The sequence below is a fragment of the Equus caballus genome, chromosome 3 (assembly GCF_041296265.1).
Source record: "Equus caballus isolate H_3958 breed thoroughbred chromosome 3, TB-T2T, whole genome shotgun sequence".
In the NCBI taxonomy this organism is placed as follows: Eukaryota; Metazoa; Chordata; class Mammalia; order Perissodactyla; family Equidae; genus Equus; species Equus caballus.
The window spans coordinates 42,193,090-42,481,447 of NC_091686.1; the positions used below are offsets into that span (position 1 = coordinate 42,193,090).

General features: G+C 41.6%; 4 protein-coding genes, 1 long non-coding RNA gene and 1 pseudogene across 27 annotated transcripts; 3 read left to right on the forward strand and 3 right to left on the reverse strand.

The window, feature by feature from the left end:
• Positions 1 to 29,503: 29,503 nt before the first annotated feature.
• Positions 29,504 to 99,003, reverse strand: LOC102149709 (disks large-associated protein 5). Of its 16 annotated transcripts, none has more exons than XR_011437472.1 (15): positions 72,496 to 72,597; positions 69,076 to 69,161; positions 62,291 to 62,499; positions 59,470 to 61,714; positions 58,992 to 59,169; positions 48,247 to 48,518; positions 47,395 to 47,510; positions 46,848 to 46,971; positions 44,542 to 44,677; positions 43,638 to 43,795; positions 39,184 to 39,412; positions 38,358 to 38,450; positions 33,206 to 34,345; positions 30,505 to 30,684; positions 29,504 to 29,860 (listed from the first exon to the last, which is right to left on the reverse strand). XR_011437472.1 is itself a non-coding variant. In XM_070263318.1 (12 exons), the coding sequence occupies exons 2-6, from the start codon at positions 51,665 to 51,667 to the stop codon at positions 46,823 to 46,825; spliced, it is 735 nt and encodes a 244-aa protein (XP_070119419.1). In that variant the 5' UTR covers positions 51,668 to 51,681; positions 51,773 to 52,122; the 3' UTR covers positions 29,504 to 29,860; positions 30,505 to 30,684; positions 33,206 to 34,345; positions 38,358 to 38,450; positions 39,184 to 39,412; positions 43,638 to 43,795; positions 44,542 to 46,822. The 16 variants fall into 16 exon arrangements, 10 of the variants coding, with proteins under 10 accessions (XP_070119419.1, XP_070119422.1, XP_070119423.1 ...); XR_011437469.1 differs by lacking the exon at positions 72,496 to 72,597 and adding an exon at positions 71,618 to 71,904; XR_011437470.1 differs by lacking the exons at positions 59,470 to 61,714; positions 72,496 to 72,597 and adding an exon at positions 71,618 to 71,904.
• On the forward strand, positions 33,838 to 38,739 carry LOC138923610 (PWWP domain-containing protein 2A-like; annotated as a pseudogene).
• On the forward strand, positions 52,207 to 57,483 carry LOC138923608 (phospholipase DDHD1-like). Its single transcript, XM_070263312.1, has 2 exons — positions 52,207 to 52,997; positions 53,436 to 57,483. Exons 1-2 carry the CDS (start codon positions 52,232 to 52,234, stop codon positions 53,573 to 53,575), a joined length of 906 nt encoding a protein of 301 aa, XP_070119413.1. The 5' UTR covers positions 52,207 to 52,231; the 3' UTR covers positions 53,576 to 57,483.
• Positions 99,004 to 117,085: 18,082 nt separating the features above from the next.
• Positions 117,086 to 132,232, reverse strand: LOC138923683 (ral guanine nucleotide dissociation stimulator-like). Its single transcript, XM_070264118.1, has 17 exons — positions 132,109 to 132,232; positions 127,937 to 128,124; positions 127,425 to 127,535; positions 125,619 to 125,729; positions 124,555 to 124,748; positions 123,846 to 123,953; positions 122,991 to 123,181; positions 122,540 to 122,844; positions 121,552 to 121,767; positions 121,082 to 121,185; positions 120,497 to 120,566; positions 119,659 to 119,727; positions 119,131 to 119,205; positions 118,530 to 118,556; positions 118,037 to 118,158; positions 117,730 to 117,833; positions 117,086 to 117,390 (listed from the first exon to the last, which is right to left on the reverse strand). Exons 1-17 carry the CDS (start codon positions 132,230 to 132,232, stop codon positions 117,329 to 117,331), a joined length of 2,181 nt encoding a protein of 726 aa, XP_070120219.1. The 3' UTR covers positions 117,086 to 117,328.
• A 60,546-nt stretch (positions 132,233 to 192,778) lies between these two features.
• Positions 192,779 to 202,178, reverse strand: LOC102150733 (uncharacterized). Of its 2 annotated transcripts, none has more exons than XR_011437480.1 (4): positions 201,850 to 202,178; positions 198,988 to 199,084; positions 198,141 to 198,283; positions 192,779 to 194,131 (listed from the first exon to the last, which is right to left on the reverse strand). It is a non-coding gene; the product is annotated as an uncharacterized lncRNA (long non-coding RNA). The 2 variants fall into 2 exon arrangements; XR_290037.4 differs by having other exon boundaries at positions 198,988 to 199,069; positions 201,850 to 202,167.
• A 25-nt stretch (positions 202,179 to 202,203) lies between these two features.
• CENPE (centromere protein E) lies at positions 202,204 to 287,746 on the forward strand. 7 transcript variants are annotated; one of them, XM_023637600.2, is made up of 50 exons: positions 202,204 to 202,361; positions 203,546 to 203,637; positions 205,682 to 205,771; positions 205,892 to 206,010; positions 206,677 to 206,796; positions 207,232 to 207,313; positions 207,482 to 207,549; positions 207,627 to 207,692; positions 218,265 to 218,316; positions 219,840 to 219,927; positions 220,275 to 220,404; positions 221,485 to 221,604; positions 222,734 to 222,892; positions 230,840 to 230,987; positions 231,868 to 231,956; positions 233,263 to 233,430; positions 237,492 to 237,566; positions 237,785 to 237,904; positions 239,514 to 239,636; positions 239,717 to 239,882; positions 240,264 to 240,418; positions 241,581 to 241,895; positions 242,015 to 242,287; positions 242,441 to 242,599; positions 247,838 to 248,038; positions 249,639 to 249,797; positions 251,346 to 251,636; positions 251,755 to 251,913; positions 252,774 to 253,064; positions 254,308 to 254,595; positions 254,745 to 254,903; positions 255,339 to 255,626; positions 255,730 to 255,882; positions 256,352 to 256,639; positions 257,226 to 257,384; positions 257,569 to 257,850; positions 258,509 to 258,667; positions 259,449 to 259,739; positions 260,361 to 260,519; positions 262,184 to 262,291; positions 265,432 to 265,650; positions 267,561 to 267,758; positions 268,909 to 269,112; positions 270,982 to 271,200; positions 274,129 to 274,314; positions 280,760 to 280,872; positions 282,476 to 282,573; positions 284,189 to 284,372; positions 286,059 to 286,345; positions 287,391 to 287,746. In XM_023637600.2, exons 1-50 carry the CDS (start codon positions 202,306 to 202,308, stop codon positions 287,483 to 287,485), a joined length of 8,271 nt encoding a protein of 2,756 aa, XP_023493368.1. In that variant the 5' UTR covers positions 202,204 to 202,305; the 3' UTR covers positions 287,486 to 287,746. The 7 variants fall into 7 exon arrangements, with proteins under 7 accessions (XP_023493368.1, XP_023493369.1, XP_023493372.1 ...); XM_023637601.2 differs by having other exon boundaries at positions 262,187 to 262,291; XM_023637604.2 differs by having other exon boundaries at positions 247,952 to 248,038.
• The last annotated feature ends 612 nt before the right edge of the window (positions 287,747 to 288,358 follow it).

Here is a 288,358-nt window from a genome sequence, read left to right on the forward strand (position 1 = left end):
GTTAGCATTGTAGTGTGAACTATTTTCCATATTATAATTGAACTTTTTTGAATTATTTTTAACGGGTGGTATGATATTGTATGACTTTTATGCATACCTGTTTATTTAGCCATTATTATACATTTTAATTATTTACAGTGTTTTCGCTGTTGTAGATAACTCATAGATCAGTATCTTTTGTGAGTAAAGTTATTTATTATTTTCTTTGTATAGATAAAAAGAGGCAGAATTACTCAAGAGATCAAAGGCTTATTGCCAAGTTGTTTTCTAAATCCTTTTATTACCACTGTCCATATGTGAGAGCATCTACTTCAGAGTAAGTTGTCCTACAATGGGTAGTCTTTTTTTCCCTTAAGTATTTGATAAGTCAAAAAAGATATACATTTAACACTTTTTTTATTGAGTTAATGATAGGTTACAATCTTGTGAAATTTCACTTGTACATTAATGTTTGTCAGTCGTGTTGTAGGTGCACCACTTCACCCCTTGTGCCCACCCCCCACCCCACCTTTCCCCTGGTATCTGCTAAACTGTTCTTAGTCCATAATTTTAAATTCCTCATATGAGTGGGGTCATACACAGATTATCCTTCTCTCGCTGGCTTATTTCACTTAACCTGATTCCCTCAAGGTCCATCCATGTTATTGCAAATGGAATGATTTTGTTCTGTTTTACAGCTGAGTAGTATTTCATTGTATATATGTACCACATCTTCTTTATCCATTCGTCTGTTGCTGGGCACTTAGGTTGCTTCCATGTCTTGGCTATTGTAAATAATGCTGCAGTGAACATTGGGGTGCATAGGACTTTTGGGATTGCTGACTTCAAGCTCTTTGGATAAATACCCAGTAGTGGGATGGCTGGATCGTATGGTAGTTCTATTTTTTATTTTTTTGAGGAATCTCCATACTGTTTTCCATTTTGGCTGCACCAGTTTGCATTCCCACCAGCAGTGTATGAGGGTTCCTTTTTCTCCACAACCTCTCCAACATTTGTTACTATTAGTTTTAGATATTTTTGTCATTCTAACGGGTGTAAGGTGATATGTTAGTGTAGTTTTGATTTGCATTTCCCTGTGCCTATTGGCCATCAGTATATCTTCTTTGGAGAAATGTCTGTTCATGTCTCCAGCCCATTTTTTGATTGGGTTGTTTGATGTTTTGTTGTTGAGTTGTGAGAGTTCTTTATGTATTATGGATATTAAACCTTTGTCAGATATATGACTTGCAAATTTTTTTCCCGGTTAGTGGGTTGTTTTTTTTGTTTCAGTCCTGTTTTCATTTGCCTTGAAGAAGCTCTTTAGTCTGATGAAGTCCCATTTGTTTATTCTTTCTATTGTTTCCCTTCTCTGAGAAGGCATGGTGTGCGAAAAGATCCTTTTAATACTGATGTCAAAGAGTGTACTGCCTCTATTTTCTTCCAGAAGCCTTATGGTTTCAGGTCTCACCTCTAGGTCTTTGATCCATTTTGAGTTTATTTTGGTGAATGGTGAAAAAGAATGGTCGATTTTCATTCTTTTACATGTGGCTTTCCAGTTTTCCCAGCACCATTTGTTGAAAAGACTTTCTTTTCTCCATTGTATGCCCTCAGCTCCTTTGTCAAAGATAAGCTGTCCATAGATGTGTGGTTTTATTTCTGGGCTTTCAATTCTGTTCTATTGATCTGTGCACCTGTTTTTGTACCAGTACCATGCTGTTTTGATTACTGTAGCTTTGTAGTATGCTTTGAAGTCAGGGATTGTGATGCCTCCTGTTTTGTTCTTTTTTCTCAGGATTGCTTTAGAAATTCGGGGTCTTTTGTTGCCCCATATGAATTTTAGGATTCTTTGTTCTAATTCTGTAAAGAATGTCATTGGGATTCTGATTGGGATGGTGTTGAATCAGTAGGTTGCTTTAGGTAGAATAGACATTTTAACTATGTTTATTCTTCCAGTCCATGTAGATGGAATGTCTTTCCATCTCCTTATGTCGTCATCCAATTCTCTCAGAAAGGCCTTGTAATTTTCATTATGTAGGTCCTTCACTTCCTTAGTTAAATTTACCCCAAGGTATTTTATTCTTTTTGTTGCGATTGTGAATGGTATTGTGTTCTGAGTTCTTTTTCTGTTGGTTCATTACTGGAGTATAGAAATGCTACTGATTTATGCAAATTGATTTTATACCCTGCAGCTTTGCTGTAGTTGTTGATTACTTCTAACAGTTTTCCAATGGATTCTTTGGGGTTTTCTATATATATAGGATCATGTCATCTGCAAACAGCGAGAGTTTCACTTCTTCCCTCCCTATTTGGATTCCTTTTATTCCTTTTTCTTGCCTGATTGCTGTGGCCAGGACCTCCAGTACTATGTTAAATAAGAGTGGTGATAGAGGGCATCCTTGTCTCGTTGCTGTTTTCAGGGGGATGGGGTTCAGTTTTTGCCCATTGAGTATGCTGTTGGCTATGGGTTTGTCGTATATGGCCTTTGTTATGTTGAGGTAGTTTCCTTCTATGCCCGTTTTGTTCAGAGTTTTTATCATAAATGGCTGTTGGATCTTGTCAAATGCCTTCTCTGCATCTATTGAGATGATCATGTGGTTTTTATTCCTCAGTTTGTTGATGTGGTGTATCACGTTGATTGATTTGTGGATGTTGAACCATCCCTGTGTCCCTGGTATGAATCCCACCTGATCATGATGTATGATCCTTTTGATGTATTGCTGAATTCTGGTTGCCAAAATTTTGTTTAGAATTTTTGCATCTATGTTCATCAGTGATATTGGCCTGTAGTTCTCTTTTTTCGTGGCGTCCTTGTCAGGTTTTGGTATCAGCGTGATGTTGGCCTCATAGAATGTGTTAGGAATTGTTCCATCCTCCCTAATTTTTTGGAATAGCTTGAAAAGGATAGGTATTAAATCCTCTCTGAAAGTTTGGTAGAATTCCCCAGGAAAGCCATCTGATCCTGGGGTTTTATTCTTTGGGATGTTTTTGATTGCTGTTTCAATCTCTTTCCTTGTGATTGGTCTGTTCAAATTGTCTGCCTCTTCTTTTTTTAATATTTTTTTAATTTTTTTATTTTTTTTTATTTTTTTTAAAGATTTTATTTTTTCCTTTTTCTCCCCAAAGCCCCCCGGTACATAGTTGTGTATTCTTCGTTGTGGGTTCTTCTAGTTGTGGCATGTGGGATGCTGCCTCAGCGTGGTCTGATGAGCAGTGCCATGTCCGCACCCAGGATTCGAACTAACGAAACACTGGGCCGCCTGCAGCGGAACGCGCGAACTTAACCACTCGGCCACGGGGCCAGCCCCAATTGTCTGCCTCTTCTTGAGTGAGCTTTGGGAGATTGTAGGAGTCCAAGAATTTATCCATTTCCTCTAGGTTATCCATTCTGTTGGCATATAGTTTTTTGTAGTATTCTCTTATAATCCATTGTATTTTTGCAGAGTCTGTTATCTCTCCTCTTTCATTTCTGATTTTGTTTATTTGAGCTTTCTCTCTTTTTTTCTTTGTAAGTCTGGCTAGTGGTTTGTCAATTTTATTTATCTTCTCAAAAAACCAGCTCTTTGTTTCATTGATCCTTTCTACTCCCTTTTTCGTTTCAATAGTATTTATTTCTGCTCTGATTTTTATTATTTCTCTCCTTCTGCTGACTTTGGGCTTCATTTGTTCTTTTTTCTCTAGTTCAGTTAGGTGTACTTTAAGGTTGCTTATTTGGGATTTTTCTTGTTTGTTAAGATGTGCCTGTATTGTGATGAATTTTCCTCTTAATACAGCTTTTGCTGTATCCTGTATGAGTTGGTATGGCATGCTATCATTTTCATTTGTTTCCAGGTATTTTTTTATTTCTCCTTTAATTTCTTCAATGATCCGTTGCTTGTTCAGTAGTGTGTTGTTTAGTCTCTACAATCTTTGTGCCTTTCTCAGCTTTTTTCTTGTAATTAATTTCTAGCCTTATAGTGCTATGATCGGAGAAGATGCTTGTTATTATTTCAATTTTTTTAAATTTGTAGAGGCTTGCCTTGTTTCCCAACATAGGGTCTATCCTTGAGAATGTTCCATGTGCACTTGAGAAGAATGTGTATTCAGCTCTTTCAGGGTGGAGTGATCTATATATGTCTCTTAAGTCCAATTGTTTTAGTTTTTCATTTAGCTCCACTATTTCCTTGTTGATTTTCTGTCTGGATGATCTGTCCATTGATGTGAGTGGGGTGTTGAGGTCCCCTACTATTGTGTTGTTTTTAACATCTTCCTTTAGGTCTGTTAATAGTTGCTTTATGAATCTTGGTGCTCCTGTGTTGGGTGCATAGATATTTATAAGCGTTATTTCTTCTTGATGAAGTGTCCCTTTGATCATTATATATTGTCCCTGTCTCTCTTTACCTGTCTTATTTTGAAATCCACTTGGTCTGATATAAGAATTGCAACACCTGCCTTTTTTTCCTTGCTATTAGCTTGAAGTATTGTCCTCAACCCCTTCACCCCGAGTCTGTGTTTGTCCTTGGGGCTGAGGTGTGTTTCCTGGAGGCAACAAATTGTTGGATCTTGTTCTTTAATCCATTTTGCCACTCTGTGTCTTTTTATTGGAGAGTTCAATCCGTTCACATTGAGAGTGATTATTGATGCATGTGGACTTAATGCTGTCAATCTGTCGCTCATTATCTTGTTTTCCTGCGTTTCTTTTCCTGTGTGCTTTATCCTACCCATTTAATACTGCAATTTCTTATGCTGGGTTTCTTAGATTTTTCCTTATTTATGATTTGTGACTCTGTTCTGTACTTTATTTTAGTGTCTACCTTGAAGTTTGAATTTAGAATCTCGTGTATAATATAGTCTATTCTCTGGTGGTCTCTTACTTGACCAACACTGATTTAGACCCTTTGCTCTTCCCCTCCTAAATAGGTATTTTCATTTTTATTCCAACTCATCTTGTGAATTTGTAGTTAGAGTGATAAGATCATCCTTGCTTTGGTAGTTTCCTTACCTTTACCTTAATGCTATAGTTGAATATTTGCTATCCTGTTCTGGTTCTATCCATCGGTCTCCCTAATCTGTGGATTGTGTCCCCTTTCTCCCTTTTTTCTTTCTTTCAGGTATGAGAGCCTTCTTGAGGATTTCTTGTAATGGAGGGCTTTTAGTTACAAATTCCCTTAACTTTTGTTTGTCTGGAAAAGATTTAATTTCTCCCTCATATCTGAAGGAAATTCTTGCTGGATAGACTATTCTTGGCTGAAGAGTTTTATCTTTTAAAGCTTTGACTATGTCACTCCATTCTCTCTTAGCTTGTAAGGTTTCTGTAGAGAAATCCACTGACAGTCTGATAGGGGCTCCTTTATAGGTTATTCTCTTTTTTTTTTCTTACTTCCCTGAGTATTCTTTCCTTATCTTTCCTTTTTGCCAATTTTACTACTGTGTGCCTTGCAGTAGGTTTTACATTGACAAATCTAGGAGATCTGAAACCTTCCTCTACACACATTTCTCTGTCAATCACTAGATTTGGGAAGTTCTCTTCAATAATTTTGTTAAGCACACTTTCTGCTCCATTTTCCTTTTCCACATTCTCGGGAATTCCTATGATCCTTGTGTTCTTACTCCTCATTGAATCCATTATCTCTCGGAGATTTTCCTCATTTTTTTAAATTCTTAGTTCCCTTTCTTCCTCTGTCTGGAGCCATTCAGCCTATCTTCAGTTATGTTAATTTGCTCTTCTATGGTGTCTACACGGGCATTCAGGGAATCTGTATTCTGTTTTATCTGGTCCATTGTGTTTTTCATCTCTAGCAATTCTCTTTGATTCTTCTTTATGATTTCAATCTCTTTTGTGAAGTAATTCCAGAACTCGGCTTGCTTCTCTCTCTTTCTCTCTACCTCACTGAGTTTTTTCATTACAGCTGCTCTGAACTCATTATCACTTAGTTTACCTACTTCCAAGTCCTCAGGACTTAATTCTATGTTTTTATTGTTTTCCTTCTGGTCTGGGGCTTTTATAAAGTACTGGATGGTAGAGGAGCGTTTTTTTCTCATGGTGGTAGAATTTGGTTGCAGTTACAGCCTGTCGCCACTAGATGGGGGTCGAGAGCGGCGTCTTAGCTCTCTGCCTTGGGGCAAGATGGCTGCGCCCACTGGCTTTGCTGGGGGCGAGGGGCTGTTACTCTCACGCGCCGGTCTGGGTTCAGATCACTTCTGTTCTCTGGTCTCCCGAGGCCCTTGGTTTATGGGGTCCCCACGGACGGAAGCTTTCCCCCCGTCAGTGGGTCTCCACTGAATCAGCAGCAGGAGTCCTGGGTGATCCCGGGTCGGGCGGCCCCTCCCCCGCTCCTTCCCAACCCGCCCAGCAGATCGCACACTCTAGGGGAGGGAGCGATGTTCTCTCCTACCGTTCCAGTGCCTCCAAGGCTGTAAGTAGGGTTTATGATCTCTGCCTTCTTGGTATTGTAGGTCTCTCACGTGCTAGCATTATGTTTATTCTCTGAAATTCAGTTTTTCCAATCCTTTGTTGTATTTTGGAGGGGAGAGAATCCCGGGTCAGCTCACCCCGCCATTTTGCTCCGCCCCTTTTGACATGTTCAATTTTCTTAATAGTTATAGGGTTATTCAGATTATCTGGGGTTTTTTTTTTGAGAAATTGGTCCATTTCAGCTAAGTTGTCAAATTAATGTTTGTAGAATTGTTCATAACATTCCCTTGTTGTCCTTTTGATGTCTACAGGATCTATAGTGATATTTCCTAATTTTAATTTGTGTCTTCTCTCTTTTTTTTGGTCAGTCTTGCAAGAAGTTTATCAATTTTAGTGATCTTTTCGAAGAACCAGTTCTTTGTTTCATTGATTTTACTGTTTTTCTGTTTCAGTTTAATTGGTTTCTGCTCCTGTCTTTATTTCCTTCTTGGTTTGGGTATATTTTGTACTTCTTTTTCTAGATTCTTGAGGTGGGAGCTTACTGATTGGAAACCTTTCCTCTTTTCTAACGTAAGTGTTTTAGTGCAATAACATTCCCTCTCAGGACTGCTTTAGATGTGTCCCACAAATTTTGATGTCATTATTTATTATTTTTTTGTGTGTGAGGAGGATTGGCCCTGAGCTAACTTCTGTGCCAGTCCTCCTCTATTTTATGTGGGATGCTGCCACAGCATGGCTTGATGAATCGTGCTAGGTCTGCACCCAGGATCCGAACCTGTGAACCCTGGGCCACTGAAGCGGAGTACGTGAACTTAACCACTGCACCACTGGGCCGGCCCCCGATGTGTCATTGTTTTTTTAAATCTCCTTTGAGGTTCCTTCTTTGACCCAAAGATTATTTAGAAGTGTATTGTTTAGTTTCCAAATGTTTGAAGATTTTCCTGTTACCTTTCTCTTATTGATGATATCTAGTTTGGTTTCGTCGTGGTCTGAGAACATTGATTTTAGTTCTTTGATTCTATTGAGATTTGTTTTACGGCCCAAGGTAGGATCTGTCATGGTCTGTGTTCTGTGGGCACTTAAAAAAAAAGTATAACCTGCTGTTGTTTGGTGGACTGTTCTAACATCTATAGTTAGATTATGTTGGTTGATGGTATTGTTGATTGCTCTGGGTCCTTGCTGATTTTCTGTCTAGTTATTCTATCAATTATTGAAAGAGGAATGTTGAAGTCTCCAACTGTAATTTTGGGTTTATTTTTTTTTTCCTTCTAGTTCTGTCAGTTTTTCTTCACAGTGCTCTGCAGATCTGTTATTTGGTGCCTATACATTTAGGATTGCTTTGTCTTCTTGATGAATCGAGCCTTTGTTATTATGTAATATTCTTTCTGTCTCTTGTCATTTTCTTTATTTTGAAGTCTACTTTGTTACTAACATAGCAACTCTGCTCTCCTTTAATATTTGCAAGGTGTATCTTTACCATTCTTTTACTTTATCCTGTCTGTATCATTATGTTTGCAATGAGTTACTTGTAGACAGTGTATAGTTGGATCATTTTTTTCCATCTACTGTTTCAGTCTCGGTCTTTTAATTGGCATGTTTAGACCATTTGCATTTAATGTAATTATTGATATGTTAGGCTATAATTATTTTTTATTTGCTGTTTGTTCTCTTTGATTTTTATTTCTCTTCCTCCTTGAATTTTTTTCCTTAGGATTTGATTTTTTTATGATAAGTTTTATATTTATCTATAGTGATTTTTTCAATATAGATTTTTTTTAGTGATTGGCTGCTTTAAAATCCTTGTCAGGTGGTTCTGACATGTCTGTCACCGCCATGTTGGCGTCCATCGAATGTCTTGTTCATTGACTTTGCAGCCTTCCTGCTTCTTGGTATAATGGTGATTTTTCTGTTGAAACCTGGACATCTTCGTGTTATGTTGGGTGACTCTGGATTGCGTTTGATCCTTCTCTTTCAGTCGGCTCTTTCTCACACTGCTCCAGCAGGGAAGGGGGACCACTGCCTTTTACTTTCAGGTGGAGGTAGAAGTCCAGACTCTCCACTTGGCCTGCACTGACACCTGAGGTGGGAGGTTCCTTGGTACTGCCAGGGGAGGTGGGAGTTCAGCTCCCCACGTGCCCTCCTCCATCATCACCCCAGCAGGGAAAGAGAGGGGGCCTCGGAACTGCTGGGTGGGAATGAAAGTCCTAGCTCCCTATCTGGCCTCCTGACCCTTCCCTGGCAGGGATGCTAGGGCACCTCTGAGCTGGCAAGGTGGAAGTGTAGCCCTTGCTGGTCAGGGTGGAGCTGCATCTTTTCTGTGGTGTGTGTCTGGAGTAGGGTGGCTGTTGTCTGAGAGTTCTCTCTCTCACCCAGCTGTCCCTTGCCTGGTGCTTCAGTCAGAGAGAACAGGCTTTTATTGGGGCTTCTTTTTATCTGTGCCTGTTGGCACTTTCAGGTTGCTGGCTCCTGCAGTCCCCAGTCTGGGGCAATGAGGCAAAAAGAAAACCCAGGACACCATACCTCCATGTCGTTTCTCAGGGTCCAAGGTTCCCAGCCCATCTGCCTTTCTCTCTCCACCTTTCCGTCTTCTTAGGTTTGTCTTATGTACTATGTCCAGGGTTTTATTCGTACTTAGTAGGAGGAATGGACAAAATTACGTCTACTCCATCTTCCAGGAAGCAGAAGTTTCAGGGAACCATTTTCGAAAGGGCTTTGGGGTGAGGAGTATGCCCAGACCACCAGCAGCCTCTTCCCAGAGGCCAGCCAGGAGTGCAGCCTCCAGTTGATTGGGTCTGTGAGGGAAGGCCGAGTTTAACTGAAGGGAATTAGCTCAGAGGACACTCTTGTGTGGTCACTTTTATATGGGATCTGGACCAGTGTGCTTCCTCTGGGGTGGCCTGCTTGAAACAGAACTCAGTCCTGTCCTTTGGATCCTTACTGCTCAGCTCCTCGGTATCAACAACAGATCCCTGCTTCTCCTGACCCCGTCTCTCCCTCAGAAGACAGAAACAAAAACAGAAACCCCAGCCACCCTGTCAGAAAACAACAACAAAGCTAGCATACCACTAAGAGTTTCTAGACACGCTCCGGTGTGCCAGCTTCCTTTTGGGTTGTCTGTTGAGAGTCTGTGTGTCCGTCATTATGGGGCTCTCAGGAAGAGAATGCCTTCAAGCCTGTCAGAGGCCCCTCTCCAGGACAGACGGTGAGGCCTGAGAGGGAGCAGTGCTGCCTTACAAACTGCTTGTGAGCCTCTGGTCCTGTGGGGACAGTGGCTCTGGGGGGCACTTCTGGACTTAGCGCCACGGCCAGGCCCGCTGCTGGCGTGTTTAGACAGTCAGAAATGGTGGGAGAAGCAGCAGCACTTCCTGGGAGGCCCTTCCCACGCCTGTGGGCTGAGGACAGGGTGGCCGGCTCAGGACCACAGGCTGTCCTGGCGCTGGGCTCTCAGGCATGTGGGGTGGGTTCCAGTCCGGGGGCTCGCAGTAGAGGTGCTGGGGAGCTTGAGGAGGGAAGCAGCAGGAGCGGCTTTGTGTGGTTAGGTTGGCTCCTTCCTCACTAGCCCCTCAAACGCAGTCATTCCTGCCTCTGTGCCTTTGCTTTAGCTGTGCCTGTGCCCAGAGAGTCCTCTCCACCTCAGGCCGCCCTCCTGTGTGGTGGGGTTGGGGGTCCTCACCTCCTTCACGATCATTTGCTCAGTTGGATGGCTGTGCAGGGTGGCAGGTACCTCCCTGTCTCCTGAGGAGGTAGAATGGCACAGTAGACATCTGGAGGCTCTTGTCATCCAGCTGTGGGCACCAAGTCAGCCCTTTTAGGAACTCTTTGCTCCACCCTCTACCCCGTCAGCCTGCGCCTGCTGCCTCTTGCTCCCTCTCTGGCCTCTGTGCCTGGCACGTTCCAGCTCTCTTCCTACAAACCAATGGACTGGGTCACTGCCCTTTGGAACCTTGTCCCTGTCTCTTTGAATGAAGTTTCCCAAATCTGGCTGTGGGGGCAGAGTCACTTGAAGACTTACATAGTGACCCCCCCAGTACCTCCCCAGATTTGGCTTCCTTAGGTTTGGGAAAAGGACTCTCTCTATTTCCTTTGGACTGTGAACCCGTGAAGGTAGGAGCAGTTTCTCATTTATCTCTGCTTCCACAGACTTTTTAAACAGCTTTATTGAGATGAAATTCACATATCATACAGTTGATCCATTTAAATTGTACAGTTTGGTGATTTTTAGTATATTCCCAGAGATGTGTAACCATCACCACAATCAATTTTAGAACATTTTCATCATCCTGGAAAGAAATCCTGTACCTCTTAGCTGTCATTCCCCAATCCTTCCATCCCCCTGGCCCTAGGCAACTGTTGTCTGCCTTCAGTCACTGTGGGTTTGCTTGGAAAATGCTCTTGATAGAACATACCCACTTCCCAGCCTGCTCCTCCTCCCAGAGCACGTGTTTCTGGCCCTATGCCCGGTGTTGACCTGGCCTTCCTACGTTTCTATACAACCTGCCGAGCTGGAAGGGTCTCCCTTGGGGTGATCTGTATAAAGAAGTCATGGCCAGGGGCCAGCCCCGTGGCATAATGGTTAAGTTCAGTGTGGCCGGCTTCAGCGGCCTGGGTTTGTGGGTTCCGATTCCAGGTGTGGACCTACACCAGTTGTCAGCCATGCTATGGCGGTGACCCATATATAAAGTGGAGGAAGCCTGGCACAGATGTTAGCTCAGGGTTAATCTTCCTCAGCAAAAAAAAAAAAAGAAAAAAATCATGGCCAATCGAGGTGGGTGCTGGCAGGCTCCCTGCTGTACAGCACATGGGGGCTATGCACATACTCAGCTGAGTATATGTTTGTTGAGTGAATAAGGACACCAATGGTGGGCCAGGGTGAGACCAAGACTGGGTTCTGAGGGAACTTGTGCTAGCCCTTGGGTCTCCCGCTGCCGCTTTTGGGGAAAGCCCAGATGTGGCTGATAATGTGAAGCTGTCTCAAAGCCCTGCAGCCAGAGACTGGGAGGCTGATGTACAATAAAAGCTGGACAGAAATGGAGGAGACATGACCTCGTCGTCTAACTTCCTGGTTTCACAGGTCACGGAACTGCAGGCTGAGGGGCAAAGTGGGGAAGTCACCTGGCCCAGGATACACACAGGGGGTTGTCCTGCCCCGGTGCTGACCGCTCCATCCTGTGTGCAAGCTTTGATGGGGTCTGATAAGTGTGTGAATCCCTGAGTGGTGCGGGAGAGAAGCCGAGCGTGCTCACCTGCCTGGGGATGGCTGGGTGCTGCTGGTGTTTGCTGAGAAAACAGACCTCTACTCTCTTTGCTTCTGCTTTCCCAGGCAGAATTTCATTCCACATACCCCATGGCCCTCCTGGATTGTGTCCCTCTAACCCCTGGTTACCTGCCAGTGCCCACTCTTGTGTCCATCAAAGCCAGTCTTTCACTTTCTTCAGGCCTCTCCATGCCCCTTGCCCGAAGCCCCTCGTTATGTGCCCTGTTCACATTCACAGGGAAAAACCATTGCTTTCCTGGGGGGCCTTGAGGAACCTGCAGAAGCCAAGAAAAGAGAGTTCTTCTTGGCAGATGGTGTGTGACCTCTGGCAAATGACATTTCCTCTCTGAGTCCACAGATTCCAGGCTGCCAGCTGAAGAGGTGTGACAGGGCCTCCTGGTTTGGAGAGCGTTGAATAAAAAGCACTTCCAGAGGAGCCCTTAGGCTCACCCGGAGATCAGTGTGTGTGTCGACAGCAGGCAGAGGGTTTGGGCTTTATTTGTGTCCTGCCCTCCAGAGGGCAGTGGACAAATTGGCCTGGTTGTGCCTTCCCCGCCCTTTCTCTCCAGCTGGCTCTGGCTGAAAAGGGGGGTGGAGTCAGAGTGGCTGTCCAGATCTTTAGCTCACGCTGAGCTCCGACTGCCATGGTCTTGGGGGAGGAGAAACTCTTTGGATATAAAAAAAATATAATCATAGCTAACATTGATTGAACTCATAGGCCAGACACTGCTCAGTGTGTTTTTCTGCTATGATCTTTTTTGAGATATAATTCACAGACTGTAAAATTCACCCTTTTAAAGTATACAGAGTAGTTTTTAGCATATTCACAAAGTCATACAACCATCTCCACTGTCTAATTCCAGAACATTTTTATTACTCTGAAAAGAAATCCCTTACCTGTTAGCAGTCACCCCGTATTTCCCACTCCCTCCGTGTCGTGCACCCATCAGTCTGCTTTCTGTCTCTGTACATGTACCTGTTCTGGATGTTTCATAGAAGTGGAATCATGCGCCATGTGGTCTTTTGGGTCTACTCTCACTTAGCATAATGTCCGGGTTCATGCATGTGTTAGCATTGTCAGTACTTTGTGCCTTTTTATAGCTGCATAAGATTCCGTTGTGTGGCTAGGCCACCTTTTGTTTATCCCTTCCTCTGATGATGGATGTTGGGGTGACTTCCACTCTTTGGTGACTGTTTAATAGGACTGCCATGAACGTTCACGTCTTCGTTTTTATTTGAGCACCTGCTTTTAGTTTTCTTGGGTGTATATACCAAGGAGTGGAATTCTTCACTTAACCTTTGGAGGAACTGCCAGACTTTTCCACAGTGGCTGCACTGTTTTCCATTACTGTGCTGAGTTTTACTTGCATTGTGTCATCAGTCCTCACATAAGTTTCGTGAGGTGTAGATATAATTGTTATCGCCCCCACCTTTCAAGTGGGAGAACTGAAGCTCAGAGGGTTTCAGCCCAGGGTCGTACAACCAGGAAGTCAACAGTGGTTTGGCCCACGCTGGCTGCCATCACTGAAGGGGTCTCTCTTCTCCCAGGCCCTGCTTTGTGCCATTAGGATGAGGACTTTTGACTGTGTTGTTCGCCTGGCACACATTGGCACTCAGATGGTTATTGAAGAAAATGCCGTTGTTTTCTGATCTTGGTGGCTCGAACAGGAGCTTGAAGGAGGCATCTGTTTCCTAGGAGTTCCTCTACTCTGCAGTTTTTCAGACTTCCACTGGGTTTTGCATTCTCCTCTCCACACCAGATGCTGCAGACCTCCCACAAGTTTCTTGCTGTCAGACATCTCTCTTGGAGACTCAGCCTGTGGCTAGGGCATGAGATGCATGGAGTGTGCTAAGCAGAGGTGACTTGTGTTTCCAGAGAGTGTTTGTCATTAACTTGGCTGTTGAACCTGTTCTCTCTCTCTTTGGTCCAAGACCACTGATGATCTGCTCTCCTTTTACTCCTCCAGGCAAAACCCATTTACGCTGGCTGGCTGCTCCTGGCTCCAGATGGGACTCACCTTGACAACCCAGTGCATCAGTCTCGGGTAAGGGCGTCAGAGTGAATTCTCAGGGTGGGAGGGACTGGAGAAGGGCCCATCTAAGGGCAAACTGGCCAAGTGGAAGAGGGAGATAGGGAGCTGGACAGTGGGTTGTGGGATGGCAGGATGAGCAGGGAACCCCCATTTCATGAGCTCATAGGTGTTTGCTTCAAAATGAGGTGCTCTCATGTGGTGCCACCTGTTTCATGGGTCCTCTTGACTGTAGAAACAGTTAAATGGAAAAGGCAAAAGAGCAGTTTGGCAGATGTTTGTATTATGCTAAATAGGTTCCCAGTTCCTTCAGGGCCGAGGCCATGCCTCCTGCAGCTCCCCTCTTCCATCCGGTGCTTCAGGCTGGGCACTCAGCAAATGAGCCTAGTGAGGGGTTAAGGGCCTCAAGGGCCAGCATTGCTTTTGCCTCATCTCTCCTGGGCACGCCAGGACAGGTCCCTGCTGTGCACAGGCTGCTGGGAGCAGTGAGATGGTCAAACCAACATTGTCCCTGACCAGTGGTTTGTTCCTCTGCCAGGGAGCCCCTTTGGATTTGACTCCAGTTAAAACACATGCTTTCCTTTTCCACGGGCTTGCTTCCAAGTGCTGCCACCTGCACCCTCTAAATTGCTCCATCTCTGCTTCCTTCCCATCCCTGGCTCCTCCAGAGAGCTTCTGCCCTGCCTCTTGGTCTCTGCTGCCCCCAGCCTGAATGCCGCACTCTGGGGTGGGGGCCACAGTGCCCCACAGACCCTGCCTTGTATCTGGGGTGTTTGGAATTCCTTCTGGAATGGATTTTGACTTTAAAACAGCAAGTAGGAGTCTTGAAAATGTTTCTCAAGAAGAGTCCACGTGGCCTCTCCCTGGACACCAAGGGCGGAACCAGCCCTCTACAGGTCCTCTTTGCAAGGCCGTTTGAGTATCCTGTTCCTGCCACCCAGGCGGGAGGAGCACAGGGGTGACTGTGTTCCAATGACTTCAGCAACTAGGGAGCAGTTCCCCTTCCTGTTTTATATTTAGGTCATACAGAATTGCCATCTCCAGCTTCTGAGGGGAAAATCATTATTATAAATGATATAATTCTGGCCCAAAGCAGAGCATGGTATTTTACTTAGTTCTTGTGGCCTTATTGCCAGAAAAGTACGAATTTTGTTGGGCTTTTTGAAATGTTGAAAATAGGTCATGGATCCTCATAATGATCTTTGGGATTCAGGGACCAACAGTCTCATGTTCTAGACATGTTTTCCCCCCACCAAAAGGAAGGCGTCTATCTTCAGGTCCTTGTTGTTCTGCTGTCAGTGCTGTCGGCCCACTGTTGGCCCCCAGCAGCTGGCCTTTGGGTGGGGAGTAGAGGGGGGCACTCCTTGCCGGTTCGTCATTCCCGGACGTTGGAGTTGTTCCTGCTGCTCTTGCTCTTTCTCAGGTTTGATTTTTGTTAGTTTGCTCCTCCTCAGTGAGTACTGGAGCCCGGCTGTCTTTTTCCCTGTCTCCCACTCCCTGTGGATCATTGGAACAACGCTTTTATAGCAGTTTCCCAGATTTTGTCAGAAGTGGGGAATTAGTGCCTGGCATTCTCAGGTTATCCCATATCATGTCAGATAATTCATCAAATAAATACTGACACATGTTAGTCGATAAGCTCTGTGCTGGGTACATGAAGAATACAAAAAGGTGACCAAAACACCATCTCTTCTCCTGAGGAGCTTGCAAATTAAAATAAACCAGGTGTCTCGTTAAATCTCCTTAACTCGTGTGGAATCGCAGTGGGTGGTTTGGGCCTCTCCCCTAGCTAGCACATCACCGTTCTTCACCATGGGTCCCTCTTTTCATGCCGTCTGCCCTAGCAATGGAAGCTGTGGAACCAGCATTCCGTAAATACAGATTTGTCAGACACAGGGACTCAGGAAGCAGAGATCGCAGCCAGAGCCCTCCTAACCACTCACTCTATGCTCCGTTGCAGAAATGGCAGTGGCGGTTCTTTATCCTCTACAAGCACGGCCTCTTGCGCTACGCCCTGGACGAGATGGTGAGTGTCCTCCTCTGCCCACTTCCCCGTCTCCAGCCTTTGCCATGCCCCTCAACTCAGCTTCATCTGCGTCGTCTCTGAGCACAGCAGCTGTGTGCTCTTCGCTTGGGCTTCTGTTTGGGAGCCTGGAATTTTTTAAGAACTTGTGGCAGCTCGTAGAGATGGTCCTTAGAACTCAGACCTTTAGTTTGAGGCATGTGTAGTGGTTGTGGGTGAGAGTAAGTAGTGAGGAAAGAAGGCCCTTCTGTTCAAGGCTGATAGGAAGTGGACTCGGCAGAGCGCTCCTAGGCAGAGAGAAGTGGAGCAGGCTGTGGACCTGTGGGCAGATGGGGGCTGGCTCTGGGCGTGTGTGTGGAAGTTGAGCACACGTGCATTCACGCACTGTAATCCCAGGACTGCCTCTCAGTTCCGTTGCTGTGATTGGTCTCACTCATCCCATTCGGTTTTCAGAGGCCTCCTGGTCATGGGGTCAGTGTTCTTGTGGTCACTAAGCTGTGGCATGCGGGCTCCTTCCTGCCCTGCTGCTTACTTGGTTTGCTTCCTGCATCCTGGGCTGGACTAGTGTTTACTGCTGTTGGTCCAGAGGCAAACCTGAAAACCAAGCAGGTGGAACGTTCTGGCTCTTTCTCCCCCCCCCCCCCCACCATTTCATCTCCTGACTTTTTCTCTGAAGGAGATTAGTCTCTCCTAACTAATCTGAAGTATGACTGAATTCCAAGCTTTAAAAGGGTTGAAGATGGAAGATTTGATTACCTTTTCCTGTTCCGTTTGAGTGTGAGTGTGTGTGTGCATTCACGTGGGCAGCATTTTTCAATTGGGACTGTCCTAAAAAACATAGTCACACCGTGTAAAATAGGTTGACCCCCCCACCCCCCACCCCGACGTCATATCTTTGCTGCAGGGTTGAGAGCAGACTTCTGAAAGTGTGAGCAGAGATGACTGTCCTCTCCAAGGACCTTGTGGACTATTGGGACACCTGGATTTTAGGGGGGTTATTAAAGCTCATATGTGAGTAGGCCATAATTGGGTTGTTTCCACACTTGGGTCCTAATCTTTGTGATATGTTGCTTTCTCTGTTTTGTTTCTGGGATGAGTTAATGGGTATGATATCTAGGTATGGAATTAGTAGGTATGATACTCAGTTCTATATTGACTATCACCTCATTGGCTCCTTCTTAAAAAGAATTTTCTTCCTCATTCTTCCTGGTGAGACTATTTCTACAACATGGATGGGCCACAGAGAGTTTTTGCCCTGGAAACACCTGTGGTCTAGAGTAGTTTGAGATGACTGGGTTGAAAGTGAGTGCCTATGGGGTGCTAGAATTCCTAGAGGTGGGAGCAGGCAACTGCTGCGCTTGGACCCTCAGTTCCTTTCGGGGAGGAAGCAGGCCTGGAGGCAGACCCAGCGCTGCCTCTCTGTATTCTCCCCACTTGGCCATCCGTCATGTGAGCAGTAGCCTTGGGGTGGGAGCTGGGCTCCTATGAACCTTGAGGTTTCCTCTGTCCTGTCCTCCCTGTGCCTGGCTGACCCATTCTGAAGTCCCACAGAGACTTACAATAGAGAAGGGGCCCCCAAGTTGACTGGATTGCATCCAGGCTGGGCTGGGCCATGAACCATTCCGAAAAACAGAGTTGCTTGGACTTATCCTTGGAGACTGATTATTCTGGTTAGGAAATCTTTCTCTAGGTCTAACTGGAGTCCAGCGCAATCCATTATTCCCTTCAGCTCAGTTGCACAAGCACAAAGATGGTCGCTCTTGGGGACGCCTTTGTGTCGGCACATGCTGCATCCGAGAGCCACTCCAAAATGATGGAGGCTGCTGAGCTGTGAGTAGGGACACTTGCAGTACACCGTGGTCTCCCAGCAACCTGAGTGTTGGTTGGGTATTATTTCATGTGCTGCTAGAGCAGAGGTGGGACTGTGCCAGCGACGTGGGAAGAGAAAGAAGTCCTAGGAAAAACTGGGAGTGCAGAGAGCACATTGGTGGGGGATGCCTAGGATTGAGAGTTTTGGGAGTCCCCCTTTCTGGGAGATGACTTTGGAGCTGAAGAGACTGAATTGGTGAGCCAGTTAGTACTAATCTGCCCAAATTGGGCGGTGCAGATACCCTGAACCTGCAGGGAAGGAAGTAGCATTATTTCTTTGAGTGAAAGAAACAGTGGCAGTTGCATTGAAATACCTTTAAAACAGCGTTTCAGGCATGTGAGGGTTTTCCCTCTTGTGCTAGGAAGGTCCTGTGAGGAAAGTTGCAAGGAAGCATCTGGGCTGCACTTGAAGAGAGGCTAGGTGAAGGAGGCAGTCAGATACCAGCTGCCCAGTGGCCGGTGTTAATGGCCATTGCTGTAGTGCTTGTGGGCAGGCTCCTTCTTGCAGGGGCTGGAGGGGCCTTTGCCGCGCCAGTGCTCAGCATCAGGCCTTATTCTTCATGGCCGCTCCCTGAATGAGCACAGTCCAGAATCCTGGAGCTCCAACCCTGCGGTCAGCTCTCCTAAAGCCTAGACTCCTGCCTTGGCCTGGCCAGCAGAGTCCTGAGACCTGGAGCAGGAGAACTTTTCAGGCAGGCTTGTGTGTGAACTGAATTCCAGCCATGCTGGAGGTTTTCTCTTTGAGTGCCCAGAAGTAGAAGCATGATCCTCAACTGGGGATGTTGTGCCTCCCAGGGCCACCTGCTAATGTCTGGCGTCCTCTTTGGTTTTCACAACTGCACAGGGGTGGAGGGGGTTGCTACTGACACCTAGTGGGTCGAGGCCAGGGATGCTCTTAAACATGCTGCAATGCACAGGACAGCCACTCACAACCCAGAAAGATCCAGCCCCAAATGACAGCAGTGCCAAGGCTGAGAACCCTGCATGATCTGGTCAGTGGCTTAAATTATTTTTATTTTTAAAAATTAAAATATGTTTGACTTGCTATCACCCGTTCTTAACAGGTGTGGAAGGATTCACCGTCAGATTTCTGGGAGAGGTGGGTGATGGGGAAGGGTTAGCCTGTTGGCTGGTGTGCTAAGTGCCTGGTGTGGAATGGGGGTGGGCCTATTCCTGGCATGGAGGGGTTTCTCTGGGCTGTCCCTGCACATCCGGGTGACACAGGGCCAGCAGAACTGCTTATGTGTGCTTTTACCCAGGGAGCATGTAGGTACCACTCACGTCCCATGGCATGCTCAGACCACCATGCCTATATAATGGCCCCATCTTGGGTTTGGTCTCCGAGGGCAGCAGCTCTGAGCAGTCTGTAGCTACTGCTGATGCTACTTCTGGTGACAAGCTTAGCTCCAGCCCTCCTCCTTCCCAACCCACTCATCCCTCTTGAGCTGATCTACTGCAGTAATAAATTGTAAGATTTTGTGGCTGGGCTGTTCCCTTAACGCTTAGTTATAATCTGTTTCAAATTGTTGCTTGACTTTTATACAGTGTTACTATTTGTTTTCATTTTATTTGTTTAAATGTTGTCTTACTAACTAGTTTATGACTTCTTTTCATTGTTGGGCCCTCTGATAGTTCTTGGTATCTCTCTGCGTTGTCTGGGCTGGGCTTGGGTGGCACAAACCTACTAAGTATTTGTTGAATTGAACTACTCAACTTTGTAAATGCATTGCTGCAGAATTTCTGCGTTCATTGTGGGGTGAAGGTGGGACCTGGGATGCTTCTGGAAGAGAGGTTAGGTGCGTCACATGTTGCGACTCTTAGTGGTTCCTCAGCTGAAGGGAGAGTGACCTCCAGAGGGTTCCGGAGAGCAGAGTGGGGAAGGTTGTCTTTGCAGGGCTGCCCCACCACCCCCCGGCCTGGCTGGGACTGAGCAAGGGTCAAGGTGGTTGTCAGAAGGCCCTGGAGGAGGAGCAGGACTGCAGTCCCTGGGGTGGTGCCTGCCGCAAGGGCTGCTTCGAGAGGCCTTTCTGCCTGGGGACTTCTGCTAGGTCTGGGGCCTTCAGGCCTAGTGTGGCTCCAAGGGCTGACTGTTGCCTTTCTCTTCCAGGAGGCTCTGAGATGAGACTAACCTTTGGAAGTCACTTTTCCTTTTTTGGGAAATTTCTTTCTCAATACACCCACATCCCCTGTAACTGGTGGGTGTGGAGAAGAGGCAAATTCCCAAAAAAGGAAATTTCCTAAATGCAAGTTGAGGTGAGGTGGGCTCAGGGCAGCCTCACAGACAAGTGGGAGCCTGAGGAATTTGGCTGGGCCTCTGGTTCTTCAGGAGTGGATGGAGTGAAGAATCTAGAAACCCAAACTGCTGCCTCTCTCCTCTTCTGTTTCTCCCCCTGTAATTTGCCCACTGTGCCAAATTCTGCCACTTCTCTTTGAGCTTTTGGGGGCTGACATAAAGCTAAGGTCTTAGTGGTCAGAGCCCAAAGGCCACTAGAAGGCTTTCCTGGAGAAGCACCAAGTCCAGAGGGGAAACAGGGCCCCAAGTTTCAGGTGGAGCACGCTGGGCTTAAGGCTCCGAGGCTCCAGAGGGGGCTGCCCCTGATGCGCTCTGCGCAGCCTGGTCTCTTGCTTTCATGTTCTTTTCCTTTTCCTTCCTGGAAGCCAGGCAAAAAGCTGGTCTAAGGTGTGTTTTTTCAAAAGAATTCTGGTAAAATATATGTAACAAAATTTATCATCTTAACCATTTTTAAGTGTACAATTCTGTGGCATTGAGCACATTCACACTGCTGTGCAGTGTCCATCTGCAGAACCGGAACTCTGTCCCCATTCACTGCTGAGTCCCAAGCATCTCTCCCCTAGCCCCTGGCAACCACCATTCATTCTACTTTCTGTCTCTATGAATTTGACAACTCTAGGGTCCTTTATAAGTGGCATCACACAGTGTTTGTCCTTCTGTGTCTGGCTCATGTCACTTAGCATTATGTCTTCAAGGGTGATTCGTCTTGGAGCATGTGTCAGAATCTTCTCTTTTGATAAGTTGTGCTGGATCTAATACTCTCGAGCCCTGCCTGCTCTGAAACACACTGACCCTTGTCTCTCTCACGTGGAAACTGGAGAGGTTGTACGCTTGCTTCCGAGGCAGGTGTGTGGTATTGAGGGCTGCCCTTGACTCTGTGAGGCTTCTCTCCCTCCTCTGCCTTGGGAGTCAGGACAGACCAGAGCTGCACGATTTTGTCGGGGCCGTGCTGCCAAGGACCTTAGCTCAGTTCACATCTTCATACATAACAGGGAAAACACTTTTAGCTCTTGGCTGCGTGCCTGTTTGGAGGCGACTGTGGGTTTGTCCGCCCCAAAGTATGTGAAGGTCCAGCTAGAGAAGTTCCTCTGGTGTCTGTGCTCATAGGTAAAGCATGGGCTCGGTCTGAGTGCTCTTCAGAGGATGCCGAGTATTAGCCATTGGGATTCTGGCTCCTTCGGGGTTTGCTTCCTGCAGGAGGGAATCCCTGAGGTTACTTTGATCTTAGGACCTTTGTCCACTTCGTGCTTGATGGATTTCAGCTACTTCTGGTGTTGTGTCAGCCCTGAGTAGCACACAGGTGCCCAGGGCCCTAGGAGTGTGTGGAGGAGGGACAACACAGCTCAGCTCGACTGCCTCCAGGAGCCGTCTTTGAGACTTTCTCCTCCTGTGCAGCCAAGCCCTCCATCCCCCATGGCATCGTTCTGCAGACATACCCCTGCGTAAGAATATCCTGAGGGCAAGGCCCAGGTATCCAGTTTAAATAGCCACTCCCTGTGATTTTCAGGAAGCACCAGCATTTGAGAAGCCCTGCTTTAAGCTCTGGTTTTCTTTCCCCAGTGCAGGCTGATGTGTCTGATTCATTGGTAGCCAGGGTGGCACGCTCTCCAAAACCAGGATTCACATGCTCTTCAAGGCAGTGGGTGGTTGGGGAGTCACAAAGTCTTCTGGGAGGAAATAAGGGCGTTGGCCACCTTCCTGCTTGTCATGGAGATTGGGGAGGAGCCGCGTGCTCTGCCCGGTGCTCTGTGTTGGCTCTTCAGGCACGATCTCTAATGGGGTCCTCGCAATGACATTGCTTGATAGATATTATGTCCGTTTCACAGGTGAAGGAACTGAGGCAGAGAGATCGTGGGGTCACTCAACTTATGAGTGACGGAACTGGGATTTGTAAACAGGCGAGATGCCTTCTAGGAGAATGATGGTGTCTTTTCCCCCAGTGGTCCCGTCCTTCACTGGGTCTAGTGATGGCCCAGCCAGCCAGCATCTGCTGCATGCGTGCAGGAGGGGAATGGTGCTGGCAGAGGGCCATGCTGGGCTCTTGGCATCCTGCCCGCCACCCGGCTTTGTCTGTAGCCACAAACTGGCAGCTACAGTAGTTTTCCTTATGTCTTAAATCTCGTTGAACTAAATTAACTTCAGGCTCGCAGTCTGGGTGTATGAACATATAGTCAGAGGTGTGTAGAAATCAGAACAATAAGGAGTCCTGTGCCTGTCTGAGAGGCAGAGAAATTTCCTCAGTCATGGGGAACTTTCATGTTCAAAGAATCAGGGTGGGATGGGGAAGCAGAGAAGATGTTTTACGGATTAGTCTCATGTTTTCAGAATTACTTTTAAATTGGTTGTGTGTCTGGCCTTGCTCTGGGCTTTGTGCTCTTCCACAGGGTTTCAGCCTCCAGGTGCCAGAACCCGAGGAGTGTCGAGAGAGAGCGCTGGTTTGAGAGTCCAGTAAACGTGGATTTTAAGCCTATTCCTCTGTTTCTGGCCGAGCGGCCTTGAGCCTGGCCCCTTTCCTGCCTGTTTTCCCTCAACAGGAATCTCGTGGGATGATTGTCAGTCCCACAGTCATCTGCATTTCCTTCTTCCCCCTCTGCTCAGCTGCTCTCTCCAGTCCTGTGCTTGCTGTGGTAGTAATGGGAGTTTTAAAAATAACCCTGGACTCGACAGTGTTTTCTTCCGTATGCTAGCCCCGAGAGCAGTGTGGGGCTGTTGAAGAGGGACATGAACCCTTGAGGCCCTCAGATGAGCATGTGCCTCCGAGGTTTCTGGGTGCTGTCAGACACAGGCTGGAAACCCTCTGTCTTTAAGGGGGATTCTGCACAGAGCTTAATACAAGTTTTAAAACTGATACAATCTGGTGCTACTTTAGTTGAACCCCTCCTTCACACGTACACCCCCCCTACCCAAGCTGTAGTGAAGAATATGCCCTGACTGGACGGACCTCCTTCTGCAGCTGAATTATCTAGGTGCCTGAAGTGCTGTCCATGTGCCTGCGTGGGCAAGGCACCTCTTCTTGTGTCAACCATTTAGTTAACTTATTTTTGCAAAATAATAAACTTATTTTTTAAACGTTTTCCAGTGTTGGCTGATACATGAATAACACCCATTTTTCTAGGTAAACTCTGAGGCCTATGTCTCAGAGCTGATGAGGAGCTGATGTTTTTGAAGAAAAGTGGAGAGTAGCTGGGAGGCAGGAAGGAGGCCACTGGCCACTCGGTGGGCTGGGCCCGTGTGCTGGCTGTCAGCGATGGCACCGCCAGGGAGTGTTGAGGAATCGGGGACCACCAGGGGTGCCGAGAAGGTGATTCAGGTTGTTGAGGTGTTTCACCCCCGCCTGCTTTGGTTTTCTGCACACAGGGGCCTTAGATGAGTCTGTTAGCTCATCGTAGCTTAATCGTGACAATTAACCATAGTTCTCACCTCTTTGGGAAGAATGTTGTAACAACTAATTCCTCCATGACTCTTAAGTATGTGAAGATAAAATATCTGAAATAGACGTTATGGATGCAAGGGCTTCCTTGGCTGGAAGGTCAGATACTGGTGCAGTCCTGGGGGAGTCGGAGGTAATCTCTTGAAGGCGGTGGGAGTGGATGACAGGATGAGGGCCGGGTGCTGAGGGGCCCTGAGCTTCCTGCAGGCCACTTTGCCTTAGAGCATCTTTGGGCCAACTGTAAGGTATTTTGAAATGTTACAAAGTCGCTGAGCCAAGGCATGGCAAAGGTGAACCAGGTGGGATTGGGAACTCTTCGCAACTGGCAGCGGAATCCTGTCGTCCAAAGATCGAGGGTCAGCAGTGAAGCAAGTGGTTAAGGTGGTCTAAACTGAAAAAGCTATTGCTTGGTCCTGCAAATTCTATGTGAGGAATTACATGAAAAAAAAAAACACTGAAGGCGGTAGAGATGACAGTATCTTGCTTTTCACTGCAGAGGAAATATAGGCATTGGATAGTCAGTGAAATACAAATTCTATTGCCATTTGGCTCTCTTCGTCCTTTCCCTGTGAATTTAATCATTGGAAGATACAGTGTGGTGTATGTGTCCATTACTGGGTGAATCAAAATATACAGAGAATCATTGTTAAAAGGTCTAGAGTGCAGACGTTGCTTTAAAACCAGAGCACCTGCTGATTCTGATGTCAGTGCTCTATGGGGTTCGCTGAGACACTGAGGGAAAGAGTCAGTGCTTCGACAGCCAGGACTTGTGTTTGCCTTGACATCCAAGTACAAGAACTTGGGTCAAAAAGCCAAGCAGCACTTTTGTTAGTTCCACTTCACATCATGGAATGTTTATCACATTTATTGTCACGACTTTACAACTTAGCATCAGAATACTGAACTTTAACGACGTTGTCTAGTTCTGGCTGTGTCAGGACTCGGCTTTTGGTTAACTATTAGGAAGCCAAGTATTTGAAAGCTCTTATTTGTGTGACCGGTTTGCCGTTAATAGGTATTAAAAGCAGGCTGGCAGGACAGGAAGGAGGTAACCGTTATTCTCTGCAAAGTAAAGCATAAAGTGCCCTCAAAGTGGCCCTAAACTCTGTGAGAAAACCTTGAGGACCTTTCATGGGTAGAGGCAGTAAAGGGGGAATGACAGCTGACTAGAATGACGTGACCAAGACAACGAGGCAAAAAACTCAGCACGTTGTCTTGCTTCCTTTCAGATGCTTCTGTGTTACATCCAGTCCTTGGCCTAATGTACGTCCAGTGTGTTTTCTGTTTAGAAAATCATCCTGTATTTATACAATGAGTTGCTTTTTAGAAAATTGCATGTTCTTCACTTGATACAAATGCACAGCTTGAATCATTTTACTAACTCTAGTCTTTGGTTTAAAACAGGCTCGCTTGAGATTTCAAGAGAGGGCATGATGTCGCCTTCCACTTTAACCCGCGCTTCAGTGAGAACAACAGGAAAGTCATTGTTTGCATTACAAAGCTGGATAATATCTGGGAAAAGGAAGAAAGACAGGCAGTTTTCCCATTTGAAAGTGGTAAACCAAAGTAAGTTATTGCTACTATGAGATATTGAAAATGTCTGTTGCTCATGGGACTCGCTCGAAACCACAATGCACTTGAAATGAATTTTTATCAGCTCTCCTGAGACACCTAACTAGGACATCTCCTCCCCATCCCAGGGGACCAGGCACTGCAGGCTGGAACAGGGCCAGGAGTGGCTGTCGTGCTTGCGGCCACCACTCTGAGTTTAAGCTCTTCTGGAAATGAGAAAAATATCATCCTTAATAAAAAAAGGCAGAAAGTCTTTACGGTGCAGTTGGACTGAAACTCGCTTCCTTAAATCAGCATAGTTGGCACGGCAGTCAAAACTAAAATCTTTTTTTAATTCTAAAATGAATACATGCCTGTTTTATGAAAAAAATTATACATTTTCAAAGTGGCTAAAAAGTCCTCCATCCTTCATCCCTTCCACCATCCTCACAAAAGTTGCAACTTGGTGAATATCTTTCCAGTATTGTCTATGACACACAACACACTTTCTGTTTTTAAGTGCTGCTTCAAGAAATATTTCCTAGGCCCTCCCTGTTGGGCCGTGGTTGGCTGTAGAGTGGGCAAAAAAACAGCTCGACTGTAAGCTCCTCGAGGGCAGGGAGCAGAGGGACCCTATTCTACATCTGGTGGACGTCTTTTCCTCCTGAACATTGTTACCCAATGGTATGTCATTGTTTATATATGTGATAATTCAACCGGTACACTATTGATGAAAATTCGGAATATGGAAAATTCCAAACAAATAAAACCTGGGAAGGTTAATTTATTTATTTTACTGAAATACTGTAATAACTATCCTTATAAATCTTTGCTCCCTAGAAGAACAATTTTATTCAAAGAATAGACATGTTTAAAATGTAGAGAAGACATTGCCAAAGTGCTCCTTCTGAAGGATGTGAGGATTAACGCATCCACGAGCTCCTGGAAGAGTGTGTTTTCCCTGCTCTTGCCCAAACTGGTTATTACAGAGCTTCATGACATTTGCCACTCTATTAAGGATGTCCTACTTTTGTGTTTATTTTTTACTTTTATGTGTTTTAGACCATAAAAAAACTTTGTTTTAATGTAAACTTTATGTTTTTATTAATGTTTTCCTTTATGGCTTCAACTATATATTTTTTCTAACAATTTTATCATTTTGTTTTGTGTAAATCTTTAAATAATCTAGAGTTTATTTTTGCTGTAAAGTTACTCTTTCTGCACTTTAGTCAGTTCCGCAAATGATCTTAAAGATGGAACATCGGGCATCCTGAGCTCAGGCGGACTGGTTTTGAAATTAGTGGGCATTTCTAACGGTTCTGTGTATGTGCCATTTCAGATACAAGTGCTGGTTGAAGCTCACCACTTCAAGGTTGCAGTCAGAGATGCTCACTTATTGCAGTACGATCATCGGAAGAGAAATCTCAGAGAAGTCAGCAAACTGAATTTCTGGTGACATAAATGTCACCAGTGCTTTGCACACTATGATATAATCTTAAAGGGGCAGATGCTTTTTAAAAAAATGAAATTGAATGTAAACTTTGCACATTTAAAGGGTTTATGTACACTATGAGTGAAAAGTTTTACCTCTATTCATCAATGTCCTACTTGTAAATCATCCATTTAATAAATACTGTAAGAGTTACCTGTCTTCATATGTCATTTAATCATATGTGCATTGATTTTCAATAATGCACAATGGAAAAAGAAATATGTAGCAATATTAATACTGTGTTGGAGTCTCCCAAAGCTTTCTATACTTCCTAAAATATTTTTTAAGACAAGAAATAGAAGTAAATACTATCCCAAAATTAACCTCTCTCTTCCTGGGTTTCATAAAAACCAGGAGATGCCACAAGGAAATCATTCTCCCATTTTCTTACTTCAGGAAATAAAATATATTCAGGAGATGAGAAAAGCAGAAAGAGTTTACCCATAGATGACCCTTGACCCATAGGCAATTACTGTTAGCATTCTATTTCTTTTGAATCCTTTTAAATCCTATTTTGTCTCTAAACTATACTTCACTGCTTTCAAATCAGTATTGGAGACCGACATGAGACTATCTCCCCATAGGTTTTCTTGGTTTTTATGAAATCTCTAAATTTGTAGAGGGGAAAAAAATCATTTCTTAATTAAATGTATATCAGATTCAAAAGTTTAATAGTTCCCATTGTCAACATTCTTAACTATGCCTTTCTGCCCTTCCTTTCTCCCAGCAAGCCCAAAGAATAATAAAATTTCAAAACTAGGTTGTGGTCACACGACTTCATTTTATAGAAAACCAAAATATTATTGTATCTATTATTGTCTCTACAATACCATCTTCTCAAGTACTTTAAATTGCTCATTGTCACAGGCTGGGTTCCCAGGGAAGCAAAGAGATCAGAATGCAAGAGGTTTATGAGGGAGCGCTCTTGTGATCAACTGCTGTAGGGACAAGAAGGTACAGGATTGGGCAGAGGAGGACATGGGGCGTGATGCCTCAGCCCACCCTACAAGGGAGCTGAAGCTGGGATGATCCTTTAGAGTAGTCAAGAGGGGGACAGGTCCTTATAGCTGAACTCTAGTCAACAAGTACCGGCCACCTGGGAAACAGGGCAGAAACGTGGTTGAAGGGTCTGTCTTCACCTGAGGCCGTTCTCACATGGGATGATAACTGACTGCGGGCTGTCTGCGCTTCCGATGACTAGAGGAGTTCATTCCTCAGTCCTTCAGAGGGATTGGGCGGCACATCACAGCACAGTGTAAAAACTACATAAATCCCTTAACCTAACATCTGGTCTGGACCGCCCTTCTCCTATGGTTAAATGGAAGAACATAAGCTTTGGAGAAAAGAGGGAACTATGTTTACACAGAATAACTCCTCTGATCCTCAGTTCCTTTGTCTATAAAATGGGCAGTATAGTACATCTTTTGTAGGGTTACTGTGGTTGCTAAATATTGTTTGCAAAGGGGTCGTCATGTAGTAGGTCTTCAATAAATGGAAATGCCCTTTCTTTTTGATTTTGGAAAGGCTCTTGTTCTACTCAAGCAGTTTCCTTCCATTTGGTCTTTAAAGAGTTTTCTCATGCCTCATGATTCTAGAGTCCAATAGCCCAGGAACACTCTTTCTAGTTGTAGGAGACACTGATGGCTGCCTTCCCATTTATTCCCCGTTTCCTATCCCCTACTGACTCCTATTGATCTGCAGATGGGCAAGTGGCATCAGTTGGCCCAACCAAAGGGAAAGGCAAAGCTCTGCTTACCACCCACAGCCATCTTATGACCCCGAAAGGACCCCGCCTTGGAGAAGCCGACACCGAGGGTGACCAAGTGAACTACGAACCAAATGTGGGCCTTGATGCCATCACTGAGCTGTTGATACTAAAGTGCCTCGAATCATCCTGATGACTTATTGTTAAGCCAGTTTGAGTTCACTTTTCTGCTACTTAACAGGCAAAAGCTTTCTGAACGATTCAGTAGTAGATCTTATTAAACCTACCACAGAGAAAAACCTTGCTTACAGACTCTGTCTTACTCTCATCTACTTTATCCTCGAGGGCAAATATTATTTTATGTTGCATATTGTTACTTTGTACTCACCTCTTTTACATGTTCCTGGCTCTGCACCCTTAGTAAACCCTAACTTCTATATATATTTCTTTGTTCTGCACGTCTTGCTTGAATTATTCATTGACAAACTTAATGACTAAAAGCTACCTTAATCTCGGGTAAGACTAGGCATTCTGGGAACATTCTTCACACAGCCTCCCAACTGCTCACATGGACTTGATAATAAACACCGTCTCCCCCACAAGCCGAACACACCTTCCTTTGACAACAGAAGTGGATGCGTTTTCTTTTCTTGTTTGCAAACCCCTAATCTTGAGGGGTTATCCATCAATTTCCTGCTTGTTTGGTCAACACCTCCAACCCTCAGCCCATTTGCTGACACAAACAACTGGACCCAGGTCTGATCACAAGCTTCAGCTACTCCGAGTCTTCTTGGTGCTCCGTTATTCTGACGGTCCTGCCTTCTACAATCTCATAGGTGAGAGTCTTATAAAAGAACATTTCAAACCCATCGTGATTGATATAATTCTCTTCAGAGGAAGAAGGCATTTCCTTCAAAGGTTGTCAGTTATGTCAAAGGAAAAAGGAAAAAGGCAAAACTTTAATGGGCACCTCTAATAATTTGACCATTTGAAACAGCAGCATGTAAACTGAGTTCAGAATCCAGATAGGTCATCTAAAGAAACGCAGTACACCTGGAAAATGCAACCTGCTAAGCTGCTCAACACCAGCAAATTTAAGAGTTCAAACTATGAATAGCGTATGAAAGGATGTAAACATTCCTGTCAAAGTTTAACATATTTTGATTAAACTGAAGAATGTTCATAAGCTGTGAATATACTTAGCTTAAAGTTTTGTTTTTTTTTTTTAAAGATTGTCAACAGTTATCTCAGTTGCCAATGTTTTTTTCTTCTTTCGCTATTTCTCCCCAAATCCCCGTTACATAGTTGTATATTTTTGGTTGTGGTCCTTCTAGTTGTGGCACATGGGACACCACCTCAGCGTGGCTTGATGAGCAGTGCCATGTCCAAACGAGTGAAACCCTGGGCCACCGCAGAGTAGTGCACAAACTTAACCCCTCGGCCATGGGGCCGGCCCTAAGCTTAAAACATTTTAAACAAGAGAGGCTAGGCACAGTGCATTTTTTATTCTGCATAAAGTAAAAAATATCCCCACTACCCCTGAAAAACAGTGTCATATCTAAAACACATGATAGTAAATATTAACAATTAAGACATTACATAACACTAAATACATGAACATGAATCCATAGTCTTTAACTTTTCAGTATTCGAAGAATACACTGCAGCATGGAGATTATGACAAAAATGTTTTGCTTTTTCTAATTCATAGTTCTTCTGGTTGATTTACATTAGGAGGCGTTCGAGGTGAAAAGGCAATTAAGCCCCCACCAAAGAAAGCGTGCCTGGCGTGGTCCTGTCACTTCTCCACCTGCGTGAAGGGATCACTGCACCCCGGGCGTAGCTAGAGAACAAAGTCAGAGAAGTCACTAAAGTAACATTCAAGTTTCACCAACTTAGTCTGCAACATTGCAAGTTAATAGTGGATTAATTAATAACATAACATTTTTGTACCTAATAAAATTATTAACATAATGATTATGCTACTTTCTAGCAGATATAATGTCAAAACTATAGCTTTTTTCATTGAAAGGGTGACTAACATGTAAATAGACTCAGCAGCACATGCAGAATGAATAAAACTGAGGCCACATCTTAAGCCACTTATGTAGAGTCCACAAATCCTAACCCATAGAGCCGCACTTAATATGCCTTTTACTAGTCGGATCCTGTGGGATCCTTTCCTCTGTTCCCCCTCAAGCCCCAGTTCAGGCTCAAATGATACCATGGAGCAAGTCATAATTTGGGTGTGAAATGGACAGGGGGGACCAACAAAAAATATATCAAAAAATCAAAATTCTAATATATACAGAAGTAGAAAAGAATTCACAAGGAGAGTAAATTATAAGGTACTAAGATTTATCAGCAAGATAATGTATAGATAACTGTGAAGTACTTGTAATCATATTACTAATATATGAAAAACAGAATATTGTGATTCATTAGCTTCCAGATTTACTTATAAGATCATATATTATCAGAACCTACCATTCTGAGTTCAGCTCTAGGAACAAGATGAAGTCAAGTTTCTATAAATGGGCCTTATGCTGAAATGCCTGACCCTCTGGTCTCAGCCTGCGATTAAAGGCAGCTGGAACCAAGAAGGACCAGAGTGTGCGTCACAGTAACACTTCTTTCTGCCCCGGAGACACCAGGCCACCCAGAAGCCTGAAAACCAAGAAGGCATCTTTGAGAGCCAATGAAAGCCAAGATAACAGAGGTCCTGAAGGAACTGGTGGCTTCAGGAAGCCAAGCATTGGCCAGGCTTCATGAGGTTAACAACAGCTGCTGCTGTTTGATCCCACACTTGCCATAATGAATTGTTTACATTCTGAAATCAAAGATCAACAAACCAAGGCCATTCCCTGAGCCATTTTAGCAATTGCCCTGGAAAATTTCAAGGTAAGGCTGTACACCAGAGTTTCAGCCGTGCTACACATTAAAATGACCTGGCACAGGTCTACCCCAGATCGCTGAACTACAACCACGTGGAAGGGCAGAAAACCAGGGCAGCAAACACTCTGGGCAAGACAGCACTGCTGCATCGTGCCCGTGCCAGTGGCCCTGAACACGAGGCAGATGCTCTGCCTGAGACAGGCCCAGGGTGGATCAGGGAAATGGAGCCCTGAAGTTACAACATGCTTTAGGAACATAACACATTCATATCCCTCTCCTCATAAGAGATTAAACGTGTGCCCCTGTGCCTGGACATGAGGCAACACGGGAGAGACGAGAGCGTCCACGGGAAGGCTGCCCAGAGGGCTGATGCTGGAGCTGGAGTTAGAGGCAAGAGGTCACCAAAAGTAAAGGCTGGGGGCTTCCAGATAAAATAGAACATAATTAGAGTAATCTAAGCAAATTAGAACGAAAACAGCCAATTACACCTGAAGCTAGGCTAGATATGGTGTCCCCAAGCGCATGCTTCAGATGGGCGGAAACCTTGCCTTACACTTTCCTGCATCACTTAGAAACACCTGCATAACCCGGGCCACATGTTAGATATTCATGTACTCAACCGACTCGTCACAGCACATTTGACACATAAGTCACATAAGGAAATACACCTTCAGAGCTTAATGCTAAAACAAACTATATTCTAAAATATGTAAACACGAAATTTTGTTCCCATTTTGATAAAAATGAATAACAAATGGATTTCAGAGTAAAAAAAATAAGATGTAAATTTTAAACTGCATTTCAATTAAAAACTGAGTAATATTCATTTTATAAAACAAATCTAGAATATAAAAGAACTTTTCAGATTAAGTTGGAAAACTTAATCAAGAAGATGGCATTCAGTCATGAGATTTTTATTATCAAATACTGCTGAAAAAAAAGAATTTTTAACTTTTTAAATATTCTCACAGTCGAGGGTTATTAGAAATGGACAAAGCTTTGAAAGATATGAGAAGTTCCATATATCAAATGCTAAGACAAAAATATAGGTCATCTTATAACAGTTTTTCAAAATTCTCATCCTTAATTTCAGCATAAAAAGGGACTTCTACAAGCAAATCTCATGCTTGTAACATTAAAGGTGCCCAAAAGAATCTCAATGAAGAACCCAGCTGGGGAAGATGAAATGTCCGGCCAAGGTGATGTTTATTTTGCGTTAGGCACCAGCCAGAAGAGCACCATAGAGCAGCAGAAGAGAGGAGGCAGAACTGTCACACGCTATATTATAACAGAAACGCAAGAGCCCTTTCCTAATGCATGACAATCACAACAAAGTAGGTAGGAGTAGGCATTAGGGAAGAAAAATTGGTCATTTGGAAGAAAGGTTTGACGATGTGTGTTGAAAAGGAGGAGAACTAAAAAAACTTCAGGGAATTTCTCTAATTCTGAGTCTTCATAAACAATGAAGGATCCCAAATAGTTTGGTCTAATGTAAAATGCTACTTATATCCAACATGGATTAGTATCTGCTGTTGATTTTTTTTTTTTTTTTGGTGAGGAAGATGGCCGCTGAGCCAACATCTGTGGCAATCTTCCTCCATTTTGTATATGGGATACCACTGCAGCATGGCTTGATGAACAGTGTGTAGGTCTGTGCCCAGGTTTCAAACCTGCAAACCCTGGGCCACCGAAGCGTAGTGCAGAAGCCCAGCCACTATGCCACCATGAAGGCCCAGCCCCTGTTGTTGACCCACAACCGGGGTCTACCTCAGCTGATTTCCTTGGAATATTTTGAAATTAGCACATTTACTGTTTCAAAAGTTCTGGGCAAAAGTTTTGATACAAATGAAAATAAAACCAAACCCAACTTCCATAAGCATCATTTTTAAAGCACAGCCAGAGAAGTGTGATGGTTTGGTGCCTAAGCTTCCTTTGCATCTGAAATTCTCATCCAGCCTGGCACCAACCTGAAGGAAATCACCTCACTCCTCATCATCTCTCTGCCCTCTTGGGACCTGTGACCTTTCTCCCAGGACCGTGGGGTTAGGGGCTAATAACAGAAGTGAAGTCACTTAGCAAACACAGAAAAGCAACTTTAGGAGATTTGTCACTTCAAGTAATCTAATCCCATCCATCAAATGAAATCTGCAAGTGTTTGGGGGTGAGGATGTGGTCTATTTTCCAGAAATCACAGATAGCTTATATCACTTCCTGTGAAAATTTTTTCACCTGCTGTACAAGCTCCCATCCAACCCAAATACTTTTCTTAAGCAGTCTCAGCAGAAAAACTAACCTGAGAACGATTTAACGGGACTTTCGATTCTAAAAGATCCAGCGTCAAAGGTTATATGATCAACTTCCTTCGGCACCGCAGAGCCCACGGCCTCAGCCTGCTCTCCCTGCTGCATCTCTCTCTCACTGCCTTCTTCATAGCAGCGAGGCGACCCCCATCTGCGATCCCAGCACCATCCTGTTTTGGTTCACTCGCTATACCTGAAACAAATTTGTCCTACAAAGAGAAATTATGACATTTACTAAAGCAACTCGTTACCATCTTATAAGAAAAATAAATAAAGCATACCTGAAATATTTCACACATCCGTCTTATATTTATCAAGTTCATAGTATGTGCTAAACGTGCTGGGGGCCAAAGGTAAAGGACAATGTTCCTGCCCTCAAGGAGTTAGTCTAGGCTGTTGTCATTTAATGTAAACAAAGACAAGACCCCTCAACATGTCTAAAAACTGATGGAAACTAGAGAACGAGGCTAACTGATGGGAGGAGAGGTCAATGAATAAGAGGTCTGAGGGAATGGTTTCAAAGTACAGATAAAAGATTAGTTTGATCTTACTTGTTCAGTAATCTTAACAGTGGCCTATAAAGTAAAGTAGGAGAGGACCAGGAGGAGGGAGAAGCCAGGAAGAAATGGCGGCAGCGCCTGCAGCGTTCCCCGGGGAGGCTGAGCCGGAGATGGAGCCCGTCCCCGCAGCGAGGCCGGCACGGACCCCCTCCCGGTCACGGCCACTGAAGCCTCGGTGCCTGACGGCGAGGCCGACGGCCAGCAGTCCTCTCCTCAGGCCGAGCCGCCGCCGCCGGGGGAGCTCGCCCGCAGCCCGGAGGCGGCGGGGCCGGGGCTGGAGGCCGAGGAGAAGCTGCCCGCCGGGTGCTGGAGCCGCGGCAGCCGCGCTCAGGAAGGGCCGACCCTCGCCTTCCCCTGCCCGCCGCCCGAGAGCCCCCGGCCCCCGAGGAGCGCCCGGAGCCGCCGCGGCCCCAGCCCGCAGCCCCGCGCTCGTGCCGCCGGCGGGCGGGACTCCGCGCTGTCGCAACTCATCCCCGCTCGGAGGTGCGGGTCAGGCTGCACCCCGTCATTGAGGACGCGCTCGTCGTGTCGTTCCGCCTCGGGGAGAAGCTCTTCTCCGGGGTCCTGATGGATCTGTCCAAAAGATAGGAAGTGCAGAGACTCCCTTTCACGGCTCTCCATTCTGTTTCCTGCAACAGCACACACTCCGATGGTTTGGGCCCCGTGGGACCCTTGTGACAGTATTTCCCAAAAGGGAATAGAAGGATAAACCCGAAGCTATGCAGCTTCAAAGTAACACATTCCAAGAAGGGACAGAAGTCCAGCGCGAAGCGAGTGGTGCTGTTCCTGGGGATCCCCCTCCTGTCCCGCCTCCCCAGCCGAGCTTGGCTGAAAGCCTGTGGACTTCCAAACCACCTCCTCTCTTCCACGAAGGAGTACCTTATCCTCCCGCTTTGTTTATCAGGGACACATATAACCAATCAATACCTCAGCCACCTCCGCGGAAAATTAAGCGACCCAAACGAAAGATGTACAGGGAAGAACCTACTTCAATAATGAATGCTATTAAACTACAGCCCCGGCAAGTCCTGTGTGACAAATGTAAAAACAGTGTTGTTGCTGAAAAAAAGGAAATTAGAAAAGGCAGTAGTGCAAGTGACTCTTCTAAATATGAAGATAAAAAACTGAGAAATGAAAGCGTAACTACTGTGAACAAAACACTGAAAACTGACCATAAAGTGGATGGGAAAAACCAAAATGAAAGCCAGAAAAGAAACGCTGTGGTTCAGGTTTCAAATATTGCTCACAGCAGAGGCAGAGTAGTCAAAGCTTCTGCTCAGGCCAACACATCAAAAGCTCAGTTAAGTACCAAAAAAGTGCTCCAGAGTAAGAACATGGATCATGCAAAAGCTCGGGAAGTGTTGAAAATTGCCAAAGAAAAGGCACAAAAGAAGCAAAGTGAAACCTCTACGTCCAAAAACGCACATTCAAAAGTCCATTTCACACACCGCTATCAGAATCCTAGCTCAGGTTCCCTTCCACCTCGGGTTCGTTTAAAACCACAAAGGTACAGGAATGAAGAAAATGACTCCTCTCTGAAGACAGGACTTGAGAAAATGCGGAGTGGCAAGATGGCACCCAAGCCCCAGTCTCGCTGCACCTCTACCTGCTCAGCAGGTGAGACCCCTTCAGAAAATCAGAGTCCCTCAGATGGCCCTGAAGAGGCCAGCTGTGCGATTCAGGACACAAACGAAGTGCTTGTGCCTGGTGAGTAGGAGGAACCACAGACACTGGGCAAAGAGGGCAGCAAAAGCAATATCTCTGTTTACATGACCCTAAATCAAAAGAAATCTGACTCTTCCAGTGCGTCAGTGTGTAGCATTGATAGCACGGATGAGCTGAAATCCTCCAACTCTGAGTGTAGTTCTTCTGAAAGCTTTGATTTTCCTCCAGGCAGTATGCATGCACCTTCCACCTCCTCCACTTCCTCCTCTTCAAAGGAAGAGAAAAAGCTCAGTAATTCCTTGAAAATGAAAGTCTTTTCCAAAAATGTCTCTAAATGCGTCACGCCAGATGGCAGGATCATATGTGTAGTGAACGTTGTTTGGGCCAAGATATATGGCTTCCCTTGGTGGCCAGCCCGTATTCTTACCATAACTGTGAGCTGGAAAGATAACGGCCTTTTAGTTTGACAGGAGGCCCGTATTTCATGGTTTGGGTCTCCAACAACGTCTTTCCTTGCTCTTTCGCAACTCTCCCCCTTTTTAGAAAACTTCCAGTCATGCTTTAATAAGAAGAGAAAGGGCCTGTATCGCAAGGCTATCACAGAGGCAGCTAAGGCTGCCAAGCAGCTGACCCCTGAAGTGCGGGCTCTGTTGACACAGTTTGAAACGTGAACATGGACAGGAAGGTAGGCAAGAACCATTGGAAGGCGCCACAGATCTCCTAATTTATTAGGAGTAACTTCTATGAAATAGCCTGGCCAAATTGGAGAGAGAAATTGCACTCAGCTGGCTGCTTTTTTTTTATACTTACCTTATAGCCATTTTTAGACTGAGAAGCTTAAACTGAAGAAGCAATCAAATTTTGCCTTAAGGAAGTGAGATTTTAGCAGTATTTTTCGGTATTGACGTCTAAAACCATCCCAAGGCATAGGAGCCATAGCCTCAACTGAAAATGAATTTTTGCAGGGACTGTTAATTGCCATTTGTACCTAGTACTGTGTGTATGTGTGTATACATATGCGGACACGTACATATGTGTGTGTGTATATACACATATATATATATAATATAGCCTGTCACTATGTGACACAGGTTGCATATTCGGGATTGCAGTAAGGCTGGTGAGCTAGGGGGAATAGTGTGGATATTTAATGACTACTTGCTTTTTAATTAACGAACACTTAGCCTTTCTATGTGCATAATGGTGCAAGAATGGCGCATAGGTGTCTGAAAAACTGAGATGCTTGCTGTTCAATTGCAGACTGGGTACCTAGCCCAGTATTTGAGACTGAGACTGTCACAGCTGGCTAGGTTTGAATCATCACTCTCTCTCTTTCGTCCAATGGTTATTTGACAAAAACTTTCAAACTTCTGGGTTGGGAGTTTAGATAGCTTTGTCTTTGGATATGTAAATAGTCGACTGCTGAATTTGGTCAGATTTCCTGACTGGCTGTTCCTAAATTCCTAGGATACGTCCTAGTAAATTACACTTTATGAATTAATTGTCATATGTGTAATTGTTGCATTTTGGATGTACCTAATTTGATAATTTTTAAAAAATATTTTCATTTAAGGTATCTGTTTGCAGGTCAGAAAATGAGAAAATGTAATTGTGTAATGCTCTGAAATGTAAAAAAACAAGCTGTAAATAAAATCAACTAAATCCAAAAAAAAATAAAATAAAATAAAGTAGGAGAGAAACACTGGTGGTAAGGGGCAGAATTACAAGGCTCTGATATAATGCTGTCTTGACACAGCCATTGTCTGCGTCGCTGGTAGTGTTATGTTCCCAGGACTAAGTACCGGATAAAAAATGCCCACAGGAGGTCCAAATGTCCCAGCATCCTTCCTGCTTAATAGACTTGAAATTCATTCAATCAATCTCGTCACTGTCCTCAGGGCCTTTGTCATTAGTAAGACATTACCAATGTCTTACTAAGACATTACTTCATTAGTAAAATAAGGAGACTTCATTAGTAAAACAATCCTACAATAATCCTTTAATACTCTAACATCTTAAACTCCTAAGACAGAATTCAAAACAGAGTTTTTATTTAGATTACACAGCATAATAAAGTACCAGTTTAGAAACCTGATTTTACAACCAGAGGCGTTTTTCTAAAATCTAAAAGAAAAAGTGACAGGGCTCCAAGGTGGCTTGAGAAGTAGCAATCTGAACCAAAAGCTTGGAGTTAAAATATTTTAGGAAAAAAATTACTACAAATAGATAAGAATGGAATCTATCATGTCAACAAAGCCAATTTTACAGAGAAAATAGGAACTTTTCCATGATAAAATTTGGGAAGAAGAGAGAGAGTCTAAGAGTCATTGTTCCTCTTTTCTCCTTAAAAAGTTCCTTCATTTTGAAATACATCACGCACAAGAGTATAGAAAGCAGAGATGGCATAGCCTGTGGGTTAAGAACATGGGTTCTGGACTGAGAAACCCAGCTCCACCCTGAGCACGTGCTCGAGTCTTCCTGGCCTCAGATTCCCCACCCGAGGATAACGGCACCCACCTCACAGGACTGTTGTGAGGATTAACTGAGTCAATGTGTGTGAGGGCCTGGGAAGCATAGTTGGCACATACTAAGCATTATATAAATTATTTACTACTGTTATTATTACTACAAAACAATGGTTAGGTACAGTCTAAAGAATAAAACACACTGGTACATACCACTGCTTAGCAACTCAGAAGCTCTCAGGGGGACCAAATCCAATCTCAGCCCCCACATCCCCACCCAAGAAATGAACATCCTGAATTTTGTGTTGACCTTTCCTCACTTTTTGAAGACAATCAGGACATTGTAAGTAATAGATGACACGTTTTGTGAAATGATGAAAAACCTGAAGCTAAATGTTTCTAAAGCTTAAATTCATTAAAGTAAAAGAGTCTATATTAGAAATCCACAAATTTACCTGAAACACATCTTTGCTCGTACTGCAGGCTTTCTCCCATCCACACTCCTCAAGTATGGTGAGACTGTTGAATTTGTGGCGCAGATCCTGTATCTGTTAATAAAGCACAAGTTTATCAGATTAATGCTAACCATATTAAATTCACAAACTAATGAACAAAAGTTTCCCAAAAATTGACTACTGGGACTGGTGACATAAATTTAGACTGTCATTTTCAATTTAGTATTCAAATCACTTCTTATGGTAAAATTGCTCATTGTTATTTTATGTTATAAACCTCAAAAATCTACATAAAGGATGTCATATGTGAATAACTCTCCTAAATTATTTTGATGACTAAAATGGTAGGAGAGATATCCTAAATTATACAGTGTGAACACAATCTCTCTCCCTTTTGTTGTTCTTGTTGTTTTTTTTTACAGTTTATTTATCCCTTCTCCTACTGAGGAGCATATTCGTTGCTTCCAAGTCTTGGCAATTATGAACAAAGCCGCTATAAACTTTTGTGTGCACATGTTTGTGTGGACACAGGTTTTCAGCTCATTTGGGCAAACACCAAGGAGCGTGTCTGCAGCATCGTATGGTAAGACTGTTTAGTTTTGTAAGAAACTGCCAAACTGTCTTCCAAAGTGGCTGCTCCATTTTGCACCCCCACCAGCGATGAATGAGCGCTCCAGTTGCTCCACATCCTCACCAGCATCCGGTGCTGTCAGCGGTTTGGATCTTTGCCATTCTAATAAGTGTGTACTGGTGTCTCATCGTACTTTTAACTGGCAATTCTCTAAGGGCATATGATGTTGAGCATCTTATCTTTTCATACACTTACTTGCCATTCATCTGTCTTCTTTGATCAAGTGTCTGTTCAGGTCTTTTGCCCATTTTTTTTTAAAGATTTTATTTTTTTCCTTTTTCTCCCCAAAGTCCCCTGGTACATAGTTGCATATTCTTCGTTGTGGGTCCTTCTAGTAGGGGTGTGTGGGATGCCGCCTCAGCATGGTTTGATGAGCAGTTCCATGTCCACGCCCAAGACTCGAACCAACGAAACACTGGGATGCCTGCAGTGGAGTGCGCAAACTTAACCACTTAGCCACTGGGCCAGACCCCTTTTGCCCATTTTTTTAATCAGGTTGTTTGTTTCATCATTGGTGAGTTTTAAGAGTTCTTTGTATATTTTAGAAAACAGTCCTTTATCAGATAGGTCTTTTGCAAAATTTTCCCCCAGTCTGTAGCTTGCCTTCTCTTTCTCTTGACGCAATCTCATTTTATTTTTATTTTTTTGGTGAGGAAGATCGGCTCTGACCTAACATGCGTTACCAATCCTCTTCTTTTTTGCTTGAGGAAGCCTAGCCCTGAGCTAACATCTGTCCCAATCTTCCTCTATTTTGTATGTGGGTCACCGCCACAGCATGGCTTGATGAATGGTGTAGGTCCATGCCTGGAATCAGAACCCGCAAACCCTGGGCCAATGAAGTGGAGTGTGCCAAATTGAACCACTATACCACTAGGCTTACCCTGACACAATCTCATTTTAAAGGATTCAAATAATATACATACTAGGTGGATGGGAATATATGATCCCCATCCTTCTGGTATTTCCAATCTCCTCAAAGTGGTAACCACTGTCAACAGTTGGGTAAATATGCTTTGAGTCTCTGTACTATGCATTTATACAAATAGGTACTCTCAATCTCCCTCTCTCTAAAAAATTAAATGTCAAAAAGACTCAGGATTACACTTATGACTAATTGATTTTTAACAAAAGTGCCAATGCAATTCAATGAGGAAAGGATAGTTTTTTTCAACAAACAGTACTGGGAAAAGTGGATATCTGCAAGAAAAAACATGAATTTGGGCTCTTTCCTACACCATACACAAAAATGAACTCCAGAGCCAGCCCTGGTCAAAGTTCGGTATGCTCTGCTTTGGCAGCCCAGGTTCGGTTCCCAGGTGTGGAACCACACCACTTGCCTAGTAGTAGCCATGCTGTGGTGGCAGCTCACACAGAAGAACTAGTAGGTCTTACAACTAGAATATACAATTATGTACTGGGGCTTTGGGGAGGAGAAAAAAGAGAGGAAGACTGGCAACAGATTTGCTCAGGGCAAACCTTTCCTAGCAAAATTAATTGATCACAACTTAATTTTTAAAAAAAATGAATTCCAAATAAGCACAGACCTAAGTGAAAGAGATAAAACTTTCAGAAGAAAATATAAGATAAAATCTTTGTGACCTATGGTTAGGCAAAAAGAGTTCTTGGAAATAATGCCAAAATCACAACATTAAAAAAAATTGATAAACTGAACTTCATCAAAATTAAAAACATCTGCATTTCAAAAGATACCACTAAGAAAACTAAAGAACAAGCCACACACTGGGAGGAAATATTTGCAAATATTTCTGATAAAGGACTTGTATCCAGAATATACAAAGAACACTTACAACTCAATAATAAAAAGACAAACCCAATTAAAAATGGGCAAAAAGATTTGAATAGATATTTCACCAAAGAAGACATATGAATGTCTAATAAGCACATGAAAAGATGATGATCATCATTACTCATTAGGGAAACATGAATCAAATCTACAATAAGATAGTTCAAACCCCACAGGATGGCTCTACTGAGAGAGACAGGAGCAAGCACTGGTGAGGATGTGGAGCAACAGGAGCTGTCACACACCCCTGTTGGGCACATGAAAGGGTGTAATCACTTTGGAAAGCAGTTTGGCAGTTTCTTAAAAAGTTAAACACAAATCTACCACATGATCCAGCCATATCTTCCCAAGCGAAAGAAAACATGCCCATATGAAGATTTGTAAGTGAATATTCATAGATTATTCGTAATTGTGAAATAGTGGAAACAGCCTATATGTCTGTCAACTGGAGAATAAAGAGTGATGTCTCCATGAACTGCTACTCAGCCATGAAAGGAACAAAGTACAGGCATGCCCTGCAACACGGAGGAACCGCAGAGACACCACGCCGAGGCAAAGAAGCCACATACAAAAGACCACATATTGGGTGATTCTACTGAGAATGAAACGTTCAGAAAAGGCAAATCTACAGAGACAGTAAGGAGACTCGTGGTTGCTTGGGACTGGGAGTGGCAATGGGAACTGACTGAAAAAAGGCAAGAGGCATCTTTCTGTGGTGATGAAAATGTTCTAAGTTTGGATTGCAGCGATGGTTGCACAACTCTGTAAATTTACTAAACATCATTGACTTTTACACTTAGAATGGGCACATTTTATAATACGTAGATTATTTATTCTCAGTACAGCTCTTCAAAATAAATAAAAGCCCCAGGAGCCAATTTGAAGAGGCTCCCACTGGCCAAAGCTGGGAAATGAGCATCACTAAAGATAATGACTGTAAACGATGCCAACACAAATACTTTTAAATCCATAAAATAATTATGATACTAAGAAAGACAAAATTATTTGGTCACCATTGAAGGATGCTAGTGAACCAACTCATTATTATGTCAACTGGTCATAAAGTAATGCTGACATTATTCTGACTCCATAAACACTATTCACTTCTGGGCCATATAATTACCAGGATATTGTGTTTCTTCACATTTTTCTCTAGACTTCATCATTGCTTTGCTTTTTGTTTGCTTAGTTTTTTAATGTATCTATCATCAATTTGCCTCTAAACTCAGCACAGTGTGTATAAATCCCCTCTTAATACAACTAGAAAAGCGAACCAATCGGGTATTCTATTCCATTCAGCCTGAGAGACAACATCTTGCCGAGCCCCAGCCTCCTGCTCCAGTCTGAACGGCTGCTTCCTAAGCCCGCTGCCCACCCTCTTTACTCACATCAGCCACAATTCCCTTAGACATTTTGGGGATCTGTCCCAGCTCCTTCCCCTTTCTTGGCTTACTCCCTCATTTTTGTGAGGGCCGTTCTCAATTTCCTGAGAAAGGGTGCATGGGAGGTAAAGTTTCAGACTGTGTGTGTCTGAAACATTCCTTTCCACCCTCAAGCGTGACTGGCTGGGTATACAACGCCAGGCTGAATGCTCTTTTCCCTGAGAAGTTTGAGGCCATTGTTCTCCCAGCTTTCGATGTCGATGTTGAGAAATCTAGGGCTATTCTGATTTTTGACCCTTTGGATGAAACTTGTTTTTGCTCTCTGGAAGTTTCTAGATGTCTCTCCTCATCCCAAGAGTTGTACAATTATATTTCATTGTGCATTGGTGTGCATCTACTCTGACTCACAGTGCTAGGCACTCAATGGGCTCCTTCAATCTGGAATTCAGGTCCTCCACTTCTCGAAAAATGTCAAACTATTTCATTGATCATTTCCTCTCCGCTATTTTTTCTGTTCTCTTTTTCTGGAATTCCTATTATTTGGATATTATACTTCCTAGACTGGTCCCCTTAATATTCTTATCTAGTCTCTTCTATTTTCTCTCTCTTTTTGCTCTAATTTATGGGAGATCTCAGCTTCATATTCCATCTTTCTAGTGAATCTTACATTTCTGCTCTTATAGTTTTTAACTTCAAAGAGCTCTTTTTGTCGTTCTCTGAATGTTCTTTTTTCATAGCTGTTCTTATTTGGCAGAAAAAATGCCTGGTCTCTTTGAGCATATTAACACTTGCTTTTAAAGTTCTTTCTCCTGGATCAGCCCACGGCCTCATCCAGACAGCTTCCTTCCTGTGCTGCTGCGGCTCCTTCTTGCAGGTTTTGGGCTGTCTGCAAATGTCTCATGGTTCTTGGCCACTGGTTCTTGAAATAGTATTTTGTATGCTTATTTCTAAAATAAGCTCAAAAAGCCAGAAAGTGTCATCTCCTCCCAACCTTCACTGATCTTCCTAGTAACGGCCTCTATCAGCACTTTCTACACCAGATTGGAATGACGTGCTATGTCTGACTCTGATAAAACTATAAACTCCTCTGGGGTAGAGAATGTGCCTTATTTGTTAGCTCCTCGTCCAATGCCTGGCACACAGCAGGGACAATAACTGCTGGATGGACCCAGCTACTGAAGACTCGTCCTCATTTTCTCACACGTGGAATCATCACAGACTAGGCAACAGCTGAATAGAATCTCAATTTCCAACCCTGATAGAAATTATCCTGACAGTATGCGGGAGGAGGGGACAGCTGCCATAAAATTTAGACAGTGCTTTACAGTTTGTAAAGGGGCTAATATCTCATTTAATACTACAGATACCTAAGCAGCCTCTACTACTCCCATTTTACTACTGTTGCCTCACTTCCAAAAACATGCGACTCGAAAGTTAATCCATTCCAAATCCTGACCACAAACCTGAAAGCTGGCCACGTCCCAGAACCCATCCAGGTCTGCACAGGTGGTATCCTTTTCGCTTTGTTTGTATTCCAAGTTGTCCACCAGTTCTTCAAACCGTTTGAATATTTCTGCCTTAAGGAGCCTTTTTTGACCAACTGCGAGGGGAATGAGATCTTCTGCTAAGGGAAAGATGAGATTTTCAAAAGCGAGAGAACAAAACAGGACCTTGGTTGCAAGTCAGCCAGCTGATAGGACGACCTCACCCCAAATATCCTGGGGCTTCCACAATCAAACTCTTACCTTAAAGCAAAACAAAAACCATCGACTACAAAACTTTGTCATACAAATACTGAGCATTAACTGTCTGCTGCTGTTCCCACTAAAACGTAGCAATATTCATTCTCATATATGTTGCTACATAGTAAACAGCATTCTGCTCACCTTGTATTTTACAAGAATTCAACCTCAAACAGCTCACTGTACATCAGCATCTAAGGACTTCACACAGCACACAAGTGATTTTTTCTAAAAAGCTCCTCCAAATAAGATTAAGGAAATATCAGAAAATTTGTTCCATATTTATTTAGGTCATTTTCATTCAGAAAATATTTTTCATAATTAAACAATACTAGATATAGATGTCACTCAAAAAGTCATAAAAAAATCTAATAATAAAATAGGCAAACATTTAACTCCCAGGAATGATGGCTAACATTCTAATTACTTACACCTTATAAGTCATCTACCATTTTAGCACAGAGATACTAGTGAACATATGTTGAGAAATGAAAAGTCTTGCTATTTTGAATAACAAAACTATAAAGTTCAGCAACACTATTTTTGTTTAAGGTAAATGTAAACATATTAAAATAAACAATGCGGAGCCAGCCTGGTGGCCAAGTGGTTGGGTCCATGCACTCACCTTGAGCGGCCCAGGGTTCGCTGGTTCAGATCCTGGGCACGGACCTACACACCGCTCATCAGGCCATGCTGTAGTGGCATCCCACACAGAAGAACTAGAATGACCTACAACTAGGATATACAGCTATATGTCGGGGCTTTGGGGAGAGGGAAAAAAAGAGGAAGATTGGCAACAGATGTTAGCTCAGGGCCGATCTTCCTAAATAAATACATAAATAAAATAAAATAAACAAAGCTAAGACAAAAAACATAAATGTTCCTTCCCCTTTGTTTGGAATATATGCTTCAAGCTTCCTTTCCCACTCAAGGCAGTCGGTCAATATTAATTCCTCTCTTTCATATCGGAGAATCTTTCTAAAATTATGACATATGTTTGAGTTTTACAAATGTTTCTCAAACTAATATCTAAGTATTAGCAATATGACACTTGTACAATAGTAATTTTCCAGAGCTGATGCTTATTTTATGAACTGTGATATATTAAAATCCATAAATACAAGTTGATATCCTATATATGTCCATCTTTCTACACCTAAAACTTATGTGGATGGTTAATGCCAAGAGCCACTCTCCAAGCTAATATTTCTAGTTCTTTCTGTTCTCATTTATCAGAGATGAAACAGAAAGAACCAGACATGCCTGAGTTCTGTCTTTAGTTCTGGTATTGCCCATGGAATTGAGACCAACCCAACTCCCCAGAGTAAGTTGAAGCTAAACCCTGTAAGTCTGGAATTACAGTGTCAGGGCCTCACAGATTCTAATCAGTAGGTTTTGCTTGTCCAAGCGCAGTAGTTCTCAACACGGGTCAATTTTGCCCCCCAGGGGACATCTGGCAGTGTCTAGAGCACCTTTGTCACAAACCAGAGGAGTGCTACTGGTCTGGGATGTTACACAACATCCTGCGATGCAGAGGACGGCCCCACAACAACAATTATCCAATCTGAGTGTCAGTAGTGCCAGGCGAGAAACCCCGGCCCAAGATAAATTGAATCTGTCTCTTTATAAAAAGCATCTTAGCAGGAGAAACTGAGGATAGTTTTTTTCTTAGAAGAAAAATTTAGCTGTTCATATCTAATGAGAACTTAATGAGAAAGGAGACTTGGCTTAGATCCGGCATTATTTAGTTGGGTAAATTGCTTATTATCTCAATGTCTCAGTCCAACAACACAGTGGACTAGCTCATCTTTAAAATCCTTTACAATCGTAAAACCTTATGTTCTACAAACAACTGAAGTGGCTCTGAAATATACTCATTCAGGATAGAACAAATGAGTATTAAAACTATAGGAAGGTAATATTTCTCCTCTATTTGATTGTCAAAGACCAAAAAAGTGGTTAGGACTGCATTGGAAAAGGTGTGAGAATTTTCTTGCTACATGCACTAAAGGACATAGTACGTCATCATTTCCTGTGTGATGTGGAGCGTTGGGGCCTTTCTCCAGATGCAGTCCTCTGATCTGTGACCAAGGCATTTAGGTGACATGGCATTTAGGTTCCCAAACAGGAACTCTAATTTTCAGTCTTCATAGTTGGAGAAACATAATCCTATCTCATGATTTAGTGGGCCAAGGAGCCTCCAATCATCTCCCTCTATCCTTCTTTTACAAAATAAACATTAACTTAGTTTCTTTGTTGGAAAAAAAAAAAGGTATGATAAAATAGGAACTCCCATATTTTGCTGGAGGGAATGTAAATTGAGGTCTTTATATATTTGCACAGGAGAGGATTGAAAAGCATCCAAGTTTGTTCTTTGCAGGCTTGACAGTAATACTACCAGACTGAACTCAATGGAAACAACCAGCAACAGGGGCCTATTAAGTAAATCATGGTGTATCCATACAATTGGATACCATGCGGCCATTAAAACACACACAAAAAAACAGCATGAGAAAGTTCTTAAAGGACTAAAATGGAATATCTCCTACATTTAACATTAAATGAAAAGAGAATAGTATGTTACTGTTTACATTAAAAAGATGTTTATCTACATACGCATTATGTATCTCTGGAAGAATTCACAAGAAATGAATAACACTTGCCTCTGTGGAATGTTCGAACTGCAGGGTTGGGAGCAGAGTTGGAAAAAAGGCTTCTCACTTGTATCTCTTTCTATCTTTTAAATTAGGAACCACATGAATATACTAGCCATTGAAAAAAATTTTAATTTAAAAGATAAATAAAAATCACTCAATGTCAGTTTCCTCCTAATTCATCTACGTATTATATTAAGGTTAAAATAGTTTAATTTTGGTTTTAAATGTCTAGACATTAATACAAAATGCTTACACTGGGAACAAACGCACAGACCTGAAACGCAGCACATGTCGCTGCTGAGATGTCTGATCCTCATCTATTTCAAGTGATGGGACTTCTTTTATTGGAAAGCCATGTAAATTTTCAGCAGTAGTTTCATTTTTATTTAAGACACGATCTATAGATTAAAGAAAACATTACATATACATTTCAAAGCAGCAACTCCTAAAATGACATCCCCCACAAGACAAATATCTTAAACCCTTCAATTTTTTCAACATTGAAATTTAAAATTTTAAATAAATTTAAAATTTAAATAAAATTTTATTTCTGCCTCAAAGATTTCATTCATCAGATCTCCTTTTACAGTGTCTCTCAATGTTCTTCATCTCTTCAAATTTACATTTCGGTCCCCCTCTCAGTCTGCAGTCCTCATTCCAGCTCTGTCTCCAGATAGCCCTCCCCATGCTTTTCCGTCTCTTCTGACCCTGAGATCACACCCTGAGCTACACGGTGAGACATATGGTGAAAAGGGCTCGAAATGATCTCTGATAAATCATAACCCAGAGAAACAAGTAAAAAATTCATGAAAATACCATACCTGTGCTCCCAACTATCAGAGAACTCAAAGGACGGCGTAATTCATCGGAATCTTGATGTACTGAAGTTTCACTTTTGTGTGCCAACATTTCTTTTGTTACCTCTGGAGCCTCATCACTAAACAAGAGCAAAAATACGCTTCATGAAACATGAACCCATACATCTCATTGAAGGATTTCAAAATTATGTTGTTTTTTAAAAACATGGGATAAAATAGAAATAAGTTTCTGTTTTTTAAAACGTGTCTAATCTGGAGGGAAAAACCGTAAACACCTCCAGCGGGAAGGCCCGTCTCTGCTCCCTGCGATGAGATCCACAGATGTGAAGACCTCTCAACCGGACTTACGCACTGAGGAGTCTCGGATGCCGCTGAGCAGTTCCCAGTCAATCTGCCGCCAGCCAGACTTTGGAAAGCAACGTTGCCATTTCTTTTAAAGATTCAAACTGACTTTTTCTCCCCACTTTACAAGTTAATCATTTTGTCTTTTGAGAGTTTTTATAAAGTAATACTCAGTAAAAAAAAAAACACAAACAAAAAAATCCAAACCATGTCTGAGCTACAGTATAGCAATTCCTTCTTTCTAAAAATTTATTTCTAAGCGTTACAATAAAGTCACTTCTTAAAAGCAAAAGAAAGCAAATTGAATCATGAAAATAATAATGCACAGAAATATCAAACCTGTCAAATACATTATTGTAGCCTTCTGAAAAATTTCTTGGAAAGGTCAAATTTTCATGATTTACAATGAACATAGTTTACTAACTAAATAACTTAAAAAGCACAGGCCAAATCTAAGAAAGGCATTCGTTCTCCATCTCAGCAAGGAATTCAGTAATAACATCTCATTCTTACACTTCTGCTTTTAAAGAGATGCAGCTGTAACTGGGTGTCAAAGTAGCGGTACTTGTTGGAGTCCTAGGTGTTACGTCACAGCTCTTCAGACCATCTGGCGGCCGAAACAGAAAATCTACTGGTGCGAAGGATGGCCTCCTTTTCATTTCTGCAGGATTTGTCTCAGGTAACGTTTCCACTTTTGATAAGACTCCATCTGGATCCCTTCCGTTTGTCACACTGGTTTGTGATTCCAAAGTATTTACTTCACTCTCAACTTTAAAAGACATGACCTGGATGTGAATAAACAGAATAGAGTGAGACTCTCTCTTCTGGGGATATATTCCACCAATTTTTTAGGCCCGAAAATGTGAAAGTTAAGAGATATGTCCCATGTACATAATTTAGGAAACAAAAACAAATACAATTAAACGTTTACATGGAGTAAGAAGACCAGCTACATAAACCATTGCTATGGTCCAGAAAGAGGGAGAACCAATCCATATTAAAACAACTAAATAATAGGTTTTAGGTATTACCAAAAATTTAAAAATATGAAAACTAAGGTGGAAAATTCACTCACCTAACAAATACATATCTTTTTGCTTAAATTATGTTGATAATTACAAAGGTTTGAGAATCAGAAATCCAATGTTTATTGGATTACCAGTATTGTCAAGGACAAAATCTTTTTTAATAACTTTGGATTATTATAAATAACTTTATCATATGAGCAAAACTATTTTTCAATGTGACACAGTAAGATTAACCATATAAAATGTGAAGCATATTTTCTTTTTCAAGTCAATTTGTTATTTGGTATTTTTTTTACTGTAATATAATTGGCATACAACATTACATTAGTTTCAGGTATACAACATAATGATTCAATGTTTGTATATTGTGCAATGATCACCCCAGTAACTCTAGTTAACATCCACCACCATGCACAGTTACAAATTTTGTTTTCTTGTGATGAGAACTTTTAAGAGCTACTCTTAGCAACTTTCAAATATACAATATTATTAACTGTAGTCACCATGCAGTACATTACGTTCTCTACTTACTTATTTTATAACTGGAAGTTTGCACCTTTCGACCACCTTTGCCAATTTAATCCACCCATTTCAACATAATTTTTAGAGGTTTCTACATTTCTGAGTTTTAATGAGATACGAATTGAAAGCAGAGTATTTCTACCCGGACGAGAGTTTAAGGGTAACACTGTCCCTGAGGCCTGTGTGGCTGCAAAGGTAGAAACTAGCGATAATCCTTAAGGAGAAAACCAACCTTGAGGGAGGAGTGTGAGGTCCAGCTGCTGGCCTGTGAAGATCACCCTGTACTGCCTTCCTTGGAGGATCTATGTCTGATTTTTGGTAAGAACCTAGCCAGGTTTCTTACACTTTGGCATAACTCTTTTTTTTTTTTTTTTTAAGGCTAAGGAATTGTAGCATGGATTATAAATTAAGGGATTGGGTCCTCGAAATGGTGGCTCTTTTTGAAGACTCTACCAGGCACTATGCTTGATGCTGTCAGAAACGTCAGGTGATTTAATTCTTGAAACTACTCTATGTAGATATTACATGTTACAGCTGGGAGAACAAACTCATAACTTCCCCCAGATTATATAGCCAATTGGAAGTGAGACGATAGGCAAACTCAGGCCTAGCTGAATCCAGAGTCAACGCATTTCACCCACTGCACCCGTCTCCTAGCCGATGCTCACATGAAGGTTTCCGTCAGCTGTGTTTTTATTTTCTCTCTTGTTAACCAAACTACCCATTCTCTACCTATAAGGTTTTGAAGATGAGACACCTCACAAACCATAACAGTAAACCCTCTTGATGCTTCCTTGTGCTTCAAGAGGTTTTCACACACGTGGAGGTTAACCTCTTGAAGCAGTTCTGTAAGCTTAGTTTCAGCTTCATGAAAATAAAAATGAGATTTTCCAAATCTCTAGAAATAAACAGATACTTATACTCTACCTTGCCTGGTTCTTCTTCGATCTTTTCGGCAGGCCTTCCTTGACTGGGTACTTTTCTTTCTGTTTTATTATCTAAAGTAAAAATGACATAACAGATCCATTCTGACTAGATAGAAAATTCTGCATTAAAAGTACTAGGTAAGGAGCCGGTCCAGTGGCATAGCAGCTGAGTTCATACACTGCACTTCGGTGGCCCGGGGTTTGCTGGTTCAGATCCTGGGCATGGACCTATGCACTGCTTATCAAGCCACACTGTGGCAGGTGTCCCACATATAAACTAGAGGAAGATGGGCACAGATGTTAGCTCAAGGCCAGTATTCCTCAAAAATATTAAAAAGTACTAGGTAATTTGGGAAAGAAAAAAAGGCAACAATACGAATCTATGCCTTAAAGGATTTTATGATTAAAAGTCATTTTAAAATATCCTATTTAAAATATCCTATTTAAATACGATAAATACAGATAAAACTTCCTGCCAAGTATAGGATATCTGTTTTCAAAACCAAAGTTGCTGAAGTATTTTACCTTTTGCCTCTATCAAATGCATATTTATTATAGAAAATCAGGAAAAGAAAAGCACAAAAACAATGCAAAAAAAAATCACCCAAGAGGGGCTGGCCCTGCTGCACAGCAGGTAAGTTCACACTGCTGCTTTGGCAGCCCAGGCGTTCAGATCCCGGTGAGGACCTACCCACTGCCTGTCAAAACCATGCTGTGGCGGGTGTCCCACATATAAAGCAGAGGAAGACGGCACGGACGTTAGCTCCGAGCCACTCTTCCTCAGCAAGAAAGAAGAGGATTAGCAGCAGATGTTAGCTCAGGGCTAATCTTCCTCAAAAAATAAACAAATAAAAATCACTCAAGATGACATTATTCAGAAATCATCACTGCTGACACTCCAGGGTATGCTTTTTCAGTTTTTTCCTATGTTCACATATTCACATACATATTTTAGAATTGTGATCACACTGTTCAGAATTTGACCTGTTTTCTTTGCCCACTTAATACATCCTGAACCATGTCATGAAGTGTCTTTCACAGGATCGTTCTTAAACGGTACACTGTATTCCACCAAACAAATGGGCTGTAATTTACTGGGGCCATTAATCTTCACTTTGTGGCGCTGCCCACCGATGCACATACTCCACCGCTTGAGCGCCCACTGTGTGCTAACTGGATGGTGGGGCACTGAACCTGTCTTCGGGACCTGGAATCTCCCGTTTCCTCCTCGCCAACTCAAAGAAGTACATGATGACTTTAAAAACTGAACACGAAAAACCTCAGGGACCAGAGCATTCTACTTCAGCCACTGATGAAGGAACAGTTCTCACCACGCGCCGCTCGCGTGGCCGGCGCAGCGGAGGCTGCTCCCGCGGAGGCTGCACTGGCGGCGCCTGCCCCCGAGGTCTGCTTCGCTCTTTGAGTCATCGACCGAGTGGTTCTCACGCACGTGGGCATTGCAGGCTGCCCTGCTGCGGGAACCACGAAATTAAATGCTTTCGGCAATTACTAAAGCATTGTTGCGGCAACGTCAGAGCTTATAATAATTGCTAACACCCCTACCTTTTTTCTCGTTGGACACTTTCTTTTCAGAAGTTTGTCTTTGACCAGATCATGTTGCTTGAACATCACTCCTATTAATGATCTATTTAAAAGATTAGGTGGTACGTGATTTAATTGCTTAATGAATCAAATTACCACATTTTTCAATCGGTATTTTGACCCCTCATCTGAAATCTGACTATTGTAAAGGACCCAGCAAAAAATCCACCACCCCAAATAAGACGAGATGAAAAAAGTTTTCCATTATATAGATTTCCTTACAAGCTTTTTGTAGAATCCTAGAATTTTGAAAATGCTAATAGCCTAAGCTATTCAAAATAGCTGACTATAATCTTCTGAGAGTCCTTAAACATACCAGCATGTTTTCGCTTCAAAACTTTTGAATTTTGTCTGGAAAAATCTTCGCCTGGATAGAAAACTCTTCCCAGGCGGGGCCGGCGGCCGGCGCGTCTCCACGCCATGAACTACCCGGGCCGCGGGGCCCCGCGGAGCCCCGAGCAGAGCGGCCGGGGCGGCGGCGCCTGGGAGCGGGGCGCGGACGCGGAGCCGGCGTTCGGGGGCGGCGTCTGCCGCTTCGACCGCCTGCCCGGCGGGGACCCGGGCGACGGCGAGGTGCCGCTGGCCCTGCTGCGCGCGGAGCCCGGGCTCGGCGACGACCACTACGACTTCGACTCGGCCGAGTCGGGCCCCTCGCTGCGCTTCTACAGCGAGGCCGGGAGCGGCGGCGGCGGCGGCAGCTCCTCGTCGCTGCACCCGCCGCCGCCGCCGGGGCCGTCGAGCCCGGGGGACGGCGGGGCGGCGGAGGGGGGCCCCGCGGAGAGGAGGTGGCCCCGGCCCGGCGGCGCGGCCGCCCGGCACCGCTACGAGGTGGTGACGGAGCTGGGCCCGGAGGAGATGCGCTGGTTCTTCAAGGAGGACAAGAGGACCTGGAAGCCCTTCATCGGCTACGAGTCGCTCCGCATCGAGCTCGCCTTCCGGACCCTGCTGCAGGCCACGGGCGGCCGGCCCCAGGCCGAGGACCCGCGCGGCGACCGTGCGTGCGGCCCTGCCTCCAGCTCCGGGGAGGACGACGACGACGACGAGCGCGGCTGCGGCTTCGGCCCGCGCGCGGCGGGGCGCGAGCCCGCGCTGGAGGAGCTGGTCCACGTCGAGCGGGTGTGTGTGCGCGGCGGCCTCTACGAGGTGGATGTGACCCAAGGAGAGTGCTACCCGGTGTACTGGAACCGTGAGTAGCCTGCCGGGGGCGGGAGCGGGCCGGGCCGCCTCTGCGGGGCCCACACGCACCGGGTGGGTCTGGCAGGCGCTGAGGCCTGGCGTTTGGTCGGAGCCGGACGGAGACTGGGGCAGCGCCGGCGGGTGAAGGATGAAGGAGCAGATGGCAGAACCCGAACTGCCTGGGGTCAGGAGGAGCGGGTACTGCCGGGGAGCGCCTCCTAGTGAGCGGGTGCTGCTGCCATCCCCTGGAGGTGCTCCAGGAACGATGCCCAGCTCGAAAGGTTGCAGTCGGTGATCCTACCCGAGCTGTGTCCACCCGGGGATCTGACTCGGTCTCGTTTATCCTGAACGACCTATGATTTAAGTAGCAGCCTGTCCTCCGGAGTGGGAATGTCGGAGAGGATCTGCCCGAGAATCAACAGTTCACTTATGGACTCGTGTCTACTAGGTAAAAGAAGAGTGACCACCTCTACCTCAGGCTTACAGAAAGCTTTCCAGAGAAACTTCTGCTCGACTGGGATCTTAAAGAAGGGCATTGCTGGCCGAGGGAATGGCATGGGAAAGGCCTGGAGTCATGAAGAAGGATAATGCACTCAGAGGACTCGGGTTCTGTTTGGCGGGAGCATTGGGAATAAGGAAGAAAAGAGTAGAAGACGGCAACTGCGTAGGCAGGCAGAGACTAAATCAGGACAATGCCTTTTCATACTGCAAACTTAAATTTTACCCTGTGAGAATGAAATGTTGGAAGGTATAAAATGAGGAAATTGCTTCATCAGATTTTTTCATATAAGATTATCGCTCTGGCAGCCGTGGAGAAGCCGTGGAGAAGATAAATAGAACGCTGGAAAAGTGATAATCATAATCAGAGAGCTAGTTAAGGAGTTATTGCAGTATTGCAAGTGAGGATCAGTGAGGGTCCAGGACAGCCCTTTTCGAATGGTTATTGGAAGGATGGAGGAAGATGTTAAAGAAGTAGAATGCACGCTATTAATGCAATATGAGTAAGAGGAAGGGTGGTCTAGTTTAGCTCTCATGTTTTCAACTTGGGGGATTGTAGAGGAAGAACAGGTTTCCCACCGAAGTCCACTTCGGGGTGGCCGAGGGAAGCTAAATAATCATTTATTGTGGCATATTGCATTTAATGCCTGTTGCACACCCGGGTAGAAGCATCCAGTGGGCAGTTGGATATATGGGTCTGGAGCTCAGAAGAAAATAGTGCTGCAATTAAAGAAGCAAAGATTCTCGTAATTTAAGCGAGTGGTCTCTGAAGTGATGTGTGCAAACACCCTGTTAGGGATTCTACAGTGAAAATATTTGAATTTATATTTACTTTCTATTTCATCCTTTCAAATTTTCTATTTTTGTATGTTTTATAATGTATAAAACATTTTAGAACAGTAATACATATGCATAATGTATAAATAAGTATGTATGAGAATGTGCTCAAGATATTTTTGGAGGTTAGTAATTTAAACTGATTGGGAACTAGTGGTCACTTCTGAGCATTGCCTTCACCATAATAACCTGAATTTTTTTTAAAAAAATACATGTTTCTGGACACTATCTCCAGAGACTCTGATTTACTAAGTGTTTAGGAAGAAACCTGAAAAATCCATCTTTTAATTTAATTCCTCCAATGATTCTGATAATCAGCCAAGTCTGATTACAGGGTAATACCATGGAAAACACATATAGAAAGAGAAGATAAGGAGATAGATAGGTTTGAATGACACTGCTAATTCTAAAAGTTCCAAATATGTTAATTCATATTCTCTTGATTTTTAATAATCTCATAGAATGGCCATAGTCAGTATTGAATTGTCTCCACTAAGCTAAAATTAACATTAAAAATTCAAAAGTCTATTTTAATGTTATATGTTCTATTTTGGGCACAGGTTTCTCTCTCATACGTACACAGATTACATGGAACATTTTTTGACTAGCCGAGAGAGAACTTTTTTCCTAAGCATGTAAAATTCTGCCTTGCCTGGATCCACCAAAATATTAAACTTGAAAGGCTAAGGACAAAAATGGCCTATGATTTAAAGCCTGTTCTCCATTTCAAAATGAAGACATTGCCCACATCTAAAATCTTCCTTCTGTGAATCAAAATTTGAGAAAAAGATGACAACGTAATGTGAATGCCTGAAAGGATCACGTAATAAAAACTTTTGAGGACTGTTACGGGCTGAATTATGTCCCCCTGCAAACTCATATGTTAAAACCCTTACCACCAGCATCTCAGAATGGGATGGTATTTGGAGACAGGGCCTTTAAAGAGGTGATTATCAAGTTGAAAGGAGGCCATTAGGTTGGGCCCTAATCCTCTCTGACTGGTGTTATGTAACGAGGAAATGTGGACACACACAGGGACACCAGGGATGCGCACACAGAGAAAAGACCACGTGAGGCCATAGTGAGAAGGCTGCCAAGTGCAAGCCAAGGAAAGAGGCCTCAGAAGAAACAAAACCCACTGACACCTTAATCTTGGACTTCCAGCCTCCAGAACTGTGGGAAAATAAGTTTCTCTTGTTTAAACCACCCAGAATGTGGTATTTTGTTATGGCAGCCCTAGCAAACTGATACCAGGACAATAAACCACTTATTCAACTTTACAGTTAGACTGATGAAGAACTGAGAAATATGTACAGGTTTTTAACCCTTATGGCCTTGTTTTTTGAATCAAAAGAAGCAAACAGTACTTACAGTATAATTGTATTGTCCAGAGTTTCTCACCTCTGTGAAATTGATTTAAACTTGGTAAATGGTAGATATTATTGACAGCAACTCTTGCCTCAATGTAATTTAGTATTCTTAGTGTAATTGTTACTTTGAAATGTGATCCCAGGTATATTTTGAGGTCTATATATTTTGTAAGATAGTATTTTGTGTGATTGCTAACTACTGACCCAATTTTGCAATTATAACATTGTAACCAAGCTAAATGAAGATCAGAATAAATGATTGTTTAATTAAAAACAAAACAAAAAGCTCTTCCCATAGTGCACTCTCCAACTTCCTTGGAGACTTCGTTCAAAATGCCACTGTCTCAGCGAGGCCCCATCAGAAGCTCACCCTGTACCAGCTTCAATACTCCCCATCTGCCGTCTCTTTTTTTTTTATTTCCCGCATAATACTAATGACCATCACATACTATATATTTTTCTTTTCATTGCCTATCTCAGATGTAAGCTCCATGAAAACAGGGAAGGTTGCTTTATTCATTACTATATCCTAGAGACTAGAGGAACATGGTAGTGACTCAATTTATTGAATACATGAAACAGAGCCTTCTCACCTGATAAAGAGACATGCTATTTACCTCCTTGCCCACTTCACTTTATTTTAGTAATCGTCCTATTAACTTTGTTCATAATGGTGTTCTGAAGACCCATAAGTTTATCCCCCACCCTACGTGCTTTATATCCCTATCTGCATTTTATAATGACATGGATGCATAATAGAGCCCAGTAAACAAACAGAGTGACACACAGAGTTGGTATAGATCTCATAAGGGATGTTTGGCAATGAATATTTCAAGTGAGTACTTCCTTAGCATCTAGCCAAAACTGCTCTATGTCACCATACCAATAACAGGGAGTTTGGTACTGTTAACTCTAGTAAAATAATCACTCTGATTGAAGCTGATAATAGATTTAAAATGAATTTACTTACTCTGAGAAAAGGAGCATGATTCATCATTTTAGTAACAATTATCTCCTATCAACTACACCCTAGTCAGCTCCATTTGGGCTTTGGCCTTTGACCTGGCAATCCATACAAGATGGAAGAGCATTAAAACAATCAAAAGAAGATAAAGTTAAAAAAAGGAACTGCCATAATTTACTTCCATGTCTCATTACAAAATAAAGTTTCCATTTTAAAGTTAAATTTTACCCATAGTCATCTAACCCTTATTCATTTATGGCAAAAAGATACTTGCCAAAAAGATACTTGCTAACTTAAATTACTCTCTTTTCTGGTTCTGGTTTGATTTAAATTATGCTTAAAAGCCTCAAAACGTACTCATATTTCTCAGTGAGCACAAAGGAGAAATTTCATACTATATTTTCCAGGTATTAGAATCCTTGTTAATATGATGAACTGGAAATATTTGGAAGGGGTCGATGAAGAGACTAGAGTATTAAGATCTCTTCTCTCCTGTTTATGAAAAGATACTGCACAGCTTACTTTCTTAGCTTTGACAGTTTGCCTTCAAATCCAATGATTATGCACTTGTCCTCTGTCCATAAGAAAATGATCAGAAAGCAAGGAAGAAATCCAGCAAGCGAAGGATTGATTAAAAGTGATAAGATATTTATCAACTCTAAAATTCCTGAAGAAGCACAATCAGACTTCTCCTCTAGATAGGAGCCACTTGCTTCTCCAAATCTCAGGGAAGATCTAGTGCTGAAGAAACGAGGCACAATGTAAACAATATTCAGCGATGGCTATTGTCTAAGTAGACAATAAAAAGCTACTGGTGAATCACGTTATTTAACACAACAATGTGTGTCTTTTTCCCCCCTACATATAACACTTTGTAAATAGCTGTTTACAGTTTAGACCAATGACTGGTGCCTTACATACTCTTGAGAAGCCAGATTAAATTCAGCCCCTTCCAAGAGGTCTTCTCTGATGTTCCTCCAAACAGAAACAATCTCGCCCTCCTCGAACACATACACACCATATTTTTCTGTATCTTTCCACCTTGAGCTACATTCTACTACTTTTGGTCACTTCCATGTTATCCTAAGGTCACACGCAGAGTAATCAAAGGTCTCTCAAATAAATCAATGACATTCCTGAAGCAAACAAAAACAGGCGATATCTTGAGCTTTTATGTTATTCACTTCTTATTTAAATCAGGAATGAATACACAGCCAACAAGAGACTACTTTGAAAAGAGCAAATCACCAGTGACTACCTAATTTACAAATCCAGCTGCCTGTGTTCAAACTTCATCCCTCTTAACTCATGGATCATTCTCTTCTTTAGATCACCCCTCCTCCAGCTTCTGTCCTGTTTTAGCTCTCCTGCCAATCTGACCTATCACTGGTACCTGACTTCTGCCCACTTGAAGGTGCTCTCTAGACCTCACTCTTTCACAATGTGTATATCTTTACTGGAGTGGTCTCATTTAGCCCTACAGCTTAAACCCCCATCCATACTCCCAATATCATATCCTAAATCCACCACTCAGCATGGATCTCCGTCCTGATTTTCAAATTTTTATTCCCAACTGCCTGTTATCCAGATGGCCCAAATGAGCTTAAAAAAAAGCAGAAAAAGCATTATCAATATGCACCCACTTAGGCATATTCCTTTTCCTGCCTTCCACACCTCTTTTAGCAGCAGCACAATTTATATGGTTGCTCAAACTAATTTATCTTCAGAATCATCTTATCTCCGACTCTTCAATTTCCTTCACCCCTCACCATCTGCTTGGTCCCCGTCAATTTCTCTCCTGAGATGTCTCACACCTGTTTCTTCCTTTAAGCCCACTGCCCCAGTCCCCTTATCCTGTCTCATCTATTCTAGCACAACAGTCTCACTACAGTCTTCCTACCTATAAGTTCTTCCCCTTCCAGACTACGATCTTCCAGGCAAGGGTAATCTTCCTGAATTATTCATCTGATCATGGTACAAGCTCATGTATAAGCCTCTCTTGACTCTGCGCATCCGACAGGATGGACGCCAAATCCTTCACCCGGCCTTCACCGTCCAGCCCGGCTCTGACTGCTTTGCTAGTTTTATCCCGTGTCAACCTACCTACGGCTGCACCGAGAGACCTCATCTCCATCTTCTGAACTATTAGGATGTCACTCCCGGCTCCTGCCAACTAGCTAAGTGAATAAAGGGACTACAGGGAAAGGGTTATTTTAGTCATTTAAACTCTCAAAGAATCGCTTCTTGGCCTCTTGGCTAAGATCAAGTATAATCTCTTAAAGAAAAGTCTGGTTAAGAACTATTCCTGAATATCAAGTTATGATACTAAATTTACCTTTTTTGGTTGGTGTGCTGGTATTGATGAAAGAAAAATAGGCTTATTGGGTCAATAAACACCCACTATAAACGGTTGTCACTGAGGTTTCTCTCTTAATTTTTTTAGTCGCTTTTCCTCTAGGTATTTCCGGAGCATTTGTCTTCGTTGATCACTTAGAAGAGAGACTTCGCTGATCCTAAGCAGGGGGGAAAATAGCATATAAAACGTTCAAATAAAAAGTTATCCAAATGTCTAATATGCCATTGTCTAACTTCAACAGCTGCTAAGCAATACTTTCAGTAACTTCGTATTGATTCCTTAGCACGCTAACCACACAAGTCATTTCAACCCCTATTCTTTTAAAGTTTCTCTTCATTTTGCCTTCTCTTGTTCACATATTAACAGCTTGTCATGTACTAGGCATGCATTACTTCACTTTTAAATTAATTAACTTCTATGATCACCCACCTCCAAGCTGACCTCCAACAATTCTCACCTCCTGGTAGTCACGCCCTTGTGTTGTCCCCTCCACACAGAATAGGGCTGAGCTGTGTCACCAAGAAAAGTGTGGGAATGATGGAGTGTGGCTTCCAAGACTGTATCATTAAAGACAGTGCAGCTTGGCCCTGCTCTCTCTCAGATCACTTGCGCTGGGGAAGTCAGTGGCCATGTGGAGCCTTAAGGAGACTCAAGCAACCCTATGGAGATGCCACATGACGAAGAACTAAGGCCTCCTGCCAAAAGCCAGCATCCACTTGCCAGTCATGTGAGTGAGTCATCTTGGAAACAGCTCCTCCAGCCTCAGTCAAGCTTCAGAGGCATCCCTGGATGACGCCTTGACTGCAACCTGCAGAACCACCCGGCTGAGCAGCACCCAAATTCCTGACCCACAAAAACTGTATGAAATAATAAATGCTTGTTGTTTTAAACCATTAAGTTTTGGGGTAACTAACACAATTTTTCCTTTGAGATTAAGGCTAGTTGTCAGATTCCTTACCTCTCACCTATGATTCTCAACTCAGGTTTCTACTATGTATTCTCATGTTTATTTAAACTTGTTTAAAAAATATGAGCAGCTACTATGTACCAGACATTTTTAGGAAGTAAGAATAAGAGAATTTCTGCCCCTTAAGGGCTCACAGTATCGTGGGGGAGATGAGCACAGTTTCAATTTGGTTTAGCATGGATTGAAGACTACGAGAATGCACAATTGAGAATCAGTATAAACCTGTCTGGGGAGGTCAGGAAAGGCTTTTCAGAAGAGTGAATACCAGAGAAGGGTTCTGAAGAATGAGAGTGTGTTTGCCCACTGGGTGAGGGTTTAAAATAATCCAGGGAGATGACTGCACAACTCAGTAAATTTACTAAACAAAAGGCATTTACTTAAATGGGTGAATTTTATGGTATGCAAATTCTACCTGAATAAAGTTGTTTAACAGAAATAATCCAGGCAAAGAACAGAAGATGCGAAAGCTCAGATGATGAAGTGGTTAATCATCGATGAAAACCCTGTATCCTCAACTTCCCTGAAGTTCCTGTTCCCTTCATCTCTTGATCTAACCGTAACCTGGCTCTCCCCTGAAGACAATGCTCCCCATATTGTCCTCTCAAGTGGTTTACTGATTTCTCCTCCCAAAAAGGTCATATCACTGGGCCTGAAGCGGGCCAGGGGGGTGATCCCTCATTGCTGTTTCTCAATTATTTCTTCCTCTTCAGTAGAACAGCCCAGCTTTATATTTCACGTCATCAGATCATACTAGACAGTACCCTGACTTGCCATCTATAGATGGCAGGTTCTTCTCTCAGTATTTTACAATTTAGTAAATGGCCACTCCATTTTTTTAGTTGCTCAGGCCAAAACCCTTAGAACCAACCTGACTTTTCTTTATCAACCTACATCCACTCCATTAGGAAATCCTATTGGTTCAAACTTCAAAATATATCCAGAATGAAACCACCCAGGGTTGCCGTTCCCACTGTGGTCAACCATGAGCTAAATTATTGCAGTTGTCTCCTAGCTGGTCTCCTGGAGGCCATGCTGGTCACCCTACCATCCATAAGTGATGCTTTAAAACATAAAGCAGATTATAAACACACTAATCCAATAATGGCTTCTCATGTCACTCAGAGTAAAGCTCATCTCCCCGTAAAGAAGGCCCTCGGGGCTCTACGGGCACTGTCCCCCTTGTTCGTTCTTCTCTAGCCACGCTCACCTGCTTGCTTCTCTGGAACATGCCAGGCCTACTGCCACCTCTAGACTTTCACAAATGGAAAATAAAGGCTATTTTAACAGCATACTGACAGAGTTAGACTTTCCTTTGAGAGATTTTGGTCAAGGAACGGAGTATTTGAGAGGGCTAGAGTAGACACAAGGAGCTGATATAGGCAGCAATATCACCTCCTCAGACAAAAAATGTCTAGCTCTTCCTTTAAAGGTCACCCTTTATCATTCTATGGCCCAGTTTTCGTTTCCTCCCAACTCCTAAGACACGTTATTCCTTACTTTCTCCCCCCCAACTACCAACCCATTTCCTTTGACCTTCAAACATGCACCGATCACGTCATCTCAAAAACAAAAACAACCCTACAACACTTTTGTCCAATTCTTTTCTCTCATTTTCCTTTAGAATCACAAAAGTGATAAATCTGGAAGAAATATTTTAGCCGAAGCCTCTCTTTTGCAGAATCAATTAAGCTTGAATACGTTCAATATGTTGTACATGCTGCATATTTCACTGGTCCTGGAAAATGACAAAATTGAAGCAGTGAACATTTAAACAACTGGACACCTCATTTATCTACAAAACTTCTATTTTAATGTCCCTTATCAATTCATCTTGTCAACACTTATCTTATTCAAACTCCAGAAGTCAGAACTTTATTATCCGTACTGCCATATAGGAATCCTAAAGCGTTACAATACTCCACAAGTGAATGGAACTTTCACAGCCTTTACCTTAAATAGACAGTATTTAGTTGTAGAAAATACCAAGTTATTTAGAATGGGATTTCAAAACTCCATTCTTCTGGTAAGGTTTTTTTTTTTTTTTTTTTTTTTGATGTGGAAGATTGCCCCTGAGGTAACATCTGTTGCCAAATCCTCCTCTATTTTGTTTGCTGGACGCTGCCACAGGCTTGATGAGCACTATGTAGGTCCATGCCCAGGATCCGAACCCACAAACCCCGGGCCGCAGAAGCAGAACCTAACCACCACACCACCCAGCTGGCCCCTGGTCAAGGATTTTTTAACCTCAGGTATTAAACCAACTTTTTTCCCCTCTTCAAAGCAGTTAAAACTACAATAGCTCTTTACTTACTTTGCCTCACACGCATCTCTTCTGGAATAGGCTCTTGAGATGCCTCCTCCAATTCAAGATTTCTACCTTCCAACGTTGGAGTGTCATTTTCATTCATATTTATTGTATCTGCTTACTGAGAGAGAAATCTCTCCTCAGCAATTTTAGCTCTAATCATCTCAATATTTAAATCCTTTCTCAGTTGACTGGCAAAATGTGATGCAGCCATCCTGCCAGGCAAAAGAAAGGTAGACAATTTATATAGGTTTTCATATTATTTAAAAAAATAAGATTCCAGTTCACCTCCTGCCCCAACTCAGAGCATTCTGAAATAAAAATTTTTCAGTACAAAATGGAATAAATATGTGACAATGCAAAGTGGGAAGAAAGTTATCAGAAGATAGTACAGTCTATTTTGGGGTTCTACATAGGGCCTTGCTTGACAGATGAAGTGAAGCCCAGGAAGCTATGGGCCATAACATAAACAAGAGGCTCTAGGCTTACCGCACAGCATTACAAAGTGACAAGTGTGAAGGAAAGGAGAGGATAGGGAGAGTAAGCGAAGGACAGTATACAGAATCGTTTCCTAACCTTTCCCTGTGATGAAGGCAGGCAGCCTGGCATTTTTTCTCAAGCCACAAAACAAAACAAACCAAACACACAAGATGCCTATTAGACAGACAGGGATGATAAGCAGGCAGTTGGATATACAAGATTGAGCAAAAGATGGGTTTTTAGAAGAATTACCATGGTCACACAGAAGGATAGCCATGCAGTTTGCCATTTGAGGGCATAATGAAATTATTTTCGGCCATGTAAGAAATCACATTGTTTAGCTGGCACATACTCTTTTCTTAGAAAGATTCTTGAGAGTGTGTTCAAGCCAAACAAGGGAGAAGGACAAGAAACAGGATGCCATGTGTTCCAGGAAATCCTTCATTCAAATGAGGAAAAGAATAAAGGAAAGTGGAAAGTCTAAGGGAGTCTCCTATGCAGCTGGTATAGAAAACAACCAAGCCCAACGGGAGAAAGACGACTGATTCTCCAGAAGCGTTGCTGGCTTAAAAGAAAAAGAAAGAAAGAAAGAAAAAGGGGACGGTCTGCCAATAGGAAGATAGAAAAGTTCCAAGCACACTAGACTCTTCAACAACAAGAACAACTGAGACAGTCCACTAGAAAACTCCAGATCAAAGAACAATCTGCACAAGAAATGAATGCAACCCATTAAAATGTTACAATCAACAGAGTATACAAAAAATGAGAATTCTTCTGACCTGGATGCTAATAACACTCTCCTGTAAGAGCCCAGGGGAAGTGACAAAGGACTCCACTTTTCAGTAAGCATGCTCCTCTACTATTTGACTTCCCACCTCCTGGAAGTATTAATGTGCTAAATGTTAAAGAAACAATAAACCATTAGTTACTTTAAAATACAGCGTAGCACTATACACCACAAAGAGAGACAGCCTGCATGCAAAAGCTCGAGTTAATAGTAAAGGCGTGTTTGTCACCTAAACCAGCACAGGTGGTTAGTATCATCGCTATCGCACAGGTGAGGGAGAGAACTGCCCGCGCTAGCACAGCCAACAGGCGCTGGAGCTGGGATCTCAAGCCCTGCAGCCTAGCTCTTCACATACAGGACATCCAAGTTCCCCTCTTGGCTGAGTGGAGTTTCTTCCAGCTTGAAAGTCTAGAATGCCTTCATCTTGCTTGCCTAGAGGTTCCCAACCAGGGCGGTTTTAGATGTCGCTGGCTCTGGGAGCAGCTAATGGAATTGAGGGTCGGGACCAAGGATGCTAAGCATCGTCCCGCCCCAGAGGCCAATCACGGCCCAGTGGTGAAACGCTGACAGCTACATAGATTATGGCAACGAATATTTACTCTTCTGGAGGACGGAGCCATCGGCTGCGGGAAGGACAGGTAACTGGTCCTAGAGGAGCCTCCCCCGAGAGGAGTCCAGCTCGCCGCCGCCCACCTCAGACCCTTCCAGACCTTCTAGGAGGAGGCGAGCCAGCGCCCTTCCTCCAGCTCCCAGCACCCACCTCCCTGAGGCAGCCTGTAGCGTGAAACCTCAGTCAAACCAAAAGGAAAGAAACGCTCCGTATCTGGAGAGCCGCCGCTGCCGCCGCCTCGGAGCAGTGCCGCCTACACCTGAGCCGCCCAGAATCCGAACTTCCCACATCCAGCCTCTGATTGGAGGGCCTTTGAGCAACCCCGCGGGGAAAGGGGCCCGCCCCTTCTTTTTTTGACGAGGCTTGCGATTTCGTCCGTCCCTGCGCTATTCGAATTGATTGAAAGGTGAACGGACTGTTCAAAGGATGGGCGCGTCCGACGCGATTATGGCTGAGGATCGGGGACGGGGCGCTGGTGAGGCGGTGCGGTCCGTAAACCGCCTGGAGCTCCAGGGCGCCAGCATCCGAGGAAAGATGAAAGCGCTCCTCGGAGCAGAAGGGACTCAGTGTTTGCAGGGCTTTTAATGTCCTTGTTTAGTCACACAAATCCAGCACAACTTATTGGAACGTTTTCTTCACTTAATATTTTTTAAAAAGGGTTTACTACCCCAGAATTCTCCTTACATGGCTTAGCGTTACTTTCCAACATCGCCAGGCTTTTTTTTTTTAATCCGGTTTTTATTGAGGTAAAATTTAAATACCGTGGAAAGGATTGATCTTTTAGTGTGCGATTTCATGAGTTTTGCTAAACGTAAACAGCTGTGTAAGCACCACCCAATCGGGAAACAGCATTTCCATCACTGAGAGTTCCCTCATCCCCTTTCCAGGCGCCCACTGTTAGGCAGCCAACCTCTGCTCTGATTTCCATCACCACACACATAAAGGGGGTAGTCCTCTCCCAGGTGGCCCTTCTTTCTCTAACCATGCTTTCCAGATCCATCCCTACTGTTGCGTGATCAGGAGTTGGTTTTTATTGCTGAAAGGTATTCCATCGAATACTTTGTCTATCCATTCACCCATTGCTGGACATCTGGATTATTTCCATTTTTGGCTATTATGAATAAAGTTGTGTGGAAATTAATAAATAGAAACCTCACTAAATTGGAGTCTTGGGATCCAGAGGCGGAGCTTTCACACCCTACCTCCTAGCAGAGCCCAACAGGAAGAAGACAGACTTCTTCTTGACCAAGAAGCTCAGCCAATGAGAGACTATCACAACTCAGCTAGTGAAATGCTGCTACACCTCTGGACTCCTTGTTTACAATGGCCCTCCCAACTTCCTCTTCCGCCCAGAATAGAGTTTCTCCTCCATGCTGCTAGCGACTTGCACCTGGCTCGCCGTGGTTTCAGACTTTGAATTGCAATTCTTTCTTGGTTCCCCGTAAACCCATTTTTGCCGGAGAAATAACTGGCTGTCTGTTTAAGGTCAACAGTTGCTATAAACATTCTTGTACAAGTCTTTTTTGTGGGCATGTTTTATTTCTCTTGGGGAAACATAGATGTGGTATTTCTGGGTCATTCTGGGTATGCTTAACCTTATAGGAAATTGCCAAGCAGTTTTCCAAAAGAAAGATGGCACATTGTTAGGAATGGAGAGGGTCATGGTGCAATGATAGAAGATTCTATTCACCAAGCTAGAGCAATTTGAAACATGTATGGATCTAATAAAGTAGGCTCACAATTGATGAAGCAAAAATTTACAGAACTACAGAGAAAAAATGGATGAATCTGCCATTATCGTGAGTGATTCAACATACCTCTCTCAGCGCTGATTGACCAAACAGACACAATTCAGCAATGATATAAAGACGAGTCAACAAAAGAATTAAGCAACTTGACCAAATGAACCCTGACCCATGACAGAGACAATCCAGAGCTGATCCCTGCTTCCTGGGTCCCTCCCCAGAATCACCCAGCAGGGCCTACACCCTGAGGTGAGCCCCTCCCAGGTCGCTGTGCCCAGACTCCCCAGGGTTCCCCTGAGAGGCTTCATGTTCTCCCTTGCAGCAGCAAGTAAATAAACCAAACTTTGCTTAACTGCAACTTGTGATACCAAACCTCTTAATCTCAAATTCGCGTGTCTGATGTACAGTAAGCCGAACACAGAGACATGCGTGCCTGGAGGCAGAGAAAGATTTATTCAAATTGGCCAAAACAAGGGGGAGGAAAACAGGTTCTCTCAAAACTACCTTCACAAGAGAGGAAGGTGGGGGATTTCATAAGCTAAGGGGGTTGGCAGGAGGAGTTTCAAAGAAACAAAGGGGAAATCCGTGATGTTCCTTTCGCTCCAGATAAGCCCTTGGGCAATTTGACTTCTGGGTATCAAGGGCAGCTGGGGGCTGTTTATCTGGTGATTGTAACTTCATTGAAGGCATTCTTGGGGCTGCACTGGTGGTGTGGCAGTTAGGTTCATATGCTCCACTTCAGCAGCCCCGGGTTCATGGGTTCAGGTCATGAGCACGGAGCTGTAAGCCACTCATCAAGCCATGCTGTGGCGGTGCCCCATATACAAAATAGAGGAAGACTGGCACAGATGTTAGCTCAGGGACAATCTTCCTCACCAAAATAATAATAATAAAATTAAAAGTAACAACAATGAAGGCATTCTTTTTCTTCTGCAAAATAAGCTTATAAATCCTTGTTACCCTTGAGTCACCACTCAAGTTAAACAAAAAAAGCAGCAAATTGACAAGATTAATTTCCTTTCACCTACATCTGTGTCGGGAACAAGGTCAAAAGAATCGAATGTTTACAGTAACCCTCAGGTACCCAGCTTCAGGTGTTCTTGGTGGTCTCCATCTGATGGGCTTTATCTGTAGACATCTTGAGATGGAGTCTTGAAATCTTGAAATTGGATTACCAAATAGGAGCAAGAGAAATCATTATTGATTCAAGAAAAATTTATAATGTAGAGCGGAGATTAGTTTTAGAGTCTGACCACCTAGGGCTCTAGTTCTGGAGCTGCTCAATTTCTGTTCTCAGACTTCATTGATGTGAGTCATATCAACACCTACTTCATAAGTGATATGAGATTTTCACATATTGTGTATATGGGGTAGCCATTCTGGTTCAAAACTGATTTGGCTTGAACTAAGGAAGCTTGACTTACTGCCTATCAAACACACATTGTACATCTGCTTTAACTGTTAAAGAATGCATTCTCTTACAAGAATGCATACGTCCCCTCCTACAATGCCAGTCTCAGCCAGTATCCAGTGTCAGTAATTCCCTATTAGTAACACCCATATCAGCACTCTGAAGATAACTTCCCTTTCCTGGACATCAGGGTCAGGTTGACCTGCTAATTTTTAACTGAATACCTCTTTGAAACTTTGATGAGTATGTATCCTGGGCATGTTTAAGGTATGTTCTTTGTTCTAAAAAGCTATAAAACTGTACTGAAAACCATGCTTCTCTGGAACATTTTCTTCCTTTGTGGAAACTGCCTTCCCAGGTAATAATCCTCAACTTGGCTCAAGTAAAACTCAGCTTATCTCTCTAACCTATAGACTGGTTATGGGTTATTTTGCGTAGACATAAGGTTGTTGTGAGAATGAAATGAAATATCCTACCTAAAGATCATAGCATAGCAGCTGGAATACAGTAAGGACTTCAAAACCTGGTAGTTACTGTGAGCTGACCACAAAAGGGAAAAGTTAGAATGAGGCTCAAATCCTGCGGGCGCCCCTGTGTACTCCACCAGCCCCGTTCCTGGCAAGGCAGGGAGCAGGGCTTGGGTGGAGAACCGGACTTCATTACTTAATGAATCTATTTGCCTGTAACAGTTAAAGCTGAAAGGAAGATAATGGGGCTCTAAATTCTCCACTGGAATTAAAGGAGGAAAGAATTACAATTAAAGGATTCTCCATTTCAAAAACCTGTTCTGTTTTCCCCAGTTTTAAAGATGCTCTCTAGAGCCAGCCTGATGTCCTAGCAGTTCAAGTTCAGCGTGCTCCACTTCAGCAGCCTGGGTTCAGTTCCCGGGCACAGAACCAGACGACTCATTTGTCAGTAGCCATGCTATGGTGCTGGCACACTTAGAAGAACCAGAAGAACTTACAACTATACACAACTATGTACTGGGGACTTTGGGAGGAAAAAACGAAGAAAAAATGAGGAAGATTGGCAACAGACGCTAGCTTAGGGCAAATCTTCCCCTGCAAAAAATAAATAAATAAATAAATAAATAAATAAATAAATAAATAAAGATGTTCTCACTTTGTGTGTCTAATACACTTTTAAGTCCTAATGGCTCCAGAGTCCATGTAAACCAAGCCTTGGATTAGCAGGGGCCCGAGATGAGTACAGGATAGTGGCAAAGAGTGTGGGCTTTGACTTGGGTTTTAATCTCTACCCTGCCACTGTTTTAAATCCAAAGGTTGAAGGCCATATATGGCCTTGGGCAAGAGGCGTAATCCTTCATAAACCTCAGTTTGATAACAATCTCTTCTCCATGGAGTTTTAAGATAAATTGTATTACAGTACCTGGCAAATAATAGATTTTCAATAAATGGTACTTTAAAATACTGATAATGACAACAACAATAATAACAATATCCCTGGATCTACCATTAGAAATTATGAGCATTTTTAGGTAAAGTATTGAGACATCAAGAGCAAGAGGTATTGCTATAAAAAATTAGTAAGAATGACAAAATTTAACATTAGTTGGCCACAAGTATAAACTGGTGGAGTCTTTCTAGAATACAAATATAGAGCTGTTTCCCAATCAGTCTTACATGTCTAAAGGATGAATAGGCTCTCACTTAATCCAGAACACTGTCAGCCATTGCTCTGAATCAGCATTTTCCCCCTTAAGTGTCCATTTGGAGACTTAAAGAAAGTAGAACTCACTCAAACTTTTCTTTCTTCATCCACTTATTGCTGCTTTCTTCCACCAATAAGTAAAAGCTGTTGATGATTCTTCCCTCAGTAACTGTCTGAGAAAACATAGCAGAAATACAATAAATATGTTGATTGGCGTTTTTATTATGTAGATGTTTTATATAAGGTGACAAATATTTTTCTTTTATGGTGCTTTAGAACTCATAAAATATGATTCAAAACACTTTAAAAAAATCTCTGTAAAATTTAAGCACACATCTCCAAAATCACCTCTGAAAATGTATAAATACAGAGTTGACAGACTACAATTATTTACAAGTCACACACACATATTGACAAAGCCTGGGAGGAGCTGGGTGATCTGGCAAGATCACATCAACCTTTCTTGTGTTTTCATTTCCTCCAGCATTGTAATAATGGTTTTTATACAAAACATATAGTTTAAAAATTCCTGCAAATAGCTCAATCTAATTATGTCCCTGATGATCTAATTAAATGTTAAATTTTCAGTTATTAAAAACCCACATCTTTCTTGAAAAGAAAATGTTTTAATTAATTGCTGTATATTTTTTATGTTTTATATATGCTATATATTACAAATTAATCACTCTCTTCGTATTAGCTATTTAAGGTATTTCTAATTTTCCTATTATACATAATCCTTCAATTAACATCTTTTAAAATGTCAATTTTTGTTCAAGCTTCTCTTTTATATCTCAACATTAGGTTTTTATTTCCCTGGTCTTTACAATGGAAGACAGGAATGGCACTCTTTTAAAAACTGAAAGAAGTAAAAATGTCTGTCAAACAATGCAAAATTTATACATTTCCACCCCTTTCTGTCCTTCCCCACCACTGCCATCTCCACATAAGTGTGATCCCCTTCAGTGTGTCCAAGTCTCTGATAATTTCTTAGGATACAATCCCAGACAGGGGAATTACTGAGTAACATAGAAATTATAGAAACATTAAAGGAAATTATTGGTGGCAAAAAAGAAAAATTCAAATCCTATATATATGGAAATAAGAAACATTTACACCAAAGAAAACAAAGATAAAAAGAAAGTCAATGGAATGGGGTAATGCTTGCCATTAGTATGTCAGAGGGAAGTCTGGTATCTAAAATATAGAGAACTGCTGATAAATTTCTTTGGACAGTAACTAGGATGCAGTGGATGAATAAATATTGGCAGAGGAGAAAAACGAGATCTGGAGGTCAAGGAACTTGCCCACCTTCTGAAGGAAAGTAGACTGTGAAGAGGGTGCTGAGTCTGTGTGCTTGACTGTGCCGTCTTGCACTCTCTCTTATTCAGGATGATGTGTATTTTGTACGCGAAGTTTAGATCTCAGGAATAAACATATAGTGTGATGTGCACTGATAGAGAATATATGCAGGAAATGGGATGGAATGGAGCAGGGTGCTGGAATATATATATATAGTGTGATGTGCACTGATAGAGCATATATGCAGGAAATGGGATGGAATGGAGCAGGGTGTTGGAATATATATATATAGTGTGGTGTGCACTGGTAGAGAATATATGCAGGAAATAGGATGGAATGGAGCAGGGTGCTGGAATATATACATATAGTGTGATGTGCACTGATAGAGAATATATGCAGGAAATGGGATGGAATGGAGCAGGGTGCTGGAATATATACATATATAGTGTGTGATGTGCACTGGTAGAGAATATACGCAGGAAATGGGATGGAATGGAGCAGGGTGCTGGAATATATATATATATATATATATAGTGTGATGTGCGCTGATAGAGAATATATGCAGGAAATGGGATGGAATTGAGCAGGGTGCTGGAATATATCTTTAAAGTGGTTTTACTGTACCAGAGGACATGATTGTTTTTGTGACTCTGATAAAGAAATATTTTGAATGATTTCTTCTTTTGAAAGACGGCGTGCTCATTACCATTGCCTTGTCACTCTTGCTAAGTTTTGTTAGTGTTTCCTTCCAGTCGTTTCCCAAGTATTTCTTTTTGGCTAAATTATTTGTTTATCTGTATAAAGCTAAGGGGGTTTGTTTTTCGGTGTGGATTTTTTAGCAGGTCTTCCTAATACGGGAAGGAATTTAATAGTGAATTTTTAAAGTAAAGGCCTAGTGCCCATAGGCATATTTTAATGTGTGAATTCTTTATCAAATATGTCATAAATATTGAGGAGGCAGTGTGTTAAAATAGTCTTATTTATTTATTTATTTAATTTTTTTAAATTATTTTTTAAAATTTTTGAGTTGATGGGTTACAGTCTTGTGAAATTTCATTTGTACATCATTGTCTGTCAGTCGTTTTGTAGGTGCACCCCTTCACCCTTTGTGCCCACCCCCCCTTCCCCTTTCCCCTGGTAGCCACTAATCTGTTCTCTTTGTCCACATGTTTAAATTCCTCATAGGAGTGGAGTCATACAGAGATTGTCCTTCTCTATCTGGCTTATTTCACTTAACATAATTCCCTCAAGCTCCATCCATGTTGTTGCAAATGGGACGATTTTGTTCTGTTTTATGGCTGAGTAGTATTCCATTGCATATACATACCACAACTTCTTTATCCATGGAAGCACTTAGGTTGTTTCCATGTCTTGGCTATTGTAAATAATGCTGCAATAAACATTGGGGTGCACAGGACTTTTGGAGTTGCTGACTTCAAGCTCTTTGAAGAGATACCCAGTAGTGGCATAGCTGGGTCCTATGGTAGTTCACCATTCCCTTTCCACTTAGACTACTGACACCTATCTTATTGAGAAAAGATGGAATTAAGATTACTATCAGTGTGCTCATTATATTTTTTAAAAATAAGTCTATCAAATCTTTGTCTAGGATTAACTTTTATTAATTGATTTGCATTCAAGTGATTAGGATGATTACAAATAATTATCTAGTCAACTCTTAAAATTTTAATAACATTCCTCTCTTTGGGCATGCTTGGAAAATCTGTCCCTGAATCAATATTACAAAATATCTACATAATTTTCACCACAGAACTTCTACAAATAATTATCCATTCCATTTTGACTATTATAGCTTATCCTAGAGAATTAAGTAAATATGTATTACTTCACTCTTGCACACCCTTTAAACGCAGCTAACAGACACTGAATAATCCAGCCCATCCTGGCGGGATCAGGAGTTACTTGCCCCATATGCTGTCGCCAGGCTGCAGCCGCCTGAGGGGACTCGCTCGGGGCCCTGCCCTCAGAGCTCACACCCGCCGAGCGCTCTCGCCCCGGGGCGCCCCGCCGACCCTCCCGCGCGGCTCTGCGCGCACAGGCCTGATGCTCAGAGCCGGCGCCGGGCCGCCCTGCTCGGCCTCCTGGGCGCAGCGCCGCCTCTGGACCGAGCACGCGCACCAGCGGCCTCCGCGCAGGGTCCGTGCCCGCGCACGCGCCCTCGCGTCGCGCTCCTGGCGGAGAGACCTGCGCTCGGGCCGGGCTCCGGGCGGTTCTCGCGCTGCCGTTCCACCGGGACTTCCGCGCTTCGGCGGCCTTTCGGACGAGCCGCCGCGCCCAGAGATATTCAGGTTGGAGCGACACTTCCCAGAGGGCAGCGGTCACGCCAGATCTTCGGCTTCCATTCCGTTTTCGCGCGGTTCTCCCTCTTCGCAAGGTGAGTGGAGCTCATTTGTGGATGTGTTAGCACAGGATGCGGGAATCCTGTGAAGCGAGTCAATTCGGAGCCCGACGTGAACCAGGAGGGGTGGCGGCGGAAGCGCTCACAGCGTGGAGGCCGGTAGTAGGGACGCCAGTCCTCACGGGACTCTCGGGCCTGAACGGCAGAGGACGGTGTGTGTCGGTGGGGACAGACGGGCAGCGTGTGGCGGGGTGTGTGTGAGAGACGCGAGTGAGCGGTGGGATGCGCCTCCGTCCCGTGGGTGTGGCTGCGAGGCTGTGACAGGTGCGTGGCTGTGCTGGGGTGACGGGGATTTGGTGCATGTCCTTCACCTGTGCGGGTGTGATGGCTGTGGCTCTGTGGCGTCACTGTCTGGTGGCTCTGGGTTCCCTGGTGTTCCTCCTCTTCTCTCCTCACAGCTGCTTGGCTGCAAGAGGGAAGTAGGATATTGAGCCCTAAAGGGAGATTTCCAGCCAGGGGGCACCGAGGTTAGTTTGGGAAAGCCTGGAAAGTTCTCTACTTGGGAGCTCTGAGGGGCGGCTACTGTCTCAGAGCCTGGGGGTTCCCAGACCTCTGACCCCAGGAACGTGCTGTAAACCTATTCCCGTAGTCCAGGCTCTGTCCTCCTGCCATCTGTTTATGTGTATGAGCAGGGCGGGTGTGGACCTGGAGAGTGTCGTGTAAGGAAGTCATTCTGTGCCCCAAGAAAAGCCTGGTGCCTCGTGACTTCCTCCCCAGTCCTGCCATCCCCAAAAGAAGAACCTTGGGGAGGGGAAAGAATTGTTTTACACACAAAAGTCAACATTGAGGATAGTTTTTTTTTCATAAAATCATTGATTTTAACTTATTGATATAAGAAAAACTTAACAAAACTTTGCAATAATATCTGATTTTTAGTTGTCTTCCTAAAAACATTTCCAAATACTGATTGAAATAGAAGAAAATAAGGAATCATTTTATTTCCCCACGTCTTTCTTTGCTGCTTCAGGGCACTGAGAGTCTTACTGATGTTCTCACTTATGAGACGCTTGATCACATCAGCTTCTTTGGGCAGGTTGTGATTCACAAATGTCTCTTTGATTCTGCTGCATTTCGGTGGGAGGGAAATTTCCTCCTCCTCTTTTCTAGAAGCTCTTGATTTATGAATTAAAAATGCATTCTCAAGCAAAAGTCCTGATTTTTTTTCCCTTTGTTTTGTGAGCATTATCAGAGCAGGGCTGATAAGCACAATTTTAATCTAAGAATAATTTTCTTTTATAATACCGAATTAGAGGACATGCAATGTTCTTCAGTAAAAATATCTAACATATTTATATAGGATTACAACATATTATTAAGTTTTTATGTAGATTATACTTCTCCAAGATATTCATGCTTAGTAGGTGATCTTCATACTCTTAGTTTTACTGATGAAAAAGTCAAGACATTAAAATGTCATGAACTCTAAGAGCAGTTACTTTTAGAAAATCTGAGAACAGAATCTATGTCTTAAGTTTCAACTGGATATCGTTCCCCAGTTACGGGTGCATATTTTACACTTGGACCAGTATCATCCTGATTAATAATGCTGTACCTGCCATCATGTAGCAGAACCAAATTAATTAACCTGTTCCCTGTTAGAGTTTTGTGTTTCTGGTTTTGGGGTGTCAAAAACTAAGTATTGAACATACTCGTACATGCATTTCTTTATCTCAGTATTTTCTTAAGAAATGTCTAGAACTAGAATTTGGGGTAGAATAATCAGATTTTTAGTAAGTGCTTATGATATTCCAGACCATGCCATCTTAGTATTCGGGGTGATAAAAAGATTCAAATGACATAGTTGACACTTTTACGTTCCTTCTGGTAAGTAAAGTAAACCCTGAATAGGAATAGATGCATCGAAGGCCACTAGGGAGATTCAGATAATGTGACTTGGTGTTTTATAAGGCAGTGATGTCATTCTGACTGCAGTCACCACTGTCGGGTTGTGATCAAACTCTGATGACCTATGAGAGCACCATGATGGTAAGGAATTTATGTTGTAAATTTTTACGTTACTTTTTAAGTTGAGATAGATTCATGATCATAAAATTCACTGTTTTCTTTTCTTTTTTTGGGTGAGGAAGATTGGCCCTGAGCTAACACCTGTTGCCAGCCTTCCTCTTTTTGCTTGAGGAAGAGTGGCCCTGAGAAAACATCTGTGCCCATCTTCCTCTATTGTGTATGTGGGATGCCACCACAGCATGACTTGTTGAGTGGCGTAGGACCATGCCTGGGATCCAAACCTGTGAACCTGGGCCAACAAAGCAAAGTGTGCTGAACTTGACCGCTATGCCACTGGGCCAGCCCCAAAACTCACCTTGTAAAAATGTACTCAAAAGAAAACATTTTACTATAGTCACAAGGTTGTACAAATCAGTACCACTATCTAATTCCAAAACATTTTATCACCTTAGTAAGAAACCCTGTCCTTGTTAGCTGTCACTTCCTATCCCTGGTCCTCCCATACTCTGGAAACCACTAACCTGTCTTCTGTCTCCATGGATTTGCTGAGTCTTGAAATTCAGTCTACATGGAATCATGCAATATGTGTCCTTTTATGTCTAGCTCCTCTCACTTGGCATGAGGTTTTCAAAGTTCGTCCATGTGGTAGATAAGCACATCATTCTTTTACTTTATTTTGGAAAGTATACATGGCATTACATTTGCCATTTTAACCACTTTTCAGTGTATAGTTCTGTGACAGTAAAAGACCTTAGATATGTTGTCAAACTTAATGTATAAAATCATAATCACCTAAACATGATTAATTCTATTATAACCATAAGTTAGAGTGCTATGCAGCCATTCAAAATATTTGTCAAAATAAGGAAACTATGTATGATAAAATTTAACAAAGATTTTGAGTATTTAAGATATTCTTTTGTTTCTTTTTAAATCCTGTTTTTCTATCTGTTATGACAAACTCTAAGTTTCAATTGGAGAATTTTATCCTTTTACATTTAATCTAATAATTGACAGTTAGATTCAGGTCATCCATTTTACTGTATGTTTTCTTTTTTTCCATTTGGCTTTTGTTCCCCTTTCTCTTTTTTTCTTCTTTGGGGTTAATAATATTTATTTAAAATTCCATTTTAACTTGCTTTTTCTATATGTGCCTATTTTTAGTGGTCACTGTATTTAAATATATATATGTATATATATGTATTTATATATATATATAATTATTTTATTGGGTCATATTGGCTTTCAACCTTGTATACATTTCAAGTGTCTATCATAATATTTCAGTTTCTCTTTAGACTGCACTGTGTTCATCACCAATAATTCAGTTTTTATCCATCACCATACATATGTGGCTTTACCATTTCATCCTCCCTCATCCCTTTTTCTTCTGGTAACCACTAATCTAGTCTCATCTATGTGTTTGCTTATATTCCACATAGGAGTGAAATCATACAGTATTTCTTTCTCTGTCCGACTTGTTTTGCTCAAGATCCATCCATGTTGTCTCACATGGGATGAGTTTGTCTGTTTTGATGGGTGAGTAGTATTCCATTGTATATATATACGACACCTTCTTATCCAGTTGTCCCTTGATGGGCACCTAGGTTGCTTCCATATCTTGCCTATTGTGAATAATGCTGTGGTGAGCATACGGGTGCATATATCTTTTGGAATTAGTGATTTCATGTTCTTTTGATAAATACCCAGTAGCAGAATGGCTGGATCATACAGTATTTCTGTTTTTAAGTTTTTGAGAAATTTCCATACTGTTTTCCATAGTGGCTGCACCGGTTTGCATTCCCACCACCAGTTTAAGAGCATTCCCTTTACTCCACATCCCCTCCAACATTTGTTATTTTTTGTCTTGGTAATTATAGCCATTTGACTGGTGTGAGGTGATACCTCATTGTCATTTTGATTTGCATTTCCCTGACGATTAGTGATGTCCAACATCTTTTTGTATGCCTATTGGCCATCTGGATATCTTCTTTGAAAAATGTCTGTTCGTATCCTATGTCCATTTTTTTGATTGGATTATTCTTTTTTTTGTTATTGAGTTGTATGAGATCTTTATATATTTTGGAAAGTAACGCCTTGTCAGATGTATGATTTGCAAATATTTTCTTCCCATTGGTACGTTGTCTTTTCATTTTGATGATGGTTTCCTTTGCCTTGCAGAAGCTCTTTAGTCTGATGTAGTCCTATTTCTTTATTTTGTTTTTTGATTCCCTTGCCTGTAGAGACATGGTATTCAGAAAGATACTACTAAGACCTACGTCAAATCTGTACTGCCTATATGTTCTTCTAAGAGTTTTATGGTTTCAGGTCTTACATTCAAGTCTTTAATCAATTTAGAGTTAATTTTTGAGTATCACGTGAGACAATGGTCTACATTCATTCTTTTGCATGTGGCTGTCCAATCTTCCCAACACTATTAATTGAAGAGACTTTCCTTTCTTCATTGTGTGTTCTTGCCTGCTTTGTTGAAGATTAGCTGTCCCTTGATGTGTGGTTTTACTTCTGGGCTTTCAATTCTGTTCCATTGATCTGTATATCTGGGTTTTTTATGCCAGTACCATGCTGTTTTGACTACTACAGCTTTGTAGTATATTTTGAGTTCAGGGAGTATGATACATCCAAGTGTTTTTTTTTTTTCCTCCCTCAGAATTGCTTTGGCTATTCAGTGTCATTTGTTTTTCCATATAAATTTTAAGATTCTTTTCTCTCTTTTCATGAAGAATGTCATTGGTATTCCATTCGTGTTTGCATTAAATCTGTAGATTGATCTGTAGATCAGTCTGTAGATTGATTTAGGTAATATGGACATTTTAACTGTGTTTATTCTTCCAATACATGGGAATGGAATATCTTTCCATGTCTTTGTCTTCTTTGAGTTATTTCATTAATGTCATAGTTTTTGGAGTATATGGCATTCACCTCCTTGGTTAAATTTATTCCAGGTATTTTATTCTTTTTTGTTGCAATTGTAAATGGGATTATAGTCTTGACTTCTCTTTCTGCTGGTCCATTATTAGTGTATAGGAATGCAAGTGATTTTGTGTGTGTGAGGAAGACTGGCCTTGAGATAACGTATTTTGCCAACCTCCTCTTTTATTTTCTCCCCAAAGCCCCAGTACATAGTTGTATATCCTAGTTGTAAATCATTCTAGTTCTTCTATTTGGGATGCCACCACAGCATGGCCAGATGAGCGGTGTGTAGGTCCATGCCCGGAATCCAAACTGGCAAACTGCAGGCCCCCATTACGGAGTGAAATGCAAATGATTTTTGAATGTTGATTTTGTACCCTGCAGCTTTACTGTATTTGTTGATTATTTCTAATAGTTTTTTGTTGGATTCTTTACAGTTTTCTGTATATAGAATCATGTCAACCACAAATAGTGACAGTTTTAATTCTTCCTTTCCTTTTTGGATACCTATTATTTCTTTTACTTGCCTTACTTGTTTGGCTAAAATTTCCAGTACTATGTTGAAGAAGAGTGGCAAGAGTGGGCACCCTTGTCTTGTTCCTGTTCTCAGAGGAATGGCTTTCACTTTTTGACCATTGCGTATGATGTTGGCGGTGGGTTGGTGCTATATGGCCTTTGTAATGTTGAGGTACTTTCCCTCTATACCCATTTTATTGAGAGTTTTTATCATAAATGGATATTGGAAATTGTCAGATGTTTTCTCTCCATCTATTGAGATGATCATGTGATTTTCATTCTTCATTTTGTTAATGTGGTACATCACATTGATGGATATGCTAATGTTGAACCATTTCAGCACCCCTACAGTAAATCCCACCTGATCGTGGTCTATGATCCAATTAATGTATTGTTGTATTCAATTTCCTAATATTTTGTTGAGTACTTTTGCGTCTATGTTCATCACTGATATTGGCCTGTAATTTTCCTTTTTTGTGTCATCCTTGTCTGGTTTTCATATCAGGATAATGTTTGCCTCAGAAAATGAATTCAGAAGTGTCCCATCCTCCCAATTTTTCAGAATAGTTTGAGAAGCATAGGAATTAAATCTTCTCTGAATGTTTGGTAGAATTCACCAGAGAAGCTGTATGGTCCTGGACTTTTTCTTTGGGAGGCTTTTGATAACAGTTTCAATCTCTGCTTGTGATTGGTGTATTCAGATTCTTTATTTCTTCGTGATTCAGTTTTCGGAGGTCATATGGTTCTAAGAATTTATCCATTTCTTCCAGGCTATTCAGTCTGTTGACATATAGTGTTTCATAGTATTCTTCTGTAATCCAATGTGTTTCTGCAGTGTCCATTGTAGTTACTGCTCTGTAATTTCTGATTGTATTTATTCGAGTCTTCTCTCTTTTTTTCTGAATCTGGCTGAGATATTGTCAATTTTGTTTATCTTCTCAGAGAACCACTTCTTAGTTTCATTGATCCTTTCTATTGTTTTTCTACTTCCTGTTTCATTTATTTCTGCTCTGATTTCATTATTTCCTTCCTTCTCCTGACGTTGGGCTTTGTTTGTTCTTTTTCTAGGTCTTCCAGGTATAGAGAAGCTGGTTTATCTGAGACCCCACTGGCTTTCTGTTGGCTCCCATAGGCTTGGATGCTGCTGCCCCATGCATGACCAGTGATGCTTGTCCTGGGCTGTCTGAAGGTGCTCGTTGCACTGCTGCCAGGGGTGCTGGGTTCATAGGTGTCACTATCCCTGCCAGGGACCTGGAGAACTATATGTATCTCCAGCTGAGCTGGTGTTGGGGGGTGCCACCAGTGGGGGCTAGGTCACCAGATCTGCTGTGTTTCCTGAAGCCTCTGGTCACAGGTTCCACCTGCCAGTGCTGGGGCAAAGGGGCTATTTCTTCTGCCCCCACCCAGTTTGCTCACAGTTGCGTGGGCCAGGCCACCTCCACTGTGCCAGCAGTCACACAGGCCAGGCTGCCACCATCCATGCTCCACTGGCAGTCAGGTGAGCTGGGCTGTCCTCACCACTTGTGCAAGCCACTGTGTGAGGATCCACAACCTGGATTGCTGCCACTCAGGGAGGGTGGTGGGGGCTTCTCCCCTAGTTCCACTGCTTACTGGGGGTTGAGTCCACCCACATTCAGATGTATAGACGCGTGGATCTCTTAGGCATCCTCTACTGCTGTATAGGAAATCCTATGTTGGTCAGTGCATGTCCATTTGGCTGTAACTTAGAGGGGAGTGACAAGGGGGAAAATTTCACCATGAGGCTGATGTCACTCATGTTGTCTCACCTTTTCTGAACTTTCCAAAAAACCAGTTTAAAAAAAGTTATTGTGGTCTAACTAGTTTATAACATTGTGAAATTTCAGTTGTACATAAGTATTTATCAAACACCATATCGATGTGCCACCGCACCCCTTGTACCCACTCTCCTGCTGCCACAGTAACCACTAAATTGTTCTCTTTGTCCATAAGTTTGTTTATATTCCACATATGAGTGAAATCATATGTTCTTTTCTCTCTCTGTGTGGCTTATTTCTCTCAACATGATGCCCTCAAGTTCCACCAATGTGGTTGTGAATGGGACAATTATGTGCTTTTTATGGTGGAGTAGTATTCCATTGTATATATATACTACATCATCTTTATCCAATCATCAGTCGTTGGGCACTTGGGTTGCTTCCACATCTTGGCTATTGTGAATAATGCTGCAATGAACATAGAGGTGCATACGTCTCTTAGTGTTGATTTCAAGATCTTTGGATAAATACCCAGTAGTGGGATAGCCTGGTCATATGGTAATTCTATTTTTAACTTTTTGAGAAATCTCCATACTGTTTTCCAAAGTGGCTGCACAAGTTTGCGTTCCCACCAGCAGTAGATGAGGGTTCCCTTTTCTCCACAACCTTTCCAACATTTGTTATTTTTTTGTCTTGGTGATTGTAACTGTTCTAACAGGCATAAGATGATATCTAACTGTAGCATTGATTTGTATCTGCTTGATGATTAATGATGTTTAGCACCTTGTCATCTGCCTATTGACCATCTGTATATCTTCTTTGGAAAAATGTCTCTTCATATCCTCTGCCCACTTATTGATTGGGTCATTTATTCTTTCATAGTTCAGTTGTGTGAGCTCTTTATATATTGCAGAGATTAATCCCTTATCGTATATATGATTTGCAAATATTTTCTCTCAGTTCCTGGGTTGTTTTCTCATTTAGATCTTGGTTTCTTTTGCCTTCCAGAAGCTCTTTAGTCTGATGAAGTCCCACTTGTTTATTGTTTCTTTTGTTTCCCTTGTCTGAGTGGACACTATGTTTGTGAAGATCCTTTTAAGGCTGATGACAAAGAGTGTACTGCCTATATTTGCTTCCATAAGTTTTATAGTTTCTGGTCTTACATTCGAGTCTTTGATCCATTTTGGGTCTATTTTTGTCTATGGAGAAAGATAATGGTCTACTTTCATATATTAGACGTGGCTCTTTAGTTTTCTCAGCACCACTTATTGAAGAGGCTTTCCTTACTCCATTCTATGTTCTTGGTTCCTTTATTTTTTATTTACTTATTTGTTTTTGAGGAAAATTAGCCCTGAGCTAACGTCTGCTGCCAATTCTCCTCTTTTTGCTGAGGAAGACTGGCCCTGACCTAACGTCTGTGCCCATCCTCCTCTACTTTATATGTGGGATGCCTACCACAGCATGGCTTGCCAAGTGGTGCCATGTGCACACCCAGGATCCAAACTGGCCAACCCCGGGCCACCAAAGAGGAACGTGCAAACTTAACCACGGCACCACCAGGCCAGCCCCTCTTGCTTCCTTTATTGAAGATTTGCTGTCCATGTATGTGTGGTTTTATTTCAGGGCTTTCAGTTCTGTTTCACTGACCTGTGTGCCTGTTTTTGTACTGGTACCATGCTGTTCTGATTACTACAGTTTTGTAATATGTTCTGAAATCAGGGATTTCAATGCCATCAGTTTTCTTCTTGTTTCTCAGGACTGCTTTGACTATTCTGGTTTTTTTGTTGCCCCATGTGAATTTTAAGATTCTTTGTTCTATTTCTGTGAAGATTGTCATTGGGATTCTGATTGTGATTGCATTGAATCTGTGGATTGCTTTAGGTAGTATGGCCATTTTAACTATGTTTATTTTTCCAATCCGTGTACATGGACTATCTTTCCATTTCTTTGTCATTATCGATTTCTTTCAGTAATGTCCTATAGTTTTCCTTGTATAGGTTTTACACATCTTTGGTTAAGTTTATTCCTAGATATTTTAATCTTTTTGTTGAAATTGTAAATTGGGTTGTATTCTTGAGTTCTTGCTCTATTAGTTCGTTATTAGAGTATAGAAATGCCACTGATTTTTGTACATTGACTTTGTATGCTACAACTTTGCTGTAGTTGTTGATTATTTCTAAGAGTTTTCCAATGGATTCTTTAGAGTTTTCTAAACATTTTATATATAGAAATGATGTCGACTGCAAAGAGTGAAAGTTTCACTTCTTCAGTGCCTATTTGGATTCTTTTTATTTCTTTTTCCTGCCTAATTGCTCTGACCAAAACCTCTGTACTATGTTGAATAAGAGTGGAGAGAGTGGGCATCCTTGTCTTGTTCCTGTTATCAGTGGGATGGCTTTCAGTTTCCCCCATTGAGTATGATGTTGGCTGTGGGTTTGTCATATATGACCTTTACTATGTTGGGATATTTTCCTTCTATACCCATTTGATTGAGAATTTTTATCATGAATGGATGCTGGATCTTGTCAAATGCTTTCTCTGCTTCTATAGAGATGATCATGTGGTTTTTGTTCCTCCTTTTGTGTTTATATGGTGTATCACATTTACTGATTTGTGGGTGTTGAAACATTCCTGTGTCCCCGGTATGAATCCCACTTGATCATGGTGTATGATCTTCTTAATGTATTACTGTATTCAGTTTGCCAATATTTTGGTGAGGATTTTTGCATCTATGTTCATCAGCGATATTGACCTGTAATTTTCCTTCTTTGTATTGTTCTTGTCTGGTGGTGGGATCAGGGTGATGTTGGCCTCATAGAATGTGTTAGGGGTATTTCCATCTTCCTCAACTTTTTGGAATAGTTTGAGAAGAATAGGTAATAAATTGTCTTTGAATGTTTGGCAGGATTCTCCTTCTTCTTCTTCTCTGAGAAGCCATCTGGTCCTGGATTTTTATTTTTGGAGAGGTTTTTGATTACTGTTTCACTCTTTTTACTTGTGATTGCTCTATTCAGATTCTCTGTTTATTCTTGATTCAGTTTTGGGAGGTTGTAAGAGTCTAAGAATTTACCCATTTCTTCTAGATTGTCCAGTGTGTTAGCATATAGTTTTTCATAGTATTCTCGTAATCTTTTGTATTTCTGTGCTATCCATGGAAATTTCTGCTCTTTCATTTTTAATTTTATTTATTTGAGACTTCTTTCTTTTTTTCTTAGTCTCACTAAGGGTTTGTCAATTTTCTTCATCCTCTCAAAGAACCAGCTCCTTGTTTCATTGATCCTTTTCACAGTGTTTTTTGTTTCTATTTCATTTATTTCTGCACTTAATTTTTATTATTTCCCTGCTTCTCCTGAGTTTGGGCTTTGTTTCTTCTTCTTTTTCTAATTCTGTTAGGTGTAGATTAAGATAGTTTATTTGAGCTTTTTCTTGTTTGTTAACGTGGTGCTGTATTGCTATAAATTTCCCTCTTAGGACTGCTTTTACTGCATCTCATAAGAGTCAACATGCTGTTTGCATTCATGTTTGCCTCCAAATATCTTTTGATTTCTTCATTTTTCTGATGACCCTGTGGTTGTTCAGTAGCATGTTGTCTAGTCTCCACATTTTTGGTTCCTCTCCCAGCTTTTTTCTTGTAGTTGATTTTTAGTTTCATGGCATTATGGTCATAAAAGATAGATATGATTTCAATCTACCTAAATTTATTAAGGTTTGCCTTGTTTCCCAATATTTGCTTTATCCCTGAGAATGTTCTATGTGTTCTTGAGAAGAATGTGTATTCTGCTGTTTTGGGATGGAAGGCTCTATATATGTCTACTACATTCATCTCATCTAGTTTTTCATTTAAGTCCAGTATCTGTTTGTTGGCTTTTTCTCTGGATGATCTATCCATTGATGTAAGTGGAGTGTTGAGGTCCCCTACTATTATTGTGTTGTTGGTAATATCTCCTTTTAGCTTTGTTAATAGTCGCTTTATGTACTTTGGTGCTCCTGTGTTGGGTGTAGACATGTTTATAAGTGTTATGTCTTCTTGGTGGTGAGTCCCTTTTATTATTATACACTGCCCCTTTGTCTCTCTTTATCAGTTTTATCTTGAAGTCTACTTTGTCTGATATAAGTATGGCATCACCTGCTTTCTTTGGTTTGCCATCGACTTGGAGTATTGTCTTCTATCTCTTCACTCTGAGCCTATGTTTGTCTCTAGAGCTGAGATATGTTTCCTGGAGGCAGTATATTGTTGGGTTTTGTTCTTTAATCCATCTTGTCACTCTGTGTCTTTTGATTGGAGAATTCAATCCATTTACATTTGGAGAGATTATTGATATACAGGGCTTAACACTACCATCTTCTCACACATTTCCTGGTTCTTCTGCATTTCCTTTGTTTCCTTCCTGTGTATTTTGGACTACCAATTTGATTAGGTAGTTTTCTCTGTTGGTTTTCTTCTTTTCCTCCTCGTTTATTGTAAAGATGTCTGTTCTGATTATTTGCTATTGGTTACCCTTAAGTTCATATAAACAATCTCATAGTTGAGATAGTCCATTTTCTGACAGCCTCCTACTTCCTTAGACTATACTGATTCCATCCCTTTACTATTTCCCTTCTAGTTATTTTGTCATATCATTTTCCAACTTGTGTTGTGAGTCTATGGATAAAAAGATGAGGTCATTTTTGTTTTGGTATTTTCTGTTTATATTATCCTTGACGTTAGAATTGTTTACTAACCTGATCTGATAGAGATATGCCACTTCTTGATCATTGCCTACCTATTCATCTCCTTGCTCAGGGCTTTGTAGCACCTTTCCTATTTCTTTTTTCAGATATGAGGGCCTTCTTGAGGATTTCTTGTAGGGGGGCACTTGTGGGAATGAACTCCCTTAGCTTTTGTTTATCTGGGAAAGTTTTTATTTCTCTGTCATATCTGAAGGAGATTTTCATTGGATAGAGTATTCTTGGCTGAAAGTTTTGTCATTCAGGATTTTGAATAGATCATTCCACTCTCTCCTAGACTGTCAGGTTTCTGCGGAGAAATCCACTGAAAGCCTGATGTGGTTCCTTTGCAAGTTATTTTCTTCTGCCCTGCTGCCTTAGTATATTTTCTTTTCTTCTTCTTTTTTTTTTTTTTGAGGAAGACTAGCCCTGAGCTAACTACTGCCAATCCTCCTCTTTTTGCTGAGGAAGACTTGCCCTGAGCTAACATCCGTGCCCATCTTCCTCTACTTTATATGTGGGACGCCTGCCACAGCATGGCTTGCCAAGTGGTGCCAGATCCACACCTTGAATCCAAACCAGCGAAACCTGGGCCGCCAAAGTGGAACGTGCGAACTTAACCACTGCACCACCGGGCCAGCCCTGGTTGTCTTTTCATTTTGATCCTTGTTCCCTTTTCCTTCCAGAAGCTCTTTAGTCTGACAAAGTCCCAGTTATTTCTTTTTTTCCCTTGCCTGAAGAGACATGGTATTCAAAAAGATCTTTGTAAGACCCATGTCAAAGAGTCTACTGCCTATATTTTCTTCTAACAGTTTTATAGTTTCATGTCTTACCTTCAAGTAGTTGATCCATTTTGAGTTAATTTTTGTTTATGGTGAAAGATAATGGTCTACATTCATTCTTTTGCATGTGGTTGTCCAGTTTTCCCAATGTCATTTATTGAAGAGTCTTTCCTTTCTACATTGTATGTTGTTAGCCCCCTTGTCAAAGATTAGCTGTCTGTAGATGTGTGGTTTTATTTCTGGGCTTTCTCTTCTGTTCCACTGATCTGTGTGCCTGTTTTCTTACCAGTACCATGCTGTTTTGATTACTATATCTTTGTAGTATATTTTGAAGTCAGGGATTGTGATGCCTCCAGCTTTGTTTTTTTCCTCAGAATTGCTTTAGCTATTTGAGTTCTTTTGTTCCCCCATATGAATTTTAGGATTCTTTGTTCTATTTCCATGAAGAATGTCGTTGGGATTCTGATTGGGATTGCATTGAATCTGTAGCTCACTTTAGGTAGTATGGACATTTTAACTATGTTTATCCTTCCAATCCAAGTTCATGGAATATCTTTCCATTTCTTTATGTCATCATCAATTTCTTCCAGTAATGTCATATAGTTTTCATTGTATAGGTGTTTTACCTCCTTGATTAAATTTACTCCTAGATATTTTATTCATTTTGTTGCAGTTGTAAATGGGATTGTATTCTTGAATTCTCTTAGTTCATTATTAGAGTATAGAAATGCAACTGATCTTTGTAAGTTTGTTTTGTACCCTGCATCTTTGCTGTAATTTTTGATTATTTCTAATAGACTTCCATCTCTGCTCTATTCTTGATCATTTCCTTCCTTCTGCTTGCTTTTGGTTTTGTTTGCTCCTCTTTTCTACCTTCTTAAGGTGAACAATTAGGTATTTATTTAAAATAATTTTTTCTAATATAGGTGTTAAAGCTATAAATTTTCCTCTGCATCCTCGTTTACTTCTTATCAGTTGTGAGATGTTGTTTTTGTTTCATTCATTCAAATTATTTTTAGTTTCCATTGTGATTTCTTCTTTGACATGTGGGCGGTTTAGAAGCATGTAGTTTAATTTCCAAACTTTGAGATTTTCCCACATTTCTTTCTGTTGCTTTTTAATTCAATTATGTTGTGATAGGAGAACTTTACATTATTTCAGTTCTTTTAAATATATTGAGTCATTTTATAGCCTAGCATATGGTCTCTGCCTCTATTCTACACATGTGACGTCATTCAAATTGGCAGATAAGATTGTTCATATTCATTTTTTAATCTAGTTTTTCTCTCCATTATTGGGAATGCTGTGTGACAGTTAAAAAATTATTGACTCAGGTATAATATCATTCATTCTGGCTGCTCTGTAAATACATCTGTGCTCTTTAATCACACACCCATCCTTGGATTATTTTATGGCAGAGTACCTGCTTGGCTCCTGCATCACTCAGAGCTTCTCCAGTGCCTGATGCCAGCAGCTCTCAGTAATCAGCAGTTTCCATGTGTGTCCTCCATTGCACAGTTTCGCACTTAAGTATCTCTGGTGAGATTCCCCACGGACAGCTTTACGCAGCACACTAGGGGGTGGGCTTCTTGAAGATCCATTACCATGGCTTACTCGCAGAGTCCTTTCAGTAAGTAAAGGCCTTGCCCTCTCCCACAAGGTCTGGATTTCAGTCCTGTCAAGTGGATCTCCCATGGGCTCTCAATCTCAGCCCTGTTTAGTGTTCCTTATATCTCTAGTCTTACATTCTGTAGCGTTCTGTTTACTTACTTGCTAATCTCTCATTATTCTAATCCCCTTATGTTAGTCATTTATATTAACAGTTTCCTGTTCAAATTACTGTGAGGTTTCTCTTCCTTCATTGGACACAGACTGAGAATGGCATATTAAAGACCCCAGCTATTGTTGACAATTTGTTTATATCTTAATTCTGCCAGACTTGCTTCATATATTTTGTTGTTCAGCTCTCAAATATGTTTATAAGTGTTAAATAATTATGTAAGTTGCCAGTTTCCTCCTTATAAAATATTCCTTTTTGTCTCTAGTGGCATTTTTTGCATCAAACAGTATTTTGCCTGATATTGATATAGCCACTCCAGCTATTTTGTTACTATTTGCATGGTGTACTTTCCTATGATTTTACTTTGAACCTATTTGTCTATTTGAATTTAAAGTTTGTCTCTTGTAAACAGCATACAGTTGTATATTGTTTTGTTTTGAGATGGACAATCTTTGCTTCCCCCCCCCCCCAGGACGATTGGCCCTGAGCTAACATCTGTTGCCAATCTTCCTCTTTTTGCTTGAAGAAGATTGTTGCTGAGCTAACATCTGTGCCAATCTTGCTCTGCTTTAGTGGGATGCCGCTGCAGTGTGGCCTGATGAGAGCTGATAGATCCCACCTGAGATCAGAACCTGCAAACCTTGGGTGACCGAAGCAGAGCACATGAACTTAACCACTGGGCCACAGAGTTGGCCCCAACCGTCTCAGCTTTCAATTGGAGTACTTCATACATTTCAAATTTAATTCAACTATCGATATTGTTAACTTTTTATCTCCCATTTTGCTGTTTCCTATGTCTTATGTGCTTTTGTGCCTTTTTTACTGCTTTTTCATATCAAATATATTTTTTTCTAGAGAAACATTTTACTGGTTCTCTTAATAGCCTGAATTATTTTCTTAGTAGTTACTCAAGGGAAGACAATATACATCTTAACATAATACTATTCAGATTAATATTTACTTCCAGTAAGGTTTAGAAACTGTTTCGATATAGCTCCATCCCTCCCTGTCTTTGTGCAATTTTCATATACTACATATTTATATAGGTCCAACATTACAGTTTTTTCATTGTTTTGTGCAATCATCTTTACCATCAGTTAAAAGAAAGAGAAAAATGCATTTTCAATGTCATCTGGCCTGCATTGTTTCTGAAGAGAGGTCAGCTGTCAGTTGCTTGTGGTTCCCTTGTACGTAATGAGCCCTCTTTCTCTTGCTTCTTGCAAGATTTTCTACTTGTCTTTGGCATTCAGTAGCTTGACTATGATGTGTTTATATGTGAATTTCCTTTTGGTTTATCCTACTTGAAGTTTGTTGACCTTCTTGGATTTGTAGATTGGTTTCTCCTCATTTGGGGAAATGTTGGGCCATTATTTCTTCAAAGAACTTTTCTGTTCTTTTCTCTACTCTCCTTCAAAGTAACTATTATACTCCTGGAACTTCTGTCATGTGTATGCTTGCTATGCTTGATTGTTTTCCCAGCAGGTTGTGACATTCTGTTAATTTTTTATTCCTTTTATCTTTGTTTCTTCAGACTGGATAATCTCCATTGACCTATGAGCAGGTTCACAAAATCTTCCTTCTAACAACTCAATTTGCTGTTGAGCTTGTCTGTGTAACTTTTCATTTCAGATATTCAACACTTTATGTCTTGAATTTCTATTATCTTCTTTTTAAAAAGTAATCTCTCTTTATTGATTCTCTATTTGATGAGCCATTGTACACATTATTTTAGTTCATCAAATATGGTTTCATTTAGATCTTTGAATATATTTATAATAGCTCCTTTTAAGTATTTTTTTCCTGAGTCCAATATCTTCACCTCCCCCAGAAACAGTTTCTGTTCACTTTTCCCCATGTATGGTTCACACTTTCCCATTTCTTTGCAGTTCCCATTTTTTATTGTTGACACCTGGATATTTTAGATAATATATTGCACCAACTCTGGATTTAGATCTACTACTCCCCCAGGAATTGATATTGTTGCTTTTGTGTACTGACTTGACTAATTCTGGAATCTGTCTCCTTTGCAATGTGGAGATGCTGATGTCTCTGACCAGTTTATTGTTATTTTTTAAATTCTTTTTTTCCTTTAAGCCTGGCTTCACAGAGTCACTTCTGGGTCAGCATATCTTAGTGGTCAGCCAATGAATGCTCAGATGTTGTCCATAAGCCCCTTGATTAGGTGAGCCTTCTACCCCTTGGCAATGGCTCTGAGTGTTGGTTGGGAAACACATTAAAATCCCTGGCTTTTACCAGACAGAGAAAGACAAACACCATATGATTTCACTCATAGGTGGAAGATAAACTAACACACAAACAGTTTAGTGTTACCAGAGGCGAAGGGTGTTGGGGGGTAGGGACAAGGCATGAAGGGGCACATTTATATAGTGACTGACAAACAATAATGTACAACTGACATTTCACAGTGATATAAATTATTATGACCTCAATAAAATTAAAAAAAAAAAAACAAATCCTTGGCTTTTTACTTTCTGCAGGGCCTTCTCCTGTCACCTCTTTGCATACTCAAGGCCTCGTATTCAGCCAGAGATGGACAGATGGCTAGGGTTCTCACAACTTTATGCATAAACCAACCTTCCGGACCCCCACGAGTATGTCAAATCTTATTAAGAACTTCTCTGGCTTTCTCATTTCCAGAATTGCCTTGATTAACCTCTGGTTAGTCTCATGATATTGCACCCTCAGACCGTCTGTGTTAGCTATCCATCCCCAGTTCTTTGCACTGAGGTTCATATTCCTTTTGCACAACACCTCCAGGCATGGGGTTTTTCCATACTCCATTCCAACTCATGTCAGTATCCCAGAGCTCAAAGCTGCTGGTTTTCATAGCTTGTTCAGCTCTGGTAAAACAAAGCCAGAGGGAGATGGGAGCATCCCTAGGCTAAAACTCTGGACACTCCCAATGTCCCTTCCTGGAGTTCAGTAGTTTTGCTTGAATAAATGCGTCTTGATTCATTTATGTGTTTGCTCAATTTCCATAGAGTGAAAGTAATTGTTTTAATAATGTTATGCAGTTTCATCATTGCTTTTTTGGGGAAAATTGCCAAGCTCCTCATTACACCATTCTGAGGGTCCCACTCAGTTATCTTTTTACTAATTTAAAAAATAAGAAAGAAATATACTTACACACATTTTTATCATGTCTTTTGTAGATCTAAGTTTTCATCTGATTTTATTTTCTATCTGTCTGGAGGACTTTAACATTTTTATAGTGCAGGTATGCTGTTAAATCAATTCTTTCATTTCTTATGTCTGTGAGAAAATTGGACATACACAAATTTTTACTTTTTTACGAAAATATTTTACTTTGCATAGAATTCAAGGAAATATTTTTCTTTTCAGCACTGCATGAGGATTTTGCTCAATTGCCTTCTACCTTTGTTTTCCCAAAGGAAATCTGATTTTATTCTTGTTTTTGTTCTTTACATAATGAGTCTCCTTTCTCTGCTGACTTCCTCTTTACTTCATCACTGTTTTAAAATCATGGGTTATGATCAGCCTTGGTTTATATTTCTACATTCCTATGATTACAGTTCACTGAGTTTTAATTTTAGGTCTATAATTTTCATCAATTTTGGAAAATTGTTTACCATATTCTTCAAATAATTTTTCAGTCCCCTCCTCTTTCTTCATTCTTTGGGAGCTTTAATGATAATATTAGGTCACTGAAAGTTGTCTCACAGCTCACTGATAAGTTTACAGTCTTTTCATTCTGTTTCTTTTTGATTAGTATACCTTCAACCTCAATAATCTTTTCTCTGCAGTACCTAATCAGTTGTTAATTTCCCCAATGTATTTTACATTTCAGGCATTGTAGTTTTCATTTCCATATGTTTAATTTGGGTTTTTAAAAATCTCCCATGACTCTCTTGACATGCTCATATTTTGCTCTATCTTTGTCACCATATGAAACATAGGTATAACTATTTTAATAACCTGTCTACTAATTCTATACCTGAGTCAGTTTTAAATATTGATTTTTCTCCTGATCATGTATCACATTTTCCTGCTTCTTTGCAGGTGGTATAACTTGGAAAGTGTTTGATCCTTTCAAGGTGCATTTTTAAGGTTTGTTAGGCAAGACCAGAGTAGCTTATAAAAGGTTAAGGGCTTTTTTATGTCATAGGTCTAATTTTTCCTCTCTATTAAGCCAGTCTCCTTTTGCATACTTTACCCAATATTCCATATATTATGGAGTTTTTCCACTGTGGCTATTGGTTCATTACTTTTGGAGAAATACTAGGGTTCACCTTGACTGTTTATGCAGTCAGGGATCTTAGTCTTGAGCAGTTGACTAATGTCTGAACACTGTCATTTCACACATATTTTTTATATTTTTAAATTGTTTGAGGTGAAAGAGTGCCTGCTATCCTTGTTACTCCATCATAGGGGAGGAAGGGTCTGAAACTATAACTTAACCCATCTCAATCACGTGTTTGTAAGAAGGAAATAAAGGAGAGATATTTAGGGGCCTCCATCGCAAGGTCACCAAGACCTAGGCCCTGACTGAGAAATATTTGGTTGATAAGCTAGATCCAAAACATTCACTTTTTGTGATTACACTTTGTGTGTGTGTGTGTGAGGCAAAAACATGGAAACTGCAGGAATTATCTAACATCGTCCAGTTATCATAATCATAGGGGAAATATGGTAAGAAATGAGAATATGAGTATGTATAAACATAAAAATGGCAATAACAAAATGTAAGTCAACTTTTTTCCAATTTACTATTTTTAAACAATATTTTTGCTTATTGTTTCTACTAGACAAGAATTAAGATGCTTTCAAATATCTGACAAAGATTTATGATTTTAACCATATGCTTTACAGTACTCAATTAATTTTGCAAATGATTAAATGTGTGGCAGTATTTAATTAGTTAAATCCATAAAATTCTCTTTATTTATGTCAAATGTAGGTATTCAGAATATTCCTATCTGATAGAAAGTTTTATGATGATAGAAAACTTCTTTATCTGTAAAGTCCAATACACGTGGCTAGTGAACACTTGGTTATGGCTAGTACCTGTGAAGGATTCAATTTTTAATTTTATTTAATTTTAATCAATTAAATTTAAATAGCCACAAGTAGCTAGTGGCTATTGTATCTGACAGTGCAAATCTAGAGGGATGTTGATAGTTTAATGAAATGACAATTATTTGACAATTATAACTTTAGGCATGGTACATTAAACAAATAAAACTATTAGTGGATATTTCTCACCCTGTTTTAAAACCTTCACACATTAAAGAATCTGCACTATTGTTAAGTTTGCTGGTAAGTATTGAAACACGGCTAAGCAGCCATATGGCATTTTATACTCTTGTAGAATGGCCCTGAGCTCCAGCATACTATTGGCCAAGAACACATGATACCTGATTTTCACTGAGGGGCTCATTTAGAGATGCTCCCTTTATGTGGGACTCAGCAGTACTACCAGGATGAGAAGTGCTCAAAGGAATTGGGCTGGGGCAGGTACCCAGGTAATCTGTTGGCTTCAAACAAAGTATAAATGGAAACACTAGTCTGTCAGATGAATTTGGGAAAGTGGTTAACACTCTAATATTAAAATCACAAGAAAGGAAATGAAATGAAAAAAACAGCCCTATGGGTTAGCAATCAAGTTGTATGTATATATATATTTTTTTATTTTTTTGGTGAGGAAGATTGGCCCTGAGCTATCATCTGTTGCCAATCTTCCTCTTTCTGCTTGAGGAAGTTTGTCGCTGAGCGAATACCTGTGCCAATCTTCCTCTATTTTGTATGTGGGATGCTCACCACAGCATGCTGTGATGAGCAGTGTATAGGTCCATACCCAGGATCTGAACCTGCGAATTCTGGGCCACAAAAGTGGAGCATGCGAGCTTAACCACCAGGCCTGCACCTCTAACTTTTAATGAACATGCAATGGCGATAACAAAAATTTAAGACTATTAAATTCTTAATTTTGAGTATTAATGTATGAAATCAATATTAATACCAATTTTGAATATTTGTACAAAACTTCTGAATAAAATATTCACAAGAAAAACTGAGCAGTTTTTCAAGAGAATAATATGCCACGGCCAAGCATGTTATACTCTGCCTCAAGTGTTATATGCGGTTTTATTCATTGTTATATGTGGTTTTATTGCACTGTCCTCCTCAGCTGTCTGGCTATTCGGTGTCTGGTTATTAAGGAATTCTTAATCCCCTAAATATGCCAGCTACCTTGTCACTAACGTATATTTAGGAAGACCAAAGCTGCTCTCTACTTTGTGTCCACTTGGTGAGTGAAAGCCAAGGGGGAGGGAAGAAGCCCAGGGCAGAGCACCTCGAGCACCACCGCAGTACATCCCCCTGAGTGACACTCATTCTGGTAGTTCCTCTAGAGCCGTTAACTGAGGATCAGCAGTTTTTTTCATAAAGGGCCAGATAATAAATATTTTTGTAGTTACTCAGCTCTGCTGTTGTAGCTGGAAAGCCGCCATTGACAATATATAAACGAATGGGTGTGGCTGTATTCCAATCAAATTATGTTACCACTTGGTTTAAATTAATAGATAAAAAGAAGCTCTGAGAGATCTCCTTAGTTTGTGTCTGCCAGGTGTAAGAATTTTGGAGGGGAAGAATGAATTTTTAAAATTTCTTTAAAAAAGGACTAAATGCATAAAGCAAAAATAATAATGATGCATTGTATGATGTACATTATGGCAGAAGTGAGCTGTATGATAAAAATAATCCAGAGGATAGGCAGGTGAAAGGTAAATATACTGTTGAACATTACCTTATATGCTAGGCAGTATAACAGTATTTGAGGATGGACTGGGGTAAATACTGGAAACCATAGAATAATCTCAAAAAATAAAATAAAGGGGTATATCTGATAAGTCAAAGTGGAAATACAAAAGAAAAAATTCAATTTAAGACAAGGCAAGAAAGTGGGAAAAGGAAACAAGCAGCGGATAGGCAGACAGGAAAAAAGGCACCAGTGGTACAGAGAGACACAAATACATAGATATGTGGTTATTGGACCAGCATTAGAACGAGCTATGAACTTGATAGCATTGCAGATTAATGGGCTCCACCGAACATACTGGTGATGGGTCCAGAAAAGTATGGCTTAACAAGCTCTCCAGCTGACTCTTACACAAGTTAAAGTTTTAGAACTGCTGATATAGATAATTACATCAATTGTAAATTGTCTAATGATTACATTTAGAGATTGTCAGGCTGGGTTTAAGCAAGAAAGGACAATACTACACATTTTATATATATACACATTTACACAATATATACATTTTAAAGGAAAATAGGTCAAAAGTAAAAGGATAGACAGAGAATATCATGGAAACACTAATCCAAAGAAAGCTGTAGTGGCTGTGATAATACCAGACAAAGGTGACTTCAGAACAAGGAATATTACCAGAGTCAGAAAGCCATTTCATAATGAAAAAGTATCCAATTCCTCAAGCCCACATTCACAAGTGTGAATGTACATAATAATAGCTTCAAAACATAGGAAACAAACAGAAGTGAAAAGTAATAGGAAAAAAATAAAATGGTAAAGATGCTTCAACACACTTCTCTCAGTAAATAGATAGCAAATCAGTAATAGCAAAGAAGAAAACCCTACCAAACAAATAGACTTAATTATCAATTATAGAAAACTCCACCCAACAACAACAGAACACCTGTTCTCTTAAGAGCATGAGGAATAGTCACCAGGTTAGACCATATGTTGGGAAACAAAACTCTAGTCTCATAAATTAGAAATATCCAATCACACAGAGTGTATTCTTAGACCAAAATGGAATTATTAAAATCAGTAACAGAAATATCTGGGAAATGTTTGGAAATTAGGCAATACATATTTATATAACCCATGAGTCCAAGAAGAAATTTCAAATGGAACTTAAAATATGTTGACCTGAATAATAATAAAGATAGAACATGTCAAAATTTGTGACATTCAGGTTAAAAATGAGTTTAGAGGGAATGGCTAAAATTAAAAGTCTGATAATAAGAAGGATGATAAAGATGTGGAGTCAATGGAGCAGTCATAAATTAATAGTAGGAATATAAAACAGTTTTAAAAATTGGAAAACAGCTTGTCAATTCCTCCTAAAGTCAAACATACAATTACCTTACTTCCTAACAATTTTACACCTAGGTATTTACCTAAGAGAAATAAAAACTTAGACCCATTCAGATACTCTCACAGAAATGTTTATAGCAGCTTTATTCATAATAGCCCCAAACTGGAACAACTCAAATGTCTGTTGACAGGAGAAAGGATAAATGAATTATAATATATCCATATAATGGAATACTACTCAGCTGTATATTGGATTGAACTGATACATGAAACAACATGGATGAATCTCAAAGTAATTATGCTGAGTGGAAGAAACAAGACAAAAAAGAAAACATACTGTTTGATTACATTTATATACATTTCTAGAAATTGCAAACTAATTTATGGTCACAGAAAGCAGATCAGTGGTTGTCTGGAGGCAGAGGGGGAGGAGGCTGGGAGGTGGGAGGGATTACAAAGGCTTTGGGAGTGATGGATTTGTTCATGATCTTGACTGTAGTCATGGTTTCATGGATGTATACACATTTCAAAATGAATCCATTTGTAACTATATGTGGCGATGGATATTTATTAGACTTAGTGTGATCAGTTCTCAGTATATACAAATATTGAATCATTATGTTGTACACCTGAAACTAATATAATGTTATAGGTCTATTATATCAAAATTTTAAATAAATGAATCCAAGTGTATACTTTAAATATGTGCTGTGTTCTATATCAATACAGATGTTATCAAAAACATGGTATTATAGTTTTATATAAAGATAGATGCAATATATATGGCAGCTGCAATATAGAAGATGGGGCTATAAATTGCAAGGTTTTTACACTTGACGAGTAAGAGCAGAGTTCAATATTAACTCTAAGTAGATTCTGAATAGTTAAGAATATATATTATAATACAGACCGTGACCACTAAAAATGATCACAAAGTATAGCAAAGAAGCAAATTAACATGGAATTTTAAATAAATAATTAACCCAAGAAGACAAAACAGAGAAATATGGGAACAAAAGCCAGATGGAAAGACAGAAAATAATAAAATGGATGATCTTAATCTAACTGTATCAATAATTACATTAAATGTAAATGGGCTAAACACTCCAAATGAAATAAAGACATTGTCACAAGGGATAGAAAAATAAGAGGGTTTGATAAACTAAGGGATGTCTTCAATCCTCAAGTTCTTTATGTTAAATCCTATGCCACATAGTTTTCTTATTTTAACAAATATTTTGAATGGCTGCATAGCACTCAAACTTACAGTTATAATAGATTTAATCATCTCCAGATGACTAGGTTTCTGTACACTAGGTTGGACAACATATCTAAGGTCTTTTCTGTTCTTCATCTCTGATAACTTAAACAGCTTATGTTTTTATTCTCTTTTATGGCCATTAACAATCCCTCACTGAACACTTTTGCGGTTCCTGATTTAGAGAATACTCGATGTATGATGATGCAGAGTTATACTAAGGTCATTCAATTTCAGCACCTCCTAGTCAGCAATAAAATATTCATTGTACTCATCATTCAGAAATTCCTTACCAAGAACCATGATCCATATATTACAATCACTAATTCATATTGCTATTCAATTCCAAAAACCTCACAGAGCATTGGATCTCCGCCTCCAGAGACCGTTCATTGCTGGGCTTTATCACATTTATCCAGAAAACTCATGTCTGTGAGAATGTCAGTCTTTCCCTGCTTGGCCAAATGGGATCTCCATCTCTCATGCAACTACAGTCCTGACACGGGAAGCTCAAATCATTTCTTTACAGGACTTAATTTCTTCCTTCCTCCATTATAGCTCTTAATATTACTAAGTTGAGCACATAGGAGAGAATAATCTGGTCAGTGAATATGTAAACACTGGCTAGAAGAGACTGGGCTAGAAGAGATATGAGTATCTTCAATACGCAGTTTTTGACAGCCAAAACTAGAAACACAAAAATCTAAGAGGGAACAGGTTAATTAATTTGGTCCTGCTATGTGATGGCATGTACAGGATTATTAATCAGGATGATACTGGTCCCAGTGTAAAGTACGCACTCATAACTGGGGAAAGGTATCCAGTTGAAACTTAAGACATAGATTCTGTTCTCAGATTTTCTAAATGTAACTGCTCTTAGAGTTCATGACATATTAGTGTCTTGGGGTTTTCATCAGTAGAGGCAAGAGTATGAAGATCACTTCTTAAGCATGAATATCTTAGAGAAATATAATCTACATAAAAACTTAATAATATGTTGTAATCCTGTATAAATATGTTAGCTATTTTTATTGAAGAACATTGCATGTCCCCTAACTGGGTATTATAAAAGAAACAATTTGCCTTTTTAGGATAAAATTGTGCTTATCAGCCCTGCTCTGATAATGCTCACAAAAAAAAAGGGGGGGGGGGAAATCAGGACTTTTACTTGAGAATGCATTTTTAATTTATAAATCAAGAGCTTCTAGGAAAGAGGAAATTTCCCTCCCACCGAAATGGAGCAGAAACAAAGAGACATTTGTGAATTATAACCTGCCCAAAAAATCCAATGTGATCAAGCGTCTCATACAGTGAGAACATTAGTAAGACTGACAGTGCCCTTAAGCAGCAACAAAAGGCATGTGGGTAAATAAAATGATTCCTTATTTTCTTCTATTTCAATTAGTATTTGGACATGTTTTTGGGAAGACAACTAAAAATCAGATGTTAATGCAAAGTTTTGTTAAACTTTTCTTCTATCAATAATTTAAAATCAATGATTTTATGAAAGAAAATCAACCATCCTCATTGTTGACTTTTGTGTGTAAACCAATTCTTTCCTCTCATCAAGGTTCTTCTTTGGGGGATGGCAGGACTGAGGAGGAAGTCAGGAGGCACCAGGCTGTTCTTGGGGCACAGAATGACTCCCTTACACGACACTCTCCAGGTCCACACCCGCCCTGCTCATACACATAAACAGATGGCAGGAGGACAGAGCCTGGACTACGGGAATAGGTTTACAGCACGTTCCTGGGGTCAGAGGTCTGGGAACCCCCAGGCTCTGAGACAGTAGCCGCCCCTCAGAGCTCCCAAGTAGAGAACTTTCCAGGCTTTCCCAAACTAACCTCGGTGCCCCCTGGCTGGAAATCTCCCTTTAGGGCTCAATATCCTACTTCCCTCTTGCAGCCAAGCAGCTGTGAGGAGAGAAGAGGAGGAACACCAGGGAACCCAGAGCCACCAGACAGTGACGCCACAGAGCCACAGCCATCACACCCGCACAGGTGAAGGACATGCACCAAATCCCCGTCACCCCAGCACAGCCACGCACCTGTCACAGCCTCGCAGCCACACCCACGGCACGGAGGCGCATCCCACCGCTCACTCGCGTCTCTCACACACACCCCGCCACACGCTGCCCGTCTGTCCCCACAGACACACACCGTCCTCTGCCGTTCAGGCCCGAGAGTCCCGTGAGGACTGGCGTCCCTACTACCGGCCTCCACGCAGTGAGCGCTTCCACTGCCACCCCTCCTGGTTCACGTCGGGCTCCGAATTGACTCGCTTCACAGGATTCCCGCATCCTGTGCTAACACATCCACAAATGAGCTCAACTCACCTTGCAAAGAGGGAGAACCGCGCGAATACGGAATGGAAGCCGAAGATCTGGAGTGACCGCTGCCCTCTGGGAAGTGTCGCTCCAACCTGAACATCTCTGGGCGCGGCGGCTCGTCAGAAAGGCCGCCGAAGCGCGGAAGTCCCGGTGGAACGGCAGCGCGAGAACCGCCCGGAGCCCGGCCCCAAGCGCAAGTCTCTCCGCCAGGAGCGCGACGCGAGGGCGCGTGCGCGGGCACGGAGCCTGCGCGGAGGCCGCTGGTGCGCGTGCTCGGTCCAGAGGCGCCGCTGCGCCCAGGAGGCCGAGCAGGGCTGCCCGGGGCCGGCTCCGAGCGTCCGGCCTGTGCGCGCAGAGCCGCGCGGGAGGGTCGGCGGGGCGGCCCCGGGGCGAGAGCGCACGGCGGGTGTGAGCTCTGAGGGCGGGGCCCCGGGCGAGTCCCCTCAGGCGGCTGCAGGCTGGGGACAGCACGTGGGGCAAGTAACTCCTGATACCGCCTGGGATGAGCTGGTTTATTCAGTGTCTGTTAGCTGCGTTTAAAAGGTGTGTAGGAGTGAAGTAATACATATTTACTTAATTCTCTAGGCTAAGCTATAATAGTCAAAATGCAATGAATAATTAAATGTAAAAGCGATCTGGAGATACATCTGCATATGTTTTTGTAATATTAAGTTAGGGACAGATTTTCCAACCATAACTGAAGAGAGAAATGCTAAAGGAATACTGAGATTTGACTTGATAATTATGTGTAAACATCCGAATCATCTAAATGACAATCAATTAATGAAATAAAAATTGATGCAAGACAAAAATTCAATAACTTAACACATATAATGAACAGACAGATAATCTCAAGGCACTGTGTTTTTGTCGCTCAAAATAATGGTCACTAGTCTAAGAGGAGAGTAGCAATAACTATAGAAATATAAATTATATATGCACATTATCAGCATTACATGATGATAGTTGAAAATACAAATTACCATTAGTAATAAACATTATCATCAAATGCATCAGAATCAGAATTACTTGACCTTTTAGGAATTGATCCTGCTCTCCATAATGAGTAACTAAGAAAATATGGGTCATTTTTTTCCCTTAACTCTGTTTATGCTCCTGAATCTCCTGATGCATTTTATTGCTCCATCTTTTGCATAATTATTTTTTGTAGCTTCTTTCTCTTCAGCTGAGATATCTCCTATATTCTCTTTACACTATTCCATAAATGATCCCAATTTCTTCCTAGGCATCATTGGTGAATTCCATGCTTGTGATGACAATGTAGTGATAAATTATCCATGTGTTTTTTCTTCCAGTTTTGTCTGTTCCTCAAGTGACTCTCCTGGATGTAGCAATAGGCCAGTAGCGATGCATGACATTTTGGTCATGTCAGGCAGTGAGAAGGAAAGAAAATCTAAACTCTCTCTTTGAGATTTTCAATGCAAGATCTGGGTGGAAGCCGACAAATAATTTGGAAGTACCCACGATTAGTCAGTATGAGGATTTTATGCTCCCTCAAGAGTAATTGAGGTGGGGGGTCGGGATGGGGGGTGAAAGGGATGAAGAGGGTTGAATAACAAACTTCCAGCTATAAATAAATGTCTTGGGGATGTAACGCACTTGTTGACTCTATTTATATTTATATTAACTATAGTTAATAACGCTATATTGTGTATTTGAAAGTGGCTGAGTAGATCCTAAAATTTCTCATCAGAAGAAAAAAATATGTAATTATGCATAGTGATGGATGTTAACTAGACTTATTGTGGTGACCATTTCACAATATACACAGATATTGAATCGCTATGTTGTACACCTGAAACTAATATAATATGTCAATTATATCTTAATTATTGTTTTTTAAAAAGAGTGCTCGAGGTTGTTTTATCAGATGGACAAAAGAAGCTATTTCAAAGGGAAACAAGAAGACCTAATATTTAGAGCCTAATATTTAGACTCCGTGGGGTCCTTGAGAAATGACTCTGTGTCCTGGCCACACTACTGGACAGTGCACTTGAAATACCAAGTAAAGTAAAAGAAATAAATGATATCAGTGCCCCACAAACATTTTCACGTAGGATGATGTAGGAATCCCGGGTTCCCTCCTACCCTGTCCCCCCCACACAAATCTTGACCAGGGACAGAGTTACAGAAAAGAAAAGGCTGAGTAAATTTACACCACAGTCATCACCACACACCCGCCAGAAGCCTCAAATTAAAATCTGGACAGTATTACGTGTCAGCAAGAATGTGAAGATATGGGAATTACAGTGTGGGACTATCAATTGGTTTGTTGACTTTGAAGAAAAAAAATGACAATATCCCCAGTAAAGCTGAAGATATGGTTACCCTATGATCCCTGCTTAATACCATAAGTAAATCCATGTGAATGGTAACCAGATATATATATATGTGTATATATATATATATACACACACAGAAGAATCGTCTCAGAAGCATCATTTGTAACTGCCAAAAGTGAACACAATCCAGACCTCCATCAACAATCGAAGGAATAAACAAAATGGTGTATTAATAGGATTAACTTGCAGCACTGAGTATGAATCTTAAATACTTAATATTGAATGAAAGAAATCAGATGCAACAGTATATATATGTTACCCTAATTACACAAGGGGAAAAAAAACAGGCAAAAATCAGACTATGATTTTGGCATAGAAATAGACATGATAAGAGTATAAAGAAAGGCAAGGGAGGGTTATTATGCTAATTTGGATATTCGATACCCTGGGGGCAAGAGGAGTCTAGCAACAGTAGGGGGCATGCAGGAGACCTACTGGTGGTAGTAGTACTCTAGTTCTTGACCTGGGTTGATGTCACACAGTTGTTTATTTAATAACCATCTATATGTATCCATTTTTTTTGTTAAGATTATGATAGTTTACAACCTTGTGAGATTTCAGTTGTACATTATTGTTGGTCATGTTGTGGGTACACCACTTCACCCTTTGTGCCCTCCCCCCACCCCCCTTTCCCCTGGTAACCACCGATCAGTTCTCCTTGTCTAATATGTATCCATTTTTTGTGTTTGTATATTTCACAATGAAAATGAAATAGAAGAAAGGAAGGTGAAAAGAAAGAAATTTCTCTATTCATGAAGTTCTTAAAGTTATAATTTTGGTCAATCAGGTTCTTCTCCAAATTCAGATTCTAAAAAAGTGAAAGCACAAACACTGTTTTCAGGACAAGTGTAACTGTTCTTTGTAAATGTATTTCACGTCAATGACCAGCTCACACTGACCTCTGAGTCCGTAGGTTACAATCTGATTGCCTCAGTACTTAAAATAAGCTTAACTGGACATTTTCAAAGATTATTTTCACAGAGCTACAATTCACTCAGGCTCTTTTTTCTGTGGATCTCAAAACAGGAATCCTGCCTCAGCAAATCTAGTATTTATTTGTCAGTATGCTTTGGAGGAGAAAGAAGAAAATTCTTAATTTTGTCAACTTAATAATAGAAATTGAATGTGACTGTTGGGGGAGGCAAGCCTCCTTTCACAATTATGAAAGAACACAGGTTTATTAACCATGGAGGATCCCAAAGTGAAGCCTCTGGGTCTCTTCCTAGGTCTGAGTTGACTTGTGGTGTCTTCTTTTTGTCCTTTTCTTCATATTCTGATGATTCAGACCACTTAACCCTCCTTCATGCTGACAGATCACCGTTGGAGCTGTGAGGTTCCTGTTACCCCAAGCTGGTGGCATAGTCTCTCCAGTTCCCGCTTTCCTCATTGCCACTGGAAAAATCCCCTAGGTTTCCTCAGTTTGAAGTTCTGCTTATTTCAAAATAGTTTCATTATCCCTGCTACTGCGAACATCTCGCCCTCTTGTTTCCAAGAAAGTTTAATGAACAGACCTCTTCTCAAACTAAAGATGAAATCCCATCATTCTACTTATTTTATGTAGGAAATCCACATCTACAGGACCCTTCAGAGAGGGACCCCTCTTGCCCTGGAGTAATCCTATTAAGCACCTTCATCTCACTGTTTCTAATTATAATAAGAAAGTCAGAAGAAACTCGGTTTCTCCTATAATGAATTCATACAAGAATTTCTGCAAGTGACAAAACGTTGGAGAGAATGACTTCAACACTCAACAGACTGATTTTTTTTAAAAAATAGATCTGATTATTTCCTACAATGTGAACAGCCTCTGTGTGTCTCCTATGGCTTGACTGACTCACAAAGTTGTCCTTTCTTTCCCTCCAATACCAGAAGTTGGAAGGAAACCCCTCCCAGCTACTGTAACATATAAGCATGTAACTCATTGTCTAAACACTGTAATCGTGGAGGATATCAAAACTTGGCAAAGTGGAGAAGATTGTTCTGTGCCATGCATCATGAGGTCATGACCATCAGTGAAGACTGTCAGAGCCCTCAGTGGCCAGATGACCCGCGTGCATCAACTGGCGTGGTGTCACTGAATTGGAGATCTCTCCTTGTGTTCCAGGAGTAAACACATGGAAGATGTCATAGACATACAGAAGGGAATGCTGTGTGAGGTCGTAGCGAGGACTCTCCTCTTCAGACCAGGGCAGGGAACCCAGCACACCAGAGGGATATGGCACCTGCATAACTGCTTCAGTGTTTTTGTTATTATTGTTGTTTTTTATCAAAATAAAGCATTGTTTGCTTTGATTCTCATTCAGAATTTTCTTGAAGATACATTCCATCCTTTGAATTATAGAAAATTCCTGTATTTCAATGAGGCGAGGACATATTCACAGGAAAATGGAGTTCCCTTATACGTATGAATCTTCTTGTGTCCATTAAGGAGATATGGCAAGACAAAGTTTTCCTCAGCACACTCCACAGACATCCACTGTTAACTCTTCCTGCTTCCAATGTCCTAGTTCAACATGTCAGTTCTGGCACTCCAAAAGTAAGTAATAGTTCTTCTAAGTGATCTAGGATTAACAGAAAAATTTCTCTGCTCGGGACGTTATCCCTATAGTGGAAGCCTAGGCTGAGAAACCCTGAAATCCAGCTTAATAAAGTTTCTCTCTGTTGTCTTATTCATTCTGCTGCAGTAGAGATTTTTAAAAAGTTCTGGAACCTACCCAATATCCCCTTTTGGTCTCGGGTCATTTTTTCCAAATCCAGCAGTCCCTGTGGCACTGGAGTCTCAGGGAAGGAGTAATTAAATCAGCTAGCTCAACATGATATTCGTGATCAAGTTGTTTAACACAGCCTGATCATATGTACCCCTCCCAGAAAAGAGAGACAAAGGATGCAGCGATCTGTGAACATCTTTGGGGAGGCCAATGGCTCCATCACTTGATGTTGGATCTTTCTTTTGTAAAAGGGGTAAAAAAGGAAATAAAATTCATATAAAATAAAAGAAGATCCAGGGACCAGCTCCATGGCCGAATGGTTAAGTTCGTGCACTCCGCTGTGGCGGCCCAGGGTTCGGATCCTGGGCGCTGACATGACACTGCTCGTCAGGCCACATTGAGGCGGTGTCCCACATCCCACAACTAGAAGGACTTGCAACTAAGATATACAACTATACAGGGGGGGTTTGGGGAGATAAAAGCAGAAAAAAAAAAAGATTGGCAACAGTTGTTAGCCCAGGTGCCAATCCTTGGGAAAAATAAAAAAATAAAGAAAAGAAGATCGGGCTTCTCTTTGGCTTTAGGCAGAGTTCTTAAAATCTGTATAGGAAGGAAATTCAGAATTCCTGTCCTGCAATGGCTACCTTTGTGATTGCATTCCAAGGCTCCCTTTCCAAAATTATTGTTTAAAGAAATACTTATCCCTTATGGTAACGCTGTTGAGGTAAGAAACTTTATGTAGTGCTGGTGGAAATATAAATTAGGAGCAATTAAAATTTTTCTCAGTTCATGCTCTCTTATATGTCTAGCGTAAGAAAATAAAAAATATACAGAATGTTTTAGTATGATTAATACCAGCATCGTTTATAATCGCATATTATGGAAAACAACTAAATTTCCCAAAGATTGAGATGGTTAAGTAAGTAATGAAACACGCTCAATATAATTTTGTAGCTGTTAAAATGTTTAAGTGTTTATTTTTTTGTATGGGGAAATTATTTTGTTATGATACTGATAGCTGAAACTGGGTTATAATTGTATATTAAGTTTAATACTTTAAAATGCACACACACACGCAAAATTCTATAGCACACAAACAAATTTTCACATTTCTTTTTATTGTACAAGCATCTTATGGCCATTTGTCTCTCCTTTCCTGGCTTGTGTGATTTCCACATTTCCTCAGATAATATTATTAATTCTTATAATAGAATTATTAAAGAACAGCTATTTCATGTCACTTCCTTCTCTGTTCCTCTTTGAGGTTCCTGGACCCAGGACCCTGGACCAGCTGGCTGTCCTACAATGCAACTCAATTCACCCAAATTCTGACACTGTTTACCTGGAGACAGCATCAGATTCCACAGGTTGAGGGTTCAGTCCTACCAGACTGTTCCCCCCCAACCTCAGATTCCAATCCCAAGCCCCGGTTGTCACTTGCACTTCTGACCGACAGGCTATAGATCAGACGTTCCCACAACCTCCTCCTTGGGTTCAATTTAATTTGCTACAGCAGCTCAAAGAACTCAGAGATATGTTTTACTTTTAAGATTACCAGTTTATCATAGAAGAATATAACTCTGAAACAACGAAATGGAAGAGATGCCTAGGGCAAGGTATGGGGAACCGGCACAGATCCATGCACTCTCCAGGCACACTACTCTCCCAGCACCTCCACGTGTTCACCCAGAAACTCCCCAGACGCTGTACTGTTGGGGTTTTCTGGAGGCTTTCTCTCGTGGGCATGATCAATTATTAACTCCGTTTCTAGCCCCTCTCCCTCTCTGGAGGATGAAGGATGGGGCTCAAAATTCCAAACTTCTAGTCAAGACTTGGTCTTTCTGGTAACCCGCTCCCATCCTGGAGTCATCCGGGGGCCCACCAGAGTCACCTGTTGGGACAAAAGATGCTCCTACTGCTCTCACCACTTAGGTTTTTACAAGGGTTTGAGGAGCTCTGTGTCAGGAACCAGGGGAAGACATCAATATATATATTTCTTATTATTTCACACTTCCCAACTCATGTTTACTCCTATTCCATGAGCTTTCAGTGTCCACAAAATGTAACATTTTTTTAAACAGTTAAACTCTTTATAGAGGTACTGGATCATGTTCTCAGCCTAGTTTTTATCCATTGTCAGAGATTGAAATACGCTAAGTGCTCTTAGAAATATGTGTGTGAATGAGATTTTATTTTGCTGAACCTACAAAAAGAATAATATTGCAGTCTTCTCCTGTTTGTAGTACAGATGTGGCTAAAGTGACAAGTGTGGAATCCTCGCTGAGCCTTGACACAGAGGGAAAACGTCTCTTTGAATGATATTTGAGGTGAGGAGAAAGTAGAGCATTAGCGCAAGAAGAATGGAGAGTCAGAGTAGGAACTGTGGGCTGGGGAAACAGATACTCACACATTGCTGTGAAAACGTAAAACGGTACAGTCACCATGAGAAATTTTTCAAGTGAAAAGACACTCAAGTGAAAATTCATCACAAGTGAAAATGCACACAGAAAATACACTTTTGAAAATTTAACTTACATGTAAGCCTACATAGATGCAAACTGTAGTTTATGCAGGTTTAATAATTGGAGCGCTGCTTGTAAGAATACAGGGAAATCCTTAATGCGTGTTACTAGAAGATGGGTTATTTAGCCTAGGGTGCAGCCACACATACTGTGACCTAACTTGAAGCTGTGGGAAATGACGACACGTCTAATGTACTGATTTGGAACCACATGTGTGTGAAGAAATAGATAAATACTTAGAAATGCATATATGTATTTGAGATTGCATATTAACATAGTATAGACCTATATATTTATATACGCATATAGGTAGGTGTGTGTATTTTCAGCATCTGCCTATTTGTATATGAAAGTAACTTCTCTGCAAGGATACACACCAAAATTAAAGCGCTGTTCTCTCTGAAGTGAACTACTGTGTGTCTGAGCACTTGGAAGGAAAGTTTGCCTTTTGAACGGTTGTGCTATGTATGCAATACATACTTAAATATGTAATAATGCTGATAACTAAAATGTGGGCCTCCTTTGAGGAGAACTTTACATTTCCCATTTGCTCCAGTTCCTCATGAATCTAACTACTGTAGTGGAGCAGAATTTGCTACCCCAAAATGTGTCTCTTTGGCTTGATCAATTTTAAGAGCAAAAGACTTTGACCTTCCCCATAACTGCCTAAAAGAATTCTAGATGGAAGGCCTGTTCCAGGAGGGAACTCCTACCATGGAAACTACGGTGTGATATGAACGAGGTGTGACAGACAGCGAGGAACCCAGAGAGGCCGGGTGGATCACAGTCCTCTCTGTCTCCAAAGTCTCTGCCAGGTACGGCAAACAATTATTTACCAAACATTTACTTTCCCATCTCCACATGAATTGACCCTGGAAGTCCCAGACCCCCACCGCCAACATCCCCTGTGTCTTCAGCTTGAGTTGGTAATTAAGGTGGTGGCTTCAGCCGTTTTGGTGAGTTACTCAGTTTTCCTAGGTTTCTCCCATGCATACATGTTATTAAACTTTGTTTTCTTTTTCTCCTTTTTTCTGTCTTATGTCAGTTTAACTCTTAGAACAGCCAGAAGAACCTAGAAGAATAGAGGGAAAATTCTTCCCCCCCATCCTATGTAGGGATTCAGCTTCTAATAGCCCCTTCTTTCCGGATTTTGAGCCTCTGGCTGCAGTTTATCCATGTCTGCATATGCCTGAGGAGCATAGCATTTGTAGTCAGATACTCATGAACAGGCGTTACAGATTACACACACTTCCCCATCTGCGGCCTCTGGGAGCAGTCAAGCCCACCCAGGCTTAATACAGCAGAGAAGGGTGCAAACGTGCTGTATCGACAGTCAGTATCTGGAGACAGTAATGTGAAATGGAAAAAACGTTGTGAGCTAATAGGAAATATAGATAGGTCTCTGGCCACAGTTCCTGACACAGGGCTCCTGGAACACTGGTAAATTCCTAAGTGCCAAGAGCAATAGAAGCTTCTTTTGTTCTAACTAGGCGACTCTGGGTGGGCTCCTGTGTGGCTTTTGGATGCAGGCTGGACACCAGAAAGACAAAGCTGTGATTAGAAGCTTGGGATTTCCATCCCCCCTTTCTCCTCCAACTTCTCCAGAGAGAGAGGAGGGGCTGGAAGTGGAGTTAATAATCGGTCATGCTTATGTGAGGGGGCCTCCATGAAATCCCAATACTATGGGCTTTGGGGTGCCTCCAGGTTGGTGAACGAATCTGTCTACAGTGGGGGTGATCCATCCCGACTCCACAGGGACAAATGATCTCATGTTCGGGACCCTCTCCAACCTCACCCTGTGTGTCTCTTCATTAGGCTGTTCATCTGTATCATTCATCATATCCTTCAATAAACTGGTTAACATATATAAATGTTTCCCTGAGTTCTGTGAACTGCTCTAGAAAATTAATCGAACCTGAGGAGGAAGTTGTGGTAAACTCTGATTTGTAGCTAAATTGGACAGAAAATGTGGGTAACCTGGGGACCTACCACTTGCCATTGGCATCTGAAGTAGGGGGCAGTGTCATGGGACTGAGCCCTCAACCAGTGGGATCTGACGCTATCTCCAGCTACAGAGTGTCAGAATGAGGTTAAATTGTAGAATGCCCAGCTGGTGTCCACGGAATTGCTTGGTGTAGGGAAAACCCGCATAGATTTGGTGAAGTGAGGTGTTCCGTGTGAAAATTAAGATGAGACACCGGGTAAAGGAGAGCTGTAAGCTTTTTTCCTAACACGAAGGCATTGCTTTTTGTTTTCTTTTCAAAGAACTCCTGCAATCAATGATCTTGAGAAAGCACTTGCATTTACTCTTCTCTTTTCTACAAGAAGTCATTAGAGGTTAAAAGGTCAGCTCTGAAGGAAGCTTGTCTGACCTGGTAACATGGCTTCAGCACTTAGTAAACGTGATAACTTCGTAGATGTTATGTAGTCTCTTCTGACCTCAGAATCTTCAGCTCTAAAATAGAAATATAATAGTAAGCGCCTCCAGTGTTGCAAGTGAACTGAACATTAGAGAGGGGATACTGCGCATGCTACATACACAAATATAAAAATGATTAGATTATGAACCCAATGTAGCCAAGAATACAGAAACTTCTCAGGAATGAAGTGTCCTCCAAGAGATAAAAGAGATGTAGCTCCTCTCAGGGCTCTCTCTGGTGGCAAATGCAAAATGAAAATGCGTAATGGGAGAGGCATTGGCTGCCACTGACACTGCTGGGAGAGGCAATCCAGCGCCTGTGGTCTGTGGACCCTCACTGGGCCACTTAGGAAGGAGTCTTGGGTGGGGAACACTTCCTCACCAAGAGGTAAGGAGTCTGCACAGCCTGTGCTGGACTTGTCACCTCTTGTGGGACTATCTTTTCCCATTCCAGACTCAATGTGTTCTCCTTCATTCTGCTTAAGCTTGGGCGTCACATGGCAGCTGGCCAACTCCACTGCTATACTTGTCCCTTGCAAAGGGGGTCAGGTTCTTTCTTCTACGGCATGAGAGGGGTGTGTGCAGGCCAGCTGCCCTGCCTCAGCTGCCAGGAGGAACCCGCTGGCCATGGGGGACCAATGCCTACCACTGAAGCTGATCTTGCTCTGTCTCCTCTATGTGAGTAAAGCATTGTTCCACCCAGTGCTTGGCTGCGTTGTGTTTTCCTTGGAGACTCCAATACTAAGACGCAGTGGCAGAAGTGTTTGGGTTTCTGCCTCTGGTGATAGGCAACACATGCCGCTTGCATGGCAGACACCATCCACTCAAGATAGACTCTCATCATCTCTGACACCGTCATCACCTGCTGTACAGCAACCTGTTCATACATAGGGCTTACGGCATCTTTCAGTAAAAACATATATAAAAACTCAAGCCTCAATAAGATATATGTGTGCACAACCAGATACTATGGAGTTTTCACTCAAAACTCAATGTTAGGTAGACCACAATTTATCTGACAGAGGGCATAGTCAGTGCCTAGTCAGCCCTGAAGATCATCTCTGCCTCCACCTTCCTGTCATCCCAGCCATCTCTTTTCCTGCAGTCCATTCTGTTTCTGCCCTTTCATACACAGATGGCAAATGAGCACACAGAAAGATGCTCAACATCCTTGCCATCAGGGAAATGCAAATTAGAAATAACAATCAGATGCAAGTACAGGCCTATTAGAACGGCCAAAACCCAGAACACTAACAACTGCAAATGCTGAGGTGGACATGGAGCAACAGGAAACTTCATCCATCGCTGTTGGGAATGCAAGACAGTGCAGCCACTTTGGAGGAGAGTTTGGAAGTGTCTTACAAAGCTAGACATTCTTGCCCTAAGATCCAGCAATTTCACTCCTTGGTACATACTTGAATGAATTGAAAACATATATCCACACAAAACCTACAGTTGAATGTTTATGTCAGCTTTATTCATTATTGGAAAAGATGGCAAATAAACAAGATGCCCTCCAAGAGGTAAATGGATAAACAAACTGTTGTCTATTCAAACAATGGAATATTATTCAGCAATAGAAAAGAAATGAATTATCAAGCCAAGAAAAAAACATGGAGGAATCTTAAATGCACATTTCTTAGTAAAAGAAGCCAATTGGAAAAGGCTGCACACTGTATGATTCCAATTATGTGCCATTTTGGAGAAGGCAAAACCAAGGAGATGGTAAAAACTTCAGTAGTTACTGGGACTTGGGCAGAGGGAGGGAGGAATGAATAGGAGGAGCACAGAGGAATTTTAGAGCAGAGAAATTATGGTGTATGATACTGTAACAGTGGATAGATGTCCTTATACATTCTTCAAAGCCCATTAAAGATAAAACACACAGAGTGAACCCTAATATAAGTTGTTTACTTTATATTGTATCAGTCATCAAATATAACCAATGTATCTCACAAATGCAAGACATTGATGACAAGGGAAAGTGTGTGTGAACTGGGGTATGAGGGAGAATATTGGAACTTGTGCTGTCTGCTGTATATATATATATATTTTGCTGGGGAAGATTGGCCCTGGGCTAACATGTATTGCTAATCTTCCTCTTTTTGCTTGAGGAAGACTGCTGCTGAGCTAACATCTGTGCCAATCTTCCTATATTTTGTATGTGGCACACCAGCACAGCATGGCTTCATCAGTGGTACATAGGTCTGCACCCGGGATCAACCCTGGGACACCCGGGCCACCAAACTGGAACATACAAACTTAACCACTATGCCACTGAGCCAGCCCCATGCTGAATTTTTCTGTAAACTTAAAATTATTCTAAAAAGTAAAGTCTATTAATAAGAAAATTAAATCCTAGAACAGGGAGTTATTTGTGTACTGATGGCTTTCTCCTTGCTAGAACCTAAGTTTGGTTTGGGTGTTTCCCATCTCATGGACTCAGGAAACATGACCTTTTCTTCTTACCTGAGAACAGTGGGGAAGGAATTGAATGCAATCCTGTCACTGCTCAAAGTGTAGCTTAGTGATGGGCTGGATTGCAACACTGACCCAGAAAGTTCCCTTGGGGCTTCTGGAAGGAAAGCCCTGTCTAGTGAAAAGGGGTATGACAGGGCATATTTTCTCTCACTGTCTTTGGACATTTGGGGCCAAGAATCGAATAGTCTTGTGACAATGGACAGAACACTCTCACTATGAGAGAAAATGAAAATCTACCACTCCTGGAGTAGTCATGAGGTTGTTGATAGAGCCCTTTCATCCTTGAGCCACAGGGGCTCTTGACAGTCTGTTGTGGGAGCTAATGAACTCTGTAATGTTTTCTTAAATTAAGGTAAAATTCACGTCACGTAAAATTCACTGTGAAAAGGTGAATGACCCACAATTCAGTGGGGTTTAGGACATTCCCAGTGCTGTGCAATCATCACTGCTATCTGGACCACAAGATTTCATCATCCTAAAGGAAACCCCATACAAATTAAGCAGTCGCTCCCCATTCCACCCTACGCCCAGCCTCTGGCAACCAGGAAGGGACATTCTATCTATTGATCTGCCTTTTCTGGGCTTTTTGTATCTATAGAAACATAAAGATTTCTCCTTTTGTGTCTGCCTTCTTTCACTAGCATAATGTTTTTAAAGATTATACACACATCAGCAGTTCACTTCTTTCCATGGCTGATTCATATCCCATTGCATGGATGTCCCCATTTTTGTTTCTCCCTTCATCAGTTGATGGACCTTGCACCTTGGACTATTACGCACAGGGCTGATGTGAATATTCCTAGACAAATTGTTGGTTGTATACCTGTGTTCGATTTTAGGGGGTAAATATCTAGGAGTGGAAGGGTCAGGTCATATGGTTATTCTATGTTTAAATATTTTAAACAAACTTCAAATTCAGGTTGAAATTTGCTCCACAAAATTGAGTTTCAGCACCAAAAGTAACAGCCATATTTTCTGTACTATTGGTAGAAAAACCCAAAAACAATTGCTTTGGTAGGTTTTCCAGGTTTTGCTTGTAAAGCAAGATGAGACAGTAGATATAGTCATGGAGAAAGACAGAAGAGAATAGACAAATCAGGTGCTGGTATCCATGACCTCTGACTCTGTCTTACCCTGAAACAGAGCTGTTCAGCATCCCCGCGACAAGCTTATGAAGACATAGGCTCAGCACAGGAATGTGAATAGCAACAAGCAGACAAGATTTTCTGCAGAAACCCCTCAGTGCTTCCTCAAGGGCCCCTTCTAATCATATAGTTTTCCTCTGTATGAGCCATCCTTCTTTGTCCCTTTGTATGCCCTGCAACTTCTTGCAGGAGACTGAGTATTTGGAATAGGATGATGTGACAATTGAGGATGCCAGGTTCTCCCCATCCCCAGGTTTCTTGTTTCTGCTTATTACAATAGTCCTTGTTCATTTCTTTAGTGAATTTTCAGATCCACTCCTGCGAGTTCTGTATTCTTTGTCATGTGTGGTCCCTGAAGTCTTTGTCCCATTAGCCCAAGGGTCAGCTAGGGTTTCTGAGTCTACCGGGTCTTCAGATGTCCTCCTTGGGAAAGAGGGTGAGTTAATTCTCTATGTGAGAGGGAGAGCAATCATATCCTTTGGTGAAAAGAAAGACAGTGTGGTGCCAGCATCCACTTCTGCTTTCACTCTGGCACACAGAAGACTATGTTTCCTAGACCTCTTGGTTTTGGAAAGGATATGTGGCACTTTCCGACCAATGGCATCACTTTTAAGCCAAAAAATAAAAGAGGATATGTAAGACCCTAGGTGCTCTTTCTGCCCTTTAGTGGCAACTGAAGAAGGCATCAGTTTCAGATGGTGTACCAACAAGATTGTGGGGCCTCCATCAGCCTTGCCCCACGTGACTTAGGAACCAGGGGTCCCTTCACCTCAACTATCAATGTATGATGTAAATCTGAGGAGAAATACATCTTTAGTCATGAATTTCTCAATTGTTGCATTTATTACCAGAGCATTACCTAAGTTATCCTGGAGATTACAATGACCTACCCTCTCAGATTGTCTAACAGATCATTCTTCCAGAACAGTATTTGCCGAATCTCATGCTGCTGTGTTCAGCATTAATGTCTCCCGATTGCTGCCTGTCACAGATGGGGCCCTGGAAAGAGACTATGAGGGGGAGGATTCCATGTGGAAGGTTTAGGGAAGCGTTCTGGGGAGATATCCCTATGGGAAGTTAGCAAGGCGGGGATAGTTGAAGAAGCTGAAGGCCAAGACAGTTGCCACTGAGTCTCTGCCAACTCTCAAGGATCTCTGGAGCTGGGACAGCCATTTGGTGTTGTCCCAAATTGAGACCAGGCTTCTTATTCCCTTATCAGCCAGACATGGGCCTCTGGCTGTCCCTCGAGAGGGCTGTGTCCTAAGGTTAGGTGGTTCCCTATGCTGTGGGCATGTCCTGTGAGGGAAAGAGCTGTGAGCTGTCCTCAGCCAATGTTCCCAGGAGCAGTGCGGTGGATGCATTGGCCTTGAGCATGACCCTGGGCTGAGTCTCAATGTTTCCATGGCACTTCTCCTTCACCATCATCTTCCTTCCCAACCCAGTTAATAATCTCACAAACTGAGAAGTCCTTGGGATGACATACGTACAGCTTCTGCCTTTCCCTATGATTGGATGAGAGAACTGATTGGTGAAGACCGGAATCTCTCTCTCCAGGATCCAGACCCCTTACCCAGGGGCTTTGGTAGATCTCCAGAAGTGTTCCAACCTTAGCTGCAAATGCTGAAGTTGTTCCTAAAACAGTGGCCCCAGTTTTGCTCTAGTCTGGTGGTTGTAGTTAGAGAGAGTTCAATTCCCTAAGGAGACTCAGAGTGGTCTCCAAGGTCTTGTGGTCACTGGGACAGGCAGTGTACACATCAAAACCTAAGGGCAGGTTGAGGAGTCAAGAAGGGTTCTCATTGGTCTCCTCAATGGTGAAGGAAAGGCCAGTACATCTTGGTACCTCTTCCAGAGCCACCAAAACCGAGGGGGCAGCAGTCGGGTGAATGGGCCAATCATGTCATTCAGGGAGAAATCCTAAGGTGAGCCAAGGGAAAGGCAGTGTTTGAGAGTCAGATTTCCCATTCAGAGACCCTCCTGTCTTGGCAATTGGAGGTGGTATGAATATGGTTCCCAGGGTTCTGGAATACTCTGGCATGAATCCCTCACTGTGATGAGACAGATCACCAAGAGAGGCTTGCGGGGCACTGTGAGTGGGGTGAGGTGGAACTTAGCTGGATGGTATGGCTGTCAATGGGGCAGATTTTTTGTTAGCTCCTGTAAATGGAAGATGCATCAATGAATGCTCCACGTGGCAAGATACTCTTGAGGGACGTGAGTGAGGAGTACACCCATGTCTTACACCACTTTGGAAAGACTGAGTTCACTCCTAATGTGATCTTGTTTTCACTTACACTGGAAGACGAGATGCAAGCACCCATCCCCACCTTACACCAGCAACAGTTTAAACAGAACCCAGCTTTCCAGTTCCTCAAATATTCTGACGATTTCTCTCTGACACTATATGCACCTGAGGGATTTCAAGAGATTCACATTGTTATTTTCTCTTCCCTTTAGTTAGCTCTTAGGAAGCCAGTTTTGGTAACTCATACTTTCCTTCAAAAATAAACCTGTCATCCAGATTTTCTAACTGCTTTACTCACAGACTTCAGCAAACAATCCCCAATTTGGAAACCCAAAGATGGGATAAATTGTCCCTTCTCTGTCACAGCTGTACCCACGTGACTTACTGAATGTTGCTACCTGCCGGGTCGGCTCTCAGGAGCATCCCAGTCCTGGAGGAGACACTCTTGGCACACTCGTGCCTTCATCCTGGCCCTGGACTAGCCCTGGGACCTGCCACAACTCTTTCTCCCTGGAGGGACAGCACAGCCTTCCCCACCTTCCTCTGGCAAGTCTCTTTCCTGGGTGGCTGTGCTGCATCAGCAAGGGCCTGTGCTGCCGGGAACCAGGATTTATCCTCAGCTTCTGGCTGTCCTGAGACGGCCTCCCTGGCAGAGTCCGGCCTGCCGAGTGTCTGAGTGACACTTGCAGTGATCAGGAAGGAGGGGATAACTCAGAAGTGACAAGCGATTCATCTGGTCCTTGTTTACATGGTGTTTCCTGGGGATGAGGCTCAAAAGGCCGGGTGGTCACCCTTTAGCTGTTGGTTCTCAGGCGGGTTCTCCGGTTGAGCCAGACCAGTGTCTGTTGGACACCCACATGGGGAGCATTTCCGGATTATACTTGGTGAGGCTGTGTCCATGCACATCCACAGAACATTAGTTTGGTGGCATTGCCTGCAGGACCCCCAACTCACACCTTTCTTAGGCCTCATCTTTCCAACTTCCCAACAGGAAAGGTTCACACCTCGATGACAGAACCACAGCACAAGACTGTGGAAATGACCCCAGTCACCCCAGGGGCTGCGTGCTTCATGGGCTCGGGCCCAGCTACCACTTTAGGAAAAGCCAGTCAAATTACACCAGAGTGTGTAAACTGGTGATTGTCCAAGACCATGGACCTGAGAACCACACAGGCCCAGAGGTCACCCTGGGCAGCAAGGAACACTGTGGGGTCATTCCTGGTCAGGATGATGGTCTGTTATCCTGGAAAACCAGAGCTCCCCTGGGATCCATCAGGTCCAGCCTGGAAGGAGTGGCCACGATGGACCTCACAGAAAGGCTAGGGGCATCTAGGGAATTTCTGCCCTAAGAAAGAATTGCATGCGGAAGTGCAGGGATGCTGAAAATCCTAGTTCACAGGGAGCACCAGGTTCGTGGAGGGAGACCCGGCTGTGGCGCTAAAAGCTGCCTCCCCAATCTTTCCCCTTGGAGAGAAAATAAGCAGGAAGTGGGAATCAGAGTCAAGGACCCGAATTCCAGGAGGACCAAGCCCAGGTCAAAGGGAAACAGGGAGACCCTAGAGGGGCCCAGAGAGGGAGAGTCCTGCCTACCCTTAGTCCCTTTGCACAGGACCTTCCTCCAGCCTCGCCCTCTCCACGTGCACATTTTGAGGTTTTACAGGATTTTCCCCACTTACAGTGGATGCAATTCCAGGGGCTGAATCAGAAAACAAGTTCCTCATTTGGGCAAGAGGAACTGGGAAAATGTTCCCTTGTCCTCCAAGTGCAGCAAGGCAGCCACGGTCCTGGGCAGGAATTGTGCTAGGCACAGGCCAGAGACAGCTTTTTGGCTATTGAGGAAGGTCAGGTCTGAGCTAACATCTGCAGCCAATCCTCCTATTTTTGCTGAGGAAGACTGACCCTGAGCTAACATCCGTGCCCATCTTCCTCTACTTTATATGCGGGATACCTGCCACAGCGTGGCTGTACAAGGGATGCTTAGGTCCGCACTGGGGATCTGTACCAGCGTACCTCAAGCAGCCAAAGGGGACCATGGGAACTGAACCGCTGCGCCACTGGGCTGGCCCCAAGCAAGTGCTACTTTTAAGGACACCCCCGTTTCCGTGACTGTTGTTCTGCCAGAGAAAGTCCCTCCAACGTCTCAGCCCCAGGAGATCGGAGGGGCCGCTTCTGCTCCAGGACCAGGTGAACCACACTGCAATGATCCTGTCCTCTGAGTGAGGGGAACACGGGACTGTCCTTCAGCAGCCAGGGACGACACTGGCACTTCTCTCTTCACCACATGCCCTGAGCTGAGGACTCTGCGAGGTTTCTGAATTCAAGGAGGAATGTGAGATTCTGGATATCATTTTCATGAGCACAGAGAGCGAAAGAACCACATGTCCACTCCCAGGCTGAGAAAAAAACAGAAATTTAATAGAATACCCAAACTTAGCATTTATCATTGACAACAAAAACATGGCCCCTCCAAAGAGGGAAATAGGCGCTGGGGAAAATGTGTGAGGGAGATGGGGGTGTCATCCACTCCCTTGTTGCCTTCAGGGACCCCAGGAAATGGATCACAAAGTTTTCATTCACATCAGCATCTGAGAGGTGGCCCCATGCACCTGAGTGTCCCCGCTGTGTCCCTGCTGTAGTTCAGCTGGTCTCAGGAGCGTCATCTGCCACCACGACTGGGCTCTTTTTTGGGGGCCTGGTGTCTGGATAGAGAGAGGAATTTCCTAGGGGGCCTCCCCCAGAAACGCAGCATACTCTCCCCACTCCCCGCACCCACTGTACCCTGTGCCCCAGCCCCAGTGCTGAGTGCTCAGTCAGCCAACGCACCCCATCTGTCCCCGACACAGGGGCTGATATTTAGTGTCACCCACTTCACAGAGGAACAAACCAGTCCCAGAAATGCGAGGGGAATCGCCCGTGACAGGACTGCTCAGCGGTGGAGCTGGGGCCCCAGCACTACAGCTGTCCGACTCCCTGGCCCAGACTTGGCCTGAATCTGTACTGAGCCCCTGGATTCAGCCACTGCCAGTCCAGACACTCACTCAGCCCTGGGCGGGAAGATGAGTGGCTCTTCTTATCTTTGAAGAAGAGTCGAATCTTTCTGGTCCACTGGTATCGTGGCTCCAGCTGACAGGACAGGCTGTAGCTACAGGACAGAGTGGAGTTGTTGGCTCCCAGGAGCCACACCTGAGCTGTGCCTCCCAGAGCCTCTCAGCAGATGGAGTCCCAGGGCCCCAGAGGTCACCATGCAGCCAGATCTGAGGCTGACCAGGGAGCCATGGCCATGGACACGAGCTGGTCTGCAGAGAGAGTCTGCCCTGCCCTCACCCAACTCCTGCCCCGCCTCACCTCGCCTCCTCACTCAGGGGCTCCACGGCCTGGAACCAGGCCCCAAAGTGCTCATCGGGCTGCAGGGTGTACAGATTTGCAGCCTTCTGGACCAGCTCGATGTCCTTGATGAATTTGAATTCCTGGGACAGAGGAAGGACAGGATGGAGACATGGCCTGGGTGGGGGACCCTGCAGGGCTCTTGGAGGGGGTGAGGAGGGGGACAAGGAGCCAGTGTGGGGCCTTTGCCAACTTGGGAACTCTCCTTCCCTGCAAATCCAGTCAGGACGTGCCTGTTCTCACAGTTGGCCTGAAATAGATCCTCTACCAGGAAGGGGTCATTGATGCCAGCCCTTCCCCTACCCGCCAACGCCATAGGACCCCCAGCTCTGTATATCGAACTCTGCAAATAAATGTCCGACCCCAGGGATTGAGCTAGAGGGCTTGTTATGAAAGGGGGGCTCTCTGATTCCGACACACCCACGCTCACCACAGTGAGGCCGCAGCTCCTTACCTCATTCCGACAGCTGAGCACCTTCCCCTGGAAGACAGACAGCCGAAGTCCATCAGAAACAGCCCCCTTAGCCCAGAACTAGCCCCCATCCCACCCCTTCCAGTGTTGCACTGCTGCCAGTGGGCAGGCCCTTCCAGAGACCGGACTTGGACCTGGGCCAGGCTCTGGGCTCAAGACCTTGGGGCAGAGGAGCTGAGACCTTGTAATCTAACGCTCTCTGATGACACATGGGGAGACTGAGGCCTCAGGCAGGAAGGGACAGCTCAGCCACTGATGTGCTTCCTGACTGGGAGGGGCCCGACTTCTCTTCCCTCATGGGCAGGGCCAGAGGGAGAGGCTGAGTCCAGCTCAGACACCACCTCCTGTGGCCACACAGCCAGGCAGCTCTGAGCCTCAGCAGCCCAGGGAGCCTGGATGGCGGCCTAGGCAGAGCCTCCCATCACTCATTGCTGAGATGGGCCTGATGCCCTGGCTTCCACAGGAGGCTGGGAGGCTCTGCAGAGGACCTTTCCAAGTGTGAGAGCTCAGGTCTCAAGCAGGACTCTCTCCTCCCAAACCCTCAGGAGCCTGATCCCAGGGCCCCACCTCCAGGCTCACTCACCTCCACATAATAATCCGTCTCATCATGCAGCAGCTCCAGGTAACTGAAGATCATCTCCAGGGAGGGGATGACACCCTGCTCCATCAAGGTGGGGATGGTGATGAGTTCCAGCACTCAGGTGCCCCCATGAACCCTCCCCTGAAACCCCTTACCCCAGCCACCTGCCCACCCCTGTACACCACCTGCCTGCCCCACATACAGTAGCCTAGGACCCTCAGGAGCACCCACCAAACACAATGCCCTCCTCCCCTCCCCTCCAGGAACACCAAACTCCCCCAGTCACGTCCCAGGGCTGGCTGTGGGCCAATCCCAGGGGGTGTGGCCCTTTCCCCTCCCCACCCCAAAACCATCCTGCTCCCAGCCCTTCCAGGCCTCCTCCTGCTCACTGCCAGTGCAGGCACTTCAGGCTCGGCAGCCCCAGCAGATGCGCTGGAGGAGGAAGGCCCCTCTCCTGGGGCAGGCCTCTAGCTGGGAGGGGGAGCACCCTCTCCTCTGACTCCTGGGCACCTCCCCCCGAGGCACCCTCACCTGCTGCCGCCGCCTCTCCCGGGCTCTATGACGGCCCCTCTGTGCAGTGGCCAACACGGAGGTCGCCTCCTGTCAGTGCCAAGGACAGGGTCAGAGAGGCCCTGCTCCCTTCCACATGTCCCCCAAGGCCCCTGACCTCAGACCCTGGCCATCTGGCTCCAGTCCCCTGCTGCCTATGCTGTTCCCACCTCCTGGGTGCTCTGATTCTAGACCAGTCCTGGCTCCAGGACTCACTCCTGTGTGACCTTGGGCCTGTCCAGGCCTCCCTGAGACTCTTTCCTCATCAGGAAAGAGTGGGGAGAACTCCACCTGCCTCCAGGGCTCTCCTGAGGACTCCGTGTCATCTGACTGTCATCACCGCTCTCCCCTCAGCTCTCGAGGAGGAACCAGCACAAATCTCCTCCCATTCCTGTCCTCCCTTGGAGGGTATCACCCCGCCGTGAGGCCTGCACCACGTCATCTCCCTCCATTTCCCAGAGGAGGAGACTGAGGCCCACAGAGGGGCAGAGACTTGCTCAAGGACCCACTGAGGAGAGGCCACTCTCTGTCCCAGCAAGAGTCCCTGTCCCCGCTGCCTTCACCCCTCGCCCTGCCCCACCACTGACCATGGTCCTGACCTCTGCACTCCCAGAGTGTGTCCCAACAATAGCCAAACTGAGACATGGAGGGAGAGGGCAGAGGGTGTTGGTGGTGGCCGTGTGGCATCTCCTTCCTGTCCCACCGACAGGGGTCTCTGAACCCCAGGATGGCCTTACCATAGCCTCACTTCCTAGGATGCCCTCAGGATGTTCCCGGGCCCTCGCGCACCCCTCCTCCCAGATCTCCAGCCCCAGGTTACCTTCAGGAACAGTCTCTTGCTCACGTGCTGCTGTCCCCTGCACCACTTCTTAAAGGTGTAGGATCTCTCCCTGGGGGAGTGGGGAAAGAAAGAAAGAAAGAAAGATTATGGGGTGGTTGAAGGGCAAATCCCATTTGTTTGAGATCCCAGAAGACCCAAACAGCCTGGGGCCTGGATGAGGGACTTCACTGGGTTGCTCTGAGCCCCGAGGTCCCCATGGGACTGGGGAGGGGCCTCTCCTGTTGTCACCTGGGGCCTCCATTCCCATATCTACCACACAGATCTGTTTGGAACACTCTTGGTTTCAGTTGGATGGAGATTTCTGTTGCTGCAAAGGAAACACTTGAGAATCTCCAACTGGGCTCAAGTCAGGATCTGATATTGAAGGAAATGAGTTCCTGGGCAGAACCGCTGGCCTAAGGTTCCCTGAGAGGCTCAGGGACCCAGGAACCAGATCAGTCCGTGTCCCAGGCATTCGCTGTCTCCCAGGTGGTCTCAGCTGACTGCAGGGGCCATGGCGAGCCAATGCCAGGTGCAGGGTCCACCTCCCCCTCGTGGTGCTTGGATGGAGAGCAGCGTACTCACCTGGACACTTGTCCCCAGGTGTCTTTGAGACGCTTAATGGCAGGGCTTTGCAGAGCAGAAAGGATCGTGTGGAAGGATGCGAAATTTCTGAGGCCTAGGCACCCCTAGGGAAGGGAAGAGATTGAGCTGTGAGTGGGGGCTGGAGCTCTCCAGCTCTGGATTCTGTCCCCTCATGGACTTCTCCTGTCCTGGATGAGACAGATGCCCAGGAAACCCAGGGAGGGCACACCTGGGACCTGAGGAGTAACACTGCCAGGCACAAGGATTTTTAGCTGAACACAAGGAAGGAGCACAGGAAGGAAGTGAGCTTGCCACCACCAGGACCTCAAGTCAAGGTCAGTGTGGCCCTGGCAGGAGTGTCTAGGGCCAGTGCAGGGACTCAGACCACACACTTCAATATCGACAGCTGAGAAACAAGAGGCAATTCCCATGACTCCAGACAGGGCCTCCATGGGCCTCCCATGACTTACCTCGGCCACATGAATCCACAGCTCCACCATCCTGGCCCTGTCCTGCGCTGTCATGCCCAGGGCCCCGAGGCACGTAGCGATGACACTGTTGGCCAAGGTGTTTGTGTGTGCCACAGTGTCACAGATGGTGGGTGCCAGGTACTTGTGGTCCCTGCGGTCTCGCTGGGACCAGATGGAGCCCAGGCAGTGGGCAGGCACCAATTTCTTGAACAGCTCCTGAGGAAGATTCAGAGTGTTGCCAGCACTGCCTCACCCCAGCTCGGCATCCATGGTCCTCCACAGTCCCAGGCGGGTTGAGGACAGAGCAGGAGCTCAGGAAACAGAGGATGTGATCTCTGAGGTGTGTGGGATTCCCTGGGTTTTGTCTGTGTCCACTGAAGGTGTCAGCACAAGATGACCCGGGACACAGTGCTGTGCAGAAGGGAGGGCATTTGCTCCCAGCCCCATCTCACTTCCTACAGGCTCCGGAAAACAGCCCTCACCGGCCCACCCCAAGGGACATCTTCCACCCATCTCAGTGCCCCTCGGGTCCCACTCCCCATTCCCATGCACATTCCCCCGAGGCAGGGAGAAGCACCGGCTTTGTGTGATTGTCTCCGCTGGAGTCAGTACACATCACATGCCTGATGTGTGCTGAGGATTTGAAGGCCCCCTGGGCACACGCGTGATCGGTCCAAGGACCTGGCAGCACTTCAGTGAGCTCCCTCCTGCACCAAAGGGCCAGACCCTGCCCAACTTCCTCTCTGTTCCACCTCATTCATCGGCACAGCCACCCCGTGCAGCAGGTGCCCTTAGTGTCCGGCTCTGCTGTGCACGTGGGGACAGCAAGCGCTTGGGGTTAAGAAAATGCCCAAGTCGCAGTGTTGGTAACGGGGGAGCAGGAATGTGGACCCAGATCATCACATTTTGGATCAGGGAATGGCAGGTGTGGGGCAGCTCATGGCACAGGAAGGCAGGGCCCCCCTGCCCTGCAAGCCCCGCTACTCACCGCCTCCATCCTTGTCAGCTGCTCTGCCACCAGCCGGGGAGGGAAATCCAAGATGTTTGGCTTCTCCTCCCTCAGCTGGTTTTCGGTGGTCACAGCCCAGGGTCCAGTGGGCTCTAGTTCAGGAGCTGGCACTGGGGCTGAAGTTAATGGTGCCCCTTCCTCCAGCCCTGTAGGGTCCGATGCAGGTGACGCTGGCTCAAACTCTGCCACGGGTGGTGGGGCTGGAGCTGGAGATGGCTCTAGCCCAGGGGCTGGTTCTGGCTCTGGCTCTGGCTCTGGGTGTGGCAGGAGCTTTGGAGCTGGCTCTGCAACAGGATAAGGAGAAAGTTTCACCCACACACCTGACAGTTTCTCTGCCTTTCCAAAGACAGGAAGGACTCCACTGCCTCTAAGGGAACTCTAGCCCATGAACCTCAACACAGACAGTCTTCTCAGACTCCAGTCCCCTCACCTTTCCGTTCGGCCTCAATGGCCTTGAGGTGCTCCAGGTGGCGTGGCAGAAGGTAGGCATGGCCCTCCCCATGTGAGCCACCAAAGCTGATGTGCAGAGTGGCCAGCTGCAGGGTCCAGCATGGAAACTGTACGGGCTCCCTGCAATCCTGCCCTTGGCCCAGCCAGGTTCCCAGCAGGAAATAGATAGCACTGCGGGGAAGCAGATGGGCCAGAGAGTCAGTGGCCCGGCCTTTCCTTAAACACTGCCCGCCCAAGGCACTCTTGTTAGCATCTGGGCCCCTGTGCCATCCCCTCCCCCTCCAGAGGAGGGGCCCATCCCAGCCCTGAGGCCTGGCTGGCTGTCCTGGCTGTGGCAGGCCTGCTCATCCAGCAGGCTGAACACAGAGTCTGTGAGAATCTCTTGTTCCCACCGACACTCTCCTCCCCAAGGGTCTGGACTCAGCCCACCCCAGCCCTCCATGCAAATGGGCCACTGGAATGAAGACTCCAGCAGATCTGTGAGCAGCTTGCTCACACACCTCCTACTATGGACCTGGTGGTGGCGCTCACAAGGGGTGGATGTGGAGAAAGGGAGGCAGAAGGAGCTGGGACTCTGCTGGGATTGGGTCTCTAGGAGGCAACTCAGCCCAGCCTCCCTTCCGGTTCTCAGGGGGCCTGGGACCCATGCATAGCTCTCTTTGAGTCCAGTCCTGCCGGAGTGGAAGCCACCAGAACTCAGCCCTCCCATGGGAATAACAAGATGGGTGAGATGCAGGGTTCTCCCAGGCCTGACCCGGCCACAGCCTCCATCCTCTCCCCGCACCCTGTTTGCTAGAGACAGGAGGCCGTCCTTCTCGACCCAAAGACCACTCACTTTGGGAGGTGGTGCTGTCCTCCAGCATCCCGCAAGCAATGGGCCAAGCTGCCTCCATGTGTCCCAAAGGGGATGAGGGCATCTCCCAGGATGGAGGGTAGATGGGACCTGTGAATGATGTCAAGTGTGACTGTCTGACTCTCAGAATAGAGGGGAGGCCCAGGGAGGCTGTCTGCTTCATTCACTGAGTGACACTTAGTGTGTCCAGATGCCCTGCACACAGTACGCCCTTCATAGACATTGTTAAATGAACTCCAACCAGAACCACCCCAGGTGTCTGAGTAGGCCTGGGGCCCCTCTGGGGCCCCAGAGATCCCTAAATGGCTACACCAAAGACAAGCACCAGGACCAGCTGGATGGCATCTCAAACTCCTTGACAGGGTGCTCTCCAGGTGCTTTTCCAAACTCAAAAAGCCACAAGCCAGTGAAGGGAGAGGAAGACTACTTTCCGTGGGGGACAGAGAAATAATCACCACCAGCAACCACAGCATGGCCCACCACCCTCTCTGCAGAGCCGGGCACCAGGGCAGCACCTGGAGGCCTGATCCCATTCATCCCTGGGAGAAGCCTAGCAAGTTCATCCTCTGCCACCCCACATTTCAGAGGAGCCAACTCAGGCTCAGAGAGATGTGGTGACATTCCGAAGACAAGACACACAGCTGGCAGTGGGCAGAGTCACCACTGTGCTGAGGAGGAGGCGGGCAGTCACCTGGGAAACAGCTGGTCCAGCACCTGGTGGGCTGTGCTGGAGCCTGAGTAGCTGCGGAGGGAGGTGATGACACTGCAGAGGACTCTGCTGGGGAAGGCTGGCAGCACAGACTCTGAGAGCCTCTGCATCATGCCTGCCTGGAGGGCACGCATCCTGCAGGCCTCAGTGACAGACAGAGTGGACTCATCTTCACTCTGGGTGGGACGAGGAGGGACACAGAGTCAGGGTCACCACTGCGAACCACCAGGATTATCGAGGTCTGCAGCTGACCCAGGAACTCCTAGCCCCTCCCAGACATCTGCGACAGGAGAGACAGGGGTCCCAACTCAGCAAGGTTCTGGGCTCTCACAGTGCAATCTGACTTTTGTCCTGCGAAGGATTCCACATTGATCTCCCTCGAGGCCATTTGCTCGCCGAGGGACAACAGAGCTCCCTCTGTGAAGAGCGCCAGCCCAGTGAATCCTCAACAGACACCCCTCTCTAGAGAGGAGAACAGAGGCTTTGGCATGCCAAGTGGCTTCTCTAGGCCCTGTGGGTCAGAGCTGAGAACCGCCCAAAGTGAGGGCTGAGGGACATCCCCTCTAACTGCCTGAGGCTTCATCAGACCCTGACCTGGAGGGAAATGTTATGTGGCCACCTCACCCCTCCCAGGTCTGGAAACAGTGTACAGGGCAGTGACACACTCTGAGAATCCCTTTGACTTCCAAAACACGCTGATGGTTATCTCTCTTACATTAAAGGGAGTTTGGAGACCCTCATTATCAAGGTTCCATTTTCCAAAAAAGGCAAAATTCAAAGATACTCAGGGCCTATTGGAAAGTGACAACGACATCAACGTTTTGTCTAATCTTCCTAGGGAAATGCAAAGAGTGCCCTCCTACCCTCCTATGCAGCTGGTGGGGAGAAGCGGGAGTCCAGATTCCTTTGGGAATGGGACTGTGGGACACTCATGGGGGACAGCCCTGTTCGGGTCCCAGGAGAACGGCAGTTTGAGGTTGGATTCTGGGCTGGCCCTGGTCATCTCAGGGTTCTGGGTGGGAAGACCCCTCTGTGCCCACTCTCACCTCAGAGCAGCCCTGGTTATTGATGATGGTGCGGTGCAGCTGGTCCCTGTCCAGGGAGATGGAGTACCCAAAGCCATCTGCCAGCTCTTCGACCACCTCCTGCGTGCAGCTCTGCAAAGACAGTGCCCGAGAGGCGGGCCGGGAGGTCTCAGAGGCCTGCCTCGACTTGGCCACAGGAGGAAACCCCAGCACAGATCAGGTACCAAGCAGCATTTGCATAGACCTCCAGCCAGGGAGGGAATGAGATGACACCTGGATGGCTCGGGACTAACCTATGGGTAGAGGAGTTTGGTTCCCAGCACCCACTCTCCCATCCTGCTAGCCACCACCTAGACTTGGAACATGACACACTGCCAGGCTTCCAACACCGAGCAAACAGCTCCTACCAAGGGTCGGTCCCCGCTCAGCCCCGCTGTCCCTCACTCACTCCCCTCCGACACACAAGTAGGCTCAAAGGGGTGTGGGGGTGGCATCCAGTTTTGGCCTAACCCAGATGGCCGGCCCTGTGTTACCTGAGGGCTCCTCCTGACAAATGACCAGAGGTGGTGCAGGTGAGGGCCAAGCCAGTGTCTATAGTGACTGAAAAGGCTCTTTTTCTTGGCTTTCCTGAAGCCAGAGCCTGCACAACTCAGGAGACAACAGGAAAACATGCTGTTCTCTTGAACATCTCCACTCAAGTGGGCTCGATAGGATGCTATGTCTAGAATGAGGGCGCCTGGAGACCAGTGTGCTAAGTTCTGTTGGGGTCTGTCTCCAAGGAAGTGAGGTCACTTCCTCTGGGTGCCCTTACCTGGGCCCCTTCTTCAATCACACCCACCCAAAACCTCTCTGGGATCTTGGCTGCTCACCCTCCTTGCCCATGTCACCTCCATAACTGCACACAAATACCCATCACAGCGCCCCACACAGGACCTTGAGATGGAACCACGGTTCCAGCTTGAGGACATGCAGCTGAGTTCCGACCTCTTTTTTCCTACAAGCTCTGTGTCCTGGAAACGCCATTGTGCCTCCCAGGGCCTCCTCAATCACCCAACCTGCACGATGGGGACGAGGCCAGAAATATCTCCCTCAGGACGTCCTCAGGTGTAGAAGAGACAATAGCAACAACACCTGTGGTCTGGTTTGCAATGTGTCTGATGCACACACTTAGAGATGAAAGAATGACAAGAAGGGGTGGGATGTAGTGTGGAGTACCCCTCAAAACAGGCCTGGGTTCCAGCTGTGTGACCTTGAGAAAGTCACTGTCCCTCTGGGCCCCGTTTCCAGGTCTGCACCTTTAAGAGGTGGAAATTAGCGGAAATTCAGATATTTCCATTCACTGGCATGAAACCTTGCACGGTCTCCTGTTTGACTTAGAATCAAAACCAAGTGCCTCGTGTCGGCCTATGTGGTGGGCAGCCTCCACCATGGCTCCTGGTGCTCACTGTCTTCTGCTGTGCACGTCCTTGTGGAACACACAGTGGTCAGGAACTGGCTTCTGAACAGAATGCAGCCAAGGTGATGGGACGGCACGCAACCCAGGGTGAAGAACAAAAAGCCTGGCCCTTCCTTCTTATTTTCTTCAGCCCCCTCCCTCTTTCCCTCCTCATGTTTCCATCTCTCGCTCTCTCTGCATCATATATCTCTGGAACTAGGGGAGCAAGTGTGTATGTTTTCAGTTGCCCTGTGTAGAGGCTCCATAGGAGAGAACGGAGGGAATGATCGGCCAAGGACAGGCAGGAGAACCTGAGTTTGAATTTGGATTCTGGGCCGGCCCTGGTCATCTCAGGGTTCTGGGTGGGAAGACCCCTCTGTGCCCACTCTCACCTCAGAGCAGCCCTGGTCACTATTGTTGGTGGGGTGGAGCTGCACCCTGTCCAGGGAGATGGAGTACCCAAAGCCATCCGCCAGCTCTTCAACCGCCTCCTGCATGCATTTCTGCAAAGACAGTGCCTGAGAGCTGGGCCAGGAGGTCTGAGGGGCCTGCCTCGACTTGGCCACAGGAGGAAACCCTGGCACAGATCATGTACACAGCAGCATCTACGTAGACGTCCAGCCAGGGAGGGGATGAGATGACACCCAGAGGGCTCGGGACTAACTTATGGGTAGAGGAGCTTGGTCCCCAGCACTCACTCTCCCATCCTGCTAGCCACCACCTAGGCTGGGAACATGACACACTGACAGGCTTCCAACACCGAGCAAACAGCTTCTACCCAGGGTGGGTCCCCGCTCAGCCCCACCGTCCCTCACTCACTCCCCTCCGACACACAAGTAGGCTCAAAGGGGTGTGGGGGTGGCATCCAGTTTTGGCCTAACCCAGATGGCCGGCCCTGTGTTACCTGAGGGCTCCTCCTGCCAATTGGACAGAGGTGGTGCAGGTGAGGGCCAAGCCAGTGTCTATAGTGACTGAAAAGGCTCTTTTTCTTGGCTTTCCTGAAGCCAGAGCCTGCACAACTCGGGAGACAGCAGGAGAACATCCTCTTGTCTTCAGTGTCGCCACTCAAGTGGGCTCGATAGGATGCTATGTCTAGAATGTGGGCGCCTGGAGACCAGTGTGCTAAGTTCTGTTGGGGTCTGTCTCCAAGGAAGTGAGGTCACTTCCTCAAGGTTCCCTTACCTGGGCCCCTTCCTTCAATCACACCCACCGAAAACCTCTCTGGGATCTTGGCTGCTCACCCTCCTTGCCCATGTCACCTCCAGAACTGTACACAAATAGCCAGCACAGATCCCCACACAGGACCTTGAGATGGAACCAGGGCTCCAGCTTGAGGACATGCAGCTGAGTTCCGACCTCTTTTTTCCTACAAGCTCTGTGTCCTGGAAATGCCAATGGGCCTCCCAGGGCCTCCTCAATCACCCAACCTGCACGATGGGGACGAGGCCAGAAATATCTCCCTCAGGACGTCCTCAGGTGTAGAAGAGACAATAGCAACAACACTTGTGGTCTGGTTTGCATGTGTCTGATGCACACAATTAGAGATGAAAGAATGACAAGAGGGGGTGGGATGTAGTGTGGAGTACCCCTCAAAACAGGCCTGGGTTCCAGCTGTGTGACCTTGAGAAAGTCACTGCCCCTCTGGGCCTCATTTCCAGGTCTGCACCTTTAAGAGGTGGAAATTAGCGGAAATTCAGATATTTCCATTCACTGGCATGAACCTTACACGGTCTCCTGTTTGACTTAGAATCAGACCCAAGTGCCTCGTATCGGCCTATGTGGTGGGCAGCCTCCACCATGGCTCCCGGTGCTCACTGTCTTCTGCTGTGCACGTCCTTGTGGAACCACAAGTGGTCAGGAACTGGCTTCTGAATAGAATGCAGCCAAGGTGATGGGATGGCCTGCAACCCAGGGTTAAGAACAAAAAGTCTGGCCCTTCCTTCTTACTCATTGGCTTTAGTCCCCTCCCTCTTTCCCTCCTTCTGTTTCCATCTCTCTCTCTGTCTGCATCTTATATCTCTGGAACTGGGGGAGCAAGTGTGCATGTTTTCAGTTGTCCTATGAAGATGTTCCATAGGAAAGAACGGAGGGAATGATCGGCCAACAGACAGGCAGGAACTCAGACTTTCAGTCCAAACAAACCCCGTCAACATGCATGTGAGTGAACTTGGGAGCAAACCCTCCACAAGTCGAGCTGCAATATAGCCGCAGCCCCTGCTTCACAGAGACCTTGAGGCGGAGGCACCCAGCTAAGCTGTGCCCCATTCCTGGCACACACACTTTGTGAGATGTTAAGGATTTGTATTTTCTAGGTGCAATGTCTTAGAGCAGTGTCATCAGAGAGCGACAGGAAAAGCACAGTCTGCCAGTTCCTGCCCTCTGGCCCTGCCTGTCCCCATCTACCCTCCTCTCTCTTCTCAGGTTCCTTCCAGCGACACCGCCATCTTTCTGACATTGTCTGGTCAGACCCACTTCTTCCTGTGAGCCTCTGCGCCAGCGGTGCCTTCTCCCTGACACTCAAACTGTTCCCAGACACAGGCAGGTGTGCCTCTCATCTGGCACCCTGCTCACAGCAAATGTGACCCCTATGATGCCTTTCAGAGCCTCCCAGGCACAGGCTCCACTGTCACAGGTCTCCCACCTGCAAGGGCATCTCATCATGTCCTCCTTCTTGGTCTCATCTGGATAAAGTGAGTCCATGAAGGAGGGCTTTCTGCTTGGCGGACGAGGAGGCAGCTTCTTCCGGTTTCCTCAGGATCATGACTCTCTTCTGGGCTGAATGTTTCCCCTCCCAAGTCCATTGTGAAAGGAAATTCTCATTCCCTTGCTTTCAAGGGTCTGGTTTCCCCAAGAACACAGGGAGACTCCCCTCTCCCTGGAATGCAGCACCAGTCCCTACACCCAAAGCCTGAAAATTAGCACCCAGCTTGAAACACCGCCAGATCCTGAAATCAATTCCTGCTGAGGCCCCCCATCCATTTTGTAACCCCATAGTAACTCCTGAGCTCACCTTTCCCCTGAGACACAGCTCCAAGCCTGCCCTTGGCTTCTTACAGGAACAGTGGGATTTCCCAGAAGCACTCCCAGCCTGGGCAAGAAATGTTTTGAAATGTTCTCTATGCATTTTCCAGGACATGGGATATGGGGAGAAGTCATTTTGGTTGTGTATGTGCAACAGTTTTGATGCAAATAGCATCTTTTTCAGACAGAGATCAAAGAGTGGGGCTACCGGGTGTAACAAGAAAATGGATACACTGAGCCAACGTCTTCATGGTGTGAAGTCATAGGGAGCAAAGAACATGGTTAAGAGCAGAGAATATGGAGCAACAACTTATGTTCAAATTCCAGCTCAATCACTTCCTAGATATTGGTAGAGGGCAAAGTACTTACCTCATTGGTGCCTCAGTTTCTTCATCTGTTGTTGGCAAGAAGGATAAGCGTACCTAATTTGTGAGGACATGGAGAGCGCTAAAGGAGTTAATGTTTCAAAACACTTGCAACATCCAGCACATTGCATGCCCTGTACGCATACATTATGAATGAAATGTAAATGTTCTTCTGACGCTGTCTGCTTGCTCCAGACGGGAGACTAGGGGCTGGAAGGATGTAGACAGCACTACCTGAGACAGGAGTAATCGATGAATGAACAACACTGTTGAAGGCATTACCAATGGCACATCCGCCTCCCTATGGACATTCCCAAGCACAATCACACCCAAGCATCCCTCCTCTGTCATGCATCGTCTTCTGGGATTCTATCCAGGAATCACAGGGGCTTCTTGAACCCTGGGACCCACACCTGCCACAGGTTCTCTTCTGTCTGGCAGCAAACCCCAGGCCTTGTCCTAATGGCTGCAGCCCACAGGCTCTGAACTCAGATCCTTTTCTTCACTTGAGGGAGATGTGTCATTCCCAGAGCTGGGCACACAGAGTGTCAGCCTTGGAGGAAATGCCTCCCTGGCCAGTGGCGGGTGGAAGAGCACCATGACGGAGTAGGATTTTGGGAGAGTCCTCCAGGTGTGGTCAGAAGGGGCCCAGCCAGGGCATTTGTCAGCAAGGTCTGGTTGGTGGACCTTGGTGGCAAAAGAGTGGCGGGGGCAGCATGTTTTAGAGGTCCTGGCATGAGACAATCCACAGGATGGTCATGAAGTCAGAATCAGCCTAATGAGGTCCAACTCAATCCACTGTCATCTGTTCCCTGACTGGCTCACTAATCCAGGAGTGATTTACAAGGGGGATATTCGTGTTCTACCATCTTTTCGTTGATTGGCAGGAGCTAGTATTCTTTACAAAACTTGTGTATTTTTACATAGGAAAGGATAGGTGAGTTCTGTAACAACGCTTCTTGCAAAGTTCTCACTAACGTATTGAGTCTCTAACAGAATCCACCGCTGGGAACTTCACAAAAGATCCTGACCTTTACTCTCTGGTTTTAGATCTTCCTGATTGGTAAATTTTCTTGACTCCTGGCTCCTTTCCTGAGGTTCATCCACTTAGAACAATGTAGGACTGCAACCTCTTGCCACTTGAGAAGTAGTGGTTCAACTCTATGATGATGTTGGTCTTGCTTTCTAAGTGTGTGTGTGTGTGTATGTATGTGTGTATGAGACTGTTTTCTGCATCTTGCCACGTGGGTCAGATTGACCCCTTTCCTTGGAAAAATTGTCCCTAACCACTTTCTCTGGGCTTTATTTTCATGTCTTGAACAGTGTGTCCAACAGTAGAATTTCACACTCTATCTTATGAAATTTAAACTTTTTTTAAATACTCACATTTAAAAAAGTAAAAATAAACAAGTGAAACTAATTTTAATGGTATATTTAAACCCATTATAACCAAGATATTACCATTAGTCCAGGCAATCTATATAAAAATTAATAGTGAGATAGTTCACATTTTTTTTTTATTGGGATCAACAAATCCATTTACATAGTCTCCATTTGTAAGTTGAAATTTTTTACATATGCGGTTTCTGTGTCCCCCACTCAGAACCTGGGCTGACTTGTTAGAGAGGAAATAAAGCAGAACAGGCATAAGTAATGATCACTGTCAATCCAGCTCAGCATGAACACTCACCACTGACAAAAAGGCCATCTCTGAGCAGGGAGTAGAGGCCTCTCGGGGTGACAGGGTGGATCAGCTGGTTCAGCACCCAGGAATGCTGCTCTCTGTCACATGGGGTCTCTGTCACACTCTCCATCATGAGCCATGGGGTCAGGGTGGTAGGTGCAGACAGCTTCCATGCTGGAGGCTGCCCCTTCCTCTGCAGGCCCGAGAAGAGAGGAATGTGGGGACTCTAGAGAGATGTCCTGAATCCTCTGATAATGGGGACCAGAGGGAGGGAGGAGCAAATTGGCAGTCAGTGGGAAGAGTGAAAACTGGGGTGGTCACCGAAAGTGTCCATGACTCTCAAATGCTCAGAAAAGGGACTTCCCTGAGGGAGATCAGTCTACAGCCCAAGACAAGGGGCCCAGGCTGCTCTTCTTGGACAAGGATCCAAGCAGGGGAGGAGGCAGGAGGAGGATGAGCAGGAGAGACAGCAGGTGGGGTGCGGCTGGCTGGGACTCATCCAGCCAGGAGCTGCTGACACCAGGGTCTCATTAGGGGCTGCAGGCCTCTCTCAGTGGAGTTCAAAGTGGCTGAGCCCTTGCTCATGTCTGTCAAATACTGGATGTTGTAGAGAGTGGAACTGAGTGTGAGGGCCTTCAGGTCGTGCCCCTTGGCTGCAAGAAGAGAGGGAGAGAGATGGCCATCACTGAGAGCTGGCCTGAGACCAGATCAGAGTCCTGAACTCAGTATCATCTGTTGCCTTTGCTCCCAGTGGAACCACCACCCAATGCTGTGCTCGTCCAAGTCGAAGCCAGCATATCTCTCAGCTCCTCCTCCCTCCCCTGCCAGTAACACCAATTGCACTTACAGATTGCTCCTCAATGCATTCCTTCTGTTCATTCACGTCCCAGGTAGGTCTTACCTTTTCTCACCGGAACCAACACCCTAACATGCTCACTGGATGCATTGTCTAAAGGATGTTCTCTGCCTTGAACATTAGAAGCATTTTTCTGAAATGAAGATCTCACTAGAACACTCCTGCTCTAGCATCACCCATGGCTCCCTAAGGCCTTCAGGGTTAAGTTCAAGCTTCTTGACCTGGCACTCAAAGCCCTTGCACATCTGGCTCCTGCTGACTCTTCAGCCTTATTGATCCATTCACTCTGAGTTAGGCTTTGTGCTTCAGGCAAACCAAATTCCTGTCAATTCTCCCATACACTATGCTGTTTTTGCCTACAGGGCCATTGCTCATGCAATTTCCTCTGCCAGGAACACGCTCCACACCCTATTTCCCTATATAACTCCTACTCCTTCTTAAAGACCCCAATTGGGCAAAACTTCCTCCAGAGAGCCCTTCTCATCCAAAGGATGCCAGGTGCTTCTCCTCAAAACATCCCACCTTGTATTACAATTTTCTGTGACTTTCACAAGACCAGGGGTTCTCTGAGGGCTGCATCAGATTGAAATATTGGTATAATCCTTGTGATCAGCATGCTTGCCCTCAAAGCAGAATTGCACACCTCAGCTTCCCACCTGCCCAGTAAGAATTTGTCAGTTGAGGTGTGGGGCTGGAGAGCTCCTCTGGGGAAGGAAGAGGGCCCCCCTAGGCCTGTGGTGGCTTCTGGTTGCTCAGGCAATGAGGAAGTAGGCAGGAACATGCTGCCCAGCTCAGGAGCTGTGGAAAGGGCTGTCGTCCGGGAGAGACAGAGACCCCACACAGTGGGTGAAGCCCCACAGGCTCATCTGCACTCCAGCAGTGGCTGTCCCAGGACAACCATTCACAGGTGAGCCATAAATGGAGTGACAGAAGGAGGGATTGTGTGAGTAGCGGGATGTTCGAGCCTGTGAGTGAGATGAACCCAAGAGAGACAGTGTGCTTGAAGAAGAGAGAGACGCAACAAAGAGATAGGTAGAGGCACAGATAGAGGGGATACCTGGATGGACAGAGGAAGAGCGGACAAATGGAGGGTCACAGGGAAAGCAGGAAGAACAAAGACAAGGAAGAGAAGTTGAGACATGGGAGGAAAGAGGATGGAAGGAGAGAAGAAGGACAAACAGGTGAACAGGCAGGAGGACAGTTGGACAGATTGATACCTGGACAGATGCTCGGGTGGATAGATGGAAGGAAGGAAGGAAGGCAGGAAAGAATGGAGGGAGGGAGGGAGGGAGGAATGAAGGATAGGAGGAAGAGAGGAAGGAAGGAGTCTGAGAGGAGGGAGAACTGGGAAAATCACCTGCCCAAGTTCAGAGGGTGCTTTAAAGGGAGGTTAAGGCTGAGAATACAGGACCCCTAACTCCCAAGCTTGTGTCCACCTGTCCCAATGCTGCCTGTTATTACTCATAGAGATGAGCATATGGATGTAAAAGAAACCTTGAGCCCTACCCTCACAATACACAAAACTCAATTCCTGGACACTTTGACCTAAAGGGGAAAGGTAAAATAATGAAACTTCTAGAAGACAACATAAGAAAACATCCTCGGGACCACAGGGTAGAAAAAACTTCTCAAAGAAGACACTCACACACACACTCTCCATACAAGAAATATCGGTAAACTGGGATTCATTAAAATTTAGGCTTTCGGTTCATCATAAGACACATTACAAGAGGGAATTTGCAAGTCACAGGATGCGAAGAGATTGTCCCAGTTCCAATATTCAACAAAGGATTCACATGCAGAATACAGAAAATCTTCAGCATATTTATTAGATAAAATGCAGTGAAAGAGATACATATTAATGCTGGTTATTTTAATGAGCCACATTTATTTTACAAGGACAGTGAACAAAGCAATCTGAAAAGCAGGGGGTGAAAAATGAACAGTAGATAAACAGAATCCCAGGAGGGTTTGGAAAAAGCAATAGAAGCCCCTTACATAACAGTTCATTGGCCTTAGAAAAGGAAGGTACTACTGGATTGTGTTAGGAAGTCAGATTGAAATATCTAGTGCCTTCAGTGGAAAAATAAGATAGGAAAAAATAACTATGACAGTTATTTGATTTTCCTCCAAATGACTTTATCCCTTAGAGAGCAAGGCACTTTCCTTTTCAATCATCAACACATCAAAGTTTAATTTCCCTCCATTTAGCCTTTTTCGTGGCCATAGGTTAGAAGCAGCAAAGGGGCTCAGCAGGCTGAACCAGTCTGCAGATATACTCTGTCCTGTTCCACACTGGCTCACACACGTGCAAAGTGGGCGCTTCTCACAGGGGAAAAGCCTGCAGGGCTGAGGGGCAGCCACCCCTTGGACCCTGTTTGTTAGTACCATTGGAAATTTCTCCTGAGTCCCTACTCAAAAAGGAAGTGGGTGGGGGGTAGAATAAGAAGGCCATATATTTGAAGGAAATAGGAGAAAATATTTCATTGTGAGAGTAATAAATATTGCTTTTCAAAGTCATGTGTACGTTGAAAGTCTATGTCTTAAGGTACCATAATGAAACAATGTACACCTCATCTTCTCCCTCTTTTATCTGAGCATAAGGTTAAAATCCATGAAATTCCTAAGCTTAAAAAAACACACAAAAATCACAAGGAAAGTTTTGGAGGTCATGGATGTGTTCAGCACTTTGTTGTGGTGATGATATGACGGGTGTATGCATATGTCCAAACTAATCAATACACATATAGAAAACGTGTGCATTTTTTGTCTATTACTCATGCCTCAACAGAGCTAAAAATTAAAATAAATTCCTAAGTTTACTTTTTGAGGGTGTATAAAAGTCAAAATTTCTAATAAAATTCAGATTGTTAATTTCTGAACATAAATAGCATTCCTGCTTTGATAGGTGACCCCACAACTCTCAAAAAAATCAAGAGCAGTTGCTACTGTCAATCTCAGTGGAAGTTATTTTCAACACCTCACCCCCTTCTTTACACCTCATTATTTAAAAACCAAGGAAATAGTCTTCAGCTTTTAAAATGAAGGAGTAAATGAGTCAGCTTGACATTATACTTTATTCAAGATTTAATGTTAAGTAAAGGAAATAACTGAGCATGAGCAGAATCCCTTCCATAACTCATCTTTTCTCCTATGCTGATAATAAAAATGACACTCTACTTAAACGTAATTTGCATGATATATTCTCAAGTAAATATACTTAACTGCTGGACATTTGATTTCATTTTTTTCTTTTTTTAATCAATAGCTTACACAAAAAAAATCAATTTAGGAGATAAAACGTATTTAGAATTACTTCCTGATTGTAAATTACTAGAAGTGTAAACACTAAGGACTAAGTCAACGCTAAGGACGTTTTAAGTCCTTTAATTCATTTTGCCAAATTTCTTTTTTAGAAAATAATGTTAATATAGGACTTTAAGTTTGAGAAACCTGTTTCATGATGCCCTAATCTGTTGAAGGATAATTTTGAGATTCTTATTCAATTTCTTCATATTCATCTATAAAACTTATTTGGCGTCTTTCATCTTTTTAACATTTTCATCTTTTTAACATTTGAAGGTTTAACTTTCCAAGAGACGATTTTTTAATGACGAGCTAACTGGTGAATTTATGCACCAACTGTTTTTTTGAGACTGAATATACAAATGGACAAAGGCCAGATCATATATGACAGTATAACTCTGACCCCCAACGTGGGAAGCAAACATCCCAAGAAGCCAAATCACAGCCCCTGCAGCATTCAGCACAGAACAGTCAGTACTTGGTCAGTAACTGCCAGTTTCCAAAACTCTCGTTCTGCTTTCAACACAGGACCGCCAGAGAAAGCCACGTATGCTCCCTAAACCATCGCATAGGATGCCTGCCTTCTACTTAGTGAGCTCCAGCTTCCCCATGTCAACAACTTCCAATCAGACCACCCCTCCCCCACTCCCCTGACCTCTGCCACCCTCTCCCCTCCCTTTCCCTTCTCTCCTCTTCTTGTGCATGCAACAATCCTCTCCTGTCGCATTACAGTCTCTGCAATATTTTTAACGTGTGATAGAGCAGCTCCTCCCTCAGAGTTCTTCCTGGTCCATATTTTCCTAGCTTAGCTTATGCGTTTATTTTTTCCATGTAGGATCATTTATCTAACTCAACAGAAAAGCTCGTTAAAATTTTTATTGGCATTGTATTCAATTTATAAAGTAATGGGACTGACCATTTAATGAAACTTCCTAACTTAGAACATAGACTGACTTTCCATTTGCCAACTATTTTTAATTGAAATTTATAGTGTGATCGTTGTAGATTCCACACTGCTGTAAGGAATAACTCCAAAAGTTCCAGTGTACACTTTACCCAGTTCCTTACAATGATAACATTCTGCAAAACTATAGGATGATATCACAGCCAGCTTGTTGGCATTGATACAATCCACTATCTTATTCAGATTTCTCCAGTTTTACTTGCACTAATTCGTTCTGTGTATTTAGTTCTGTACAATTTTATCAGATGTGCAAGTTTGTGTATCCATCACAGCTAAAATAATGACTAGTTTTATCACCACAAGGTTTTCTTGTATTGCCTAATAAAAAATAAACAGATGTTATTTTTTAGAGCAGTTTTAGGTTTACAGCAAAATTTAATGAAAAATACAGTGTTCTCATATAGTCCCTGCCCCCACATATGCATAACCTTTCTGTTGTCAATATACCTCATCAGAGTAGTATACTTTTCACAATTGATGAACCTACATAGGCACACCATTATCACTCAAAGTCCATAATTTACATTAAGGTTCACTCTTGTTTTCAAAGATACTAGGGTATAACTCTGTGGCCCATTTCTGGATTCTCTACTCTGTTCCATTGATTTATGTAGCTCTCCTACAAAGAAAATGACAATGCTGTGATTACAGTATCTACAAGGTAATACTAAATATTGTTAAAGTGTTTACTGCCGCATTATTCTTCCTGTCATGATTATTTTAGCTACTCTCAGCTGTGTGCCTTTCTACATAAATTTTAGAAAAAGACGTCTACGTCTGCAAACAGTGGTGGAATTTTTATTAGACAATATTAGACCTATAGATCAATTTGGGGATAATTGAGACCTGTACTCATTATTCTATCCAGGAACATGGTGAGAACTGCAGAATTCTCAGCACATAACAACTCCTTCCAAACCCCCACACCAGGAGGAGACTCAACCAAACTCTGGCGTGGCTTCTAGCAGCATAAGGCTGTGTAACCAGAATGACTCCAGCCCACCATTAAAATGCCTTCCTGAGAGCTCAAAGCTGACAGAAAAATTTGCTATTTATTTTAGTCAACACCCAATTATAGGCCTCTGAACTCCCTTCTTAGAGTATTTACTAAAGAGGGCTTACAACTGTCGATATGTATCTCTCACAATTCTCTCAAGGACCTAAGAGCCACTCCTTTCAAATACGATCATTAAGACAGAGCCTCTTTCTCTCAACTTCTGAATGAGGATAGAATCCTAACTTTGATAACTGCAAAGTAACGAACACAGTGGGTCTAATCACAGTTACACTGACCAACCTTTGTACTTTTTCACTTCTTTGACTCTACTGAGCCTCCTTCATTCCCTCTTTAAAATTCTAAATTCACCTCCATACAAATCTGAGCGCAGCTCAGCTTCTGTTAGCCGTTACTGAATAAAATCTGCTTTCACCACTTTAACTAATTTCTGCTGCATTTGTCTTTGACAATAGTAAGTTTCTCAATTTATTTGCATCTTCTTTAATTACTGTAATCGGTATTTTATAATTTTCAGCATCAGATCCTGTACACATGTTCTTGAATATATGCCTGAATATTTCATGTTCTTCGGAGTGGTTTTAAATAATACAGCATTTTCAGGTTTGTCATCTGCAGGTTCATCATTAGTTGTAGAAATAAAATTGTCTTTTGTGTGTTGATCTTGTACTTGGTGAACTTTTTGTACTCATGTATTAGTTCTGATTTTTTTTTTTTTTTTGTAGATTCCCAGAGTCTTTTTACACAGACAACAATGAAACTAGGAATGGTTATCGTTTTTCCTTTCTAAACTCTATGGCTTTTATTTCCTTTACTTCTGTTATTGCCAGAAGCTTCAGTATTTTGTTGAATAAGAATAGTGAAAGTGGTATTCCTTTCCTTGTTCCTTATTATGGGGAGAATCCTTTAGTCTTTCCCTGTTAAGCATGAAGTCAACTGGGCATTTTCTGTAGATGACCTTCAACAAGTGAAAGTAATTTCCATCTATTTCAAACTTGCTAGAAAATTTTATGACAAACAGGAGTTGGATTTTATCAAATGTTTTCTCTACATCTCTGGCTTATTAACAAGTCTTGACCTTAAACAAATAGACAGCCAGTTATTTCTCTGGCGAAAATTGGTTTACCTGGGATTAGCAAAGAATAGCCATTTGTAGTGTGCAACCATGGCGAGCCATGCAGGAGCACCCAGCAAGAAAGACAGGAGAAGCTCTTTTATCTCAGAGTGGGGAAAATTGGGGGGCTATTGGACACAGTCTTGAGGGCAGTGGCTTTTCATCGACAGAGTTGTGACAGTCTCTCCTTGGCTTAGTTTCTGACTGGTCAGGAAGAGAAAGTCTTTATTCTTCCTGTTGCACTGCGCTTTTGACATAGGGCATGAGAACTCCATTAGCCTTCCAACACTATTTCAACTACGTTTCCGTTTATTAACTTTCACATGTCCCCATTTTGATTGCGATCTTTCTCTGAAAGCATTGTTGATCTGCAGTCAGATTTTTCCAGTTTCAGTAGCCTCTCGTCCCTCGATGCCAGGAAGGACCTTCTCTGGGAGTCATGTCCCATGTTGGAGGAAAAACACACAGATTGGAAACCTATCGTGGCCACATTTGAGGAACACGGAGTGAGAGGAGGGAGAACTCTCTGGCACTTTTGACCTAAAGTTTGCATGTTTTCAAGATCATAGGCATTGGAGATGATCTGAAGTGTCATGTCATCATCAAAGGTTTGGCAGACAAACTTCCAACAGACCTGGTCCAGACACCTTGGAAACCTTCGCATCAGATACTGTCTACTTCCATTTGGAGAAATCTTTATTTTTAAGTCACCAAATGATGTGCAGTCCCCCAGGGTTTTGTGCTTTCTTTAGGTGTGTCACATGAATCCAAGTCTTGAGTTTTGTGGCAAAAAGCTTGGCTGGCAGTGCCTGATCATCTTGGTTGAGTTTTGTTAGTTTGAAATTTTAGGTAAATTGTTCCTTGTTTTCAAGTTGTTAAATTTATGAGAATGGAGCTGTTTATGTTATTTTCAATGGCTGAAGAACCTGCAGTGATCTATCCCTCTAGTGTGTCTCAGGCCTTTGAGGGTGAAGAGGCTTCCCCAAAGCTTCTTGTGGCAGAACCTTGTTTGCTGTTGGCCCCTAACAGCTTGAGTGCATCTGGGTTGGGGAGGAGACAGAGACTTCCAAGAACAAGTTGTTTCTTCTTGAAGGAATGCTGAAGATGCCCAAAGTATGGTACTTTGACATACAAATTATTTTGAGCCAAAAGCAATCGAGAGCCAGCAGATGCAGGAAAAACTCTTGATCTCCACCTTGACTGCTTTAAATGAAGGATAGACTTCCTCTTTGGAAAGGAAATTTATGTTTATAAAGGAAATTTCCATTAGTGAAAGCATCTGCACCAGAAAGAGAATGACTCTTAGAGACTTTTTTTTTGAGGAAGATTAGCCCTGAGCTAACATTCCCCACCAACCCTCCTCTTTTTGCTTAAAAAGATTGGCCCTGAGCTAACATCCATGCTCATCCTCCTCTACTTTATATGTGGGATGCCTGCCACAGCATGGCTTGATAAGTGTTGTGTAGGTCCGCACCTGGGATCTGAACTGGTGAACCCCAGGCCATCAAAGCAGAATGTGTGAATTTAACCCGTGTGCCACCAGGCCAGCCCCTAGAGAATTTTTTTTTTTTGAGGAAGATTAGCCCTGAGCTAACTGCTGCCAATCCTCCTCTTTTTGCTGAGTAACACTGGCCCTGAGCTAGCATCCACGCCCATCTTCTTCTACTTTATATGTGGGACACCTGCCAGAGCATGGCGTGCCAAGTAGTGCCATGTCTGCACCAGGGATCAGAACCGGCGAACCCCAGGCCACCGAAGCAGAACGTGCGCACTTAACCAGTGAATCACCACGCCAACCCCTAGAGAATTTTTTTATCTGAGAGATTTATCTGCATAACAAGGCAAGCTTTATTTATTATACATTTTCTCCCTTCATCTTCCCATAATTTTTCTTCAGGCACTTCCTGCTGCCGTTCACCCAGATGGCTTCCTGCTTCCAAGCTCCCCCATGTGCACCCAGTGTGGACTGGACTTGCAACTGGCAGCTGGTGTGGAGCTGCCTGCTCGAGGGCTGCAGAGCACCATCCTAAGTCTCATCCCCACCATGACCTACCTGGCCTGCAATACTCAGGATCTGCCACCACTGCACAGGATTGGGGCCGCGGCACTGATGGTTCAGATTGTGGGCACTACCCAGCCCAATTCCCACCCACTTTTGTTGACCACACGCCTGTGCTGTTTGCAGATGGTACAGATTTAAAAGAGAAGTCATATCCTGTCGTTAAAGTGGAACTGTTGGGCTGCCTTGAGGAATTTTTCAACACTAAACTAAACTAAAGAGAAGCTAGGAGAATTATCAGAAGAGTTCTACAAAAATGAACTACTATTGATTGAAATGTTGAATATACATGTCCCTGCAGTTGCTAAATTGAGATGTCTTTTAGACAGTTCTCCTAGGGAAGATTTACTAGACATTCTGACATCACTTATCCAAACAAGCAACAAAAATGTTCCAAATTCTAGATACTGTGACTCTGGAGGAACTGTCCAAGATGATGATACCACTGCTGGTGAAACAAAAGCAAGAATTGAAATTGCTTTAAAAAAACAGAAAGCTTGGGGCTGGCCTGGTGGCACAGTGGTTAGGTTTGCATGTTCTCCTTCAGTGGCCTGGAGTTTGCCGGTTCAGATCCTGGGTGCAGACCTACGCACCACTCATCAAGCCATGCTGTGGCAGGAGTCCCACATATAAAGTAGAGGAAGATGGGCATGGATGCTAGCTCAGGGCCAGTCTTCCTCAGCAAAAAGAGGAGGATTGGTGGTAGATGTTAGTCAGGGCTAATCTTCCTAAAAAAAAAATGATAATAACAATAAAACAGAAAAAGCGAGAAAGATGATAATAAATGCATTATATGAATATGCCTCAATAGGATTTCACACATCCTAGGTACTTTATTTTCTGGCACATTGTTATGGGATATCATGCAGGTGATTTCGACATATCCTGTGTGTTTTCCATGCATGTCCAACACCTGATTCTGGCGTGTCCAGCATGTAGTTTCAGTGAATCAGGCACCTGGTTCCGGCGTATCCAACAGGTGGTCCCGGCATGTCTGGTAGGCGATTCCAGCACATGTGACATGTGGTTCCGGTGTATCCGGCAGGGGATTTCAACGTGTCCGGCAGGTGGTTCCAGCTTGTCCAGCACCTGGTTCTGGCATGTTTTGCAGGTGGTTCCGTCATGTCAGCACCTGGTTTTGGCATGTGCGACACCTGTGTCTGGTGTATCTGGCAGGTGGTACTCACAAGACTGGCAGGTGGTTCAGATGTGTCTGGAACCTGGTTTTGGCATGTGTGACACCTGCATCTGGTGTATCCGTCAAGTGGTTCTCACAAGACTGACAGGTGGTTCAGGTGTGTCAAGCAGGTGGTTCTGGCATTTCGGGCACCTGGTTCTGGCCTCTGCTGTACCTGTTTCTGGTGTATCCATCACATGATTCCAGCGTGGCTGGCACATGGTTCTGGGATATTCGGCAGGTGGCTTCAGCGTACTGGGTGCCTGGTTCCGGCGTATCTGACAGTGGGTTCCATGGTTTCTGACAGGTGGTTCCTGCGTGTCTGGCATGTGATTCCGGTACGCTCTGAATGTAGTTCCAGCGTGTCCGTCAGGTGGCTACCATGTGTCCAGGACCTGATTCCGTCGTGTGCAGTTGGTACTTTCAGAGTGTCCAGGTGTTGGTTCCAGCATGTCTGGCCGTTGGTTCCCGCATGTCCAGGGGTGATTCCGGTGTGTCCAGCAGGTTGTTCCGGCCTTTTCCAGAAATTGCTTCTGGCGTACCCAGGACCTGGTTCTGGTGTATCCGGCAGGTGATTTTGGTGTGTCCAGCAGGTTGTTCCGACGTGTTACGCTGGTGGTTCCGGCCTCTGTGCCACGTGTTTGTGGCATGTCTGGCACCTGATTCTGGCGTATACGGCAGGTGGTTTCAGAGTATCTGGTACCTGGTTGCGGCATATCCAACAGGTGGTTCCAAAGTGTCTGGCAGGTGGTTCCGGCGTGTCAGTGAGGTGGTTCCGGCACGTCCAGAAGGTGGCTCTGTCATGTCCAGTGGGTGACTCTGCCACTTCCCTCAGATGGTTCCGGTGTGTCTGGCAGGTGGTTCCTGTGTGACTGGCATGTGGTTCTGGTACGTTCAGAAGGTGGTTCCGGTGTGTCTGGTGGGTGCTTCCGGCACGTCCGGCAGTTGGTTCTGGCATGTCTGGCAGGTGGTTCCAGTGTGTCTGAGTGGTGGTTCCAGTGTGTCCGGCCGGTGGTTCATGCATGTCTGGCGGGGTTTTCCAGCATATAAGCTGCCTGTTTCCAGCGTTTCTGGCAGGTGATTTTGGCATGTCCAGCAGTGGTTCCGGCAAGTCAAGCAGGTGGTTGCAGCTTGTCCGGCACCTGATTCTGGTGTACTTGACAAGTGGTTCCGGCGTGCCCAGCATGTGGTTCTGGAGTTTCCATCAAGTGGTTCACGCGTATCTGGCAGGTGGTTCAGGGTGTCCAGCAGGTGGTTCAGGCATGGCCAGAATGTGGTTCCAGCATGTCCGGCGGGTAGTCTGACATTCTGAAGCACCATGCCAGGCACACTGGAACCAGATGTCCAACACTCCAGTACCACCTGCTGAACACGCCCGAACCACCTGCCAGACTTTTGTGAACCACCTGCCGGACACGTTGGAAGCACCTGCTGGATATGCCAGAAACAGTTGTGGCACATGCCGAAACCTGGTGCGGGACATGACTGAAGACCTGCCAGACACTATGGAGCCACATGCCTGATACACCATAAACAGGTGTCTCACACCTGAACCAGGTGCTGGACATGACTGAAACACCTGTTGGAGAAGCCTGAACCACCTGCTGGACGTGACTGAACCACCTGCCTGACACTCCTTAACCACCTTCAGGACACGCTGGAACCCTCTGGTGGACACGCCAGAACGACCAGCCGGACAAGCCAGAACCACTCGCCTGCCACGTTGGAGCAATGTGCAAGACACGCCGAAATCACCTGGTGGATATGCTGGAACCGGGTCCTGGATACCCCAGAACCAACTTCAGAACAACATGCCGGACATGCCAGAACCATCACCTGGAGATGCTGAAACCACCAACTAGACTCGATGAAATCAGGTCCCAGACATGCCATAGCCACCTGCCAGACATGCTGGAATCACCCGCCAGACATGCGGGAACCAACTGCCAGACTCACCGGAAGCACCCAATGGACAGGTCAGAACCACCTTCCAGACATCCCAGAAGCTCATGCCAGACACACAGGAACCCCCTGCCTGACACGCTGGAACCATCTGAATGATAAGCCAGTAGCACCCACCGGATATGCCAGAACAACCTGCCAGACAAAACTGAACCACGTGTCAGGCAAGATTGAACCACCTGCTGGATATGCCTGAACCACTTGACAGACACTTCGGAACCACACGCCGGGTACGGCAGAACCACCTGTCAGATATGCCAGAACCAGGTGCCAGACACGCTGGAACCACCTTCCAGACAGGCCTGAACTACCTGCTGGACACACCTGAACCACCTGCCCGACAGTCTGGAACCAACTGCTTGACTCTCTGGAACCACCTGCTGGACAAGCCAAGATTCCCTGCTGGATATGACAGAACCAAGCTCCTTATACACCAGAACCACCCAGGACTCATGCTGGAATCACCCACCGGACACACTGGAACCACCATTAAGACACACCGGAACCACCCCACACACACGTGCGAATCAGGTAGGGGACACAGTACAACCTGCTGCCGGATGGTCCGGAACCACCTGCCAGACACACTGGAACCAGGTGCCCGACACGCCAGAACCAACTGCTGGACACGCCGGAACCACCTGCCAGATTTGCGAGAACCACCTGCTGGATGCACTGGAATCACCGGATGGATACTCCAGAAACAGGTGTCGCACACGCCAAAACCAGGGTCCGACACGACTGAACCACCTGCAAGGCATGCTGGAACCACCTGCCAGACACGCCAGAACCACCTGTTGGATATGCCAGAACCAGGTGCCTGATTCACAGAAACTACCTGCCGGACAATCCAGAACCAAGTGCCGGAAAAGGGAAAATAATACTGGGTGAACACTGGGTTTCACCCAGGGGTCAGTGATAGGGAGGGCAAGGAAAGAGACCTAGGAGCCCAGAAAAGCCAGACTGTGGACAAACAAGATTGATGTTGAGCATCCTCAACAAAAACAAATGACAAAAAAACAGACTCACCAACTCCAGAGGGGGCTTGACCGCATCTAAGGGGACCCCTCTCCGATCACAGACATAACACAAAGACAGACTCAGTGACTTCTGGGGGGAGCCTAAAAGCCCCACCTCATCATTCCAGAGGAGATTCATTCTCCAGAGGGGTCCGGAACCCTAGACTAGTCAACAGGGATTGCTCCTGTTTCACCAGAGCCAAGCATCGTCCCATCCTGAGTAGCTGGGTCATGCAATCCTTCCATTCAGAGGGGACTCTCACTCCCCTGAGCCAGGCTACCCCCAGATGGGACTCAAACCCTGAAGCCAGACATTAACAGGAAGACTTTATGAGGCAACTTAAAGAAATAAATCTTATAGCCATGCTGTGGGGTTGGTGCCACTTACCTCCATTGAAAGATCCACAGAGCAAAGCGCTCAGTGCAGCTGCTGCTGGGTCTCCCGAGGGGGCGGAGACATCAAGCTGGCAACATGAGCACCACAAAGAGGCAAACCCGATATTGGGTGCCAATTTGTTACTGAAAGCAAAACGCATTCCATCCTGGTGAGTTACATCAGACTCTCTACCAGAAGTAGTTGTCTCACAAAGTAAGCTATATTTGCAGCAAATAGGAGACCATGAGGAATCATTTCCAGAGTCATGGTGTCCCCAGACAAAGGGAAGGAGGGACATTTATTTCAGATGGGGAATGAATATTCAAAAGGGAGAGGTGAGTATCCTCTTGCACAGACTCAGATAGAAAACATGCTTCCACACACACTGCAGGTGATGGTAACAAGGCCTACGCTCCTCCTGGAGAGAACTTAGCATTAAAAATAAGGCAAAGGTCATACATGTAGCTCTTGTGGGAAGGTCTGGTCTGGCACCAGGAGGTTGGTGATGGCATCTCCTTAACATAACAAAAGGAAAAAAATTTGGAAAAAGTTAAATTCTTGTAAACCCAATCTTGAGTTCCTCAGGACAACTAGTCAGTGATAAGGGCAGGTCCCTGTCAGTTCTGACAGGGTCACTATGAATTCAAGGGAGGACTCTGTGAGGTCAGAGGGGGTATATGTGAGGTCAGGGGAGGTATCTGTGAGGTCAGGGGCACGCCCCCTGAGTTCGGGGGTGGGTCTCTGTGAGGTAAGTGGGTGTCTCTGTGAGGTCAGGGCAGGTCTCTATGAGGTCAGATTTGGTCTCTGTGAGGTCAGAGGGGTTGCCTCTGATCACCTGGGAGAGCCATGTGGCCAGGGAAGTTCTCTGTTAGGTCAGGGGAGGCCTCTGTGAGGTCAGAGGGAGTCTCTATGAGGACAGATGTTGTCTCTGTTTGATCATGGGTGGTCTTTCATGTCAGGGGAGGTCTCTGGGTGGCCATGCAGGTCTCTGAGTTCAGGGTCATCTCTGTGAGGTCAGAGTTCTGCAGGGGAGGAAGACATTTCCTCCATCCACTCTGGGTCCTTCTGGCTGTACAATGAATTAAATTCACATGAGACAGAATAGCAGGAGAAAATTAAAGCTTTATAACATGTATACATGGGAGAGACCTGGAAAAACTGAGTAACTCCCCAAAATGGCTGAAACCATCACCTTAAATACCATCTTCAGCTAAAGACAAAGGAGGATGTTAGGGGTGGAGGGAGTCAGTTACGGGAGATTATCAGAAAAGCACAGTAAACAAGAGTAAGGTTATATACAGATATAAGTCCTTGCCTTTTGCATTGATAAGAGTTTCTAGAGATAAGGTCATCCCCCTTCTTCCTGGTACAGAAAGGGAGATATCTTTACAGATGGAGATTTCCTTTACAAATGTAAATATCTCTTAACAGAGGGTAAGTAAATTCTACTTTTCAGAGTTTCTCTCATGTCTGCAGTTTTTTGAAAGATTTTTAAATTTTTTTTTATTTTTCCTTTTTCTCCCCAAAGCACCCCTCTACACAGCTGTGTATTCTTAGTTGTTGGTCCTTCCAGTTGTGGCACGTGGGATGCTGCCTCAGCATGGCTTGATGAGCGGTGCCATGTCCACACCCAGGACTCAAACTAGCAAAACCCTGGGCCAATGAAGAGGAGCGCGCAAACTCAACCACTTGGCCACTGGGCCAGCCCCCATGTCTGCAGTTTTTAAAATTAACCAGCCCAAAATAATCCTCATGCTAAAGAGACGTATCTTGGGGTGGCCAATTCCAGTCCCCCACAGTTCTCTGTGTCTTCATGGGAGGTCTCTGTCAGGTCAGGGAGATCTCTGAAATCAAGGGAGTTCTCTGAGTTCAAGGGAGGCTTCTGCGAGGGGATGTGAGGTCTCCGAGGTCAGCGGAGGTCTGTGTGTTGTCAGAGGAATTCTCTGTGAGGTCAGAGGAGATATCTATGATATAAGGGGAGGTTTCTGTGAGATCAGGGTAGGTCTCTGTGATGTAAGGGGATGTCTCTCTGAGGTCAGGGTTGTCTCTCTGAGGTCAGAGAGGTCTCTTGATGTCAGCTGTGGCTTCTGTGAGGTCAGGGAGTACTCTGTGGGGTCAGAGGTGGTTTCTGTGGGGTCATGGGAGTTCTCGGTGAGGTCTTGGGAGGTCTCTGTGTTTCAGAAGTTGTCTTTGTGAGGGCAGGGGAGGTCTCTGTGACATCAGAGTGTGTATCTGTGAGGCCAGGGGAGGTCTCAATGAGGTCAGAGGGGCTTTCTGTGAGTTAGGGGGAGGTCTCTTTGTGGCCAGATAGTGTGTCTATGAAGTCAAGTAAAGTCTCTGTGAGGTAGGAGAGGTCTCTGTGAAGTCAAGGATGTCTCTGTGAAGTAAGGGATATCTCTGTGAGGTCAGAGGGGCTGTCTCTCAGGTCAGGGTAGGTCTGTGAGGACAGAGATATGTCTCTGATGGTAGGCAAGGTCTCTGTGAGAGAAGGGAGGCCTATCTGATGTCTGGGGAGATTTCTGTGAGATCTGGGTGTTTCTCAGATGGCAGAGACGTCTCTGTGAGGTCAGGAGAGACCTCTGTGATTTCAAGGAGGTCTCTGTGAGGTCAGAGGTCTCTGTGAGATTAGATCTTGTCACAGTGAGATCAGAGAGCATGTTGTGATGTCAGGGGAGGTCTCTGTGAAGTCAGACCAAGTTCTGTGTGGCAAGATCAGCTCTCTGTGAGGTCAGAGTGGGTATCTGTGAGGTCATGGGAGGTCTCTGAGATCAAGGAGATCTCTGTGAGTTCAGGCAGGCCTCTGTGAGTTCAGGGGAGGTCTATGTGACATCAGGGGACGTCTCTATGAGATAAAAGTGGGTCTCTATGGGTCAGGGAAGGTCTCTGTGAGGTCAGAGGGTGTCTTTCTGAGGTCAGGAGAGGTCCTCAAAGACAGGGAGGCATCTGTGATGTCAGGCAAGGTCTCTGTGAGACAGGGGAGGTCTATTCCAGGTCAGGGGAGGTTTCTGTGAGATCAGAGAATGTCTCAGAGGGCAGGGAGGTCTCTGTGTGTTCAGAGAATGTCTCTGTGAGGTTGGAGAGGTCTCTTTGAGGATAAAGATGGTCTCTTTGAGGTCACTGGAGGTCTCTGTGAGGTCACATGAGGTCTCTGTGAGGTCAGAGTGGTCTCTGTGACATCACTGGATGTCTCTGTGACCTCACACAGGTCTCTTTGATGTCAGGGAGGTGTCTTTGAGGTCAGGGAGGTGTCTTTGTGATCAGAGAGGTCTCTTTGTGCTCACTTGATGTCTCTGAGTTCAGTGGAGGTCTCTGATGCCACTGAGGTCTCTGAGGTCAGGGAGGTCTCTGTGAGCTCAGGGGAGGTATCTGTGCAGTCAGGGGAGGTCTTTTAGGTCAGGGAGTTCTCTTTTAGGTCAGGGGAGCTCTCTCTGAGGTCAAAGTGGTCTATCTGAGTTCGCAGGAGGTCTCTGCTAGCCCAGAGGACATCACTGTGAGGTGATGTGAGGTCTCTGTGTCATCTGAGGGAATCTCTGTGAGTTGTGGGGAGGTCTCTGTGAGGTCAAAGGGTTTCTCAGTGAAGTCACGGGAGGTCTTTGTGAGGGCACAGTTGGTCTCTGTGAGGTTAGGGAGGTCTCTTGATGTGAGATGGGGTCTCAGCAAGGTCATGGAGGTCTCTGTGAGATCAGGGGATGTCTCCGTGTGTCAGAGTGGGTCATCATCAGGGCAAGGGAGGTATGTGTATGGTCAGAGGGGCTATCTGCAAGGTCAGAGGAGGCCTCAGTGAAGTCAGAGTGCTCTCTGTGAGGTCAGGGGAGGTCTCTGTGTGGTCAGAGCAGGCCTCTGTGAGATCAAGGAGGTCTCTGTGAGGTCAGGGGGGTCTCTGGTTAGAGGGGGTCACTGTGAGGTCAGGAAGGACTTTGTGATGTCAAAGGTGGTTCCTGTGATGTCAGAGGAAGTCTCTGTGGGGTCTCTTTGAGGTCAGGGTGTGTCTTTATGAAACCAGAGGATGAGTTTGTGAGGTCAGATGGCATCTCTTTGAGAACAGAGGAGGTCTCTGTGAGGCCAAATGGGGTCTCTGTGAAGTCAGGGGAGGTCCCTGTGAGGTCACAGTAGGTCTCTGAGGTCAGCTAATGTCTCTTTGATGTCAGAGGAAGTCTTTGTGATTTCAGAGGAGTTCTCTGTGTGGTCACAGGAGGTCTCTATGAGATCAGGGATGTCTCTGGGGTCAGGGAGGTCTTTGAGTTCAGGGGAGGAATCTATGATGTCAGGGGATGTTTCTGTGTCATCACCGGGGTTCTCTTTGAGGTCAGAGAAGGGGTCACTGTAGTCAGAGGTGGTCTCTGAGGTCACTTGACATCTCTATGAGATCAGATGGGGTGTCTGTGATGTTGGACATCTCTGTGAGGTCAGGGGGATGTCTCTGTGAGGTCAGAGGGGGTCTCTATGAGGTCAGCGGAGGATGTGACATCAGAGTAGGTCTCTTTGAGGTCATAGGAGGGCCCTTTGAGGACAGAAGGGGGTCTCTGTGAGGTCTTGGTAGGTCTCTGTGAGGTGAGAGGGTTTCTTTGTGAAGTCAGGGGAGATCCAGGTGAGGTCAGATGGGGTGTCTCTGAGGTCAGGCGAGGGCTCTGTGAGGTCAGGAGAGGTCTCTCTGAGTTCAGAGGGCATCTCTTAGATTAGGGGAGGTCTCTGTGAGGTATGAAGATCCCTCTCCCCACCACTGCCAAGACAATCAACCTCCCTTGGGACACAGGGCATGGCTAGCAAGGACCCAGATGAAGCAGGCACTACCTCCCATGTCGGGCACATGACACACCCAGGGGCTCCCTCCCCCAGCAGGGCCAATGACACCTCCCAGAAAACCTTCAGGACTCAGGGCCCTTTCCTCTGTCCTTGCCCCACTGACAGAGTCTTGGCCCAAATAAGTGGGACAGTCAGCCTCCTTTGGGTATATCAGGCAAGCCCTAGGGTGGTCTCCCTCCGCCCCTCCTCGGTGGACTCAGGGAGAGGGCCAGGAGAGGGCTTCTCTCAGCCCTTCTTGTCAGGTATCTCCCAAGGGGAGCACCCTAGGCGGAAGGAATGCGGGCTTTCCTCAGTCCAGAGTGGAGGATGGGAACCGCTGATGGAAGAGCATGCCTGTGGGTTTCCCCTTCGTTCCCTGGGTGGCATGCCTGTGCTGCCACACTCCTTTGGCAAGCCTTTCTCAGCCTTCTGACTTGACACAGCTTTCCCAACTCCTGGGGAAGAAAGGTTCATTTGTGATGAGAGGCTGTGTTTTTTCCAGCAATAAGTGAGGATGGGGATGAACCAGCTGACACAGGGAGAGTCTTGCTGCCCTTCTGGGTCAGTTGGGAGCAAACAGGGCCAGAAAACCTCTTCCAAGGAGGAAAGCAGCTACCTGAGCAGAGAGGGGAAGGGGTCATGAGAAGCCCTGAAGGAAATGGGAACCCGAGTTCCCTGGCAGCTGCACGGGGCCTTCGCCAGAGGGTGCCCCCACCCCGCCAGATCCCCCGGACCCAGTGCGGGGCTCCCAGCGAGGCCAGAGGCCGGACCCCTCCCTCCCACCCGTGCATGCACAGTGGGAGGAATGGTCCTCAGGCCAGGGAGCAGGGCTCCCACAGTCGTGAGAGTCAGTCAGAACCGTAGGTCAGGTCGGGGAGGTAGAGAGGCCATGGGTGCACCTGCCCTCCTCTCCTCAGGTCCCCAAGATTCTGGATGCCCAGGTGGCAGCCGACGAAGCCAATGTCCAGCCGTCCCTACAGGTTTTTCTCCCACCGCTGCCCTGCAAGGCGCAGGGAAGGCCAGACAGGGTGCTGAAAGGCAGTTTCCAGGCGTCATCCGTGGCCTCCAACCTGGATCTGGGTGCAGGAGGATAGCATCCGACGGGGAAGGCGGGGCATGACAAAATCCGTGCGGAAGATCCCCGAGGGCCGCTCCTGGAGACGATGATGCTGGCCACCACCCATCTCGACCTTGAGGCGGCTCCCTCCCCCAGACTTGGCCAGAGGTGGCCCGTTCCATAAGGCCACCACCCAGGGATCTCTGACTCTCTCAGGGAAACCCAGGCAACTGTGGAATGCCCCCTTCACCGCAGGCATCCCTCAGGCCAAGGCCAAGACTAAGTCTGGCATCCTCCCTGGGGAGCCCAGGCAGGGCACTAAGGACCCAGGTGTGGCGGGCAGCAGCTCCCAGGTCGGGCACACCAGAATTCCAGCAGCTTCTACCTCTGATAGAGCTGATGACCCTTCACGGAGAACTTTCTGGACCCAGGGCTCTTTCCTTCCTAGCAGTCCCATGGACACCATCTTGGCTCGAGGGGCTGCGTTGGCTGGCCCTCTTTGGGAAAGTCGGCAAGCTATGGGGTTCTCCTCTCCCTCTGCCCCAGAGTGGCATGTGGGTGGGTCCTCCCAGTGCAAGCACTTACCTGGGGGGATGCCCCATCCGTTACCTAGGTGGCCAGTCTGCTGTGCCGCTCTTCTTCGCAAGGAGCTCCAGGCCTTCTGACAGACTAGGCACAGTCTTCCCTCCTCCTGGGGTAGAAATGTTCAAAGGTGAACTAGGGTCCACCTTTCCTTCTCCTGTTTCTCACCTCCCCTTCTGACCTTCGGCTCAGGTGGCTGCTGGCCTTCTCATGGGGGAGGCCTTCTGACCCTGTTTTCCAACAACAACTAGGGGAGGACACCCAGGCTGTCTCTCTGCCAGCTGGCTCATTCCAGGCCTCAGTGACTGGTAGAAAAATCACAGCCCCACATCACAAATGAACCCTTTGACTCCAGGAGGAGGAAAGGCCCTGTCTATTCAGAAGTCCCAGAATGCCTTGCTCAGTAGTGTGGCAAGGCAGACAGGCCACCTAGGGAGCAAACCAGGAGCCCTCCATGCGAGTTCTTCCCTCAGCAGGACTCACCCTCAGCTCCAGGAGTCAGACAAGCCTGATGTCCTGCTGCCTGGGGCACTACCCTTTCCAGAAATCCTAGAATAAGGGCGGAGAGACACCTTCTCCTGGCTCTTTCCCTGAGTGCACAGCCACAGGGCAGAGGGGGAGGCGCACTCTGGCTTGCCTGCTTTCCTTCAGCTGTGTTTCACATCCCCTTCCCCCGTTCCACTCAGGTCACTGCTGCCTCCTTGGAAGAGATTTTCCAGCCCTGTTTGCTCACATCTGACCCAGAAGGGCAGCAAGACTCTCCCTGTGCCAGCTGGTTCATCCCCATCCTCACTTATTGCTGGAAAAAACACAGCCTCTCATCACGAATGAACCTTTCTTCCCCAGGAGTTGGAAAGGCTGTGTCAAGTCAGAAGGCTGAGAAAGGCTTGCCAAAGGAGTGTGGCAGCACAGGCATGCCACCCAGGGAACGAAGGGGAAACCCACAGGCATGCTCTCCTATCAGCGGTTCCCACCCTCCACTCTGGACTGAGGAAAGCCTGCATTGCTGCTGCCTAGGGTGCTCCCCTTGGGAGATACCTGACAAGAAGGGCTGAGAGAAGCCCTCTCCTGGCCCACTCCCTGAGTCTACTGAGGAGGGGCAGAGGGAGACCGCCCTAGGGCTTGCCTGATATACCCAAAGGAGGCTGACTGTCCCACTCATTTGGGCCAAGACTCTGTCAGTGGGGCAAGGACAGAGGAAAGGGCCCTGAGTCCTGAAGGTTTTCTGGGAGGTGTCATTGCCCCTGTTTTGGGAGGAAGCTCCTGTGCATGTCATGTGCCTGACATGGGAGGTAGCACCAGCTTCATCCGGGTCCTTGCCGACCATGTCCTTCCTCCTGAGGGAGGTTGATTGTCTCGGCAGTGGTGGGGAGAAGGATGTGAGTGGTGAGACAGGCCTTCCATCATTTCCTGTGTCGCCCTGGGAGGAGCTGGGTACCCCAGGTTTTGGGACCAGGGAACGGGCTGCCTCTGGCCTGGTCTTGGAAGGACTGTCTTGTGGTCCAGAGATTGTCAGCTGCCATGACCATACACTGGAATGGGACTCAGGGATCCTCACCACCCATGCCTCAGTGGATTTCATCCTGCCTCATGCCCCCCTTCCCCATGAAACCAGGTCTGGTTCAGAGGCCACAGATGTGACCTGGGGACCCAGCTTTCACCGCTCTATTGGGCCTATGCTGAGATATTATTGGCAGTGGTGAGAGAAAGGGTGGTGGTGGGTGGCAGTGGCTGCTTTGGTGGGGTGTGGAGGTGGCTGTAATCCAGACACCTGGCATCTTGGGAATCTGAGGAGCGTGTCATGGACCACTCACACCATCCCCATGTCCCTGACCTTTCCCAAAGTTCCTGCTGACTCTCACCCCTTTAGGAGCCCTCTTGCCTTTATTTAAGCCCATCACTCCAACTACACACACCTTGTGACTGGTGCCTGTGGCCTCGCAGTGACCCTCACGATGGCTGAGTATCGGGTCAGCAGGGCTCTGATGGTGTCAGGCACACTCTTCCAGTGATCATTTGCCAGTGAAGGCTCAGTGGTCCCCATTTCCCTCAGCTGTGCCTCACATCCCCTTCTACTTTTCCAAGTGCCCATTTGCATTGTTTGGCAGTGGTGGTTTTCTCACCCTCTTTGCCTGCAACAGACCGCAGAGTCAGTCAAGCTGTCCCTCTGCCTGATGGTTCATTCCAGGCCTCATTTGTTCTTCTGACAGACACTGCCTCTCATCACAAATGAATCTTTTGACACCCAGAGAGGGAAAGACTTCGTCAAGTCACAAGGCCGAGAACAGCTTGCCAAAGGAGTGTGACCACACAAGGCAGACACCCTAGGGAACAGACAGGGAACTCATCAGGCATGCCCTTCCATCAGCAGGTACTGCCCTCAAGTCTGGAGTCAGGAAAGCCATGCTCTCCTGTTCCCTAAGGCACTAACCTTGTGAGAAATCTGTGACTATGAGCTGATACTGGCCCTCTCCATGAGTGCATACATGCGGGGCAGTAGGAGAGGAGCACCCTGCAGCTTGCCTGCTTTGTCCAAAGGAGGCCAGCTGTCCCAGCCACCTGGGTCAAGTGATAAATGTCAGTTATAAAACCCAGTGGGGGCTATGACAGATGCAGCTGTGGGATGGGGAGATAGTATTATCCTGTGGGCTTGAGGCTTGGTCATCAGCCATGCTGAAAGGTCAGAGGGGCCTGAGACTTTTTTGCGTGGTGAAACTGACATGTAAAGCAAAGGAAAGTTGGGGCTGATTTGGGGAAGTTGGTTGAGCACCCTTGAGGACCCCTGCGGTGGGAGAACCTGGGCATGGAAGACTGTGTAAATAGGCTGCACTGGGAAGCACTGTGATAAGAAGAGGTGTCTCTGATCACTGATCTGAGAGGTGACATATCCAGGTAAAGCTAGAGTCTGGGGGCCACCCCTCAAGACCACCGGGTTTAGGAATTTGAGATTCAGAGACAGGCAGAGCTAAGTTTAAGTTCTGGCTCTGTCATTTTCTAGCCTCATGATTTTGTCATTTTAATCAAGCTTTCTGAACCTAGCTCATGTCACTTATAAAATGAATAACTTGTCTATAACTAGCAGGGTTATGGTAGAGGTTAAAGAAGCAAATACATGTAAATCCCCATCGCAGGGTTTCAATTAAAGCTACGAGAAATGTTTTCTCTTTTTGGGACCTCCAGGGTCAAAGTGTTTTAAGCCATCCTTGTTCCTGACACATTATCAGTATTTGACCTTGCAGTAGTTAATGATTAATATTGATTTAGGGCCAGCCCCGTGGCCAGGTGGTTAAGTTTGTGTGCTCCACTTCAGTGACCCAGGATTTCACCGGTTTGGATCCTGGACACGGAGATGGCACTGCTCATCAAGCCATGCTGAGGTGGTGTCCCACATAGCACAAGCAAAGGCACCCACCACTAGAACATACAACTACATACTGGGGGGCTTTGGGGAGAAGAAGAAGATTGACAACAGATGTTAGCTCCAGTGCCAATCTTTTAAAAAAATATTGATTTAGGTGGTACTTTACAGTTTACAAATATATATGTATATACGTAAATTGTGAGGTGAAGAATGTTTCTGCCAATGCTAATGACTAAGACGGAACTCTAGCTAGCATTTCACTAAGATATCTGCAGGAGTCAACTCAATTCCCCCAAATTAAACTCCTGCACTCTCTGTTTGCTCCTCCTGTCTGCCCTGTGGGGACTATGGGACACAACTAGACTTGTGATGTGTGCACTCCTGCTTCTTCCCTGGGTGAGAGGGGTTAGTGCCTGACTTGTGTAATGAGAGTCACTGACGTGAGTCCTTAGATTGTTCCACTCACCACTAAAAAGATACTACAGGGGCCGGCCCGGTGGCGCAGAGGTTAAGTTCGCACATTCTGCTTTGACAGCCCAGGGTTTGCTGGTTTGGATCCCGGGTGCAGACAGGGCACTGCTTGGCAAGCCATGCTGTGGGAGGTGTCCCACATATTAACTAGATGAAGGTGGTCATGGATGTTAGCTCAGGGCCAGTCTTCCTCAGCAAAAAGAGGAGGATTGGCAGCAGATGTTAGCTCAGGGCTAATCTTCCTAAAAAAAAAAAAAAAAAAGAGATACCACAGGAGCCTGGCCACATGTCCAAGGCCATGTTAAGCAGAGCTAGGGCTGAATTTCTGATGTTATCTGAATCCCACATGTGGGGGAGCCAAGGGGACTGAAGGCAGGTGCATCCAGAGAGTGGTGGCAGGGCACAGCAGGGAGGGTGGGGGCTCTAAAGGGCTGGGGTGGTGTTGGAGAAGCAATCGGGTGCACCTAACCAAGAATTATTAACCCATAAATTCCAGAGTGGTGTGCTGCTGTGGAGACAAGAATCCCCATGTGACAATTGTGAGGGTTTCCTAGGATATGGTTTTAATCCTAGGAATTAAAAATTAAATAACAACTATGAACAGGAGGTCTAATTAAAGTCTAAAACTATTATTATTTGGCGAGGGCTGCCTTAACCAAATACTACAAACTGGGCTTAAATAACAGAAATGCATTTTCTCGCAATTCTGGAGGCTGAAAGTTGATCAAGAAGTCAGCAGGGTTGGTTTCTCCAGAGACCTCTCTCCTTGGCTTGCAGACGGCTGCCTTCTCACCACGTCCTCACATGGTCTTTCCTCTGTGTGTCTTCCTCTTCTTACAAGGACACCAGTCCTATGGCTAGGGCCCCACCCAGAGGACCTCATTTAATGTTCATTAGCTCTTTAAAGACTCTGTCTCTAAATACAGACACAGTGGGGCTTGGCACTTCAACATGTGAGTTAGGGGGACACAGTCCAGCCCATAACACCCCCGATGCTCATTTTGTTATCTGTAAAATGGGGATATTGCTATCTTCCTATGTGCGAAGTCACCAAAGCCTTCTTACTTTTGACCCTGGGAGGGGAGAGGGTCTCCCTGCTGGTCTTCATTCACAGGGCATTCCTGTGGGTTGGGCTGGGTGGGGGCCACTCCCAGGTGAATGTTCGGGGGTTCGTGCCTGGTGTATCCAGCGATACTCTCTACCTATGTGGTCTCTCTTTTGTTTTAAAGACTGGATTCTCATGACTTCCTTCTTTTTCATCAGCTTTATCTGCTTAGTTTTCAAACTGTTCCTGGATGAGACACAGAGAAGGACGGGTGGCAGCTGAGCTCCTGACAATGACACAACAGGTGAGAAGGGACTTGCTCTCATTCCTGGATTGATCCCTCTTTTGCCAAGTGGTCGGGTTTCTCCTTTGGGCTTGGATCTTCTAAACACTCTGAGAAATTTTAGTATCCATTATGTTCACCACCCTGTTAGGTGTGCAGCAGGTGAGGGATGGGTGTGGAAATAATCTTCCCAGCATTCACACTCACTTGCTCTAGTCTCCATTGAGGCTGTGTCTTCACAGAAGAGATGGGAAAGTTTTTCTTCTCATCCAGTGGCTCAGTGGAGAAATAATTCCCTCACTTACCATGTTAGTAGCTGCAGTGGCCTTACATATGTGTGAACACAGGCAATAGAGATGAGTGAGGGCAGAAGCTTCTAGACCAGTGGGGAGGTAGGTGTTTCAGCAGGTGAGTCCAGTGTCACAAGAGCTGGAGTGGAGGCTGTGCAGCCTGGAGGTGGGGGAAGAGGATAGGACGAGAGAGAGCAATGAGGAACCACTTATTTATGTCCCTCAATTTTGAACATATTAAAGTTTTTATAAGCTATAGTGTACAGAGGAAAGACCATGTGAGGATGTGGTGAGAAGACCAACTCTTCATTTCACAGTTTACATATATAACAGCATTTGTAATCTGTAAAGTACCAACTAAATCAATATTTTTGTTTAAGATTGGCACCTGAGCTAACATCCGTTGCCAATCTTCTTTTTTTTCTTTTTCTTTTCTCCCCAAAGCCCCCCAGTAAATAGTTGCAGCCTGGAGGTGGGGGGAGAGGATAGGACCAGAGACAGCAATGAGGAACCACTTATTTATGTTTCTCAATTTTGAACATATTAAAGTTTTTATAGACTATACTTGAACATTTTGATAGTATCAAAAAAAGATAAAATTCTCTTAACAAAGACAACTCAATTTCCCTCTCTTACTAACCTTGGTTCAAGTTTGAAAGCCAAATGCAATATATGCATAATATTGTTTTCTTAATTATGATTGTGTGCTCTGGAGAAGGAGTGGAGTAGAAAGAATAAAATGCAATGGCAGATTAGGAAGCTCCAAGCTCTCAATTTGTGGTAACATCAAACAAACAAACAAACAAACTTGAATCAGCTGGGGGTGACAGCTTAGGGGACCAAGAAGTGGCAGCGATGGTCTCCTGAAATTTTTTTTACTACCACCACTGCTGGGCCCCAGCAGGAGGACCAACTGGCCCTTGGGGAGTGTGTGAGTGTATGTGTTGTGTGTGTCTTTCCCCTGCCTGCTGGGTGACCCTGGACCTAATGAGAGCTCATGCCTCCCATGAGAGCAGTGGATATCAGTAGGCCAGTGGGGCCTGAAGCATCAGTCATCTTGTTTCTCCAGAGTGGAGGGCACTCAAAGTTTGTAAGATGGGGTCCAGGTGCAAAGGGATGCTGCCCCCTTGGCTCATCCCTGCCATGTGACAGGAATATCCTTCCCTTGGGAAAGCAGCCTGAGTCTCCTGCAGAGCAGGACTGCACTGGCCCAGAGATCAGGACTGCCAGCCCCAGGTCTTGGAGGGTTGGGACAGCCCACTGAATCTCCAGGGGCTCTGGTATATGGAAGAGGCCAATGACCTAGAGGCTTGGGGTCCCACCCACCCTGGTTGGCCCCAGGTCAGGGTGGAGCAGAGAGACTGAGGGGCTGGGATACCAGCACCTGCCTGGCTCTGTGGCGGACAGGGGCAAAGAAGTGGGGATGGGCTCCTCCTTGTTTCTGAGGACACTCTGGTTTCTGCTCCTGATGCCAGAATCTTCTCCTTCTCTTTCTACCTCTCTGGATGCTCCTCCACAGGAATGTTTGCCAGCAGAGCCTCGTCTGCCTGGGTTTTAATAATTGAAGTGCTCCATGCTCAACTCAGGGCCGTAATCTTTTATCTCTATGCTTTCATTGTTTTAAATAACCTCTGGGTGATCCAATCCATTCTGAAGGCATTCATTACCAACTTAGTGCTTATGCACCCCAGATTTATCTCCACCCAGAATCAGACATACAACTGCCTGGTTGATCTTCTGGCTTGGATGTTGCCTGAACATTACATTCCAAGAATGATCTGACACTAAAAGTTTGTTCAACGTCATCTGGGCCGTGCCCCAGGCTTCCCCGCTGAGTGGACTGTATCCCTGTTCACCTAGTGACCTCACTCTTTCCAAACTCCAGAAGTGTGTCCTCATCCTGTATCTCCCCAAATCACACACAATCCATTGCCCGGTCCTGCCCAGTCCTCCTCTGGTATGTGTCTCCCAACACCTCTCTCCACTTCCACCCACTGTTCTACTAACCCCCAACCCTATGTTTAGCCATTTGCTCTTTGAAGGACATTGTGTGGTTTCCAGCTTGGAGCAGTGATGAACAGAGCTGCTGGCATCATTCATGTCTAGGATTTGGCATGAACATCAGTGTTGTGGGCCCAAGGGTGGGGTCCTCCAGATCACAGTCAGGTTTGATACTTCACCTCCTAGAAGGACTCGTGGGGCTGCTCAAAGTTGGCTGACTTCCTGGAGGTTTCTTTGGTTTTCAGGTTCCTTTTGGAATCAGGGTTGGGAATACAGCAACTCTTTTGTCTTTAGATTCCTTCAGGGCTCAGGGCTAGGACTCCAGAGACTTTCTTGGGTTTTCAGAGGACATTTCGGAAATGGGATCCCAGTCATCTAAATGTTCTGAGGGAAATCCTCCTTCAGGGATGCCAGCCGGGTTATGTTTAAGAACTGTGGGCCTCTATGTGTGCACTTTTAACTGAGTGGGATGAACTGACCAAAAGCAGTTCGGAATCTCAATGGCCATCATGGAGAACTTTCAAGCTCCCCAAACTAGCTTTTCTTAAAATCATATTGGAAGACCATGGCTCTAAAATGAAGCAAAACAAATGGTAAGTGTATTTTCACTGGATACCCACAAAGCTCTAAAATTGCCTCACTACTAGACATCTTGTCTAAATTCACCAAAACAACTAAAAAGCTGAGGGAAAACAAAAATGTTTCTTAAGCCTCCTGCTCCCTTCCCCCTTTCTCTGTCTCAGGCACCATCTTGTCTTCCCAGACTCCTTTGTCTCAGGCTCCACCCCAGATGCCACCTTCCGCTCTTCCTCTCTGCAAAAACCTGCCCCTTTAAAATCAGACCTCTGAGGATTCAAAAGCTTAACTCCTTATTGCTATTTCTAAGTTAACTGGAACAAATAAAAACTAGAAGGAAAAGTTTAAATATCAACTACCCTAGACTTTTGATGATAGACAAAATGACTCCAAAAGTAGCTCTAAAATGATGCAAATAAAAACCTTCAGTAAGAGACTTCAGCCGTCTCTGAACAGCTAAACTTCACCTTAGTCCATCTGCCGGAAATACAGCTTGGATCCGATTATTCTTTTGAGACATATCTAAAGTTCTTTAAATGAAAGCTATGAGATCTTTCTTTGTGTCTGTCTATGTGTCTATGTATGCATGTTATAGAGATGTGATATTTTTCTACCTCCAAATGATGTTACTAGAATTGACTTGTAAAAAGCTCAATTTAATTGCCTTGAAATTAACTACTTATAAATTAAGTATTCCTAAATCTCAGAAATATAATAGAAACTAACTCAAATGCTTTTCAAGTTTATGTGACCTAGAATTAATCTTTAGTAAATAAAAGCTGGCTGAAGGTTGTTGGTGTAAATAAAAAGTAGGCATATCTTCAGAGTCATTAGTTGGGTGTAATGCAAACGTGCAACTTTTCTCTCTGCCTGGGTTCACGAGTCATGTAGGCTCATGCTGTCTCTGTCTGCTACAAAATTTGTCAGCAAGAAAGTAACAAGATGATGGTTGGCTATTTAATGTCTACTCCAAGCATGATTGCTAAAGCAAGTAATTAAAATAAATGTAAATGAGATCAAAGTTTATACTAAGTTAAACTAAATAATGGCTAGTCATCGAATCCCTAAATCATTTTCCAAACTAAACAAAATAGTAAAACATTAATTACTGAAGATAAGTTTATCTCATTTTGGCTTCCTGTGGCAGAAAACTAAAGATATTTGAGTCTATTAGTGAACAAGTTCTATGCCATGCTGAGAAATTTTCCACAGAAAAAAGGGCAATGTTTCTAGAAATTTATAAAAGGTATTTTAGGTTTGCTAAGCCACAAAATGCTAACATAGTTCACAATTTCTTATTTCTTAATTTTTACCAGGAATTGGGGACTCTAAGGGTTAAGAATTCTAATATATGTAACTAAAGCTACAAGAAATAAAAAGGGAAACACCCCTGTATGCAAGGGAAGTAGCATGTGTTTTCGGTAAAAGAAGGTATAAGGATTGGAAATGCATTTTATTGAGCAAAAAGAAAGTAATTTTGTCTTAAAAAGAAGCTGGTTATTTTGGAATGGGAAAGAGGGAATCATAGGACAAAATCTAAATGTAAAAAGAAAGCTGTAGAAGGTTTATGGAAAAGAATCTTGTGAAAAGAATTTTAATGTGTGGTCAGGCTGGGTAAGATTAAAATGAATTTATTAAAATGAGCTTTAATACTAAAATAAGGTGATGCAAAATTAAAACTTGGCCTTCTTTTCTATGGAAAGGACAAGGTTTTCTTGGGCTATTGGTCTGCTCGTGATAACAGATTTGGAAAGCTTCTTTGCCTTTAAGTAATATGCCTACAAAACAGAGATTTTTATGTTTTATCAAAATGATTTCTTGTGCTTTTTTAAATTAGGTCTCTACTTTCTTAGGAAAACTCAATCTTCTTAGAGTTGAAGTTGAGTTTTGCTTATCACCACGTGACTTTTTTATTTGCCTTTGAAACCTGTTCTGTTACTTTGGTCAAATAGATACTTAAATATTATTTTATACTGATGTGTGATCCTATTTGGTCAAGTGTCCAAACCTTTTGCTATTTTGACAAGCTTCCCAAAATATTCAAATTCTAAATGAAGTTTTTTTCAACCTGGATATAATTTTGGGATTTTCCGAGTGGCACCTCGGACATCTCAAAAGATTTATTCCCTCTCCTTATAAAAAGAGACATATTACACTAATTAGGCTTATTTGATATATCAAATTACATGAGAAACATGGCCAAATAAGCAATAATAAATCTTTTTAGGTTTATTGGATGGGTGAACGTTACTAAAGTGTTGTAGAAATTGTATATAATTCCTAAAAATCTGATATGTCCTATTATAACGTTATTAACTGCAGTTCTAGTTACTATCTAAAATGTACGTCAAAAAATACCCAAATTTTCTTGTCAATTGTATTTACCCATTGCCTTTTTGTAAGTCTTTTGTCAGTCACAGTCAGTTATTGTTTTACACTGATGCTTCTACAAATACGTTCCATTTTCAAAGAGATTCTTGAAAAAAGACTGACAAGTACCCTGGAACACAGATTTTGACAACTTTAAGATCATAACTCTGAACTGGGTGGAAATTTCTGGAACTCGAGTGGAAGACTGATTGCTTTGACGTTTTGTTTTCCAGATGTAAAGGACCCCTTTTTCTCCTCTACTTTAAGCAATCTATAACTTACAACATTTTGGTAAAGTGTATCTTTGCAACAAGGTTGAAACATTTTTTTTCTCTACCTGATCCCTCCAGAATTTAGGGACTTTTAAGTATTCTTTTTGTGATGATATATGTATTTGCACAGGCTCAGTGAAGATCTGTTCTCCTTGTAACAAAACACAATTAGAAACATTGGTTGCATTGTGCAAGCCAAAGCTTTGACTAGAATGTTATATTTAAGAAAAATGTACATAGACTCAGACCTGACTGATGGCTTTAAGAAACTGCTTGAAAAATCAGCATAGTACCTTGCTTACAAGGTTCCAGAAAAGCAATCTTTAAAAAGAGCTTATATGGTCAATCACTATCCTTGTTTCATTTATATAAATAATCAGGCGGAGTTTAATACAAACAAATTAGTTTTACTTTGATTACCTTTAATAAAAGCCAAGCTAATTGTGGAGGAAAAAATTCTGTTTTCACCTGTATAGATATTAAATTCTAGCCCTGTTAACTGCCTTTAAGGTTTTGTTATACCTGTAAGCTAAATTGGATCCTAAATTCTTCCTGTTTCCTTAAATGTCTGGATACAATACTCCAAAGTGATGTTCCCAATTTTACTGCCCTTGAGACTCTTAGAAGGGACTATACCAGGCCATCCTGACCACCAGAAGGCAGCCAAACTTCAGGGACTTGAGACTTGGGTGCACATCTCACAGCCGAAGAAGGCTCCACCTGACATCTGGTCCTGTACAAACCCTGGGGATCTCTGAATCAAATTGGCTAGGAAGAGAAGCAGCTGACATCTGAGGCGGACAGGTTTCCCAAGATGACCGGACCACTCGTATATACCCCCATCCCACTGCTGTTTCTTATTTATTTTCTCCTTCCCTTTCCTGGAAGGACAATGCCCTTGTTCACGTTTCCCAATCCCTTTCAAAAGAGGGAAACTTCTCTGATTGTTGGGTTTACCATCAAAAACCTCTGTCTGTTCAAGACAGTAATGACCCCTTAGTTCACCCTATAAGTATTTTCACTGAGATTCCAGATGCTGCTGTTTGTCTAAATTGCTCTGCTGGTCCATTTTGCCAAGTCAGGATGCTATGCTCGCCTAAACTTGTCCTTGCTTTACTTTAATCCATCCTTGGGAGGAGAAAACAAGATGTTTTGAATATTTGTATGAAAAATTTTGTGGGACCATCAATGTAAGTTGAATCATTTGCATATTTCTTAACATGCCCATGTATTTAGGCAACCTTTCAGTATCTAACAACATACTATCTGAGCCTTGGTTATACAATGCTAATTCCTCTATGTTGGTGAATGAGTCTGTAGATGATATCACTTGTGCTGGGACCTTATTTAAACTCCCTGATTTATGTCATCTGTGGAGGTTTCAGTAAAGGCCTTTATGCTTGGACAACTCGTTGCTTTGACAGCAGCTGGAGAATACAAGGACAGTGTGCCCTGGCCATATTCACTGTCCCGTTCTCTCTGCATAATGAATCAGAGGGCTCTCATTGGTCTCTCCCATTGAATCTCCATAGTTCCTTTAAATGAGAACTTCCAGGAGGTCTACATGACTCTGGGTTTGCCTCCATGGGCAGAGCTTTCTTCCCATGGATCAGAGTGAGTGCCAGAGAAAAAATGACCAGAAATCTCTCCTTGACACTAGCAGAACTGGCTGATTCCACAGCCAAAGCAATTTCAGCTCAGCAAAGGTTGCTTAACTCATTGGCTGAGGTAGTTTTGGATAATCATATAGCCCTTGATTATCTACTTGCTAAGCAAGAAGATGTCTGTGCTGTGGTGAACACCTCCTGTTCACTTGGATAAATGCCTCTGGGGAAGTAGAAACCCAATTACATAAGATTAGAGAGAAAGCACATTGGCTACCATTAATTTCACTTAGCCCATTGTCCTTTGATCTGTTCAGCTGACTGCCTTCCTGTTTGGGCTCCTGGTTTAGAACTATCCTGAGAACTAGGCTTATAGTGTTGCTCTTCATCTTGCTCTGTAAACCTGTTGTGAAGTTCTGTACCCTTTGCCTGTCAAACCTCTGTAAAAATTACGTGCCCAAAAGGGGGTTTTATCTCAGCACTTTGAGATGAACTCCACTACCTATGACCTTGGAGAAACATAGACTTCAGATGAGAAATGCCTCAGAGTTCCCCCTCCTAACCTTCCTTGGTACTCAAATGTGGCCTAAATAGTTTCCAACCACTAGGTACTTTACCTCCAACATGGGACACGACAACCAGCAATGGTTCTTCCTGGCACAGAGGGACATTCAGCTTGAAATAGTCCACATACTGGTGTGGCACATCTTGGAGCAGCCTGCCCTGAACCCCATCAATAGGAACCAATCATATAAAAGATCCAAGAAGAAGCTGAATGAGAAACATGTCAGATTTGTGGGAGAAAAAACTATGAAACAACAAAAAAGTGTATAAAATAGTACAAAATAAAATGAGTATTATTCCTAGGTAACTAGGAAGAGAATGTTATTGTGAGTGTGAATTGTTTCTAAATTAATGTTAGTTGAATGCAATTCCCAAAAAAAGCACTTTTCCTGACTCTTCACCAGCTAATACTAAACTACATATGGAAGAGTGAAAGAGCAAGGAGAACAAAGAATTCTTGGAGTGAACAAAAATAAGAGGGTCCTGCAATACAAGTTATGAAAAAATATTCTAAGATTATTATTGTATTGGTACAAGAATGTGTGTTAAGATCTACAAGACATACTATTGAGTCAAAAAAAATAAGCTTCAGAGTAAATTCTGTACACAAATGTTAATCACGCAATCAAAAGTCAAAAAAAATTTAAGGATATGCATGTGCTTATAAAACTGATCTGAAGGATCAGTGTTTGTGCTTGGGAGTGCATCTGGGAAAGAAACTAGTGGCACTTTCTGGCTCCTCTAAGCTTTGGAGTTACTCAGGGCTCTGACCTGGACCCCTTCTTTCTCTGTCTCCATACTTGGTCTAGCTCACCTCACCCAGTCAGATGGTTGGCTGTGTGCATTAGCTATGTGCTAATGATGTCCAAATCCACATCTCCAGCTTTGGAGCTGCAGACCCATCCAACTAACCATTTCATTGTCTCCAAGGAGGTCAAATATGTGTTTCCAATGTAATATGAGAAAAACAACTCAAGATTCCTCCCATGCCCAACTTACTTCTCTCCGGTAATTTTCATCTCAGCAGACGGTACCACAATCCATGAAAATACAGATAGTATCCATGGTTCTTCTATCTCCCTCGTCCACCACATCTACTCAATATATCTCACCTACTAAATCTGCAAAATGACCACGTCCCTCTAATGCCAACACTGCCAGGCTAGTCCCAGGGACTGTCATATCTCCCTAAAAAACTGCAAAGACATCTTCTGACCTCTCTGCTTCCACTCTTCTACATCTACTGTCCTCAATGGGTGGCACAATTGTTTAAAAACATCAGTATAACTATTTCACCTACCCTTTTAAACTCATGCAAATGGACTTTTGTTTCTGGCAATAAGAGGGACTAGATTTCTTCTGAGAAATTTCCCATTGTATTTTCCTAAGTGATGATACAGAAAAAAAATTAATTTACTACTCTGATGATACAAGCAAAGAAAATCCAGAGAAGCCAGAAATTAGGAGACAGTGTGAATCCAGAAATATATTTCAGAATTGACTCTGGGTCTTGGGAGCAATTCTGGTCTATGCAAGCTGAGAGGCAGGCATTTTGTGTGTGTGGTAAAATATACATAACATAAAATTCACCATATTTAAGTATACAGTTCAGTGGCATTATATACATTCACCTTGTTGTGCAATCATCACCACCATCCATCTCCAGAACTTTCACCACTCAAACTGAAACTCTGTATCAATTAAACACTGACTCTCCATTCCCTCCTCCCCCAGCCTCTGGTAACTACTGTTCTACTTTCTGTCTCTGTGAATTTGACTATTCTAGGTACCTCATATTAATGGAATCAAGCAGTATTTGTCCTTTTGTGTCTGGCTTCTTTCACTTAACATAATGTCTTCAAGGTTCATCCATGTTTTAGCATGTATCAGAATTTCCTTTCTTTTTAAGACTGGATAATATTCCATTTTATGTACTGTTGATTTAAGAAAATAAAAAAGGGGGTTATTCAGGAATAGCAGAGGAATTACAATTCAGGACAAGCAAACGATTGCAAAAGACATAGGCAAGTCCAGCACACAAAGGAGAGGAATGCTATTTTATAGAGAAAGAGGAGTGATTTGGGAGGGTTTGATTTGAACAAAAGTCCATTGGTGGAAAGCAAGAGTTCACAGTGATGATTTCTCATTGGCTGAGTTGCTGGGGTAGTCAATTTCTTGTTGGGAATGCAATTGACATCTTTTCCTGTTGGGGTCTGTAACTGATGATTCTTCTTGTAATTGATATCAAGTGGTAGCACATGAGGGCTGCCCCTTCTGGCCTCCCAATATCATTTCAAATGAGGTTTCCTTTATTCTGTTTCACAGTATATACAGTATTTTATTTATCCATTCATCCATCAATGGACACGGGTTGTTTCAATCTTTTGGCTATTGTGAATAATGGGGCTGTGAACATTGGTGTACAAAACTCTATTCGAGTCCCTGCTTTCAATTCTTTATATGTAGATAGATAGATAGATAGATGGATCTCCAGAAGTGGGGTTGCCGGATCATATGAGAGTTCTATGTTTAACTTTTTGAGGAACCACTACATTGTTTTCCACAGTAGCTGCACCTTTTCGTATACCCACCAGCAGTGCGCAAGGGTTCCAATTTCTCCACAACCTTGCCAACACTTGTTTTCTGTTTTTTGCACAGTAGTCATCCTAAGGAAGTAGTAACTCATTATGATTTTGATTTATATTCCCTTAAGGATTAGTAACTGTTGAACATCTTTTCATGTGCTTATTGGCCATTTGTATATCTTCTTTGGAGAAAAGCCTATTTAAGTTTTCTGCCGATTTTTAACCTTTTGTTGTTGTTGTTGGGTTTTAGTAGTTCTCTATATATTCTGGATATTAATTCCTTATCATATATGTGATTTACAAATATTTTCTCCTATTCTGTGGGTGAGAGGCAGGCATTTTACAGGCTGTGTCCACAAGGCAGGAAATAGACCAATGTGGAGAAAGGATCAGACCTTTCTTGCATGAAGTCAGGAACCCAGTGGATGAGCCAGAAAAATCTCGATCCAGAGAAGGAGGATTAGGAATTCTTCCTTTACCATTTTTATTCACCAAAAGGAATAAAATAAAACCCAACTGTCTCCCACTTCCCATATAACAAACTCACTCTTAGTTTTAGGTTAGAATTAACACTACCTTTGTGGACTAAAAATGTTAGTTTACGTGTACCAAATTTGAAGATGTCTAACAGAAAACATAAAATTTATTCTACAGGAATGTACTTTAAAACAAGTTTTTTCTATTGAAAAAACTTTTAAGGAAACAATCCAAAGCCGGTCAATATGTTAATAAAAGATGAGAACAAAAAAAGGAAAAACAAAGCAGATCCTCAAGACGGAAAATTGAAAATGACAAAATCTATATATTTACTGTCTCATTTTCAAAAGACTGTATTGACGTCAAGATGAAAGATTACCAAAAAGGTACAATTGAAAAGAACCAAATAAAACTTGTAGAATTGACACATCGCTGAAATTATAAACTCAGCTAGTGGGCTAAGCACATACAAAAGAATTAATGAACTGGAAGCCAGATTTGAAGATATTATCAACTGTGCCGCAGGGATAAAAAGATGGAAAATGTTAGTGTAAAACTCTCCGTGGAATTTCAAAGCACTTATAAACTTGTGCTCACTTCCAAGGCCTATTGGGGTGGGAATCTTTCTTTTCTTCCTCATTGACCTCATTTGGTAGCATCTTCCCCATACCTTATAAGCTTCATTCACTCTTGTGGAACATGTTGCAACAGTTAACTTTATGTGTCAACTTGATTGGGCCACAGGGTGCCCCATTTGGGTGAACATTATTCTGGGTGTGACTATGAGGATATTTTGGGATGAGATTAACATCTGAACTGGTATTGAGAAGAGTAGATTGCCCTCCCTAATGTGAGTGGGCCTCATCCAATCAATTGAAGATCAGAACAGAACAACAAGGCTGAGCAAGCGGGAAGTCCTTCTCTCTGTCTGGCTGTCTTCTCCTGTCTTGGTCACACATATGTGAGCCAATTTCTTATAGTCTCTTTCTCTGACATCCTCTTCCTATGTATATTTCCTACTGGTTCTGTTTCTCAAGAGAACTCTGATTAATACACACGCAATGTCCCTATCCTGACTTAGTGCCATTGATTCAGTTCTTTCTCTACCTTGGGACATTTTTCCTGATCTTGGCCTGACTGATTATTCTTGCTATGAAGATTTCAGTTAGGGCACCTCAGAGAGGTCTAAAGTTACCATGTCACCAATTGCTGTCCCTTCACAGCTCAGCACAGCGGCTATCTGATCCATCCTTATTTGTGTATTGATCCCTTGCTTTGTCATGGTCTCCCTCCCTCAACTAGAATGTAAGCTCACATAGCAGGCCCTGGAGCTCTTATTCATTTCTCTCCATCATGGAACTGAACTGTTCCACATTGGAGTGAATGACATTTGTCCTTTTGGTTGTGTGTGCCCAAAATAAAGGCGGGTCCTTGACAACCCTGCTCTCTCACCCACACCTCTGCTCCCTCTCCATCACATCCCCTGTGATCTCCTCTGGAGAGCTGTGTTGTCTGGTCATGTCTTCAGGGAAGATTTTACCTGACCTCCAGAATAATTCTAATCCCTTTAGTTCATGCTTTCAGGACAGCAGTTTCTGTTCTGTATAAAAGGAGATGGGAGAAGCAAGTTTTAAAATGAGAGAATTCAATACTATATTAGAGCTACAAGTCACAAAGGGGTATTAGGCATTACATAGCAAGGATGAAAAGAGCAAATTAACAATCAAATGGTGAGTGGGAGGGGGCAGAAAATATATCATGCCATTCCTTTCTATCTTGTAAGCTTTCTGCTGAAAAGTCAGCCGATAACCTTACGGAGTTTCCTTTGTACGTCATTTGTTGCCTTTCTCTTGTGGCTTTTAGGATTCTCTCTGTCTCTTTAACTTTGGACATTTTAATTATGTGTCTTCGTGTGGGCCTGTTTGGGTTTATCTTGTTTGGTGATCTCTGTGCTTCCCATACATGGATGTCTGTTTCCTTCCTTAGGTTAGGAAAGTATTCAGCTATCGTTTCTTCAAATAGATTCTCTGTCCCTTTGTCTCTCTCTTCTCCTTCTGGGACACCTATAATATGGATGTTAGTGCACTTGATGTTGTCCCAGAGGTCCCTTAGACCGTTCTTGTTCTTTTTAATTCTTTTTTCTGTCATCTGTTCAGCTTGGGTGATTTCCTCTATTCTTTTTTCTGTCATCTGTTCAGCTTGGGTGATTTCCTCTATTCTTTGGTCCAGCTCGCTGATCTGTTCTTCTGTATCACCTACTCTACTATTGAGTTCCTCTACTGATTTTTTTGCTTCCAGTATTGTATTCTTCATTTCTGATTCATTCTTTTTATATATTTTCCAATTCTTTGTTGATATTCTCACTGTATTCATCCATTCTTCTCCCAAGATCAGTGAGCATCCTTATGACTTTTTGCTTACAGTCTTTGTCAGGTAGATTGTTTATTTCTGTTTCATTTAGTACTTTTTCTAGGGTTTTGCCTTGTTCCCTTGATCAGAATGTACTCCTTTGCTTCCTCATTTTGCCTCTTTCTTAGCATATATAGCTAAGTATCAGGTGGGTCAGCTATGTCTCAAGATCTTGGAGAAGTGGCTTTATGTAGGAGACACATTTTCAGGCCCAGCAGTGTGCTTCCCTCTTGTCACCAGTTCCAAATGTTCCAGGTGTGAACCTTGTGGGCTACATGTGTATTTCTGTTGTGGTGGTAGAGTTGCTTTTGCTGCAGGTGCCCAGGGAGCCTAGCCTGTCCCCCGGCCAGCTGGTTGTAATGCTTAGCTGCATGTGGCTGGTATGGACCCTTCAATCTGTTTACCAGGGTTGAGGAGCCCCCAGCACAGTTGGATGCAAGATGTAATAGCGCACTCCTGTTGAAGTTTTCTGTTAAGTGGGTAGATGCCCAGTGTGGCCGGTTGTGAGGCTCAGGTGCTTAAAACTGCTGCAGTCCTCTTGCTTGCACCGCTGATGTCAGCTCTGTCAGGATTGCAGCTGAGTGGGCCTGGCCCCAGGCACAGGACTACCCAATTGTTTCAGGCCTTGGAAGGCGGTGCCAATCCACTATGTGGCTGTTTGAGAAGCACAGGTCTTCTACCTTGATAAGCCCCACAGCCCACATGTCCACACCCACTTTCAAGACAGTGCTGGCACATATACACATCCAGATCACCTGGAGCAGATCCAGTTTCCCCACTGCAGAGGCCCACACACACTCAACCAATGCCGCACACACTCCACCCACTCCTCATGCCCACCCTGCCCTGCAGAGGTGGACCCACTCACGTGACTGCAGAAGACCCAGGCACACAGTCTATGCAGGCCAAAATGTTGCTTTAGGGCTTGCGGTTGGGTGGGGCCAGTCTCTAGGGTGGGCTGTCTGCCCTGGCTGAGCTGGATTTATTCTACACTCTAGTGGGTGGGGCAGACTCTGGGCTAACAGGCCAGGGGAAGAACTCCACTGGCATCTGGAGCATCTGTGTCAGCACACCTGTACTAGGTCATAATAATGGCTACTGTCAATGTCCCCGTCACTGGAGAGGTCTTACGTCTCACAGAGATGCACCCAGAGCCTATCAGGTGAGTCTCTTTTCACCAAAGGACTTTATACCTTTCTTTCTGAATTTAGGTTGCTTCCCAAAACAGGGAAGTTTGTGTGTGGGCCCTTTAAAAGCAGGCTTTTTTGCCTCTTCTGTCCAGTAACTTTTCTAGTGGTATTCCCCGTTGTAGTTAATAGCCAACAACATCAGATATTATGACACTATTTTCAGTTATGCTAAATGTAAAGGATGCTTTAGGGGTAACAATCCCCGTCAGGTCCCCCACTCCTCCAGGGAAGGCTGTACACCTTAGGACTGCTCCTAGCTAGCTGTGAAGCTCTGCAGCTCAGGAAGTTGGCTCTTTTTCTCTCAGACAGGAAATTCTGGCTCTTCTGGCTCAGTCAGGAAAGTCTCATGAAGCAGGGGTTCTTTTTATCCACTTTTCAGTTCAAGTTGTATCTTGGTTCTGTTCGTGGGAGGAGGAGAGTTCAAAGTCCCCCTACACCTCCAACATGACCTCTCAAGTTGTGGCTCTTCCAGATCATCTTTGTAAGTGACTTTTAATAGACAGCCATTCAGTCTACACACAGGCTCTGATCGCATGTGATGAAGGAAAACTATTGCTGAGCTCAGCTTGCAAGGAGCTGGAAGTGACATTTTCCCGGGAGAGCACTTAAGCATTTCACTACAGCTGGGAGAAAATAACTATAACACGTTCAAGCAAAGTACATTGTGCAGCAAAGCTCTGGCTTCTGGCTGTTTCAGATCATCTAGGTAAGTGCCTCACGTATTGCAGTTCGTGGCCTTCACTCAGGATCTCTACGACATCATGAAAGCCTGTTCCTGCTGTACTCAGCTCCCCATAGCTGTGAAGGGACATCTTCCAAGGAGAGACTGAAAACCTTTCACTTTCTCTGGGACAGATCATCTGTAACATTCACCCAGTGCTAGCACACACATTGGAAAACGTTCTACTTTTGGCTCTTTCATTTTGTCTTCATAAGTGACTTTTAACTCAGTGCCAAGCAGTCTAGTCACAGGCTCTCATACCCATGTGAGGAAGGAAAACTATTGCTGAAACCACCTTGTCAGAAGCAAGATGTGACATTTCCCAGGAGAGCTTTGAGATTTTATTACAGCTGGGAGAGATTATCTATAACACACATTCAAGCAAAGTACACTGTGCAGAAAATCTCTGGCCTGTAGCTCTTTAGGATCATCCTGGAAAGTGCCTCTTCACAGCTTGCAGCTCACCGCCTTCACTCGGGCTCTCTCCTGTGTCATGAAAGCACCTTATTACTGAACTCAGTTGCCCATAGCTGTGAAGGGACTTCTTCCAGGAAGAGATTTATAAGTTTTCACTACACCTGGGACAGATTATCTGTAAGAAATATTCAATGAGGGTTCACAGAAAACCTCCTGCTTCTACCTCTTTAGTATCTTCTTGATAAGTGACTTTTAATACACTCCAGTTCAGTCTACACACAGGCTCTGATCGCATGTGACGAAGGGAAACTATTGCTAAGCTCTGCTTGCCAGGTGCTTGTAGTCACATTTTCCTGGAAGAGCTCCTAAATTTTCACTACAGCTGGGAGAGAATAGCTATAAAATCCATTCAAGGAAAGTACACTGTGCGGAAAATCTCTGGCCTGTAGCTGTTTAGCATGGTCCTAGTAAGGGCTCTTGCACACATTGCAGTTCACCGCCTTCCCTCAGGCTCTCTCCCAGGTCATGAAAGCATCTTCCTGCTGAACTCAGATGCCCATAGCTGTGAAGGGGCTGCTTCAAAGGAGAGATTTAAAAGCTTTCACTTCAGCTGGGACAGATTATCTGTAACTTTCATTCAATGAGGTTACATTGTGTAGAAAATCTCTGGCTTGTGGCTCTTTAGTATCGTCTTCATAATTGACTTTTCATACATGCCATTCAGTCTACACAGATTCTCTCACTCTCATGTGATGAAGGAAAACTATTGCTGAGCTCACCTTGACAGGAGCTGGAGGTGACACTCTCCTAGGAGAGCTTTTTAACATTTTATTACAGCTGTGAGAGAGTATCTATAGCATCCATTCAAGGAAAGTACAATGTGCAGAAAATCTCTGGCTTGTAGATGGTTAGGATCGTCCTTCTAAGTGCCTTCTCACACTGCAGTCCTGAGCCTTTGCTCGGATTCTCTCTTCCATTGCATGAAACATGTTTCTGCTGAACTCAGCTGCCCATATTGTGAAGGGGTTTCTTCCATGGGGAGATTGAAAAGTCTTCACTACAGCCAGGACAGGTTATCTGTAACGTCATTCAAAGAGGGTATACAGTGTGGAAAAGGTCCTGCTTGTGGCTGTTTTGGATCTTCTTGATAAGTGACTTTTAATACATTGCCATTCAGGCTACACACAGGCTCTCACGTGTGATGAAGGAAAATTCTGGCTGAGCTCTTCTTGCTCAGAGTCATATTGATATTTTCCTAAAAGGGCTTTTAAACATTTCTCTACAGTTTGAAGAGAATATCTATAATATCAATTGAAAGAAAGTGCACTGTGCAGAAAAGCTCTCAACTCTAGCTCTTTAGGATCATCAGCAAGTGTCTTTTCATACATTGCAGTTCAGGCCCTTCACTCAGGCTCTCGCTCACATGTATTGGAAGAATGTTCCTCCTGAACTCTGCTTCCTGGTAGGTGTGAGAGGTTTTGTGTCTAGAAGAGATTTAAGACTTCTCACTCTAGCTGTGCAAGAATATCTATAACAGGGGCTGGCCCCGTGGCCGAGTGGTTAAGTTCGCGTGCTCTGCTGCAGGCAGCCCAGTGTTTCGTTGGTTCGAATCCTGGGCGCGGACATGGCACTGCTCGTCAGACCATGCTGAGGCAGCGTCCCACATGCCACAACTAGAAGAACCCACAACGAAGAATATACAACTATGTATCGGGGGCTTTGGGGAGAAAAAGGAAATAATAAAATCTTAAAAAAAAAAAAAAAAAAGAATTTAAAAAAAAAAAAAAAAAAAAAGAATATCTATAACATCCATCGAGTAGAGTACGGTGGTGGGGAAAACTCTTGCTTCTCCCTCTTGAGAATCATCTTGACAGTTGCCTCTTCAATCTTTGCAGTTTTAGTCCTTCATTCAGGCTCTCTCTCACATTTATTGAAAGAGTGTTCCTTAGGAGAGTGGTGTCGAGATGGTGTTGTAGGTGGACTCTGAACTCACCTCTTCCCATGAGCACAACGAAGTTACAACTATGTTTGAAGCAATTACCACTAAGAAAGAACTGAAAACTGGGTAAAAGGAAGCCCCGCATCATGAGACATTCCTGACTGAGGCAGAAATTCCTGTCTGGAGAGAAAACAGCCAACTTTGTGAGCTGCAAAGCTTCACACTGGGTGGGAGGAGCCCTAAGGTGTGCAGTCTTCCCCAGAGGAGTGGGGTACCTGACCAGGGGAACACTGCCCCTATAAGCATCCTTCAGACTCAGTACAACTGAAATGAGTGTTATAATACCTGGCTTTGCTGACTATTAACTACAATGAGGAATATCCCTAGAAAGCTATTGGACAGAAGCAGAAAAAAGCCAGCTCTCAAAAGGCCCACACACAAACTTCCCTGTTTTGGAAAGCAACCTAAAATTACCAGAAAGAAAGGTGCAAGGTCCTTTGGTAAAAAGAGACTCACCTGATAGGCTCTGGGTGCATCTCAGTGAGATGTAAGACCTCTTCAGGGACTGAGACATTGGCAGCAGCCTTTATTGTGACCTAGTACAGGTGTGCTGACACAGATGCTGGCAGATGCCCTTGGAGTTCCTCCCCTGACCTGTTAGCTCAGAGTCTGCCCCACCCACTAGAGTGTAGAATAAATCCAGCTCAGCCAGGGCAGACAGCCCACCCTAGAGACTGGCCTCACCCAACAGCAAGCCCTCAAGCAACTTTTAAGCCTGCATAGACTCTGTAAATGCATCCTCTGCAGGCAGGCAAGTGGCCCTGCCTCTGTGGGGAAGGGCATGCATGAGAAGTGGGTGGAGAGTGTGGGGCACTGGTGGAGTGTGTGGGTGGTTCTAAAGTGGAATGACTGGGTCTGTTCCAGGGAGTTGGGAAGTGTCCACAGGGCCAGGACTGTGTTGATGGTGGATGTGGACCTGTGGGCCATGGGGCTTATCAGAAGCAGAAGGTCTGTGCTTCTCAAACAGCCACATAGGGGATTGGCCCATCCTTCCAAAGCCTGGAACAACTGGGTACCCCCATGCCTGGTGCCAGCCCCACACAGCTGCAATCCTGAGAGAGCTGACAACATTTTTGCAAGCCAAAGTCCTGCAGCAATTGTAAGCCCCTGAGCCTCATGATCAGCTCTGTTCTGGACCCACCCACTTAACAGAAAACCTGCAACAGAAATGTGCTATTAGACCTTTTGTTCAACTCTACTGAGGCTCCCCAAAGCCAATAAACAGACTTAAGTGTCCATATCAGCCACACGCAGCAGAGCACTACAACCAGTCAGCCAGGGGCACAACCTAGACTCCCTGGGCACCTACGGCAAGAGCAATCCTGACACAACAGGAGGACACACATAGCCCACACAGTGGTCACTCCTGGAACATTCGGAACTGGTGACAAGAGGGAAGCACACTGCTGGGTCTCCAAAGATGCCTCCTACATAAGGCCACCTCTACAAGATCAAGACACGTAGTGGACCCACCTAATACACAGAGAAAGAGACAAAGTGAGGAGGCAAAGGAGTATATTCCAAGCAAGGAAACAGGACAAAACCCCAGAAAAAGAACTAAATGGAAAAGAAATAAACAATCTATCTAACAAAGAGTTCAAGTAAAAAGTCATAAGGATGCTCACTAATCTTGGGAGAAGAATAGATGAATACAGTGAGAATATCAACAAAGAATTGTAAAATATAAAAAATAACAAATCAGAAAAGAAGAATACAATACTGGAAATGAAAAATCACTAGAGGATTTAATAGCAGAGTAGATGATACAGAAAAACAGATCAGTGAGCTGGATGAAAGACTAGAGGAAATCACCCATGCTAATCAGATAAAAGAAAAAAGATTATAAAGAATGATAACAGTTTAAGGGAACTCTGGGACAACATGAAGTGCACTAACATTGATGACATTCATATTATAGGTGTCCCAGAAGGAGAAGAGAGAGACAAAGGGGCAGAGAATCTATTTGAAGAAATAATAGCTGAAAACTTTCCTAACTTAAGGAAGGAAACAGACACCCAAGTACAAGAGCACAGAGAGCCGCAAACAATATACACCCAAAAAGGCCCACACCAAGACATATTAGAATTAAAATGTCCAAAGCTGAAGAGAAAGAGAGAATCCTAAAAGCCACAAGAAGGCAACAAGTGGCATACAAAGGAAACCCCATAAGGTTATCAGCTGACTTTTCAGCAGAAACCTTACAGGATGGAAGGGAGTGGCATGATATATCTATTTAAAGTGCTGAAAGGAAAAACTCTACAGCCAAGAATACTCTACCTGTCAAGGTTATCATTCAGAATGGAAGGAGAGATAGTTTCCCAGACAAGCAATATTAAAGGAGTTTATCATCAAGAAACCAGCTTCAGGAGAAATGATAAAGAGACTTATTTAAGTGGGAAAGAGAAGACCACCAATAGGAATTAGAAAATTATCAAAAGAAAAAAGAGGCAATAAAATAACTGACAATGGCAAAAATAGAGTAAAGTTAGACGATAACCACCTATGAAGAGAATATGCAGGTCTAAAGAAAAGGTGCTGGGGCTGCCCCGCGGCCGAGTGGTTAAGTTCTTGTGCTCCACTTCAGTCGCCCAGGGTTTCGCTGGTTCAAATCCTGGGTGCAGACATGGCAGCACGCATCAGGCCACGCTGAGGCAGTGGCCTACATAGCACAACCAGAGGCACTCACAACTAGAATATACAGCTGTGTATTGGCGGGCTTTGGGAAGAAAAGAAAAAGAAGATTGGCAACAGTTGTTAGCTCAGATGCCAAGCTAAAAAAAAAAGTGCTAAAATTCCCTGTTTCAATGATAGGAGGATAATGGATACATGCACACAAAATGAGAGGTTAGATATGATCAAAAACATAAAACGTGGCAGAGAGGAATAAAAGAGAAGAGCTTTTATAAAGACGTCAAACTAAACAGACCATCAACTCAATATAGATTTCTATATACATAGATTATTATGTATGAACCTCACGGTAATCATAAACCAGAAAACTGTAATAAATACACACATAATTAAAACAAGGGAAACGAACATAATACTAAAGAAATCCATCGAACCACAAGGGAAGGGAGTAAGAGAAGAAGAAAGGAACAGAGAAGAACCTCTAAAACACCCATAAAAAATTAACAAAATGGCAATAAGTAAATATCTATCAATAGCTATTTTAAGTGTCAGTGGACTAATGCTCCAATTAAAAGGCATAGGGTGGACAATTGGATAAAAAAGTAAGACCCACATATACGCCACATACCAGAGACACACTTCAGACCTAAAGACATTCACAAACTGAAAGTGAAGGGATAGAAAAAGATATTCCATGAAAATGGCAAAGAAAAGAAAACAGGGGTAGCAATACTTATATCAGACAAAACAGACTTTAAAACAAAAACTGTAACAAGAGACAAGAAAGGACACTACATAATGATAAAGGGAATAATCCAACAAGAAAATATAACACTTGTAAATATCTATGCACCCAACATAGGAGCACCTAAATATATAAAGCAATTATTAACAGACATAAAAGGAGAAATAGGCAGTAACACAATAAAGTAGGAGATTTTAACACTCCACTTACACCAATGGACAGATCAGCCAAACAGAAGATCAATAAGGAAATACTGGCTTTAAACCACACATTAAACCAGATGGACTTAGTAGATATAAACAGAACATTCCATCCAAAAACTGAAGAATACACATTCTTTTCACATCCACATGTAACATTCTCCAGGATTGATTACATACTGGGCCACAGAACAAATATCAATAAATTTAAGAAGCTTGAAATAATACCAAGCATCTTTTCTAACCACAACAGTATGAAACTAGAAATCAACTACAGGAAGAAAACCAGAAAAGTCACAAATAGGTGAGATTAAACAAAATCCTACTGATGAATGATTGAGTCAATGAAGAAATCAAAGGAGAAATCAAAAAATACGTGGAGACAAATGAAAATGAAAATAAAACATGCAAAAACCTGTGGGATATGGCAAAATTTGTTCTAAAAGGGAAGTTTATAGCAATACAGGTGAAACTCAACAAACAAGAAAAATATAAAATAAACAATCTAACAGTGCACCTAAAGGATCTGGAAAAGAAGAACAAAAATATCCTAAATCAGTAGAAGGAAGGAAATAATAAAAATCAGAGCAGAAATAAACGAAATGGAGACTAAGAAATATCAATGAAACCAGGAGCCGGTTCTTTGAAAAGATAAACAAAATTGACAAACCTTAGCTAGACTCACCAAGAAAAATACAGAGAAGGCTCAAATAAATAAAATCAGAAATCTAGAGGAGAAATTTCAATGGACACCTGAGAAATACAAAAGATTATAAGAGAATACTATGAAAACCTATATGTCAATAAATCGGATAAAGTAGAAGAAATGGACAAATTCTTAGAATCATATAACCCTCCAAAACTGAATCGATAAGAAACAGAGAATTTAAGTAGACAAATCACTAGTAAGGAGATTGAAAGATTAATCAAAAACCTGCCATGGGGCCGGCCTGGTGGTGCAGTGGTTAAGTGCGCACGTTCCACTTCTCAGCGGCCCAGGGCTCACCAGTTCAGATCCCAGGTGCGGACATGGCACCACTTAGCTAAAAGCCATGCTGTGGTAGGCGTCCCATGTATAAAGTAGAGGAAGATGGGCATGGATGTTAGCTCAGAGCCAGTCTTCCTCAGCGACAAGAGGAGAATTGGCAGTAGTTAGCTCAGGGCTGATCTGCCTCAAAAAAAAAAAAAAGAAAAGAAAAACCTCCCAGGAAATAAAGGTCAAGGACTCCATGGCTTTCCTGGTGAATTCTACCAAACATTTAAAGAAGAACTAATACCTATCCTTCTCAAACTCTTCCAAAAATTGAAGAGGAGGGGAACCTTCTCAACTCATTCTAAGAAGCCAACATCACCCTGATACCAAAACCAGACAAGGACAACACAAAAAAAGAAAATTACAGGACACTATCACTGATGAGCATCGATGCAAAAATCCTCAACAAAATACTAGCAAATCAAATACAGCAATACATTAAAAAGATCATACACCATGATCAAGTGGGATTTAGTCCAGGGATGCAGGGATGGTTCAACATCTGCAAGTCAATGTGATACACCACACTTAACAAAATGAATAAAAATCATGTGATCATCTCAATAGACGCAGAGAATGCATTTGACAAGTTACAACATCCATTTATGATAAAAACTTTGAATAAAATGGGTATAAAAGGAAACTACTTCAATATAATAAAGGCCATGTATGACCAGCCCACAGCTAATATCATTCTCAATAGAGAAAAGCTGAAATCTATCCCTCTAAGAACAGGAACCAGACAAGGATGTCCACTTTCACCCTCTTACTTAACATCATATTGGAAGACTTACCTAAGGCAATCAGGCAAGAAAAAGAAATCAAAGGGATCCACATTGGAAAGGAAGAAGTAAAACTGTCACTATTTGTTGGTGACATGATTTTATATATAGAAAACCCTAAAGCACTCACTAAAAAACTTTCAGAAATAATAAATGAATATAATTTACAGGATATAAAATCAACAAAGAAAAATCGGTTGCAATTCTATACACTAACCATAAAGTAGCAGAAAGAGAAATTAAGAATATAATCCCATTTACAATTATGACAAGAAGAATAAAATATCTAGGAACAAATTTAAGAAAAAGGGGAATGATCTGTACACTGAAAACTAGAAAACATTGTTGAAAGAAGTTGAAGAAGACACAAAGAAACGGAAAGATATTCCATGTTCTTGAATTGGAAGAATTAACATAGTTAAAATGTCCATACTCCCTAAAGCAATCTACTGATTCAATACAATCCCTATCAAAGTTCCAGCAACATTTTTCATAGAAATAGATCAAAGAATCCTAAAAGTTATATGGAACAACAAAAGACCCCAAAGCAATTGGAATCCTGAGAAAAAAAAGAATGAAGCTGGAAATATCACACTCCCTGATTTCAAAGTATACTCCAAAGCTCTAGTAACCAAAACAGTGTGGTACTGGCACAAACAGACACACAGATCAATGGAACAGAATCAGGAGATCATAAATATACCCAGACATCTATGGATTATATCAGCTAATTTTCAACAAGGGAGACAAGAACCTACAATGGAGAAAGGAAAGTCTAATAAACGATGTTGGGAAAACATGCAAAAGAATGAAACTAGACCACTATCTTAAACCATACACAGAAATCAACTCAAAATGGACTAAAGACTTGAATGTAAGACCTGGAAATATTAAAATTCTGGAAAAAAACAGTCAGTATGTTCTTCAACATGGGTCTTAGAAGCATATTTTCAAGTATCATGCATGATCAGGCAAGGGAAACAATAGAAAAAATGAACAAATGAGACTACATCCAACTAAAAAGCTTCTGCAAAGCAAAGAAGACCATCACCAAACAAAAAGACAACCTAACAACTGGGAGAAGATATTTGCAAACCATATATCTGATAAGGGGTTAATATCCAAAAAATATAAAGAATTCGTACATCTGAACAACAAAAAAACTATCAACCCAATTAAAAACTGGGCAAAAGATCTGAACAGACATTTCTCCAAAGAAAATATACAGATGGCCAACAGGCACATGAAAAGATGTTCAATATCATTAGCTATCAGGGAAATGCAAATCAAAACCACAAGATATCACCTTACTCCTGTCAGAATGGCTATAATTAACAAGACAGGAAACAAGTGTTGAAGAAGATGTGGAGAGAAGGGGACCCTCATACACTGCTGGTGGGAGTGCAAACTGGTGCAGCCACTATGGAAAACAGTATGGAGATGCCTCAAAAAATTAAAAATATATCTACTATATGATCCAACTATTCCACTGCTGGATATTTATCCAAAAACTTGAAAATACAAAGGCATAAAGATACACACACCCCTACGTTCATCACAGAATTATACACAACAGACAAGATTTGGAAGAAACCTAGTTGCCCATCAAGGGACGAATGGATAAAGAAGAGGTGGTATATATACAGAATGGAATACTACTCAGCCATAAGAAATGATGAAGTCCGGCCATTTGTGACAACATGGATGGACCTTGAGGGCATTATGCTGAGTGAAATATCAGAGGGAGAAATTCAAATACCATGTTATCTCACTTATGAGTACAAGATTTTAAAAAACGACAGACAAAAGCATAGAGACAGAGATTGGATTGGTGGTTACCAGAGGGAAAGCGGGGAAGGAGAAAGGCAAGGGGGGGTCATTAGACACATGTGTGTGGTGATGAATTGTAATTACTCTTTGGGTGGTGAACATGATGTAATCTACACAGAAATAAAAATATATAACAATGTACACCTGAAATATGTATGATGCTATAAACCACTGTTACCACAATAAAATAAATAAATAAATAAAAAATTAAAAAAAGAGAAGAATGTTCCTGCTGAACTCTGATTCCCGGTAGGTGTTAAAGGTTTTGTTTCTAGAAGAGATTTAAAATTTTCTTTTAAAATTTCCACTACAGCTGGGACACATTATCTGTAACATCCAGTACAGTGCTGAGAAAAAACTCCTGCTTATAGTTCTTTAGGATGAGCTCATAGTGACTTTTGATAAGTTCCTGTTCAAGTTTACACACAGGCTCTCATTTTTATGTGAGGAAGAAAGACTATTGCTGAACTCAGCCTGCCAGGAGCAGGAAGTGAAACTTCCCAGGAGAGTTTTTTCTTTTTAAAGATTGGCACCTGAGCTAACAGCTGTTGTGTTGACGAAAATAATCCATAACCAATCTATAAGTGAAAATTTGACAGAGTTTATTCTGAGCTGAAATCTGAGGACCATGGCCCAGGGCCTTTCTTCCTGAAGGAAGAAAGGGCACCAAAGAAGTGGGGTGCCCAGAGTGGTTATATACCCCCAGAGAGGATGTTTCACATAGGATTGAAATGTCCCTTTTACAATAGTCGCGAGACTGCTCTGTCGGCACAGCGATTGATGGAAACAGCAGGTAGGTCTTCTGTCTCAGTGAACGCAGCAGGGTGGCAGTCTGTTGTCTCGAGCTGGGTGGTCACAGGTGAGCTGGGTGGTCCAAGGTGAGTGCAGCAATCAGTTCCTCGCCTAAGGAAAGATGCTTATCCCTAAGGAAATGCCAATGTGGGGGGAAGTTGCACCTTTATCTCAAGGGCCTTTGTTCTTGCCACAGGAAATGTCTAAGCAGATATACAATGCGTGCTCAACAGCCACAGTCAAGCCCTTTTGGAAAAAACAAGGTCAGGCCGAATTAGGTTTATACCAAACGGCTTGCTCATATACTCCAATATATCCTATTGCTTGCCATTTTTATTTGTCAGTTGCCAATCTTTTCTTTTTCTTCTGCTTTTTCTCCCCAAATCCTCCCAGTAAATAGCTGTATGTTTTAGTTGTGGGTCCTTCTAGTTGTGGCACATGGGACGCCGCCTCAATGTGGCCTGATTAGCAGTGCCATGTCTGCATCCAGGATCCGAACCAACAAAACCCTGGGCCACCGTAGCAGAGCACATGAACTTAACCACTCGGCCGCGGGGTTGGTGCTCCCAGGAGAGTTTTTAACCATTTCCCTACAGCTGGGAGAGAATATCTATAAGCTCCATTAGAGGAAAGTGCACTCTGCAGAATCGCCATGGCTTCTAGCTGCTTCAGATCGCCTAGGTAAGGCTCACACAGTGCAGTTCACCGCCTTCACTCAGGCTCTCCCATGTCATGGAAGCATCTCCCTGCTGATCTCAGCTGCCTGTAGCTGTGAGGGGACTTCTTCCAAGGAGAGATTTAAAACCACTCACTGCCCCTGGGACAGATGAACTGTCTGTTCATTCAATGAGGGTACATGGTGGAGAAAATCTCCTGCTTGTGGCTCCTTAACATCTATTGAAAAGTGACTTCTAACACATTGCAGTTCAGTCTACGCACAGGCTGTCACTCGTATGTAGTGAAGGAAAACTGTTGAGAAGCTCAGCTCGCCAGGAGCTGGGACTGGCATGTTCCTAGGAGAGCTACCAAAAGTTTCACTACAGCTGGGAGAGAATAGCTATCATATCCATTCAAGGAAAGGACACTTGCAGAAAATCTCTGGCCTGTAGCTTTTTTGGATCACCTGATTAAGAGCCTTCTCACACATGGAAGGACAGGGGCTTCACTCAGGCTGCCTCTCCTCTGTCATGAAAGCACGCTCCTGGTGAACTCAGCTTTCTGTAGCTGTGAAGAGTCTACTCCCAAGGAGAGGTTTAAAACCATTCACTACAGCTGAGACAGATTATCTGTATATTCATTCTATGAGGTCACATGGTCAAGGAACTCTCCTGCTTGTGGCTCTTTAGGATTTTCTTGATAAGTGACTTTTAATTCAGTGCCAAGCAGTTTACACCCAGGCTCAAGGACATGTGATGAATGAAAACTATTGCTGAGTTCAGCTTGCCAGGAGCTGGAAGGGACACTTTACTAGGAGAGCTTTTAAACATTTCACCAGAGCTGGGAGTGAATACCTATAACATCCATTCAAGGAAAGCACAGTGTGCAGAAATGCTCTGACCTGTAGCTGTTTAGGATCATCCTGGTACGCTCCTTTACACACATTGCACTTCACGGCCTTCACCCAGCCTGCCTCTCCCCTGTCGCGAAATCATATACTGGCTGAACTCAGCAGCCATGTAGCTGTGAAGGGACTTCCAAGAAGATATACAATGCGTGCTCAACAGCCACAGTCATGGCTTTTTGGAAAAAACAAAGTCAGGCCGAATTAGGTTTATACCAAACGGCTTCCTCGTTTACTCCAATATATCCTATTGCTTGCCATTTTTATTTGTCAACATTTTATCAATACAATGAAACACTACGTAGCCAGTAAAAAGAGTGATATAGCTCCTATGTGTACTTTAGAAAAGCATCCCAGATGTTTTATTAGCTGAAAGAAACCCAAGGTGCAGAATTGTATGCACGGTAGGGTCGTATTTGATATTTTCAAAGGACATTTATATGTCTTGATAAGCATACATGATTTCTGGAAAGATACACATAATATGCCTAGTTACTTTGGAGAGTTCGATAATGGATCAATCTTTTACTGTATAGCAGTCTCCCCTTATCCGTGGTTTTGCTGTCTGTGATTTCAGTTACTTAAGGTCTCTCACGATCTGAAAATATTAAATGGAAAATTCCAGAAATAAACAATTAATGAGTCTTAAATTGTATGCCATGCTGAGTGTTGTGATGAAATCTCATGCCATCCTGCTCTGTCCCTCCCCCCGAAAATGAGCCATCCCTTTGTCTAGCGGGTCCACACTGTATCCACCACCTGCCCACTAGTCACATTAGCAATCTTGGTTATCAGATCAGCTGTCAGTATTGCAGTGCTTGTGTTCAAGTAACCCTTATTTTGCTTAATAATTGCAAAAAAGTGCAAGAGTAATGATGCTGGCAATTTGGAAATGCCAAAGAGAAGCCATAAATTGTTTCCTTTAAGTGGAAAGGTGAAAGTTCTTTACTTAATAAGAAAAAAAGTCATATGCTGAGGTTGCTAAGATCAATAGTAACTTTCATTACAATATGTTGTTATCATTATTCTATTTTATTATTAATTATTGTTGTTAATTTCTTACTGTGCCTAATTTGTAAATTAAACTTTATCATAGGTATGTATGTATGGGAAAAATCATAGTATATTTAGGGTTTGGTACCATCCGTGATTTCAGGCATCCACTGGAGGTATTGGAATGTGTCCCCTGCAGATAAGGAGGGACTACAGTATACTATTTTATAATGATTAATATTTTAACTATGCAAATATTAAGTAGTTTCATTCAACTTAAAGAAACTAGTTAATAGAAAAAAACAATAAATATAAACGAGTTTGCTTGTTCAAGAAGTGTTTTGGTTAACAAACTGTGAGCTAGTATGGACTACAATTTTAGTTGCTAAACTGTGAAAATATTTGGCTATGTCTAATAGAATATAAGGTTAAAAAAAAGTGTGTTTTAACTGGTTTTTTAAAAATAGTGGGAAAACTTTGCACATACTTAGCTGAAAGGAAGCAGCCTGAGAAGAGGAGGAAGGGATGTGCAGTTAATGAAAGAAAGTCTCTGATGACCCGAAAGGAATCTGTTCAAGAGCACAGAGGAGAATCAGCCTTCCACAACTGTGCTCATGGTTGTTGACATGGTTGTCTATGTTGTTATTGTAGCCGCTCACGTTTACTGAAGATTTACTATGTGCCAGGCACTCTGTTATATGCTCTACATATGTTTTTTCACTTAATTTTCCAATTATGTTCATCAAGAAATATTTACTGAGCACGTACTATGTGCCAGATGTGATTTTAGGCTCAGGAGGCACCTGGTCAATAGAATAGAAAAGCACCTGCTCTCATAGAACTATGATTCTCTGAGGGTGATGGATAGTGCACAAATCTCTCTCTCTAGTCCTATCTCTATCTCTGTCTCTATCAGGTGGTGGTGAGAAGAGGAAAAGCCAGATCAGAGGAGAGAGAGAGTGATAAGGTGGAGGTGGGGTGGGGGTGATAGTTTCTTATGAAACACATTCTTGTGGGAAGAAGCAGACAATACAGAATAAACATGTAAGTAAAATAACATGATGAGAAGAGAGGCCACTTTAGATGGGGTATTCAAGAAAGGCTGAGGGAGGGGACCTTTGAGGTGAGACCTATATGATAAGAATTAGCCAAACTTAGCAGGTGGGAGAGAGGGCTTACCAGACAGAGGGACAAGAAAGTCAAAGAACCCAAGCTTGTAAGTTTGCCATGTGTCTGAGGCACTGAAGGAAGAAGGCCCCCATAGCTGGAACATTTTGGGCAGTGGAGAGAGGTAGATGGCGCCAGGTCCTGTGGGGCCTTGTGGGCCATGATGAAATGTTTGTATGTTATTCTATTGGTGAAGGGAAGCCTATGGAAGATTTTAAGCAAGAGAGTGAAAATGGATTCACTAATTCCTTCCAACAAGATTTTCCTTTCTATTTCACTATGAAAGTAGAAGCAGCCAGAAGAAACTTTGCACTGACTCCTGTCAGTCTGTCTACCCACCCACTTGTCTGTGCCCATTTCCCTCATCTTCTAGCTTGCAATAAGATGAACAGCCGTCTTCCACTCTGACAGTCTCCCCACCGGTGCACTGGATCCTACCCCTTCCTGCATACTCTTCTCTCTCTTGCATCATCATTTCCCCTGTTCAATTAAACCAGTCACATCAGCAAATAGGTCTTAATTTCTCCCTTCTTGGATACCTAATAGATACTGCGAACCAAAAATGTCTGATACTAAATTCATGATCTTCCCCTCAAATCCACAGTTTTCCCCTGCTCAATCCACAGTTCTCTACATCTTAATTGATGGCAAGTCCAACCTTCTGGTTACCCAGGCCACAAACAATGGAGTCCTGTTGCTTAACTTCTTTCTCTCCAAGTTGACCTTCAATGCACCTGAGAATTCTGTTGTGGCTACCTTGAGAATATTCCAGAATATGACCAGTTATCACAACTTCTGCTATCCATCTGATCTCAAACAGCATCATCTCTCTCTGAACTCACCTCCATGTTTCCATCTTTGCCCACCCCCACTGCCAGTCTATTCTCACCACAGCAGTTTGAATGATCCTTTAACAATGAAAGTTAGGTCATGTTAATCCTCTCTCAAGATGCCCAGGACCACCCATCCCAATTTTTCTCAGAATAAACCCACAGTCTCACTGTCGCCCGAGCCTCACCACAACCCTGCCCCTTGTTCCCCCTGGCCTTACCTCCACTCTCCCTTTAGTTCTCTCCACTCCAGCCACATCAGGTCTCTTGGCACTTTCTTGAATACTAGTCAGTCTCCTTCTCTTTTTGCTGAGGAAGATTCACCCTGAACTAACATCTGTTGCCAATCTTCCTCTTTTTTTATATGAGCCACCGCCAAACATGGCCACTGACAGATGACTGGTGTGGTTCCACACCTAGGAACCGAACCCAGGCTGCTGAAGTGGAGCATGCTGAACTTTAACCACTAGGCCATCAGGGCTGGCCGGACAGGCTCCCTCTTAATTAAAGGATTTGCACTGGCTATTCTCTGCCTGTTAGGCCCTTACCTGAGATATCCATAATGTTTTTCTTCCATTTAATTCTGGTATCTACTCAGATGTCACCTTCTCAGAACTCAGTACAAAATAGCAACTCTCTTGTCTGCAACTTCTGTTTTTTTACTCTTCTTTTTCTTTTAAAAAATTATAACTTTCAGACATAATATCTATGTATTTATTTGTGTATATATTATCTGTCTCCTCCCACTAGAGTGTCATCTGTATGAGGTTAAAGACATAGTTTTTGTTTACTCCTTATTCCATGCACTTAGAAAGATTCTTGGGGTATGGTAAACATTCAATTAAAAATTTTGCTTATTCAATCACTCAATAAATTTGTATTGATGTAATTTCTGGAAAGATACATAGAATACACCTAGTTTCCTTTGGAGAGGAGGACTGAGTTAGAAAATAGACCTACCCTTGGTGGTGGCACCTGTGACCCCAGCCCACTTGAAGTGGCGATGATGCCTGCAAACCCAGAACCCCCAGTAGTGGTGGTGCCAGCACCCCTAGAAAACCCAGGAACAGCAGTAGAGGCAGCACGAGTGACTCCAGCCCCCCTAGTCACAGTGGCACATGAATCTGCAAAGAGCCAGGTAGAAATGGCAGTGGAGCCTGTGACTCCAGTCCCCTCCAGCTAGAGCAGTGCCTGAACCCTGGCCCCTCACCTGTGGCAGTAGCACCTCTGGACCCAACAACTTCAGATGTGGCAGAAGTGCCCATGTCCCCAGCTCCTGCCTCATTCTCTCCCTGCCCCCATTGCAGGGGAGAACCCACAAACCAGGTAACACTGGAAGCAGCAGAGGGACACGCCAGCCTGGGGACCTTGGTGGTGATGCCTGCTACTGCTATGACACCAGCAGCAGCAAGCCACCAGCAACATCGGAGGCACAAGCAGCACAACAAGGGCACCAAGGACACTGCTAACAGAGGCAGTGGAGGGTGAAAGTACCGGTTCTCAAATACAACCAGAAGCAGCTCAGAATCAAAGTGAACAAAGCATTACCTGAATAAGCAAGATACTCACTATTACAAATGCACCAGCAGAGGAAAAACTCCTCAAGCACCATGAAAAATTATGGTGACATGTTATTACAAAAAGAAAATGACAATTCTCCAGAAAGCAAACTTGAAGTTATGGAAGATTGTAATTTAACCAACAGAGAATTCTGAATAGCTGTCATAAAGAAACTCAATGAACTAGAAGAAAACTCAGAAAGACAGTTCAATGAACTCAGAAATAAAATTAATAAACAGAAGGAGTACTTCATCAAAGAGATTGAAATTCTAAAAAAGAACCAAGCAGAAATTCTGGAGTGGAAGAACTCAAAAAATGAGATGAAAAAGACAGTAGACAACACTGGAAATAGAGCAGACCATGTGGAAGGGAAAATTAGAGACGTTGAAGATAGAACTTAGAAATGATGCAGGTAGAAGAGGAGAGAGAACTAAGATTTTTTAAAAGTGAAGAAATTCTATGAGAAATATCCAACTCTATTAGAAAAAGCAACATAAGGATAAGGGGTATCCCAGAAGGAGAAGAGAGGGAGAAGGAAGCAGAAAGCCTACTTAAAGAAATAATAGCTGAAGGGCCAGCCCCATGGCTGAGTGGTTGTGTTCACACACTCTGCTTCAGCAACCTGGGGTTTCGCTGGTTCGGATCCTGGGCACGGACATTGTGCCACTCATTGGGCCACGCTGGGACGACATCCCACATGCCACAGCTGGAAGGACCTACAACTAGAAATACACAACTATGTACCACATGGCTTTGGAGAGAAAAAGGAAAAAAAGTAAAACCTTAAAAAAAAAAAAAAAAGAAGTAATAGCTGAGAACTTCCCAAACCTAGGGAAAGAACTGGATATATAAGTACGTGAAGCTAATAGAACACTTAATTATCTCAACACAAAAGGACTGTCTCCAAGACATGTTATATTAAAACTATCAAAAGACAGGGACAAAGAAAGAATTTTAAAGACAGCCAAGGAAAAGACAGTAACCTACAGAGGAACCCCCATTAGGCTATCAGATTTCTCAGCAGAAACTCTACAGGCCAAGAAAGAGTGGAACAATATATTCAAAATATTGAAAGATAAAAACTGTCAGCTAAGAATACTCTAACCAGAAAAATTATCCTTCAGGTATAAAGAAGAAATAAAGACTTTCCCAGACAAATGAAAGCTGAAAGAGTTCACCACCACTAGACCTGCCTTACAAGAACTGTTGAAAGGAGCTTTACTACCAGAAATGAAAAGGCAAAGGTAAAACTTTGAGTAAGGTGATAAATAGAGAGAACCAGGTAATTTCAAAGCTATTACAGAATAGGGTGTTAAACACTTAATTGTAGCATAAAAGTTAAAGGAGAAAAAAAACCATTAAAAATAACTAAAGCTACTTCAATATGGTAATGAACTCACAACATAAAAAGAGATAATTTGAGACAACAAAAACATAAAAGGGGAGGAGGAAAACCTGTATAGGCAAATCAAGATATGATGTTATCAACAGATAAAAGACTATTTTATCTCTGAGACATTGTATACAACCTCATGGTAACCACAAAACAAAAATCTAGAGCAGACACACAAATACAAACAAAAGGAGAAACTGAGAAACACATCACAAAAAAACCACCAAACTAAAATGGCAAGCAGAAACATAAGGGAAAAGAAACAATGGAAATATAGAACAACCAGAACACAAAAGATAAAATAGCAGTAGTAAGTCCTCATATAATAATAATCACCCTAAATGTAAATAGATTGAATTCACAATCAAAAGGCAAAGAGTGGCTAGATGGATTAAAAAACAAGACCCAACAATATGCTGCCTCCAGGAGACCCATCTCAGCTCTAAAGACAAGCGTAAGCTCAAAATGAAGGAATGGAAGAAGATACTCCAAGCAAATTGCAACCAAAAGAAAGCAGGTGTAGCCATACTTATTTCAGACAAAATAGACTTGAAGCTAAAAAAAGGTAACAAGAGACAAAGATGGACATTACATAGTGATAAAGGAGACTCCTTCAAGAAGATATAACGTTAATTAATATTTATGCACTCAATGGGAGAGCACCAAAATATATAAAACAACTATTGACAGAACTAAAGGGAGAAATTGAAAGCAATATAATAGTAGGGTTCTTTAATACCCCACTAGCATCAATGGATAGGTCATCCAGGTAGCGAGTCAACAAGGAAACATTGGCCTTAAATGACACATTGGACCAGATGGACTTAATAAATATATACAGAACATTGCATCCAAAAGGAACAGAATATGCATCCTTCTCAAGTGCACATGAAAATTCTCAAGGATAAAACATATGTTGGGAGACAAAACAAGTCTCAATAAATTTTAAAAGATTGAAATAATACCAAGCCACAGTTTTTCTGACCACCACAGTATGAAACTAGAAATCAACTACAAGAAGAAAACTGAAAAAAATCACAAATACGTGGAGACCAAACATCCTACTGAACAACTATTAGGTCAAGGATGAAATCAAAGGAGAAATAAAAAAATACAGAGAGACAAGTGAAAATGAAAATAAGACATACCAAATTTATGGGATGCAGCAAAAGCAGTACTAAGAGGGTAGGTTACAGCAAAAAGGGACCTACCTCAAGAAACAAGAAAAAATCTCAAATAAACAGTCTAACCTTACACCTAAAGGAAGTAGAAAAAGAACAAGTCAAGTCCAAAATCAGCAGAAGGAAGGAAATAATAACAATCACAGGGGAAATAAACGAAATAGAGACTAAAAAAATCAGTGAAACTAAGAGTTGGTTCTCTGAAAATATAAACTAAACTGACAAACTTTTAGCTAGACTCACTAAGAAGAAAAGAAGACTCAAATACATAAAAACAGAAATAAGAGAAGCCGTAACTGATACCACAGAAATAGAAGTGATCATAAGAGACTACTACAAACGGCTATACACCAACAAATTAGAAAATCTAGAAGAAATGGACAAATTCTTAGATCATACAACCTTCTGTGATTGAACTATGAAAAAAATAGAAAATCTGAATAAACAGAACACCAGTAAGGAAACTGAAACGGTAATGAAAAACTTCACAAAAAATAAAAGTCCAGGACCAGATGGCTTCACTGGTAAATTCTACCAAACATTCATGGAAGATTTAATGCTTATCCTTCTCAAACTCTTCCAAAAAATTGAGGAGGAGGGAATGCTTCCTAACTCATTTGAAAGGCCAACATTACCCTGAAACCAAAACCAGACAGGGACAACACCCAAAAAGAATATTACAGGCCAGTATCTCTGATGAACATAGATGCAAAAATTCTTACCAAAATATTAGCAAACTGAATACAACAATACATTAAAAGGATCATACAGCTCAATCAAGTGGGATTTATTCCAGGAATGCAGGGATGGTTCAAAATCTGCAGATCAATCAACATGAAAGACCACATTAATAAATTAAGGGATAAAAGTCCTTGATCATCTCAACGGATGCAGAGAAAACATTTGACAAGATTCAGCATCCATTTATGATAAAAAAAAATTCTGAATAAAATGGGTACAGAAGGAAGTACCTCAACATAATAAAGACCATATATGACAAACCCACAGCTAACATCATACCCAATGGTGAAAACTGAAAGATATCCTTTTAAGAAAAGGAACAAGACAAGGATGCCCACTCTCACCACTTTTATTCTTTTTTATTGCGATAACATTGGTTTATAACATTGTATAGGTTTCAGGTGTACAACATAATAATTTCACATCTGTATATACTACAGCGTGCTCACCACCAAAAGTGTAGTTTCCATTCATCACCATATAATTGACCCCCTTTGCCCATTTTGCCCCCACATCCTTCCCCTCTGATAATCACTAATCTGTTGTCTGCTTCTAAGAGTTTGTTTTTGTGTCGTTTGTTTTGTTTTGGTTAATCAGCTGTGGGCTAATATAGACAAATTTTTCATAGCTAAATTGCGAAGATACTATGCTGTATCTAATGAGATAATACAGAGTTCAGGAAGCTATACTTTAATTTAAATTGAGTGGTCAGGGAAGGCAAAGATATTTGTTAAAAGATAAACTGAGGCACATTAACATTTTTTAGTTTATTTGAGCAAAAATTGATTTGAATCAAGCATCATCTAATTTAGACTGGATTGCAATATCTTCAAGAGTTAAGGAGAGCTCCCTGAACATAGCCTCATTTGCACTTACTCCTAGCCAGGGGAGTAGAGATCTGCTGAAGGAAGTGAACTTTTTAAATCATGGATGCCTCCTGGCAATTCCAATTTTTGTCTGTGGCTCAGGACTAGAAAGTTGACAGCCATGGAGGTGAGTAAAACTTAAGGGACTGTAGACTGCATGGGTGGTTTTATTCTGGTTGCCTTTATCTTGTGTCCCTTTCTTTGTACAGAGCCTAGAAGCAAGGTCCCCTGGGTTTGGAGCTGTTAACCAGAAGCGGGGAAATGGACCCCCAGGTTTGGAGAGTCTGGCATGATAGAGAAAGGAGTGAGATTGTCCCGAGAAATGGAGGCATTGGAGATCAGGGAGAAGTTTGTGAGGGCAGGGTCAACACCACTGTGGCAAATCCAACAGCCATGTTGAGGTGGGAGTACCCTCCTCTGCAGTGGCCTGAGATGTGTGAACAATGATATTATTTTTCCAGGCCAGAGCAAGACAAAACGTGAACAACCGCAACAACAAAAATAAAGACATTCATGGTGTAAAAATTAGGAAAAGGAAGGTCAGAGAGGGGAGGAGGACTGGAAAGAGACGTTCTCGATCTGACATCTTGGGAGGAAGCATCTACCTCGATGCTGGCCACTGCTCTTCCTGCTCAATTTGATTTCGATGTCTCCAGCATTTGCACAGGACCAGATGTCAGGTGGAGCTTTCTTCGGTTGTGAAATGTGCACCCAAGTTTTGACACTTTGTAATTTGGCAGCAGAGTCATGGTCCAAGAGTACTTGGTAGGGTCCTTTCCATGAATCTTCCTTTTGCAAAAGCATTAGAGTAAAATAATATCTGTTTGGAAATGACAAAAGACTTAAAAATCCCCATGGTTAAAGATCTGATCAGAGTTCATTATAATGGAATTCACAAGGAAATTTTGTTATGTCTGTGACCTACGACATTTTAAGACAATTAGTGGAATTACAACTGATAACATTATACCAGGACATATCAGATTTTTAGGAATTTCATATGGCTTCTAGAACACATATTAATAACGTGTCATACGAATATAATCTAAGAGTGTTTATCATCAGTTATTTGACAATGCTTCTGCTGTAATTTAACATACCAATAAGCCTATTAGTTTAATATCTCTCTTTTACAAAGTGAAAGACAAAGCTTTTGAGATTTTTCCAGGGGCCATCTGAGAAATTTCAAAGTTATGTTGCATTCAAAAAGATTCCACTTAGAGTCTGATTTGGGGAAGTTGTCAAAACATCTAAAAGTTTGAACCATTGACTTGGGATCACAAACCATTATGAAATAACACTTCATTATCCATTTAACCAAAGTGACAATAGAAAAGTTTAAAGTCTAATACAGAAGGTTACATAGTTGTAAACAAAACTTAGCTTTTTTAATATTGAGAAGATTGGGTTTTCTTAAGTAATCAAAAACCTAATAAAGACAATGTGAAGCATAGTAAATCATTTTGGTAAGACACAAAATCTTTGCTTTCAAGCTTTCCAGTTAGATTTAACCAAAAGGTAAAACAAACAAACAAACAAACAAAACCCAAAAAACAAAAATTTTCACAACCTCTTATCAAGGGCAGACCATAGTCTAAGAAAACTTTGTTCTCTTAACAGAGTGAAACCAAATTCTAGTTTTGCACCAGTGCACTTTTGATATTAAAATTCATTGTTAAAAAACTTAAATAAATCCATGCCGAACACATAAAATTTCTTTCCCAAGATTCCTTTTCTACAAACCTATAGCTTTTGATATCCATTCAGATTTTATCCTATGCTGTTTCCTCTTTCTCGTTCTGGAACAATCAGTCATTTTGCTTTCCTTACCTACTTTTCATATGCATTGTTTTCTTCCACTCTTGTTATTTCTAAATAGTTTTAATTAAACGTATTTATTAGAATTCTTAGCCCTTAGAATCCTTTATTCCTAGTGATAACTAAGAAGTAAGCAATTGTGGACTATTACACAAGCATTCTGTGAGTTGGCAAATTTGTAAACACATTTCATAATTTCTGGAAGTTTATCTTCCTCACAATGAATTTTTCAATGTGGCACAAAACATTGTGACACATTCCTTGCTAATAGACCACAATATCTTTAGTTACTTTGTAAAAGGAAGCCAAAAGTGGATAAACCTATGTTCAGTAATTAATGTTTCAGTATTTTATTTCATTTGGAAATGATCTAGACGTTCAATTAATACCCATTATTTAACATATTTCAGTATAACTTTAAGGTTTCAAGTTACCAAAAAAGATTTTGGAAACTATTTTTAAATAGATATACTATAAAGAATAATTATTGTTGAAAAGTTCACTTATAAACTTTTATCTTATTACATTTATTTAATTCGTTTGCTTCTTAAAAATTATGCTTAGATTAGTCATTAAAACTTCACAAGATATTACACAGCTAATCATCATCTTAAGTTATCTTTCTTGCTGACAAATTCTGTAACAGAGAGAACATGAGCTTATTTGACTTTTGCTAAACCTAGGTAGAATAAAAGTTTTATATTTAATGCTGATAACTCTCAAGACATGCCTGTTTTAATTAAACCAAAAAACTTAAACTAGCTTTTATTTACTGAAGATTATTCTAGATCACATGAACTTGAAAAACATTTGGGTTAGTTTCTATATTTTTGAGAGTACACTTGATTTATATAAACTCTTGTTTGCCTTTAAGCCAATTAAATAGAGCTCTTTACAAATTAATTTTGGCAATACCGATGCGGGGTTGGTGAGCCGAGGAGTCGAAAGAAAGATTTCTTGGACTCTCAAGGTCTGGCAGTAGTGTTCTTTTATTTAGAGAATAGTGTGGAATAGCATGGGGACAGGATCCATGGGCAGTCAGAGCTGCTGTGTGGGGACAGGACCCATGGGCAAGAGGAGCTGCTGCTGCCACTTCTGCTACAAACATGGGTGGAGAGTAAGGCTAAATTTAAGGCATAGGTATGTGAGCCATCTCTTTACAAGACAAAGGAAAGAACATGAAAAAAAGTTAAAATGTTATCAGTGCAGGTGGGGTCTGGCCATTGGGTGGTCCCACAACTTTTAGATAAGAATCAAATCGGATTCAGTAAAGGCCAGAAGCCACCACCCTAAATCAGTTACATGAGGTTGCCAAACAGTAACCAACTTAAGTCCTTGCCTTCCCCATTAAGAGTTCCCAGAGATAAGGCCATCCTGCCTTCTTCCTGACACAGAGAGGAGGCATCTTTACAGATGGAGGTTTCCCTTACAAATGTAAATGTTTCCCAACAAAGGGCAAGCAAACTCCTCTCCTGCTCCTCGGAGCCTGCTTCTCATCTGCAGTTTTAAAATTAACCAGCCTAAAACCCTCATTAATACCATCTGGAGGTAGAAAAAAATACAGATTTATAACATACATACATAGACAAACATAAACACGCAAACAGATCAAACAAAGATCTCCTAGCTTTTATTTTAAAATTTTAGCTGAGAGACAGGTATGGTAATGCAAGACTCACTAGTTTATAAAAAATCAGTTTCATCCAAGTTGTGTTTCAGGCAGAGGGAGTAAATTACCTGCTCAGATGGCTAAAGCTTTTTACTATTATTTGTGGAAGAGATTTTCAATAAGCCTAGTTTTCAAAATTGCCTTTTCTTTTTCTTTCTTCTGATATGAATGACCTTGGTTCCTAGAGAAGACCAGGTAGAATATTTACATTTCAAAAGGCACAGAGAAAGAATACAAGTTCCCCTTAGAAGGACTTTTGTTTCTGAAGCCCAGATCCTTTAGAATATCTGCAAGCCTTCTGAGATGAATATCGGAGGTTTTGGATTGGTAAAAAAGATAGATGGGCTTTGAATTGTTTCTAGATCCACATTTCTGTTCTTGTAAAGACTCAATTTGTAAGACAACTATGGTTATTTTTAATTTCTCAGAGAATGGGATTGCAACCAGATTAATATCAAGGAGGGACCCCATCTACCAAGCACATTATCCTCAGTTTGCTTCTTTATATCAGGGAGAAGATCATCAACTAAGATGGAAAACAAAAGATCCCTATGTTCTAGAGTTAGAGCTGTGTGTCTTTGGAATATTTTAGTAAATTCTTCCACAAAGACTTCAGAATGTTCTTCTTTCCCTCTGGGTATATAGTTTCATTCTAGCTTAGGGGAGAAGGCCTAAAAAAATTGTTTTCTATCAGGCTCTAAATATCAGCTTCTTATTGGGCCAACTTTTGACCATAGAGATACTTAAAAAAATCCTTTTGAATATCTTGTCAGATTTCAGCCAGGGCAAATAGTAAATATTCCTGGCAGTACTGAACAACTCCGTGGACACAAGAGGTGTCCTCAAAGAGGAAAAAAAGATACTACCTTCTCAGGATCCAGAGCCACTCTCCAAGATAAATCAAAGCAAGAAAGAAATAATTCCCCTGAGAGCTGGCAACAGTGGGTAGAATCCCAGCTGCAAGTGGAGTGCAACCCACATTTCTGTCCAGCCATGTCCAGCTGCAGATGGGGTGCAACCCACATTTCTGTCCAGCCATATCTAGCTGCAGATGGGGTGCAACCCGTATTTCTGTCCAGCCATATCTAGCTGCAGATGGAGTGCAACCTACATTTCTGTCTTGCCTTATTGTAGGGGTCCACAACCCGATGATTGCCAGGCCAGTTTCTCTGGCCACTAAAGGAGACAAACAATAAGGCAATAGTTATCCCTAGGAGGGAAAGGATCAACAACCAATGGGTACCTGAAAGCAGATTCATACTTTCAGTCAAGATCTTATTCTTACAAATGTTTTGTCCTGCCAATCTGAGTTTGGAATAGAAGCAATAATGTGAAATTTTACCTTCCTCTCTCAACCAGGCACCACAGATAGAGATCTGGAGGGTGACTTTGGTAAGAATTCTCACCCTTTGGCAGCTTCTACCAGTTTTCCTGGATCCTGTCTGCAGGCTCTGGAGCGAGTGGGGTGTCCCAGCAGGCCTCATCCTGGTACCAGACACAGTAGAGGAGGAAAAATAATTTTCCCTCTTCGTGTTTTGTGTTTGGCTGAGACCCCTTTTTCACCAGGGCATCTTCTAAATGGATAATCTTAGCTAGGTTAAAAGTTCTCCACCATGGCCACTATAATTCAAGACTGTCTTTGGTAAGGTTAACTTACTTGCCCATCCTTGAAAGAAAATTTTATCCACTAAAGGCCTCACACTGGACCCAGTCCAGCTTAAGTCACGTCCAGTCCAGACCCAGACCCAGCCCAGGTTTTTTTTTTTTTTAGATTTTATTTTCCCTTTTCTTCCCAAAGCCCCCCGGTACATACTTGTATACCTTCAGCTGCGGGTCCCTCCAGCTGTGGCATGTGGGACGCCGCCTCAGCATGGCCCTACCAGCAGTGCCACCGCCGTGCCCAGGATCAGAACCGAGAAATCCTGGGCCGCCAAAGCGGAGGCGTGAACCCAACCACTGGACCACAGGGCCAGCCACCCCCTCCCCCGCCCCTGCACCGCCCAGCTTGTAAGTCGGACCCAATCTGACTCCCGTCAGTTTCCAGACCCAGTCTGGAAAAAGAAATGCTCAAATAAAGTTTGAAAACTCATAATGCAAGAGCTGCAGAGCTAGGATCCCAGAAGGACTTAACAACCACCTCCAGAGGCAGCAAGAAAGCAGTGAGCTCAAGGGGCTCCGCACGCACCCACCTGGTTGCTCATTTCTCGGGGGCACCTTCAGGGTCTCCCTCAGTTCCCTCATTTAACACCAGGACTGTCAACAGGTACAGAACTGTTAAAAGACAAACTGAGGGATAATTAAAAATTTTAAGAGTTTATTTGAGCAAAAATCAATTTGAATTGGGCAGCATCCAATGTAGCACGTAGAAAGGAGCCCCGAGGGGCTGTACAAGATGAAAAACCTTTATAGGCTGAAGGGAGTGGGGACAAGGAAGTTATACTAGGCAAGCAAATTAGTTATTGAAAAGTCACTTTCCTTTAGAGGATGGAAGGGGCCTATCAGGCAGATTACCTAACTAGTGCTGGTGGGGTGATTCCTGGTTGACTGGTGTAAAGTTCCTTCTCTGGGAAAGCCGAACCTGTAATTAAGTTAAGTCTTGGTTTGATGACGTGGGGCTTAGTATAAGTGACTCCATTTTGGGCCTGTTGTCTTGTTTTGAACAGATTAAAGAACTTCAGTTATGGAACTTCTGGAGAGGGAGGCTTGAAATTTGGATGCAAGCTATTGCTCTAAGTGGTAATTAAAATTTTTGTTGATTAACTTTTTTCTTGCCTGAAAGATTAATACATGCATATGATAAAAAATTTAAGTAGTACAAGAAGAAGCACAGTGAAAAGTAAATATTCCCACATCTGATCCCCGAGTGCCAGTTTGTCTCGCCAAAGGCAACTGTGCCATTTCCTAGAGTATTACCCTCAAATTAATCTGTAGATATGGACCTATATGTATCTTTTTCTGTATTGTACATCTTTTTATATAAATAGAGGTACCTGCTATACATGCTGTAGTATACTTTGCTTAAAATATGATCTTTACATAAATATCTTCATTCAATTCAAGAAGGTAAAGTGAATTTCTGAGGCATGTTAATTGCACACACTTCCATGTTGGTGTTCTCATTATTTTTTCCCCCAGACTGTGTTCATTTCTGCTAAAGCTGCAGAGGGCACTGTGGTCCTTCCAGAGGGAGGCAGGGCCTCACATAGGGTTTGGCAGTTCTTGATTGTGGTGCAAATTTTAGGGGTCAGAGAGCTCCTGGTATTACAAATATACATGAATTTGAAATACTTACCTGTGCTCGCTCACTTTATGAATTTCATATAAAATTAATTGCAATGTATATTTATATCATTCCATCCCCTTCAACAGGAGTAATTTTTGTTTAATAGATAAACAGTGTTTAATTTCAAAAGCACAAGTCTTTAATCTTGCAACAATTATCTGCAATGATTACAGACATAGTGTCCCTTTCCTTTTCGTCACGGTTACACAGGAGTTCAGTGGCAGATGGAAACTGTACTGGCTTGGGTCAGTCCAACTCCACCATTTATAAGCTATGCCACACTAGAAAATCATTTATCTTGTAATTCACCATTGTCCCATCCACAAAATGAGAAAATTGGATGAGAATATTTCTAAGGTTCCTTTCAGCTTCAATAAGTCTATGACATCTGACATCTTCATAAAAAAAGAAACTTGCTAAAATTGAGTATGGATGAGTGTCAAATAGAATACAGATGTATCAGAGGAAGGGAAAAGCAACCTAGGTTACAGAGAAAATCTAAGGTAGTCAGAGTGTTGCAGAGGCTGATGGCACTCCACCAAAATCCACTCTCCTCTTTCCAACCGGAAAGCGAGACTACATTCCCAGCTTGTGTTTGACAAATAAAAATGGCAAGCAATAGGATATATTGGAGTATATGAGCAAGCCGTTTGGTATAAACCTAATTCGGCCTGACCTTGTTTTTTCCAAAAGGGCTTGACTGTGGCTGTTGAGCACGCATTGTGTATCTGCTTAGACATTTCTTATGGCCAGAACAAAGGCCCTTGAGATAAAGGTGCAACTTCCCCCCACATTGGCATTTCCTTAGGGATAAGCATCTTTCCTTAGGCGAGGAACTGATTGCTGCACTCACCTTGGACCACCCAGCTCACCTGTGACCACCCAGCTCGAGACAACAGACTGCCACCCTGCTGCGTTCACTGAGACAGAAGACCTACCTGCTGTTTCCATCAATCGCTGTGCCGACAGAGCAGTCTCGCGACTATTGTAAAAGGGACATTTCAATCCTATGTGAAACATCCTCTCTGGGGGTATATAACCACTCTGGGCACCCCACTTCTTTGGTGCCCTTTCTTCCTTCGGGAAGAAAGGCCCTGGGTTATAATCCTCAGATTTAAGCTCAGAATAAACTCACCCAAATTTTCATTTATAGATTGATTATGGATTATTTTCGTTGACAATGTCAACCACTTAACATATTTACTGGCATTTAATGTGTTTTCAGTCATTTGCTACTGTCAACAATGCCGCAACTAATAGCCTGATATACATGTCCTTGCACAGTCATTCAAATATATGTATACATTCTTAAAACCAGAATTGCTTGCATAAAGGGTACATGTGCCTTCCATTTTTTGATATTGCCGAATTACCTTCCAAAATAATTTTATTAAATCAATAGTGTTTTCTACTCCTAAACAACGAACAATTATTAGCAACTGCAGGTCATGTTTTTGGTGAGAGAAAGGAGATAATTCTTGATGCTTCTTAAATCAACTAAGAAAAGGACTGAAAGGAAATGAAATTGCCTAAAGAAAATGTTAATACTTTACTGGGATACATATTTAAAACAAAGGAAAACCAAGCACTATTTCCGGACAAGAATTTAGAATCACTTTTCCACTTTCGCTAATAAAAGTTTGAGCTCATTACTAAGTGAGTTTTTCCACTCTTCAATAATTCTTTTCCTAAGTCAACCTTTTAGGAACTTACAGCCAATGAGAACAGGAGTTCAAACAAAAAGAAAGAGCAAAAACCTAAAACTCACAGTTTCTAAGGAGCACAAGATCCTTTTGCTTCTGGGCTGGGTAGTAACTTTCAACTCTTGTCGTTTTAAGGGTTTTTAGATTAAAACAGGAAAAAGTATGACCGTTTAAAGGTGGTAATTCTCTTTTGATTGTGGAAAAAAATTTCTCTGCCGTGTTTTCCCACCGATTGCAAAGTCTTTAAGGGTGGGCGAAGGACGGCGTTCGTACCGGCTGCCCGCCCTCCAGAGGCTTCCAGCAGACGGCCGTCGTCTCCGCTGCCGCCAGCACAGCCGCCCTCCGCGCCCCGTGGCCGCCTCTGCTCCAGACGCTGGAAACGCGCCTCCCCCGCGGCGAGCGTCCGGGGACGCAGGGGACGACGCGTGACGCCACGGGGCCGCCGCCCAATCAGACGCGGCGTCGCGGAAATTTTGAACTTTAAGGCGGCGCGGGCGGCGAGCCGGCCGGCGCTCGGCGGGATGGCGGAGGAGGCGGCGGTGGCCGTGTGCGTGCGCCTGCGGCCGCTCAACAGCAGGTAGGCCGTGGGCAGCTCGGCCGCTCGCCCTTGGTGCGCGGTCCCGGCCCGGGCAAGAGACGGGCCGGCCGGGGCTTCTCTCGACGCTGCGCAGCCGGCTCCCTGCGCGCCGGCCGCTGGCCCGGCCGCCCGGTGTCCCAGGGCGCGAGGCCCAGGCTGCTCGCTGCGCCCAGGCTTCGCTCCGGCGGCGGCTGGCTCAGCGTTCAGGACGCTGCGAGCCTGATATTCGCCCATTTGGAATTCTTTCCTTTCGGTACAGTGTAGACACTACCGTCGTTGCCCCGTGGATCTTACATTCTAGAGGAGGAGACACAGAGGTCATGAACCCTATAGAGAGAGAGCAGGAAGGGCAAGAAATGACGTCTGTTTGCTTCTCTAGTCTCTGCCCCTCTCTCAGAATACTAACACATTTTTGCATTTGAGAAATATGTGTTAAATGTTACTGTGTTAAATAAAGGGGAATATCAAGACGAGGACTTCCCTCTTGTCTAGGAGCTCATTATCTAATGCGTTAGAAGACAGCTCCGGAACAAAACCATCACGACGCAGTGACAGGTGCTGTGACGGGCAGGGGGGGAGTGTGCCGGAGGGGTCATTAGCCCTTCAGCGAGATGACGGCGTGGGAGACGGGCAGGGCTGGTGTCAGGAAGGTCCTGACACTTTTCAGGAAGAAAGAATAGTTACGTTACTTGATGGAAACGGAAGTCGGGGTATTCCAGGCGCAGAGGGATTAAATCTCTTCTCTTGTGGGAACCTTCAGATAGTTGATTTGTCTTGAGTTAGGGTGTATATAGGAAGTCAGAGGAAGCAAAGGTTGAAGAGAGAAATAAACATGATCGAAGTCTCACGTGCCGTGTGTTGAGGATGTCGGATGGTTTTGAAAGATGTTAAGCAAGAAGGATAATCGGAGTTGCGTTTGAATGTATCTTTTCAGCATACAGTGCTGGGTGGGGGAAGGGCGTGAAGAGCTTCCCAGGGACGCTCCGGTGAGAGGGCAGGAGGTCAGGGAAGCCCCATTTAAAAGTGGTGACCCCTTAAAGGTGGACTTTCCACATTTCTCCCAATTATAGTATAGGTCATTACCATCCTTTAAAATATTCTTCAGAAGACGAAATCTTTTAAATTATCTTTCATATAACAGACTTCAAAACTAGTTATAAAATGCACTGTTTTTATTCTTTTAGAGAAGAAGCTCTTGGAGAAGATACGCAAGTTTACTGGAAAACTGACAATAATGCTATTTATCAAGTTGATGGAAGTAAATCCTTCAATTTTGGTAAGCTTATAATAGCATCAAAAGTAAACATATTATCCTTTTCCTTTTAAGAGTACAAAAGGCTTATCCAGAATACTGGATTTGACATTAAAGATCAGACTAAGCCGTCTGTAAACTGCTTCAGTGGAAGATTTGAAAAATTGCTCATCCATCCTTTATGATAAGTAAGATAATGAATTGATGTTTAAAACACAGTTATAGTCATAGTGCCTTATGACTGAAACTAACATTTTTCCTCTTATTCATTAGTGTATTTGTGGCCTAAGACTCCGTAAGCCCAAAATATGTTGCTTAATGTCAAGTCATCTTTAAGATCTTTCAGTTAGGTATATTCTTTCCACAATTATTTTCAAGAAAACTCTTTAAAGAATAAATAGTGAAGATATTCCTTCTTGGCTAGAATATAGCGGGTACCTACTGCCCCTTTTGTGGAGCTTGTCATGTGGTGGGAAGAAAGACTTTAGACTACTAATTACACTTATGATGACATGGCTTTGTGGGAGTTTCTAGCAGGGGATCTAACTAGCTTAGGTACCCGGCACCTGTAGGATGAGCGAGAGCTAGCTAGGGCAAAAGGACTTGGAGGCCCTCAAGGTTGGCCAGGCTGATTTGTGTATTGATTTAGCACATTCTGTATAGTGCTGACCATGTGCCGGACACTGTTCTAAGCACCTCATATATATTAACTCATTTAATCCTCCTAACAAGCCTATGTGATAGGTACCTTCCCATTTTAATGAGGAACTGAAACGCAAGTCACACAGCCAGCAAATGGAGGAGTCAGATCTGTGTTCCAGCCACACTGCCATGCTGCCACGTAGGCACCACAAAGCACAGTAAGGTCCCCTCAACAACCTTAGGAGTGAGAGTGATTAGGTTGGTGACTTAGTGTTACGCTAGAAAGCCAATATCTAAGCCTTTAGAGCAAAGATGTATAGAATAGAAAATGATTCCTGGTAAAGGACTATTTGATAGTATCAACATAAATTTTTAAAAGGTAGAACAGTATGTTCCAGAGATTATAAAACCAAGAACAAGGGATACACAGCCATTCTGACTCAAGTGCTGCAGGTTCTCAGTAGCTGTGTATGCTCACAAGGGATTTGGACTCACCCACCTGTCTGAAGCAGCTGGTATTAAGATTTGAATCATCCTGCCATCTCTCCTTGCCCTGAACTCCTGACCCCTGGCAGCATTCAGATGGCACTTTGGTTTTCCATAGGGTTCTACCTACAAGTGCAGATGTTGGTCATGGTGCAAGCCGTGTGAGCACTGAATTTCTCAAGACAGTTGATACATTTCCCTCCTGACTGACAAATCCATTTCTTGGGGGCTTTCTAATGTGAGCCCACCACTGAGAGAGTGGTCCATTTTTGATGCACCAACAAAGGAGAGACCACATCCTGGACTGGTGGATTCATCATGGCAAATGCTACCTAACCCCAGCCCTCAGCAGCCAGCCAACCAGCTGTTCTCTGTAACACTTCAGCTTGGCTCGGTGCTTTTCTTCCAATTGTCTGTGTTTCTTGGTTTAGTTTGATATGTTAGATATGTTATAAACTTCTTCTTGCTAGATATGTTATAAACACTAAAATTTCTCAAAGAATAGTAATAGTTTGCATTTCCTAAGTATTAACCATATGTTTACAGTAATTCTCTAAGGAAGATAATATATATTCACTTTACAGGTTAGGGAAGTGAGGCACAGAGACATCATCCACGTTGACCGAGGTCACATAGCTTGTAAGTGACAGAACCAGGATTTGCAGGCAGTCTGATTCCAGATCCCCAGGTTCAGCCACTATGCCTCACTGCCTCTTGAAAGCACATAAGATAGCTGACTTGTGTTTTTTTGTGTGAGAACTAGCACATTTTACATTATAGAGAAGTGTATTTTCAGAGGACCAATAAGTTGAAGAAAATATTGTGAGTTAAATATTTTATCATACCATATCCTGACAATTTTATTTCTTTGGGCAGCTACTAATTCAAAGTGAAAACACAGTTGATTTGTTTGGTTTAACTTGTGTGGTTTTTTTTTTAGATCGTGTCTTTGACAGTGATGAATCTACTAAAAATGTGTATGAGGAAATCGCAGTACCAATCATAGATTCTGCCATACAAGGCTACAATGGTTTGTATCCACTGCAGAAACGTTTTATTTAGTCTTGGGTGTCTGTTCAACAGTATTGATAGTTTTACATACTCTCGATGCTTTTTCAATCTTTGTGTATATGTGTTTTTGTGTCCCCAGGTACTGTATTTGCCTATGGGCAGACTGCTTCAGGAAAAACATATACCATGATGGGTTCAAAAGATTATTTGGGAGTAATACCCAGGGCAATTCATGACATTTTCCAAAAAATTAAGAAGGTAAATAGCCAAATTTCCGGTACATACGGGTAAAAGTAGTCACCTCTTGTCATGGTGGAAGGAAGTAGGTTTACAGTTCTCTTTCGATTATCCACGGGGAAGGAAGAAAGGCATAGCGTACATTTGCTTTCCCCACAGCCTTACTTTATAGAGCTTAGAGTCCTTTCATTCTTTCCCTTGAATCCTGAAGCAGTGCTACTCCTGTCACAAAGCAGGCATTGAGGAACAAGAAATCTTAACACTGCCTTTGAGGAGCTGTCAGTGATCGTTAAGGAGGAGGAGAGGGTAGATGTGGTGAGAAGACCAGGATAGGCAACCTAATCAGTTAAGGCAGGTTTTCAATTTGTTTTTTCCTTACTGTTTAATGATTTTTAGTGTTCTTATCTGAACATCTGTTTGTAGGGTTTTATTTTGAGCTTAGAGAGTTGGACTGGGCACCCTCTTCTTCGAATTTTATGGTGCCATGCTTTTCATTATTTCTGAAACAATGCTTTTATATTTTTGTGTTTCCTTTTGTCAATATAGAACCATAGGATTTTTTTTGTTTGTTTTACAAAGATAACTTCTCAAAGAATATTTTAATGTTTATTATGAGCACATCAACATTCAGTATTAGGTTTTCATAATTGGGTGATCTCTGATGTTTTTACGTATGTTTTCTCCTAGTTTCCTGATAGGGAATTTCTCTTACGTGTGTCTTACATGGAGATATACAATGAAACCATTACAGACTTACTCTGTGACACTCAAAAAATGAAGCCTTTGATAATTCGGGAAGACTTCAATGTGAGTAACAGTAGCTCAAACAATACAGTTACTTATTGGGATTATACTTCATGAACATTAACCTTTACTTTCCATTATTTTTTAAAATGTATCCTGTTTCTGTGATTTGTTTTTTGTTTTCTTTCTTAAATGTTTATGAGATCATCTTTTAAGCGACATGTATCATTTTGAAATATTGACAGTTGTAATATTTTTGTGTAAGGGCCTCAAAAGAACGAGATGGAAGTATCAGGTTAGAATTTGGTGTGCTTTGGTATAGGATATAAATTGTAAATATCATAGATTTACTTCTTATTTTTATACAGAGTAATATTCTCCATTTTCTACTTTTAACTTCTACAAATGAATTCTGTAATAGTTTGCACCTTCTTTTGAGATGCACACTTTTAAGTGACTTCTATTTCTCTACTCTTCCCATCATTAACCTTGTTTCAGAGGAATGTATATGTGGCTGATCTCACAGAAGAAGTTGTTTATACACCAGAAATGGCTTTGAAGTGGATCACAAAGGGAGAAAGTAAGACTTTATGCTGTATTTCCTCAAAACACTTGTAAAATAGTAAAAACTATTCACTTGAATGTATTTAGGCTTCAAATCACACTTTTCACTTTTAAGCTACAATAAAAGTTAATGTTTTTCTTTGGATTTTAATATATGCCGCTGAAATATGACTCATTTTTACAGAGAACAGACACTATGGAATCACAAAGATGAATCAAAGGAGCAGTCGTTCTCATACCATTTTTAGGATGGTGGGTAATTCTCTCTCTACTTGGTTTTTCCAATCAAGAAGACACTAATTTTTCTACAAGTTGCCTTTTCTCTCTAGATTTTGGAAAGTAGAGAGAAAGGTGAACCCTCTAATTGTGAAGGATCTGTCAAGGTGTCCCATTTGGTGAGTATTGATAAACCCTGCTAATGTACTCTATGGGCCAAAGCAAAGTTTAATTCAGCTGCTGGATGTTTGGTTTCATAAGAACTGTTAACTAAATAGGGAAAAACATCTATAAATTGGTAGTTTATTCTTATCAGTGGCATGAGATTACTAGTTAAAATATAGGAAAAATTCAGGGGATCTTTCTTCCTCTTATGTTATGGCTGCCATCTCCTACAATTTAGATGTAATGGTTGTAGGAGTTGAGGCCTTTCCTAACCAGTAACGAAAGAGGATTTGGGGTTTTTTTCCAATCTACATTTAAAAATTAAAGTAGTCTTGGAATTTGGTGATTTTTTTTTTTAACTTAGTCTCAGCCAGTAGAATTGAGAGTTGTGAGATCAACAGAAACCTAGATGGGATGGTTAAAAAATAAATCACATATTCAAGTTCATTCTTAAGTACAATAAAAAAAATACGTTTTATATTATGAGCATAATGTTTTATGTTTTTTATTTTTTTTTAATGAAAAGAAATTACATTTATTTAACCGATGGAAATGTTGCCACGGTTGACGATGTATTCAAAGTATGCATTCTGTAGATGGCACTCTCTTTGGTTTACAGCACAGGGCTTCCCATGCATCCTCCAAGTTCTGTTGGATCATATGCTGATTAACCCAGAGTTTCTTTTTGTTTTCAAATGGAATATTTCTTCCAATAAACTTTATTTTTCCCCCAAGGTAGTTTCTTTCTTTTTCTTTTTTCTTACTGTTCTGTTGGACATGCGTGTCAGTGAAAGCAAATTAAAATGAACTGAGGGGGTTTGCGGCATTCTACAGATCTGAAGAATTTATTGCTACAGGAGAAACCATTGTGGTCTTTTTTATCATTTAATTTTAATAGTCTGTAGATATTGGAACTTTTTGTTCCTCCTTAATTGCAATTTTTCTCCCAAATGGTGGGTTGAATTTATTTATTTATTTATTTATTATTGAGTTAATGATAGGTTACAATCTTGTGAAATTTCAGTTGTACATTACTGTTTGTTATTCGTGTTGTAGGTGCACCACTTCACCCTTTGTGCCCACCCCCCACCCCACCTTTCCCCTGGTAACCACTAATCTGTTCTCTTTGTCCACATTTTTAAATTCCTCATATGAGTGGAGTCATACAGAGATTATCCTCTCTAACTGGCTTATTTCACTTAACATAATTCCCTCAAGGTCCGTCCATGTTGTTGCAAATGGGATGATTTTGTTCTGTTTTGCAGCTGAGTAGTATTCCATTGTATATATATACCACGACTTCTTTATCCATTCATCTGTTGATGGGCACTTAGGTTGCTTCCATGTCTTGGCTATTGTAAATAATGCTGCAGTGAACATTGGGGTGCATAGGACTTTTGGAATTGCTGACTTTAAGCTCTTTGGATAGATATCCAGTAGTGGAATGGCTGGATCGTATGGTAGTTCTATTTTTAATTGTTTGAGGAATCTCCATACTGTTTTCCATAGTGGCTGCACTAGTTTGCATTCCCACCAGCAGTGTATGAGGGTTCCATTCTCTCCGCAACCTCTCCAACATTTGTCACTATTAGATTTAGATATTTTTGTCATTCTAATGGGTGTAAGGTGATATCTTAGTGTAGTTTTGATTTGCATTTCCCTGATGATCAGCGATGATGAGCATCTTTTCATGTGCCTATTGGCCATCCGTCTATCTTCTTTGGAGAAATGTCTGTTCATGTCTCCAGCCCATTTTTTGATCGGGTTGTTTGATTTTTTGTTGTTGAGTTGTGAGAGTTCTTTATATATTATGGATATTAAGCCTTTGTCAGATATATGACTTGCAAATATTTTTTCCTAGTTAGTGGGTTGTTTTTTTGTTTCAATCCTGTTTTCATTTGCCTTGAAGAAGCTCTTTAGTCTAGTCTGATGAAGTCCCATTTGTTTATTCTTTCTATTGTTTCCCTTCTCTGAGAAGGCATGGTGTCCAAAAAGGTCCTTTTAATACTGATGTCAAAGAGTGTACCGCCTATGTTTTCTTCCTGAAGCCTTATGGTTTCAGGTCTCACCTTTAGGTCTTTGATCCATTTTGAGTTTATTTTGGTGAATGGTGAAAAAGAATGGTCGATTTTCATTCTTTTACATATGGCTTTCCAGTTTTCCCAGCACCATTTGTTGAAAAGACTTTCTTTTCTCCATTGTATGCACTCTGCTCCTTTGTCGAAGATAAGCTGTCCATAGATGTGTGGTTTTATTTCTGGGCTTTCAATTCTGTTCCATTGATCTTTGCACCTGTTTTTGTATCAGTACCATGCTGTTTTGATTACTGTAGCTTTGTAGTAAGTTTTGAAGTCACGGATTGTAATGCCTCCCGTTTTGGTCTTTTTTCTCAGGATTGCTTGAGCAATTCGGGGTCTTTTGTTGCCCCATATGATTTTAGGATTCTTTGTTCTAATTCTGTAAAGAAGGTCATTGGGATTCTGATTGGGATAGTGTTGAATCTGTAGATTGCTTTAGGTAGAACGGACATTTTAACTGTTTATTCTTCCAATCCATGTACATGGAATGTCTTTCCATCTCCTTATGTCGTCATCCAATTCTCTCAGAAAAGCCTTGTAATTTTCATTATGTAGGTCCTTCGCTTCCTTAGTTAAAGTTACCCCGAGGTATTTTATTCTTTTTCTTGCTATTGTGAATGGTATTGTGTTCCTGAGTTCTTTTTCTGTTAGTTCGTTGTTAGAATATGGAAATGCTACTGATTTATGCAAATTGATTTTATACCCTGCAACCTTGCTGTAGTTGTTGATTACTTCTAAGAGTTTTCCAATGGATTCTTTGGGGTTTTCTATATATAAGATCATGTCATCTGCAAACAGCGAGAGTTTCACTTCTTCCCTCCCTATTTGGATTCCTTTTATTCCTTTTTCTTGCCTGATTGCTCTGGCCAGGACCTCCAGTACTGTGTTAAATAAGTGTGTACAGTACTGTGTTAAATAAGTGGTGATACATGTCTTGTTCCTGTTTTCATGGGGATGGCGCTCAGTTTTTGCCCATTGAGTATGATGTTGGCTGTGGGTTTGTCATATGTGGCCTTTATTATGTTGAGGTAGTTCCCTTCTATGCCCATTTTGTTCAGAGTTTTTATCATAAATGGCTGTTGGATCTTGTCAAATGCCTTCTCTGCATCTATTGAGATGATCATGTGGTTTTTATTCTCCAGTTTGTTGATGTGGTGTATCACGTTGATTGATTTGCGGTTGTTGAACCATCCCTGTGTCCCTGGTATGAATCCCACCTGATCATGATGTATGATCCTTTTGATGTATTGCTGAATTCTGGTTGCCAAAATTTTGTTTAGAATTTTTGCGTCTATGTTCATCAGTGATATTGGCCTGTAGTTCTCTTTTTTTGTGGTGTCCTTGTTAGGCTTTGGTATCAGCATGATGTTGGCCTCATAGAATGTGTTAGGAAGTGTTCCATCCTCCCTAATTTTTTGGAATAGCTTGAAAAGGATAGGTATTAAATCCTCCCTGAAAGTTTGGTAGAATTCCCCAGGAAAGCCATCTGGTTCTGGGGTTTTATTCTTTGGGATGTTTTTGATTGCTGTTTCAGTCTCTTTCCTTGTGATTGGTCTGTTCAAATTGTCTGCCTCTTCTTGAGTGAGCTTTGGGAGATTGTAGGAGTCTAAGAATTTATCCATTTCCTCTAGGTTATCCGTTCTGTTAGCATAGAGTTTTTTGTAGTATTCTCTTATAATCCCTTGTATTTCTGCAGAGTCTGTTGTTATTTCTCCTCTTTCATTTCTGCTTTTGTTTATTTGAGCTTTCTCCCTTTTTTTCTTTGTAAGTCTGGCTAGAGGTTTGTCAATTTTATTTATCTTCTCAAAGAACCAACTCTTTGTTTCATTGATCCTTTCTACCACCATTTTCGTTTCAATAGTATTTATTTCTGCTCTGATTTTTATTATTTCTCTCCTTCTGCTGACTTTGGGCTTTGTTTGTTCTTTCTCTAGTTCAGTTAGGTGTAGTTTAAGATTGCTTATTTGGGATTTTTGTTGTTTGTTATGATGTGCCTGTATTGCGATGAATTTTCCTCTTAATACGGCTTTTGCTGTATCCCATATGAGTTGGTATGGCATGTTATCATTTTCATTTGTTTCCAGGTATTTTTTCTTCTTTAATTTCTTCAATGATCCATTGCTTGTTCAGTAGTGTATTGTTTAGTCTCCACATCTTTGTGCCTTTCTCAGCTTTTTTCTTTCTTGTAATTAATTTCTAGCCTTATAGCATTATGATCAGAGAAGATGCCTGTTATTGTTTCAATTTTTTTTAAATTTGTAGAGGCTTGCCTTGTTTGGCAACATATGGCCTATCCTTGAGAATGTTCCATTTGCACTTGAGAAGAATGTGTATTCTGCTGTTTTTGGATGAAGTGATCTATGTATGTCTATTAAGCCCAATTGTTTTAGTTTTTCATTTAGCTCCACTATTTCCTTGTTGATTTTCTGTCTGGATGATCTGTCCATTGATGTGAATGGGCTGTTGAGGTCCCCTACTATTGTTGTGTTGTTTTTAACATCTTCCTTTAGGTCTGTTAATAGTTGCTTTATGAACCTTGGTGCTCCTATGTTGGGTGCATAGATATTTATAAGTGTTATTTCTTCTTCATGAAGTGTCCCTTTGATCATTATATATTGTCCCTCTCTGTCTCTCTTTACCTGTCTTATTTTGAAATCTGCTTTGTCTGATATAAGAATTGCAACACCTGGGTTTTTTTGCTTGCTATTATCTTGAAGTATTGTCCTCCACCCTTTCACTCTGAGCCGGTGTTTGTCCTTGAGGCTGAGGTGTGTTTCCTGGAGGCCACAAATTGTTGGATCTTGTTCTTTAATCCATTTTGCCACTCTGTGTCTTTTTATTGGAGAGTTCAATCCATTTACATTGAGAGTGATTATTGATTCATGTGGACTTAATGCTGTCAATCTGTCGCTCGTTATCTGGTTTTCCTGTGTTTGTCTTCCTGTGTGCTTTAGCCTACCCATTTAATACTGCAGTTTCTTATCCTGGGTTTCTTAGCTTTTTCCTTATTTATGTTTTGTGGCTGTGTTCTGTTTTTTAGTTTAGTGTCTACCCTGAAGTTTGTATTTAGAATCTCGTGTATAATATAGTCTATTCTCTGGTGGCCTCTTACTTACTTGGCCTAGACTGATTTAGTTCCTTTGCTCTTCCCCTCCTAAATTATTATTTTCATTTCTTTTTTTTTTAAGATTTTATTTTTTTCCTTTTTCTCCCCAAAGCCCACCAGTACATAGTTGTATCTTCTTCGTTGTGGGTCCTTCTAGTTGTGGGATGTGGGACGCTGCCTCAGCGTGATTTGATGAGCAGTGCCATGTCCGCGCCCAGGATTCGAACCAACAAAACACTGGGCCGCCTGCAGCGGAGCACGCAAACTTAACCACTCAGCCATGGGGCCAGCCCTGTTATTTTCATTTCTTATTCCAACTCGTGTTATGAGTTTGTAGTTAGAGTGATAAGATCGTCTTTGCTTTGGTTGTTTCCTTACCTTTATCCTAATGCTACAGTTGAATATTTGCTATCCTATTCTGGTTCTGTTTATCTGTCTCCCTACTCTGTGGTTTGTGACCCCTTTCTCCCTTTTTTCTTTTTTCAGGTATGAGAGCCTTCTTGAGGATTTCTTGTAGTGGAGGACTTTTGGTTACAAATTCCCTTAACTTTTGTTTGTCTGGAAAAGATTTAATTTCTCCCTCACATCTGAAGGATATTCTTGCTGGATAGAGTATTCTTGGCTGAAGATTTTTATCTTTTAAAGTTTTGAATATGTCACTCCATTCTCTCCTAGCTTGTAAAGTTTCTGCAGAGAAATCCGCTGAAAGTCTGATAGGAGTTCCTTTGTAGGTTATTTACTTCTGTCTTGCTGCCCTGAGTATTCTTTCTTTGTCTTTCATTTTTGCCATTTGTACTACTATATGCCTTGCAGTAGGTCTTTTCACATTGACAAATCTAGGAGATCTGAAAGCTTCCTCTACACACATTTCTCCCTCAATCCCTAGATTTGGGAAGTTCTCTTCTATAATTTCATTAAGCACACTTTCTGCTCCATTTTCCTTTTCCACGTTCTCGGGAATTCCTATTATCCTTAAATTCTTTCTCCTCATTGAATCTGCTGTCTCTCAGAGATTTTCCTCATTTTTTTTAACTCTTAGTTCTCTTTCTTTCTCTGTCTGGAGCCATTCGGCCTGTCTATCTTGGAGCCATTCGGCCTGTCTATCTTCAATTATGCTAATTTGCTCCTCTATGGTGTCTACACAGGCATTCAGGGAGTCTGTATTCTGTTTTATCTGGTCCATTGTGTTTTTCATCTCTAGTTATTCTGTTTGATTCTTCTTTATAATTTCAATCTCTTTTGTCAAGTAACTCCGGAACTCGTTGGCTTGTTTCTCTATCTTTCTCTCTATCTCATTGGGTTTTTTGATTATAGCTGCTCTGAACTCATTTTCACTTAGTTTACCTATTTCTAAGTCCTCAGGACTTAATTCTGTGTTTTTATTGTTTTCTCTCTGGTCTATAGCTTTTATAAATTGCTGGATGGTAGAGGAGCGGTTTTTTTGCATGGTGGTAGAATTCAGTTGCAGTTACAACCTGTCGCCACTATATGGGGGTTTAGAGCCGTGTGTTCTGAGCTCTCCGCCTTCAGGCAATATGGCAGCACCCAGTGTTGTTTGCCAGGGGGAGGGGCTGTTTTTCTGGCGCGCCGATCTGGATTCGGATCAGTTCTGTTCTCTGGTCTCCCGGGGCCCTGGGTTTATGGGGTCCCCACACACGGAAGCTTTCCCCCATCAGCGGGTTTCCACTATACCCACGGCAGGAGTCCTGGGCAATCCCCCGGTTGCGCAGCCCCTCCTCCACTCCTTCCCACACCTGTGCCAGCGATCCCAGACTCTAGGGGAGGGAGCGAAGTTCTCTCCTACCCGGTTCCAGCTCCTCTGAGGCCAGCACCAGGGTCTCTGTCCTCCGTCTTTTTGATACTCTAGGTCTCTGATGTCCTGGCATTAGGTTTATTAGCTGAAATTCAGTTTTTTTTCAGTCCTTTGTTGTAGTGTGGAGGGGAGAGAGTCCTGGGTCACCTCACCCTGCCATTTTGCTCCACCCACCCCATCTATGAGCACAATGTTTTAGACTGTAAATCCCTTGAAGGGAAGAGTAATGTCTAATTCATCTTTATAGCCCCAACACATCGTATGTAGTTTATATTCAATACCTGTTTGTTGAATGAGTGAACATAAGCATTATGCAAACACTCCTTACCACATAAGTAAACCTCCCGTTTCCTTCTTGCTGCGCTGTATCAGTTCTCTCTGTTTTTGTGCTTCCTTCCTATTCCTTACCATTATTGCTTTATTCTCTGTCTTCAGGACCTAAATTCTTTAGCTTGATGTGGGATACGATTTAAGATTATTCTGTTTGGGAGCTGGCCCTGTGGCCAAGAGGTTGAGTTCTCACGCTGCTTTGGAGGCCCGGGGTTTCGCCACTTTGGATCCTGGGTGCGGACCCAGCACCACTCATCAGGCCACGCTGAGGTGGTGTCCCACATAGCACAGCCAGAAGAAGGACCTACTACAACTAGAATATACAACTGTGTGCTGGGGGGCTTTGGGGAAAAGAAGAAGGGTGGGGAAGATTGGTAACAGATGTTAGCTCAGATGCCAATCTTTAAAAAATAAAGGTTATTTGATTTGAAAACTTCAGGGAAAAAACGAGTAAATCTATAATATGTTTATTGACTTTTAGATTTTGAAAAATCACTCAAGTATCTAATTCTAGTTCACCCCAGTCATTTTACTACACAGTATACTGTCTATTATAATAGCCTATGGTTGCTTCAGTTTAACAATAAAAAACCCCACAAAACCTAACTTCTGTTTTGTTTTCCAAACCTGGCCTGTGGTATTTCACTGCAATTTTTAACTTTTCTCTTAATAATGTAGCTTTAATACTCTTGACATATTCAGTGATCCATTTGGTGACTTTTCTTGTGTTCTTTGATGTTCTATTATCTGGCGACCTTAGATATCATCAAGTCCAGCCCTCCAGCCTCCCGCTCACTCTAAGTATCTTCTTGGAAAGAAGTCTTCCCCAGAATCATTTTCTGGCTCTTTGGAGGGAGTCTCTGAGTGTCTCCTGGCCTTTCTGGGAGAATAATATCCAGGTTCTCTTAGCTCTGCTCCTTCTCTGTTCGCTTCTGTGGCTTCTTTTCCCTACCTTTCTAACAAAAACTCAGGCGTGTTCTGTGGCCTTTCTTACTTCCCCGTTGCCCTCTGACATTTGGTTCACATTTCTCTTTTGATGACAGCCATATATTTATTTTGTCTAGAGTCTCTGAGTTCTAATTCATATCTTCCTAAAGATTGTTATAACGGTGTGTCTCACTGATATCTCAAATTTTAGTGTGTCTAAAACCAAGTTATTTCTTCCTACCATGGTGAATATTCCTTTTTTCCAGTATTATCAGTGTTATCCTGGTCACCTAGACTGGAAACCCAAGTCAGTTTCACCTCATCTTTTTCTGCCTTCTCTTTTGTCCCGTCATCCCTGTTTTTTATTGATTCTACCCTTTAGCATTCCATGGGTGTCATACTCAAGTCCTCATCTCTTGAATTACTGTATCATTCCCCTGGACCTGGCCCCCATGACCTGGTTTTGCTTCCTCAGTCTGTTATGCAGATTTCTGATGTCACTAAGCTTGTGTTGTGTCACTTCCTTGGACAAGATCTGGCCACTCTTAACCAGTCTAACTTGACGTCCTTCAGCTCCATGTGCGCTCCTCTCTTAAGGATAGGTTGGGCCACTTGGTATCTTTGAACACTAATGCTTGTTCCCATCTTTATACCTAAGTTCATGCTGCCTTCACCACCACTTCACCCCTTTATTATGTATCTAGGCCATCTGTGGTAGATACTATACAGGAAAGGTGAGACTTCTTTGAATGTTTTAAAGAAAGAAGTATCAGGGATAGGACTCCAAAGCAGAAGTGTATAATCACCTGTTCATCACTGGAAGTCTCCACAGAGACAAATAATTTAAGTCTTTGACTTTCTTTTAATGCATTAAGAATATTTGCGGAGGCTTTACAGTGTTCTGAGCCCAGTACTGGGCTCTGAGATTAAAAGAGTAAAGAAGACATCCCTCCATACTTACTGTCTCCATGGCAACCTCCCTAGCCCAGGCCGCCTTGTCTCCACTCACATTCCTGCCCCAGCCTCCTAACTGGGCTCCTGGCTACGGTCTTGCCCCTCTCCAATCTGTTTGCCCCCCAGCGGCCCAGGTGACCCTTGAGGAAGTTCAGTCAAGCATGTCACTCTTGTCAAAGCTGTCCAATGGCTTCCCATTGCATCCCAAAAACCCACTTCTTACCCTTGGCTACAAAGCCCTGCATAAGCTGAGCCCTTCCTGCTTCTGTAACCTATCTTGTCCCATCACTCCTTCACCAGCTCTGCCACACTGCCCTTTCCATTTCTTGAACACACCAAGCTCATTTCTCCTTTGTGACTGGTGTGCTGGTTGTTCTTTAATCTGGAGTATGGTTCCCTTGGTCTTTGCAGGGCTGGCTCCCTCTTCTCTGTCATTCCAGATCTTAGCTGAATTGGGGGACTTCCCCTGCCATCCCGCCCAAAGAGCCTGTCCTGTCCTTTCCTCTTCCCACTTCTAACACTCTGTTTAAATTGTCTGTATTACGCTTAACATGCTATGTTTCTTATTTGTTTGTCTTTTTCTCTCCTCTCACTAACTTCCTCCTCCCCGAGTCCCACCCTGTGCAGAGCATAAGCTGAGAGCAGGGTCCTCATTTGTCTGTTGCACTGCCATATCCCTAGCACCTAACGTGCTGCCTGCAGCACGACAGGCAGTCAGTTTTTTTCAACAATATTTGTGAAATGGAAGAGAGGCCCATGGTTTTAAAGATGCTGCAGTGTGGTCAGAGACGCAAATAACTAGCTCAACACAGTAAGTGCTATAATAACCAGTCATATCTATAAAGACCTCTGGGTACACCGTTGAAAGGTCAATTCATTCAAGGTATGGGGAAGGAAGGATCAAGTTGACAAAGCTACACTGGGAAGGTGGCAGTTGCCTTTGGTCGTGAATGAAGAGTAGGGGCAGACTAGAACATCAGAATCAGCTAAACACAGGGAATGGCAAAGGGTAGCTGTGCATGGTGTGGAGGGCATAGTCAGTAGCTCAGCCAGAGTTAAGAGTAAGTGATGGACAGAAATGAGTCTAGAGCAACACAAGTGCCGGATTATAAAGAATCGTCTTCACCATGGTAAGATTTCGAACTTTGTGTAGGAAAGTGAACCTATTGTGGCAGCATTATGGAGGAGGTATTATAAAGAAGGAACAAGGTGTTGAGGTCAGTTTGACTCAGACAAGGGAAGCCTTAAATAGTGAGGTGAGAAACAAGGAAACAGATGGGGCGTTCAGATAAACCATGGGTTAAAAATGTTCTTCCAGTAGTTTGGATTTTATTATTTCAAGTTACACTTCCTAAAGCTTTATTTTCATCTCTTGCAGAATTTGGTTGATCTTGCAGGCAGTGAAAGAGCTGCTCAAACAGGTGCTGAAGGTAATGAAAACTCATGAAATATTTTGGTCTGAACGTTCTCCTGTTCTTTAACAGAATAAAAGTGCCACCATGCATTTTAGAGACTAATAAAGTAATGATGATAATTTTGTGATAAAAGTCTTTAACAGAAAAAGCAGCTTCCTTATCTGGCTTATTATCTGCTTTGTGCTGCTGTAGCGTTAGTTAAAAAGATGAAACTCTGTCGTTGACAGGATTTATAGTTGGAAAGCTCCTGAGAGTCCCATGAACACCATAATCAGTAAGGAAATTCAGAAAAGTGGCAGGATACAAAATTAATCTACGGACATGAGCACCTCCTAACACAACAGCCGGTTGGAATATTTAATGTACGAAAAGACCCCCCTTTGCAATAATGACTTAAAAGGCATAATACCTAGGAAGAAACTCAACAAAAATTGTATAAGACCAAAATAAGGAAAACATTAAAACAGACCTGAAAGAGGTAACCAAACACTGAGACAAATGAAAACGCATACTTAGATGGGAAGTTTCAGAACCATAAAGATGTCAGGCCTCTCTCTGTGTTAGTTTCCTGCAGCCTGACATAGAGACACTCGGCTGAGTGTGGCCTGTACCCACCACACCAGTGGATCCTCAGACCTGTGAACAAGAAATAAATGCCTGTTGCTTTCAGCTGGCTTGTTAAACAGCAGTATTCCAGCAGTAGCTGAATAACGCACCTGTGCAATAACTGCTGTTCAGAAGGATTTGTTGCAGTATTTTTTGTGTACATGGCAGATTGAACACCTGCATGTCCCTCAGCAGGGTGCTAGGTAAATAAATTCTGATACATCCATACAATGGAATTCTATGCTGTAAAAAAGAGTGAAAAAGACCAATGTTTACCAATAAGATATATGATATATTGCCAAGTGAAAAAAGCAAAGTGCAAAATAGTGTGTATAGTATGCTACTATTTATGTAAAGAAGAAAGGGGAAAAATTAATACGTATGAACTTGTATTTCTAAAAATCTCTAGAAGAATAAACTAATAATAGTTCTTGGTTAGAGCGATAGGAACTGGTTGAAAGGAGAATAAAGTGAGAGAAACCTTTTTCAGTAGACTTCCGTTTAAGACATGTGAGCATATTAACAGTTTAAAAATAAGGACTTTTGGTTGTGAACCTCTAGGAACTAACTTGGTTGCACGTCATTAGTTGCCTGTATTGGAGGTTTGGAAAAATAGATTTGAATTGAGGAGTTCGAGGAGCTCTTTTAGGACGTGGTGCAGACATGGGCTTTCCTGCATTCTTATTCTTTTCTTAGTCGTCTTTTTCGAGCTGTTTCTCTTGGGTGAGAGCCTTTCTGCTTCACGTGATGGGTGGGAGGAAGGGAAGGGCGCCTGTCAGCAGTGGGAGGAAAGGTGGGCGCAGATCTAATTTGAAGCACAGACTGTAGCATCTGACCCTGCAATTTCTAATTTCTCCCATAAATTACTGATAAATAAGTTCATCATCTAGTACAGGGGCCAATTTGTTTTCTTATTTATTTAATAAATGCAGGTGTGCGACTCAAGGAAGGCTGTAATATAAATCGTAGCTTATTTATTTTGGGACAAGTGATCAAGAAACTTAGTGATGGACAAGTTGGGTAAGTTTGTCCCATTGTACATTTACCTATTAATGCTTACATTTTTCATTAGGTTGAAAATTATGATATTTCAGTGACACTCAAATAAATGTACTGATACCCCTGTATGTTCAAAAGCTTCTGTGATTCTATGAGCATGCGTTGCTTCTTATATGTATGACCGTGACCTACTAAATTTACTTTATATTTTAAATATTTTCTAGTTAGTAGTTTTGCTCTGCCTCAAGTAACCAGTAAAGAATGAATTTTTTAAACTGTAGCAAATTTAAGGTTCTGCGTTAAAAATAAACCATTTTGTTATATAAAAAGTTTTACTCTTTTTCTCCCCAAACTCATCTCTCACTAAGTGGTTTCATAAATTATCGAGATAGCAAATTAACACGAATTCTCCAGAATTCCTTGGGAGGAAATGCAAAAACACGCATTATCTGCACAATTACTCCAGTGTCTTTGGATGAAACCCTGACTACTCTCCAGGTGAGTTTGATTTTTATCTCGAATCAATATGGGGGAAATCATCTTTCAGAAGGAAAAATTAGCTACTAAAATTAGGTGTAATTTTTTGTAATTGACATAACATACCTGTTAAAATAAAATTGGTGTGTCTACTAAATAGCATTCCTTAATCTTCCCAAACTTCAATCATTCATATCCTGCCTCCCCAATTTTTGCCACATCCAACAATATTTTATTGAAATTGACTTGATTTTTTCTTAAATAACTCACTTTTTAAATTTAACTTATTATAAAAGGAAACTTTCTATCAGTCCCATAAATGAAAAACTGGTTATCACTTGGAACAAACAGGAGGTGACCCAAAAAATGGGTGTGTGTGTTTATAACAAAATAATTCTTAAGTTCCTGCTAACAAATTGTTGCCTGCGTTTGCTCTGAGCCTAAGGCCTGTATTTTCTGTTTTCAAAAGAAAAGAAGAATGAGAACTGTCAATAGAATATCTTACCTCAATGAAGGGTTCAGTGTTATTTAATGGGCACCCTCACGTACCCAGTTAAAGTTACTTTTGACACTCATGCTCTAAGAAACATCACTTTAAGTAGCTATTGAGCGCTGGATCAAGGTCCTGTCAGAGAAACAAAGGTAGGAGATAGCGTTCCTGGCTTCACAGAATTTATAGTCTTATAGTGAAGATAAGACCTGTCTTCCAGCGTGATTTCCTTGGATTAAAAGTTAAGTGGCTAATAAGTAGGACAGAGTTCAAAGGAAGGAGAGGTGCTTTTGACTGGAAGTGAAGCTTCAGCGCAGAGGGAGCGTTTGCCCTGGACTTTGAGGAGTAGATGGATTCCAGTGAGCCGGGGTGTGTAGGCTCTCTGTTGGCATCGGTCTTCAAGATATTTCTCTGACCCTCCTGAAGACTAGTGGCAGCGGTAAGTTATGGACATTGTTACAGGGACGTAGAATGCTCTGTGTTCAGAAGCTGTAAGCCACCTGGGAAGCTTTTACTGATGTTTCTTTACAAAAGAAAATTACAAGAAACCTAAATATTAATTAAACTAATCTTTTGGTGTCAACGTTTAACACTCTTGTATTTTTTCCCAGTTTGCCAGCACTGCTAAATATATGAAGAATACTCCTTATGTCAATGAGGTGTCTAGTGATGAAGCTCTCCTGAAAAGATATAGAAAAGAAATAATGGATCTTAAAAAACAATTAGAGGAGGTATGTATGAACTGTGTATTTCAGTAAAGAATAGAGATGGATTTAGAATTGAGATCTGCCTACATGCCCAGAGACTCTTAAATCCTCAATATCTGAGTTCTACAATCTAAATTTAAAACAAATGGTTTTTAACTAAGGAGAAATCAACCTGTAAAAACTTTACTATAAACTGCCAGATTTGGTTTCTTGAAATTATTTTAGATTTTGTTTTTCATTTCCAAAGGGCAAAATTTGAGATTTTCAAATGGGCCAAGTAGAGATACGTTTTTTTTAGAGATAAAAACTGTCACAAATACAGAGAATTAGGTTAAAAAGAGAGACCATGAATAGTGTTTAAAACTACTTTGTTTCATTTTACATTATCTTGAATTCCTCTTCTAGCCCTAAGATAGCAATCTAATAAGATAGCATAATTGCTTGTCATTATCATTTGTTTGTTTAAACCATCATGGTCCCCAGTCTGTAAAAAACTTACATTTTACTGATCTTTTTAAAAATGACCTAAGATGTCAAATGGCGGTCTTAGAAGGATCTTTCTTCCTTTGCTATAGGTATTCAAGTCTCTGCTTTATGATTTCTCTGCCTATTTATATATTTTTAGTCAATTAATAGAATTGCTTTAACAGCATTGATATAATCTTATACATGGCATATAGAATAGTGACATGAGAAGAAATGTATATTTTACCCTATTATAAGTTTGAGAAATTATTGATTATGGTAACTGCATATTGGTGTTCTGCAGGTAGGGCATATTTTATTTCAATAAAATTAAAATTCTCAGGCCAGCCCTGTGGCCTAGTGGTTAAGTTTGGTGCACTCCACTTTGGCAGCCCGGGTTCAGTTGCCATCCGCAGACCTACACCACTTGGCGGCCATGCTGTCCTGTTGTCCCATGTACAAAATGGAGGAAGATAGGCACAGATGTTAGCTCAGGGCAAATCCCTTTCAAGCAGAAAGAGGAATATAGGTACAGATGTTAGCTCAAGGTGAATCTTCCTCAGCAAAAAAAAAAAGAAAAGAAAAATTCTCAAAACTCACATACAAATTTATATTTTTTTAAACTATACTTTCAAGGTTTTAAAACCTACCTACATTTATTAACGTAACCCAATATTACATTCTTTAGGTTTCTTTAGAGACTCGGGCCCAGGCAATGGAAAAAGACCAATTGGCCCAACTTTTGGAAGAAAAAGATTTGCTTCAAAAAGTGCAGATTGAGAAAATTCAAAACTTAACACGAATGCTAGTGACCTCTTCTTCCCTCACATCACAACAGGAATTAAAGGTAAAATTTAAAAGACAACAGCTTCTTTTCTTCTTCTTCTTCTTTTTTATTATTGTTTTTTTTAATTGCAGTAACTTTGGTTTATAACAGTATATAAATTTCAGGTGTATATCGTTATATTTCAATTCCTATGTAGATTATATCATGCTGACCACCAAAAGACTAATTACCATCCATCACCACACATGTGCCTAATCATGCCTTTCAACCTCTTCTCTCCCCCTTTCCCCTCTGGTAACCACCAATCCAATCTCTGTTGCTATGTGATTGTCTTTTGTTGTTTTTATCTTCTATTTGTGAGTGAGATCATACAATGTTTGACTTTCTCCCTCTGACTTTTTACTCTCAGCAGCAATACCCTCAAGGTCCATCCTTGTTGTCACAATTAGCCAGATTTCATCCTTTTTTATGGCTGAGTAGTATTCCCTTGTGTATATATGCCACATCTTCTTCATCCATTCATCCCTTGACGGGCACCTAAGTTGCTTCCAAGTCTTGGCTATTGTGAATAAGGCTACAGTGAACATAGGAGTGCATGTATCTTTACGCATTCACGTTTTGACGTTCTTTGGATAAATACCCAAGAGTGGAATAGCTGGATCATATGGTAGGTCTAGTCTTAATTTTTTGAGCCATCTCCATACTGTTTTCCATAGTGACTGCACCAGTTTGGACTCCCACCAGCAGTGTATGAGGGTTCCCTTCTCTCTACATCCTCTCCAACACTTATTGTTTCCAGTCTTGTTAATTATAGCCATTCTGACAAGAGTGAGGTGATATCTCATTATAGCTTTGATTTGCATTTCTCTGATAGTGATGTTGAACATCTTTTCATGTGCCTGTTGGCCATCCGTATATCTTCTTTGGAGAAATCTCCATTCAGATCTTTTGCACATTTTTGAACTGGGTTTTTGGTTTTTTTGTTGTTGAGATGTATGAGTTCTTTGTATATTTTGGATATTCACCCCTTTTTTGATATATGGTTTACAAACATCTTCTCCCAATTGTTAGGCTGTCTTTTCCTTTTCTTGATGGCTTCCTTTGCTGTGCAGAAGCTTTTTAGTTTGATGTAGTCCCATTTGTTTATTTTTTATATTGTTTCTCTTGCCCAGTCAGGCATGGTATTTGAAAATATGCTGCTAAGACCGATGTCAAAGAGTGTACTGCCTATGTTTTCTACTAGAAGTTTCGTGGTTTCAGGTCTTACATTCAAGTCTTAAATCCATTTTGAGTTGATTTTTGTGCATGGTGTAAGGTAATGGTCTACTTTCATTCTTGGGCATGTGGCTGTCCAGGTTTCCCAACACCATTTATTGAAGAGATTCTACTTTCTCCATTGTATGCTCTTGGCTCCCCTGTCAAAAATTAGCTGTCCATAGATGTGTGGGTTGATTTCTGGACTCTTGATTCTGTTCCATTGATCTGTGTGTCTGTTTTTATGCCATACCATGCTGTTTTGGTTACTATAGCTTTGTAGTATATTTTGAAATCAGGGAGTGTGACGCCTCCAGCTTTGTTCTTTTTTCTCAGGGTTCCTTTGGCTATTCTGCGTCTTTTGTTGTTCCATATAAATTGTAGGATTCTTTGTTCTATTTCTGTGAAAAATGTTGTTGGAAATTTGATTGGGATTGCACTGAATCTGTAGATTACTTTAGGAAGTATGGACATTTTAACTATGTTTATTCTTCCAATCCAAGAGCATGGAATAGCCTTCCATTTCTTTACATCTTCTTCAATTTCTTTCAACAATGTTTTATAGTTTTCAGTGTACAAACCTTTCACCTCCTTGGTTAAGTTTATTCCTAGATATTTTATTCTTTTTTGTTGCAACTGTAAATGGGATTATATTCTTAATTTCTCTTTCTGCCACTTCCTTGTTAGTGTATAGAAACGCAACTGATTTTTGTTTCAGTGGAGGGTCTCACTGGGATGATGACAGCCCTGAGCTTGTAAATAGCTGGAATTGGAGACAGGATGCCTCTGGGATGAAGAGATCATAACCCAGAAGTAAGGATTTCATACAAAGAGAATGGACCCATATGTTTTAGTCATTTGCATGGTCCATTGTATGAAGAAAGTAAGCAGGCAGGAGACACACTCGACCTTCCACCTCTTCCTTCCCTGATCAGTCACAATATTTTCCCCTGAGCTTTATAGTTGCTGCGATCTCTCTCAATAGCGTACATCCACCAAGTCACACAGTGATGGCCTCATGATCCCATAGGTGTTCCTGTGAATTAGGAGCCTGACTGCATGTTGATTTTGCATCCTGAAACTTTGCCGTATTTGTTTATTAGTTCGAGAAGTTTTTGGTGGGTTCTTAAGGGTCTTCTATATATAAAATCATGTCATCTGCAGCTAGTGACAGTTTCACTTCTTCCTTTCCAATCTGACCGCTGTTTATTTCGTTTTCTTTCCTGATTGCTCTGGCTAGGACTTCCAATACTATGTTAAATAAGAGTGGTGACAGTGGGCATCCTTGTCTGGTTTCTGTTCTTAGAGGGATAGCTTTCAGTTTTTCTCCATTGAGAATGATATTAGCTGTGGGTTTGTCATATATCAGCTTTATTATGTTGAGGTACTTTCCTTCTATACCCAATTTATTTAGAGTTTTTATCATAAATGGATGCTATATCTTGTCAAACGCTGTCTCTGCATCTATTGAGATGATCATGGGATTTTTATTTTTCATTTTTGTTAATGTGGTGTATCATGTTAATAGATTTGCAGATGTTGAACCATCCCTGCATCCCTGGAATAAATGCCACTTGATCATGGTGTATGAAATTTTTAATGTATTGTTGTAGTTGATTTGCTAGTATTTTGTTGAGGATTTTTGCATCGATGTTCATCAGTGATATGAGCCTGTAATTTTCTTCTTTTGTGTTGTCCTTGTCTGCTTTTGGTATCAGGATGATGTTGACTTCGTAAAATGAATTTGGAAGCTTCCTCTCTTCTTCAATTTTTTGGAAGAGTTTGAGAAGGATAGGATTAAGTCTTTGAATGTTTGGTATAATTCACCAGGGAAGCCGTCTGGTCCTGGACTTTTATCTTTTGGGAGGTTTTTGATAACTGTTTCAATCTCCTTACTGGTGATCGGTCTATTCACATTCTCTACTTCTTCTTGATTCAGTTTTGGAAGGTTGTATTAGTCTAAGAATTTATCCATTTCTTCTAGATTATCCAGTTTATTAGCGTATAGCTTTTCATAGTATTCTTTTATAATCTTTTGTATTTCTGAGGTATCTGTTGTAATTTCTCCTCTTTGATTTCTGATTTTATTTATCTGAGCCTTCTCTTTTTTTCTTGGTGAGTCTAGCTAAAGGTTCGTCGATGTTGTTTATCTTTTCAAAGAATCAGCGCTGAGTTTCATTGATTTTTTTCCTGGTTTTTTTTAGTCTCTATTTCATTTAATTCTGCTCTGATTTTTATTACTTCCTTCCTTCTACTGATTTTGGGCTTTGTTCTTCTTTTTCCAGTTCCTTTAGGTGCACTGTTAGACTGTTTATTTGGGATTTTTCTTCTTTGTTGAGGTAGGCCTGTATTGATATAAACTTCCCTCTTAAAACTGCTTTTGCTGTATCACATAGACTTTGGCCTGTCGTAGTTTCATTTTCATTTGTCTCCAGATATTCTTGATTTCTCGTTTGATTTCTTCTTTGACTCAATTGTTGTTCAATAGCATTTTGTTTAAACTCCATCCAATTGTGGCTTTTCTGATTTTCTTCCTGTAGTTGATTTCTAGTTTCATACCATTGTGGTCAGAAAAGATGCTGGGTATTATTTCAGTCTTCTTAAATTTATTGAGACTTGTTTTGTGGTCTAATATGTGATCTGTCCTGGAGAATGTTCCATGTCCGTTTGAAAAGAATGTGTATTCTGCAGGTTTGGGATGGAATGTTCTATACATGTGTACTAAGTCCATCTGGTCTAATATGTCATTTAAGGCCAACGTTTCCTTATTGATCTTTTGTTTTGATGATCTCTCCTTTGGTGTAAGTGGATTGTTAAAGTCCTCTACTATTATTGTGTTGCTGTTTCTCCTTTTATGTCTGTTAATAATTGCTTTATATGTCAAGGTGCTGTTATGTTGGGTGCATAGATATTTGTAAATGTTAAATATTCTTGTTGGATCATTCCCTTTATCATTATGTAGTGCCCTTTGTCTGTTGTTACAGTTTTTATTTTAAAGTCTATGTTTTCTGATATGAATATTGCTACCTCAGCTTTCTTTTCATTGCCATTTTCATGGAGTATCTTTTTCCATTCCTTCTCTTTCAGTTTGTGAGTGTCTTTAAGTCTGAAAAGCATCTCTTGTATGCAGCACATATATGGGTCTTATTTTTTTTATGAAAGATGACAGCTTAAACTTGATATATAGGGAATAGAATTGGTATTCTTATATGCTTATTATATAGCTATGTGTTTCTTATCCTTTGATACAGTATATTTTAGGAAAGAACCTTTTGTGTATTTGCCTATACCTCAACAACACCTAGAACGTTCATTAAAAATACTTAACCCTGATTCCCATATGAAGAGATCCTAATTCAGAAAGTCTGGGATGTAGTCAAGGAATCTATTTGCACTATACTTCTTATGAAATTCTAATGAAATTGATTAGGTGATTGGAAACCACAGGTGTCTAGAGTATGTGGTAATATTTTCTATTTAATGAAACAGAAATAGTAATCTCAGGAAAATTTGTCTAGACTATAAATCAACATAGTAATCAAAATTCTGGCTTCCAGTCTGTGTGCTTTTGTTTTTACCAGAGTAGGGGTTTATTTATCCAGCAGATGTTTTGGGGAGTGATAGTGTCATGGTTAAGAGAATGGCCTCTGGAGCTGGACTTTCTGGATTTGAATCCCAGTTCTGTCAATTCCTAACTCTCGACCTTGGGCCCTTTCTTAAATACTTTTTGCTGCAGTTTCCTTATCTGTGAGAAAGCTTGATCCTCACCTCATAGGACTGATGTGACAATTAAGTGAAGTGATATATAGAATGTGCTTAACACTATACTCTCCATACAGCAAATCCTCAATAAGTGTATGCTGTTAAGATTATTATTAATAGACGCTACCTTTAAGTCCACCATACCAGGTAAATGGAAGGCATCAAAACCATCTGTTGGCTCAGCCATGAGTAGGAAACAGCCCAAGGAAAGGGGTAGGGAAAAGTATGCTGGTTAGACATCTACATGTACAAAAGCTTGGAGTCGTGAGAAAACATATTTCTTGGACTTAAAATATTCTGGTGGCAGGGGCATTTAAACCACATTGTAGGATTCGAACATTGCATTATGCTAAGGATATGGGAAAGCCTTGTATGTAACATGATTGGAATTGCTGTTTAGAAAGATGTGGCTACTGTGTACCTACAATTGATTGGGCCTCCACAAGGCTTGTGGCTCTGGAGATGGAAAAAAAATGGGTAAATTGGAGAGCTATTTGGGAGACAGACTCGACAGAACTTTGTGATTGTTTCAACATGGGGACATGGAAAGGGAGAAGGAAGCATCTAGAATGACATGCACACATTACTGGGCTTGCTGGATAGCTGGTAGCAGTATTTGTTGAGTTAAGGAACATTGAGTGAAGAGCAGTGGAGCTGTCCAGTGTTTTATTTGGGTCAGCTCTAGTTTAAGGTGTCAGGCAGTTGAAAATGCAAATATATGAAAATCAAGTGAAAGATCTGGGATGGAGATATCAATTTGGGCATTAACTACTGCAAATCCAAATTAAAGTCATGAGAATGGATGAGCTTGCTCTGGGAGCATGTTGAGAATGAAAAGAACAGAGGGCCAAAGATAAGATCCTCCCAAACAACTTTTTAGGTAAAAGCAGAAAAGAGGAATGCCTAAAGGAGCCCAGGTTTAGCTCTAGAGTTAAGAAAGAAACCAGGTGAACGTGGTAAACTAAAAGAAGAGAATGTTGCATAGAGAGGTCACGTTCTATGTCAGTGATGTCACGTTCTGCTGAGAAGTTAAATAAGACAAATATAGACTAAAACTTTTTGGATTTAGAAACAAGAAGCTCCTTTGCAAAAACAATTTGAGTTATGTATTGGGAATGAAAGCCACCTTGCAGTAGGCTGAGATGGCCCAAAGGCGTAGGATCTTGAATACAGTAGAAGGGTCTGGCCTTAGATAGAAGGAGAAACACTCCTTCATTATAACAAGGACAGAGGAAAAGGGTAGGAATCAATGCAAGTAATGCTTTTGTAAGTTTAGGCTTGTATTTTCCTTGTGAAATAGGAGGTTTAATTTTTCTTCTGTGGTGGCTGGAGATGGTAGAGACACAGTTTGTAGACCTGCTAAGGGTTTGAAATAGTCTCGCCTTTGTAGGGAATGTAAAAGAAAGCCAACGAGGGGGCAAGGAGTCTTGCCAGGCAGCCTTAAGGGCCCAGGTGATGTTGGTAGCCAGTCTTCTGGCTGTCCACACAGTGTTCAGGAGGCTAATAAAAGCTCAGATGGCAGTGTAATTCATCTGAGTGTACATTGTGATAGGATAGGTGTGGGGAACACAGAATGGGTCTAATAGTTTGAGACCATTGACCCAAAAATGTGATTGAACTGGTGATCTATAGAATCTAAGATGATGGGATGAGAGCCCAAAGGTAGCTGGCAGAAAGAAAACAGTGGATCAAGAGACTAGATGTCCCTCTTAAGCTAACTAGCTATAATGGGATTAACTGAATCACTGGGGTGGAAGGAGTTCTAGGTTTATGAGTTTCAGATGACAGGGTCCAGTGGCTTTGGGAGCGAATGGAGTTGAGCTGAAGGTCATGGGAGTCAAGGATTTATATATGAATGTGCTTTTGCAGAGCAGGCTGTGGAAAGGGCTGGCCATTTCAAGCAGAAGCCATATATTCTGGGGACAACAGATAATCTTGACTGGCAACGCAGTGGAATGGGTGGTGGATAAGGTCTGAAGTTACAAGCATGGGCTCAGCCACCAATTGGCTGTATGACTGTACACAACTCATGTAAACTTTTTGGACACTCAGGCATCTATAAAGTGGATGTAGTAAGAGAGGATTGTTGAGAGGATCAAAAAAGATGAGATAATGCTTGTTCTAGTAAAGGGACAAGAGAGGAATATACCTGTAAAATATGGAAAAACACTTAGGCGGTGGTCAGAGAAAGAGAAAGCAGTAAAGCCAAGTGAGTGATGAGGACAGCTAGCTGGGTGGGACAAGAACCAGGAGACAGGTATCCCAGGAGGGATGAGGAAGAAGTAGAGAGACGAGGAAGAAGAGAACATAGAAACTAAAAGAAAATGTTGGCTAGAGAGAAGGAAGGAGTCAAGAGTTTGTTTTTGAAAAAATCAAAAGCAGAAAACAGAGGCTTGAGCATTCTTAAAGCCCAGTGGAAGAAGGTAGTGAAGACGACAGATGAACAGATACCTGAGGGAGCAGAGTCCCAAGGGAGAACGGAAGGAACAAGATTAGGAGCGCTGGTTGGATCGTGAGCTTTATAAACTGGAAAAGAATTGGCATGGGAATGGCCCTGTGGAAGATTTACTTGCTGAGGGAAGTTCAAATGGGCTGCCTGTCTGTTCCTTCCCAGTTAAGGCTGGGTTCCCAGAAGTGCTTTTGGTCACTATGTTGGTGGCTGTGCTGTCTTCTGTAACACCAGATTACTTGAAGGATTGATACTTAACTAATTCCTTTCAGTAAATTTGCAGAAATTCTTGTAAGTAAGCCTTCAAATACAAAATGAAATTTAAATAATAGTTTCATCAAATTTATTATGAAGTTAACACTAATTTGAAAAGTTTGAATATGTTTTCTTATCTCAGGATGTCCTTAGACTGATAAGATATTAAACTAGGCTGAATAAGAATTCTACCAAGTCAATGGTTGTTAAAAATGGAAACTAGTTCCCTTGTTTTATGATGTTTGAGCCAGATCTGTGTGAGGTAATTTTGATTTCTTCTTCTTTAGGCTAAAAAAAAACGAAGAGTCACTTGGTGTGTTGGCAAAATTAACAAAATGAAGGATTCAAACTATGTAAATGAGTTTAATGTACCAGAGAATGTAACAACAAAGACACATAAGTCTGCTCTAACTTTAGGAGGAGAAATTGATGAATGTGAGTTCTTCTTCAACTACTTTTAATTATAAAAGTATCTCTATAAAGAGAGACTTTATTTATAACTCAGTTAATGTGATAAACACAGTTAAATAAAATGTATGTATTTTAGATGTGATTACGATGATAAAAATAAGTAATTTTAAGAAAGTGAACATTCATGAAGTTCTCTATTTTTTCCAGATCTCTTAAGAATGATGTGCTGTAGTTGAAACATTTGAGACAGATATTTTTATTTTTTGTTTTTGTTTTAATCACTGCTCATTAAGTTAGTACCCATATAATGTCTGGCTTAAACTTTGCTAATCTTGAAAGGGTAGCATTTACACAGGAATCTGTTGCAAAGTTTGTCTCTAACATTATAAGTATTTTTTAGGGGCATTTAAAAATCTGCTTACAATGATTAAATCTCAAATTTAGAATTTCTCCTTTTAACCTATACAGTCGCACGTTGATTAATGATGGGACGTGTTCTGAGAAGTGCATCTTTAGGCAATTTTGTTGTTGTGTGAACATCACAGAGTGCACTTACACAAACCTAGGTGGTACAGCCTGCTACACACCTGGGCTCTGTGGTACTAATCTTGTGGGACGCCTGTTGTATATGCAGTCCGTCCTTGACTGAAACGTCCTTATGCCGCGCATGAATGTATTGTACTAAGGATCCTACATTTTATCACTAATTCTAACCAGTGATCTTAATTCACACGAGAATATAAATGATCACATCTGTTTGTATATTCTTGGCATTCATACTGTGAGCACATATTAACTAATTTGAGCTTATTACCTCAGATCAGAATTTTTTTAATCTATAATTTGAGTTTTAGGAAACTTAATAACATGTTTATGGATAAATTTCTTTTCCCCCTAATTATAGCTCTCTATTCAGAGTCTGATATTTTCAGTAATACTCTTGATACATTAACTGAGATAGAGTGGAATCCAGCAACAAAACTACTAAGTCAGGTAACTTAAATGTATTTTACAGAACATTATCCTTTTACTCTTCTTTAAATTCATTTGTTATTGGTGTTTGCTGTTGTGGCACATTTCTAGCTCTGACTGTTTCAGTAGTAGTTGAGGTTCTTATTAAGGCTTCCCCAACTTGTTACACTCCTCGTTGGTAACTGCGGCATGCAGAGAGAGGCTAAACATTTCCTAAAGTGTGGGAATAGGTAAACCTTTGCTTCTAGTTTTTACCAGCAGATCTTGCTATCTATGATTTTTTGGTAAGTTTCTGTTTTGCCTTGGGCCATCCCTTGAAGGTAAAAAGGGCTGATTTTAAAAGTATCAAAATTCTCAGGCATAAAGTAGAATGGTGTATCAGGGAAGGGTAATATTGCCAAATAATACTGAAAAATGAAAGTAAATAAAATTATATAGTCTTATCAAAACTTTAAGAAATAAGGAATACTGTAGTGAATACTTTAGTAAGTTTAGATTCCATGTTTGCTTTCTAGGCTGCTAATATTCAAAGAAATATAACATAGTCATATAAATGTATTTGTTAAAGAAAATTTCATTTTAATTTTGAAATAAAATTGCAGTGATTCTTGGGAATTGTTATTATCATTAGCTAACCATTATAATTAGATGTAATGGTTCTTATAATTAATTATTATGGGGAATTATATGCTTTTGTGTCCCTAAAACACTCTGGAAGGTTTGTTGTTTTTTTCAAATCCCTAGTGTTGGTTTAGTTTCTTTTAACTCATGGCTTACTCTTCCTCATGATAGAACAGAAAGCAGAAACAGGCCTCTGCTCAGCACGGTGAGGCCTGGCAGCCGTTGGAGTTTTAGAGGTCAATAAATAATGGCTCCGTGTCACTTCCTAAATTCAGAGCTGTCTGAGAAATTAAACAGGAGTCAAGCAGGTGGAGAATTACATTATCAGCTTTATTACCAAGGAGCTTAAGGATCTGTGGTCAGATGACTTCCCATTATGTGCCCTACTCCTACTCCCGACTGAATTTTAACAGTCAGGCACAGGCAGAGCATTTGTTTATATGATCTTTCTTTCTTTCTTTCTTTCTTTTTTAATTCTATCTCTTTGAAAATAGTCTTCCTCTATTCTATGTTAGCTAGTTTACCAAAAGGCAGACCTTTTGTTATGCTGTGGATCAAGCTAGACCATTGGGAAGATATTGGAGAATGGCCCAAACTACCAAATGATTCAAGGTTAAATGAATTATTTGACTAATCCAGATTTTAGTTAACAAAACAAAGAACTTGAATCCTCTCTGACTTGAAAATCTGGTTTTGTTTATAATAGGAAAACTTAGAAAGTGAGTTGAATTCACTTCGTGCTAACTATGATAGTCTGGTACTAGACTATGAACAACTAAGAAGAGAAAATGAAGAAATGGAATCGAAATTAAAAGAAAAGAATGATTTGCATGAATTTGAGGCTCTAGAAAGAAAAGCGGAAAAAGATCAAGAGGTAAAAGATGAAAAGATGTGGAAACACAAAACTAAACTAAAACTACACTTTGTGTGTGTGTGAGGAAGATTGGCCCTGAGCTAACATCTGCTGCTAATCTTCCTCTTTTTTTTGGTTGAGGAAGATTGTCCCTGAGCTAACATCTGTGCTGGTCTCCCTCTATTTTGTATGTGGGACACCATCACAGCATGGCTTGACGAGTGCTATGTAGGTCTGCACCTGGCATCCAAACCCATGGAGTGCACAAACTTAACCACTACACCACCAGGCTGGACCCTAAAACCACACTTTTAAAAGTATCATTCTCTTAAAGATGTTTATTTCTAAGGTTGATATATTGAAAACCCAACCATTTTCCATTTGTACACACAATTTAGAGAATTTAAGAAATAATCAGTTCATTTATATTGCTTTAAAAATAGTTAAATCATAATTGTTTCACTTGTGCTTGTGTGCAAGAAGAGGAAGGAATCAAAAACATCTTTGAGCAGGTTTGGTGAATCTGCCTATTGATGAATTAATCTTGAAGAAATTATTTCCTGATAATTTGTATGTTATCAATAATTTATTGAGTATACCAGAATTGCTGCCTAGAGCATAGCTGTTTCCTTCTGAGACCAATATGAATTTTAATATCTAGTGAATGTTTTATGTATGGATACTACATATTAATGGACTTCATTTTCTTTAGAAAGTATGTACCTAAGTAGTTAGAACATTATTAGAATAGCTGGGAAAGCTGATTTTGCATGTTTCTTTTTCCATAAGAGAGTTATTGTAAAAATTAATATAACTAATATGAAGTAGTTTTAATGGAATTTTTAGAAATGAAACAGATTAGTTAAATTTTCTCAGTGTATAATGTTAGGCTACATGTTAAGAGAACCTAATCCCCAAATCATCAGACTTTGGAGACAGAAATTGTCCAAAAGATTCAAGAGATTTCTTAGTGCAGAGAGTCGTTAACTTAGAGTTTATAGACACGATGAAATTATTTTGCAGAAGTTTTGAACTCACTCATTTTTTGGGAACGAGAATCCATAGCTGTTATCAGACTTGTGAAGTGATCTGTGATTCCCTCCAAAATTAAGAGCCAGTGTTTGGTGTGGTTAAAGTATGAGTTAATTTGCAGCTGCTTCTCAGATTTCTGTATGAATAGCCCAAAGGGACACAATCATTTTTCCTCTGTGTCATTGTTTAGTTTCTCACCCTCTTTTCCTTTTTAAAAGGAAAAAAGAATCCTGTGCCAAATCTGTTATTTCCATTCTACCTACAAATTAGTTAATCCTACATTTCATAGGTATTATATCCTAAGACGCAAAAGTTTGTAAGTTCTCCAGAGTTTCATTTACCTTTTTTAATATTCTCATATTGACAAAATGCAAAATGTCATGAAAAAAACAGTGGACTTCAGTCAATAAAACTGGATTTTATTGAGAGGAGGTGGTCTGGCGTCGTGGTTAAGAACAGGTTCTCTGGGGCCAGACTCCATGGATTTAAGCCCCAGTTTTGCTGCTCCCGACCTCACTGCGGATTCAAGCCTGGCACGCATTATTGACAAGGCCTTGAGCAAGCACCGAATTTCATAGGGCTTCCTTCCTGCCCGTCTCCACCCCTGAGGTTAGATCAGGTGCTTGCCAAGGCCCCTTTGAACTCCAAAATTTCATCTAAGTTTTTGTGTATTTCTTATTATAAATAATATGACGTAAAATTAACTTCGGGCATAAGTGTAGCAGTAATTTCTCTAATTTTTTATTACATCATTTATATGTTCAATTAGTAAAAACTGAAGCTCACTGAATTGTCACACTCAAAAAGATTACAAAATAACAGAATGTATGACTTGAATCTCACATCTGGATTTTTTTTTCTTTTTTAACCACAGTCAAAGGGGAAAATAATCCTATTCTCTTCAGTTTTTCTTGGACATAAATTGAAATTCTAGGTTCTGTAAGGTAACATAAAAGATTAAGTAATAAAAACTTATTCTTTTCAAAGACAGTTTTACAATATCCATTCCATTTTAAACTGAAAATATTGTAAGTTTATGTGTATGCAGTAAAATATGTTCCAAAACATATATTTTGGGGAAAAGTTTAACCAAAAAAGAGTAAAAGTCAAATTATGGCTTTAGGACCTATGTCATTGCCCTGGTTTGCCAAAGGGTTTCACCAAAAATCACCAAAGCTGTGGATAATTCTCAAGTGGGAATATCATAATATAGGATGTTTAAATAGTGATTTTAGAGGGAGAAATAAGGTCAGTATCATCAAGCTCAGGGAACAAGAGAAATTTCAGTCCTGCTGCTTAAGAAAACAATGCAGATTTCAGCTCTAAGTTTCAGCAGGTGAAATGAAATACTTAAGTTCTTAAGACAAAAACTTGATTTATTTAATTTTATAATTTTCACAACTTGGAGATTTTTGTCTTAAGAACTTAAGTATTTCATTTCACCTGCTGAAAATTACAGCTGAAATCTGCATTGTTTTCTTAAGCAGCAACAGATTAACTTTTGATCGTATTGTACACTTTATGCTCAGCATCTTAAACAATATGTTATTGGAAGGTTACACTCAGATCTTTACAAAAGTTGCTTCATCTTTTTCTGTTTATGAGAACCAATACTTCAAATGAAGTGCTATTTCAAATGAGAAGTGGGAGAATTTTTCCTTCTAAATCTTTATTTTCTAAATATTTTCCAAAATTAAGAATGATCATTTAGTTCTTTCTTTTTGGTAAATGTGCTTTTCTTGCACAAAAATTAGAAATAGGCAGTTTTCTTGCACGAAAGTTAGAAACAGAGAAGAAGAGGTAAAAGATGAAGCCAGTTTAAATTACAACCTATACAAATGTCTAAAACTTTGCCAAACAATTGGGCAGCCACTCACCACATGTGGCAGCTGGGCACTTGAATTGGGGCCAGTCTGAATTGACTTCAGTATGAAAAAAGAATGTAAAATATTTCATTTTTTTTTTATATTGATTACATGAAGAAATGACAATATTTTGGATATATTAGGTTAAATAAAATGTATTATTAAAATTAATTCTACCTGTTTTATTTTTTAATGTGGCTACTAGTAAATTTTAAATTACAAATTTGGCTCACATTATATTTCTGTTGGATGATACTGCCCTAAAATAAGAACGTCAACACTAGTCTGAAATCTGAAACTAGTTTAGGATGGAAACAGCCAGTTGCTTGCATTCTACTAGAATTTGCTTTTACTCTTTAAGGACTCATCTGATTATTAAGATTAAATAATTCTAAGGAAAAATATGTTTATCTTAGGAAATTGTAGTTTACTTGTTTTGAACACAAAAGTTTATGGTACTGAGATAGGTAATGCTATAGATATTTTGATAGAAAGGAAACTTTAATAGAAATACTTATATCTTTAAGTATTCTTTATACTTTTAGACAGTTGGACAATGTAAAGCGATAACATCATCTTTCCAATATTCCCTGTGGAATAAACCAACAGGGTAGATAGTTGGTAATGCTGTGCATACCTCTGTAGCTTTGGTGAGCACCACATGGAACCAGCCTAATCCAAACCTGCATTCCACATCACAACGCATTAACAAGCACGCCAGTGTAAAGCTAAATGGCTAATTCATGGGAAGAAAAAATCTTACAGGGTAAATACATTTATGCACTTAACTTACCCAAAACAAAAATCTATTCAGAGAATGTTTTTTAAAAGTTTGATTACAGTTCATCTCCTCCAAGTGATGCCTACTAATGTACTTTTGATGTTATTGTAACTTTATTAACAGATGATGTAACTGTTATTTGGGTTATGCTGAGGAAACATAGAAAATTCTTTGTTTTGTGGGGTTTTGGGATTTTTCGTTTGGTTAGTTGGGTTTGGTCTTTTGGGAGAGTTTTTGTATTTTTAAATAATGAGGTGCTCTGTTGCAGTAGCTTGAACAGTTATCTCTCAGCCCTTCTTACTGTGTTAGGTGATTCTGAAGCAGTGAATGAATGCTGTCTTTGTTTTTTTTTTGCTCTGTTTAACTATTGGTTTGCTCTGTTGCCTGTTCACATGCTCTTACAGATGCAACTAATTCATGAAATTTCCAACTTAAAGAATTTAGTTAAGCATGCAGAAGTGTATAATCAAGATCTTGAGGTGAGCTTTTATGTTGATATTTCTGTTGATAAGGGACTAGAACTATAAAATGTACATCATATGTAATTGAACATGATTTCAGAAAAGAGAAGGAATTATATTTTTTAAGTTATCAACTGTTAAATTTTACTGTCTAAACTATTAAATGTAAATTCTTTTTAATCCCTTAGAATTTAGATCCAATTAAATCGTGTTTCACTCTCCTTTGATTCTTTTAGAATGAATTAAGTTCAAAAGTAGAGCTGCTTAGAGAAAAGGAAGACCAGATTAAAAAGCTACAGAAATACATAGACACTCAAAAATCAGAAAATGTGAACATGGACTTGTCATACTCATTGGTAAAAATCAGGTTTATTTTGTTGTGTAATCATGTTGGCATTTATAGTGTACCATCACCATCATCATAGCAAATGCTTACGTTGAGCCTACTGTGTGCCGAGCGTTGTTGTAGTTGTTTTACATTTAGTATTTTATTTAATCCTATCAGTAACCCTATGGGAAAGGGACTGTTGGTATCATTGCCATTCTACAGATAAAGAATCGCTCAGAGAGTTGAGGACATCGTTCTTTGAGTGAATGCAAGTAAGTTAGGCGTGAGCTTCCATTAAAAACCAGTAATTCAAAAAACATTTTAATTTTTTTCAATTGTTTTATACAAATGCATGAAGGAGTATGTAGTTGATCTCAGCCAAGATATCAGATCTTGGCATTAAGTAACATTTGAATCTCATGGTGAAATTGTTAAATTTTTTTATTTGCTTTCAATCCACCTGATTACTTCAAGAAAGTATCTATTTGATTCTAGTTTTTAACACCCTTTTTTAAAAGGCAACAGTTTCTAGCTAGAATTTTTTTCTTTTTTTAAAGATTGGCACTTGAGCTCACATCTGTTGCCAATCGTCGTCATCATTTTTTTTTCTTCTTCTTCTCCCCAAAGCCCCCCAGTACATAGTTGTATGTTCTAGTTGTGGGTCCTTCTGTCTGTGGCATGTGTGATGCTGCCTCAGCATGGCCTGATGAGTGATGCCATGTCCGCACCCAGGGTCTGAACCAGCAAAACCCCGGGCCACTGAAGTGGAGCTCGTGAACTTAACCACTTGGCCACGGGGCTGTCCACTAGCTAGAATTTTTTTAATCTTAGTTTCTGTTGTTCTTTTGTTTTCATTTGAACTTGTCAGAGTACTTTTTGTTACCTTCTATTAATCACAAATGATTCTTTTTAAAAGTGTTGTTACTGTTTGGAGGCCCTGGGAAGAAAGGTACTTTCATATAATCTTCGAGTGTCTACTGACAGAGTGGCAAGCAGAATTGCCCACTTTTTAAAAGTTGTTCTTTATTTCTTTCTCTTTATTTATTCATTCATTCATTCATGCATTAATGTTTTCCCAAGGACATATGGTTGAATTCATGTCAGCTAAAGTCATGTTAAAATGCTACTTCTCTTTAAAAATGACACAGTGGATCTTTTTATGTATTTATCAGTTACATTTTCTCTTCTGTGAGTTGCCTGTTCGTATCTTTTCTCTCTTTTTCTTTTGGATTGTTTGTCTTTTTTTTTTCAGTTTGTGATTTAATATTCTTAATTTTAACTATTAATTGCTCACCTGTCATGTTTTGGAGAGAATAATTTAAAAATACATAGGAAACTTTAACAGGCTAGCTGAACAACAATTGTGTTAATCTTTTTTAAACAATAACAGATTTCTTAAATTACAGTACTTCTATATAGTGCTTTTATAATTTGGAAAAAGATAACCAGAATTTTTAAAAATATTTTTATTTTCGAAAATGTCATTTCTTTTCATCTATCCTAAAAAAAATTTGGTGATTAACGTATTTTCACCATTTTTGATTTGTTAGGAATGACATCTGTGTGTGTGTTCTCTAAAGTCTTTTCCAACTCTAAGAAAGTTAGCTTTCAGGAAATCCTTTTTGTTGTGTGTATAGGAAAACATTCAAGACCTCAAACAGATGAAACAGACTCTGTTCGATGCTGAGGCTGTAGCCCTCGATGCCAAGAGAGAAGCAGCCTGTCTTAGGAGTGAAAATCTGGAGCTGAAAGAGAAAATGGTAAGTGATTTTTGTTATATTTATAATAAAGCAGTTGTAATGATCACTACATTTTTGTGAATTTGTATTGTTTCTCTCAGAAAGAACTTGCAAGTGCATGCAAGCAAATGGAAAATGATATTCAGTTATATCAAAGGCAGTTGGAGGCAAAGAAGAAAATGCAAGTTGATCTGGAGAAAGAATTACAATCTTCTTTTAATGAAATAGCAAAACTCACCTGCCTTATAGATGGAAAAGTTCCAAAAGGTATTTTATAATTTCAGACTTACCTCTTTGCAAATCCAACTGCCTAAAGGATTTTGCACCTCCATTCCAATGATTAAAAGTCCATTGTTCTCTGATGTTTGTAAGTAGCCTAATATTAAATTTCAATATCATTTGGTGTCAGTATTTATAAGTGTTTCCATGGACTTCAAATTATAAAGGTTTAAGAATTATTTTTCAAATGAATTGGACCTGATCTTGAAAAAGGCGATTCAAGAACTTTTAACAATTGGATTACCTGTTGACCAACACTGGTTCTTTCTTTAATAAATTTTATATAATCTGATTAAGTAATCTAAGTTTGTATGTAATTTAAATTGTCCCAATAACTGCAAACTGTTTAATTTACCAAAAATATCCTAGATTTGCTCTGTAATTTGGAATCAGGAAGAAAGATTACTGATCTCCAGAAAGAACTGAATAAAGAAGTTGAAGAAAATGAAGCTTTGCATAAAGAAGTTAATTTGCTCTCAGAGTTGAAATCTTTACCCTCAGAAGTAGAAATGCTAAGGAAAGAGGTATATAACTCTTACTTTGAAATAAAAACCCTTGCAATATTGCCTTAAATATTTTGCCATAGTTTGTTTTAAAGTAACAGTGAAGAGACTGTAAACATTTGACCCTGCTTGTTAGGAACATTTTCAAAGAATATGTAACAGTATACTTAGTAATGAGATCCATGTAGGGGCCATTTCTATAGTCCTCAGATGTAGTGCTTTTCAACAGAGATTGATGGCCCACCCTTAGTCTTTATCTTTTTTGGTGCTGTTGCTGTGGTCATATCACTATGTTGAATAAAGGAGAGTAAGGAGGTAAAGAGGGTGGCATTGATGAAGTTTTAGAGGTCGACGTAAATATTGCAGCCTAGTGAGCAATTCCGGAAACCTTCTGCCAGCCTTTCCTTTTTCTGCCTTTCTGAAAGAAATAAAAAGGACAAGAATTTGAGTACTTACTACATGGTGAGCATCATGCTAAACAACTTTAGCAACGTTATTTAGTCATCCTAAAAACTCTTTAAAGTACATGCTGTTTTTTAGCCCAACACATAGTTATGGATCTAAAAGCTGAGTTACACAGACCTGCCTCCTACCCTGAGCCTGTGGTTACAAGAGCTCTACTGTCTCGCTCCCTCTCCTTTGTCTCAACTTTGGCTCTCCTCTCTTTTTCCCACTTCCTTCTCCTTTATCTTTCACAATGATTAAACTATTTATAAGCTGGATATTGTTGGTTTAAATTAATTACTTAAATAATAGTTTAAATTTAAGTTATTTAAAATTTAAATTATTCATGGATTAAGTTTTTGGAAATCTGAGCTGCATTCAAAGCCTTTAGAAAGAAAATAATAAGTCAAATTCTAAGAAAAACCGTAAGATGCCTGAAACACCATAAAGTTAGAAAACACTTTAGAATGATAGATAAGGAAATAAAGACATCCTAATTAAGTGTTTCTTCTCCACTCAATCCTTACTAGAACCCAAACAAAACTTTGATGGTAAAGTTAAGCAGGATAATATATTGTTATAAAGATGTGACAATAAAAATATTACCTTTCCTCAGTCAAATCTGTGCTTAATTTCAATGTCTTTTTTCTTTTTTGCAGATAAAGCTTTTCTTTTCCTGATAACTGCTGTAGTGGATCTTATATTGCTAACATAGCTAAATTTTATTTCTTTTCCGTAGATAAATGACAAATCTGAAGAGCTCTATAAAATAACATCAGAAAAAGACAAATTGTTTTCTGAAGTAGTTCATAAAGAGAGTAGAATTCAAGATTTACTTGAAGAAGTTGGGAAAACTAAAAGTGACCTAGCAGCTAGCCAGTTGAATTACAAAAGAACTGATCAAGAATTCCAAGATTTTAAAAATCAACATGTTGAAACTGAGCAAAAGTATAAGATGGTCCTTGAGGAGAATGCAAGAATGAGTCAGAACATAGGAAATCTCTCTAAAGAAGCTCAAACACTTGGTTTAAGCTTGGATGCTTTGAACATGGAGGTTGGTACAACACACCCTCTATGGAAATGGTCTTTAGTTTTCTGGGGTTTGGCTTCTATATAGATGCCACAGAATGTGAGATGCTCTGCTTCTCACAGTAACTTTTTCTTATTTTAAAGCTTTCTTACAAAACCCAGGAACTTCAGCAGAAAACAGCTGAGAGTCAAGAAAGGTTAAATGAAGTGAAAGAGCTGAAGCAACAATTAGAAAGTAGAGATTCTAGGCTGCAAACTGTCGAAAGGGAGAAAGCACTGATTACTGAGAAACTTCAACAAACCTTAGCAGAAGTAAGAACCTTAACCCAAGAAAAAGATGGCCTGAAACAGCTCCAAGAGAGCCTGCAGATTGAGAGGGACCAGCTCAGAAGTGACATTCAGGACACCGTGACCATGGTGAGGCTTTGACAGAGTAAACTGAAAACTCAGAGCCTCTTCAAGACGTTCAGGAGCCATCAGTTATTATTTATGATCAAGTAGTAACTATAAAGTTATTTTCATTGTTTCACATTATTCTAATTGAAATTGTGTTCCCTTTCTCTGACAAAGAACATAGATACCCAAGAACAATTACGAAATGCTCTTGAGTCTTTAAAACAACACCAAGAAACAGTTAACACACTGAAAATGAAAATTTCTGAGGAAACTTCCAGGAATTTGCGTATAGAGGAAAACATAGGAGAAAATTTGGATGAATTTCAGGAAAAGGTAAAGGGTATTTCTGTTCCAGTTTTCATATACTATATGTGAGCTTTCTCCTTAACTTCAGACACTTAAGTACATAATGGTGACCTCAATCTTATTGATTATTCACAGTGAATAACTAACAACAGTTTACAAGATTAGCCCTAGTGTCTTTGAAATAACTTCAGATATAACTGCTTACAATCAGTTGGAAAAGGAAAAGGCAAAAATGTTAGTTCAAACTTTGAGCTGATATTTTCCGAGGCCTGGTGTATTTTAAACATCTTTAAAAGCCCCTCTGAATTCTAAGAATGTAAGAAAGATTGAGTGCTTATTATTACTTATGGGTAAAATATTTGTTTTATATCAGATTTTGTGTACTAGTTGAGAGTTCACTATCGATGTGTGTGTCGTGTTCATGTCTGTTTCTAGAGCTGTGCTGTGCTTAAATCTCAGCTTATTCTAGGCAGCATGGTTTGTTTTGTCCTGAAACCTGGGGAGAAGAGCTGCTTTGCTGGTTATTTAATTATATACAGGAAAGGCTAGGATGCTAATGATGATTTTTTAAAAGGGAGGTATATTAGTCTGCCATCACAAAATATCATAGACTAAGTAGCTTAAACAACAGAAATTTACTTTTTCCCAGTTGTAGAAGCTAGAGGTCCAAGGTTAAGGAGCTAGAAAATTCAGTTTCTGGTGAGCCCTCTTCCTATCATGCAGATGGCACCTCTCCTCACATGGCCCTTCTGTGTGTGAGCCGAGAGAGCTCTGGTTCTCTTCTGCTACTGGAGTGGACACCAGTTCTATGGGGTTAGGGCCCCAGCCATATGATCTCATTTAACCCTAATTACTCTCCTTAAAGGCCCTCTCTCCAAATACAGTCATTTTGGGGCTTAGAGCTTCAACATGTGGATTTTGGGAGGACATAATTCAGTCCATAACGGGATTGCCTGTAATTTTATATAACTGATTTATTTACAATGCATTTCTACTTTTCAAAAATGCCTTTTATATGTCAGAATTTTTTATACTATTTTTCATTGTTATTATACTTAATACTATTTAATCCAGAATAATTACTACTGGGAATTTAAAACGTTCACCAATAGGAGAATGGTGAAATAATCTTTCATACATCCATAGCTTGGAGTAGTAGTCATTCATATATATATATATATATATATGTATAAATTTATTTTTGTTTGTTTTGTATCTTTAATTGTGGTAAAATATACATAGCATAAAATTTACCATCTTTATCATTTTTAAGCAAACAGTTCAGTAGTGTTAGGTACGTTCATGTTGTTGTGCCACCAATCTCCAGAATTCTTTTTATCTTGTGAAGCTGAAACTCTATACCCACTAAACAATTCCTCATTCCCTCCCTCCTCTAGCCCCTAGCAACCACTTTTCCACTTTCTCTCTCTCTTAATTTGGCTACTCTAGGTACCTCACATAAGCGGAATCATGCAGTATGTTGTCTTTTTTTGACTGGCTTATTTCATTTAGCATAGTGTCCTCAAGGTTCCTCTATGTTGCAGCATACATCAGAAATTCCTTCCTTTTTAGGGTTGAATAATATTCCATTGTATGTATATACTACATTTTGTTTAACCATTCACCCATTAATGGGCGCTTAAGATTGCTTTCACCTTTTTGCTGTTGGGAATAATGCTGCTATGAACATGGTGTACAAATATCTCTCTGAGACCCTGCTTTCAATTCTTTTGGATGTCAGATTTACTGGATCATGTTTTTTATCTTTTGAGGAACTGTCATACTGTTTTCCATCATGGCTGTACCATTTTACATTCCCACCAGCAGTGCACAAGGGTTCCAGTTTCTCCAAGTTCTCACCAACACGTATTATTTTCTCCTTTTTTCACAGTAGCTATCCTAATAAGTGTGAGATGATATCTCATTGTGGTTTTTATTTGCATTTCCCTAATGACTAGTAATGTTGAGCATCTTTTCATGTGCTTGTAGGCTATTTGTATATCTTTACAGAAATGTCTGTTCAAGTCTTTACTCATTTTTAAATTGGATTGTTTGGTTTTTGTTGTTGAATTTTAGACATTCTTTATATAGTCTGGATATTAACCCTTTATCAATTGTGTGACTTGCATATATTTTCTCCCATTCCTAGGTTGCCTTTTCACTCTGTTGATTGTGTCCTTTGGTGCACAGAAATTTGTAGTTTTTATGTAGTCCAGTTTATCTATTTTTGCTTTTGTTGTCTGTGCTTTTGGTGTCATATCCAAGAAATCATTGGCAAGATCCACTTTATGAAGTTTTTCTCCCATGTTTTCTTCTAAGCATCTTACAGTTTTAGTTCTTATGGTTAGGTCTTTGATCTACTTTGAGTTAACTTTTTTATATGATGTAAAGTAAGGGCCCAACTTCTTTCTTCTGCATGAGATATCCAGTTTTCCCAACACCATTTGTTGAAGATACCATCCTTTATGATTGAATGGTCTTGACATCCTTGTTAAAGATCATTTGACCATATGCAAAGGTTTATTTCTGGGCTCTGTTTTCTATTTCATTGGTCTATATATCTGTCTTTATGCCAGTACTGAGCTGTTTTGATTACTATAACTTTGTAGTAAGTTTTGAAATCAGGGTGTGTGAGACCCTCAGCTCTGTTCTTTTTTCAAGATTGTTTTGCCTGTTTGGAGTCCCTTGAGATTCCATATGAATTTCAGGGTGGATTTTTCTATTTCTGCAAAACACTATTAGGATTTTATAGGGATTGCATTAAATTTGTAGATCGCTTTGGGTAGCATTGACTTCTTAACAATATTAAGTCTTCCAATCTGTGAACATGAGACGTCTTTCCATTTATTTGTGTCTTTAATGTATTTCAGATACATTTTGTAGTTTTCATTGTACAAGCCTTTGCCATCTTGGTTAAGTTTATTCCTTAATATTTTATTCTTTTTGATGCTTTTGTAAATGGATTGTTTTCTCTATTTCCTTTTTTAATTGTTTATTGTTAATGTATAGAAATGTAATAGAGTTTTGTATAGTCATGGAATTTCTTTAAAGTAGACATTATCTACAATTGGAAAATTTCCAGGATACATTATTAAATAAAAACAGATACATACTAAAGAACAATTCAGTAAGATACAACTTATGTAAATAAACCTCTATATACCTTTATATACTATTACTCTATATAATGAGCTTCTTTTTTCCCATTTACTCTGGGGTACAATATTCCTGCCTTGGAAAAGGAGCTTTCTCTTCCTCTCTCCCTATGCTTCAGTCATTCTTTCCTAGAAAGCATTTTCACTTGCTCTATATCTTGTATTCTCAGTTTATCTATATTTTGGGTCAACTATGGGCCAAAGGCACTTGACCTTGATTTAAAATTTATAACTTCCACTTTTATAAGGGGAAAGGTTTTTCAATAGTTTTTTGAAAATAAATACACAGTCAGTAGCCGCTTTTAAACAAATGCAAAATGCAGTCACAGGGCCCCATGAGAAGGAGCAGTAGAGGCGGAGTGAGGGAAAAGGAGAGTTACACTCACTGGACCAGCCAGTCTGTGGTATTAAGTTCATGCTGGAATCATCTGTGTTGATAAAAGGGTCTAACTGGAAATTCTCCTGGGCCATTCTGTTCATCAGGGTTTCTGAAATCTGGGATGCAATGCTGAGGTGAGCTTGGTCTTGTGAAATCGTGTTCATGCTGGAATCACCCATGAGGATAAAGCAGTGGGTCTAGGGATTTCCAGATAAACCTGTTTATCAGAGCACCAGAGGGCAGCCTATGATAGCCTGGTAGGTCTATCATGAAGCCTCTAGGAGTGCCCGTTTTCAATCCTGCTTGATGTGTCTCTCTCTGGAAATGAGTTTCTCTAGTGTGTCTCAACAGAAATTTTAAACTTTGTGATTAGTAGGCTTATTCTCATATAAAGGACACAATTTTTTTCCTTACTTAATAATTAGACCTATTAGATTTTCTCATAACCATGTTAGCTGGAATACTTTCTAGGCTGAGTTCAGTTTTGCACTTTGTCTCAATCTGCTTTGTTTTGTGTACATTTCCATATTTAGGAGTAAAGATGCAAGATTCTGAATTATAGTAGCTGACTGACTAATCCCAAAGACTCTGTGTTCCTGCCTTAATTTCTCCTGTAGTTGTAGTTAGCTCTCTGCTCATCCTTGTAGAAGCTCATGCAGATTGCCAAAAAGAAGGGGCTAGCCAAATGAAATATGGTTTGTCTGTATCCACTCTAGAGAACTGAGCAACTACTAAAAATTATAATTTGGAGATTATGTAACAGCATGGGAAAATGCATATCATCTAATCTAAGTGGGAAAGAAAAACTAAAAAGGATCTTATATGTAAAGTAGTCATAATTGCAATGTTAAAAAAAATTTTTTAATAGAAGAAACTCTGGAAGGAAATATTCCCGAATTCTAATAGTGGTTGTGTGAAGTTGGTGTCATTGGATGATTTTTTTTCTTTTTCTTTTTTTCTAATTAAATATAGATTATTATAAAAACTTTTTAAACATCTGTGACCAATATTCAGCTGAGTGTTTTTACTGGGCTAGTGTAGGATTATATGGTGATACCCTAATTTCATACTGGTAACATCAATCTTTGTCTCCTTTTACCAAGGAGTCCATGTATCAGGTTACCTTTGGTTAAGACTTATTTATGGATAAATGGATTTATATAACATGCTTTTCTTAAGCAGTATATGAAAAATATGAAAAGGTGAATTATGCTACTATAATATGAAATATGTTTCTAACAAAACTCTTTTGCCCTCTTATCCATAATAAAACTCTGAAAATAAAGATTTGTTAGTAGTAGGGCATAAGTTATGGTTTCCAGCTTTTGAAGGAAAGAAATAAAGAGGGAGAGTTTAAGCTGGCTTACTCCTTCATAAAGTCAGGTTAACCCATCGTACATGAAGATAGTTGTGAATTATCTACAGCTGTCCACATAGCTCTTACCAGTGAACAGGCACAAGAGCACGAGCTCTGGAACCAGACCACTTGGATTCAAAGCCTGATAACTTCTCTGAGTGACCTTGGGCAAGTGACCTACCCTCTCTGGGATTCAGTTTCCTTGCCTGTCAAACGGAGATAGTAATAGTGCCTACCTTGTAAGGTTATGGGGAAGATTAAATGTGTCACTATGTGAAAATAGTGCCTGGTACATAATAAGTAATAGAAGTTTGGCTATTTTTATTATTAAAACTGTTACTAAGAAATTCTTCTCTAATGTATTAATATTTTAGATGGTTGGCATAGATAAAAAGCAGAGTTTGGAAGCCAAAAAAACCCAAGTGCTGATTGCAGATGTTGATAATGAGCTAACTGAACAACAGAGAAAGCTATTTTCTTTAATACAGGAGAAAACAGCACTGCGACAAATGTTAGAGTGTGTTACTGCAGAAAAGGAGCAACTGAAGACTGACCTGAGGGACAGTATTGGAATGGTGGGATTCAGCAATGTGTTTTTGTCTTTGTATGTTTTAGATTTTTACAACTTTATTGAGGTATAATTTACATGCAATAAATGTATCTGATGTGAGTGTCCAGTGTGATGACTTTTGACAAACGTCTCTACTTATGTTCTCTCCACCCCAGCAAGTTCCCTCCCACCTCCACCCAGGCAATCCTGATCTCATCCTCTGCCCCACATAGTCACTGTCCTGATGTTTTCCACCTCAGCTCACTGTCTCTTCTAGAACTTCACACAAATAGAATCACACTGCATGTGCTCTTTTGTCTCACTTCTTTCTACACTCCTTTTTACTGCTTGGTAGTCTTCCAGTGTATGAATAGGCCACAATTTGTTTAGCCTTTCTCCTATATTGATGGAAATTTGAGTTATCTCTACTATTTGGGTATTTTGAATAAAGCTGCTATAAACATTCTCATACAAATGTTTTTATGAACATATATTTTTTATTTCTCTAGAGTATGGATCTAAGTGAAATAGCTGGGTCATAGGGAGATGTATGTTTAGCTTGGTAAGAATTTACTAGGCTGATTTCCAAAGTATAGTTGCACCGTTTTACATTCTCATCAGCACATTAAGAGAATTCTGATGGCTCCACATCCCCACCAACACTTCATATTATTGGTGTTTTTAATTTTAGCCATTTCTATTGGGTGTAACCTTGTTTTGATTTGCCTTTCCCTAATGACTAAAGATGTTGAGCATCTTTTTATGTGCTTATTGTGTATCTTTCTATAAACTGTTCTCTCAGTGATGTGTTGTATAGATTTCAATGTACAGATCTTGGACGTATTTTGTTAATTGGTTCCTAAGTGTTTCTATTTTATTTATGCTGTTGTAATTTTTCTTAAATTTCATGTTTAATTGTTGTTAATGTTTGCCAATATTTTCAAACCTACTTTAGTTTTTGTTTCTATATGTGGGGGCAATCTAATGTGTAATAGATTGAAATTAATATTTTCAGAAGTTTGCTATGGATCACAGTAGACCCTGACCTTTTGTGTAATTTTCCATGTTTCTTAGGATTGTCTGTTTGGTCAAAGAGCTGAATGTAAATAAGAGTACAGACAAAAGTTGTATTTTCTTCTCGGTATCTGTCTTGTAATGTTTTTTGGTCTTGATACTTGAGAATGTCACTCTTTAAGCATAATAACTAAGATTAGTCCAATTAATGCTAGCAAAGGACGGCTGCTGTTTTGAGCTTGCTCAAAATCAAAGCCATCCCAGCATATGAAAAGCCTATAACCTGCAGTCTCATCATCTATCGATGAAAGCTTAGAAACAGTCTCTTTTGGCTTCAGGGTAGAAAACAAGCAAACCTCTTATGATGGAATACTAAATCCAGTTCTAATTCTCGTGGTAGGAATGTAAGTTGAGCAATAAAGAAACAGCATAAGAAAGCAGATTCTTGGCATTTACATGATCAAAATAGACTCACTTTCTTTTTAAGTTAGTCTTTTCCAATATAGTTTGCCATGATTTCTCCATTTTCAGGCTGAGGTAAATGCTGATTTTTACCTGATTTCCTAAATGTAAGCTAGTGTCATTTAATCTCAACTTTTTAAAAATTCTAGACCATTGAAAACCAGGAAGAATTAAGAATTCTTAGAGGTGAACTTAAAAAGCAACAAGAGATAGTTGCACAAGAAAAGAACTGTACCATAAAGAAAGAGAAAGAGCTTTCTAGGACCTGTGAGAAACTGGCAGAAGTTGAAGAAAAGCTAAAGGAAAAGGTGAATTTTTAAAGTTATCTTCCTGGCCATATTTCCTGACTAAACTTTTTTTTTTTTTGGTGATAAATTTTGGTTCTAATAGACCTAAATTCCAGAAATAGAATGTACCTCCCAGATGAACAGCTCTCACTGCTAATATTTTGGACAGTTTGAACTCACACTAGGATCTTGGCTAACCTCTTTTGTGTGTATTATATTATCCTAGAGTCTTTCAATGAGAGGGGGCCTTGGTTCATCTAAACTACTCATGATGTATTCATTCATTCATCAAATATTTATTGAGCATTACCGTGGGCCAGGCACTGTTCTGGGCACTTGATATACATTAGTCAGTAAAACAAAGCTCCTGCCCTTATATAGAGCTATATTAGTCATTCTCTAAACTCTAAGATTTGTCACTATTACCATCTCTTAGATGTTTGCAAGTTCCTGAATTATTTCTTTTTTAGAAGTAAGGTGCTGTTGTAATATAATTGTGTAAGAGCTAAGACTGTTAGAACAATTGTACTGCTCTAGTAATTCTAAAATGGACCCACTGATATCTTTCTGTTTATCCTAAGAACAGTGCTACATGCATTATAAATAGCGTAGTGTTTCCATTGTGCTTCTGTGGAATGTTTTTTTCCTAATATATGTTCTCTTAATTCTCATCCCTTTCACTATAACCTAATTGAATTTACTAAAACCTCCTGTCTATTTCATACTCCTCCCAAAGAGGCGATATCAATAGGCTTATGTAAAAGTTAATGCCTCAGTGTTTGTGTGGGCCATCCCCTAAAGACCTTATTGGAACTAAAAATAAATTATCCAAAAAGGTTTTAAGAGATGAGGAATTACAGTTTATTTGCCAGGTACATCTATATATTTAGTCAGTCTCTTTTCTTTTTAAATTTTTCGCATTTTTACTTTGCCTCCTTGATTAACCAAGTGACACTATGTTAGTTTCTTAGGACTTCTGTGTCAAATTATCATAAACTTGCTGGCATAAAAACAATGGAAATTTATTCTGTCACATTTCTAGATCCTCGAATTCCAAAATCATGGTGTCGGAGGACCATGCTTCTTCTGAAGGCTCTAGAGAAGAGTCCTTCCTTGCCTCGTGCTATCCTTGGCTCCCGCTGTCCTCGATAGTCCTTGTTCTGTAGCTGCATCACTTCAATCTCTGTCTCCATCTTCACAGGATCTTCTCTGTGTCTCTGTGCGTCCTTTCCCGTCTCTTATGAGGACATTCTCATTGGATTTAGGGCCCAACCCTAGTCCAGTAGGGTATCTTCTCAATCCTTAACTAATTACATCTGCAAAAACCCTCTTTCCAAATCGGATCACATTGAGGTTCTGGGTAGACTTGAATTTTGGGTGGGACCCTATTCAGCCCAGTACAGACACTATGCCTAGAAGCTGCTTTACTTTCAGTGCTGCTTGTCTGTTTCCACTAGGGTAGTGTGCAGGGCTGTGATAATGATTCTCTCAGTTTGGCAAAGTACATTTTACATAAGAATTTTAAGATAATATGGCAAAATGGTAATAATAAAAACTTTATTTCTTAAGAGCCAACAACTCCAAGAAAAACAGCAACAACTTCTTAGTGTACAAGAAGAGATGAGTAAGATGCAGGAAAAGATGAATGACATGGAGAATATAAAGAATGAATTAAGGAACCGAGAATTAACGTTGGAACGTATGAAAATGGAGAGGCTAGAGTTGGCTCAGAAACTCCGTGAAAATTATGAGGACATAAAATCCATAACCAAAGAAAGAAGTGATCTACAGAAATTACAAGAGTCCTTTGAAGTAGAGAGAGAGAAACTTAAAGAATACATAAGAAGAATTGAAGTTAAGGTCAGTTAGACCCTTTTCTTCATCTGTTGTGTTTCCTTAAAACTGAGCCAATTGGGAAGGGGGGCAGTGTTGAGATGATGTTGTTAAAATATTCTTTAAACTTCACATGCTAATAAAGGGTCTGGAAACAAAAGAAGAACTAAAAATTGCTCACATGCATCTAAAAGAACACCAAGAAACTACTGATGAACTAAGAAGAAATGTTTCTGAGAAGACAGCTCAAATAATAAATATTCAGAAGAACCTGGAAAAATCCAGTACTGAATTAGAAGAAGAGGTTTGTCTTTTCTTCCTTTCTTTCTCCTTTGAAGGAAAGATAAGCAGTAAGTAGTGACTGAAGTCTGGTTCATTGATTTACTGGATATTATTTGTTGAGTATCTGCTGTGGCAGACACATCCCTGGGTTATACAAGTAAAATGGCAACAAGGTGGACAAAATCTCTGTGATCATGGAGCTTACTCTGTAGTGGAAGGAGGTAACTGATAAATAAGCAACCAACTGAATGAGATCACTTGAGATGATGACAAATACTATGGAGAAAATGAAACACTGGGATAACTGGACCAACCTGTTAAAAGCCTATGTGCCAGGCATTGAGACTATGGCTCTGAATAAGACATTGTTCTTTCTCCCCTAGTAAAAAAAATCCTTCAATTCCAGTATGTTAAATGCAGAAATATGACATGCAAACTTATGTGGTATCACTAATGATCATGGGAAAGGGGAACCAATCTACGCATAAAAAAATTGAGAAGTAGCATTGGAGCTCATTTGAGAATGAGATCCAGTCATTTATTGGTATATAATCTGTTCAACTATGACTTTTTTTCTCCTGTAGCATTTGGAAACTAGTATAGAAAAATGGAGAAGCATGCAACTGACCGAATTAACAATTTGTTGGGAAAGTGCAAGGATTAGTTCACTTTGGATGTAAGCTGGAGAAAAAGAAAACTATGACAATATGACTGGCAGAACAGTCATGAGTAGCTTTAGTAGGAATCAAAGGAAAATGAATAAATAGGAGTTTGTAATTGTAATAGGCCATGAGGGTTCAAGATCACTTTCATTGCTCTGGAAAGAAAAGTTATGATAATACTCTCCAGATAATAACTTTGGTATTTTATGAATCTCAAAAGATCCCAGTGCTTCATGAGGAACAGGAGCTACTTCTTAATGTGGAAGAAGTCAGTGATACTCAGGAAACGATGGATGAACTGGAGCTAGTGAAAGAAGAGTCCAAAACCAAGGATTCAACAACACTGGCAAGCACGGAAACGGAAAGGCTCAGGCTGACTGAGAAACTCGTCAAAAGTCCTGAAGAAATAAAATCTCTAACTGAGGAAAGAGATAACCTTAAAATGGTAAAAGAAGCTCTTCAAGATGAACAGGAACAGCTGAAAGAAGACTTTAGAGAAGCTTTGGCTAAAGTAAGTTTCATCCTTTCCTCCCATTTAAGTGTTTTATAAGAATCAAGTCTTTGGGAAAGGGGGCATTTGTGTTATAGTTATGTTACTACCAATTTTGTTTAAATGTCTCTTAATTATGAAGTGATTGGAAACAAAGCAACTAAAAATTGCTCATAAATGCTAAGAAACTATTGAAACTGAGAGAAAATGTTTCAGAGAAGACAGCTATTTTCTTAAATATTCAAAATTTTTTAGAAAAAGCAAGGCTAAATTATAGGAAAGGATAAAGCGAACAAAGCTATTTTCAACCCTTCTTTAAATCTATTCCTCCACATCTCATAAAGCACTACCTTCTTCCTCAAGGCTTCAGTCAGAAGTCTGGCTGTCATCCCTACTAGTGTCCGTTCCTCCTTGCTCACTCTCTAATCCAAGACCAAACCTTGTTGATTTTAAGGTGTGTTTGTGTGAAATCCTCTTTCCTCTCCACATGGCCAACACCCGAATCTGAGCCACTATTCTTTCTTTCCCTGGCTTTCTGCAATATCCTCCTAACTGGTTCCCCACATTCATTCTTATTCTTTTCTAATTCATTCCCCATTCGGAACCCAAGTGATCTTTTCTTCTTAAAGCCCTTTAATAGCTTATTGTTACTCTTGAAACGAAGACCAGAATCCCTCATATGGCCTGTGAGGCCCTGGATCACAGACCTGGCTGGTCTCTGGCCTTATTTCAGCTCCCTCTCCTCCTGCTCAGTCAGATTCCTGCAACTCCAGTCTACTGCTCTTCCTCATCTCATGGCTTTCACATGTTCTGGTCTCCCTACGTGCAGTATTTCCATACCCTCCTTTGCCTAACCATGGCTCTCATCCTTCAGATCTCAGCTGAAGATTTCCATCCCCTAGGAAGTCCTTCCTCACCACTCACAGTGGGTTAGGTTTGTTCTTAATACCCTGGGAGAACCCAGCACATCTGTTTGGTAAGATTTGGCATAATGTCTTTCTCCCTAAAGTATAAGTCTCAAAAAAGCAGAGATCGTATAAGTCTCATTTACTATTTTATCTCCAGCCTCTAGTAGGGTACTGATAACACAGTGAGCCCTCAATAAATAAATGTTAAATATCTGAATGATGGAAGAGTAGAAAGATTGCTCTATAAATGAGCCATTGAATCCTGACTTAATTGTTTTAGAAAATATCCTGATTTCTTTTCCTCTAAAATAAAATAAAGTATCTTTGGATATCAATTGTGTTGTGATTCTCTTAAGATCCAAGAGGCTCAAGACAAACAAGAAGAGTCCTGCAATATGAAAGAAGAAGACAATGAGACTAAGAAAATAGTGAGTGAGATGGAGCAATTGAAGGAGCAACTCCAAGCCCGAGAGTCAGCACTACTAAGAACAGAGGTGGAAAAGCTCAGGTGGTCTGAGAGACTTCAGGACAGTCGCGATGACACGAACTCTGTAGCCAAGGAGAGAGATGACCAACAGAGGCTGCAAGAAGTTATTCTGTCAGAAAGTGACCAACTCAAAGGAAACAGAGAAATAATGGCTAAAGTAAGTCTCACCCTTTTCCCCATGTGTGTGGTTTTTAAATAGTTTGGGAGCAAATATTTTCCTAAAAACTAAACCTTTGGAAAAAGGAGTTAAAATGTCGTGGTTATAGTGTTTCTATACATTTCTTACAATTTCCTTTAATAATAAAGCACCTAGAAAGTGAAGAGGAACTTGGATTTGCTCGTGGTCACCTGAAAGAACAGGAGGAAACTATTGCTAAGCTGAGAGAGAATCTTTCAGAGAGAGGAACCGAACTGTCGACCTCTCAAAAGGAATTAGAAACAACCAATGAAGAATTACAGAAAAAGGTAAATTGGGGGTGAAGGAACAGTGGGAGAAAACCTGAGGAAGGTACCTAACTGAATTGCACAGGTTACTGTGTACATTCTCAATTGTTGTGGAGAGCATCCTGGGTTTTTTCCTTTAAAAAAAAAAAAATATATATATATATATACATACAGAGGCCAGCCTGGTGGTTCAGCGGTTATGTTCTGTGGCAGGTGTCCCACATATAAAGTAGAGGAAGATGGGCATGGATGTTAGCTCAGGGCCAGTCTTCCTCAGCAAAAAGAGGAGGATTGGTGGCAGATGTTAGCTCAGGGCTAATCAACCCCCCTCCCCAAAAAAATATATATATTATATACACACAGACACACACACACACACACACACACACACACATATAAACACACATGTTTTATGTATGTGTGTATTTTGGCTACTTATTTTATCATTATTTTAAGATCCAAGAGTTTCATGAGGAACAGGAACAGTTTATTAGCATCGAAGAAAACAGTGAGACTCAGGAAAAAATGAGTGAACTGGAACAATTAAAGGAGCAACTCAAAGCTGAAGAGTTGTCCCTACGAAGTATAGAAGGCGAGAGGCTTGAGTTGACTGAGAGACTTCAGGAAAGTCAAGAAGAAATAAAAGTTATAATGAAGGAAAGGGATGAACTGAAAAGGGTACAAGAGGCCCTTCAAATGGAGAGAGACCAACTCAAAGAAAACATTAAAGAAATTGTAGCTGAAGTAAGTTTCCTTCTTCTAACGTTTTTTGGATATAAAAATGGGGTTAAGGTGCTGACAAAGATGTTCACTATTAAGTTTTACTAATTTTCTTCTGATGATAAAGGGACAGAAAATGAAAGAGGAACTGAAAACTACTTATGTTCTTCTGAAGGAGTACCAAGAAACCATTAGTACAAGGAATATTTCAGAGAAGACAGATCAAGGAGCAAATATTCAGAGAGATTTAGAAAATTCAGATGCTGAATTACAGGAAAAGGTAGGTCTTGTTTTGTTAAGTTGGGGAATGATGTCTGATTGTAGTGTGCCTCAGATCCCTGTGGAAGAAAACAGTACATACAGTGGACTAAAATGTAAAAGTGATTACCTTTTTTTTTTTTTTTTTTTAAAGATTGGCACCTGAGCTAACATCTATTGTCAATCTTCTTTCCTTTTTTTTTCCTCCTCCTTCTCCCCAAAGCCCCCCAGTACACCGTTGTATATTCTAGTTGTAGTAGGTCCTTCTGGTTGTGCTCTGTGGGACGCCACCTCAGCATGGCTTGGTGAGTGGTGCCATGTCTGGGCCCAGGATCCGAACTGCTGCAACCCTGGGCTGCCGAAGCAGAGCATGCAAACTTACCCACTCAGCCATGGGGGCGGCCCCAAAAGTGATTACCTTAATGTAGTAACAATCGTCTTTTTCCTAAAGATCTCTGCCTGTGTCCTAACTTGTTTTATGATTTTCTCAGATTCAAGAACTTCAGGAAGAAGAATATCAGCTTCTTAAGATGAAAGTTGTCAGTGAGATTCAGGAAAAAATGTGTGAAATGGAATACTTGAAGAAGCAATCTGAGGCTCAAAAGTCAACTCTGGAAAATATAGAAATGGAGAACGTAAGGTTAACTCAGAGACTCCAAGAAAACCTTGAAGAAATGAGATGTGTTACAAAAGAAAGAGATGACCTTAGGAGTGTGGAGGAGACCCTCAAAGTAGAGAGAGACCAGCTCAAGGAAAACCTCAGAGAGACCATAACCAGAGTGAGTTACCATCTTTCCCCATATAGTAAATAGGACATTTTTGTCCTACAAGAGCTGTGGGCAGTAGGGTTGGTGGGAGTGTAAAATTGGTCCAACGTTGGGGAAAGCTGGAGGGGGCACATTTGGTAATATCTTCCAAATATTTCTGTGAGTTTATTCGTTGACCCAAAAAGTACAGTTGTAGCTATTTATCCTGCACACATTAGCACAATTGTCAAGGATATTTGTAGAAGGATAGTCATGGCAGCAAGTTGCAATAACAAAATAAAGCTAACAAAAAAATAGGAAAAATTCTAACTGTGCATTAGTGGCAACCTAATTAAATAGTGCAGCACATTTGGACCGTAGAATCCGGGAACAGATAGAGGGTGCGGTGCAGCACGGCACTGATCTGGCAGCATCCTGTTGGGGATAAGGGTGAGTTGTGGAGTGGTGTATTTAGCATGTATTGACTCCTAAAAGTAACTTAGAGGATAAGGACTGGGAGGAGTAGGGAGGGAGGGTAATCTTCTTACCCTGTAGCTTTCTACATACTGTTTGAATTGTATTACTCTGAATGTACTGTTTTTCTGTCTCTAAAATAAAGGACCTGGAAAAACAAGAAGAACTCAAAATTGCTCACATGCATCTGAAAGAACACCAAGAAACTATAGATAAACTCAGAGAAGTTGTTTCAGAGAAGACAGATGAAATATTAAATATGCAAATACATTTAGAAAACACAAATACTGCCTTAAAAGCACAGGTATTTTTTTAAAGTTGTTAACTGAGTAGCTGAGAGTTTGAATCAGGTCTTTTGTGTAAAGAAACAAGATATGAGTTAGCCTAAAATTGGAGACAAGTAAAGATTTGCCTATTAATTTAGAAACTATTATTTAGCTTTTTATCAAATCTATCTATATCATAATTTATTGTATGCTTATCTCAAGATCCAAGAACTTCAGGAGAAAGAACATCAACTTCTTAAGGCAAAAAATGATCTCAAGGAAAATATGCATCAAACAGAGCAATTGAAGAAGCAATTAGAGGCCCAGAATTCAACTCTGGAAACTATAGAAACAGAGAAGTTCAAGTTGACTCAGAAACATCTTGAGAACCTTGAAGAAATAAAACTTGTTGCTAAGGAAAGAGATGGCCTCAGAAGAGTGGAGGAAACCCTCAGAACGGAGCGAGAGCAGCTCAGGGAAAGCCTGCGAGAGACGGAAGCTACAGTAAGCGATACTCCTTCCCTCCCTCGTGAGGAAGCGTGGGCTTTGCTGACAGCAGTGAGCCCTGCTTTCACATGATGGTGCTGCTGGTGTGAGTGAACTGATAGAAACTTTTAGGCACGTAATTTGGTATTGTTCTTGAAAATTTTAAATTCTGTAAGCAATATTTTCTTTATAGACTTTATCCTACATGTATACTTAATCAATTGTTAAGATAAAGAAATATATATATACATACACATATATACACCACAGTGTTGTTCATTGTAGCAATTTGTAATAAAAAATGGGATACAATCTGAATGTCCATCAGAAGGAAACTGGGTAAACAAGAGCAATATGTCAGAATACTATGCAACACCTAATAAAAAAATGGAATAGATTTGAACGTCCTAATATGGAAAGCCCAGAATGACTCTTAGGAGGAAAAGCAAGCTGTAGAATAGTGCACGTATAACATGTTTGCCTCTGGAAAGTGGGAGCAGGCTGTGGGAGGTGGGGACAGGGAGGAAAAGCTTATCACTTTCTAACAACAAAAATACAGAGTAAGAAGTAATAGTTTTATTATTTTTACTAAGAAAATATGTTATTTTCATTAAAAAATACTAACATTTTAACATTAAGATGTGTCACTGTTCTTAAAATTTCTCTAATGATAAAGAATCTGGAAAAACAAGAGGAACTAAGAATTGCTCACATGCATCTGAAGGAGCACCAGGAAATTATTGATAAACTCAGAGGGATTGTTTCTGAGAAGACAGATGAAATAGCAAATATGCAGATGGATTTAGAAAATTCAAACACTAAATTACAAGAAAAGGTATGGGGGGAGGGGAGGGTTATTTGATTGGCTGTCTGACTTATTTGTGCCTATAATCCTCTGGGGATATGAAATAGTTTAGCCACATTGGAAGACACGTTGGCAGTGTTTACTAACACTGAACATGTACATGCCTGTGGCCCAGCGATTATAGGTATGTACCTGAGAGAAAAGAACGCATACTTCCACATAAAGATATGTACAAGAATGTTCATAGCAGCTCTAATCATAATAGTGAAAAACTGAAAACAACTCAAATGCCTTTCACTGGGAGAATGGATTTACACCTTGTGGTTTATAAGTTCAAAAATAGGCAAAGTCACCTAAGATGACCAAGGTCATGATAGTGGTTGGCTGTAGTAAGGGGGCACACAGGAACTTTTTGGGGTGCTAGAAATGTTCTATATTTTAATCTGGGTTGTTATTACATAGATGTATACATATGTCAAGAATAATTGAACTATACACTTAAGATTAGTGCACTTATGTATATATATGTACATGAGTGCATATATATACATGTGTATATATGCACAAGTATATATATGTATATATATGTACACTTGTGTATATATGTACATATGTATACACTTGTGTGTATATATATATATATACTTATGTATATAATCTCAAAAGAAAATAAATTCTGTGTGGAATTATGCAGAATATTAATGAGTGACATTAGAAGCCTATTGTCTTAATCAATTTAGAAACTATTCTTTATACTTGTCTTAAAAACCATCTGTATCCTGACATGTTATTTTATGATTATCTTGATAAGATCCAAGAACTTAAGGCAAATGAACATCAGCTTTTTAAGTTAAAAGAAGATGTCAGTGAGACACAGAAAAAAATGTCTGAGATAGAGCGATTGAAGAAACAATTCAAGGCCCAAAGTTTAACTCTGGATAAAATAGAAATGGAAAACTTAAACTTGGCTCAGAAACTTCATGAAAACCTTGAAGAAATGAAATCTGTAATGAAAGAAAGAGATAATCTAAGAAAAGTGGAAGAGGCACTCAAACTGGAGAGAGACCAACTGAAGGCAAACCTACAAGAAACCATAGCTAGAGTGAGTTATACTCTTTCTTCCTGTCCAGCACACATATTTTTAATACAAGAAGCTTCCTTCTCTTTTAAATAAATGATACTGTTGGTGAAAAAGTAAATGTTATAGCCTTTTAGGGAGACAGTTTGACAATATCTTATTAAAAATTTATCAGCATATACGTTTGTTACAGCAATTCCATTCCTAGGAATTTATCCAACCAATATATTCACACATTTGGGCAGAAATACAACAGCATTCACTGCAGCATTGTTTGTGGTAAACAAAAGCTAAAAGCAATCCAAGCGTCCGCCATAAGGCACTGGCTAAGTGGGGTTTGTCTGTATAAGGGAACGCTAAGCATAAGAATGGGACACTTTTTCTGTGACGTTGATCTAGAAGGGTGTCCAAGGGGTCTGAAAGGAGAAGAGCAAGCAGCCAGTTCAACAAGGAGCAGGACTAGGATGGGCGAGGTGAGGGACAGGGTCTGTACTCTCTATCCTTCCATACTGTTCTGATTTGGGGGTGGTGTGTTGGTGGTTTTTAACTGTGAGAATGCATTTTTTTACTTTAACTAGTTCATCATTAAGAAAAGATAATGTGCCTTTATATTATCATATTTCTCAATTTCTTCTAATAATAAAGGATCTGGAAACACAACAAGAACTGAAAATTGCTCGTATGCATTTGAAAGAACACCAAGAAACTATTGATAAATTCAGAGAGAGAGTTTCAGAAAAGACAACCCAGATTTCAAATATTCAAAAGGATTTAAATAAGGCAAAAGATGAATTACAGGAAAAGGTATTGTTGTTTTATTCTTTTGGGAGTAGTTGTGTCCAAAATTATTTGTAGACTCAGCAAGGAGATAGAAATAGATATGTAGACATAGATATGTGCTTGTATGTAACAAATAGACTATTTTCCGTCCTTGAAGGAGTTCTGTTTGCATTCTAACTTGTTTTATAATTATCTCAAGATCCGAGAACTTCAGAAAAAAGAGCTTCAACTTCTTAAAGTGAAAGAAGATGTCAGTAAAACTCATTAAAAAATGAATGAAACGGAAGGATTGAAGAAGCAGTTTGAGGCCCAAAATTTATCTATGCAAAATGTGGAAATGGATAACTTACACTTGACTAAGAAACTTTATGAAAGCCTTGAAGAAATAAGAATTGTAGCTAAGGAGAGAGATGAGCTAAGGAGCATAAAAGTCTCTCAAAAATGGAAAGAGACCAATTCAGAGAAACCTTAAGAGAAATGATAGCTAGAGCGAGTTCAGAATCTACCCCTATCTAGTAACTATTTATAAGAAACAAGTTTTTTTGAAAAGGGTAGCAATGTTTTTACTTTTTTTTTCTGGGAAATTTCTACAAACAGTGGAGGATAATGGGAAAACTATTACTATAACTTTTCACACAAACAGGCAAGTACAGTTTTAAAAGAAGCTAAAATCTATTTCAGAAAATACCATTTTAATTCTTTATTTTTAAGAAAAAATTTGTTAAATAAGCAGACTATTTTCTTTAATGAAATTTTTAAAGAGTTTTTAAACCAAGAAATAGCATTATTCTCAATGGAGAAATATTTGAAGGATTCGATTTACAAAAGATTAAATAGCCCATCTCTCTATCTCTACATGATAGGGTTAGACGTGGGCTCTTGTTAGTGACATTAGAAGGAAAGAAGGCAAGATGAATACAAAAAAGGAAATTGAACTGAATCCTCTAAAAAGTAATGTAAACTTCAGATCAATAAGAAAGTTTATGAAATCTATAAAAATCTTTTTCATTCTCATATTTCAATAGTGAAGAAAGAATAAAGTGGAAAACAGTATCATTTGCAATCTCAATAGAAACATCAGACACTTGGGAATCATATTTATGTGGACCCTAACTAAATTTATAAAGAGATTTAATTCATTCAACAAATATTCATTGAACAATTAGTCTTCTGGGTACTGCAGTAAATAAGATAAACAAATGGGAGAAAATGTTTTGTTTTGTACTTGTAGTCAGAAATACAAAATGTAGGCAGGGTATGAATTTTCTGGTCCAAGGTGCTGGGAAGAATATATGAATGGAGCTTGGAGCACCATGGACAGTACAGACAGTCGTGCTAGCATGTTTAGTTGGCAATAATTATTCTAATGCAGAGATCTGGAAGAGTAGGAACCAGAGATAAATCTAAAACCTAATTTGCAGCTATGAAGGTTACAGGAACAGATTCTGTCTCCAAAAAATATGTGGTTCTCCCACTTTTTTCCCCAATGAGTTGAGGTTACTCACTAAAAGACTTCATGATACTATTATTCATTTTCTGACCATTTTTAACATTTTTTTGTGTTACAAGTATAATATTTGATTCCATTATTGAAATAATGTACAATGTGTAATTGAAAAAGTAAATGATTAGACATTATATATGAATGGAGTTATAGCTGAAGCCTTGTTTATTTCTTTCCATCCAAGCAGGACCAACAGAACATCAAAGAGGTATTAAAATATGAAAAAATGTTGCTATGTGATGGAAAACAGCACCTTACAGAAAGCCTGAGAGAAAAGTGCTTTAGGATAAAAGTAAGTGCCCCTGTTCAAATTACAAATAAATATTGGGGACCTTCCAAAGGCCTGTGGAGTCACAGGCACCTCTATGGAATGAATAGATAATGCTCAGTATTCTTCTAAACTTCATAATCTAGTACAGATATGTGTGTGCATACATGCATACATACACAAACAAAACAGTGGGGTTTGGGGCCGGCCCTGGGGCCAAGTGGTTAAGTTTGTGCTCCCGCTTCGGCAGCCCAGGGTTTCCCCAGTTCAGATCCTGGGCACAGACATGGCACCGCTTGTCAGGCCACGCTGAGGCAGCATCCCACATAGCACAACCAGAGGCACTCACAACTAGAATATACAATTATGTACTGGGGAGGCTTTGGGGAGAAGAAGAAAAAAGATTGGCAACAGATGTTAGCTCAGGTGCCAATCTTTGAAAAAAAACAGTAGGGTTTATGATTTTGAGGCTTCACTGGAAAGGCGGTATTTCAGCAGATAGCTGAAAGGAGTCAATGGTTGAGACATACAGGTATCTGGTGGAGAGCAGAACAGGCAGGGAGAACAGCAAGGACAGAGCTCCTGAAGCAGAAGCTGCCTAGTGGGCTCCAGCAACATCAACAAGGGGGAAAGCTAATGAGAAACGAGGTCAGAGTTAACAGGAGGAAGCAGGCTGTGGGGCTTTTAAAGGACTTTGGGTTTTACTCTGAACGAGATGTGGATCCACTGGAGAGTTTTGACCACGAGAGAGACATGGTCTGACTTACATTTTAAAGGGATAGCTCTGATTGTTGTGTTGAAAATTAAGTGATAGCAGGAAGACTATTTGAAAGACTAATTTCAGTAATCATGCGAAGATGGTGATGGCTTGGCCCAGAGAGGTAGTAGTGGAAGCAGTGAGAAGTGTGTGGATTCTGAACATGTAGTGAGGGTAAAGCCAGCAGGATTTACTGTCACCCCTATTAGAACACAAGATCCCTAAAGACTTCTGTGTGTTGTTTATGGCTGCATCACTTAGCACAGTCCTGACAGAAGTCAGCCTTCAATATGTATTTATTAAAAGTACAAATGAATGACTAGACAGTGCTGCTCCAACCATAAGGTGATTCCTCCTAAGACCAAAGGCAAGAATCCCCTCTCCAACATCCCAGATTAATGAACATCTATCTAGGTTTTCCTTAAATTATTAAAAGGAGAGCTCATTATTGTCAGAAGCCCCTTACTCTATTGTTTAGCACCCTGAACTAAATATGTTAATACCCGATTGAATGTAAAGTGTTCTTCCACCTGTGCCCTGACCAGCTTGTCACCTGTCTGGTCTCTAGAAAGTTGAGCTGCTGGGCCTAGGCCTAATGGGTGTCTGCCATACACAAGGCACTAGACTGGGTGCTTTACCTCATGAGACAGAGTTTATTGTTCCATTTATAAACAAAGAAATTGAGGCCCAGGAGGAAGTTTAGTCATTGCCCAAGGTCACACAGCTGGTAAATTGGTAAAATTAGGATTTGAAACCAAGTCTAAGTTTAAAACTTGGGTATAGAAGCATTTCTACAAATATAATTTTATTTCCTTTAATTTATAGTGTCTGTATGTATTTTATAGGTTATATATAGATATTATCTAACATTTTACTTAATTCCCTAGAAAACTTTGTGGAAATTATTGTAGTCTTCATTTTGTAGTTGGGAGAATGGCTCAAGGATTTCCCCAGTCAGGAAGTGACAGGGCTAGAACCTGAACTCTAACTCTGATAAAAGGTGAGAAATCTCAGATTCTAGGCAGATAATAGAACGTAGGTCATGTGATTTGTTGTCACTCGTTTTGATGCTGGCTCAGTGAGCTGAGGAGTCGAAAGAAACCTTTCTTGGACTCTCAAGGTCTGGCAGTAGTGCTCTTTTATTCAGGAAGTAGCATGGAGTAGCATGGGGACAGGACCTATGGGCAGTGAAGAGCTGCAAACATGGGTTGAGGGTAGGGCTAAATTTATAAGGCATAAGTATGTGAGTTGCTTCTTTACAAGACAAAGGAAAAATTAGGTAAAAAAAGTATCAGTGCAGGTGGAGTCTGGTTATCAGGTGGTCTTATAACTTTGGGTAAGAATCAGATTGAATGAGGTCAGGATGTCCCATGCTTCTGTGAGGATGATATAGATTGGTATGTAGGCCAGGAAGCCTTGGGCTTTTCTCCCTGAGGCATCCTTGATCCTCATCAGTTTTATCTGCTCACTCACACCACCTATTGTCAACAGAAGCTAGCATTCAGCCTTGAGCTACAATACATACTAGATTGAATTCATGCAAATTTCTCTTCCAACTTTGTAAATGTTCATTCAAATCATGGATGTTTAGAAGACTAAAAGAAAATGTATCAAAATGATAACAATGGTTGTTTCTGGTTTTCTTTGTTATAGCTGTTTTATAGAGGATTAGAATTGGCCACCCCAAGATATATCTCTTTGGCATGAAGATTATTTTGGGCTGGTTACTTTCAAAAACTGCAGACATGAGAGAAACTCTGAAAAGTAGAAGTTACCCTTTGTAAGAGACATTTACATTTGTAAGGGAAATCTCCATCTGTAAAGATGTCTCCCTCTCTGTACCAGGAAGAAGGGGGATGACCTTACCTCTAGAAACTCTTATCAATGCGGAAGGCAAGGACTTAAATCTGCATAATAACCTTACTCTTGTTTACTGTACTTGTCTGGTAACCTCCCATACTGACTCCCCCTACCCACAACATCCTCCTTTGTCTTTAGCTGAAGATGATATTTAAGGTGAGAGCTTCCGCCATTTTGGTGAGTTGCTCAATTTTCCTGGGTCTCTCCCATGTATACATGTTATAAAGCTTTGTTTAATTTTCTCCTGTTATTCTGTCTCATGTGAATTTAATTCGCTGTCCAGCCAGAAGGACCTAGAGCGTGTAGAGGAAATATCTTCCTCCCCTACAGTTTAAACTTCTTAAATTTCCACAATGATTATAATTATTTCTATAATCCAAAATCGACAATAACATTTTCTTTTTGTTTTTTATACACAAAAGTCTCAATTTATTTCTGCCTTATAGAAAGTGTTAAAGCATAAATTTTGTTACAATTCCAGAGCTAGGACTACTTATTGTTAAAGTAGAATGAATTATTAAATTGAATGAATTCTCACTGCCTTTAGGAGCTTCTAAAGAGATACACAGAGATGGATAGTCATTATGAGTGCTTAAATGGACTCTGTCTTGACTTGGAGAGGGAAATTGAAACCCAAAGAGAGCTTTCAATTAGAGTAAAAGCAAACCTCTCACTTCCACATCCACAAACCAGACAGATTCAGAAACTTCTCACTGCCAACCAGAGATGTTCCATGGAGTTCCACAGAGTCATGAAGAAACTCAAGGTACCACCTGTTTTAGTAATATCTTTGTAAATATTGCCATTAATTTCAGTTACAAACCAGTATATTTAAGTCCTGCTTTGGGAGTTGGCGTATTTGCTAATTAGTACATTTGCTACTGAATTAAAGATGGCATGGGTCTGAGAATAGTATGTGCAGGATCCTCAGTGCATCTAGGACCTGCTCATTCAACAAAACCTGAGCTCTGCCTTTGGCCTTAACAATGTGTCAGGGTGCTGGGGAGACAGAGATGAGCAACTGCTAAATCTCTCCTAGTCCAGTGGGTGAGGCAGACATTTGAACAGGTGAGAAGTGCAGTAGTGGACAATGTCCTGGAGAACAAGTTGAAGACAAGACTGGACTGGAAGCTGGGCTCAAGCAGTAAAGCTTAGAGTTCATTTTAGAGATGAGGAGGGGTCACTGGACAGTTATTTTAAGTGGTGGCAGTAATGTGATCGGGTTGCCATTGTAGAGACTTCACTACAGACAAAGAAGAAATGAGTCTGCAGGGGATGATAAGCCTGGTGGCAGAGAGAAGAGACAAGAGGCAGTTACAATTGTCCTGATGAGATGTGATGGGTGACAGTACTATGGGGGAAGGATTCATAGGGATGGAAAGGATGAAAGAAGTTAAAGAAATATTTGGCAGTTTACAATAGTAGGTCCATGTGCTTGACAGTGGAGGGAGGGGAGGGAAGTTCAGACTGAGCCCCAGGATTTGGGCTTAGCCGGGTTTGTGGATAGTGGTGCCATTAACTGATAGAAAGAAAAAACGAACGGGAGAAGGCAGATGAGGCAGGAGGAGAGATCTGGTGTTTAATTTGAGATGTTTTGAGATAGAAATACCTATAATGGAACATCCAGGAAGAGAAACCAAGTAGGCTTTTAGTTGTGAATCTGAGGTTTGTCAGGAGAAAAATCAGAACCACAGATAAAGATGTGGGATCCATCAGCATTTGGTGATAGATAGTACAACAGGTGTGAATGAGGCCACCCAGAAGCATAATAGAGTGAAGATAAAAGAGAACTCTGGAAAAGATCAGTTCTCAAGAGGCAGTAGCAGAAAAGAGAGCAACACATGAGTTTGAGGTTGGAAAAGTCAGAGAGATAAGAGAGAACTGAGCAAAAGTGCCATTGGTCAAGTCAGTGGAGGAGAGTGTGTCAAAGATGAAGTGGTCAAGAGTGGCAAATGCTTCAGACAGCCAGAACATGAATGAAGAGATCCCCTCAATTGTTGACAATAGAGCTTACTGGTGACCTTTGTCAGAGCAGTTTTAGTTGAGTGGTTAGGAAAGAGGCCAGATTGTAAATTGTTAAGGAATGGTGGAAGTAGGAAGCGGCATCTTCCCTACCTAGGTAGATTGCCCCTCAGGCTCTAATAGTCTTCAAAAGCCTAACAATCAGATATCCAGAACTTATTCATGAGGTCCATAGAACCAGGGCATTCAAATTCTTGTCCCCTTTAAGCCACACTTGACAGGTAAGTCCTGAGGCAGGGCACACTCATGTTGGCCACCCAACTGACATAGGCAGGAGAGGATGTTGAAATGAATCTCACTGGGAAAACTGCGTGATATAATTAACCAAAAGGAGGCAATAGAAAAAGGTGGGTTTATAGGGAAAGGGATCATGTTACATTGTAAACATATTGAATCTGAGGTAACTGTAGGACATCCCTGAGGTAGCTCCAGAAGGAAGTCAGAAATAAGAAACTAGAGGTCTGGAAGTCACTCTCCGAAGACGCTGAGAGTAGAAACTTGGGAATAGAGAGAGGTTCTTCCCTTCTTCCTCACTCCTCAGAGGATAGAGACAAACAAGACAAGCCGCCCCACCTCTTAGTCTTGAGAGTTTAGAACTTCCTCTAAACATGATAAAAGTTTCATTTCCCAATTTGTTTCATGTTTTCCTGCAAGTATGTGTTAAGCCATGTTACAAAGATAAAGGAAGAACAACATGAATCCATCAGTAAACTTGAAATGGTTTTTATTGATGAAGTGGAAAAGCAAAATGAACTGCTAAGTAAAATGCAGCATCTTCAACAAGATGATGATGTACCATCCAGAGAATTAGGGGACCTCCAGTTGAGCCAGAAAATGGATCTACATATTGAGGTATGATTTATTTAAAATGGATTTAATTAGATTTTAAGTCTTTTATCAAATAGAAAGGTACCTCTTCATGTGCTTAGAGTCGTTTTCATTTATGAAATTAAAAACAGCTTGCAGAGGGGCCAGCCTGGTGGCGTAGCAAGTGGGTTCCTGTGCTCTGCTTTGGCAGCCTGGGGTTCGCTGATTCAGATCCTAGGCGTGGACCTGGCACTGCTCATCAGGCCATGCTGTGGCAGTGTCCCACAAAGAAGAACCAGAAGGACCTAGAACTAGGATATACAACTATGTACTACTGGGGCTTTGGGGAGAAAAAAAATAGGTTGCAGAATGACAGCTGGCCAGATGTAAAGAGTGCCAAGTCATAGACTAGCCTCCTTTCAGAACTACACAGATATGGAAAAGTAGACTTAATATCAGCAAGTAGGATTTCTTGGAAGCCCAGAATAAGTTTCCAAATGCCTTCTAAAACTTCCTAGATCTGTGACTGGGAGTCACAGACATTTGTATTGTAGCAACCCCACATGGAGTGTCCTGCTCTCACCCAGCAGTGTGAGGCCCCTGCAGTTCCCAGTATGCATGCAAGGCCTGCTGTATGCACAGAAAAGCTGCATCCAGAAGCACTTCAGACACTGTCACAGATTCATAGTTTCGAACAGGTTTTAAAAATGCCAAAAGGCAGAATTTGTAGATGTGCCTCTGTTACATAGCCTATACTGCCAAAATTTTATTATTTAAATTAGAATTATATTTCTAATATAATGAGGATAAATTAGAATTATGTTTACTTCAAAATATTAGAAGTGAAAGTTCAGTAAGGTTATTTTCCCCTTTTTTTTTTTTTTTTTTTTTTTTAAGATTTTATTTTTTCCTTTTTCTCCCCAAAGCCCCCCGGTACATAGTTGTGTATTCTTCGTTGTGGGTTCCTCTAGTTGTGGCACGTGGGACGCTGCCTCAGCGTGGTCTGACGAGCAGTGCCATGTCCGCGCCCAGGATTTGAACCGACGAAACACTGGGCCGCCTGCAGCGGAGCGCGCAAACTTAACCACTCGGCCACGGGGCCAGCCCCTATTTTCCCCTTTTTATGATATTTGTCTGATATTTAGATAAAAACTTTCCTAAGATTCAGGAGATTCAATGCTTATTTTTCACACAGGAAATTCTCAAAGATTTTTCGGAATGTGACTTCCACAGCATAAAGATGGAATTTCAACAAGTACTGAGTAATAGGAAAGAAATGACCCAGTTTTTGGAAGAGTGGTTGAATACTCATTTTGATATAGAAAAGCTTAAAAATGGCATCCAGAAAGAAAATGATAGGATTTGTGAAGTGAATAACTTTTATAATAAAAAGATAATTGTAAGTAGTACTTTTTTTGTGCTCATTCTTTTTTTTTGTTTGCTTTAATTTTTCTGCCTCATTCTTAAAAAGACTTAGAGCAACTTAATTTTAAGTATATTTTCTTTCATTTATTTGTATATGCTTCTTTATTTTTTTATTTGAAAAAGAGTGACTGTAAAATGTGTTCTTCCTCTAACACATTTTGCTTCCTTAAGGTAATTAAATATATCAACTTGTAAAGAAGATAATAAAATGTTGCAGTATAACAATCCATTTCCACTGGTGAAACCTCAAATCTTGCCATTTTCCTCTGTCCTTTCTCGCTTCCGTAGGACCTGAGCCTTTTCCCCCAAGTATCCTCAAACAAGGTGAGATGCTAGCCTGTTTCAGGGCTGTGGGCAGCACCTGTGGTCAAGCCAAAGACAGCTCTAGTCCACTAATTAGTGAGGCCTTGTGCTTCTCACCTCGGTGCTGTTGCTATCATACGTGCTGATCCTTCAACTGTGAGGTTCAAACATGTGGTTTGTATCATTGTTCCCAAGGTGACCAGCCCTTGTGGACAGATTCATATGAACCAAGATTGCTTGAGATCAGTTTTATTAATTTGTTTTACTTTCCACTGATGAGAAGATTCATTCGGCTTTCTGAAGTAATCTCTACCTCATACACCTGGTAAAATTGTCATTAATCAGAAAGTTGCTTGTTATATAGGCAGTTGGAGCAAAGGGAGCTAGATTAATATTATAGCTCCTAAGATTGGTTTTATATTTCATTTGTTTGGGTAGTTCTTTCCTGACACTTTAATTTCATCTGGAAACTATACTTAAATCACATTGAAATGTAGATAACATTTTTAAAAAAGGTTTTCCTGTGGATAGTGAATCCCATTTGTCAAATACCCCAAGCTAGCAAAACAGTAAATGAGCTTTTAAAATAAAAAAAAATGGTCCACAATCAATGAAGAAAAGCATAAAACCAGTGTTTGGGATAAGATAATTTCCATATAATTCAGTGTTTTTCTCATAATATTGAGGGCTCACTTGTGGTTAGAAAGTAGAGATTTCTGCTCTGTGGATCAGCATGGATATGTGGCTTCTTCCACCATCTGAGCATAGCAATTGATAACTTGGTGTGGTGTGGGGTCAGTAGTCCAGAACCAAGGAGAGTCCAGGGTGCCAGCAAGAACACAACTAATTTAGGATCCGCATCTCACAGAACTACCATAAAGCCACAAAGAAAGATACAGGTAAGGCCAAGAAGGCATTCATGATGAGAGCAAAAAGTACATCCCATAGGAATAGGAAGTAAAAAGATGATAGAAGCAATTTCAGAGTGAGTCAGCCTTTGATGTAACGAGGGTATTGATTGGCTGTTACTCCCTGCACGGAAATAGAAGATTTTCAGATTACAAAAAGTCAGTAAATTCTTTTCCTTATAAACACTGAGGTTTGAAATGAAAGAGAAAAATAGATTGTTATTAAGTTTACTGGGTATGCTCTGCTATTAGATGTCAGTTAATGTTTATATATGACATTATATATGTCATAACATACATAATGATTTTAACCTGACCAGTTCTTCAGATTCCTCTTCATATGTCAGTGCTGATCTAATAGAATGAGATTATCATCTTGCAAATCAATATGAATCCTCTCTAGTCCTTATTCTTCTTTTATTCTCATAATCAATATCCAGCATCTTCTGAAATGTCAGGAACTGGTGCAAGCCACAAAGAATGTTCACATTCTTTTAAAGTACTATTCTAGAATGTTCTGAATAATGAATTTCAACATATGCCTTGTCCTAGAACTCTAGTATTTTCCATAGTGGTTTTTTTAATATGTAATTCATTTTAGAAGCTATAGTGTTGTCTTTACTACTCAATAGGCTATAATGAATGAATCAACAGAGTTTGAGGAAAGAAATGTGACCATCGCCAAAGAATGGGAACATGACCTGAAATCAGTGAAAGAGAAAAATGAAAAACTGTTGAAAAACTATCAAACTTTGAAGATCTCTCGAACATCTGGTGCCCTTGTTAATCCTACTACACAAGGCGATAAGAATCTTCATGTCACATCAAGAGCTACACAACTAACCACAGAGGTATGAGATTTCTTATAAGATGTTTTTCAATTTGCAGCTTCATTGTAGAGTTAAAGATGTATCATATGTAACATTTCAGAGCAAAATCACAGTATTGAAGGTATTAGGGAACACGCATGATGGACTTGTTTTTTAAATATAGTTCTATTGGGGTGCTCACTCAACTAATCATAAAGCTACATGTTATATAAGATCTTACCTTTGAATTATAAAATAGAAGTAACTCATGCCTTAATTTGATTAATAGGTATGTATACCACTTAAGGTGTTATTACCATACATTATAAGTTTTCTAAATCATGTGACTTTCTATTAAATTATAATCTATGTCTATAGTACCAAACTAGTTTAGAGAGAAAGAGCAATTTAGCTTTTCTCTAATTATCATCAGTGTCTTTAATATTGGTTAATGTGATCAAAACAAAAATGGAAGAGGCTAAAAGTATAATAAATTTCTTATACAGATTAACCTGTGCCCAAGAATCAGTACATTATTTGAATAATCCAATAACTGTATTAACTGCCCTTACTTGGGAATCTGTACAGCAAACAAGCTGTTTTATTTTGTTAGCACACATGTCTTAGTGGGGAACCCGAGTGAATTACAACTTAGCATTTTTACCAAAATAAATATTTATAATAAAACATCAACTGCCAGTTTAATAATTATTACTAGTGGAAACTAGAAGATCACTAATATAGAGTTTATTGATTTGCTGATCACTACAGACCTCAGTCAGCTGTAGAGGTAAAAATAGTGGAAATATGAAACCCATCTTTCAAAGCAATAAGATAAACAAGCACAAGGAAATCCCATTTTCAATGACCCCAGGAAATACCCCATCAGATAATAAATCGTATGTTATTAGTTTGATAATTAGGCCAAATCAGAGTAGCACAGAGCAGGTCAGTGATGTGGAGGTAGAGCAGTGGGGCAGGCAGAGAGTTGGGCAGTCCACCCAAACAAGTAGGAGAATTCAGTGCATGACAGTAGGCGCAGTCAACTCAGGGGGTTTTTTGTGGGTCTGCTTAATGTTTGAATCAGAACAACCAACTAGCCATCTTAGAAGAATAAGTCTGGACTCCTACCTCATTCATTAAACAAAAGTAAATTCCAGGTGGACCAAAAAGAAACGTTTTCCAGGAAAACCTGTATGTGTGTATATGTGAACAGTCTTATAAATATGAACAAATTAAGATATTTTTGTATTTATAAAAAACTGGAAATAACCTAAATGTTCATTAGTAGGTGACAGGTTAACTAGTTTATAGTACCTCCATGAAATAGGATATATTTACCCATGAAAACAAAAATGCGAGAGATCTATGTGTTGATAATGAAAAGATCTGGAAAATATATTATCAAGTGAAAATAAAATTTTTAATTTTTTAAAAAGCAGGAGGCCAGCCCCATGGCATAGTGGTTAAGTTTGCATGCTCTACTTCGGCGGCCCAGTTCATGGTTCAGATCCCAGGCACGGACCTACACCACTCATTGGCAGCCATGATGTGGCAGCAATCCACATATAAAATGGAGGAAGATTGACATAGATATTAGCTCAGGGCTAATCTTCCTCAAGCAAAAAAAAGAGGAAGTTAGCTCAGGGCTCATCTTCCTCAGCAATAAAAACCCACAAAAAACCAGAAGTATATATTTATTGTTGTTATGTGCTGTAGAGTCAGCTCTGATTCCTGGCAACTCTATGAATGAGTGATGTCCAATATCCTGTCCTCAAGAGCCCTACTCAGCTCCTGTAGACTCACGCCTATGGCTTCCTTTCTGGAATTACTCCATCTCGTATTTCGTCTTCCTCTTTTCCTGCTGCCTTTTACTTTTCATCATGTCCCCAAGGTAGGATAGTCTCAGTTTTACAATTTTTGCCTCCAGAGATAGGTCAGCCTTAATTTGCTCTTGGACCCACTTGTTCATTTTTCTGGCAGTCCAGGGTATCTGTAGAGCTCTCCTCCAACACCATATCTCAAATTAGTCCATTTTTTCCTGTCAGCCTTCTTCACTGTCCAGCTTTCGCACCCACACATAGTAATTGGGAATGCGAGGGTGTCGATAATCTTGGCCTTGGTCTCTAATGATACTCCCTTACTGTTGATGATCTTTCCTGATTCTTCCATCGCTGCCCTTCTGAGTCACAGTCTTCTCTTGATTTCTTGGCTGCGGTCTCCATTTAAACTGATGACTGAACCAAGGGAAACAAAACCTTTAACAATTTCAGTGTCTTCATGGTCTACATTAAAGTTGTATAGTTCTTCTGTAGTCATATCTGTCTTCTTCATGTTCGAATGCAGTCCTGCTTTGGCTCTTTCTTCTTTCACGCTATTCTGTGTGAACTTTCTTCTTACACACTATTGTGTGTGTGACTTACTGTTTTTGTAAACTGTATATTCACATGCGTAGATACATATAGAAAATTTCTAGAAGGATACACTTGAAAGAGTTTAGTAGTCATCGCTTTAGAGTCAGTGGGGGTTCTGAGATGGGGGAACTTAATCTTAATTATATGCCCTTGGATTTTTCCACATACTTGTATTTTTCAGCATAAAAACTAGGTAATAAAAATAAAGGGAAAGATATGTTACATGTATTCCTCTAAAGTGTCAATTAACAAATATACTTTCTGTAAGTAGTGTTAATTTAAAATGTAAGTGCCTATTTAATATGCTTAGCACCATGCTAACTAGTAAATAAAATAAGTACTAACCTTATATAAAATCTGGGCCTCTTTTAGTCCTAAATGATCAGCTTCTAAATGAAAAAAATAATACATGTATAAATTGAGTGACATTTGGAGTCTCCATCTATCCTATGTTGATGCAATCTGAAAGATTAATACCTATATATGATCTTTGTTTCATATAAACTGTGATTCTGTCTTCAAGGCACACCTTATATATGTGTGTTTTTTTTAATAGAAGATTCAAGAGCTGGAAACTTCACTACGTGAAGCTAAAGAAACTGCCATGCAAAAGGAAGACAAGATTATAAAGATGCAGAAAGAGCTTGAGATGACTAATGATATAATAGCAAAACTTCAATCACAAGTTAATGAATCAAATAAATGCCTTGAAAAAACAAAAGAAATGATCCAAGTACTTCAGGTAACTTAAAACTCATTTTATAAATAAAGGCATAATTTTATAAATTATGCATAATAAATATAAATAAATGCATACATTTATTTTCATGCCAAATAATGATTGTTTTCATCTTCCTGTAAAAATTATTTTTAAAAAACATAAATATTCTTGACAGTTTAAAATATATCTTATTTTTTTAATTTTTTTTAATTTTTTTACTTTTCAAAGTAAGGAAATTTTTTATTTTCACTTTAATTTCTGAATGCCAAAAATGTAGAGGATGTATGTTTGTATATCTCTAGTAGAATATTGAAACATTTTTTCATAAATATGTTTTTTTTTAAATTTTTTATTATTGCAGTAACATTGGATTATAACATTTATATAACTTTCAGGTGTACATCATAATATATTTCGAATTCTGTGTAGATTACATCATGTTCACCCCACAAAGACCAATTATCCATCACCACACGTGTGTCTAATCACCCTTTTGCCCTTCCCGCTCCTCCCTTCCCTTCTGGTAACCACCAATCCAGTCTCTCTTGCTCTGTGTTTGTTTGTCATTTTTATCTTCTACTTATGAGTGAGATCATATGGTATTTGACTTTCTCCCTCTGACTTATTTCACTTAGCATAATACCCTCAAGGTCCATCTATGTTGTCACAAATGGCCAGATTTCATCATTTCTTATGGCTGAGTAGTATTCCATTGTGTATATATACCACATCTTCCATTCGGCCCTTGATGGGCACCTAGGTTGTTTACAAGCCTTGGCTATTGTGAATAATGATGTGATGAACATAGGGGTGCATCTATCTTTTATGCCTTTGTGTTTTCAAGTTCTTTGGATAAATACCCAGCAGTGGGATAGCTGGATCATATGGTAGATCTATTCTTAATTTTCTGAGGCGTCTCCATACTGTTTTCCATAGTGGCTTCACCACTTTGCACTCCCACCAGCAATGTTTGAGGGTTCCTTTCTCTCCACATCCTCTCCAACACTTGTTGTTTCCTGTCTTGTTAATTATAGCCATTCTGACCAGAGTGAGGTGATATCTCATTGTAGTTTTGATTTGCATTTCCCTGATAGCTAATGATGTTGAACATCTTTTCATGAGCCTGTTGGCCATCCATATATCTTCTTTGCAGAAATCTCTGTTCAGATCTTTTGCCCACTTTTTAATTGAGTTGTTGGTTTTTTTCTTGTTGAGACTTTCTTTTTATTTTTCAAAAAAATATGCTTATCTAAATATTTAATACTCTGTTAGATAAGTACATTTTAAAATTATATTTTTTTCTACTTAATCCCCTGTTATTGAGTCCCACCTGGTAGCCTATGGGCTTAATCTAACCTGTTTTCTCTAGAAAGAGCAGAGTTGAAATGTTTTTGAGCTTGAATGCCGTTACACAAGTTGCACCCTCCTTCATCACAGCCTTCCTTCCTCGTCTGAGCCACAGCTACTTCTCACTCTTCTGCTACTTGGGTCGGATCCTAATAGGCATTTTGTTCACTGTTCCTGCTCCAGTGTCTCTTCTCTTCATTCCAAAATTAGAAACAAGCCAAGAATGCCTACTCTTTTCATTATTTAGCATTGTTCTAAAAATTCTGGTTCTTTCAATGAGACATGAAACAGAGAGGCAAGAGAAAATAATCTTAATTTTGTTTTTAGAAATTGTTAGTATAGCTAAAAACCAAGAAAATCAACTGTAAAGCTTTAAAATCTTTGAGAGTAATTTTTTAATACTTCAAATAACTAAATGATCACATTTTTATTCATTCAACAAGTATTTGTTGAATACCTACTATGTGTTGGTCATTGTTCTAGATGCCATGTGTACTGCAATGGAAAAAAAATAAAGCCTCCTTGAAGAGGCTTACATTCTGCTTCATGAAGTCAGAAAATAAACAAGTATATATGTTTGTTAAACGGTGAGAAGTGCGATGGAAAAATATTAAGCCAGACAGAGGTATATAGGTGCAGGGTGAGAGTGGGTGTGAGTAGGAGTGTGATTTTGTAAGGGGAGTTGAGGAGAGCCGCACAATTAAGATGACGAAGTGATGGTGTGAGCTGTCTGGTAGGGAAGGGCCTTCTAGGCAAAAGAAGTAGCAAATGCGAAGGCCGCAACACAGAAGTAGAGATGTATTCAAGGAAACAGCAAGAAAGCCAGCGTCTCCTGAGCAGCGTGGGCAAGGATAGAAGGGGAAATAGGTGAGAAGTAGCAGAGAGCCAAATCATAAAGCATCTTGAAAGCTGTTTGTAAGCACTTTGGGTTTTATTCTGGATGAGATGGGAAGTCATCAGAGGATTTTGGCAAAATGATATAGTCTGACTTAAATTTTTAAAGGCTGCCCTTTGAAAATAGAATCCAGGAAGGCGTGTTTGTTAGTGACGTGCCAGCTCCTACAACAAAGGGAACCACAAAATGCAATGGCTCAAACAAAATAGAAGCTTATTTCACACGTAAAAGTGTGGGTTCCAGCTTGGCAAGTGGCTCCTTTCCACATGGTCATTCAGAGGCCCCCGTTTCTCCCATCTTGTTTCTCCAGCACTTCCTTGGTGCTGTTTTCATCTGCATGGTTAAAGCCCAGTTGTAAGCTGTCCGTGCTCAGGCTCACAGAAAAGGGACAAGATGGAGAAGCTAAAAATTGTCTTAAAATCTGTACTCATAAAGGCTCTGGCCCAGAAGTGGCACATGTCTCTTCCTCTCATATTTCTTTTTTTTTGCAAAATATTTAGATTCAATTTATCAAAGAGAAAGCCAAACATGTACCTCTCGTATTTCTTGGAGTCAGAGATGATTCCAAAGTTTTTGGCCTGAGCAGCCAAGAAGATAGAGTTGCTACATACGGAAATGGGAAAGACTGCCAGAAGAGGAAGTTTGAAACCAGGAAAGTTCAGTTTTGGACATGCTGAATTGGAAATGCCCACTGGGGACACCCAAGTTGAGATATGACTTAGGCAATTGAATATCTGAGTCTGAGCAAGATATAGGCGAGAGGTTTAAGTTTGGGGAATCATCAGCATATAAAAATCATGAGACTGGACAAGGGCATAAGCATAATGGAGAGGAGATGTGGAGTAACCAAATGATACTGAGATGGAGCAGCCAGTGAGTGAAAAAGAAAAGGGGGGGCTGGGCAACAGAGTGGTTCCAGTTTCTTCATATAAGTGAAGCTAGTGTTTCAAGAAAGAGGGAGTAAGCGACAAATTTCTCCACACTCAGTATAGATTGATACAGGTGTCTATGGAGAGAGGAATATCTTTCCTGCATACTAAAAGTAACCATTTAGATAATATAATAGAGTATGCCATTGTACAGCATCCATGAGGAAAGAAAGCAAAGTATAGGGTATCCATAAAATCTTTATACAGTTTGAATTTTTAAGAATCTGTTTCTGTATTTTATATAAATATTCTATAAAATGCAACAGTATATTTAACTCGAGATTTGGCATAGTGAAATGCAAAGATATTAACTTTTAACCTATTCACCACTATTTTAATTCACCTGGATATAGCTGTCCAATATAATGTAGGGTTTATTAAGTGAATATAGAAGAAAGTAATTTGAACAAATGACTCATTAACAGTTTTGTTTAAATCTTGATACATTTCCTCTGTTGTATCTTTACAAATTATTTATATCAAGTAGTAGTAAATTTGTTAAAAATTCAAACTGTGCTAGTACTTTAGGGACATCCTGCACAGTGGGAAAAAAAGATCTTATTTATAACTGGCACAAAATATAAAATGCTCAAGTGACTAACCTTAACAAAAAATGAGGCAACATATATGAAAAGAACAACAAAACTCTAAAAGGAAATATAGGAGAGCATGTGGTTTAAAATAAGAAATATGCCATTTCCTAGGTTGTAACCTAAATACTGTACAACCATCAGTTTTTCCCAAATTAATTTCTAAAGTTAATGTAATTCAAATCAGAATCTCAAAGGAATTCTTTTTCTGGTAGAGCAAAGAAAGTTTCTCAGCAGACTCCATCTAAAATAGGATGAGCAGGTGCTGTTCAGTGAGAACACAGGCGCTCAGACTCCTCAGGCAGCTAGAGGATGTTTAAGGTTGTCAGCGCTTCTGAGTGCAGCTTGGGCACACGTCGTGTGTTTGAAATAAGGAATTCTCATTGTCTTTCATTTCTAAGAGAGTATTTCCAATTTCAATTTCTTTTACTCAAGAATTGTTTTAAAACTGTTATATATGACTAATTTATTTCATTATATTGTGGCAAAAAAATTACTGCAATTTCTCCATTTTTAGAATATATTGAAATTTTCTTTTAGGTGTCATAAATGAATAAATATTTTTAGAGTTCTTTGAACTTTTAAATCAAAATGTATACAAATAGATCAATGGAACAAAATAGAGAGCCCAGAAATATATACACACAAATATAGTCAGTTCATCTTTGACAAAAGAGCAAAGGCAATTCAATGGAAAAGGATAGTCTTATCAACTAGCGGTGCTGAACAACTGGACACCTTTCACAAAAATTAACTCAATTGATCGTAAACCTAAATCTAAAACACAAAACTAGAAAATGCCTAGAAGATAACGTAGGAGAAAATCGAGGTGACCTTGGGTTTGGCATTGACTTTTTTTACATACAACACCAAAAGCATAATCTATGAAAGAAAAAAATTGATAAACTGGACTTCATTTAAATTAAAAATGTTTGCCCTATGAAAGACAAGCCACAGACTGGAAGAAAATCTTTGCAAAACACATATCTATCAAGAACTGTTATCCAAAATATACAAAGAACTCTTAAAACTCAATAATTAGAAAGCAAACAGCCTGATTTAAAAATAGGCAATGGATCTGAACAGACACTTCACCAGAGAAGATACACACATGGCAAATAAGCATATGAAAAGATGCTCCACATCATATGTCATTAGAAAATTGCAAATTAAAAAACAGATACCACTGTACATCCACTGTATCTCAAAATATAATGGCCAAAATCCGGAACACTGACTGCACTGAATGCTGGCAAGGAGTGGGGCCAGGAGCTCTTGCTCACTGCTGGAGGGAATGCAAGTGGTACAGCCACTTTAGAAGAGAGTTTGGCAGTTTCTTACAAAACTGACACCACTCCAGCCAGTCATATGCTCAAGGAGTCCCTGATATCAGCATCTGGTCCAGAAAGCCAGGGTATTTTACTGGTGCCGTGACTGAGCAAATACTGGGCTCCTCCCAGAACCTAGTCAGCAACCTCCTTAAGCTGAGCATCTCAGCTTTGGAAGCTTGCATCTTTTTAGTCTTTGCTAACTACGTGTGTGTGCAAATGTTTTTATAGGCACTGGGGGTAACGCCTAGAGGAATGAAGAGCTCTCTGGGTCCCTATTTAGATGGGTTTATTTTTGTATTCAATATATAATAGTAATCCATAGTATGGCTGTGGTAACAGCAATAAAAGAAATGAATGATTTATTCAGCAATAATAAGAAATGAGCCATCAAGCCACAAAAAGACATGGAGGAACCTTAAATGCACATTGCTAATTTTAAAAAGCCCATCTAAAAACACTGCATACTGTATGACATTCTGGAAGAGGCAAAACTAGGCGAACAGGAAAAGATCAATGATTACTAAGGGTTCTGGGGGAGGGTGGAGGGATGGATAGGTGGAGCACAGGAGATTTTTAGGGCAGTGAAACTATTCTGCATGATACAGTGATGATGAACACGTGTCATACATTTGTCAAAACCCATGGACTATACAATGCAAACAATAGACTCTAATGTAAACTGTGAACGTCAGTTAATAATGTATCGATATTGGCTCATCATTTGTAACAATCATACCACACTAAGATGTTAATAATAGGAGAAACTAGGGGAGGACACGGGTATTACCGGGACTCTATGTACTCTGCTCAATTTGTCTATAAACCTAAAATTGCTCTAAAAAATTAAACCTATTTATTAAAAAAGATTTTTGTATATGTTTGTATGTATATATGACTGATTTTTTTTCTAAGTCGAAGTAGATGTATGGCTAGATTGAACCAACCTTGAGTACAGAATATCCCCAATAATGTTATATAATATTTTGTGCCTTGAATTCAGTTCTACTTTGATATTTATATTACTGTTCATCTCTTGTCTTATTTTCCTGATTTACCTTTATCTACCCATTTCATTCGTTTCAACCTTTCTGTTTCATTTTGTTTAAGTATATTGTTTTTTAATTTGGAAAAATATTTGTTTTAAGAAATAGAAGTCATAGGTTTTCTAATTACACATTAGCTTCCAATAGCTTCACATGTACTTCACATCAAATATCTATTTGTTACTCATTTTAGGGTTAAAATTTGTGCCTTTCCTCCTTTTCATATGTTTGGAGTTTGCTGTTTTAAAATGTTCCTACTATATTAGGTAGTTAACAAGTCTTTGAAACTGCTCTAAAATTACTTTATTTCTCTTTTCTCTAAAACCTTTAGGACAAAGTTGCTTTAGGAGCTAAGCCCTATAAAGAAGAAATTGAAGAGCTCAAAACAAAGCTGGTGAAAATAGACCTAGAGAAGATGAGAAATGCCAAGGAGTTTGAAAAGGAGTATGTCTTTGTCTTAATTGAATATGACTTTAGTAGCTTAAATTTCCTTTCTAAACTGTATAAATTTAAAATATATTAAGATATTGTTATTGCTTTTTATAAAATAAATACAAACATCTACAGATTTTAAAGTTATTAAATTCTCATTATGTATGCAAAGGTTTTGAAAACAAGCACAATTCTGATCAATTACTGACATACTATGTCTTTGGATACTTCTTGTTCAATCATATAGGAACAGCTTAAAAATGGCCTTTTTTGTTTGAAAGTGAATATTAAGAACGTGTGTGTGTTTTTAGCAGTTTGTCTAAGGTTTCTGTTGGTTCTCTTAATTTCATTTGTTCTTCCTATTGTATTTTTGTGTAAGGTTTTATTTCCTTTTAAATTGTAGTACTTAGTGCCCAAGAGCATATTCCCTTTTTATTGATTTATTTATGTATAGTACCATATACAATAGCATGCCTAAAGTTCTTTGTGGTATAGCATAATGAAAAGAACATTAAACAGAGAGTCAAGGAAACTGAATTAGAAATATAATGTTGCCACTTATTAATATGTCACCTCTGACTCCTCACACTTTTTATTCTTCCTGTAAATGTTTAATAAATGTTTAATGATGATATCTAATTTTGCCCAAAAAGTCGCACTCTGAATCTTCATGCATTCTAACCAGCCTTCTATTGATAGGACTGTTGGTTTTAGTGGAGCATCATTAAAAAGGCAATTTTAGTGGCCAGCCCAGTGGCACGGTGGTTAAGTTTGCACATTCCGCTTCCGTGGCCCAGGGTTCACCATCCTAGGTGTGGACCTACACATCACCTGTCAAGCCATGCTGTGGTAGGCATCCCACATATAAAGTAGAGGAAGATGGGCACTGATGTTAGCTCAGGGCCAGTCCTCCTCAGCAAAAAGAGGATTGGTGGCGGATGTTAGCTCAGGGCTAATCTTCCTCAAAAGAAAAAAATTTTTTTAAATAAATGCAAAGCAATTTTATATAGAATAGAATCAGCAGATACTTTCAGTCTCTAAGAAAGGCAGAAAGTCTCATAATTTAGCATTGCCAATTAACACTCAAGCAAATAATTAACAGAATGTCTTTTTCTCCTGGGTGCAATGAGCAGACTGTGACCTCTGACTGTGTCACCTCAGATCAGAGCTGCAGTCGAGTGTGCTTTCCTTACAGTATATACAGGAAGGTGCTTTTGGTTTTACGCTTTGGTAATTGTTGTACCTTCAAGAGGTTTCTAGGACCTCATGATAACAACCCAATTATTTGTTTTATGGTGCCCCTGAATGTAATTTTGCTCAATATCCAGTTAATAATACCTATTGGGCTTTCAGAAATTTTAAAAGAATTGGTTTCTCAATGTTAAAAAAAAATTGCCCCTGCAGCCAAACAGAACACTTCCAATTTGATGGTGTTATTTATGGCTATAAAGTGCATGATACCAGGGGGTATCGTGAGGGCTTACCTACTGCTGCTTATGCATATCATATCAATGTGATGTATCTTATCAGAAAATTCTTGACAGCAGTTCTGTTTATTCTTCCATTAAAAATTAGTTGCTGGCCTTTTACATATTTCTGTTGTTATTCTTAATAGAATTACTTGTACAAAAGCCACTGTAGAACATCAAAAAGAAGTTATAAGGCTATTGAGAGAAAATCTTAGACGAAATCAGCAGGCCCAAGATACTTCAAGTAAGTAGAAAATGCTGATATTTCCAGATCTTTTTCCATCTTACTTCTCAGTATACTTACACATTTTGAAGACTGCTACTATATATATGACAGTCAAGAATAAACCTGTTAATCACTAATTTATAAAGAACTATTTTTAAAATGAATTCATTGAGATCATATTTATCCTGTGATACCTCCTTAAGTTTCCTGTAATCTCAACTATTTATCCATTATAGATTCTTAAAAACTATGAATGTAACCTGTGCGCTATCAGATCTTTACATATTAGTGAAGATACCTTCAGTAGTATACAAGAATGACTTACCTGTCAAGGTAGACGTACCCTTCCCAATAAAACACAAGCATATCTCAATAGATTTTAACCATGTGCACTGTAAAAACATAGTCAGTATACAGTAAATATTATCCTACTTGTTGTTGGTACTGAAAATACAGACTTGATGCTTTCTGGCAAACTCTTTGAAACTTATCTTAGATACAGTTTTCAAATCTAATCATCAAATTTCTGCATATACATTCCTCAAACTGTATCTTTTCCCATATTTCTGTCTCTTATGTTTCATTTGAAAAGAGAGAATGCTGAACAGTACTTGGGGCAGCTTTGTGTAGTGGGTCCAGCATTGAACTAACGTCACGAACAGTTCTCTAAGCTGACTGCCCTCACTTAACAGCCTGTGAAATCATGAGGAGAACGCCTGACCTTCTAGATTGGATATAGACTTGTAAGGATCAGGCTAAAAGTTGTGTGTGAAAGCACACTGAAAATTCTAAATGTCAGGCAAATGCAAGATGATGTTTGTGTGTATTATTGTCCACGCATTGTCTGGTGCTTGTTTAGTTTGAACTGCCCTAGTGTCCATTGCAGGATAATTGCAGCTCCTACCTGGAAAACTTCAAGGGGTAAAAATAGAACTTTTGTTGTTAGGGAAGGGTCAGGATAATTCCTTCTAATTTGTGACTTTCAGGTACGTGTTGTACCTGAATTCAGAATAATTCAAAAGGAAATGGACATTGAGTGTCTTCCCCACACTCATCTTGCCCCTCCCTTGTAAACAGTCAGTGACCCAGTGGATCGTTCCACTTTCTAAGCACCTCACACTTTTATGCAATTTTACCTAAAATTTACAAAACAGTTCTTTACATTACTTGTACACATATGGTGTAAAATACTGAATAGTATATTCTTTACTAGCAGTCTAAGGTTTATTTAGTTAACAAATACGTGTTGAGTATTGGGAGCACATTGACTGCCTTGGGGTGGACCCCACACACGCTGTGTGGTGGAAGCAGCCCTCCAGGGGACCCCACTGGCGTCGAGAGTAGACAGTGAAGGGCAGCTCCGACTGCTGCCGTCACCGTGAGTGATCCTAGCAGGTGGTGGTGGTGGAGGTAGTGGGTGGAGAGAAGCAGGGGTTCCGCAGATACTTAGAATCCATGATGGAATTGGCATAGGAGGTGAGGGAAGAGGAGGAAGTCAAGGATGACGTTCAGGGAGATGGTGCTGAGATGTTTTGTTTTTTATAGTGATTTATTGAACTTACTAATGTTTCCTTTATTGTGAACTTTGGAGATAATTAAAATTATCACCTGTCTGTGTGTTTGCCTCCCACAGTGATATCAGAACATACTGATTCTCAGCCTTCAAAGAAACCCTTAACCTGTGGGGGTGGCAGCGGCATTGTACAAAGCACAAAAGCTCTTATTTTGAAAAGTGAATATATACGGCTAGAAAAGGAAATTTCTAAGTTAAAGCAGCAAAATGAACAGTTAACAAAGCAAAGGAATGAACTGTTAAGGTAAGATCTGCTTACCTGATACAGGAATTATGCTTATGCTGGTACGTGTGGGAGAGGATGATGCCTACACATGCATATATATTTTTTGCAGTGGGCAACCCCTCACACATATAGGGGAAGTAATTTTTAGAGCTCATGTAATGTGTCTTTTTTAAAAGGAATGAGAATATGGTAGCACCATTCCAGAGGTTTGCTATCCATCAACTGACTTTTTTTTTTTCCTGAGGAAGATTCGCCCTGAGCTAACATGCCAATCTTCCTCTATTTTTAGTATGTGGGCTGCCAGCACAGCATGGCCACTAACAGAGTGATGTGGGTCCACACTCGAGAACCAAACCCAGGCTGCCAAAGTGGAGTGCCCGGAACTTAACCACTAGGCCACAGGGCTGGCCCATCAACTGATTTTAGCTAAGCCTGTTTTTAACTAAGCCAAGAACCAAAAAGTAAACCAAGATCTTTGAGGGGAGCTTAAATATGCCACAAATATGCCCAAGTCAGTGAGGCTTTACTCAAAGGAGAATCCCTGAGGTCCATTATTGTAGCCCATTAACCTTTATAAACAGTTGTAAAAAATTTAATTAATTGGCTTCTACCAAAGATTAGAATCTTGTGCTAATCTTTACTAATGATGCAATAGAAGAAAAATAGGCATTAAATAAATATGCAAATAGCTACTGTTCTGTGTGAGGCTATTAAACAACAAAAAAAGCAAACAGGACATTATGAAAGGGTCCAACAGAGGGATCAGACCTTATCTAGATGTGGGGAGGGGCGGTGATCAAGAAACTAATATGTAAGAGTAGATCTGAAAATGAGTAGCAGTTAGGCTTGATGACAGGAGAGATGGCTAAGCCTTCTAGGCTGAGGGAACAGCATGTGCACAGGCTTTGAGTCAAAGAGGAAAGTGGAACAGAAAGACATGCAGTGTGGCCAGAGCATACAGAATGAGGCAGAGTAAGTGCAAGATGCGATGCCAGAGGCCACTGGTCCAGATTACACATTGCAGGTCATTCTGAGGCAGCTGGGGTGGTCTCCTAAATGTAACGGGAGGATTACCACCACTGGAGGATTTGAAGCTGGGGCCTAATGAGCTCATACGGCGTCTCTAGCTGCTAGAGCAGAATGGGGGAACCCAAAAGTGTGAGGTTGTATCAACACACTTGGCTGACTGATCAAAGAAAGGAGAGCAGGGCCTAGGATTGCTTCCCAGGCTTCTCTGAAGGAGTGAATAAATGCAGGCAGCATTTCCTGTGGGAAGCAACACTATAAGTAATCCAGAAAAGCACAGTGTAATATATCTTTTAAAATAACAAAGGTACATTAAAGATTCATCCATCCAGAAGACTAACTTATCAAATTATTGCCACAGAGTATCAGTAGGTAAACCACGCTGGATGACATCACTGATTCATTTGAAACCTAATATCATACTTTTCAAGATTCTGTGATCACGGAGATTTACTACAATTTTTCAATTTATATTGACCTCATTTCATTTTCTGAACTGTGGAAATAATCCAAACTTAGGAAGCATTAGGTTGAAATTAAAATGTAAATATGATAAAATGGTAAATTATATGTCACATATATTTTACCACAATTAAGAAAAAAAATTTTATGTAAATATGAATATATTTCTGGAATTGAGCAGTCTTACAGTCTCTTTTATTTTTCCCCACATTTAAGCAATAATCATCATCTTTCCAATGAGGTCAAAATGTGGAAGGAGAGAACTCTTAAAAGAGAAGCTCACAAAGAAGTGACTTGTGAGAATTCTCCAAAGTCTCCTAAAGTGACCGGACCAGCTTCTCAAAAGAGACAGCATACGCCTTCTCAATGCAAGGAACGGAATTTACAAGATCCTGTGCCAAAGGACTCACCGAAATCTTGGTTTTTTGATGGCCGATCAAAGTCTTTCCCAGCACCTCACCCAGTTCGCTATTTTGATAACTCAAGTCTAGGCCTCCGGCCAGGTGGGTAAATATACTGGTTACTTGGGGATCGGGGATAACGGTTGGAACTCATTTGTCACCTGTGGCCCCAAAGGGCAAGTTTTAGACAAGAGAAGATGTCATGGAGAAGCTGCACTGCAGAGATGTCATTTGCTGTCTCTGTGAGAAGTTTCTCCAAAGCACAGCACTGAAGTGAAATCACTTTTTACCCCGAGGGAAGTCTTATTCTGCCTCCTGAACCTTCAACTTTTCCCTCAGATAGACAAGCAGCTCTCGAGGACACAGAGAGACACCATCCTACAAACATAACTACTTTTACTGCAAAAGACCTTCTTATCAATTCAATGGGCCAGTATTTCCAGTAGCATTATATTCATTTTACACAAGCCAGATCATAGACTTATATCATTTACATATTCATTCAATGAACAGAAATTTTTGGTCTCCACCTATGTGTCACATATTGCACCCTGATGGTACATTGATAACCAAACCAGATATGGCCCCTGCCTTCCTGGAGTTCACAGTCTAGTGGGTATAGACGGTGATCAAGTAGTCAAAAAAGGTACAGTTCTAGAGTTCAAAAGCCTATGAGTTTTTAATAGGTCGTTTTAGGAATATAAGGAAGTCTTCCTGGAAGAAGGGGACTGAGATCTAACAGGTTAAGGTGAGTTAGCTTAACAAAGAGGGGAGGGGAAGGCGATTCAGGCAGAGGGAACAGGGTCGGCCCAGCTGGGAGAGACGTAACCAGGGGAAGGGTTGGAAAACCACGTGTGGCCAGAGCGCAGTGCACACAGGTTCCTCTGGGTGAAGTCGGTGAAGCCAGAGAGAGAAGAGCCAGATGCGCAGGACTTTGTGGGTTGTGGAGAGGAATTTTTACTTCATCCTGGGAGCATGCTAGAGGAAGCCGTTGAAAGATGTTAAAGAACAGCAGGAGAACATAATGGGTTATCAATTTGAAAACATTACCTCAGCTGTAAGGTAAACTGTATATAAGCTGCATGTTGTGTTGCAACCAAACGTGTTTTTTAATAAGATGACTTTTGCTTTCTATTTTTTTTCTCAGAAGAACAAACTGCTGGAGCAGAGAGTGTGGATCCTCAGCCAGGCCCTTGGCACGCCTCCTCAGGACAAGCTGTGCCCGAGTGCAAGACTCAGTAAACTCTGCTGTCACTTTTCTAGGGGCCTAGTGTTCCTTATTTAGAAATGACTGTATTTGTTACTTTATTTTTCTATCCCTGGCAATGATGTCACAGTCCAACTTAATTTCAATTCAGTTTGCACTTTGCCATTAGAAATTGAGGCATTCCAGTCATTTAGAATGGTGATAGACTGCCTTCTTCCTGAATGTGGTAATACTTTAGAAGTTGAATTGTTTTATTTATTTATATATTTTGTAAAGAATAAAGTTATTGAAGGAAATTTCCAGTCTTTCCGTATATACATAAAATGTATACATTTTCATTAATCTAAAGTTATCCACATGTGACTTAGATAATACATAAATTAAAGCATCATTTAATTAACAAAATTCCTAAACCTGGGCTCCCCGCAACACATAAAGCATCTATGGATGGGCTTCACACAATCTGTAAAACCTCGGAAATTTTATCTTTTGTGTGTGGATTCAGTTTTCTAGGATACTAGGGTCCCTACTTTCTTATAACATACTCTCTGAGAGGTCTGTTACTCTATAAGAGGTTAAGAACTGTGGTTTTAGAGAGTATCTGATAGTACTTTTATATCATATGACTTTGAAAAACCATATAAAACAGCAAGTTGCATAAGGTTTAGAACAGAGTTAGTGATTTCAAGGCATTCTTGGCTCTTTGGTAAGAAGACTTATTCAAAGGGAGAGATTATGAATTGTATCATAGCCATCACTGTTAAAGTCTATGAACTGGTTATTTCCCTTACCTTAACACACTGTCACAGGTTCACTAGGGTGAAGTAAAACTGTGCCTTCCTATAACGCTGTCCCTCAGGCCTGTCCCTTGGGAGTTTGATTTCTCCTCTGCACCCAAACAAGACATG

Bases quoted from the DNA above. Each gene is read 5' to 3' on its own strand.
- LOC138923683 (XM_070264118.1), bottom strand. From the start codon at position 132,232: ATGGAGAGTGTGACAGAGACCCCATGTGACAGAGAGCAGCATTCCTGG. The intron at 124,749-125,618 runs GTGAGAGTGGGC...CGTCCCACCCAG, and splicing joins ATAACCAGGGCTGCTCTGAG to AGTGAAGATGAGTCCACTCT. The intron at 118,159-118,529 runs GTAAGGAGCTGC...CCTCTGTCCCAG, and splicing joins TGCTCAGCTGTCGGAATGAG to GAATTCAAATTCATCAAGGA.
- LOC102149709 (XM_070263318.1), bottom strand. From the start codon at position 51,667: ATGCCCACGTGCGTGAGAACCACTCGGTCGATGACTCAAAGAGCGAAG. The intron at 50,282-51,540 runs GTGAGAACTGTT...TTTTTACTTTAG, and splicing joins GGCCACGCGAGCGGCGCGTG to ATAATAAAACAGAAAGAAAA. The intron at 48,519-50,210 runs GTAGAGTATAAG...ATTCACATCCAG, and splicing joins TCGAAGAAGAACCAGGCAAG to GTCATGTCTTTTAAAGTTGA.
- CENPE (XM_023637600.2), top strand. From the start codon at position 202,306: ATGGCGGAGGAGGCGGCGGTGGCCGTGTGCGTGCGCCTGCGGCCGCTC. The intron at 231,957-233,262 runs GTAACTTAAATG...TGTTTATAATAG, and splicing joins CAACAAAACTACTAAGTCAG to GAAAACTTAGAAAGTGAGTT. The intron at 257,385-257,568 runs GTATTTTTTTAA...GCTTATCTCAAG, and splicing joins ATACTGCCTTAAAAGCACAG to ATCCAAGAACTTCAGGAGAA.
- LOC138923608 (XM_070263312.1), top strand. From the start codon at position 52,232: ATGAACTACCCGGGCCGCGGGGCCCCGCGGAGCCCCGAGCAGAGCGGC. The intron at 52,998-53,435 runs GTGAGTAGCCTG...CGTGTCTACTAG, and splicing joins CTACCCGGTGTACTGGAACC to GTAAAAGAAGAGTGACCACC.